Source organism: Hypanus sabinus, chromosome 1 (genome assembly GCF_030144855.1).
Source record: "Hypanus sabinus isolate sHypSab1 chromosome 1, sHypSab1.hap1, whole genome shotgun sequence".
NCBI classification, from domain to species: Eukaryota; Metazoa; Chordata; class Chondrichthyes; order Myliobatiformes; family Dasyatidae; genus Hypanus; species Hypanus sabinus.
The window spans coordinates 9065089-9352587 of NC_082706.1; the positions used below are offsets into that span (position 1 = coordinate 9065089).

At 43.3% G+C, this 287499-nt stretch overlaps 3 protein-coding genes and 1 long non-coding RNA gene across 5 annotated transcripts; 1 reads left to right on the forward strand and 3 right to left on the reverse strand.

Annotated features, from left to right (window-relative positions):
* Window positions 1-45661: 45661 nt before the first annotated feature.
* On the reverse strand, window positions 45662-59866 carry c1h2orf68 (chromosome 1 C2orf68 homolog). The gene is made up of 4 exons (XM_059964099.1): window positions 59485-59866; window positions 54812-54927; window positions 49566-49732; window positions 45662-48219 (listed from the first exon to the last, which is right to left on the reverse strand). The coding sequence occupies exons 1-4, from the start codon at window positions 59595-59597 to the stop codon at window positions 48097-48099; spliced, it is 519 nt and encodes a 172-aa protein (XP_059820082.1). The 5' UTR covers window positions 59598-59866; the 3' UTR covers window positions 45662-48096.
* A 15405-nt stretch (window positions 59867-75271) lies between these two features.
* usp39 (ubiquitin specific peptidase 39) lies at window positions 75272-158555 on the forward strand. Its single transcript, XM_059964111.1, has 14 exons — window positions 75272-75526; window positions 80468-80552; window positions 85159-85253; window positions 88268-88404; window positions 92060-92212; window positions 93603-93828; window positions 98866-98940; window positions 104104-104171; window positions 105872-106060; window positions 109144-109286; window positions 110627-110762; window positions 130839-130925; window positions 132377-134134; window positions 158319-158555. Exons 1-13 carry the CDS (start codon window positions 75460-75462, stop codon window positions 132431-132433), a joined length of 1518 nt encoding a protein of 505 aa, XP_059820094.1. The 5' UTR covers window positions 75272-75459; the 3' UTR covers window positions 132434-134134; window positions 158319-158555.
* LOC132391215 (prosaposin-like) lies at window positions 134170-186877 on the reverse strand. Its single transcript, XM_059964122.1, has 11 exons — window positions 186723-186877; window positions 173452-173585; window positions 169683-169757; window positions 162965-163090; window positions 160572-160727; window positions 155080-155166; window positions 154186-154369; window positions 144233-144381; window positions 139107-139187; window positions 137148-137258; window positions 134170-135195 (listed from the first exon to the last, which is right to left on the reverse strand). The coding sequence occupies exons 1-11, from the start codon at window positions 186766-186768 to the stop codon at window positions 135160-135162; spliced, it is 1185 nt and encodes a 394-aa protein (XP_059820105.1). The 5' UTR covers window positions 186769-186877; the 3' UTR covers window positions 134170-135159.
* Window positions 186878-198043: 11166 nt separating this feature from the next.
* Window positions 198044-213176, reverse strand: LOC132391222 (uncharacterized). 2 transcript variants are annotated; one of them, XR_009511127.1, is made up of 4 exons: window positions 213047-213176; window positions 208249-208329; window positions 203166-203276; window positions 198044-199004 (listed from the first exon to the last, which is right to left on the reverse strand). It is a non-coding gene; the product is annotated as an uncharacterized LOC132391222 (long non-coding RNA). The 2 variants fall into 2 exon arrangements; XR_009511125.1 differs by lacking the exon at window positions 213047-213176 and having other exon boundaries at window positions 208249-210959.
* Between the last annotated feature and the right edge of the window lie 74323 nt (window positions 213177-287499).

A 287499-nucleotide genomic window follows, 5' to 3' on the forward strand; every position in this document is an offset into this window, starting at 1 on the left:
GCATCTGTTAATCTCCCATAATTAATCTAAAAAAGGCCATCTGGATTTAATATTTTTAATAATTTCAGATCTTAATCACAGCTGACCTTTCCTCAGGCGGCAGATACTGGTAACAGATCAGCTGTTGCTACACATTTATACCTCCACACCCCTCCTTTTGTGTTAATTTACCTATGGCATATAGAAGTTTATTGGCTAAGTCACTGCAGTGGCAGCCAGAGACTTGGTTTATTGGGCTGCAGACGTGAGATAAAGATTAACTTTATTTGTCAGCGGTTTAAAGGTTCCATTTAATATCAGAGGATGTGTATGGTATGCAACCTGGAATTCTTACTCTGCACAGACATCCTCGAAAAAGAAAGAACAACCCGAAGAATGCTTGACAGAAAAGTGGTAGGACACCAAAGCCTCCCTTCCCCCTCCCATGCAGAAGCAGCAGCAAAGCATCAATGTTTCCCCCTTCCTCCTGCTCCATCAGTGTCCACCACCTACCAAGCAAGCAACAGCAAGCCCCCATGGTCTGCAAGTCCAACAAAATCTATTGTTCACCCAACAATTCGACATATCTCTCTCTCTCTCCCACCCCCCCCTCTCTCTCTCTCTCCCACCCCCCCCCTCTCTCTCTCTCTCTCTTCCTAACAACGGACAGACAGGTGTCACCAAGGGGAGACCAACAAAACTAAACAGCTCGCTCGCTGTTATGATGTTGCAGTCTGCTGCATCGCTTTCATTCTGAGTTTCTCCGACTCGAGAGGGAATTTGTCACACGTACATCGAAACGTAAAATGAAATGCGACATTTGCATCAGATCAAATCAGTGAGGGTTGTGCTGGGCAAGTGTGGCCATGCTCCCAACACCAACATAGCCTGCCCATAGCTCGCTAACGCTAACCTGTACGTATTTGGGATGTGAGAGGAAACTGGAGCACCTGGAGCAAGACCCACACTGTAACAGAGAAAAGATGCAAGAGAGTGGCAGGGATGGAATCACGGTCTTCTAGTTGCTGTTATAGTAGCTTTCTAGTGGCTGCTGCACTGCCAAGTCACCCACACGAGATTGAAGGCAAGCATGAATAATCTGTAATCCAAACTCAAGTAAATTAAAACTGAATTTAATGGCAAAGTTATGGTCAGACATAGTGAGTTGATTGGTTATTTCTCCTGGTTACAAAACAGTGATCCTGATCGCTTTTGGCAATAAATAGATTCAATGAATGCTTATAGTACAGAAAAGGCCATTCAGCCCTTCACCTCTGGGCCTGCTCTCAACTGTTGCAATTGAGATCAATTTTATGCCCATATAACCTATTCTCCATTTAGGACATTTTCTCTAGAGACTGGCCTTGCAGTTTTGGAGAGAATTTGCGGTTGGGTCTGTACTCTTTTCTTTCAATAGACCAAGTAAATGTACTCGGCTTGCTTCACAGCTTCACTGTTTGCTCCTATGACATCCTGTCCCATTTGCACCTCATGGCTGATGGAGTGCTGTCAATAGTTAAATCCCAGTATCAGTAATGATAACTATCAAACTACTAGACTGTTAGGAAGGAAGTTTCTCAATCAGCTTCAATGAAGTCTCTTCAACGTGAGGCATTACCTCTGGTTTTTCTTCCAGGATATTTTTCTGTTTTTGTCTACCCAACATGTTCTTACTTTGTCCTACTTTGTTGCATTTTCTGCAAATTTTGCCTTTAACCTGCATTGGTCTGGTGCCAAACAGTAACACAATTTGTTTGGCCAGGCAGGTTTCTGTTTAGATGTTGCAATTTTGCTCACACTCACTTTCATTCAAGTCAAGTTGCTCTTTATTGTCATTTTGACCATAAACTGCTGGTACAGTACACAGTAAAAATGAAACAACGTTCCTCCAGGACCCTTGTGCTACATGAAACAACACAAAACTACACTAGACTGTGTGAGACAACTCAAGGCTACACTAGACTACGTAAAACAACACAAAAACTACACTAGTCTACAGACCTACACAGGACTACATAAAGTGCACAAAACAGGGCAGTACAATAATTAATCAATTAATTAAAAACTAATAAACAAGACAATAGGCACAGTAGAGGACAAATTTCAATATAATAATAAATGATGTAGACTCTGGATATTGAGGAAACTGTTGCACAATCTGGTCGTAAGAGCCCAAATGCTTCAGTACCTTTTGCCAGACAGCAGGAGGGAGAAGAGTTTGTATGAGGGGTGCGTGGGGTCCTTCACAATGCTGTTAGTTTTGCTGACTGCAACTCAATTACATCTCTGGTTGCTGTTTTGATCTGGACAGCAATTTCAACTGCTCTTTTAAATGTGAGTTGTACTTCAGTTAGGAGCCATTTGTGAATGCTTTCTTGTAAGATTCCACAAACTGAGCAATTTCTCAGTGTGTCACTAAGCCCATCACTGAACTGACAATCCTCTGTGACGATTTCTTCAATTCAGCCACATAAGCTGTTATGGATTCCCCTGCATTTTGATTCCACTTATGAAACTGAAAGCATTCTGCAATCAACAATGGTTTTTGTTCTAAATGACCCTGCATTACAGTCATGATATCAGCAAAGCTCATTTTGACTGGTTTGGTTGGAGCAGTCAAACTTCTGAGCAAACTCTATGCTCTTCTACCAATCATACTCAGCAAAACTGGCACTCCTTTCTCACTGGCGATTTCATTTGCTTCAAAATACTGCTCAATTTGTTCAGTATACAGTACATCAACCAGTTATCTTTTGTGCAATTGAACACATCTATCTTTTCGATGTAGCCGGCCATTTCTGCTTATTTTTAATTTATTATTATCACCTGGTAGTCACTGTTTATGAACCCAAAAATTCCATCCATCTGCTGCCAGTTTTTAAACTTGACTGCCTCTCTCCCCATGCAGAGAAAATGAGTTGTACTTTTTAAAAAACTCAAATATCTTGCTGCGCTTCAACAGGTAGTTAGTTGTCTTGGGTTCGTTTTAAAACTTACTTGTCACTACCTGTTATACTTTTTAACTTCACAAATTAATCAAAAGAAAAACATGGGAGACCAGGATAAGTGTATACACTCCATTTTTACCTTAGTGAGGTGCACACTTTTGGTGCGGTGGCATAATCAGAATTAGATTTAGTATCGTCGATATATGTCGTGAATTTTTTAACTTTGTGGCAGCAGTACCATGCAATACATGATAATAGAGAGAAAATAAGTGAATTACAGTAAAACAAAATATATATAATAGTTAAATTAAATAAATCAGAAATAAAAAGTAGTGAGGTAGTGTTCATGGTTCAATGTCCATTCAGAAATTGGATGGCAGAGGGGAAGAAGCTGTTCCTGAACCATTGAATGTGTGCCTTCATGCTTCTGTACCTCCTTCCTGATGATAGCAATGAGAAGAGGGCATGTGTTATAGGGCCTGGTTGATGTGATGGGGGTCTTTAATGATGGATGCAGCCTTTCTGAGGCATCGCTCCTTGAAAATATCCTGGGTACTACGGAGACTAGTACCCATGATGGAGCTGATTAATTTTACAACTCTTTGCAGCTTACTTCCATCCTGTGCAGTAGAAACCAACCCCCCCCCCCCATTCCAGGGTGGTGATGCAGCCAGTTAGAATGCTCTCCACGGTACACCTGTAGGAATTAGCAAGTGTCTTTGTACTTTTATATATAACCCATATTGAATAATGTGAACAACATGGAATATTCAATCAGACAATATCTTTACAATATTACTGAAATATAAAATAGACAGCAGCCAGCATTTTGGTTGTATCTGGATCTGTGGAGGAATTGGAGGGCTGTGAGATGGCACAGAGCTGTGCTTTGGAGCTCAGACTGATGGTTTGGTTGCAAGGCAGAGGAAGAGGTAGGCTGGAGTATTTTCTTTTGAGTGAGGGGTTCGGGTGCCTGAAGATAAAGAGGAGTTGTTGACATCCGGTGGACATCTCTGTGTAGCTTTGTATTGGGAAGAGCATGTAGCTCCTGGATGTGCCAACATTTATTGCTGCAGGGATAGTGAAGTCCTAGTGGAAGGTTCCAAGTCAAGTCAAGTTTATTGTCATTTAAGTGTATACATGTATACCGTCAAACGAGATAACATTTCTCCAGACCTGAGCGTAAAACACAGTAGTACACATAACACACAATCACCTAGGAAAGTTAGAATAAAATTTACAAATGAATTATATATAAATAAACAAAATAAAAGTGTATAAACTAAATATTGTAAGGTAAAGAAGAGGGAGTTCAGAAGCCTGTTTCAGAAGAAACTGTTTATCATCCTGACTGTTCTTGTTTTTATGTACTGGAGTCTCCTGTCTGATGGGAGAAAGTCAAAGAGGATGCTGGATGGATGGGTGGGATCCTTAATAATACTAAGGACCCTGCGTATGCAGCGCTCCTGATAAATGTTCCCAATGGATTGCCAGGAGACCCCTATGATCCTCCCAGTCCTTCTCACAGTCCTTTGTAGGGAGTTCTGGTCCAATGCTCAGCTGCTCCCATACCAGATAGAGATGCGACTTTCAAATAGCTCCCTTCACATTTACCCTAGACTGTTGCAGATTTAAGTAACTGATCTTGTCTTTTCTCTGCAACACACACAAAATGCTGGTGGAACGCAGCAGACCAGGCAGCATCTATAGGGAGAAGTACAGTCGCCATTCCTGTGGATGCTGGCCTGGCCTGCTGCGTTCCACCAGCACTTTGTGTGTGTTGCTTGAATTTCCAGCATCTGCAGATTTACTCGTGTTTTCGTCTTTTCTCTCCTTTTTGCCACAGGTGTGCAAGGGCACGGGTTGTATAATGGTTAGCACAAGACTTTACAGTACAGGCAACCCAAGATTAAACTGGGGGATTGCCCGGTGGCAAGGCTGGAAGATCCTATTCCAAGCTGTATCTCAATCAATAAATAATGTAATGTTTGCAATGATGTAAAGTAAGCTGGAAGTTGTGATATTATTTTTCAAATTGGAATACAATTGCATAATTTTGAATTAAACATTATTATGTTGTTGAATTCCCGGCTGGAAGTGTTTAACACTCAGGAATGCTGGCTGGAATGAGGAATTTGATAACTACAGAGTCCCGAGCTGATCCCACCCATGCCCCCGTTTTTTAACCACTGATGAACAGCTGCACTGGAGCCACGTTCCGAATTTAAGGATGAGCTTTAACTGTCACACGCACATTGAAACATACAGTGGAATGCATCGTTTGTGTCAATGACTTACACAGTCTGAGGCTGTGCAGGTGACAGCATGCAACCCTAACTCATGTATTTGCAAAATGTGGGAGGAAACCAGAGCACTCGGAGAAAACCCACGTGGTTGGAGGGAGAAGGGACAAAATCCGTACAGACAGCGGTGGGAATTGAACTCCCACCAGGGACTGCTGGCACTGTTAAGTGTTAAGCTAACAGCTATGCTACTTTATAGTCGTGCCTCACTGACAAGATAATAAAATAAAAGAGACACTCATTGTGTTGGTCTCAAGGCCAATGCAAAATTTTGTATTTCAAGTCAATCAAACTTGTCGTTTAATTATATACACGTATACTGCCAAATGAGACTGTGTTTCTCTGAACCAGGCTGTAAAGCACAGTAACACTCAATAATTTATGAAAGTAAGGATAAAATGTACAGATGAATTATGCATAAATAAAGTAAAGTCCATAAATTAAATATTGTAAGGCACAGAACAGATTAACTGGCTACACTTTGATTCTGACGTGGCAAGTTCAGAAGCCTAATGGCCTGAGGGAAGAAACTGTTCCTCATCCTGACTATTCTTGTTTTTATGCACCGGAGTCTCCTGCCTGATGATAGAAAGTCAAAGAGGATGCCGGATGGATGGGTGGATCCTTGATAATATGCAGTGCTCCTGATAAACGTTCCCAGTGGATAGCAGGGAGACCCCTATGATCCTCCCAGTCCTTCTCACTGTCCTTTGTAGGGAGTTCTGGTCCGATGCTCGACTGCTCCCATACCAGATGGAGATGCAACTTTCAAATAGTTCCCTTCACATTTACCCTAGACTGTTGCAGATTTAAGTAACTGACCTTGTCTTTTCTCTCATTTTATTTATATATTGAGATACAGCACAGAATGGGCCCTTCCGGCCTTTCGAGCTGTACTGGCCAGCATCACCTGATTTCCCCCTAGCTTAAACATGGGACAACTCACAATGACCAATTAACCTACCAACCTGGTCACCTTGGATGAAACTGGAACACCCAGAGGAAACCCACATGGTCACAGATTGAATGAACAAACCCCTTGCAGACCACGGAGGGAAGTGGACCTGGATTGCTGGTACTGTAAATCATTGTGCTAACCACTACACTACCATGCTACCCCAAGCTGTAATCTGCTGACACTGCGGATACAGTCTGAACTATATCCTTTAAATAGGGTCACCATATTTATAAACTGCTGTAAAAAAAGTACTTCAGCTGCTTCAGCATGAGCCACCAGTGGCCAGCTCTGGTTATCTCAGACAGAACACGCTGTTCCATTTAACTCTTTCAGTACAGCCGATTAAACCCCCAACCAGACAAAACCTGCTTTTTGTTTCTTGTTCTTTCTTTCTCCTTGGGGTTGTGTTAACTTTCACTGACAAGCAAAATTGTGGTACTAACTTGTAATCTTAAGTAACTTGTCGATGATGGCAAGCAATTAAAGTTCCCTCACTTCAACGCGTCATCATCCCTGAGGCCCGGCGTGGTCATTCTGTCAGAAACCGTGAAGCAAGTGGTCTTGGTAGAACTGATAGTGCCTTGGGAAGTCCGGATTGAGGAGGATTTTGAGTGTAAGAAGGCCAAATAGCAGGAGCTGGTAGAGCGGTGACAGGGACAGAGGTGGAGGGCACAATACGAGCTTGTGGAGGGGATGGGTGTAGAACCTTTGCTGGCTGCTCACTTTGCAGAACCTACTCTCTCCTTGGGATTATGGTGGGGGGGGGCATCACAGAGGCTGCTGAACGAGCATCCCGATGGCTATGGATCAAAAGCTGTGACCCGTGCATCACCGCTGCTGGTTCACAAGCCAGGGCCTGATCAACCTTGGCTAGGTTGCCTGGGTGAGGGTGTCCGATGACCCCAGGTTACATCACTGATGACGTGTCCGAACGCATCCTAAGATGTACCTCAGCATCAGCCGGGGTAAATTAACTCTTAATTTCTTCCAGGTGTTCTGGTTTCCTCCCACATTCCAAAGACGGATGAATTAGGGTTGGTAGATTGGGGGCAAGCTAGTCTGTCTCTAATCTTGGAGCCCAGTAGCGGAGTTGTTATAACGGACTAGGAATAAGTCTGCGGGAATGAACCAGCGAAACAAGTTCAACTCACCAATGAAACCTTCTGTTCCAAGACAGGGAAAAATTCCGTGTGTTATCCATGTGGTGGAATGGTTAGTGCAATCACTTTACAGTGCCAGCGATCATTGATTGGGATTCAGTTCCCACCACTGTCTGTGCCCGTGGCTGTGCGGGTTTCCTCTACGTACCAGTCAGGGTTATTAAGTTGTGGGCTGGATCCAGCATCATATCGCTGATTTGATTTGATGCAAGCGGCTGTATCGAGATTTGATGTAAATGTGAGAACTAAATCTAATCGTTCTTTCGGTCTTTAATCTGACTGTGATAACAACTTAACATCCATTAACGATAAAGCAAATAAAAGAATGAGAGAAAGGTTGAGGTCAATCGGGGTCCCTGATTTGGTAGGCTTCCTCATATGATTTGAAGACACTTACTGATTCATTCCTTCAGGTTTCTATTCCTGGTCAAACACACATAATTACTCTGCTACCACACATACCCATGTTTCTTTTCCAGTAATGGTCTTTAGGCAAGCTTCTCTCACCGTTCTCTATAAACGAGGTCATTCAGATCTGTGTGGCCCATATCCGAATTTGTATTGTTCTGCTTACCTATCACCTTGTACTTGTGATCTATATTTTAAACTTAACATATTATCTTCAAATGTGCACTTGGCCTAACTTGCCAGTACCTCTGTAAGAACCTCCTGAGCTCTCTGAGTTATCTGGCATCTTAATCAGGTCTGATTTTAACAGCCACATTTTTAAGATTCTCCTTAAAATTTGAACTTCTTGAAATTTCTTCTTTTTTAAAACATCTATTTTTATTTAATATTCCTTCTGTGAAGTAATTTGAGATATTTTGCTGTAATAACAGTGGCATATACACTCAGTGGCCACTTTATTAGTTACACCTGCTCATTAATTAAAATACCTAATAGCCAATCGTTTGGCAGCAACACACACAGACGTGGTCAAGAGGTTCATTTGTTGTTCAGACCATATTTCAGAATGGAGGTGACTTTTGACAGTGGAATTGATTGTTGGTGCCAGATAGGGTGATTTGAATATGTCAGAAACCGCTGATCTCCTGGGTTCTTCGTGCACAGCAGTCTCTGAATGCACAAAATGTCAAACCTTGAAGTGATGGGCTACAGCAACAGCAGACCACAACCATCAGTTCAGAGGCCACAGGAGGTTCTAATAAAGTGTCACTGAGCATAAAATGCATCAGATTCCTGAACGGCTCATGAACCACGAACACTACCTCACTATTTTGCTCCCTTTTCATGCTTTTTAAAGATATATTTCTTATCAGCCCAGAAACTGCTCATTTCCCTCCATAGATGCTGCCTCATCCATTGAGGTACTCTAACATTGTGTGTGTGTGTGTGTGTGTGTGTGTGTGTGTGTGTGTGTGTGTGTGTGTGTGTGTGTGTGTGTGTGTGTGTGTGTGTGTGTGTGTGTGTGTGTGTGTGTGTGTGTGTCCCCAGATTTTCAGGATCTTCAATCTCGCTTGTGTGTAAGATATGCCAATAATCTATTTTAAGGTCCTGGCTGAGAGGCTGAATAAAATTTTATAACCACCATACTGGATAAACAAGGTCTCAGCTAATAGCTCATTCACAAAGATGCCACCGTTGGCAATGTAGTCCTTCTGTACCAGAATGGACTGTCACCTCTGCTATACGATCAAGGCTCTGGCAAGGCAGAGGGAATGACTGGCATTTATGCTTTCAAAGTGTCTCAAGATAACTTTTTCTAACAGTTGAAACAGAGGATGAGACATATATGAGAACCTGGAGTTATGCTGGATCAGCATATCCGATTGAGGAGTAGTCTTGAGGAGTGTGTGGATCTGCCCTCGGTAAAGTCATGAAGTCTTAAAGCTCTGGCAATCCGAGAATGGTTAAAGTATGCAACTATACAGAGGTTGCAATCCCAGTACAGAAACGTCTCCATAAATGGGACTGAAAGTGGAGTCAAGCCCCACATTAACTCTCTCACTTCCACTCGAGTCACAGCTTCATCAGTTCAGAACCTGGTTTAATATCACTGGAATATGTTGTGAAATCTGTTAACTTTGCAGCAGCAGTACGTGATAAATATAGTAAAAACTGAATTACTGTAATCATTTATATATATATGTACAATAAATAGTTAAGTAAAAATAAGTAGTGCAAAAAACAGAAATTAAAAAAAAGTAGTGATTTGTCCATCTCTCTGACACTCTGACACTCATTATGTGTCAAATATCATAGTATTACATAGGCTTGGCCTGGAAAAGAAGAGATTTTTGGATAACCTATTGACGTGTTAAAAATAACAAAGGTGAACTGGTTAATTATTCACTACGGTGAATAGCTCAAAAACCAAACTAAAAGCACACATTTTATAGTTGGAAGAGAAGCCAGGCAGAACTTCCACCTTCAAATGGTAGATGAATTATGGAATATGTTACTAGGGAAGGGCATTAAAACAGATGGTGTCCGTGAGAATCCCGGAGACCAAACATTTTTCCCCTGCCCCGAGCTCTGGAGAAAGTGATGCTCTGCTTTTGGAAACAGACTTAAGCCAGAATAAAGTAATGTTAAGGAGGCACAAGATGCTGCAGTAAGGAGAAAATAATACATTCTAGAGGAACTCAGTGGATCAGGCAGTATCTGAAGGGGAGGGTGCTGGTCAGTCAGGGTTGGGTGGGGAAGGAATTTTCAATGTTTTGGCTCGAGACCAAGCACCAAGAATGAGATTGGAGACAGAAGGTAGCAGGTATAAAGGGGAATGGTGGGCGAGTGAGATGGGGCTGGTGGGGGATGTTATAATGTGAACAAAGTCACCAGAGAGTGAGAGAGACTGAAGCTAATGCATAGAGAAGTGGTTTATTCAACAAGAATGAGCAGCAGGCATCACACTGAGACCCTTTCAGCGGAAGAGGCCTGTTCAACCAACATTTTATCTGCTAAAGATCAAAGGACAATTCTATACAATGGAGCTACAATGCTTCCTTTAAATGACGTATAATTTCCACACCCCCTCCTTCGCACCCACACTCCAGACTTCCAACATGAATGTTATTCAGCATTGTCTGGTTTTTCACTTAACTGATTTTCACAGCTCCAGGAACCCATTTCATCCACAGTCCACGTTTAGGTCTGAATATTTGTTGTTGAAGTTAATATTTTGCTATATACCCTAAGGTCAGAATATGCTCGGACAGGGGAGCTTCATCTCTCCCTTAAATGTTTCCTGTTATCATCTTCAGTACTTACCAGCACTTGTAGTGTTTATATCCGAGCCCCAGTCTCCACCTTCACCCTACCTTACTTCATCTGCCCCTGCTGGGTCCTAAAGATACTGGCTTTTTTCCCCTTCCTTTCCAGTCCTGACAAAGGTCTTGACTTGAAATGTTGACTATTCCTCTCCCATGACCTACTGAGCTCCTCCTGCATCTTGTGCGGTTTCTAACACTTGCCGAATCTCTTGTGTACGCCTGCCCTTTTCTCTTTTTTTTTCCTCCTGTTTTCTTTCACCTGTCAACCATCTGCCAGCCCTTTCTCCACCTCTCCCCCAATCCCAGCTGCTGCTGTCATGCTGCACCCCTCCTCGGTTCACCCTTCACCAACCGGCCCCTATCTCACTCCTACCCCCTCCTCTTCTTTCTCCACCCTCAATCCCTATGCGGCTCTCCCCCGAAACATTCTCAATTTTCTCCTCACCACAACCCACTTGCTGAGTTCCACCGGCAATTTGCTTTTTCCGGAGTAAGTTCCAACAATGTGTGATTGTCATAGAGTGATGCAACATGGAAACAGGCCCTTCGGCCCACCAGATGTATGCTGACCATCACCCATCCATTTTCAATAATCCTATGGTAGGCTCTTTCATCTCTGAGTTGAATGGGAAATTTGACCTTGGGACTTCTGCTAAAGATGGTTTTAGTACTAGGAAAGATGAATGCGAAGAAATCAGAATAAGAAGGTGGTGGGGGCGGGGGAAGGAGGAAGAAAGTACAACCTCCACCTCCTTACTTTGGCTTCTCTGCTTCCATTCCAGTCCCGAAGAAGGGTCTCGGCCTGAAGCGTTCCTTTTTACTCTTTTCCATAGATGCTGCCTGGCCTGCTGAGTTCCTCCAGCGTTTTGTGTGTGTTGCTTTGGATTTCCAGCAGTTGCAGATTTTCTTGTGTTTGGTATACATCTCACAGTTGTTGCTCACAACTACTTTCAGAATCAGGTTTATTATCGCTGACATATGGTGTGAAATTTGTTGTTTTGCGGCAACAGTACAGTGTGATAAATAAACAAATACTATAAATTACGGAAAGAAATGCAGTGGATTCCAGTTAATTGGGCCATTGGTTGATTGGGACAGCTCTTAAAAAAACAATTGCGAAAATAGTTGAGATTCCCTTCATTTATTTGGGACACTATTTTGCTTAATTGGGATAGGAGAATGTTGCTGAACGATGTCCATCTAGCATCAGTCACATGCACTTGCATGGCCACGAGACACTACACCGTACTTAGAGCAAACAGTTTTTAGATAGTGTCATTTAGGTGTATTTATGTTCAAAAAGCAGAGATTTTTGTCACTGATGGTTGGTGAATAATAAGCAACAAGACAATTCAGAATTGCTTTGCTCACTGTGGTTCAAGCATTCTGGTTTTGAGACGGCAGAAATGCCCAGGTGTGAAAATGAAATTATTTCCCCTACTTCTGGCAGTGTTCACGTCTTCCTTCACCATCTGATAGCTTCCTCTTGGCTTTCACCACTGTCAGACGTGCAAGCCCCGGCTGCAGACTCAGGAATATCGTCACACTCAGATGCAGAAGGAAACTTTATCACTGTTTCCATTTTGTTTGACCAGTCAGGGTCGTTAGCCCTGAGCTGAGCCCCTGAACCTGGAGGACCAGTGGACCACTCTTGGTCTGGCCTCTGCCCTTTGACCTGTTTGGCATGGGTGACCATACCAAAAGCCAAAGCATAAAACCCTGACTCCAGCCAACATTGCTCTCTGGGTCATTGAGGCACACATGCCTCCAAACCTCATGACAAGGTTGTGGTCTTTTTAGAGGATTAAAATAGGCTATCACCTCCTTTTATGTGGTAACTTGTTTTAAAATTTCATTATTCTGCTCTGGATTCTTAAACTACCTTCTCCTTAGTGAATACATAAGAGAGGTATTAATTTAAAGACGTTTCCCATGTCCTCTATTACTGATTACAATTTTGGCCCCTAAGGAATCCTTCTTCATCTCTTTGGTTTTTACATCTATCACCTCCAGCTTCTCACCGCATCCCCCATCCCCCACCCACCCAACTTCCCCTATCAGTTTGTATTCCTTCCCTTCTCTTCCTCTTCTTATTCTACCTTCTTCCCCTTCCCCTTCCAGTCTTGAAGAAGGGTCTTGGTCTGAAATGTCAACTCTTTAATTCCTTTCCATAGATGTTCCTGACCATTTGACTTCCTTCGACATTTTCTGTGCATTAGTAGCTACTTCAGTAGTTACAATGTAGCAACTAATAAACATGAAATTATTTCAGAATTTATTTAATCTTTTCTGTCAGAGGTATTTCATGCCTTTTCTTTGCTTTCCTAATATATTAGGACCTACCGAACCCTTCTGTACTCCTGCTGCGCCTCCCCTGTTTTCAGTTCTCTAATCTTGTCATGTGCTTCTGATCTGTACATTTGATATCCCTTTACATCCAGAATTTCTTGGACTTCTTATTGTCCTAAAGTACCACAGCACAGAAACAGGCCCTTCAGCTCATTTAGTCCATGCCCAACTATTACTCTGCTTATCCTGTCTACCTGTGACGGCACTTTCAAGAAGTTATGGACCTGTATTCCCATAGCCCTCCGTCCTATTGCACACCTCAGTGCCCTACCACTCACCGTACAAGTTCTATACTGGTTTGTCCTCCCAAAGTGCAACACCTCACACTTGTCTGCATTAAATTCGATCTGCCATTTTTTTCCAGCAGGTCCTGATCCTGCTGTAAACATTGACAGCCTTCCTTGCTGTCCACTAAGCCCCCAATCTTGGTGTCATCTGCAGATTTGCTGATCCACTCTATCTCATTGTCATCCAAATCATTGATGCACTGCAGATGACACAACTACAGGCCCAACACCAATCCCAACCCTCTTGTCCATACCCTTCCCCATTATGGAAGCATTTTGTTCCTGGACTTTCATTGAATTATCTGAATTTTATTGAATTCTTTTGAATTATTTCCACTGGCTGGTTGTAGACTAATTCTCAATCCTCTCAATTGTTTTAGGAAATTGTTTACTTATGCGTGACTTTCTAATCAGTTTTAATCAGATGGCAGCAAAATGGACTGAAGGTCAAGAAAACTGCTGAGAGAAGAAGAACCAGTGAGCAGTGGCTTCTGAACTACTGGAACTTGACCCCAGGTATGGAGGTGTGGAATCAGATGACTTGACAGCTGCAGATAAGTCTGTTCACAAGACACGGAACACAAAGAATATCATAAACAAAGGGGACGTTCAAAGCATCCCAAACCCCACCATGCTAACTCATTCCTTCTATCATTGTACATAGAACATAGAACATCATATTGCAGGACAGAACCTTCAGACCATGATAGCTGACCCTCAAGGTCAACCTGACCCTTCCCTTCTACATAGCCCTCTATCTTTTTATCATCCACCTGCCAGTCTAAGAGTCTCTTAAATATTCCTAATGCAGGAATCATTGTCTTGATTTAGAACATCAATCTCTCAAACATCCAGTAATTAATTACCTCTCTCCCTCCCCAACTTCTTCACCATTTCCCATTCTTGAACCTCTCTCTCTCTTTCAATATTATTGTTATTGGAGGAATACAGAGTACAAGAAGATATATATTATAAGTCAAAAGAAAAAATAAAATAGTACCAAATACACTGTATTAAAAATACAGTTACAATCACAAAACCCTGTATTCATAAAAAATAAATTAAATCGTAATATTGAAACATAATAATTTTGTTACAGAAAAAAATTTAAACCCACTACCGAAGTCAGAGCTGTTAGGAAAAGCAAGGAAAAAGGGGAAAAACCCTGATCATATAATAAAATATATTATTGGCCATCATCTGTACTTCTACAACAAATCAAAGGTTTTGAAAATAACTGAAAAATGGTCCCCACAATGTATAAAGGTCTTGGCTGGATTCAATTCACTCTTTCTCTCTCTCTCTCTCCCCCCCCCCCTTATTTAACCCCTCCCCTCCCTCTGGTGCTTCTCTCCCTTCCCTTTCTTCCATGACCTTCTGTCCTCTCCTATCAGACTCCCCCTTCTCCAACCCTCTTATCTCTTTCGCCAATCAGCTTCCCAGCTCCTTACTTCATCCCTCCCGTCTCACTCGGTTTGACCTATCACCTGCCAGCTTGTACTTCTTTGCCCCCCCCACCTTCTCCCCAGTCCTGATGAAGGGTCTCAGACTGAAATGTCGACTGTTCACTCTTCTCCATAGATGCTGCCTGGCCTGCTGAGTCCCTCCAGCATTTTGTGTGTGTTGCCTCTACAGCTACCCCCGGCAGTGCGTTCCATGCATACATCACACTCTGTGTAAAAAACCTGTCTCCGATATTCCCCTATACTTTTCTCCAATCACCATTAAATTATGTCCTCTCATATCGACTTTTGCTGCTCTGGGGAAGAAGAACTGGCTGTCCACCTGATCTTTGTCAAGTCACCTCTCATCTTCCTTCACTCCAAGGAGAAAAGCCCCAACCGGTTAAACTGTCCTCATAAGACATATTCTCCAATCCTGGTAAATTTCCTCTGCACCCTTGATGCACCATCAATAACTCACTCTGAGACGTAAAGGCAAGATATCGGCTTTTATTGACTGGAAGAAGGAACAAGCAGTGAGTGACCACTATAATACATCCTGGAGACTGAGAGGCTGGGCTCAGGCCTCGATCGCCTTTATCCAGGGGTCTGTGGGAGGAGCCACAGGAGCAGTCAGCAGGGGGCGTGTCCAATTGTAGTTCACCACAACCCTCCACATCCTCCCTATAATGAGGTGACTAGATCTGAACAAGCTTCCAAGTGCGGTCTAACCAGAGTTTCATAGAACTGCGACATTATCTCGCAACTCTTGAGCTCAATCCCCAGACTAATGAAGGGCAACAAACCACACAGAATCAGAATCTGGTTTAATATCACTGGCATATGTCGAGAAATTTGTTAACTTTGTGGCAGCAGTACAGTGCAATACATAATAATAGAAAAACTCTGTGAAATACAGTGAGTATTTTGATGTTTAGCTGGGGCTACTGGCAAATTTTCAAACCTGGTTTACCAGTGCCTCACTTGTTTACATACATCAACCATCAGGTCCCGCACCACCAGGTTCAGGGACAGTTATTACCCCTCAACCATCAGGTCCCACACCACCGGGTTCAGGAACAGTTATTACCCCTCAACCATCAGGTCCCACACCACCAGGTTCAGGAACAGTTATTATCCCTTAACCATCAGGTCCCACACCACCAGGTTCAGGAACAGTTATTACCCCTCATCCATCAGGTCCCACACCACCAGGTTCAGGAACAGTTATTACCCCTCAACCATCAGGTCCCACACCACCAGATTCAGGAACAGTTATTACCCCTCAACCATCAGGTCCCACACCACCAGGTTCAGGAACAGTTATTACCCCCTCAACCATCAGGTCCCACACCACCAGGTTCAGGAACAGTTATTACCCCTCAACCATCAGGTCCCACACCACCAGGTTCAGGAACAGTTATTACCCCTTAACCATCAGATCCCACACCACCAGGTTCAGGAACAGTTATTACCCCTCAACCATCAGGTCCCACACCACCAGGTTCAGGAACAGTTATTACCCCTCAACCATCCAGTCCCACACCACCAGGTTCAGGGACAGTTATTACCCCTCAACCATCAGGTCCCACACCACCAGGTTCAGGGACAGTTATTACCCCTCAACCATCAGGTCCCACAGCACCAGGTTCAGGGACAGTTATTACCCCTCAACCATCAGGTCCCACACCACCAGGTTCAGGGACAGTTATTACCCCTCAACCATCAGGCTGCTGAACCACAGTGGATAACTTCACTCACCTCAATACTGAACTGATCACTGAACGCGATCTGTAGACTCACTTTCAAGGACTCTAGAACTCATGTTCTCAAATTAATTAATTTATTTCTGTTATTATTATTTGCTTTTTTATCTGTACAATTTGTTTTCTTTTGCAGATTGGTCGTTTGTCAGACTTGTGTGTAGCTTTTCATTGGATCTATTGTATTTCTTTGTTCTACTGTGAATGCCTGCAAGAAAGTCACTCTCCGGATAGTACATATGGAAATTATTTTGTGCATTTTTAATGCTTAAGGAGCAACTTTGTGTTGAAATCAGAGAGAACCTGTTTGAGATGTCGAAGTGTTGGGATGGACAGTAGTTTTTAATGGATTCTAGATCATGTTATTTGCTGTTGCTAGTGTGGTGAGTGGTGGGCGGGGGAGGGAGTTGTTGCTTTTGCTGGAGCAATGGGGGGAGTGTTTTTCTGCTCATTGTGTGTGGGGCAAGGAGGGGGCATTGGGGTTCTCACATTTTCTGTCATTCATTCTTTGACGTTTTCCCATCTGCGTAGTGGATGTCTGTGAAGAGTAAGAATTTCAGGTTGTATACTGTATACATTCTCTGATATTTTAAACTGAACCATTGAAATCCTGCTCGTCAGAAATTTGGAGTAGACATTTCCTGTGAAAATTACTTTAGCTTGGCCAGTGGTTATAATGATGTTACCTATGTGCCTGACACTCATCTCTACCTTAATGTCAAACTGGATAACAATGTATAACCCCGAGTCTGACTCGTAACTGCCAAAGTAAGCAAAGAGCAAACTCACAGCAGGTAGTTCAGGCAAAGTGTACTGAAGGGTTTCCATCGAGATATCTGAGGCTTATGTTCCTCAAGTACACACACGAGATTTCAATGGTGCCTCAGTGCTACACCATACCGTGTTTGCTGCAGATAGGGCAGCTGTCATCTCCACAGACAGCTGTTATTGGCAATTGTGTTATAACACCGCTTAGGATAAAAAGCCTCCTCTATAATTTTAAAGGGACAGTTCTCCAGTTACGTCGTTTTTTACGGAAGGTCCTTAATTGGATTTTAGCACTAAATGGAGCACCCATTCCGTGTACCACGTGTAGATGACATGCCAAGTTTGTGTATTAGGTAAGTGCAGTTACCAAATGTCAGAATCAGAATCAGGTTTAGTATCACTGGCATATGTCATGAAATTTGTTAACTTTGTAGCAGCAGTACAGTGCAATACATGATAATATGGGGAAAAAAGTGAATTACAGTAAGTATATATAATATATTTAAATATTTAAATTTATGATTAAGTATATATTTAAATAGTTAAATAGGTAGTGCAAAGAGAAAGCTAGAAATAAAAAGTAGTGAGGTAGTGTTCACGGGCTCAATGTTCATTCAGAGGGGAAGAAGCTGTTCATTGAGTGTGTGCCTTCAGGCTTCTGTACCTCTTTCCCAATGGTAACAATGTGAAGAGGGCATGTCCTGGGTGAGGTGGAGTCCTTAATGATGGACATAACCTTTTTGAGGCATCGCTCCTTGATGATGTCCTGGATATTACGTAGGCTGGGGCCCATGATGGAACTGTCTGACTTTACAAATCCCTGCTGCTTAGTTCGATTCTGTGCAGCAGCCCGTACCAGACGGTGATGCAGCCAGTTAGAATGTTCTCCACGGTATAGCAGTAGAAATCTGTGAGTGGTTTTGGTGACGTAACACTGAACTCCTAATGAAATGCAGCCGCTGTCTTGCCTTAATAGCTGCATCGTTATGTTGCGTCCAGTTTAGGTCCTCAGAGAACTTGAAATTTCTGACTTTTGGAGTGCCACGTTGTGGTGAACTACATAATACCTGTCTGGAGATGCCCCCCCGCTGACTGCTCCTGTGGCTCCTCCCACTGACCCCTGTATAAAGGCGATTGGAGGCACTGCTCCTTCCTCAGTCTCCAGGATGTTGTGCAGCTAATAAAAGCCTGTCGTTTGCCTCCCGTCTCTGAGAGTTATTGATGGTGCATCACACGTAGATCTATGTAGATTTGGTCAGCACAAAATTAGCTGAAATTACCCGCCATGGTTAAAAGAAGCCAAAAGAATGGTTTAAAGGAATTTCTTTAGACAGAAGATGGTGAATCTGTGGAATTCATTGCAGCAGACGGCAGTGAAGACGAAGTCATTGGGTCTATTTAAGGCAGAGGTTGATAGGTTTCTTGATCATTTATTTATTTATTGAGATAAAGCGTGGAATAGGCCCTCCTGGCCCTCCAAGCCACGACACCCAGCAATCCCCCAATTACATGCTAGCCTAAATAGGGGTCAATTTACAATGACCAATCAGCCTGACCAACCGTTACACTTTACAACCTGTGTAGTCACGGGGAGAACATACAACCTCCTTCCAGCCAGCGGAGGGATTAGTAAAGACATCAAAGGTTACGGGAAGAAGGCAGGAGAGTAGGGATTGAGGGGGATAATATGTCAGAGCAGACTCAATGGGTCAAACGACCTAATTCTGCTCTTATGTCTTATAGTCTAAACCAACATCCCATTAGCTTATTTTTCGGTCTGTGTAAACTATTTACATAGAACATAGTACAGTGTTGGACAGAAATTGGCCCTTTGTGCTGAACTAACTAAACTAGTAATATAATGCTTAACTAAAGTAATCCCTATTGCCTATATCTGTATCTATGTCTCTCCATTTTCTGCACATTCATGTCAGTATTTAACAGCCTCTTAAACACCTCGATTGGCAGCACATTCCAGACACCCACCACTCCTTTTGTAAAAAAAACTTTGTAAAGCACTTAAGCCCTCTCACTTTAAATGCATATCCTCAGGTATTAGACATTAGGCGGCCTGGGATGCTGGTTGTCTATCAATGCCTCATAATCTTCCCTCAGCCTCTGCAGCTCCAAGTTTGTTTAGAAACACAGAAAGCCTACAGCACAATGCAGGCCCTTCGGCCCACAAAGCTGTGCTGCACACATCCTTACCTTAGAAATTACCTAGGGTTACCCATTGCCCTCTATTTTTCTAAGCTCCATATACCTATCCAGAAGTCTCTTAAAAGACCTTATCGTATCTCCACCACTGTCACTGGCAGTCCATTCCACACACTCACCACTCTGCATAAAAAAACGTACCCCTGACATCTCCTCTGTACCTGCTTCCAAGCACCTTAAAACTGTGCCCTCTCATGCTAGCCATTTCGGCCCTGGGGAAAAGCCTCTGACTATCGACATGATCAATGCCTCTCATCATCTTGTACACCTCTATCAGGTCACCTCTCATCCTCTGTCGCTCCAAGGAGAAAAGGCCAAGTTCACTCAACCTATTCTCATAGGGCATGCTCCCCAATCCAGGCAACATTCTTGTAAATCTCCTCTGCCCCCTCTCTGTGGTTTCCACATCCTTCCTGTAGTGAAGTTACTAGAGCTGAGCACAGTACTCCAAGTGGGGTCTGACCAGAGTCCTGTATAGCTGTAACATTACCTCTTGGCTCCAAACTCAATCCATGGTTGATGAAGGCCAATGCACCATATGCATTCTTAACCACAGAGTCAACCTGTGCAGCAACTTTGAGTGTCCTATGGACTCAGACTCCAAGATCCCTCTGATCCTCCACATGGCTAAGAGTCTTACCATTAATACTATATCCTGCCATCATATTTGATCTACCAGAATGAACCACCTCACACTCACACATAGGGTGACCAGAAATACATGCAATACTCCAGGTGCAGCTTAGCTAGCTTTATAAAGCTGCAACATATCTTCCCAACTCTTGAACTCAGTGTCTTGATTAATAAAGGCAAGCAAGCCGTACACCACCTTTACCACCCTATCGACCTGTGCACCCACTTTTGGGGAGCTGTAGACTGGGATCCCTCTGTAGATCCACATTGTTGAGGGTTTTGCCTTTATGACCCTCAATAGTGACCTTAACATTTACACTTGATCTTCCCAAGTGCAACGCCTAACATTTAGCCGGACTAAACTCCATCTGCCATTTCTCTGCCCATATCTTCTACTGTTCTCTGTTATGTACCCCGTAACTGGGTTTACAGACCAGCAGAACTAGAAGTATCTGTTGGAGTCTGGTGGTACCGAAAACTAAAGGTGTTTATTAGTAAATTAAGCAATACAATATCAAAAATGCAGATATACATATAAAACAGGTTAGCAATAATAAGCATAGAAGTGTAGAAATATTAATCAACAATAATGAACAAGCTCTATCAATGTCTAGGGGTAAATAAATTGCCATAGAAGAATATAAAGTTCAGTTCAGTTCATGTGTGCTGAGGTAGTTGCAGTTGTTGTATTGTAATTTGTTGGAGAGAGAAAGAGAGAGCGAGCAAGAGATTGAGCAGCTGCAGCCAACAAACCTTCTGTTGTATTCTGATTCCGTCGTACCGTTGTGGTCATTCGGTTATGACCCCTCCGTCCTCAGCCAGACCGTTCTTCTGTGGTGGACTCGTCACTCTGGCATGAGTGGACACACACACACACACACACACACACACACAAGTCCCCACCGGCCCTGCGGTCACACTGTGAGCTTTGTTGACCGATCTCCTGATTCGGTCCTCGAAGCCCCCACCTTCCTATGGGTGCACAACACTCGGTCAGTGTCCACTGGTGTGTCTGAGGGGTGTCTCCCCACACCTGTCTTTTATCCCCACTGATGGTCTATCAGCCATCCATCAACTCAAAATGACCATGTCGATCAAATCAGGCCACTTCTGCTGTCTCCTTAGGAACATTAACAAGCAAAGTAACGTCCTTGCAGCGAAAGGTAAACAATCCAGGAAAAAGCCATAATACATAAATCAAATGTCTCTCTCTCTCTTTCTCTCTTATCTGTGGCAAATGTTCCTGTCTCTGTGCTTCATCTCTCTCTCTCATTAGCAGCATAGCAATAGCCATAGTTCTCAAAAGGGGGGGGGGGGTAATGGTTAACTCTTCACCCCATTTCCATCAGGTCTGCTCAGCACTCATAACATCTCTATCCCATTGTATCCTTTGGCACTACTCTACATATCTCACTACATGATCCATCTTTGTATCATCTGATGCTACGAAGGGTGAACAGCTCTGATGGGCAGAAGGGTGCAGCGTTGCCCATGCCCCCCCCCCGGAGAATCGCAAATCACTACTACTTCGATGCTGCTAACAAGGAAGTAAGAGAGACAAAAGGAAATCTGCCAGGGCAGTTGTTATTGATAACAGCCCATGAAAGAGAATGAGAGAGAGACACAGCTAAGAGGTACACAAGGTGGAACGTCTCCTACTGACAAAATGAGGAGATTTACTGCTATTGTCTTTTGGAGAAGGATTGTTTACTTGGTACTGTTCTATTCATTGAAATCCCTCAGAGTGGGCTGGTTTGATGGGTTAAGTCATTCAAACCTGATTGACACTGGAGACCCTGTGAGTGGGGATAAAAGTGAGGTCTGGGGTGACCCCCCTCAGACACACCAGGAGACACACTAGTGAGCATCAGGCACCCACGTGAAAGTGTGGGGCATCGGGGACCGAACGGAGGATCGGTAAATTTTAACTCACAGTGTTTATAGCGAGGCCAGTGGGGGCTTGTGTGTGTGTCCACCCTTGCCTGGGTGACGAGTCCACCACGGAAGAACGGTCTAGCTAAAGGATGGAGGGGTCATACTTGAATGGCCACAGCAACACATCGATGGATCTATATCGTAAAGGAAGGTTTGCAAGACAATAGCTGTTACTGTTCGCTCTCTCTCTCTCTCTCTCTCTCTCTCCCTCCAACAATTACAACACCTCGACCAACCACTACCTCACCCTGCATGAACTGAACTTTATATTTCCATATGACAATTCATTTTCCCCTAGACAACAATAGAGCTTGTTTATTATTGATTACTATTATACCCACACTTTTAGGTTTAGTATTGCCAACGTATATTATCTGTATATTTGCATTAATATTGTTTTGTATATTTTTACTAATAAACACTGTTGAATATAGTACCACCAGACTCCAATGGACACTTCTGTCTTTGCTGGTAATACACCCAGTTATGGGGTACGTAAAAAATTGGGGCCTCATCTCGAGATTTGATACTAAATTGGGGCCAGTGAATCGGGTTATAAGTCCAGAATTTGATCTGGTTGTGTGGGTAACCAGACGGGAAACCAGCAAAGATGGATATAGACAAATTTTTAGAAAATCTGACTTTGAAGGCGCTAGAGGATGCCACAAAGACGGACTTGGTGAATATTGCGAAAGGATTAAATCTCACAGAGGTGAAGTCGTCAATGAAAAAGTGGGAGATACAGAGGGCCATAGCTCAGTATTATATGGACACAGATGTGTTTTCGGCTGGGGTATTGCATCTGTGCCTGGAAAGGAAACCAGTTGTTGGGGTGGTTCAGTTAGAGTTGGAAAAATTAAGGTTGGACGCGGAATAGAAGAAAAGGGAGTATGAACTCCAGCTAAGGGAGATGGAGGAAAGGGAAAAGGAGAAACAGAGGCACTATGAGCTGGACATGGAGAAGTTAAAGCAAGAAGGAAGAGTCCAAGGGGCAGACTGAGAGGAGAAGTTTAATGTTAGTAGGGAGTTTAGGTTAGTACTTCCTTTCGAGGAGACAGATGTTGATAGTTATTTCTTGCATTTTGAAAAGGTGGCAGTGAATCAGAAGTGGCCCAGAGATCAGTGGGTGGCATTGTTACAAAGTGTGTTAAAAGGGAAGGCTCAACGGGCATATGCGGCATTGTCTGTGGACGCGTCTGCGGATTATGAGGAAATAAAGCGGGCCATCCTTTGGATCTATGAGTTAATCCCTGAAGCATATAGACAAAAGTTCAGAGATTTAAAGAAAGTGTGGAATCAGACGTATGCAGAGTTTGCCTATGAGAAGGGTGTGCTCTTGGATCGTTGGTGTGCAGCAGAAATTGTGGAGGAGGATTTCCGGTGTTTCAGAGAGTTAATTCTGATTGAGGAATTTAAAGGTTATGTTTCGGATGATATCCGGATGTATTTGTACGAGAAGCCGAATAAGTCTATATCAGAACCTAACCCACAAGACAAAGTTTTCCTCGAATAAGAGTTACCAGAAAGACCGTAGGGACAGTAGAGAAAGCCCGCCAGCTAAGGTAGAAAATAAGCCGGGAGCTAGTGGTAAAGGTAAGGAGGAAGAAAGGCAGGCTGGCAGGAGGGTTTCTGGCTTGACCTGTTTTAATTGTGGAAAGGTTGGTCATATTGCATCTAAGTGCTTTGCTCTGAGGAAGGAGACAGGAAAATGGAAAACAGCAGTCCCTACAGGGTGTATTGAGTCAATCAGCAGATCGATGAGAAAGGCCAAGGTAGATAAAATACGAGAGGAGCGTGAGAAATTTATTTCAGAAAGGACCGTGTCTGTGAAAGAGGGAGAAACACCAGTTCCAGTGAGGATCTGGAGAGATACTGGAGCTGAGCAGTCAATGATTCTAAGTAAGGTACTAGATTTTGGTCCTGAGACTGGAGAGGTAGTTTTAAGAGGTATAGGAAAAGGGACAGAAGCTGTACCTTTGCATGGGATCATTATAAATTGTGATCTGGTATCTGGACCAGTTGAAACGGTCAGAATTACTAAGAGACAGCGTGGACGTCCCTTTTGGTAACGATTTAGCAGGTGGTGACGTGTGTTCAGCAGTGAGGCTGACGAGTAAGCCTATAAGTGTTGAGGACCCGCCCCTAGATTCCAAGATCTATCTCGCATGCACAATTACTTGTAGCATGTTGAGAAAGGCAGCTGAGAAAGAGACCAGTTTAAATGAGTCCAGTGTCGATTTGGCTGAGACGTTTTTACTGACCCTGTACCAAGAGGGGTTAGAGGATGGTAAAACGGAGAATAGGGAGGTGAAAGAGAGTAAAGGAGAGGAGGTAGACCTACCCTTAGCAAGAAGAGAATTTATAAAAGAGCAGGGACGTGATGAGGAGCTGGTAGCATTGAGAGAGTCAGTTTTTTCTGAGACAGAGCCAGAGGGTTACTACCTGAAGGAGGGTGTGTTGATGAGGAAGTGGAGGCTGACCACGGTGCCGGTCGATGAGGATTGGACGGTGGTACATCAGGTGGTAGTTCCGAAGGTGTATCGGGACGAAATTTTGAACTTAGCTCATAAGGGACCTTTAGGTGGACATTTGGGAGTAAGGAAGACAGTGGGTAGGGTTATGAAAGATTTCTATTGGCCGAACATGAGAAAAGATATTGCTGATTATTGTAAAAGGTGCCATACATGTCAGGTGGTAGAAAAGCCGAACCAAGTTATCCTTAAGGCACCCCTCCGACCAATACCCGCTTGTGAGGAGCCTTTCTCCCGAGTCATTGTGGATTTTGTGGATCCTTTACCTACAACTGCGAGTGGGCGACAGTACGTCATGACCATGACGTGTGCCGCTACACGATTTCCAGAGGCTGTGCCTCTGGGGAATATTAGGACCCCTGCGGTGGTGAAGGCACTCATTAAATTCTTTACCACAGTGGGGCTACCTAAGAAAATACAGTCAGATCAGGGGAGTACATTTACATTCAAAGTATTTCAGCAAATGATGACACAGATGGGAGTCAAACAAGTTTTAGCTTCTGCATACCATCCGGAATCCCAAGGAGCGTTGGAAAGATTCCACGCTACACTAAAGACCATGATTAAAACTTATTGTCAGGAAAATGTTCGAGATTGGGATGATGCTTTACCACTTCTGTTATTTGCAGTGAGGGATACGGTTCAGGGATCTCTGGGGTTCAGTCCGTTTGAGCTCATTTTTGGTCACAGGCCCAGGGGGCCTCTAACCCTACTTAAAGAGAAGTGGTCTAGTCCAAACATTCAAGTCAGTGTGATTGACTATGTTTTAAAATTCCGAGAAAGGCTTCATAAGGTATGCGCCTTGGCAAGAGAAAATCTTAAAGACTCCCAGACCAGAATGAAACAATGGTGTGACAAACGAACGAGAGAGCAAGAGTTTCACGTGGGCGATAAGGTTTTGGTCCTATTTCCTGTAGTTACCAACCCCCTACAGGCAAGGGTTCAAGGACCGTATAAAGTGATTAAGAAAATAGACTCACTGAATTATGTGATTGAAACACCTGATAGATGAAAGCCGAACCAGTTGGTTCAAGTGAACATGATGAAAGGTTATCATGAAACGACCCCCGCGGTGGTCGGTGCAGTCATGAAAACTGATGAGGCAGAAAGAAGTGTTGAGGAGGAACCATAGCAGTTTGAAAAGGTAAGTATAGTACCCACCAGATTAGAGAACTCTTGTTATTTTAGCAAGCCTTGCTGATAGAGTCAATCACTTAGAGCCTGAACAGAGGGAGCAGGTAACACAGCTCATTAAACGGCATACAGATTTATGTCCAGATGTTCCAAGGAGGTGTAGAGGAACAGAGCATGATGTGATTGTTACCTCGACACAGCCTATTAAACGATCCCCTTATCGGATGAATTCAGAAAAGAGCCAGCTAGTAGGAAAAGAGATTGAACATATGCTAGCTGCTGGTATAATCCGCGAATCCTCTTCTGCGTGGGCCTCTCTCTGCATGGTCGTCACAAAACTGGACAGTACCATAAGATTCTGTACTGATTACAGAAAGGTGAATGCTGTCACGCAGACAGATGCTTACCCTATCCCAGGGTGGACGATTGCATTGATAAAATGGGGAAGGCAAGTTACATCACTAAAATTGACCTGTTAAAGGGGTACTGGTGCGTTCCTTTAACAGACAGGGCTCGAGAAATTTCAGCCTTTGTCACCTCATCCGGGTTTTACGAGTACAATGTCTTGCCGTTCGGAATGAAAAGTGCACCATGGACATTCCAGAGGATGATCGACACAGTGATAAAAGGGTTAACAAACACCAAGGCTTATATTGACGATGTAGTGGTTTGGAGTGACACCTGGGAGGAGCACATGGAGGCTGTAGAAAACCTGTTTAAAAGAATGTCTGCAGCCCATCTTACAGTGAACCTTGCAAAGAGTGAATTTGGTCATGCCACAATCACGTACTTGGGGTATGTGGTAGGAAAGGGGCTCCTGTGCAAGCAAAAGTACAGGCTATTTCCGAGGTTCCTGTACCCACCAATAAAAGGGCACTGAGAAGGATTTTGGGCATGGTGGGATATTATTGAAAATTCTGTAAAAATTTTGCAGATATTGCCCTCCCACTTACAAAACTCCTACGGAAGGAGGAAAAATTTGAATGGAGCAATTCTTGTCAGAATGCTTTTGAAAAGTTAAAAACCATGTTATGCCATCACCCTGTGTTAAAGGCACCTGATTTGTTAGCACCCTTCTCCCTGGTGACGGATGCGAGTGATGAGGCTGCAGGGGCAGTCCTATTGCAGAAAGCAGGGGATGGAGTGGAGCACCCGGTAGCGTATTTCTCTCGGAAGCTCAATGTGCATCAGAGGAACTACTCTACCGTGGAAAAGGAATTGTTGGCACTTGTTTTGGCAATACAACATTTTGAAGTGTACATTTGTCCAGCGCAAAAACCCTTAATTGTTTATACAGATCACAACCTGTTGGTATTCCTGGCTAACATGAAAAATAAAAACAGGGGGTTATTAAGTTGAAGTCTGATGCTGCAAGAATTTGATATTAAGATACAGCATATTAAAGGAAGTGATTATGTACTCGCTGACTGCTTATCTAGATGCTAAGTTGAATGTATATCTGTATTGTTCTGTAGTTAAAAAACTTTTCTGTATTTTTGTTAGATTCTGTAATTCTGTAAGACTCTGTATTAGTTAATTTTCTCCTTTGGTGAAAATTCCTAGAAGGATGGGGGTGTTACGAAGGATGAACAGCTCTGATGGGCAGAAAGGTGCAGCGTTGCCCATGCACCCCCCCCCCCCGGAGAATCGCAAATCGCTACTATTTCGATGCTGCTAACAAGGAAGTAAGAGAGACAAAAGGAAATCTGCCAGGGCAGTTGTTATTGATAACAGCCCATGAAAGAGAATGAGAGAGAGACACAGCTAAGAGGTACACAAGGTGGAACGTCTCCTACTGACAAAACGAGGAGATTTACTGCTATTGTCTTTTGGAGAAGGATTGTTTACTTGGTACTGTTCTTTTCATTGCAATCCCTCAGTGGACAGCCAGAGTGAGCTGGTTTGATGGGTTAAGTCATTCACCTGTGAGTGGGGATAAAAGTGAGGTCTGGGGTGACCCCCCTCAGACACACCAGGAGACACACTAGTGAGCATCAGGCACCCACGTGAAAGTGTGGGGCATCGGGGACCGAACGGAGGATCGGTAAATTTTAACTCACAGTGTTTATAGCGAGGCCAGTGGGGGGGTGTCCACCCTTGCCTGGGTGACGAGTCCACCACGGAAGAACGGTCTAGCTAAAGGATGGAGGGGTCATACTTGAATGGCCACAGCAACACATCGATGGATCTATATCGTAAAGGAAGGTTTGCAAGACAATAGCTGTTACTGTTCGCTCTCTCTCTCTCTCTCTCTCTCTCTCTCTCTCTCTCTCTCTCCCCAACAATTACAACACATCGACCAACCACTACCTCAGCCTGCATGAACTGAACTGAATTTTATATTTCCATGTGACAATTCACTATCCCCTAGACAACGACAGAGCTTGTTTATTATTGATTACTTTTATACCCACACTTTTAGGTTTAGTATTGCTAACGTATATTATCTGTATATTTGCATTAATATTGTTTTGTATATTTTTACTAATAAACACTGTTGAAAATAGTATCACCAGACTCCAACGGACACTTCTATCTTTGCAGGTAATACACCCAGTTACAGGGTATGTAACACTGAGAACTTACTAACCCACGCATCTACGTTTTCATCCAGACCATTTATATACAGCACAGACAGCAGAGAGACTGGTACAAATCCCTGTGGAACACCACTTGTCACGGACCTCCAGCCATAGTACCACTACCCTCTGTTGTCTGTAGACAAGCCAATTCTGAATCCAAGCAACCAAGTCACTTTCAGTCCTATGCATCTTAATCATCTGGATGAGCTTCCCTTGAAGAACCTTGTCAAATGCCTTACATTTACGTAGACAACATCCACAGCTCTGCCTTATTCAATTTCCTTTGTAACCACTTCTAAAAACTCAATCAAGTTATTAAGACATGCCTTGCCTCACACAAAGTCATACCAACTGTCTTTATGTCACAGTTTTCAAAATACTGAAACATCCTATCTATTAGAATCCTCTCCATGGCTTTCCTACCACTGACTTAAGTTTGTAGTTTCCATGGTTACCCCTATTTCCTTTCTTAAATAGTGGGACAGCATTAAGTATTCACCAGTCCTTTGGGATGTCTCCTACGGCTAAAGAGGTCAGAAAGATCTTAGTCAAGGCCCCAGCAACCTGATCTCATGCCTCTCTCAAAAAACTGGATTATATCCCATCAAGCCTTTCAGAGACTTTTCCACCTTAACGTTCTTTAAGAGATCCAATCACTACCACTTTCTTTATCCCAACGTTCCCTGGCATACTAGCACAACCGACACGGATTTCACGATGTTCCATGTCCAACATGGAAAATACCAACACAACGTACTCATTGAGGACCTCGCCCACATTCTCATTTTCCAAACACATGTTCTCTCCTTATCCTTGTGTGTCTACCCTCTCTTGATGTAGGGATAGAATGCCTTGGGATTCTTTGTAACCCTACTTGCCAAGGAATTTTCATGGACCCTTATGACTCTCCTTATTTCCTCTCTTGAGTTCTTTCCTAACTTCTTCATAATCCTCAAGAGCTCCATTTGATTTTGGCTTTGAAAATCTTACACGCCTTCCTTTTTATTCTTGACTAAATTCACCTCCTTTCTTGACATTCATAGTTCACTTATCTTGCATTCTTTGTCCTTACTGGAACATACCTGCATTCCACATGTCAGATATTGACTTACCTGTAACTCTCCTTAGTTCCTGGTTCACACAGAGAGCAGAGGGTGGTTGAAATGCAGTGCCAGTGATGGTGGTAGAGGACGATACAAAAGGGTCTTTTAAGAAACTCTTAGACAGTTACATGGAGCTTAGAAAAACAGAGAGCTATGTGGAAGGGAAATTCTAGAGTAGGTTACATGGTTGGGAGTGTTGTGGATAGTGTGGAGGGCTGTCAGAGGTTACAGCAGGACATCGATAGGATGCAAAACTGGGCTGAGAAGTGGCAGATGGAGTTCAACCCAGATAAGTGTGAAGTGGTTCATTTTGGCAGGTCAAATATGATGGCAGAATATAACATTAATGGTAAGACTCTTGGCAGTGTGGAGGATCAGAGAGATCTTGGGGTCCGAGTACATAGGATTCTCAAAGCTGCTGTGCAGGTTGACTGTGTTGTTAAGAAGGTATTAGTGTATTGGCCTTCATCAACCGTGGGATTTAGTTTAAGAGCTGAGAGGTAATGTTGCAGCTATATAGGACCCTGGTCAGACCCCACTTGGAGTACTGTGCTCAGTTCTGGTCACCTCACTACAGGAAGGATGTGGAAACCACAGAAATGGTGCAGAGTAGACTTACCAGGATGTTGCCTGGATTGGGGGGCATGCCTTATGAGAATAGGTTGAATGAACTTGGTGTTTTCTCCTTGGAGCGATGGAGGATGAGAGGTGACCTCATAGAGGCGTATAAGATGATGAGGTTAGTCAGAGGCATTTTCCCAGGGTTAAAATGGCTAGCACGAGAGGGCACAGTTTTGAGGTGCTTGGAAGTAGGTACAGGGGAGATGTCAGGGGTAAGTTTTTACGCAGAGAGTGGTGAGTGTGTGGAATGGGCTGCCAGTGATGGAGGTGGAGGTGGATACAGTAGGGTATTTTAAGAGACTCTTAAGAGACATGGAGCTTAGAAAAATAGAAGGCTATGAGTAATCCTAGGTAATTTCTAAAGTAAGTATATGTTTGGCACTGCATTGTGGGCTGAAGGGCCTGTATTGTGCTGAAGGTTTTCTATGTTTCAATTAACATTGTGGGCCGAAGGGCTTGTAATGTGCTCTAGATTTCTATGTCCTATGTTCTATGTTTTAATTTGCCCTGCTCCAATTTAATCCTCTCTGAGGACTCTCTGAACTACTGTGTTCCTAGCGACACACACAGAGATGGACATGGAGTGCTGCTGGAAGGTGATTAACACAGTGAAAGGCGCCTTTTTGTCTGCCCAAAACTTGTTGGTGTTCTAGTGCAGCAGGATGTCCGAAGGGGAATGCATATTCCAGGCTGCGGGAGTACGCGATGAGGGACGCGCTGAAGCTCATTGCAGCCACTGTAGGGGCTCGGTGGGGAAGGACTACAGTGTGGGGTTCTTCCACTACTGGACAGGGAGGGGCCGGGTTGAGTGAGGAAGCCCCTCAGTTACTGTGGTAGTTTACCACCCCAGGGGCCACGTGGGTAGCACCAGTGCTATTGATGTGTAGCAATGTGATAGAACAGCACTGAAAGCATTGACTATGAACGTAAGAATGAAAAAGGATTGTAAGGTTTATTCTTATAGATAGTTCTTATTATGAATAAAGCTTATTTCAATGTAAAAAATTAATAGTATTCAGCAGGTTTCATATTATCCTTATTTATAGCCATTTTAAAACTTCATAAAACATTAATTACTCAGGAGTACTGTGATGTGTACTATGTAGTAGTAGCAGCAATTGTAGGCCTCTGTTAGTTTTGATAGACCTTGGAAAGTTTCCAGGGTGCAAGCCTGGGCAGGATTTTTTTTATGGAACACCGACAGTTGCCCAAGCTGCAAGTCTCCCCTCTCCACACAACCGATGTTGTCCAAGGGAAGGGCACTATGCACACACACAACAAGGGAGTTGTGGTCTCTGTTCCCTAAACATTGACAGGCTGGTAATCTGTCCAGGCTCACATCCCAGCACCAGGTCCAGTCTGACCCCTCCTCTCATTACCTACATCCTGTTTCAGAAACCTTCCTGGCTGTATCCAAAAACATTCTGCGCCATCTACACCACTTGCACAAAGGAGGTCCCAGTCTACACAGGGGAATTTGAAGTCACCCATGACAACAGTTCTGTTGGTTTACAGACAGTATTTGTATAATCTATCAATGTATTATTCTATTGTGAAATTGATAAATGTTCTTTTGCACAAATTATTTAATCTGCTAATCTGGTGCTGGGCTCTACAGGTTTTACATGTACAATGCCCAATTTTGCCACTTGTTGCTGACTCATTGTCAATTTGAATGACTCAGTTTTAGAACCACAAGTTCTGCCACATCTGAGATCAGGCAGCAGATGTCTCTGCTGATAGTGTGACTGACTTACAGAATTGCTCTGCTGGTAGTGTTGCTGCCTTACAGAATGGCTCAGCATGTGGTGCCGCTGATTTACAGCGCCGAAGACCCAGGTTTTACCCCGGCCTCTGGTGCTGTCTGTGTGGAGTTTGCACAATTTCCCTGAGGCGGTTTAGGATCCTTTATGGCCTGGTGTGGAAACACCAATGCCCAGGAATGGAGAAGTCTACCAACAGCGGTGGATCCAGCCCAGCCCATCAGAGGCAAAGCCCTTCCTGTCATTGAGCACATTTGTTTTAAGTTATTTATTGAAGTACAACGTGAATTGGTCCTACTGGCTCTTTGAGCGAGACCACCTAACAATCCCTCGATTTAGCCCTAGACCAAACACAGAAAAATTTACAATGACCAATTACCCTACTAACGGATACATTTTTGGACTGGGAGGAAACTGGAGCACCCGGGGAAAAAGCATGCATTCCATGGGGAGGGTGTATAGACTCCTTACAGACAAGCCCCTCCTGGCACTTATTCCTGCGAGCCAAAGTGTCCATCCACCTCCGCCCTCACCTCCATTCAGGGCTCCAAACGGTCCTTCCAGCTGGGGCAACACTTCACCTGCAATTCTGCTGGGGTTGTCTTTTGTGCCCGGTGCATCCCGTGTGGCCTCCTCCAGATCAGTGAGGCCTGTCGTGAAGTGGGGGAACCGCTTTGCTGAGCACCTCCGCTCCATCTGCCAAAGGCGAAACGTCCCAGTGGCCAAAACATTTTTATTCCGATTCTCATCCTCGTTCCGATGTGTCGTTCCACGACTCCACTTGTGCCAAGGAGAGGCCACCCTCAGGGTGGAGGAGCAACAGCTTATATTCTGTCTGGATAGCCTCCAACCTGTTGGCAAGAACATTGATTCTCCTTCTGGTTAAAAAAAATCCCTCTCCTTCCCCTCTTCTTCCATTCCTGATGCTGGCCTCTTACCTCTTCTCACGTGCCTATCACCTCCCCATAGTGCCTCTCTCCTATGGTCCACTCTCCTCTCCTATCCGATTCCTTCCTCTCCAGCCCTTTACCTTTCCTACCCACCTGGCTCCACCTATAACTTTTAGCTATTCTCCTTCCCCTCCCCCCCGGCGCCTTCCCCCTTCCTTTCCAGTCCTGTAGAAGGGTCTCGGCCCTAAATGTCGACCGTTTGTTCATTTGCACGGGTGCTGCCTGACCTGCTGAGCATTTTGTGTGTGCATGTTGCCTTACAGGAGGCATCAGAATTGAACTCTGAACTCTGATGCCACGAGCGTAACGTGGCAATACCTACTTGTGGGCAACAGAAGGAAGCATGATGTTTGCTGAAGGTTCCTTCTGCTCTTGGCACTGGCTGCTTGGGAAACGTACACAAAGGTCTGAGCTTTAAAAGTAGTTATTATTTCTGCACTGGTTGCTATTTACAAGGAAAGAACTTCCACCACCCAGCGAACAAACCTCAGATCCTCTTCTGTGCTCTGCCCTATCCTGTTCACGCCTGGCTTTGGATTTTGCAATCGTTGCTGGCCGTGCCAACGAGGGCTGATTTGTCACCATTTGTTCTCTAATCCATTTGTTCAGGGACTTCACTGATTTCGATTGTTGCTGCCTGAGGGATACGTGAAACCTAATAACAATCCTGCCGTTTACTTCAGAAAAGAACACTTCCAGACACAGTGTGCCCCGTGATAGGAAAGTGGCCGTAGTCTGTGTTCTGAAGACAATGCTTCAGCCTCCAGGTACATTAAGTAGCACAGAAGGCAACTCAATGTCCCCTGAGTTAAAAAAAAAGCAGAACACTTGCAGAGAGAGAACAAATTTAGGAAATAGGACAAGAAGCATAAATCAAAGCAAATAGATAGGGCAAACATGAGGAAATATGCAGATGCTGGAAATTCAAACAACAACACACACAAAATGCTGGTGGAACACAGCAGGCCAGACAGCATCTATAAGAAGAAGCACTGTCGACATTTCGGGCCGAGACCCTTCGTCAGGACTAGATAGGGTCTTTGTTCAAAGTATATTTACTATCAAAATATGTATCATACAACCTTGAGATTTGTCCCCTAACAGGCAGCCGTGAAATAAAGAAACTTCGAAGAACCCATGACAAATAAGACTGTCGAACACCCCATTGTGCACAGAGAACAAAACAAATGATGCAAGCATTAACCACAAGCAAATAGTGTTCTGCACTGAAGCCCGCAAAAGGTGTCCCCTAGTTCTGCACAGAGCTGCGTTGTGGAACAGCGATCTGAACTGGCCCATCCCTCGCGTCGGGCCCCAAAGCCCTGACCTTTTCAACCTGGCGTGGCGCCTAAATCGACGTCCAAGTGTCAAGTTCAGAGGCCCTGAACCACTCTGGTGCCTGAACCCTGCTGCTTCGATCGGGTCTGTGCTCGATCTTTCGGATTTGGCCCTGTGCTTAAGCCTCCATCCACCGAGTTCGGTTACTTTGGTACGCTCTGGTGCCCGGACCTTGCTGCCTCAATTCGGCAGTTAAATTGGTTGAACTTTGGGTCTTCCTTGCTCTTGGCAACAGCCTGTTTCGCCTCCAGTTTGATGATGACAGATGGGTGGCACAGTGGGTAGAGCCGTTGCCTTGCAATACTAGAGTCCTGGGTTCAATCCCAACTCTGGCGCTATCTGTGTGGAGTTTGCACCTCCTCCCTCACCTCCATTCAGGGCTCCAAACAGTCCTTCCAGGTGAGGCAACACTTCACCTGAGAACCTGCTGGGGTCGTCTATTGTGTCCAGTGCTCCCGATGCGGCCTCCTCAACAGTGATGAGACCTGACGTAAATTGGGGGACCTTTTCATCAAGCACCCTTGCACCATCCGCCACAAGCGGGACTTTTAATTCTGATTCCCGTTCCCGTTCTGGCATGTCGATGCATGGCCTCCTCTTGTGCCAAGATGAGGCCACCTTCGGAGTGGAGGAGCAACACCTTTTATACCACCTGGGTACCCTCCAACCTGATGGCATGAATATCTATTTCTTCTTCCGGTGAACAAATTCTTCTCCCCTCTCCCTTCCTCTATTCCCCACTCTGACCTGTCACTTCTTCTCAGCTGCCTGTCACTTCCCCCTGGGTCCCCTCCTCCTTCCCTTTCTCCTATAGTCCACTCTCCTCTTCTATCAGATTCCTTCCTCTCCAGCCCTTGACCTTTCCCATCCACCTGGCTTCACCCATCACCTTCCAGCAAACCTCTTCCCCCACCCCTCCTCTTTTTATTCTGGCATCTTCCCCTCTTCCTTCTCAGTCCTGATGAAGGGTCTCGGCCTGAATTGTCAATTGTTTACTCTTTCCCATAGATGCTGCCTGGCCTGCTGAGTTCCTCCAGCATTTTGTCAAGTCAAATCTATTTATGTATATAGCACATTTAGAAACAACTCACATTGACCAAAGTGCTGTACAGATCAGAGCAGATAGCTACAATCACAAATACAAGAAACACAGACATAACCAACAAGGCACACAGCTCATAGGCACAAAAGAAACAACACAAGGGCCAAGGCACAAGCCAAAAATCAGCCACATCAGGAGGATTCAAACACTAGTGAATGAAACACTGTCGATGTTTCCCCGCTTCCCCTTTCCTTCTCAGTTCTAACGAAGGGTCTCGGCCCGAAACGCCAACAGCGCTTCTCCCTATAGATGCTGCCTGGCCTGCTGTGTTCCACCAGCATTTTGTGTGTGTTGTTGTTTGAATTTCCAGCATCTGTAGATTTCCTCGTGTTTGCTAGTGAATGAAAGTAAGTTTTGAGCCTGGATTTAAGAGTTGATGGAGGGGGCATATCAGATAGGGAGGGGAATGCTGTTCCACAGTTTAGGGGCTACAACAGCAAAGGTGCGGTCACCCCTGAGTTTAAATTTAGATCGCGGGACAGTGATCGAGGGACCTGGAAGTAGAATAAGGGGTTAGAAGGTCTGTGATATGTGGGGGGGGGGGGAGGGGAAGTTGGGTGGGCAGCCCATTTAGGGCTTTATAAAGAAACAGGAGAATCTTAAAATCAATTCTGAACTGTACTGGCAGCCAGCGGAGGGAGGCCGGCATAGGAGTGATATGGTCCCTCTCAGGAGCCTGGCTGTGGCGTTCTGGACCAGTTGCAGATGGGGCAGGGACGACTGACTAATCCCAGTATACAGGGAGTTGGAGTAGTCCAAGCAGGAGGATATTAGGGCGTGGATGACTCTCTCGAGATCTTTGAACGAGAGAAATGGCTTGATTTTGGCAATAGTACGAAGCTGGAAAAAACTGGCTTTTACTACTGCATTAACTTGCTTGTCAAACTTAAAGGCGGAATCAAATATCACACCATGGGATTTAACATGGGGTTTGACAAGGGTGGACAGGTTACCAAGACTGTTGGTAATCACTTTGATGAAGTCAGGGGGACCAAACAGGACAACTTCAGACTTGCCTTCATTCAGCTGTATGAGGTTTTGTGCCCTCCAACACTTTATATCCTCAAGGCAGTCCATGAGGCTGGCTCGATTTGACTGGTCGTTTGGTGTCAAGGGGAGATGAAGCTATGTGTCGTCAGCATAACAGTGGAAAGAAATGATTTTGAATGATTTGGCCGAGGGGAAGCATATATATATAGAGAATGGGACCTAGGATGGAACCTTATGGGACCCCGCAGGAGAGACTAGCTGGGGGAGAAGTAAATTTGCCTATGTTGACGGAGAAGCTTCTGTTTTTGAGGTAGGATATAAACCAGTTCAAGGCAGTGACATCAACACCAACCTCGTATTGGAGACGATCTATTAAAATGGCGTGATCCTCAGTATCGAATGCTACACTGAGGTCAAGAAGGATTAGAATGGCAGAGTCACCTGAATCGATAGAGAAGAGCAGATCATTGTACACTTTATGCAGGGCAGACTCCGCGCTATGATAAGCCTTAAAACCTGATTGAAATCTTTCCAAGATGTTATTTTAGTGTAAGTAGGGCAGCAGTTGACTGAGAATAACCTTTTTGAGAACCTTTGACAGGAATGGAAGTTTAGAAATAGGCCTGCAGTTTCTAGTTGAGGGTAAGGTAGGGTCTAAGCTGGACCACGGCATGCGTGAAGCAGATTGGAACTGTACCAGTGGCCAGGGAGCTGTTAATAATAGAGAGGATGCTGGGACCGGCTATGTCAAAGACATCCTTCCAGAGGGCAGTGGGAACAATGTCAAGGGGGCAGGTTGCAGGTCTCATGGTGGGCACAATCTTTGTAAGGAAGGGAAGCGTGATGGGTTGGAAGCAGTCCAGTTCTGTGTGTTTTGTTTTGGATTTTGAGTGTCTGCAGGCTTTCTCATGTTTGTGATTGGCTGTGTTCTGGGACCATGTGGGTTTCCCCATTTCCTCCCACTTCTCAAAGACATGCAGATCGGTTGGTTAATTAGCTACAGCAAATTTAGTGTGCAGTTGAGTTGTAAAATCTAAGGGAAGGTGAGGGTGGTAGAGGAGGAGTAGATGATTATGTGAGGAGAATAAAAAATGGGACTGAAGTAGAACTGATATGGATTGGTAGATAATAGTCAGTGTAGACTTGGTAAGTTGAAGGGTATTGGTTTATTATTCTCACATGTATCAAGATACTGTGAAAAGCTTGTCTTGTAAACTGTTCGTACAGATCAAATCATTACACAGTACATTGACGTAGAATAAGGTAAAACAATGCAGAATAAAGTGCAAAGACTAACAAAAAAGTGCACCACAGGTAGCAGATAAAGTGAAAGATAATAACGAGGCAGCCCAGACCCTGAAGAAGGGTCTCAGTCCAAAACGTTGACTCTTTACTCTCTCCCATGGATTCCACCTGACCCGCTGAGTTCCTGCAGTGTTTTGTGTGTGTTGCTTTGGATTTCTAGCATCTGCAGACTTTCTCATGTTTGAGATCATATCGAGGTAGATTGTGAGGCCGAGAGGTCACCTTGTCGCTTAGGAGGTCCGTTCAAGAGTCTGATAACAGTGGGATAGAAGCTGGTGTTATGAGCTTTCAGGCTTTTGTATCTTCTGCCCAATTGGGGGGGAGGGGGCAGGAGAAGACAGAGAACATCTGGGATGGGTGGGGTCTTTGGTTATGCTGGCTGCTTTTCTGAGGCAGTGAGAAGTATGGAGGGGAAGCTGGTTTCTGCAATGGGCCGAACTGTATCCACACCTTTCTGCGGTTTCTTGTGGTCATGTGCAGAGGAGTTGCCGCACCAAGCTGTTATACTTTCTGTGGTTCATCTGTGGGGTAGGTAAAGGAGATGGAGGGAGCTGCCATGCCAAAGGGGTTAAATAGCACCAGTTAATATTAATGACTGTTGGGCCAGTGAGACATGGAATTGGTGATGCCGTGCAGGGAAGGATAGAGAGCAAAGCACACAGGATCTCAGCAGGTTGGGCAGCATCTGTGCAAAAGGGTTAACTGTCAATGTTTTGGGCCAAGACCCTTCTTCAGGACTGGAAAGGAAGGTGGGAGAGGGAGGAGATGTCATGATCCGGTCCGTGAAGTCCACGTTCTGGTTCACGGTCTGGACTGTGGACTCCAGACTCCGGGTCTTCCAGCTGTCCCTTGTTTCAGTTGGGTTTAATCATAGGCACCTGATACTCGTCTTGAGGCTGGGAATATAAATGTCCCTGGGGTTGCGTGTGGGTGCTGGTTTGTCTTGTCAGTATCCTGTCCTTGCCTCCGTGGGGTAAGGCAGTGGCTGGTTTTGCCGTTACCCTGTGGTTGGATCTGTCCCTTCCTGACCTTGCCTCTGTTGGGTAAGCCAGGCTGTCTTTGCCGTTACCCTGAGGTTGGACTGTTCCCTTCCCTTCTCTTCCCCTTCTTTCTGTAGCCCTTGGCTGTGTCCTCACCTGCGTCCTCGCCTATTCTTGCAGTATAGTTCTACCACTGGAGCAAGACCAGAGCCTTGCTGTGTCCAGATAAGGAACTGTCTATCGTTGTTTGGAACTGTCTCTGTGTCCATGCCTTTGCTAGGTAGGTCTGGCTGTTTGCTGCTACCTTGTGTTGGGAACTGTCTTGTCGTGTTCAGCTTTCTGTGTATGAGTTCCGGCCCTACGTTCTGTTCCCAAGGGGGAACCCCAGCTCTGTGTTCTGTGTTTCTGTCTCCCAAGACCAAGTCTGGGCTTTATGTCCTCATCTAGCCCAGGAGTCCCACGTCCTGCCCCCGCATCCAATCCAGTTGCCTTGCCACGTCTTGTCCTTGTCTAGATCTGGGAGTCCGAGCCCGAGTCAAGACCTGGTCCTGGTTCCAAGTTCCTAGTTCCTCGTCCAGGTCCTGGTTTCCTAGTCTAGTCCTAGCCTAGGCTCTGTCTCCTAGTCTTGTCCAGGGCCCATGTCTTGTCCAGCGTCATTTCTTCCCCACTTCCCTTGCTTTCTTGACACATCTAGTCCTGCTCTTACGCAGGGAGGTTAAAGAGACTGCGCTTGTACACACTGGAATTAAGGAGATTGAGAGGGGATCTGATTGAAACATATAAGATTATTAAGGGATTGGACAAGATAGAGGCAGGAAATATGTTCCAGATGCTGGGAGAGTCCAGTACCAGAGGGCATGGTTTGAGAATAAGGGGTAGGTCATTTAGGACAGAGTTAAGGAAAAACTTCTTCTCCCAGAGAGTTGTGGGAGTGTGGAATGCACTGCCTCGTAAGGTAGTGGAGGCCAATTCTCTGGATGCTTTCAAGAAGGAGCTAGATAGGTATCTTATGGATAGGGGAATCAAGGGAAATGGGGACAAGGCAGGAACCGGGTATTGATAGTAGATGATCAGCCATGATCTCAGAATGGCGGTGCAGGCTCAAAGGGCTGAATGGTCTACTTCTGCACCTATTGTCTATTGTCTATTGCTCCTAGTACTTCAGTCTGTGTTTTGTGTTTGGGTCTGCTCTCTACACCCACCTTATAACAGGAGATGCCTAAATAAAAGGGGAAGTGAGTGAGGGGAAGGAGGGCTAGCTGAGAGATAATGGGTGAAGCCAGTTGGGTGGGAAGGTAAAGGGCTGGAGAAGAAGGAATCTGATAGGTGAGGAGAAAGGGAAGGAGGAGGGGACCCAGGGGGAAGTAATAGGCTGGTGAGAAGAGGTTAAAAAGTCAAAGTGAGGAAGAGAGGAAGGGTGGAGTGGATTTGTTTACCAGAAGGAGAAATTGATATTCATACTGTTAGGTTGGAGGATACCCAGACGGAATATAAGGTGTTGCTTCTCCACCCTGAGTGACCGACACATCAGAAAATAGGCATGTGGCTTGAAGTTCAGTTCCGAACTGTGCAACGCACCTTTGTGTCAGGGCAACTGCAAACTACCTCTCTACACTGACTCATCAAACACACCATGACCCGGAAACGACTATAAGTAAAGAACAGCAACACACACAAAATGCTGGAGGAACTCAGCAGACCAGGCAGCTTCTATGGAAAAGAGTACAGTCGATGTTCTGGGCTGAGACTTTTGGCAGGACTGGAGAAAAATGCTGAAGAGTAGGTTTTAGAGGTGAGGGTGAGAGAAGCACAAGGTGATAGTTGAAACTGGGAGGGGGAACGGATGAAGTAAGGAGCTGGGAAGTAAGGCAGAGGCCATGGAAGAAAGAAAAGGGAAGAGGAGCACCAGAGGGAGGTGATGGGCAGGTAAGAAGATAAGTGAGAGAGGGAAAAGAGGATGGGGAATGGTGAAGGGGGAGGCATTACTGGAAATTCAAGAAATCGATGTTCATGCCAGCAGGTTGGAGGCTACCCAAACGGAATATAAGGTGTTGTTCCTCCAACCTGAGTGTGGCCTCATCGCAACAGTGGAGGAGGCCATGGATGGACATATTGGAATGGAAAGTGGAATTAAAATGGGGGGCCACTGGGAGATCCCACATTCTGGCGGACGGAGTGTAGGTGCTTGACGAAGCCATCTCTCAATCAACGTCAGGTCTCACCAATTTACAGAAGGCTACACCAGGAATCACCAAACCCAGTGTATGACCCTAACAGACCTACAGGTGAAGTGTCAGCTCACCTGGAAGGACTGTTTGGGGCCCTGAATGGTAGTTGGTAGTGAGTGAGGATGTGTAGGGGCAGGTGTAGCACTTGTTCTGCTTGCAAGGATAAGTGCCAGGAGCGAGATCAGTGGGGAGGGACGAATGGACAAGGAAATTGCATAGGGAGCGATCCCTGTGGAAAGCAGAGAGTATGCGGGGGTGGGGGGGGGGAAGAGGTGCTTGGTGGTGGGGCACCATCTATAAGATCAAGATTCAATTCCCACCATTTCTGTAAGTACTTTGTATGTTCTCCCTTTGATTGTGTGGGTTTCCTCCATGTGCTCTGGTTTCCTCCCACATTCCAAGTACCTACTGTTAGGGTTAGTAAGTTGTGGGCTTGCTATGTTAGTGTGAGAGGCATGGTGATAATTGTGCATGGCTCAACACAATCCTTACTGATTTGACTGATGCAAATGATGGATTTCACAGTATGTTTTGATGTCAGCATCATCATTATGCGCCGTGTCATGTGACATGGGTGATCATGGTCCCATGACCATGATTGTTCTTGGCAAATTTTCCTAAAGAAGTGGTTTCCCATTGTAGTGTCTTTACAAGATGGGTGACCCCAGCCATTATCAACACTCTTCAGAGATTGCCTGCCTGGTTGTATAACCGGGACTTGTGATGTGCAGCGGCTGCTCATACGGCCATCCACCGCCTGCTCCCGTGGTTTCACGTGACCCTGATCGGGGGGCTAAGCAGGTGCTACACCTTGCCTGAGGGTGACCTGCAGGCTAGTGGAGGGAAGGGGTGCCCTACACCTCCTTTGACAGAGACGCATCTCCACCCTGCCATCGGGAATGTTTCGATGTACCTGTGACAAATAAAGCTAATCTTAGAGTAAATCTTTTTGTAAACTGCTCCAAAAAATTGTAAAATTATATAAACTACAAGGAACCAGGCTATTCAGCCCAACTGGTCAGTAGATTCCTATATACCTAATCTTCTTTCAATTCCCTTTACAACCACAGAATTAGTCAGATACTTGATGAAGAGGGCTAAGTGGTACATCATGACAGTCCATGCAGTCCATGCAACTCAGTGGCTACTTAATGAGGTACCTCCCGTGACCTCTGAGTGTATGTTCATGGTCTTCTGCTGCTGTAGCCCAGCCGCTTCAAGGTTCACCGTGTTGTGTGTTCAGAGATGGTCTAACGTGTGGTTATTTGAGTTACTGTCGCCGTCCTGTCAGCTTGAATCTGGCCATCTGATCCTGTCAATCTGGCCGTCCTCCTCTGACCTCTCTCACTAAAGAAATGTTTTTTCCCATCTGGTCAAGATACTCCCTCAGTCAGCATCTTCCAGGTGGCTCACAAAAATGTATTTTTTACTTCTTTTATGCCTGTTTTTCACCTTAAATGTGTTTCTGGGACTGTTAGAGCCTGCAATTTACAGTTTGGGGATTGTTTGATCCAGCGCTTTGCAGTCTCCAAGAAGATTCCAGAAAGCAAGTGCATACTTGGACAGCCTCGATGCAAAGAATCTTCAAGAGCGGGCATGAGCCAATGGTCGACTCCATTTCACCGATTAAATCGTCCATTAATCGCTGATTAAAGCACCGGGTGGAAGATTGAGAGTCTGAGGCGAATACAGAAAGCGAGCGAGAGTTCTGTGCTGACTGCCTTCCTTCTGATGGCTGCCAGAGAAGGAAACTGTGAGCGGCCTATCGCTGTGTGGCTCACTGGCAGGTGGGTAGGCCCCTCTGCCTCATATGGTGACTCTCCCTTTCGATGAAAGTCGGTTAACACATGGGGATATGATATGCTGGCATCACATAGATGTGTTTGGAAGATGTACAGGACTGGAAACTCCACATTCCAGGGTGTAGAAACTTGAGGTGTGGTAGGGCAGGTGCATAGGGGAAAGAAGATTGCAGTATTAATCAAGGAGGCCATTATTACAGTAAGAGGGGTATTTAAAAGACACCAAGTAGTGGGCACTTGGAAACAAAGTGAGCCAATTATATAAACTACAAGGAACCAGGCTATTCAGCCCAACTGGTCAATATATTCCTATATACCCAATCTTCTTTCAATTCCCTTTACAACCACAGAATTAGTCAGATACTTGATGAAGAGGGGTAAATGGTACATCATGACAGTCCATGCAGTCCATGCAGTCCATGCAACTCAGTGGCTACTTAATGAGGTACCTCCCGTCACCTCTGAGTGTATGTTCTTTTATGCCTGTTTTTCACCTTAAATGTGTTTCTGGGACTGTTAGAGCCTGCAATTTACCTGTAGCAAGTACAGAGGCCTGCGATTCAGGAACAACTTCTTCCCCTCTGTCATATGATTTCTAAATGGACATTGAACCCACAGGCACAACCTCACTTTTTATATATATTATTCCTGTTTCTGCACTATTTTAATCTATTTAGTCTACATATATCTATACATACTGTAGTCGATTTTTTTCTTTCTATATTATCATGTATTGCATTGAACTGCTGTTGCTAAGTTAACAACTTTCACACCAGTGATAATAAACCTGATTCTGATTCTGTGTGTGCTATCAGCAGGGACAGAGTAGCATAAACCTAGGTAAATCAGAGATTTGGAAAAATAATAGGTCAATATCAAGAGAATTCTACTTCACCAATGTAAGTTTGGATTACCTTGCTACGATAGGCTTTAGAGTGGTATGAAAATTGTGAAGTGCACCTTAACTTTTTAAAAAACATTTTAGCCAGAGGGATTATTTTGGTCTTGGCGTGACTGATTTAAGTCGGTACACATTACAATCAGCTCTGCCACACAGAAACTAAATATTGACATCTGTTGATAGTAGTGATTGAATGGATTGTGTACATGCATCAGATCCCTTGGCCAACATCCCAATGACATTGAGTATAACCATGTTTGTAAATAAATAACTGCAGTATTGGGACTGAGGGAGCAATTTGATTCAGCCAACAATCTGGCGAAGAGGCTTTCAATCACCAACTATATCTCTGAGGTACAACTTCCAGAAATAGTCCTAGGTGAAAAAACAACCAAGTGCATGGACTGCCATCATGAGCTTCTCACTGCATACCTGACCAATGCTGTAGCGGTAAAAGGATTTGAAAATAGTTTGGGTGTATACATGCAGTCCTCCAAGAGGACCACAGCCTTGTTGTGGTTTGGAGGCTTGTGTGCTCAATGACCCGGAGAGGTTTGTTGGCTGGAGTCAGGGCTTTATGCTTCAGCTCTTGGTGGGGTCACCCATACCGAACAGGTCAAAGGGCAGAGGCCAGACTAAAAGTGATCCACTGGTCCTCCAGGTTCGGGGGTTGAGCTCAAGGTTAACATTCCTGAGTGGTAAAACAAGGTTGTTGTGGAAACAGCAATGAAGAATCCTTCTACATCTGGGTGCGACAGTATTCCTGAGTCTCCATCCGGGACCTGCGTGACTGACTGGTAAAAACCGAGAGCAAGTTAAAACGGTACCACAGCGTGAAAGCCTCTTATTGGTGTTCTTCTGCTGCTGTGGCCCATCCACTTCAAGGTTCAACATGCTGTGCATTCAGAGATGCTCTTGTGCACACCACTGCTGTAACGTGTAATTATTGGAGTTACTGTCAGCGTGAACCAGTCTGGCCATTCTCCTCTGACCTCTCTCCATTAACAAGGCATTTCCATCCTCAGACCTGCTGCTCACTGGATTTCTTTTTTGTTTTTCGCACTATTTTCTGCAAACTATAGAGACTGCTGTTCTTTAAAATCCCAGGAGGTCAGCCGTTTCTAAGATACACAAACCACCCCTTTCTGACACCAACAATCATTCCAATGTCAAAGTCACTTAGATCACATTTCTTCCCTGTTCTGATGTTTGGCCTGAACAACAACTTGAACCTCTAGATCATGTCGGCATGATTTTATGCATTGGGTTGCTGCCACATAATTGGTTGATTAGATAATTGCATTGACGGGCGGATGTACAGGTGTCCCTAGTAAAGTACATGAAGAAATATATACATTCTTATTGTGTTATAGTATATTTTATGTATTGCACTGTCCTGCTGCCACAGAACAATAAAATTGACGAGTGATAATGTCAGAGCTAATAAATCTGATTCTGATTCTTTTGTGGATTTTTCTAAGTTAGACTAGATGGACGTGTCTTTATGTTTTCTTTCCTCTAGTGAGTTACTGTCCTCCAAGAGGACCACAAACTTGTCGTTGGGTTTGGAGCTTTGCATGCCTCGGTGACTTGGAGAGCTCTGCTGGCTGGAGTCAGGGCTCCACGTTTTGGCCCTCGGCAGGGTCACCCATGACAAACATGTCAAAGGGTAGAGGTTAGACTAAGGGTGGTCCACAGGTCCTCCAGGTTCGGGGGTTCAGCTCAGGGCAAACAACCCTGAATGGTAAAACAAAAATTGTTACAGAAACAGCAATGAAGAATCCTTCTACATCTGTGTGTGACGGTATGGACAGACAGAAATGGAGCACCTTCATTGCTGCCCTAAACACAAGCAGCACAACGGGTGGTAAGTAATTATCTTATTGTGCAAGTCACTCAGTCACTGGCCATGAAAAGTTTATTTACAGCCCAGCGAACCACACAGCCTAGCAACCCACCAATTTAACTCTAGCCTAATCACAGGACAATTTACAATTCCCAATTAACCTACCAACCAGTACGTCTTTGGACTGTGGAACAAAACCAGAGCACCCAGAGGAAACCCACGCGGTCACTGGGAATTGAACCCAGACCACTGGTATTGTAAAGCGTTGTGCTAACCACTGCACTACCGTGCTGTTACTCTTGTGTTGTTTCAACGAGACAGCTCTAAACATTCAAGGGGATTAAATATTTGTTCTATAAGAGATGAATTCCCTTTGTACGAGCTGAATGCGGAGATGAATATTAATTTTGACAGCAAGAATGCAGGGAGGGAAAGAATTTAGGTTGTGGATTCTAGAGTTAAATATGCACCTATTGTTTCTACAGATGAGTACAAATGCACATCTTTTAGAAATATACAAAGTTTATTTGACATACACAGAGTCAGATAAATGATGACCAGGAAACCAATTTGATTCACAATAGTTTTCAATGTGGGAACGATAGCAATCTTAATGAAATATTTTTAAAAAAATCACAATGTTCAACATCTCAATCAAGGCAGAAGAAAATTTCACAAACTCTAGACACTTCACAGTAGTTCATAATTATTGATGCATTTTTGAACTGTTATTCTAGAGGAAAATTTAATCAAACATAATAGTAACATTATTTTTGAGACCATTTTAAAAATCATGCACTTTGCCTAAAGATGGATGCAAAATTTAAAAATGTTTGAAACCACATGTTTTATGACAGAGAGACCAGACAGGAAGGCAGATGAGTCTGTTGCTGTACGCCTTCTACAAATGTAATAAGTTCCCATTATAACACTGCACCAAACAAGATCAAAAAGGCTCAGTTAGCTGTTCTTGGCTAGAGTTGTGGGGATGAACGAACACTTGCAGGCAGAGGAGTCATGGACAGCAGTCAGGAGTGGGACATGTGGTCACTGTCAATCACAGCTCCCCCTTAGCTGGAGATGTGATTATTTTGGAGTTGACCTGAATGACTGAGATGGTTTCATCTATCCTCTGGACCATCTGGGGAAACTTCTCATTTCTCATATTCATCCCATTTTAACCTTTGAAAAATGGACAGAAGAGGTACGGAGGGAATAGTCCAGATGCAGGTGGTAGGATCTAGGCAGAATACCAAGGTGGAATGGACTAGGTAAGCTCAATATTTACTTATTGAGATACAGCACAGAGTAGGCCCTTTTGCCCGTTCGAGCAGTGCCGTCCAGCGATTCCCCCAATTTAATCCTAGCCTAATCATGGGACAACTTACAGTGACCAATTAACCTGGAAGGCCTTTGGACTGCAGCACAGAGGAAAGCCATATGGTCACAGGGAGAACATACAAACTGCTTACAGCCCCGGCCGCCTGTATTGTAAAGCGTTGTGCTAACCACTATGCTACTGTGCCGCTCAATGTGCTCCACGACTCTAAAAATTGTTGGCTTTTCTCATCAATACAGACACTGGCACAATATGAATTTAAGAAACTCATTCGACTTCGACTTCTTAGGTGTTAAACGTTGATAATCTAATGGTCAGAGTCCACGTCCATGTTATTTTGGATGATATCCTAAGCTTGGTTACATGGAGGTAGACATCCCAAACTGCCCACAAACTGGATAAGAACCAATAATCTTGCAGGCTGTGCCATAATTCAGATGTACTGCCTTGATCCTCTTATCATCGCTTTCTATACCTATAAACCACTCTTGCAGCAAACATCTTCCAAGATATTGCCAGTATTCAACAAGTAGTCAGCAGCTCTTTACTAGCTGCACTGACCATTCTCCCACTGGTCCCTAGTAACCTGCAGACTACCTGCTAGGAGTGGTACAGATTTATGAGAAGCAAACTCTTTGAAAGGAAGGACAGCCCATTCAGAAAAGATATCTCATTTAAAAACATTTTAATGGGGTTTCAAAGTTTATACAACCCCTCTGCAAAATAAAAAGGAATCCTTCTCAGAGTTACACCAACACTGGTTACTGGATTTAGCCATATACACAAACCTGATCTTTGTTCTGTAAAGTTTCTACACGTTATTGAAGATGACAGCTTCTCGGTTCCTTGGAAAAGTACCATAGCTATAGCCACCTTGGGTTCTACTTATCTGAAACTCTACCAAACAGATTTTAGAACAGAGAGAGAAAGAATTTCTTTAGCCATTTGGTGGTGAATTTGTGGAATTCATCACCACTGATGGCTGTAGAGGCCAAAGTTCTTGATTAGTAAGGATGTCAACAGTTACGGGGAGAAGGCAGGAGAATGGGGTTGAGAGGGATAATAAATCAGCCATGATGGAATGGCAGAGACTTGTTGGGCTGAATCATCTAGTCCTATGTCTTATACTCCTAAAATGAAGAATTGGATAACTCTTGGGATTACCATCAACACTTTGTGGAGTTGGGAATATTGGCACCAGGCAAGGATCTTACTGCGTCGATTTTTTTTCCCAGGTTTGTTAAAATACTTGCCAAAAATAGAATACTTCTGTTTTGCATATTAAATTTCAAGATAATATTGTTTCAGCCTGTTTATATTCTTTTGACATTCTGCACCGTTTGTGGAGCTTGAACTAAGTGAAGCTGAAGCTCCCATGAATCTGGCAGTTGAGCAATGTGCTTTGCCTCTTTCAGGAAATCTAGCCGTGGCCGCCACTCTTTTCAGCTTTCTTTTTCTCTTTTTTTTGGATCCATTTTGTCCTTGCAAATACTTGCATGGCCTCGAGGCCTCAAATCTCTCCACACTTCATTAACCACCTAAAAATGGAGAAAAACAACACATAACAAAAACAAAATTGGATCGCCCAATGAAGTTGCAGTTGGACTCAACGCTTTGAGATCCTCTTTTCAATTTCCTCCTGTATTCTTAGCCTTAGCGCTTCCTTCATCAAGGGCTCCAAGCTATTCTTAGACCCAATTTTCTCCGCCACTTTCTTGGGGTCATCATTCTGTGTGGTAAGAGGAAAAAGGACGTAAGTCATCATTTGGTCTTTTTACGCCTCCTAGTCTTGTTTTCATAGAAACACACTTCACAGAAAGAAACCAGTTATTATATTCTCAACACTGTCTCTTTGAAAGCGCAATCCAATTTATCCCACTGCACTGTTCTTATAGATAACTCGCAAATCATCCTTTTTACATATTACCATTTCAAAGTTTCTATAAAATTTGCTTTCAGGACTGGGTACCTGATTCTACCAACAAGTCCTTTCTTTTTGTTCCGACGCAAAAGTCTAGATTTCCCAGTGGCCATTTGTTTCAATTTGACTTCCCACTTCCACTCTGAAATATCTGTCTATGGCCACCTCTACTGCCACAATGTAATGGTAGCCTTCAGTCTGATGGCATAAACAATTTCTCTAACTTCGGTAATTTCACCTCACCTCCCCTTTTCTCTTTATTTATTCCCCATTCTGGCTCCCCTCTCACCCCTTCTCTGCCCATCATGTCCCTCCGGTTCGCTTCCTCCTATGGTCCACTGTTCTCTCCAATCAGATTCCTTCTTCTTCAGCACTTGACCTCGTCCACCTATCACTCTGTAGTTTCTTACTTCATCCCCACTTTCCCGCTCATTCAGTTTCATCTATCACCTGCCAGTTTGTACTCAATCCCCTCCCCTACCTTCTTATTCTGGCTTCTACCCTCTTCCTTTTCAGCTTTGATGAAGAATCTCAACAGATACTGCCTGACTTGCTGACTGCCTGACTATGTTACTCAAGATTTCCAGCATCTGCAGAATTTCTTGTTTTAAAGTTCTTTCTCTTTATATACTTTTAACTTCTTCCCAATCTGGCTGCTCCTTCATGGTACTGAGAGGCAGTTTCCGAGTGACCACAAGTGCGCTGAGGTGATCTGATCTGGGAATCATTTATCCACGAGAACGGTCACAATCAAACCTCATTCCGGTTATACACAAAAAACTCTTCTGTTTGCTTTTTTAAAAATGTAAACTTTAGATTGACACTTACATAGGTTAAGGGTGAAAGGTGAAATATTTAAGGGGAACATGAGGGGGAACTTCTTCTCTTAGAGGGTGTCAGGATTGAGGAAGGAGCTGCCGGTAGAAGTGGTGGATGCAGATTTGATTTCGACATTTAAGAGAAACTTAGATAAGTATACGGATAAGTTTGCCGATGGTCCAGCTGTGGGTCAATGGGACTAGGCAGAATAACTGTTTGGCAAGAACTAGATAGGCCAAAGAGTCTGTTTCTGTGTGTATTTCACTAATTCTCTATGACCTTATAACCTTGTAAAGATAGATATTGCCCTAATTTGCTTCAGAAAGAAAACTTACCTCATGGATTATGACTGATGTAACAATTTTATCATCTGCTTGGTAATCCAGACAGAAAAGCTCAGTGTTCTGTGCTTCTCTTGTGTCATTCTGTGGCTCCGGATCAGTGCCTGAACCGCTTTCATTTGATTCCTCACAGTCAAACCTCGAGAAATTTTCTGCTCCATCTACAAAGGACACCACAAGTACATCTAAAATGCATTGTTTCTAACCCATCTTTTTCCAGTTTGCCAACAACCCCCACCTCACTTGTAGCTTCTAATCAGCACAACTACACAAAGAGTGTAGTGCTCTATGACCCTAATACTCCACTAGCATCAATTGGATTTCTCTTGCATGGCTGGTTTAACCAAGAGGTCACCTACAATCTTCATGCTCAAAGAATTCATAACAAGAGTTGCTATGCAACGACTGGGACTCAAAGCCCTGCTGTTTTCAATTCCACCCACTAGAGTGGAGACATTTCCATCCAGCCTCTGGCTGAAATCAATTATTATAGCACACATCATGAATTTCCTGACCTTGTGGAATTCAATAACAGGCTGCACTCAGCCACAGAGTTTACCTTTCAATTGAAATTTCCCCTGGTGTTAATGTCCCACATCATAATCCCAACCAACATCCATGGAGAGGAACGAACAATCAGCAACTTGGAACGAGACTGTTCATCGGTCCTGATGAAGAGTCTCGGCCTGAAACATTGGCTGTTTATTCCTCTTCATTAGAACACAACACAAAGGTGAAGAATTAGGCCGTTCGGCCCAGAGTCTGTTCCGCCATTCCATCATGGCTGATTTATCATCCCTCTCAACCCCATTCTCCTGCTCTGTAAATCTTGACACCATTACTAATCAACCTCCACTTTAAAATTCAGAAATTCATGTGCCAGCTCACTTAAAGGAAGTATCCTGATCTTGTCCATTTCCTTTGTAGGTGCTCAACCCACTTAAGCTGTGCCCACATGGCAGAGATATAGATGCTGCCTGACCTGCTGAGTTCCTCCAACATCTTGTGTGTGTTACTCTGGATTTCTAGCATCTACAGAATCTTTTGTTTTTATAGTCCTGAGCATACCATGGCCTGTTCTGGACTGGGTATTATGTAATGACCCAGATTTGATTAGGGAGCTTTGAAAAAGGTACCTTTAGGAAGCAGTGATCTTACTCTGATTGAATTCACCATGCAGTTTGATAAGGAGAAGCTAAAATCAGATGTATTAGTATTATAGTGGAGTAAATAGAATTACAGAGCCATAAGAGAGGATCTAGCCTAAGTTGATTTGGGCTCTCACGACCAGACTATGTAACAGTTTCTTCCCCCAAGCTATCACACTCCTCAATACCCGAAGCCTGGACTGACACCTTGCCCTATTGTCCTGTTTATAATTTATTGTAAAGCCTGCACTGTTTTTGTGCACTTTATGCAGTCCAGTGTAAGTCTGTAGTCTAGTGTAGCTTTCTCTGTGTTGTTTTTTTCATTATTACATAGTTCAGTCTAGTTTTTTGTACTGTGTCATGTAACACCATGGTCCTGAAAAACGTCGTCTCATTTTTACTATGCACTGTACCAGCAGTTATGGTCGAAATGACAATAAAAGTTGACTTGACTTGATTGGAAGGGGACACTACTAGGGATAACGACAAAACAGCAAAAGCTGATGATTCTGGGGGAAATTCAGAAAGTGCAGGAAAGGTGCTGTACAAAGATTAAATATTCTAAAGCAAGGATGAGGCAACTATGGCAGACGAGGGAAGTCAAAAAGAGCACAAAAGCAAAAGAAAGGGGATATAATAGTGCAAAAATTAGTGGGAAGGTAAGGGATGGGAAGCTTTTAAAAACCATCATGACAACTAAGAAAGCCATAAAGAGAGAAAAGATGAGATATGAAGGTAAACTAGTCAATAATAGAGGATTTTTTTCAGATATATAAAGAATAAAAGAGACGAGAGTGGATATTGGACTATTGGAAAGAAACGCTAGAGAAGTAGTAATGGAGGACAAAGAAATGGCAGATGAACTTAAAGTATTTTGCATCAGTGTTTACTGTGGAAGACACTAGCAGAAGGCCAGGAATTCAGGAGTGTCAGGGGGCAGAAGTGAGTGTAGTTGCTATTACGAAGGAGAAGGTGCTCGTGAAGCTGAGGAGTCTGAAGGTAGATAAGTCACTGGACCAGATGGACTAACACTTCAGCGATATGAAAGTGGTAGTGGAAGAGATCGTGGAGACAATAGTAGTGATCTTTCAGGAATCACTAGATTCTGGAATGGTTCTAAAGGACTGGAAAACTGCAAGTTCACTCTGCTGTAAGGGAAGGGAGGCAGAGAAAAAGAAATTATAGGCTAGGTAACATGACTTCAGTGGTTGTGAAAATGTTGTTGATTACTGAGGAAGAGGTTTCAGGGTACTTGGAGGCATATAATAAAAAAGGCCAAAGTCAGCATGTTTTGTTTCAAGGGGAAATCTTGCCTGACAAATCTGTTGGATAGATATTTGGAAGGTACGGCCCAGATCCGGGTCAGGATCTGTTCAGCAGTCTTATCACAGTTGGAGAGAAGCTGTTCCCAAATCTGGCCGTACAAATCTTCATGCTCCTGAACCTTCTCCTGGAGGGAAGAGGGACAAAAAGTGTGTTGGCTGGGTGGGTCATGTCCTTGATTATCCTGGCAGCACTGCTCCGACAGCGTGTGGTGTAAAGTGAGTCCAAGGATTGAAGATTGGTTTGTGTGATGTGCTGGGCCATGTTCACGATCTTCTGCAGCTTCTTCCGGTCTTGGACAGGACAACTTCCATACCAGGTTGTGATGCACCCTAGAAGAATGCTTTCTACGGTGCACCTATAAAAATTAATGAGGGTTTTAGGGAACAGGCCAAATTTCTTAAGCTTTCTCAGGAAATAAAGGTGCTGGTGGGCCGCCTTGGCAGAGGACTCTGCTTGGTTAGACCAAGTCAGGTCATTTGTGATATTCACCCCTAGGAACTTAAAGCTTTTTGAGGAAATAACAGGCAGGAAAGAGAAAAGAGAGTCAGTGGATGTTGTTTATTAGGATTTTCAGAAGGCAATGCACATAAAACCATAGAACACTACAGCACAGTACAGGCCCTTCAGCCCTCCATGTTGTGCCGACCCATATAATCCTTAAAAAAAAGTACTAAACCCACACTACCCCATAACCCTCCATTTTTCTTTTATCCATGTGCCTGTCCAAGAGGCTCTTAAATACCCCTAATGTTTTAGCCTCCACCACTATCCCCGGCAAGTCATTCCAGGCACTCACAACCCTCTGTGCAAAAAACTTATCCCTGATATCTCACCTAAACTTCCCTCCCTTAATTTTGTACATATGCCCTGTGATGTTTGCTATTGGTGCCCTGGGAAATAGGTACTGACTATCCACCCTATCTATGCCTCTCATAATCTTGTAGACCTCTATCAAGTCCCCTGCTCCTGCGATCTCTTCTCTCATTTCCCACAATAACCTGGGGTGTATCATATCCGGCCCTGGGGATTTATCAATGTTTTTAAGAAGATCCAGCACTTCTTCTCCCTTAATCTCCACATTGTTCAGCACACAGGCCAGCTCTACTTTGACCTCCTCCTGATCAAGATCCTTTGCACATGAGGCTGGTTAACAAGATAAGAGCCCATGAAAAGTACTGGCTTGGATAGAAAACACAAGGAAATCTGCAGATGCTGGAAATTCAAAAACACACACAAAATGCTGGTGGAATGCAGCAGGCCAGGCAGCATCTATAGGGAGAAGCACTGTTGGCTTTTCGGGCCGAGACCCTTCGTCAGGACTAACTGAAAGGAAAGATAGTAAGAGATTTGAAAGTAGGAGGGGGAGGGGAAAATGCGAAATGATAGAAGACCAGAGGGGGTGAGGTGAAGCTCTGGTGCTCCCCCCCTTTCTTTCTCCTGAGGCCTCCCGTCCCATGATCCTTTCCCTTCTCCAGCTCTGCTTTCCTTTTGCCAATCACCTTTCCGGCTCTCAGCTTCACGCCGCCCGCCGGTCTTCTCCTATCATTTCGCATTTCCCCCTCCCCCTCCTACTTTCAAATCTCTTACTATCTTTCCTTTCAGTTAGTCCTGATGAAGGGTCTCGGCCCGAAACGTCGACAGTGCTTCTCCCTATAGATGCTGCCTGGCCTGCTGTGTTCCACCAGCATTTTGTGTGTGTGGCATGGATAGAAGCTTGGTTGACTGGCAGGAGGCCAAGAGTGGCAGCTGGTGACTAGTGATGTGCCACAGGGCTGTGTGTTGGGACTGTTTCTTTCTACATATACGTCAGTGATTTGGACGAAGGAATTTATGGCTTTGTGGCCAAGTTTGCGGATGATACAAAGATAGACGGAGGGGCAGGTAGTGTTGAGGAAGCAGGGAGCCTGCAGAAGGACTTAGACAGATTGGGGGAATGGGAAATAATTTACAGGGGGAATATAGTGTAGGGAAGTGCATGGTCGCACACTTCAGCAGAAGGAATAAAAGCTTGGACTACTTTCTAAACCTTGGGGGTCCTTATGCAGGTTTCCCTAAAGGTTGAGTCGGTGGTGAGAAAGGAAAATACAATGTTAGCATTCATTTCATGAGGAATAGAATATAAAAACAACGGTGTAATGCTGAAGCTTTAGAAGGCTTTGCTAAGACCGCACTTGGAATACTGTGAACAGTTTTAGACCCCTTATCTAAGAAAAGATATGCTAGCATTGGAGAGGATCCAGAGGAGGTCATAAGAATGATTCCAGGATAGATAGGCTTAACAAATGTGAAGCATTTGATGGCTCTGGGCCTGTACTCTCTAGAGATTAGAAGAATGGTGGGGGAGGGATCTTACTGAAAACTATGGAATATTGAAAGGCCTAGAGAGAGTGGATATGGAGAAGATGTTTCCAATAGTGGGGGGGAGGGAATCTAGGACTAGAGGGCACAGCCTCAGAATTAAGGGATGCCCATTTAGAACAGAGATGAGAAAAATTTTCTTTAGCCAGAGGGTGGTGATTCTGTGGAAATCACAGCCACAGACAGCAGTGCAGACCAAGTCATTGGGTATATTTAAGGTGGAGGTTGATAGGCTCTTGATTAGTCAGGGCGTCAAAGATTACGGGGAGAAGGCAGGAGAATGGGATTGAGAGAGATAATAAATCTGCCATGATGGAATGGCTGAATATACTGGATGGGCTGAGTGGCCTAATTCTGCTTCTACAGTATGTCTTATGGCCAGTTGGGACCTGAGAGAACTGTACTTACTTCTTCTGCGTGGATGGTACACCTGCAGGTCCGGCTTGCGTGGGCGGACTGGAGCAGGGGTCTGCCTCTTCCTCTGTTGTTCTTTTGCCTGCCTCACTTCCTTGTCGTAGTCGTCTCTAAACGGAACAGTCAGAAAACCATACATTTAATCCTTAAACTTCTCTTTGTCCACCCCTCATTCCTGTCATCCTGATATGGGAGGATTAGGCTATTTGGCCCATCAATTTTGCTCTGCTATTTGATCAAGGCTGATCTTCTCTCTCAATCCCATTCTACTGCCATCTCCCCATATACCCTTGTGGTGGCATCCATCGGTCTCGAGAGACCACGGATCTGCGCCTGGAGTTTCCAGGGCGCAGGCCTGGGCAGGGTTGTATGGGAGACTGGCAGTTGCCCAAGCTGCAGGCCTTCCCCTCTCCACGCCACCGATGTTGTCCAAGGGAAGGGCACTAGGACCCACGCAGCTTGGCACTGGTGACGTCGCAGAGCAATGTGTTGTTAAGTGCCTTGCTCAAGGACACAAACACACTGCCTCAGCTGAGGCTCGAACCAGTGACATTCAGGTTGCAAGTCTGATGCCTTGCCCGCTAGGCCACACGCCTAAATACCCTTGATACCCTTATTAATTAAGTACCTCAAAGTCAAATTAACTTTATTTTCAAAGTACGTACATGTCATCATATACGACCCTGAACTTCATTTTCTTGTGGGTATAAAGGAATACAATAGAATTTATGAAAACTATTATATAAATAGAGACTGACAAACAACCAATGTGCATTAGAAGACAAATTGTACAAGAAAATATATAACCAATAACATAAATTGTAAAGTCCTTGAAAATGAGTCTAAGGGTTGTGAAATCAATTCAGCATTATGGTGAGCAAAGTTATCCACGCTTGTTATGGAGGCTAATGGCTGAAGGGTAATAACTCTTCCTGAAGCTGCAGAAATGGGACCTAAGGCTCCTGTACTTCCTGCCTGGTGGTAGCAGAGAGAAGAGAGCTTGGCCTGGATGGTGGACGCCCTTGAAGATGGGTGCTGTTTTCTTGTGGCAGTGTTACTTGTAAATGTACTTGATGGTGGGCAGAGCTTTTGCCTGTGATAGACTGGGATGTATCCACCTTCACTTTAAATATCCCCAGTGACTTAGGCTCCACAGCTGTCTGTGGCAGTGAACTTACCACCCTCTGGTTAAAGAAATCCCTCCTCATCTCTGTTCTGTAGGGACAACTTTCTATTACAAGGCTGTGCACTCTGGTCCTAGACTCCCCAACTACTGGAAATATCCTCTGCTTGTCCACTCTGTCCGGGCCTTTTGATATTGAGTAGACTTCATTGCAGCCTTATCTATCTTGTGTGCAGCTATGTAAAGATGCATTAAGACCAATGGGCTTATGGACTTATATTTAAGGCAGAGGTTGATTAGTCTGGGTATGAAGGGATATGGGGAGAAGCAGGAGACTGGGACTGAGAGGGAAAATAGATCAGCCATGATAAAATGGCGGAGCAGACTCAATGGCTAAATGGCCTAATTCTGCTCCTAAATCTTAAGATCTTACGGTCTTATAAAAGCTTGGTCAGAGAGATGGGTTTTAATGAATGCCTTAAATCATGAGTTCCCAAACTTTTTTTATGCCATGGACCAGTACCATTAAGCAAGGGGTCCATGGAGGGAACCTCTGTTTTAAAGGGAGATAGAGAACAGAATGATTCAAGGAAGGCTTTTCCAGAGCTTGGAGGCCGGGCAGCTGAGATTCATTCAAAGGAACAAAGATCCTTTGAAGGGGTTTTGAAAACAAAGATGAGAACATTGAAACTCATTCCAAATGCAAGGATGATGTATTAGGGATGGACATCATGGTTTGGCACTAAAGGCTTGTGCTCCCACACTAGCTGCACTTCTAGCCAAGAGTTGCAACACTGGAATCTACCCAACAATGCGGGAAATTGCCCACGAAAAGCAGGACAACTCCATTGTCGACCAGTCAGCTTCCAACCTTCAGCAAAGGGATAGAAGGTGCTGTCAATAGTGTTACAGGGTCCGAAAGCACAGAACTATGTGCTGGCACTGGAGACAGTGGAGAGGAGGTTCATAGAAATTATCCTGCAAATGAAAGGGTTAATGTATGAGGAGTTTTTGATGGCTCAGGGCCTGCACTTGCTGAAGTTTAGAAGAATGAAGGGGAATCTCTTTGAAACCTATAGAGGACACAATGGGCTGAATGGCCTAATTCTCATGCTGTGTCTTATGGTCTCATTGTGGCTGCTGCTTGGATCATCAGTAAAGGGAAGGTCTGCTGTGCAAGGTCCCTTAAGCTCTCTGTGTATACTGTGCCCATCCAAACAACTTCCAACTAGAAGACCATAAGAACCAACATCTCCAAAATCAGTGAGCCTGAGAACAGGAAAATAATTAGAACATTACAGTACAATACAGGCCCTTCAGCTCATAACGTTGTGGTGTCCTTTTACCCTACGCTAAGATCAATAGAAGCACTCCCTCCCACCTTACCCTCCATTTTTCTATCACCCAAGTGCCTACCTAAGAGTCTCTTAAACGTCCCTAATATATCTCCGAATCAGAAACAGAATCTAGTTTCGTATCACTGGCATATATCATGAAATTTGTTGTTTTTGTGGCAGCAGCACATTGCAATACACAATAATAATTTTAAAACTTTAAATTAGAATGATTATATATTAAATAGTTAAATTAAATAAGTAGTGCGAGAAATGTAGTGTTCATGGGTTCAATGTCCATTCAGAAATTGTATGGTAGAGGGGAAGAAACTGCTCCTGAACTGTTGAGTGCGTGTCTTCAGGCTCCTGTACCTCCTTCCTGGTGGTTGCAATGAAAATAAGGCATGACCCTAATGATGGATGCCAGCAATTTTTATCTGCTTCCACCGCCACCCCGGTAGGGTGTTCCACACACCCACCACTCCCTGTGTGGAAAAAAACAACTTACCCCTGACATCCTCTCCTATACTTTCCTCCAATCACCTAAAAATTATACCCCCTCTATTGGCCATTTTTTCCTGGAAGAAATGTTTCTGCTGTCAACTCCATCTATGCTCCTTATCATCCTGTACCTCTATCAAGTCACCTCTGATTCTCCTTCACTCCAAAGAGAAGATCCCTAATTAGTCTATTATTGTCAAATTTGCTGGGGCACGGTGAAAAACGTTGTCTGCAAGCCATTCACACCGACCATTTTATTACGGCAGTGCATTGAAGTGGTGCAAAGGGGTAAAAGGGACAGATTGCAGAGTAGTGCTACAGTTACAGAGAAAGTGTAGTGCATGCCGACAGTAAGGCACAAGACTGAGGTACCTGAGGTAGACTGCCAGGTCAAGAGCCCAGCTTATCATACAAGAGATCCTTTCCAGTCTTAAAACCGCGGGCTACAAGCTGTCTTTGAGCCTAGTGATACATGCATCCAGGCTTTTATAAAATGACTCGCAAATAAGTAAAATCCCGCCACAATGTTTTGTCCACAATGCGCTTTGCAGTTCTTGTGATGCAATATTGGCAGACCTATCAGGCATCAGACTGCACCCATATTTTGCAATTTTGTTGCTAAATTGTGCCACTACTGCCAAACCAGAAGTCACCAAACAAGTTTCAAAATAGAGCATTAATGTGATTTACTTCCCTTGTGATGTTAAATCTGGCCTGTGCTTTTTATGTACACATTTCTCTAATTCCAATAATTTCTCTAATTCCCTCCTCTTATTTCATTACCCATTTTGGGTCAAAGTACACTCTACGTTTCTGGCCAAAACCCTTCTGCAGGATTGTAAGCGTTCCACTGATTTTTCTTACTTTTTTTCCGTAGATGCTGCCTGGCCTGCTGAGTCCCTCCAGCATTTTGTGTGTGTTACTCGGATTTCCAGCATCTGCAGATTTTCTCTTGTTTACAGTTTACAATTACCAATTAACCCACTAACCAGTATGGCTTTAGACTGTGGGAGGCAACCAGAGCACCTGGAGGAAACACACGTTTTCCACAAGGAGGACCATTGAACTCCAAACTGATGAGTTCCAACAATATGTTTTATTCTCTCTCCTCCAGCACCTTCATTTGCTTCTATTTGTATCACAAGCAGCAGCCTACAATCTGTTTCCCCCATATCAGACATTCCCTTCATCGAGGCTCTGCTTAAGGGGTCAGTATCCACTTCCCTCCAAGATGCTGCCTGACCTGCGGAGTTCCTGAAGCTTTGAGTCTTTCTCTTTCCTGACCTCTGCTGAAAGGGAAGACATTACAACCTACAACCCCCACTTCCAATAAAAGCTCCTAGATTAACCAGACAGTCCTCAAACACTTTCCCTTGACCACAGATGTTTTGTTCCAGTGCATTTGAAGTCCTGGAGATTTATTATCTGTCGTGGGCCTAAATCAAGCTCTTTAAACCATCAATCATCCAATTCAGACAAGCGATTCACCGCTTCCTCTCCTCACCGATTGGTTATGGTAGCATGTCCCGCTTCTAATTGGTTAGTGTGCGTGTCAATCAAGATGACGGCCTTCCGTCTCTGGGGAGCACTGGGCGACTGCCTGATGGGAAATTTGGCTTCTGATAGGCTATTGCACCAATCAATCATCAGGCCACTTCCGAATTTTGCGTGTCGGTTGGCCTAGCAACAGTGAAGTAGTGGATACCAACCTGGCGATCTGGTTGCGGCGGATATGGTGTACAAAGCCGTGGCTCATGTCGAGGCGGGCGGTCTTTGCCGTCGTTTTATCCCGGGGACCAGAGCTTTCATCCTCGAGCTCCATGCGGGCCGGCGTCCGTGTCGCGGGCGCCCAAAGAGCTCGGTAAAATGGACGACCAGCGTTTACCCTGAGTGAAATGGTGGCATCAATAATCCGGGGAAAGCTCCGGCCTCAGCCAAGCCCAAACCCGCCCTCTCTTAATTATGTTGGGTTGCCAATTTAATAATCCTGATTCTCCTCTTTGGAAAAAAAAAGCATCTTGTATATAATCTAGGTTTAAAACTGGCCAAGTCAAGTTTATTGTGCTAAGTAGTGGGGTTCAGGTATACCGAAAAACTTGTAGCAGCATCACAGAAAGTAAATTATATCAGGTAGTGAAAAGGAGGAAAAAAACCCAAGTAATTAGTGCAAAAACGAGTGAATGATAAGTTCAGGACCCACAGGAGGATTAATCCTTGGTAGAGACTGTGGTATAATACTGAAGAAGGGTGATGTTGCCTTTTGGGTGAGGTATTCAATGGGAATCCCACCTGCACTCTTATACGTGTTGTTGCGTGGACGAGCTACTGGAGAAATGTACTGGTAGATACAAAGCAGCTTCATTACTCAACAAAGCAAGGTACAGCAGGCATCACACGATGACGCTTTTGGTCAAAAGGTCTTCCTGGCTAAACGTGGGGCTTGGTATTTTATGTGCTGATCATCAAAGGACAATTCCATACTTACAAAGTATGGACGACGCTTCCTTTGAAACTACACACATACTTCACACCTCAGTATTTGCACGCACACCACAGACATCCAAATGAATTTTAATCAGCGTTGGTCTGAGATTCACTGCTTTTAGGAACCCATTGTTCAGAGCTGCACTCCAAATTAAAACCACAATACATATTCAGATGTGAAGACTGGTAGCTAAAGTCATTTGCTAAATGTAAATGTGCTAAACCCAAAAATTGTTCTAATATTCAAGCAGGAGTAGTCCACTCTACCCCTCAAACATGCCTCACTACTCCTAGTGGCCTGTAACTTCTAGTTATTTCTCGCCCTCCCCCTTCTATCTTATTTCACTTTCCATATGGGCTCCTCTCGAATCCCTTATCCTCACCTGGCTGTTGCTTCCCTCAGATGCCCCTCCCCTTTTTCCTATGCTCCATTTTCCTCTCCATAAGATTCCTTCTTCTTCAGCCCTCTTCCACCTATCTGCTCCCAGCTTTTCATTACATCTTCCTCCTTCCCCCTCACCTGTCTTCACCCATCACCTGCCTGATTGAACTCCTTCCCCTGTCCCACCCACCTTCTTACTCTGGCTCCTTCCCCCTTGCTTTCCCATCCTGATGAAGGGTCTCGGCCCAAAACATCGACTGTTCATTCCCCTCCATAGATGCTGACTGACCTGATGAATTGCTAGTGTTGCTCCAGATTTCTAGCATCTGCAAAAACTCTCATGCTTATGATTCACCACTCAGTATGATCATGATTGATCTGCACTACCCTCAACTCCTTCAGCTGCCCATTGCCCAGAGCTCTCAATTCCTTGATCCTTCTTTCAAAAGTTTATCTATCTCCTCCTTAAATAAATCTAATTATTTGACTTCTGCCATCTGGGCAGAATAATTTGTGTTCCTGCTTGCTGTGAGAAGTTTTTACGTACCTCTGTTTTAAATTACCTTATTTTGTAATCATTGTTTGCGACTTTCCCACTAGTGGAAGCTTGTCAACATCTACTCTGCCATTTAAAGTTTAAAGTAAACTTATCATCAAAGTACATATATGTCACCATATACTACCCTGAGTTTCATTTTCCTGTGGGCATACTCAATAAATTCATAATAGAATACTAAAAGAATGAATGAAAAGACCACACCAACTTGGGTGTTCAACCAGTGTGCAAAAGACAACAAATTATGCAAATACAAAAATAAAGAAATAATAATAACAATAAATAAATAAACAATAAATATTGAGAACATGAGATGAAGAGTCCTTGAGAGTGAGTCCATAGCTTGTTGGAACATTTCAATGATGGGGCAAGTGATGTTGAGTGAAGTTATTCCCTTTGGTTCAAGAACCTGATGTTTGAGGGGTAGTAACTATTCCTGAACCTGGTGGTGTGAGTCCTGTATCTTCTTCCTGATGGCAGCAGTAAGAAGAGCGTGTAACCTGGGTGGTGGGGTGCCCTGATCATGGTTGCTGCTTTCCTATGACAGCATTTCATGTATATGTGTTTAATGGTGTGGAGGGCTTTACCCGTGATGAACTGGGCTGTTACAAGATCTTACTACTTCTTGTAAGATTTTCCGTTCAAGGGCATTGGTGTTTCCATACCAGACTGTGATGCAGACTCTCCACTACACACCTACAGAAGTTTATCAAAGAATCTTTGGGATCTCGTGTGCCTGAATAAGGGCATCTCTTGTTTTCTGAAGTTCCAAGGAATATAAACCCAAATTGTCTTCCCTCTCTTGACAGAACAACCCTTTCATTCCAGGAATTATATTCATTTATTTTGTATCTTTTCTTTATTTTTGCCCATTTCTCTGCTGGCCTTTAGGACCTCCATCTCTGGCCATGTTCTCAGCTCCCTTCATCATGTCAGTAGCTTCATCTTGTGGTTTTCACTACTGGCAGTCATGCAAATCCCAGGTGGAGACTCTGGAATATCATCACACACAGATGTAGAAGGATTCTTCATTGCTGTTTCCATAACAATTTTGAATCAAATTGAGTTTATTTCTTACATCCTTCACATACATGAGGAGTAAAAATCTTTAAGTTACATCTCCGTCTAAATGTGCAATGTGGAATCATTGTAATTTATAATAAATAGAACAGTCAATGTAATATAGAGTACACTTAAATCAGCATGAGTTCATCAGTCCGATGGCCTGGTGGAGGAAGCTGTCCTGGAGCCTGTTGGTCCTGGCTTTTATGCTGCGGTACTGTTTCCTGGATGGCAGCAGCTGGAATAGATTCTGGTTGGGATGGCTTGGATCCCCAGTGATCCTACGGGCCTTTTTTACACACCTGTCCTTGTAAATGTCCTGAATCATGGGAAGTTCACAACTACAGGTGCACTGGGCTATCTGCACCACTCTCTGCAGAGTCCTGCGATTAGGGGAGGTACAGTTCCCATACCAGGCAGTGATCCAGCCAGTCAAGATGCTCTCAATTGTGCCTCTGTAGAAAGTTCTTAGGATTTGGAGGCCCATACCAAACTTCCTCAACCGTCTGAGGTGAAAGAGGCGCTGTTGTGCCTTTTTCACCACACAGCTGGTGTGTACAGACCACGTGAGGTCCTTGGAGATGTGGATGCCGGGGAACTTGAAGCTGTGTACCCTCTCAACCCCAGATCCATTGATTTTCAATAGGGGTTAGCCCATCTCCATTCCTCCTGTAATCCACAACCAGCTCCTTTGTTTTTGCAACATTGAGGGAGAGTTTGTTTTTTTGACACAACTGCGTCAGAGAGATGACTTCTTCCCTGTCGGCTATCTCATTGTTTGAGATAAGGGCAATCAATGTAGTGTCGTTAGCAAATTTAATAAGCAGATTGGAGCTGTGGGTGGTGCCACAGTCATAGGTATATAGGGAATAAAGGAGGGGACTCAGTTTTGAGATGCTCCTGTATTGAGAGTCAGAGGGGTGGAGGTGAGGGAGCCCACTCTTACCACCTGCAGGCGATCTGACAGGAAGTCCAGGATCCAGCTGCACAAGGCAGGGTCAAGGCCGAGGTCTCTGAGCTTCTTGTCGAGCCTGGAGGGAACTATGGTGTTGAATGCTGAACTGTAGTCCCAGAACAGCATTCTCACGTAAATATCCTTCTTCTCCAGATGTGTAAGGACGGTATGTGGAGCAGTGGCTATTGCATTATCTGTTGATCAGTTGTGTCGGTAGGCGAATTGTAGGGGGTCCAATTTGGGTGGCAGCAAACTACAGATGAAACCTTGACCAGCCTCTCAAAGCATTTGCTTATTATTGGGGTGAGTGTGACAGGACGCCGGTTGTTCAGGTATGTTACCTTGGTTTTTTTGGGTACAGGGACAATAGTGGATAACTTGAAGCAGGAGGGCACTCTACACTGGGAGAGGGAGAGATTGAAAATGTCAGTAAACACACCTGCTAGTTGTGCTGCGCACATCCTGAATACTCACCCTGGGATGCCATCTGGTCCCGCAGCCTTGGAACTCTCCACTCTTTGGAAACATCTGCATACTTCAGCCTCAGAGCTGACCAGGTTGCAGGTTGTAGCAGTGGCTTTCCTTGGAGGCTCAGAGTTAGTGACATTGAATTGAGCATAAAAGTGATTGAGCTCATTTGGAAGAGAGGCCACAATGTTGGCAGCACCACAGAGTCTGGCTTTGAAGTCTGCAATTGTATGCAGCCCTCGCCACAAGTCATGTGTGCTAGCCAGTCAGGGTTGCTAGCCTTGAACCTGGAGGATCAGTGGACCATTCTTAGTCTAGACTCTACCCTTTGACCTGTTTGGCATGGGTGACGCTACTGGGAGCCAAAGCATCAAGTTCTGACTCCAGCCAACATAGCTCTCTGGGACATTGAGGCATGCAAGCCTCCAAACCCTACAACAAGGTTGTAGTCCTCTTGGAAGTTATTTTGTATGGACTGCATCTAAAGCTACTATATCCTTTCATAGGTAAAGGGACCAGTGTGTATTGGGTAACTGGATGGAAGGTAAGATTCTATGGTATTATCTTACAGGAAAAAACAATATCAGCAAAATGGATAATCCTGTATGCATTCTGGGACTTTACTTTGCACAAAATGGCAGGGACATTTTCCCATCTCCAATGGCAAGTACATTACGAAACAAAATACTTTAGGACAGGGGTTCCCAACCGTTTTTATGCCATGGACTCTTAGCATTAACTGAGAGGTCCGTAGATCCGAGGTTGGGAAGCCCTGCTTTAGGAGATTTGTGATTGATTTTTATAATCTCTTTAAATTATAAAGTGTTCTTTATTTATTATAGTATCCTAAATTGTTCCCCTTACTTCAAGATTCTATTTAAGGAAAAAAAAACAAATACAGGATATCCCAAATTAGATTCTTTCTGAGAATTCTTGGAGAGCTAGAGCCACACACACAAAATGCTGGAGGAATTCAGCAGCTCAGACTGCAGCCACAGAAAAGAGTAAACAGCCAATATTTCGGGCCAAGACCTTTCTTCATTCCTGAAGAACTGTCAGTCCTGAATAAGGGTCTCAGCCCAAAACATTGACTGTTTACTCTTTTCCGTGGATGTTGCCTGATCTGCTGAGTTCCTCTAGCGTTTTGTGTAGATTAATTCATTCAGTGTTTGAGATTTTGATGGACCACTGGAGCAGATTCTTAGCACAATCGACATAAAAGAGGCCCTTTGTCCCACTGAGTCTATTCCAACCATTAAGCACACATTTAGACTAATCCTATATTATTCTCCCACATTTCTGATGTTGCTATTCCAATTTTTAACACTCACCTTTACATAAGGAGCAATTTCAGCGGTCAATTACACTGGCAATCTGCAACTTTTGGGATGTAGGATGAAACTGAAGCACTCGGTTAGAACCCATCTGATAACAGGGGAAAGTTGCAAACTCCACAAAGACAGCACTGGACAGCTGGTATCCAAAATGAGTTGCCAAGGGAGGTGATGGAAGACAGGAGTGAGGAATGGTAAGAGCATTTAATTGGCACCTGGAAAGGTACTTGAATGAACAGGGTATAGAGCAGGGGTTCCCAACCCTTTTTATGCCACGGGCCCCTTCCGTCAACCAAGGGGTCTGTGGACACCAGGTTGGGAACTCTGAGTATAGAGGGATATTGAATTAGTTCCAGCAAGTGGGTTTGTATATACAGTATGTGGTGGGCCAAAGTGTCTGCTACTGTACAAAATGTTGTTTATGGAACAGTTTTAATTGAGCAAATTAACAAGATTCCCCCACCTGAGCTTGTCCCATCTGACACCCACAGTTTCTGATATCTATGTTTAACCTCCTCTAAGATCAATCTGCCTGTGTTGGTCCTGCCTCCCTCTTCACACTGCCACCATCGGGCCAAGTTCGCCACCATGTGGCCAGGATGTTGCCCTACATCCTGGACCAGTTTCACTTGCCTCAGTGCTGAACTGACTTCGCAGGCTGTGAACTCACTTTCAGGGACTCTGCAGTGTACATTCTACGGTATTAATTGTTTACTTTTTTATTATTTGCACAATTTGTATTTTATTCATTTATTTTCCTATGGGTGCCAGCAAGAAAGTGAATCTGAAGATTGTGTATGATATACCATGCTTTGATAATAGATGTACTTTGAACTTTGAACCTTGTTCCATTGCAAAATTTGAATGTTAGAGTTGGGTCTAACCTCAGTGATAGCACCCTTGCAGCAGCTCAACTTGAAATGTAAACCTTTATCGCCTTTAAAACTTGTGTATTTTAATTCCTGATGAAAAGTCATCATCATCATCATGTGCCATGTCATATGATGTAGGCGATCATGGTCTTTTGACCATGATTGTTCTTGGCAATTTTTTCTACAGAAGTGGATTGCCATTGGCTGTGTCTTTACAAGGTGGGTGACCCCAGCCATTATCTATAGCCTTCAGAGATTGTCTGCTTGGCGTCAGTGGTTGCATAACCAAAACTTGTGATGTGCACCGGCTGCTCGTACGACCATCCACCACCTGCCCCCGTAGCTTCACGTGACCCTGACTGGGGTGGGTGGTGGGGTGAGGATGTTGCACCTTGCCCAAAGGTGACTTGTAGGCTCGCGGAGGGAAGGAGCGCCTGACACCTCCTTTGGCAGAGATGTACTTAGAAGTACTTAATCTAAAACATTAACTTTGCTTCTGCCTCCATGGGTACTACCTGACTTGTTGAGGACTTAAAGAATTTTGTGTTTTGTTTTTGCTTTTCAGCATCTACAGATTTTTGTGTTTCAATACTAAATTTTCCTCACCAGCCTCTATGGTTTTATCCTCCGTTATAACATCCAAAACCCTGCCACATGTAGTGGGTGGACAATAGGCTGAACTTTATGAATATAAGAATTAAGATAAGGACTTAGCCATATAGCCCTTCTAACATGCTTCACCATTGAATAAAATTGTGCCTGATAAAAATTTTCCTTGGTTCTTGCTGTCCTGTAGTACAAAAATCTCAGCCTCCAGTTACTGGGATACAGAGAAATTCACAGTAACTCTGAGATCTGAATTGCTCCTTATCTCAGTCCTAAATGAGAGACCTGTTTTCCAAAACTTTATCTCTCAGCATCCACCCTAATTATCCTATCAGAATCTTAAATATCTATCAGATCACTTCCATTCTTCTAAACTCCATTGAGTTTGCTCGATCTTTGCTCATTAGAATATCTTTCTATCCCAGCTGTCAACTTAATGGACATTCTCTGGACTGCTCTAATAGAAGCCTGTAGTCCCACAACACTAGGTTCAAGACAGCTACTTCCTTCAACCATCTGGGTGTTGAACCAACCAGCACAACTCGGTATGGTAACATTGAGCACTTTGCACCAAAATGGACTTCATTTGCTTTGTTTTGTTCTAATTGTGTTCTTTCGTGTTGTTACGAACCCCGTAACTGGGTCACTTACCAGCAAAGATAGAGAGGTCCGTTGAAGTCTGATGGTACTATTTTTAACAGTATTTATTAGTAAAAATACACAAAAATAATATCAGTGCAAACATACAGATAATATACATCATCAATACTAAATCTAAAAGTGCGGGTATAATAATAATCAATAAGAAATAAGCTCTATCGTTGTCTAGGGGATAATGTATTGTCCGATGGAAATATCAAAGTCACTTAGTTCATTCAGGCTGCAGTCTTTGGTTGGAGTCAAGAGAGAGATTTTAGAAACTTGCCAGCTTTTTCTTTTTATGATGTCGATCCTTTGAGAGTTCCGTTTGTGTAGTCGGTCCTTTAGCTAAGCCGTTCCGTGGAAAACTCGTCATCCAGGCAAGGATGGACATGGACACACACACGAGTCCCCACCGGCTGTCAATATTAAACGCTGTCATGGGATTTCTAGCGTTTCTCCTGGTGTGTCTGAAGGGGTTGTTCCCCAGACCCTCTTTTATCCTTACTCACGGGGTCTCAGATGTCAATCAGGTTGGGATGATGCAATCCCTCAACCAGCCCACTCTGGTCATTCCCTGAGGGCTTCAATGAATAGTACAGTACTCAATACACAATTCCGTCTCCCAGAGACAATGGCCGTTATCCATGGCTTTGTCATGCTTTGCGGCCAGGACACATTCCAAAAACCTTTAGGATTCTCTCTCATTTCCTGGGTCCCAGACCCGAATTAATAGCGATCTTGCGATTCTCACAAAAGAGGGGGCTACTTTGTACCCTTCGGCCCTTCAGATTTGTGGCACATTCGTAACACCCCCTTCCTTCAAAGCATTTTTACCATTGGTGAAAACGAAGTAATACAGAGTCTTACAGGATTTTAGAATCTAACACAATACAAAAGTTTTTTTTTCACTACAGAGTAATACAGTTATACATTCAATTCAGCATCGAAACAGTTAACGATTATATTGTCACTTCCTTTAATATCTTAACATTTTGTACCTTAATAAAGTCTTGTAGCATCAGACTTCAATTTGCTAACCACCTATTTTTATTCCTTTTCTTCAGCAAACAAAAACTAAAGAGTTGTGATCTTAGCTTACATGTATACTACAAAAGTTCATGCAAATACTAATCTTTATGTTACTTTCAAACTTAACAGTCAATCTTCCATGGGGGTTGTCTTTATTATTCACATGCTTTGTCGAAATCCCTTAAAACCGGATCCTGCTAGTTAAAATGGCATCCCATCAACCCTCGCCCCTTTTCCAGTTAACTCCCACGTGCTGAGCTTGTGCACCATGACGAAATAGGCTTTCGCCTGTTCCTTTCATAGGAGTTATTTTATCAACAATGTGTTCCAAACTTAGACCATTTTCCAAATTTCCACACAATTCTTTAAGTTTAAGCAAGTTGCTAGTTTTCTCTTCAGGACCCTTCATGCTATTAGTTCGCAATTTAAGATCTGTAAGCTCTTTGTTCAAACAGCATTTTGAATTCTGCTTTTTCACACCACACTCTTGAATAACAATAGCGTGAGGGGCACCTTTACATTCCAACTCAACCTGTAATTGATTTGCAGGCACCGCATGACCAAGCCATGGTCTCTGTAGTCTGGTTGCTGCTTCTGACATCAATCCAGACTTTAAATTTTCTTCATTCAATTTGGGAACTACACTTTTCCCTTTTCCTTCAATAATAATATTCACCTCACCACCTTTTATCTCCTCACTAACTTTTAACACACCTTCGAGCACAAACAACTGGGAATTCTCACTTCCCACTATTACCAAGGTTAGCCCTTTCTTCACTGAACCAAGTCCATCTGACCCACAAGGACTGCATTCCTTTTCAACTGAATCAAATACCTCAGACTTTTTCTGAGCTCCATTACTAGTTCAGTACCACGTGCATCCACATCTTGGACACACTCAAACGGGACATTGGCCTCTTCCAGGCTTTCAATACCCGTACCCTTTTCAAATTCTAAATTCCCCTGATCCTCCCAGCTACTCTCTGGGCAACTCCCTTCGGGAGTAAACTCAACCCCGCAGGCTGAAACAACCTCATCTGCCTACCCAGCAGACTTCTTCAAGGTAATGGCATCCTTTTCATCTAGGACTGCCCTCATTTCATTATCGGGAACACCTTTAGAATTTTCAACTTCTTCAAACAGTTCTGCCAAACCAGACAGATCATCCATGTCCAACTCTGGACCTTTTAACAGCTTTATCTGTTTCTTATCTTTACTTCGTGCCTCTATAAATTTTCTCCTCGCTAAGGGCAGGTCTACCTCCTCTCCCTTACTCTATTTCACTTTACTACTCTCCGTTTTAGCACCCTTTAAACCCTCGTGGTACAGGGTCGGTAAAAACGTCTCGGCCAAATCGATACTGGCCGGATTTAAACTGCTCTCATTCTCAGCTGCCTTTCTCAACATGCTGCGAGTGACCGCACATGCGGGATAGATCTTGGAATCTAGGGGCGGGACTTCAACACTCACAGGCCAGCTCGTCAGCGTCATTGCTGACCAAACCTTACCACCAGCTAAATCGTTACCAAGAAGGACGTCCGCATCAGTTCCCGGGAATTCTGACTGTACCCCTATTTCAACTGGTCCAGATACCAGCTCACATTTTATAATGATTCTATGCAAGGGCACCGTTTCTGTCCCTTTTCCTATTCCTTTCAAAGCTACCATTCTCGTCTTGTGACCAAAATCCAGTACCTTACTGCTAATCAATGACAGTTCAGCTCCTGTGTCTCTCCAGATCCGCACTGGAACTGGTGTGTCTCCCTCTCTCACAGACACGGTTCCTTTTGACATACATGTCTCAGACCCTTCTCGTACTCTGTCTACCTGGGGCTCTCTTGTCGATTTTCTGATTACCACAGCATATCCTATAGGGACTGCTGCTTTCCATTTTCCTGTCTCCTTCCTCGGAGCAAGGCACCTAGATGCAATATGTCCCCCCTTTTCACAATTAAAACAGGTTAAGCCAGGAACTCTCCGGCCGTCTTGCCTCTCCTCCTCAATCTTACCACTAGCTCCCGGCGGGACCTCTGCCTCAGCCGGCGGGCTTTCTTTATCGTTCCCACGGTCTCTCTGGTAACTTTTATTCGAGGAAAACTTTGCCTTGTGGGTTAGAGCATATTCATCTGCGAACCTAGCAAATTCGGAGATGGACTTATTCGGCTTCTCATTCAAATACATCCGGATCTCATCCGAAACACAACCTTTAAATTCCTCAATCAGAATTAACTCCCTGAGACGCCAAAAATCTTCTTCCACTATTTCTGCTGCACACCAACGATCCAAGAGCACACCCTTCTCATAGGCAAACTCGGTATACGTCTGATTCCACCCTTTTTTAAAATTTCTGAACTTTTGTCTATAGGCTTCAGGTACCAATTCGTATGTCCGAAGAATGGCCTCCTTTACTTTCTCATAATTCTCAGACTCCTCCTCCATGGACAACGCCGCATATGCCCGCTGTGCCTTCCCTTTTAACACACTTTGTAACAACGCCACCCACTGTGCTCTGGGCCACTCCTGATTCACTGCCACCTTTTCAAAAAGCAAGAAATAACTATCAACATCCGTTTCCTCGAACGGAGGTACTAACCTCAACTCCCGACTACCATTAAACCGCTCCTCTCGGTCTGACCCTTGATCTCTTCGCCCTTGCCTTAACTTCTCCATATCCAAGTCATGTTGCCTCTGTTTCTCTTTCTCCTCATACTCTCTCTCCTTCTCTTTCTCGGCCCTTTCTCTCTCCTTTTCAGCTGCTTTAATTTAATTTCATGTTCCAACCTTAATTTCTCCTACTCTAACTGAGCCATCCCACTGGCTGGTGCCTTTTCAGGGATATTTTCCAATACCTCAGCAGAAAACACATTCTTCACAATATAATACTGAGTAATGGCCCTCCGCACCTTCTGCTTTTTCATCGACAACCTCACCTCTGCGAGGTTTAGTCCTTTTGCCAGATTTATCAATTCCAACTTTGTGGCTGCCTCTAGCGCCTCCGGAGTCAGGTTTTCTATAAATTCATCCACGTCCATCTTTGCCGGTTTCTCGTCTGGCTACCCGCGTAACCAGATCCAAGTTTAGACTTACAAGCCCGATTCACTGGCCCCCCAATTTGGTATCAAATCCCGAGACGAGAACCCCACTTTGTTACGTACCCCGTAACTGGGTCACTTACCAGCAAAGATAGAGAGGTCCGTTGAAGTCTGATGGTACTATTTTTAACAGTATTTATTAGTAAAGATACACAAAAATAATATCAATGCAAACATACAGATAATATACGTCATCAATACTAAATCTAAAAGTGCGGTTATAATAACAATCAATAAGAAATAAGCTCTATCGTTGTCTAGGGGATAATATATTGTCTGATGGAAATATCAAAGTCACTTAGTTCATTCAGGCTGCAGTCTTTGGTTGGAGTCAAGAGAGAGATTTTAGAAACTTGCCAGCTTTTTCTTTTTATGATGTCGATCCTTTGAGAGTTCCGTTTGTGTAGTTGGTCCTTTAGCTAAGCCGTTCCGTGGAAAACTCGTCATCCGGGCAAGGATGGACACACACACAAGTCACCACCGGCTGTCGCTATTAAACGCTGTCACGGGATTTCTAGTGTTTCTCCTGGTGCGTCTGAAGGGGTTGTTCCCCAGACCCTCTTTTATCCTTACTCACGGGGTCTCAGATGTCAATCAGGTTGGGATGATGCAATCCCTCAACCAGCCCACTCTGGTCATTCTCTGAGGGCTTCAATGAATCGTACAGTACTCAATACACAATTCCGTCTCCCAGAGACAATGGCCGTTATCCGTGGCTTTGTCATGCTGAGCGGCCAGGACACATTCCAAAAACCTTTAGGGTTCTCTCTCATTTCCTGGGTCCCAGACCCGAATTAATAGCGATCTTGCGATTCTCACAAAAGAGGGGGCTACTTTGTACCCTTCAGCCCTTCAGAGTTGTGGCACAGTGTAAAAATAGTGTATAATTTATCTTGTGAATGCTTCCATGTACACTATAGATGCTTGTATGATGCTCTGCAAGTAAGTTTTTCATTGCACCTGGGCACGCGTGGACTTGTACATCTGTTATTAAACTCAACACTGACTCTGAAGTATTGCACTCCTTTAATAAGGAGACCAAAAAGTCTTTAAGTATTTCTAATGAGATCTTGCCAAGATTCTTTATGGCCTTTGCAAGACTACAACTTATGTCTGCATTGGCTTTGTAATAAAGGTTAACATGCCATTTATCTTCTTAATTACTTTCTGCATCTCTTTGCTAACTTCCCATATTCCATTTATTCAACATATTCTATAACCTATATTCAATGCAAATAATGTTGAAACAATATCCTGCTTTCTTGTTTTTTCTACTACAGTAGATAATTTTATTTATTAATTTATTTATGAAGTTGCAGTACAGCAAGGAATAGGCCCTTCTAGCCCTTTGATTCATGACACTCAGCAAAGCTAGATTTAACCCTAGCCTAATCACAAGACAATTTACAATAACTAATTAGCCTACCAACCAGAATGTCTTCGGACTGTGAGAGGGGACCAGAGCACCAGGGGTAAACCCACGCAGTCACAGGGAGAACATACAAACTCCTTACAGACAGTGGTGGGAATTGAACCTGATTCACTGGTACTATAAAACATTGTACCCCATAACGCACAACACTGTAGCATAGCGGTTAGCGCAGTCATTGTACATCACAGATTGGGGTTTAATTCCTGCTGCTGTCTGTAAGGAGTTTGCACATTGAGTTTGTGTGTTCTCCCCTTGATTGCATGGGTTTCCTCCAAGTGCTTCAGTTTCCTCCCACTTTCCAATAACGTATTGTTAAGGTTAGTGAATTGTGGGTATGCTATGTTGGCGCTGGAAGAGTGGGGGCACTCGCAGGCTGTCTCCAGCACAATCCTAGGACTGTGCTGGTTGTTGACTCAAGACAATGCATTTGGCTGCACATTTCAATATGCATGTTACAAATAAAGCCACTTCTTGAATGCAGCACTCCTGCATGTTATACCCTATGTGTCAAATTTGGTTCATTCACTTAATCTGATTACGGCTCTGTTGCTTTCACAGCAGCATTGCATTGGATGTGCTGACATTGGAGATGGTTCTTGACAATTGTCCTAGGAAAGAAAGAGTTCATGAATGAGCAGCATTTGATGGCTCTGGGCCTGTACTCACTGGAGATTAGAAGAATCGGGGGGTGGGGGTGGGGGGGGGAGAGACCTCAATAAAACCTACCAAATTTTGAAAGGCCTCTATAGAGTGGATGTGGAGAGAATGTTTCCGATAGTGGAACAGCCTAGGACCAGAGGGCAAGGCCTCAGAATGAAGAATGTCCCTTTATAACAGAGATGAGGAAGAATTTCTTTAGCTGGTGAGCGGTTAATCTGTGAATTGATTGCCACAGGCAGCTGTGAAAGCAAAGTCATTGTGTACATTTAAAGAGGAGGTCGATAGGTTATTGATTTGTAAGGGCGATAAAGGCTATGGGGAGGAGGTAGGAGGATGGGCTTGAGAGTGAAAATATATCATCCCTAGTAGATTCCTTGGGCTGACTGGCCTAATTGTACTGCTATGTCCTGTGGTCTTATAAACAGATGGATTTGAGTTCAACTCTGAAACGTGGCTGGAAGCTGAGCAGTGACAAACATCAAGCATGTGGACTGAGAAGTGAGTTTGCCACCAGACAAGGAGAAGGGACCAAGAAGTGAGGAAGCTGAGTTTGAGGCTCTGGCCTGAGAAGAAAGGCTCTGCCTATCCAGTGCTTAACTGGAGGAAATTGCAGCTTTTGTGTCTGACAATACAGATTGTGAAGAGGTTGAAAGAATTTTTTTTTGTGTGAGACTAAATATCATTGGGAAAGAGAAAAATGTAACATAATCATTGTATTGTTAAGCCAAACTGTGGGAGTTACTGGGCAATTGATTCAGATTTAATTGTCACATGTACATTGAAAAATGCAGTGAAATCTGTCATTTGTGTTAACAGTCAACACACCCAAAGATACACTGGGGGCAGACCGCTAATGTTACCACATGTTTTGGCGCCAGAATAGCATGACCACACTGTTCAGAAGAGCAATACAGAACACAAGAAGCAACAACAGTGAAACAAGCTCTGTTCCTTCTCCCTCCCAAGCACATATACAGCCCTCTAACCCCAGGACAGACCATCTTTGGCCTCCTGTCTCCAGTGGACTCCCAGATTTGCATATATTGGGCCTTGGGCTCTCCCCAGTGGATTCAGAGATTCATAGACTCGGGCTCCAGTCATCTACTTGTTTTCCAGATTTTCACCACCCAGCATTTTGTTTTTATATTTGTATACCCTAACTTTGGTCTTTTCCACAGCCTTAGAGAGAAAAGATAAATTTTAAGCTTCAAAGTAAAATTATTATCAAAGAACATTTCTGTCATCGTAGCTGAGATTAATTTTCTTGCAGGCTTTCACAGCAGAACAAAGAAATACAATAGTCAATGAAAAATTACAGATGACTGATAAACAACCAATGTACAAAAGAAGGCAAATGCACAATAATAAATTAAGCAAGTAAGTAAATAAATAAATAATACTGAGCACGAGTCATAGAGTTCTTGAAAGTTGGGCCATAGGATGTGCAATCAGTTCAAAGGTGAGCTGAGCTCCTGTGTTTGGATCCACACCCAATATCAAAGGCTGCCAATTAACTTCAATATACAATTTGACCTGGACTACTGAGGTCAAGAGTGTGGAACTGCTTTTCCACTTTAAAAACTCTCCTGCACGGGTTTCCTGTCATTGTTAGACCTTATGGTCAATCACTACTGTATATGCACAATAAAAATATTAATATTGAAAGCATTACTATTTAAATTTTATTACTGCAACTAGGAACAGTGAGATTTTACTGATTTAGTGAGCTTAGGAGATGCAGGAGGTTACATAACGCACTTAAACTAGGTCTATTATTCAGAAAAATTTTTCGCTTCCATGCCACTTTGCAGGCTGATCCTTATGAACCTTAATACCACTATTGTCCAAAAACCTGCCTGAGTATATTTATTGAGTATATTCACATCCTGCTGGCGAGGAGTATTGGATTCACGAGTCTGAGTAAATTGGAAAATATCTGCAATCTAACAGCTTTTCTACCTGTTGCAATAGTTTGACCTTACGCATGCAGCAGTATTGAAAGGATTATGACATTTGCTGTCAACGAGAACCATCTGTTGACGCCGGTCAGCAACTGCAGCGCCTGCGCACAAGCGCCGCGGAAGCTGCTGGTCGGCCACCCGGCGGAGAGATGGCGGCGGTGAAGCGGGAGCGAGTGGCAGAGCCTGAAGGCGGGGATGAGGGGGAGCAGGAGTCAGGTGAGGGAGCGGGCCGACTTCTGCTTCGGGGGGTGGGGTGGGGGGAGGAGCGGGCCCTGGGATGGAAGGTTTTATAGGACGCAGAACCACTCGCCGGCTGGTTTCCAGATTGTTCTGTCGTCCCGGAACGGTCGGGGGAGGGGGAGGGGGGGGGGAGACACGTGACCTCATCTTCCACCTTCCCCCGCCCCTTAACCCCTTACCCCTTACGACCCCTCAACCCCCTTAACCCCTTACCACTTACGACCCCTGTCCCCCCTTAACCCCTTACCACTTACGACCCCTGTCCCCCCTTAACCCTTTACCACTTACGACCCCTGTCCCCCCTTAACCCCTTACCACTTACGACCCCTGTCCCCCCTTAACCCCTTACCACTTACGACCCCTGTCCCCCCTTAACCCTTTACCACTTACGACCCCTGTCCCCCCTTAACCCCTTACCCCTTACGACCCCTTTCCACCCTTAACCCCTTACCACTTACGACCCCTGTCCCCCCTTAACCCCTTACCCCTTACGACCCCTTTCCACCCTTAACCCCTTACCACTTACGACCCCTCAACCCCCTTAACCCCTTACCACTTACGACCCCTGTCCCCCCTTAACCCCTTACCACTTACGACCCCTGTCCCCCCTTAACCCTTTACCACTTACGACCCCTGTCCCCCCTTAACCCCTTACCCCTTACGACCCCTTTCCACCCTTAACCCCTTACCACTTACGACCCCTGTCCCCCCTTAACCCCTTACCCCTTACGACCCCTTTCCCCCCTTAACCCCTTACCACTTACGACCCCTTTCCACCCTTAACCCCTTACCACTTACGACCCCTGTCCCCCCTTAACCCCTTACCACTTACGACCCCTGTCCACCCTTAACCCCTTACCACTCCATGACCCTTACTGTTAATGACATTTTACAACCCCTAACCCCTTACCACCCAATGACCTTTTGCACCCCTAACCATTTAATCTCTTGTACACTCCTTATCCACTCATAGCCTATGATGTACTCCTTAGCTTGTTGCAAGCATTGTCCCTTTCCACCTTGTGCACTCCTAACTCTCCAGGCCCCTTAGCCTCTTAACTCCTCACCGCTTCTTGAACTCTTTCTCTCATACACCCCTAACTCATTATCTAGGCTGTCCTTTTGAGGTTAAGGATGCTAGACGTATGGCCGTATCTACATACAAGCTCCCATTATATTTTCTTGAATTTATAAGTCTGAAGTAAATATGTTTGTTCCTAGTACTAGTTTCCTCTCTCTCCACTTTAATTGTTCTTTTTCATCAGTCTTATAAATTGAATTTAATTGACTTTATTACTTACATCCTTCATATATATGTAAAAATTTTTACGTTACATCTCCATCTAAATGTGCAATTTATAGTAAATATGTACCACAGGATAGTCAATATAACATAGAAATACAGTTGCGTCAGTATGAATTAAGCAGTCTGATGGCCTGGTGGAAAAGCTGTTCCGGAGCCCATTGGTCCTGACTTCTATGCGGCAAAACCATTTCCCAGATGATAGGAGCTGGTGGGTGGGGTGACTTGGGTCCCAATGGTTCTTCGGGCCCTTTCTACATACCTGACTTTGTAAATGTCCTGAATAGTGGGAAGACCACATCTACAGATTTGCCAGGCTGCCCGCACCACTCTCTGCAGAGTCATACGATTGACGGAAATACAGTTCCCATACCAGCAAGTGATGCAGCCTGCCAGGATGCTCTCAATTGTGCCCCTATAGAAAGTTCTTAGACTTTGGAAGCCCATACCAAACCTTAACTGTCTGAGGTGAAAGAGGCACTGTTGTGCCTTTTTCACCACACAGCTGGTATGTACAGACCACGTGAGATCCTTGGTGATGTTTATGCCAAGGAACTTAAAGCTGTTCACCCTCTCAACCCCAGATCCATTGATATCAATAGGAGTTAGCCTGTTTCCATTCCTCCTATAGTCCACAACCAGCTCCTTTGTTTTTTGCAACATTGAGGGAGAGGTTGTTCTCTTAACACCACTCAGTGTCAGGGTGGTAACTTATTCTCTGTAGACTGCCTCGTTAGTATTTGAGATCGGGCCAATCAGTGTAGTGTCATGACTGTGTCGCCACCCACAACTCCAATTTGCTGATGATACTACTCTGATTGGCCTCATCTCAAATAATAAGGAGGCAGCCTACAGAGAAGAACAGGTGCTCCTCAGGGCTGGATGCTTCCCGTGGTTCCACCCTCCTGAAGGATGCTCTCATATCAGCATCATGGAGTCACCAGTGGCTGTGGGAGTTTGTGAAGGTGCCTCCATGTTTTGACGTCACTGTGTGCGGAGCAGGCATTGAGCTCATCTGGGAGAGAAGATCTGTCACCTATGTTACTTGGTTTCATTTTGTAGGAGGTGATAGCATTCAAGTCCTGCCACAGCTGTCAAGCATTCTTGAGTGATTCAAGTATGGTCTGGAATGGCCACTTGCATGTGAGATGACTTTCCAGAGATTGTACCTGGACATCTTGTATTTAACTTGCTTTCCTGACCTGAAAGCCACTGATTTGGGCCTCAGCAGATCACATGGTTCATCGAAGGCTTCTAATAAAATTTGATTCTGAATGATTTTTTTGGGGACCCAGTCACTATACCTGTTTTTTAAAAGTCAGTGACATCCATGGTGTACTTGTTCAGATCCTTGGTCCAGTCCTTAAACAAGGCCCAGCCCACCAACTTGAAGCAATCCTGTAGCCGCTCCTTCACTTCCTGTGACCACCTCTTTATTGTCCTTATCGCTGAGCCTTGATGTTTAGCCTCTGCTTTTATGCAGGTAGGAGGAGACCCCTAGGAATCAGATTTTCCATAGTGTGGTCTAGGAATGGTAGCTTTTCCTAATTGTAGTGTAGCAGTGGTTGAATGTGTTGGGACCCTTGATGCTGCAGGTGATATGTTGATGATAATTGGGTAGAGATTTCTTTGAACAAGCCTGATTGAAGTCTCTAACAGTGACTTAAAAACAGACACGACTCTATCTTGTTTGCTGTTGGTGACACTCAGTACTTCAAGTTCCAGCTTAACCTCGGCATGAAACCTGGTATGAAAACAGTGGTCAGGATCACTGAGAACTCTTATTAAGTAGAATGGTCAGTACTTGATCATTGGATATTACACGTTGGGGGAACAATCGTGCGACAAGACTGCTGCAACCGAGCACCACAAAAAGTTTATTATGACCACAGACTGTCTTCTTTTGCCTTTTCTGAATCAGCAGTCTGGTCAATTTGGTGTATAGAGAAGCCTTTGTGTCTTACCAACATACTCATTGTGTCCTGAGTGGGTTATGACTCTGTGAATCATAAAATGCAGTAATCCCTCATTTCCCCTCTGTTACGGCAGTCTTGCCTGTAGGTCCTCATCATCTCCTCCTGCTCTTTCCTCCTGGTGACTTACCTTAAAGTCTGGTTAAAGTCTGCTGATTCCTTTAGAATAGTGGTTGCCAACACGTCGATCGCGATCGACTGGTCGATCTTTGAGACTTTCCTAGTAGATCCCAGAAAAAAATGAAAAATAAATACACAAATACTGTTGAGGGATTGTTTCCAGGTTGCAGGGTTTTAGTTCCATTCTTTCTGCCCAGTGTGCATGCGTATCGCTCTCCTGCACTACACAGTGTAATTCGGTTTTCCCCAAGCACCGGGCCGTGAGGAAATGATATGAGTCAGCTGCACCTTTCCTCATTCCGTCACGCTCACTGTTGAACTTGAATGCACGCGAGGTCATCAGTCGCCTAAACGCAGAGATACCCTCGCGCCAGGGTTCACTGGTTGGCCTCGGTCGGAAGTGCCGTTGCTACTGGCCTGGAATGCGGACAGATGGGCACTGCCTCTAAACCTGTTTAGCACACCGAATATTCGTGGGGAAGCCGGTGCTAAAATATTCGCAGACGACCCAATTTGGGCTCAGGATTTTGTTAAGTAGCAGAGCAGCTACCTCGCTGTGAACTACTGAAGCAAACTTTTGTCAGCCGATAGATCCTAAAAAGGGTGCGGGTTGCACTCCTCATTCGGTCAGTTGCTCTCTCCAGACTGCGACCGTTGTGGCCCCGGCATGGGGACCTCCGGCCCTTACCTTGTCCTCTCACCCGACTTACAACCAGCCGCACCTGACCAAGGCGGCAGGCGGGCGGGAGGTTGCAGTTCAGGCCCGGAGGCTGTCTAATGAGGCAATGAAGCCCTCAAAACTGCTTCAGTACCTTGAGTCCAAGCACACTGCACTTAAAGACAAACCCATTGAGTCTTTTCAGCGGAAAAAACAGCAGCACGGGACAGAAGCTAAATGTTGAGAGCCACGAAAACTAAATTGTGGAATAGACTGGAGATAAGGAACCTGCTTTGATTATTGCTGCATCCCCATCGTGTTTAACACCTCCCCCCCCCCGGTCGGCTGGTCTGCAAGAACACTGTCAATATCGAACCGGTCCGTGGTGCAAAAAAGGGCGGTGACCCCTGGTATACATACATTATTTTTACTTCCGGGTTGCAGAGTTTTACTTCCGGTCTTTCTGTTCTGGTGCGCATGCGTGTAACTAATCGATTTGGGGTCGATCTTGCCTTTCACTAAGGCCAAGGTAGGGAATCTTGGGCTTAAAAAGGTTGGTGACCGCTACTTTAGAAGATTGTGAAATCGCTAGGTGTGAAAAACATTACTCAAAGGGGAATTAGAGGTTACAGATTGCAGTGAGAAATGTACTTAGAAGTTTTGTAAGCTGCGTGCACCATGTTGCTGTGTTTCTGCAGTGCCATCTTGCAACTGGGAATTTATCCCATTGTCCCTGGCAATATTACTTCAGTCAACTGTGCTAAGAACATTTTAATTGATTGATTATCTCTTTGTTGTCATTGAAACAAATTGATTATATTATCTATGGGATAACAGTAATATAACAGCTTTTTTTTCATTAGTGCCTTCAAAGATCATGAGAATTCAATGTCAGGAGGAGGAAGATGACCGAAGTCGACATTGCCCCTATCTGGACACCATCAATAGGTGAGTATGAGGCTCATCTGTCTCTTCGTAATCCTGTAAAATATAGGCTTCTGGGTTTAATAATCAGAAATAACATTAGTAACATGATAGACATAAAAATTTGAGTATACCAATGAATGTGTATTCTAAGAGAGATGATCTGCAAATCATTGTCGCTGAGAATGTAGAATATAGAAATGTCACACTACTGAAACCTGAGCTGCTAGTGAGGTCAAGGCTGGGACATAATGTTGACACATTGCACATAGCAATAAAAAAATGGAGTATCCATTCATTCCCTTCAGCCTGCTTTATCATCCAAGTTGTTTATGGTTGATTTGCATCTTTTCTCCATTTTCCCCATCTTAATTTCATATCTTTACAGATTTGTTTTTCTCAGATTTGTTTTAGCTTTCATCCCACTTAAAAACTGTGTATTCCTAGTGTTTTAATTTCCCTCCTAAATTACTTTTTAATCTAAAAATTTATATTCCAGTTGTTGTATCCATTCTATTAGAACATAGAACAGTACAGCACAGTACAGGTCCTTGGGCTCAATGTTGTGCTGACATATATAAACTTCCTCCATAAACAATTTTAACTCTTCCCTTCTACACAGCCCATAGCCCTCCATTTCATGCATATGCTTCTCTAAAAGCCTTAAAAGTCTCTATATCTTATCAGCACTATCACCACCTCTGGCAGTGTGTTCCTGGCACTTAGCATTCACTGTTATCAAAAACACCTACCTCTGACATCTCCCCTAAGCTTTCCTCCACTCTTCTTAAACAAGTGCCCCTTTGGTATTGGCTATTGCTGGAGAAAAAAGCACTGGCTGTCCACTCCATCTGTGCCTCTTATGTACCTCTATCAAGTCACCTCTCATCTGCCTTGAGTCTAAAGAGAAATGGCCTCGCTTACTCAACCTTTCCTCATAAGAAATATACTCTAATCCAGGCAGCATTATGGTATCTTTCCCTCCCTACCCCTCTCAGCTTTTCGCAGGGATTGTTCCCTCCACGACTACCTGGTCCACACGTCCCTCCCTACAGAACTCCCACCTGGCACTTATCCCTGCAAACGCAAATGCTACACCTGTCCCCACACCTCTCCCCTTACCACCAGACAGTCCTTCCAGGTGAGGCAACACTTCACCTGCGAGTCTGCTGGAGTCGTCTATTGCATCCGGTGCGGCCTCCTCTACATCAGCGAGACCCGACGCAGATTGGGGGACCGCTTTGTCGAGCACCTATGCTCCATCGGTCACAATAGACAGGATCTCCCGGTTGCCACCCACTTCAACTCTGCCTCTCATTCCCATCTAGATATGTCCATACATGGCCTCCTCTACTGCCATGATGAGGCCAAACTTAGGTTGGAGGAGCAACACCTCATCTACAGTCTGGGTAGCCTCCAGCCTGGCGGTATAAACATTGAATTCTCCAATTTCTGGTAATTCCCTCCCCCTCCCCCTTCCCCTATCCCAGGTCCCTCTCTGCCTCTCTCCCCTTTCAACTTTCTGCTTCTTTATCTCTACAGTTCTTTCATGCTTATCCCCTCCCCCTCCCGCTTTATCTTTCCTCTGATTGGTTTTCCACCTGGCGCCTCTAGGCCCTACCCCATTCCCTTATGTCTATTACTGGGCTTCGGCCCTCTCTTTCCCCCCCATTCCCGATGAAGGGTCTCAGCCTGAAACGTTGGCTACTCTTTTCTCATGGATGCTGCCTGACTTGCTGAGTTTTTCCAACATTGTGTACATATTCTTTGATCCACAGCATTTGCAGTTATATTTTTGAGCATTATGGTAAAGCTTCTGTGTACCCTCTGTAAAGCTTCCACATCCTTCCTATGAGGTGACCAGAACTGAACACAATAGTATTCAACAAGTGTGGTCTCACCAGAGTTTTATAGAGCTGCAACATTACCTTGCAGTTTTTGAACTCAACCCCCTGACTAATGCAAGCAAACACACCATACATCGCATTAACCCTGTCTCAACTTACACGACACTAAGAACCCTGCTTTCCCTCCACATTGCTAAGAATCCTGGGATTAACCTTGTACTTGTCATGGCCTTCTCATGTCCCCTTCTAACTCTGCTAAGTAGAGTCATAGAAAACTACAGCACAGAAGCAAGCCCTTTGGGTCATCTAGTCTGTGCTGAACTATTAAAATGTCAAGTCCCATTGACTTGGACTTGGACCATAAAACCCCTCCTATCCATGTACCTTATTGAAATTTCTCTCTTAAATGTTGAAATTGAAATTGCTTTCACCACTTGCGCTGGCAGTTTGTTCCACACTCTCACCACCCTCTGAGTGAAGTATTTTCCCCTCATGTTCCCCTTTTGAATTTCACCTTTCACCTTTAGTCCATGACTTCTAGTTGTAGTCTCACCCAACTTCAGAGGAAAAATACTGCTTGCATTTACCCTATTTATACCCCTCATAATTTTGTATACCTTTATCAAATCTCTCCTCACCAAAACTGCTTACAGTACTCCAAATTATGCGTCATCAATGTCTTATATAACTTCAACAAAACATCCTATCTCCTGTACTCAGTACTTAAATCTATAAAGGCCATTGAACCAAAAGCTTTCTTTACAACCCTACCTAACTTTCAATGAATTATGGACCTGCATTCCCAGATCCCTTTGTTCTACTGCATTCATCAGTGCCCTACCATTCACTGTATAAGACCTACCTTGGTTGGTCCTATTGACCACACCTCACACTTCTCTGCATTTTATCTCCATTTATCAGCCTATTTTGCCTGCTGGTTCTGATTCCCACTGCAAGCTTTGATAGTCTTCTTTGCTGTCTACTGCAGCCCCAATCTTGGTGTCATCTGCAAATATAACAAACAACCAGCACTGATTGCTGCAGCATACCATTAGTCACAGGTCTCCAGTCAGAGAGGCAACCATGTACTACCAATCTCTGGCTTCTCCTGCAAAGCCAATGTCTAATCCAAGTTTCTACCTCATCCTGAATTGCCAAGTGACTGAACCTTCTTGACCAACCTCCCATGCAGAACCTTGTCAAACATCTTGCTGAAGTCCATGTAGACAACATCCACTGCCTTGCCTTCATCAAGTTTCCAGGTAACTTAATAGAAAAACATGGTTAAATACAAACAAGCATGCACAAACCCATGCTGACTATCCCTAAACAGTCCCTTTCTATCAAAATACTCATATATCTGGTGCCTTAGAATACTTGCCAGTAACTTTCCCACTTCTGATGTCAGACTCACTGGCCAGTAATTTCCTGGTTTATTCTTAGAGCCTTTCTTAAACAGTGGAACAAGAGTAGCTATCCTCCAATTCTGAAGTACCTCACCTGTCACGAAGGTTGATGTAAATATCTATGCCTGGGCCCCTGCAATTACTGCATTTGCCTTCCACAGTGTCAAGGGAACACCTTGACAGGCCCTGGGGATTTGTCTACCCTAATTTGCCTCAAGTAAGCAAACACCTTCTCTGTAATCTGTATGGGGTCTGTGACCTTGCTGCTGCTTTGCCTCACTTCGATAAACTCTGTGTTCTTCTCTCGAGTTAATACAGATGCTCACATTGTTCTCACATTGTTTCATGACCAAGTTTGAATCTTTGCCTTTCCTTTTGATATCCTGTGGAGAAAGAAATGTTTTCATGACTTTGTGCTCTCCCTTTTAGCAAACATGGCAGTATCCATGGGTAGAACAAACTGAAAAGTCATATTCCTAGGCCCATAGTAACACATACAAAATGCTGGAGGAACTCAGTGAATCGAGCAGCACCTATATATGGAGAGGAATAAAGAGTTGATGTTTGAATGATCTTGGCCCAAAATGTCAACTGTGTATTCTCTCCATAGATACTGCCTGACCTGCTGAGTTCCTCCAGCATTTTGTGTGTGTTACTTTGTATTCCCAGCATTTTCAGAATCTTTTCTGTTTATTCCTCGTCCCTAATTATCTTTACTTACTGCCTGTTATGCCACTGGTGTTTAGGGCAGCATTGAAGATCCTCCATCTCTATCTGTCATTGGCCACTCAGATGTAGAAGGATTCTTCATTGCTGTTTCCATAACAGTTTTGGTTTACAAGTTAGGGTTATTAGTCCTGACCTGAATCCTCGAACCTGGAGGACCTGTGGATCACTCTTAGCCTGTAGCCTTTGACCTGTTTGACATGGGTGACTCTACCGAGAGGCAAAGCATAAAGCCCTGACTCCAGCCAGCATAGTTCTCTGGGTCATTGAGGCACGCAAACCTCTAAACCATGACAAGGTTGTGGTCCTCTTGGAGGCCTAATTATTTTTATACTTAGATAAAAGGGTTGTTAATACAACATCATAAAAAGATTTCAGATTTCCCTATTTGCTGTGATTAAATGAAACAGTACGTACGAAACATTTTAATTCAAACTATAGGGAGAGAAGTTCAGAGTTCAGAGTACCATTACAATCTTGCATCCTCAGAAATGGAGATGAGATTTCCTTTCAGACAGAGTTTTATCTTTTATTTAACTACATTGAATCAGTACATGAAAAACCATAGACGCCTTCCTCTTCCACATTAGACTATTTCAATCACTTTAAAGCTTTAGAACTTGATTAATGATTGTCAATCCCTGCAAACAGGAGTGTGCTGGATTTTGACTTTGAAAAGCTGTGCTCAGTCTCCCTTTCTCACATCAATGTCTATGCCTGCTTGGTGTGCGGCAAATACTTTCAAGGTAAGGTTACTTTCAGAGCTTCAGTAATATTACTGACAAAATTTTCATGATACAAATTATTTTCTCTTTTCATATGAATTGTGATAAGTAGACTTGCTCAAATGAAAAATGTGGTGAATTTGAATGGTTTGAGAATGTTGAAAAATGTCCCAGATCAATGAGGAATTGGATAATATCAGGAATAGTCAACATGATTTTGTGTGTGGAAGGTCATGTCTGATAGATCTTTTGGAGCTTTTTGAAAAAAGTAACTAAGGGGTTAGATGAAGGTAGGGCAGTGTAGGTTGTCTATATGATGTAGTCTATATGTAAGGCCTTTGACAAGATCCCACATTAAAGTTCAAAGTAAATTTATTATCAAAGTGTGTATATTTCACCATATACAACCTGGAGATTCATTTTCTTGTAGGCATTCACAATAGATTCAAATAAATACAATGGAATCAATGAAAACCTACAGACAAGCAAAGATGGATGAGCAACACGGCAGGCTGATCTGGAAGAATTGGGCTGAATTCAGGTGGATTCAGAATTTGCATGATGGTAGGAAGCAGAGATTGCCAAGATGGCGCTGGCAACCTATGGTAATGTTTTGCAGGTCACTCACAAAACTACTGGATATGCTTCTGAACTGCAATCGCTGAAGTCCGCAGCCTGTAATTTCCCCTTAAGGGATGTACTTTTGAAACTACTGACCATACTGGTGATTTTGCAATCTCTATGTGGATTTAGTGAATTAGACACTCAAGAATGCAGATATGGCTGAGGTGTCTATCACTGGGGGGTAGGGGGGTTTGCAGATGCTGCATCAGGGCTTGACAGCGATAAATGAACCCGCGCTCAGCTCCATTATTCTGCGCTGATTGAAGCTTTGAGCAAGATTAAGATTGTTGAGGACGCAAGTGGAAAATGCTTTATGCCTGTGTTTGACCAGCCTCTCTCTCCTCTCGTTACTACCATTGGGTGGGAGATGCAAGAGTCTTGGGTCCACACTGCCAGGTTTGGGAGCAGTTGTTTCCCTACAACTATAGGGCTCGTGGACTGACTCCACTCGACTCAGTCCTGAACTGGTTCCGCAGCTATGCACTCACTTTTCGGGACTCTGCAGTGTGTGTTCAATGTATTAATTGTTTAGTTTCTTTTAACTATTTGCACAATTTGTTCTCTTTTACACTTTGGATGTGTGACGGTCATTGTGGGTGGTCTGTGGATTTTATTGTGTTTCTTTGTTTTATGGCTGCCTGCAAGAAGATGAATCTCAAGTTCTAAGTAGTATACATTGATAAGAAAATTGAACTTTGAACTTTAATTACAGAGGTCCGTAATACTACAAATCTAAACTAAAGCACAAAATGCTGCAAATACTGTACGTGTTTGGAGTCATCAATGGAGAGAATTTCATCAGAATAGGGATGTGGGGACATAAAGAAGGGTGAAGGGTGGAGAGAATGCTATTTGTTGACACAGACTGGTGCTGAATGACAGAGTGTGAGGTGAGGGCTAGTTCATTTTCTGGTTTTATTTGCTATCAGTTTCTACCCATTAACCCTTAATTCTGAGGGACTAAGTTAATTATGCTTTGAAAGGCAATGATGGTCATTATGGCTTTGTTGAGGGTGGTCTTCTCTAACTGACTTCCACTTTTTGTAGTGATGGCAGAGTGTAGAGTATTGATGAGGGCATGTCACACATACACATACACAAGACAGGCTGCCTCTGTTGGCATATTGGATGCAAAATTGGTCAGGGTGTAGGAGGCAAAGGTGATGATGGATAATGAACGGTTACTTTTGTGATTGGAAGTGTATGGCTAATGGAGTATAGGGATTGGTGCTGGACTTTTAATGTTTGCTGTATACATTAATTACTTAAATATGAATGCTAGAAATTCATTAAAGTCAAAGATAACTCAGAATTTGATAGTGTTGTTGATTGTGGGGTAGGTGGGTTGTAGGCTACAGTTTGATATTGATGAGTTAGTAAGATGGACAGAGTAATGGAATATGGAATTTAATCCTGTTAATTTGGAAATACCGATCATGTTCAAATGAACACAATGGTACTCTCCTCAATACTTCAGGTCCTGGTATTCAAGATCCAGCCCTTGTGATGTTTTTTTATGAGACGAAGAGACACCCAAGAGATTCTACAGATGCTGGTAATCTTGAGCAACACACACAAAATACTGGAAGAATTCAGCAGGTCATATGAAATTATCTCATATTCTGTCTGGGTAGTCTCCAATCTGATGGCATGAACTTTGATATCTCTAACTTCTGGTAACCGCTGCTCTATTTTCACCACCCCTTTGATTGTTTCCATTCTGGTGGCCTTCTCGTTCCTTCTCTTTTTATCTCACACCAATATGACCTGCCTATCACCTCTCTCTGATTTGTCACCTCCTCCTCTTAATCCGCTGTCTTATTTATCAGATTTCTCCTTCTTCAGCCCTTTACCGCTGTCACCTATCCTCTCTCAGCTTCTCACATCTTTTCACCTTCCTCCACCCACCCTCCTTTCCACTCACCTGGTCTCACCTATCATCTGCCAGCTAGTACTCCCCCACCCCCCCCACCATTCCACCTTCTTCTGACTTCTGCTCCCTTCCTTTTCAGTTGTGATGAAGTGTCTCGGCCTGAAGCATTGACCGTTTATTCCCCTCCATAGATGCTGCCTGACCTGCTGAGTTCCTCCAGCGTTTTGTATGTGTTGTCCAATGTCAATAACTTTTGCTAAATGAAGTGTTTTTAATTCTCTTGGGTCCCATGCTGTGTCAGTATCCAGTGAGTCTATTTGGGATGAATGGCCTGTATAAGATCAATAAGATCATGCCCTTTCTGTGATGCACCTTGATGAAAATATATTGGCACTTTTTTTTTCTGGGCTTCAGATTATGGGTGACTTTTGTTGAAGTAACATCACAAGAATCACACCATAACATAGCTATAGTTCAGAAGAACATGAAGGGAATTAACGTTGATCTGTCTTTGACTTTAGTGATTTGTATTTCTCAGGGCGAGGCCTGAAGTCATATGCTAACATTCATAGTGTTCAGGTTGGCCACCACGTCTTTCTGAATCTGCACACACTGAAGTTCTACTGCTTACCAGACAACTATGAAATCATCGACTCCTCTCTTGAAGACATAACAGTAAGCATGTGGTTTCATAAGACATGAATTAGACTGATTTACTTTCACTCTCTACTTCATTCTCCTGCCTTCTCCCCATAACCTTTGACACTTTTGCTAGTTATGTACCTGACAACCACAGCTTTAACTGTATCCAGTGTTCCTGGAAGCAATGAACAAGGGGCTTGAAAGGAGGTTCCCTCTTATTTTCCTCTTATGAAATTTTGACTTCTGATATAAAGCTCCTTTGGGATCATTACCCCTCAGTACCATATCCTTGTAAATCTTGAGAATGAATATTGAAAGTCTGACCCACTTTTGAGTATATTGTTCCATTGGCTTGTATCCATGATGGTTTCCTTCATGCATGATAATGATATACTGGAATATAGTTGTGAAGCTAGAAGAGTTATTCAGAACTTGGCCCAGGTACCCATTTTCCATGAATATTAATTGACAAACACAAGAAAATCTTCAGATGCTGGAGATCCAAAACAACACACATGAATTTCTGGAGGAACTCAGCAGGCCAGGCAGCATCTGTGGAAGAGAGTAAACTGATGTCCTGATGAAGGGTCTCAGCCCGAAACATTGTCTGTTAACTCTTTTCCATGGATGCTGCCTGGCCTGCTGAGTTGCTCCAGTATTTTGTGGGTGTTGTATTGACTAGCTTAGTGGTCACCAACCTTTTTAAGCCCAAGAACCCCTACCTCGGCCTTAGTGAAAGGCAAGATCGACCCCAAATCGATTAGTTACACGCATGCGCACAGAGGCAGAAAAGACTAGAAGTAAAACCCCACAACCCGGAAGTAGAAACAACGTATAAACACTGGGGTACTCGCCCTTTTTTTGCACCATGGGCCAGTTTAATATTGACAATATTCTTGCGAATCGACCGACGGGGGGTGGTGGGGGTGTTAAACACGACCGGAATACAGCGAGACTCGAAGCAGGTTCTTTATGTCCAGTCTATTCTGCAATTTAGTTTTCATGGCTCTCAGCACTGAGCTTCTGTCTCGCTTGCTCATTTTTTTTTCCGCTCACAAAACTGAACGGGTTTGTGCAGGGTGCTTGGACTCGAGGTGCCGAAGCAGTTTTGAGGTCCTAATTACCTCATTAGACAGCCTCCGGGCCCGAACAGCCTCCCGCCTGCCTGTCGCCAGATGCCTTGGCCAGATGTGGCTGTTCCTGTACCGGTGCCGTGGCAGTCACAGTCCAGAGAGAGGGACCGACTGAGCGAGGAGTGCGACAGGACGCGCGTCTGCTCCCCTATCAGCTGACAAGTTTGGCTCGAGGGATGACTTTACAGCGAGGTAGCCGCTGTGCTACTTATGAAACCCTGAACCCAAATTAGGTTGTCTGCGAATATTTTAGCACCGGGTTACCCACGAACATTCGGTGTGCTAAACGGGTTTAGAGGCGGCACCCATCTGTCCGCGCTCCAGGCCAGTAGCAACGGCATTTCTCACCGGCCGGTTACCCGAGGCTAACTAGTGATCCCTGGTGCAAGGGTATCACTGCGTTTAGGCAACTGATGACCTCGCATGTGTTCAAGTTCAACAGTGGGTGTGACAGGGAATGAGGAAAGGTGCAGCTGACTCCTATCGTTTCCTCGGGGCCCGGTGGTTGGGGACCACTGAATTGCACTGTGTAGCGCGGGGGAGCTACACGCATACGCACTGGGCAGAAAGAACGGAACTAAAACCCTGCAACCCGGAAACAATCTCTCAACAGTACTTGTGTATTTCTTTTTCTTTTTTTTTTGGGATCTACTGGGAAAGTCTCAAAGATTGACCAGTCGATCGCAATCGATGGGTTGGTGACCACTATACTAACTGATTCTGACCTTGCCTTAAGTCTGCACAAATTGTCTCCTTGCTAAGTCACCAACCTCAGAAACAGGAACTGCTGGACCAACAGTACAGTTGTATAGAGACCAGTGGTAACATTCTCATTCTAATCAATTTGAATTTGTTTATCTCAACATTTACCAGGATTTCAAATTGAACTCATCTATTGGTGTGAATCTTTTACACACCAAGCATTTTTTGCATCTGAGTACTTCTAGTTTGCAATACTAAGCTATAACAATTTTCAGGAAAATAAAATAATCCATTGGGTGGTGGAGTGGTGATGTGTTTCTGTCGAAGGAAGTGTAAGGAGCTCCTTCCCTCTGCTAATCTGCAAGTCACCCTTGGGCAAGGTGTAGCATCTGCTTAGCCCTCCCAATCAGGGTCACATGAAACCATGGGAGCTGATGGTGGATGGTCGTCTGAGCGGCTGGTACATACCACAAGTCTTGGTTATGCAAACACTGACGCCGGGCAGATAATCTGTGAAGAGAATTGATGATGGCTAAGGTCACCCATTGTAAAGACACTGCCCAGAAGGAGGCAATGGCAAACGACTTCTGTAGAAAAATTTGCCAAGAGCAGTTATGGTCCTGGATAGATAAAAGCATAAGAAAAGACAGACAAATAGAAGACCATGATTGTCCATGTCATACAACATGGCACATGATGATGATGAATGTAAACCATATGGTTTATGTGTAGGATATTCAAATATTCCAAGGGTGTCAAATTGAGGAGTGGTAATGGGGACAAGCTCCCACTACCTAAAAGTGCTCCTCACGGCACGCACCTCAAATAGCCTCTGACAACCAAGTCCAATTCTTGGCCTTCTCATGTGGCTTAGCCTTTAAGCCCGGCAGAACTGTTTCTACTGACAGGAGAAGAGGCGAAGGTGGGTCCTGGCGCCTTAAAACCAGTGCTTCGGGTAGATGGAGCTCGTCAGCCTGGGAAGGCAGTCCATCTAGGAGAGGGGAAACTCTGATTCCAAACCTCTGCTGCCTTGCGGCCATACCCACTCATGGGAAAGGCTTTGGGAGTAAACCCCGAGGACAAATCCGGAGCTGGAGTCCCTAAGGCAGTCCGACGTTGGTTTCAACCTCGTTCTGGCAACTCCTGCGACGACAGTGGTGCCAAGCTGTATCGGCCCTTGCCCTTCCCTTGGACAACATCAGTGGCGTGGAGAGGGGAGACTCTCTGCATGGGCAACTGCCAGTCTTCCATAAACCTTGCCCAGGCCTGCGCCCTGGAGAGGAAGCTCCAGCATCGCCTCACCGTGATGGCACAACTGAAGCAAGACTTTCCAGGCGCAGATCTATGGTCTTGCGAGACTAACAGATGCCACACACATTCAGATATCTGAAAGCTTTTCCCAAAATTAGAAAAACACATGCCACTGTTCGGATCAGTAGTTGGAAGGCATAAATTTTGTTGAGGGTTGTTAGGGCAGTGTATAATCCAATAGAAATAATGAAAATATTATCCAGGTACACTTTATCTTTAAAGATAAAGGCTGCGGGAAGGATCTGATTTGAGCCATTTCATGACTTTAGTCTATTTCTTTGTTCTAAAATTAAGATGAGATATATGTTTGCCCTTCCTTTAAGTCACCACCTTCTCGAATTGCCATAGTCTTTCTGGTGAAGGTACACTTGGAATGCTATTGAATCTTTTATCTCTCTTGATGGGGATGTTACAGTCCTGGCAATGACTAGCTGTCACCTATGATAAGTAAATCGCATTGAAACTTTGTATGAAAGTTGTTCTTCTGTTGTTTTATATCTGAGGATACAGTCACATGTATAGCACTATTCGTTGCCTTGCAGTATGTGTTGAAACCAACTTTCACAAAACAACACATTGCAAACTTGGACAAACAATCCAAACTGTCACGGGCTTACGATGGAACTACCTATCTACCAGGGATTGTCGGACTGAACAATATCAAGGCAAATGATTATGCCAATGTGGTGTTACAGGTAAGAAAATATAAGTAATCAGACAAGAGTGAGATCCACGTACTTTATGAATGATGCTGATCCTTAAATGATTGAGCAGCTGAGTCATTAGAACAGGTAGCTGTTCTGTTTGCTGTATTAGCTGTTGGATGTCTGTCGATTCTTTTAGGAGTTAGTAAGAAAACTACATGTTCTTCACATTTGCCTGGTCTTTGAGAGGAATCAGAGCCTTGCCTTTAACTGTCATGTTGAGGCTGATGCACACGAGAAATATATCAAGGTGATTTCTGTGTTAAAGAATGTTTTGGTTGAGCTGAAAGTGCTGGTGATAGAGAATGGTGATTAGGAAGTGGATATTGGCACTGCTGGGGAAAGAGAGAAGATTGATCCAAAGTTTGTAAGCAAAGATGATGAATACAGAAGAATTCAGATTCAGAATTATTTATCATATGTACATTGAAGCATACAGTGAAAAGACTTGTTAGCATTAACAGTTAATGCACCTAGGGATGTGCTGGAGACAGCTCACAATGTTACCACACATTTGCAGGCCCAGCATAGCATGCCTATAATGCTTGGCAGAACAACACAGAACCCAACAAGCAACAAAATGAGAACAGCACCCACCCACCTACACACACTGACAGGACTCTTGGTTTCCAGTTTCTAGGCTTTGGTCATCAGATTTCAACTTCTGGGATATTCAATCATTTTTTGGTATTGACTGCCTGCCCCTCTTGCCTTCTTAATCCGATTCTGGGACCCACAAACCTGGGACAGCCTGACATCCATGGATTGAGGTTGGAAAGTACACGCTGCATCCACAAAGGAAACAGCATTATGAAGGACCCCATGTACCCCTCATACAATCTCTTCTCCCTCCTGCCGTCTGGGAAAAGGCTTCGAAGCATTTGGGCTCTCATGACCAGACTATGTAACAGTTTCTTCCCCCAAGCTATCAGACTCCTCAATACCCGAAGCCTGGACTGACACCATGCCCTACTGTCCTGTTTATTATTTATTGTAATGCCTGCACTGTTTTTGTGCACTTTATGCAGTCCAGTGTAGGTCTGTAGTCTAGTGTAGCTTTCTCTGTTTTTTTTATTACGTAGTTCAGTCTAGTTTTTTGTACTGTGTCATGTAACACCATGGTCCTGAAAAACGTTGTCTCATTTTTACTATGCACTGTACCAGCAGTTATGGCCCAAATGACAATAAAAGTTGGCTTGACTTGAAAAGAGAATAAACTAGCAGTTACAATGCATGTTGTCCATGCAGGGCTAATTAAGGCACACACATGTGTATGTTAGATTGTAGAAGTATGGTTTTTTTGGTGGTGCTTTTAAACTTTCATGGCCTCTTTTCCTGGCCTTTCATGTTTTGGAATTCAATTTCTTTACTTCTGTTTCAGGCTTTGTCAAATGTGCCCCCGTTACGGAACTATTTCTTGGAAGAAGAAAACTATAAGGATATCAAGCGGCCACCAGGAGATATAATGTTCCTACTGGTGCAGAGGTTTGGAGAGCTGATGAGAAAACTCAGGAATCCCAGGAACTTCAAAGCTCATGTGTCTCCTCATGAAATGTTGCAGGCTGTAGTCCTGTGCAGCAAGAAACGTTTCCAAATTACCAAACAGGGTGAGTTGGTGAACCACGGTGGCATGCATCTGGTTGAACACAATAGTTGACAGCTTTAAAGCTGTGTCATCATCATCGTTTGCCAGCGTGGGTGGTCATGGTCTTCCATCTGTCTTAAGCCTGTGGGGAAGATCCCCTTCACGCTGTTGTTCTTATTTTCTCTATCCATGACCATGATTGTTCTTGGCAAATTTGTGGTTTGCCATTGCTGCCTTCTTTACAAAATGGAGGACCCCAGCCATTATCAATACTCTTCAGAGGTTCTCTGCCTAGCGTCAGTGATTGCGTAACTAGGACTTGTGATATGAACCAGCTGTTACCACCTGCTCCATGTCTTCACGTGACCCTGATGGGGTGGATGGGGGAGTGGGGCTAAGCAGAGCTGCACCTTGCCCAAGAGTGACTTGCAGGGTGGCAGAAGGAAGGAGCGCTATACTCCTATGTTGTTAGAGACGTATCCACACCCAGCCACCCAAAAAATGCAGAATTATAAATTGTTAGTTGTGATATGATTTGCTTGTTATTTCAGGTAAGCAGTAATGTAAATTTAGATGGAATCCTTCACAGGATTTTGTTAGCTCCTTTCATTTGTACTGAACTTGACAATTCAGCCAAGTAAAAGCATCAAGAAAAGTTATTATGGCTGATCCTTTGGGTATTTATCTTCCTCATACATTCTAGAATCTTGTATGTGGTTCGTAGCTCATTTGAGAATCTGTGGTAATGGTTCGAAAGTGCTTTGTATACGACAGTGGGAAGGAAAAAGGCATTGTGCTAGTGAAAAAAATGGATTCCCTGACGTCCTTGCCAACTCCAAGTAAAATGAGCTTAAATATAGCTATGGATAGTAGACTGGCTCATGATAGAAAGATATTTCATGACTACATTTGGGATTATTTTCCACAGGAATATGGTCTGCAGTCAACAGAATATGGGCTGAAGTCATATTACATTTCGTATTGAGTTGAGAGTGTGATAAAACACTCATCCCTTTAATGTGAAAAAAAACTTATCTAATAGTGATCATGGTTGAATTCAGTGCAGCTTTGAAAAGAAGAAATATATAACAGATTCTAAACCGCAGAACATCAGTGAGTGATTTTGAAGAATATATTATATTAATGGTGTCTCCATTTACTGAATGGAGAGCTCGGTTACAAGGTGCCAAGTTATTTTTGGTAATATTATTGTATTTCATTTAAATAATTTTAACTGCACTTTTTTATTCTGAAAATTTTAATAAGTATGTCATGTTTGACTATTATAAACATTCAGAACAACTCAATGCTTTAGCAGCTGTTAACTTGGTGGCATTGCTCTGGACAGCTGTTAAAGCTTTCTGAATATTCCCATGAGAAGGACTTGTGGCTGCCTCGTTAGAAAATTTTCACCCTGATTTTTTTAATGCCATGCAGGCTGAGCCACTTAGAATTGAGTCAGAGACATAAGAGACCTCGGATGCTGGAATCTGCAGAAGCAAACAATTTCCTGGAATTTTCATGTCACCACCCCTCTCCCTTCCTCTTTATACTGGGTTAGAAATTAGGTCAAATGGCTTGAACCAACAGAATTCTGACCCAGAGATGAGAGTACTATCACTGAGCCTGAACCGCAGGATATGGCTAGTATAAAGAGGGCAGGGGGGGTGGTGAGGCAAGAGCCTAGGATGATTGTTGGACCTTGATGAACAGGTTGCACCAGGTAAGGGAAGAGAGAGAGTTGGGATTGGAAGACAGTAGTAGGTTGATGATAGATGGAGACAGAGGGAAAACAAGTGAGGCAGATGGAGTGAGATAAGGGAAGGGGAAGGTTGGAGACAGCTTCTGGAAGGTGATAAGCAAGAACACAAAGGCTAGTCTGTGCAGCATATTAGCTCAGAGATATCTGCACCAGTATGGAGTAAACTTATAGGTTTGTCATAAGTGAGGGAAAAATCAACATTAACCATATTAATAATGAATGAGAAACATTGTGACACATGTATTTGAATGCAGACAAATGTACAATCATCCACTTTGAATTTTAATGTAAATGACTACTTTTCTAAGTGATGAAAGATTAATAATGAGGGCCAAATAAGACATTGATTATTCAATGTCATGTGAAGATGCTGAAGCTAATGAAAAAGACTAACTGTGTATGCAGTGGACTGACAGTCCAGGGAATTGGAATTGGTTTATTATTGTCACATGAACTGAGGTACAGTGAAAAGCTGGTCTTAATATGTTGCAGCTATACAAAGTCCTGATAAGATCACCTGGAGGACTAGGTACCAGATTTTAAAAAGGTTAGATTTGTCTTGTGGGGGGAATATTATGTAGTGTTATAAAAATAAGGGCTGCATAAGCCAGGGTAGTTTTCCCTGGAATTTGAATTAAGCAGTAATTTGATCAGATATATTAAGGAAACCGATTTTTAAAAACTATTTTGTTCTGTTTGTGGAGGAGGATGGGGCTGATGTGGGAAATGCTCAGAGTAGTGTTTGGTTGGTTGACTTGATTGGAATTGTCTACCTCATGTAGATCAATTCTTGGTTTTGAATTTGTTGATTTTTATTAACTAAAGGTATTTATGAATATGGGGCAGTTAACTAAATAATTGATCTTTCATAGAGCAATACAGTACAGGCCCTTCATCTCAACAATCCATGTAGCCTTGGTGTCCAACCAGCTAGTCCCAATTTCCGAAACGTCGACGGCGCTTCTCCCTATAGATGCTGCCTAGCCTGCTGTGTTCCACCAGCATTTTGTGTGTGTTGTTGTCCCAATTTCCTGTGTTTTGCCCATAACCCTCCGAGCCCCTCCAAGTACTTAACCACGAGTTTCTTAAATAATACTCTTGTACTTGCCTCATCTTTTTCAAAGGCAGCTCATTCCATATACTCACCTTGAAAAATTGTTGCTCAGCTTCCTTTTTAAATCTTTCACCTCTCACCCTAAATCTACACCAAGCTCTGGTAATCTCATCAAACAGCAGATTGGGTTTGAGGGGATGATTGGACAATTTCTTAGTATTATTTCTGCTTTTCAAAGTACTTTAGCCACTTTTCTTCCATCTGGGTATTCTTCAACCTGGTGGCATGAACACTTTTTCCTAGATCTTCTGGTAATTCTCTCCCTTCACTATTCCCTTTTCCCTCTCACCTTACCTCCTTACCTGCCCATCACCTCCATCTGGTATTCTCCCCCTTTTCTTTCTTCCATGACCCTCTGTCCTCTCCTATCAGCCTTCCCCCTTCTCCAATCAACTTGTATTTCTTTCACCAATTAAATTCCCAGCTCTTTACTTCACTCCTCCCCACTCTTGGTTTCACCTATCACCAAGTTTTTCTTCCGCCCTCCCCCCAGCTTCTAGCTCTGACTCCTCATCTTTTTTCCTGCAGTCCTGATGAAGGATCTCAGCCCAAAACGTCGACTATCCTCTTTTCCATAGATACTGCCTGGTCTGTTGAGTTCCTCCAGCATTTTGTGTGTGTTGAATCTAGTCTACAAAAAGCTTGTTTAAGTGCATATGTTCTAATACAGATGTACTTCATATATAAAATAAAAACAGAAGGTGTTGAAAATAGCAGGTTAGGCAACATTTGTGGAGAGAGAAACCTTTATTGTTTGTCAATGACTCTAATCAAAATTTTGCATTTCCTGTATTTGCATTATTTTTCACTTTAACTGCTAATTTATATTGTTTGATAAGTGTGATCTGTGTAGAATTGCAATGCATTTGAATGATGACTGCCAGAATCCAGTAAAACATTAAAATTTTAAAATATGAATCAATAACCCTACAGTTGTATTAATGTTTGAGGTACAAACTCTCAGAATATGATGAAATGTAGAATGAGAACATAAGAGCATCAGAAATAGGAGCAGGAGTAAGCCGTCTGGCCCGTTGAGCCTACTCCGCCATTCAGAAAGATCATGGCTGATCTGGCCATGGATTCATCTCCATCTACCTGCCTTTTCCCCATAACCCTTAATTCCCCTACAATGTAAAAAATCTGTCCAACCTTGTCTTAAATATATTTACTGAGGTAGCCTCCACTACTTATTGGGCAGCGAATTCCACAGGTTCACCACCCTCTGGGGAAAGCAATTCCTCCTTATCTCCAGCCTAAATCTACTCCCCCGAATCTTGAGGCTATGTCCCCTAGTTCCAGTCTCACTTATCAGTGGAAACAACTTTCCTGCCTCTATCTTATCTATCCCTTTCATAATTTTATATGTTTCAAAAAGATCTCATTCTTCTGAAAGTACAGGCCCAGGTGACTCAATCTCTCCTCATATGAGTTTCTTTGAGCTGTGATACTTATAATTTAGGAAAATGGAACCGGCAACAACAGCATCTATGGATGAGCATTTACAATAATACAGTGAAACACTTAATAGACAAACAAATAGACAGACAAAGTTCTATGTGCTGATGAAGGATTTCAGCTTGAAATATTGAACGTTTATTTGTCTCCATAGATGCTGCCTGACCTGCTGAGTTCCCCTAGCACTTTGTTACTCAGTTCTACATTCTGCTTTTGCAAGTTGCTGACATACCTACTGCTTATTCAGCATTTCTTATTCTAGTATGTATTATTTTAGTGTTGTTATTGCTACAGCCTATGAAATTCCAACAGGGATATATTTAAGACAAGTTTTATTTTTAATATACTTTGGTGCATAACCATGTATCCTGTAGTTTTCAATTTAATTTCTTTATTTTTAAAGAGAATCATGAAAATTAGACTTTGTCTTGATAATTCCCAAAAAGACCTTTGCAATGGATGACTCCAGTGAATTATTTGTCTGTTATTGTAACACACACAAAACACTGGAGATACACTCAGCAAGTCAGGCAGCAGCTACAGATGGGAATAAGCAGTCCCATTCGAAGCTTCGGGAAGAGATCACCCCACCAGAAACATTGATTGTTTAATACCCCTTCGTAGATACTGTCTGATTTGCTGAGTACCTCCTGCAATTTATGTATTGCTCAATATTTCCAGCATCTGCAGAATTGCTTATGTTTATGATCTGTGTGCTGTTGCAGGTGATGCTGTTGACTTCCTGTCCTGGTTTCTAAATGCACTTCATATGGCTTTAGGAGGGAACAAGAAGAAAAAGAGTAAGTAGTTCCATATAAAAAAAATTCATATGAGCACAATTGTACTTCATTGTAATATGTGAATGTATATATATGTTGTCTGAAGAGTCATGAGAGATTTTACAGTTCAGATGCTTTAGTGCTTTAGTTATAAGAACCCTGTATAGTTTAGAAGGCAATACATTATTGGGTGAATGTGGTGAGGAATTGATAATAATAAGTATATTCCCAGATTTCTTAGAAACAGAAATATTGAAAATAGGAGCAAGAGTTGATGGCTAGTCCTTTTGGGCTTGCACTGTCATCACTGATTCGCTAGACTCTGAAAACTCACGCTCATTCCTCAATCACAATTTATTTTTGTCCAAGGAGACCAGCATGGCTCCTGTCACCACACCATTCTGAAGTTTGAACAGAGAAGTGCCATTTTTATATAAAATTGACTTAACAGTTACAGATATTGACCGTTTGGTAAACTGAGTTTGTTCAAATTCCTTATTTGCAATATCAGTCACTGTTCACAATTTTGGTGTTAATAAGTGAATAGATTATAAGTCAATAAAAACTACAAGCTAACAACCATTAATACCTTGAAGTTAGTAATTGTCCCTTAGTTGGTGTGTACTCCCTGAACCCTTCCATTCCATCCTTATCTCGTATCATCCTCTGCTTTGTGTGCAAAGGGAAGCTATGTTCTTCAAAGACCTTTCTTGCCTAGACTGATTGCAAATTTTACTGGCTGTGTGTTTGCCTGGACATCATCTTAACCCTTGCCTTGCCGCACTTCCACACTACCACCATTCACAACTATCATGGCCGTTTATTCACTTCAGCCTAACAAGTAAAAATAGGGAATTACCCTTTTTCTATCTTCTTCCTAAATCCTTTGATTCATATAAAAGAAATATATCTACATCTGTGATGACCTGTCCTTCACGCCCTTCTATGCTAGAGAATCACTGAATTCATCTCTCTACAAGAAAAAAATTCTCCTGACTTTGGTTTCAAATTCGAAATCTTAACTTCCAATTGTCCGACTGCTGCTTTTTCTGGTAATTTTTCACTTTGGGTTTAATTTTGTTCCTAATGTCTTTCAGAAGCCATGCTTGAGCCCTTTTCCATCATTAAAGAAACCTTTTATTCAGGCCATTCCCTTTTCTCAGTACTGCCATCAGGAAGGAGGTACAGGAGCCTGAAAGCACACACGTGAAGGTTCAACAAGAGCTTCTTTCCCTCCTATTATCAGGTTCATGAAATGGCCTGAAAAACTCTTCACACCACCTTGGACTCTTATTTCTTTATCCTCTCTCTTAACTTGCACTAATGTCAATAAGTTTTATTTTGTTTAAGTTCATGTTTATGTTTTTAATGTACTATGCTGCTGCAAAAAATAATTTTATTGGCTGCACTACCCTCACTGAGGTGTTGTAACATCAGCTAGACAGTCAACTAAACTCCATTCAAGAATGACATGAGAATCAGGATATTACCTCTTAGATCCTTGGTTTTGTTGCAGACTCAATGGCATGACATAGTGAATAAGGAGTGAAGCTGAATAAAAAAACAAAGTACATTGCAATTATAATGTTGTTGCCATTCGCACAATTAAACATACACAGATAAGTAAGAGCTTTTGTTAAGCTTCCTGCAGGTAAATATTATAAGATTCCGACAAGTAAATACAATAGGTAAGTAGTTTGTGTAAGCCATTAGCATCTAGGTTGGTGTCAAATAAACTTAAAAATAACATTCTATTTCTGCAAACTTTTTATACCTTTAGATTTACTTCTAAACAATATACCATCAATTTACAAGCAATGCTTCTGCAGGGGAAACATCAGGACGGCTTTAGAGAGAAACTGCTTCAGCTCCTAACAAACCTTTGGCTTTTGCCAGCCAGTGTGCTTTCCTACTTACTACTTCCTGACTGCACAGGAAGTGACCTGATACAGATTTGAAACTGCTCGTTTCAAAATAAAAGCTGAATGTGCTTAATCACATAGTAAAAACAAGTCAATTGCCCAAAGGGCAAAACAATGGTAGTTATACCTTGGATATGTATGCCCATGGTAATAAGTTCGAACTTCCCTGATTTAGACAATAGACAGTAGGTGCAGAAGTAGACCATTTGGCCCTTTGAGCCTGCACTGCCATTCTGAAATCATGGCTGATCATCTACTATCAATACCCAGTTCCTGCCTTGTCCCCATATCCCTTGATTCCCCTATCCATCAGATATCTATCTAGCTCCTTCTTGAAAGCATCCAGAGAACTGGCCTCCACTACCTTCCGAGGCAGTGCATTCCACACCCCCACAACTCTCTGGGAGAAGTAGTTTTTCCTTAACTCTGTCCTAAATGACCTACCCCTTATTCTCAAACCATGCCCTCTGGTACTGGACTCTCCCAGCATCGGGAACATATTTCCTGCCTCTATCTTGTCCAATCCCTTAATAATCTTATATGTTGCAATCAGATCCCCTCTCAATCTCCTTAATTCCAGCGTGTACAAGCCCAGTCTCTCTAACCTCTCTGTGTAAGATAGTCCGGACATCCCAGGAATTAACCTTGTGAATCTATGCTGCACTTCCTCTATAGCCAGGATGTCCTTCCTTAACCGTGGAGACCAAAACTCCACACAATTGTACACAATACTCCAGGTGTGGTCTCACCAGGTCCCTGTACAAATGCAAAAGAATTTCCTTGCTCTTGTACTCAATTCCCTTTGTAATAAAGGCCAACATTTCATTAGCCTTCTTCACTGCCTGCTGCACTTGCTCATTCACCATCAGTGACTGATGAACAAATACTCCTAGATCTCTTTGTATTTCTCCCTTACCTAACTCTACACCATTCAGATAATAATTTGCCTTCCTGTTCTTACACCCAAAGTGGATAACCTCACACTTATTCACATTAAACGTCATCTGCCAAGTATCTGCCCACTCACTCAGCCTATCCAAGTCACCCTGAATTCTCCAAACATCCTCATCACGTCACACTGCCACCCAGCTTAGTATCATCAGCAAACTTGCTGATGTTATTCTCAAAGCCTTTATCTAAATCGTTGATGTAAATCGTAAACAGCTGTGGTCCCAATACTGAGCCCTGTGGCACCCCACTAGTCACCACCTGCCATTCTGAGAAACACCCATTCTCTGTTACCCTTTGCTTTTTATCTGCCAACCAGTTTTCTATCCATGTCAATATCTTCCCCCCAATGCCATGAGCTCTGATTTTACCCACCAATCTCCTATGTGGGACCTTATCAAATGCCTTCTGAAAATTGAGGTACACTACATCCACTGGATCTCCCTTGTCTAACTTCCTGGTTACATCCTCGAAAAAATCCAATAGATTAGTCAAGCATGATTTGCCCTTGGTAAATCTATGCTGGCTCGGCCCAATCCTATCACTGCTATCTAGATATGCCACTATTTCATCTTTAATAATGGACTCTAGCATCTTCCCCACTACTGATGTTAGGCTGACAGTACAATAGTTCTCTGTTTTCTCCCTCCCTCCTCTCTTAAAAAGTGGGATAACATTAGCCATTCTCCAATCCTCAGGAACTGATCCTGAATCTAAGGAACATTGGAAAATGATTACCAATGCATCCGCAATTTCCAGGGCCACCTCCTTTAGTACCCTAGGATGCAGACCATCTGGACCTGGGGATTTGTCAGCCTTCAGTCTCATCAGTCTACTCATCACCGTTTCCTTCCTAATGTCAATCTGTTTAATTTCCTCTGTTACCCTATGTCCTTGGCCCATCCATACATCTGGGAGATTGCTTGTGTCTTCTCTAGTGAAGACAGATCTGAAGTACTTATTAAATTCTTCTGCCATTTCTCTATTTCCCATAACAATTTCACCCAATTCATTCTTCAAGGGCCCAACATTGTTCTTAACTATCTTCTTTCTCTTCACATACCTAAAAAAGCTTTTGCTGTCCTCCTTTATATTCCTGGCTAGCTTGTGTTCGTACCTCATTTTTTCTCCCCATATTGCCTTTTTAGTTAAGTTCTGTTGTTCCTTTAAAAACTTCCCAATCATCTGTCCTCCCACTCACCTTAGCTCTGTCATACTTACTTTTTTTTAATGCTATGCAATCTCTGACTTCCTTTGTAAACCACTGTGGCCCCTTTCCCCCCTTTGAATCCTTCCTTCTCCGGGGGATGAACTGATTTTGCACCTTGTGCATTATTCCCAAGAATACCTGCCATTGCTGTTCCACTGTCTTTTCTGCTAGGATATCCATACAGTTAACTTTGTCCAGCTCCTCCCTCATGGCTCCATAGTCTCCTTTGTTCAACTGCAACACTGACACCTCCGATCTTCCCTTATCCTTCTCAAATTGCAGATAAAAACTGATCATATTATTTTTGGATCAGACAGGAATCAATAATTGTTAATCATAGTGCATACATTCTTTAAATATTATCCATTGTTTCCCCACTACCAATCCCTTTAGTAAAGTTCTTCAATGTATCATTGCCATCTCATACCTCGTACCTGGAAGTTTCCTTTGTTCAATTTAGGATCTCTAATTTCAGACTCTATCTTGTGTTCTGGTGGTGGCTCCCTAAAGGACTGTGTACCACATGACTTAATTATTCCTTTCTCATCACCAGTCAACAGTAGCTTGCCTCAAGTTGGTTCTTTGGCATTTTGGTCTTTTAAAAAGCTCTCACTTGGATTCTCCAGGAATTTCTCCTCCACATACAACTGCTAATTTTGATTGACCAACCAATATATAGATGAAAGCTATCTATGATGACAGTTATACCCTTATTGCACACGTCTTCAAATTCCTTGTTTAATTCAACCTCCTTCATCACTATGCTTGGGGATCTGTAGACAATTCCAATGCTTTTTTGTCCCTGGCTCCCACCCATAACAATCTCACGTTATGACTCCTACATGAACTGAACTGTTAACACTTGGTGGGCCTGTATCAGACTTTGGCCATCTGGTCAATTAGTGCACTCATTTTTATATCCATGAGGTCTGGCACAGCAAGAGTCATGGTCCTCGCTATGGGGAGTAAAATGTGTTCCACTACAATGGGTTCAGCTGTTCTTATTGAGTTGCTAAAGTGGCAGTAAATGGGTAATGTGGACCTTAAGATGATTGTGGTATTGTTTTGTGTTTTCTCAATATTGAAATGAATTTCTCATTGCAGCCATCATCAACAGTGTGTTCCAGGGTTCCATGCGGATATTCACAAAGAAGCTGCCTCCACCAGATCTGGTTAGGACTTTTATTATTGCTTCTCTTACTTTCATTGTACGTTTGTTCCACGCCTCCTGATTGACAAGACAGAACAGAGTAGGATTCCGATGGGTACTGGATTGACTTATTATTGGTAGGATAGATGCAAAACTGAGAGCCATTAAGGTCTGAAGCTTTAAAAATTCTGTTACCAAGAGTAGAGGGTTCTAGGATCAGAGGTCACAGCCTCAGAATAGAAGGATGGCCCTCTAGAACAGATGAGGCTTTAGGTTGTCAGTAATGAATTTGTGGAATTCATTACCAGAGACAGCTGTGAAGGCAGAGTCTTTGAGTTTATTTATAGATAAGTTCTTGATTAGTAAGGGCATGAAAGGTTATGAGGAGAAGGCAGGAGAATGGGGTTGAGATGGATAATAAATCAACCATGATGGAAAGGCAGCGCAGACTGGATGGGCCAAATGGCTTAATTCTTCTCCTAAATCTTATGGTCTTGTTATTGCCAATATGTCGAAAATGGTGCTGTCCTTTTTACATTTATTGCCACTTTAAGGTCAGAATATCACTTGCAGATTTATCTGATACAATTTTTAAATTGCTTATTCTTTTAGCCACATGGTGCCATTAATGCAAGTTAATTCTGCCTGTATTGTAAATTGAACTAATTTTGTTTCAAACCCTTCATTGTTAGGGTGTCAGAGATGGAGGTAGACAGGAGAAGGCTTTCAGAATGTTTCATTTCTTTTGACTACATTGTTTATTTGGAGCTGGTAAATGATGCAAGTCCCTACTTGTCTTCAGGCACTCAATGTAGTTGAACTGTGAAGCTGTTTCTAATTTACCTCTTCACATGCTCTTAGTGCAAGTAGAACAGTGGTTAGTTATAATATAAAACTCCCTCTAGATTGCCCCGTCAAATATTTGTAGTGCAGGTAAAATAAAGCTGCCCATAATTTGCTCCAATCATCTCTCTTGGTAAGGTTTGATATAAGTTAAAGCTCTCAACAATAGAACAACTTCTATTGTAACCCTGTGAAATTTCTACCTGATTTTAAGTAGACTTTCAGCCACTTAATATTTAGAGTTACTTATTTTTATTTAACAATCAAAATAAAATGTCACTGGGCTTCACTTTATATATTTATTTCCTTTCTGTTCAATTAATTTTAGGGATGTTCTTCTTTATCAACAGAATGTTATTTGAAATTAGTGTCATTGTTCATAGGGAGAAATATTTACCCAGTGAATGTTAATAATTTTGGAATAGATTGTGATGGAAAGCCATTCTAACACTGCTGAAGAAATGAATGGAAGGTTGGAACTGAAGTTGTAAACAAAGCCAGATTTATTGGGCTGAATGGCTTTTTCCTATGATTTTAAAACAACATTTCTGCATTGAAAACTGGCGGAGCAATCGCTGATATTTGATTGATTTTAGAAATGGGAGCACCGCAGTAAGCGCAGCGTACTTGCTAAAGTGTATCAGAGCAATTCCGAGAAGCCTGGGGGAATGATTTAAAACATTGTCCTTGAGAGCTGAGCTTGCATCTTGTCAGCTTGATGAATGGGTGGGATAATCATTCCTCTTGTGACCAGTCTGCCTGTGGAAATGCATTGAGTATGGAGATTACTTAGCTGCCAGTGGCTTCTTTTGTGTTCAAAACATTTTAATAGACTTTTAAAAGGAAAGCATTAACTTTTGTTTTATGTTCGCTTCCTAGACACCCGAGGAAAAAGAGCAACTGTTGGAGATGCAGGAGTTCAAGGAAACAATGACAGAGTCCACATTCCTGTACTTGACGCTTGACCTGCCGACTGCCCCTCTGTATAAGGATGAGAAGGAGCAGCTGATCATTCCACAAGTTCCACTCTTCAACATCTTGGCAAAATTCAATGGCATCACAGAGAAGGTTGATACAAAATCAAAAGGCAAATGTGAATAAAACTGAATACTCTTGGCAAACTAAAATTAATTGAGCTGACTAGGCAGCAGTGATAACAGAATCAATGATGAGGCTGTACAGAAAACTCTTAGATCGACAGAGTGCTTCCACCTGTGAGGCAAGTCCAGTTAGTGATGATGCGCAAATGGGGGTCTCAGCACTTTGGTACACCTGAGAATTCAAAACCTCTAATGTTTCCTGGTGGCTTGGTCAGTATTTCCTTTGAACATGAAGGAAGAGTACAAAGCTAGTAGCAGGATTCTTAGCAGTGTGGGAGAGCAGAGGTATCTTGGGGGAGGGTTGGTTAAGAAGGCATTTGATGTGCTGGCCTTCATTAGTTGGGAGATTGTCATGAGCCATGAAATAATGTTGCAGCTCTATAAAACTGGCTAGACCACACTTGGAGTATTGTGTTTAGTTCTGGTCACGTCATTATAAAGAATGTGGAAGCTTTAGTGAGGGTGCAGAGGAGTTTTACAAGGATGCTGCTTGGATTATGGAGCGTGTCTTGTGAGGAAAGGTTCATCAAGCTAAGGCATTTCTCTGGAGTGAAGGAGGATGAGATGTGACTTGTTAGAGGTATCTAAGATGACATAAGGCATAGATTGAGTGTACAGCAAGACACTTTCTCAGGGTGGCAATATGAGGTTTTAAGGTGAGTCTAGGGGTTGTCAGGTATGTTTGTTTACAGAATGATGTGTGTGAAATGCACTGCTGGGCTTGGTAGTCAAGGGAGATATAAAAACAACATTTAAGAGATATAGTACATGGATGATATAAAATGGAGGGCTATCTGGGAAGGAAAGGTTAGATTGATCTTGGAGTAAGTTGAGAGGTTGTACAAAATCGTGCTCTGAAGGGCCTGTACTGTTCTATTAATTCCCCTTGTGAGTGTTCCCACTGAATCTCCTCCCATTATCTTTCAAGATTTGCTTTCCAAATTGTGACAGCATTATGTGTAAATAGACTTTCTCCTTTGCCTGTAATTTTTGGCAATTATCTTAAAACATTGTCCATTCTCCTTTTGGTTTCTCTGACTTTTGAACTTGACTAAAATATTCTTAACACTTGGTGGCATTGACATTGCCAGAAGGTTTCCCTTCTGTCAGGACCCTTGATGAAGGAGACAAAGGTGACACCTTTAATTATAAGTTTAACTCACTATCTACCTGCATTCTGTGGCAACAGACTTAGCTCAAAGGCTGAGTACCTTAAACCTTACTGCCTTCTAAGCACATGTGCTGGAGTAGATTTCATCATCTGGCTGCAGCCACGTATTTTGAAATAAGATAGAGCATTCTTTTGGGGAAAATATTCCCAATTTATTGGCAGCTAATCCACTACTGATGGTGCATCATGGCTATAGAGCATAGATGTGCAAAATTAATTTCACCAAGTTGTTAAGACTTCCTTAGCATTACCTTGACCATTGCAGTTGTAAACTTAACTGGTTCCTCCCCATGACTTCCCATGCTGTTGGAGTGGAGGTTGCATGTCCCCTCTGTGACTGCAAGTGTTTCCTCCGACATTCCAACAATCTGACATTGATAGTTTAATTCACTACTGGTAATTAGTTTAGTATTGTCACATGCCCTGAGATACAGTGAAAAACTTTTGTCTGAATGCCGACCAGACAGAATAATCTGTATATAAGTACCTCAAGGTAATACAAAAGATTTTAAAACTTTTAACTTTTAACTTGTAACTTTTCTGGTATGTAGATCAGTGATAACATCTGATGGGACACGAAGAGAATAAGATAAAATTAGGATAAATAGCAAACATGAGGAAATCTGCAGATGCTGGAAATTCAAACAACAAGACACACAAAATGCTGGTGGAACATAGCAGGCCAGGCAGCATCTATAGAGAGAAGCACTGTTGACGTTTCGGGCCGAGACCCTTCGTCAGGACTAACCGAAAGGAAAGATACGAAGAGTCTCGGCCCAAAACGTCGACAGTGCTTCTCCCTATAGATGCTGCCTGGCCTGCTGTGTTTCACCAGCATTTTGTGTGTGTTGTTAGGATAAATAGTTGCTTGATAATCAGTGTAAAGACTTATTTCCACTCCTGATGAAGGGTTTTGGTCTGAAACATCAACTGTTTACTCTTTTCCATAGATGCTGCCTGATCTGCTGAGTTCCTCCAGAATTCTGTGTTTGTTACTCTGGATTTCCAGCATCTACAGAATCTTGTGTTTATTATTTCTATGCTTTTTAACTTCATCGCAATACTGATTATCTTGTCTTGTTTTGTAGAGCTGTTTGTTGGGAACTTGCTGTGCACAGATTGGGTATTCTGTTATTAATCTAATTGCCACTGGCAAAACTGACAATTATTGTGCACCTCTTGTTTCTCTGATCAGTATGTGTAGCTTGTTGGGTGACTTCAGTGCAGTTAAGTGCCATTTTAATTGGGGTAGGTGTGCTGTCACATAAAAATCAGTCTGCTTATGCAGGGCAGGACTTTTTTTCACGAAGAGTGGTATTGGAATTTCTCTGAAAACTGTGTAGTTAATTTTAATGATCACCTGCTTATTTAACAAGGAAGTTTGAAAACTATGTTAAATTTTTAAATTTACCACAATGGGATTTTAATTTGTACTTTCAATAATATTAATCCAGTAACATAGCCACTACTCTAACACACACAAAATGCTGGAGGAACTCAGCGGGATGATCAAGCCCAGTCTTGGTGAAGGGTCTCGGCCAAAAATGTCGACTGTTTACTCTTCTGCATAGATGCTGTCTGGCCTGCTGAGTTCCTCCAGCATTTTGTGTGTGTGTTGCTTTGGATTTCCAGCATCTTCAGATTTTGTTTTCCTACATTACAATATCTATGACTGTTACTTGTACTTTATTTGCTGCTAGGTATTTTAAACCACTCTGAGGTTATGAAAGGTAGATATAAATTATCCTACAACATGCTTTGAAAAGGGTGGGAGCAGGAATTCACTCACACTGTCTCGCCAAATGCTGGTTTATCAACCAAAGGGATCTAAACAATGATGTAGTTAACACTTACCAAACTGTTTATTGTATTTTCTTCAGGAGTATAAAACCTACAAGGAGAATTTCCTGAAGAGGTTCCAGCTGACAAAGCTACCCCCCTATCTCATCTTTTACATCAAGAGATTCACAAAGAATAATTTCTTCATAGAGAAGAACCCCACCATTGTCAATTTTCCAATTACGTAAGTAATTTGTGTTTAGTTTTCAGTATTTTCACCTTTTAATTGTATAGTTCCTTTAATATCCATCATAACATTATCAACTAAAATGGGAAATGCTGGAAGTACTCAGTAGGTCATGCAGCATCTGTGGAGCAAGATACAGGGTTAACATTTCAGATCAATCTGCTGGCAAGCTATAAAGGTTGATTATATGAAATTATAATATCCTGAAGACTAAATCAACATTTTAAATGATGACCTGTGATCAGAACTGATTATCTGTTGCATGTTTCCAGTACTTGTTGATAACTGTAAACTTTTTGCTAAACCAAATCCTCAGCTGATTTCCCCACATGCTCTGTCTCTGACTTGCCATAAGCACAAACATTCTGCTTTCCTTGGGCTGGAGGTGCTAAAGTATTTGTAACGTTTCAACTACAGCTTGGCTGATGTCAGCTAATGCAGCATAGAAACTTGAAATGCTGGGTGAAGCAATACTTTGGGAGCCATCCAGGTGTTGAGTAAACACACCGGAACATGCTTGAATTATGAGTTTCAGATTCAGATTTACTTACCACATGTTCACTGAAACATACAGTGAAACGTGCTTGTAGTAGTTACTCGAAAACAAACCAAAACCGCTCAGGCATTAAGCATGGGGATTGACACTGCATTATGATGCACAACAGTACAAGAAGTTGTAAAGTCGAAGAAAGTATGTGTGTTCCTTTACTGAGAAATCAGCAAAGACAAACAGTCTTGAAATGATAAAAACTAATGAAACTAAAACCAGCAATGTAACAAAATAAACAGTCCAAGCGTATTCAAACATACTTAAGCCAAGTATATTTAAGCAGTCAGCAAAAAAATCACCCCCCTGCCCACTCCCTAGCTCTACAAAATACATTACAGACAGAATGTAGATGCATGGCTTCTACAACATCATTTGCATTACCTACCAACGTACCTAAGGATGTGCTGGGGGCAGCATGCTGGGGGCACCACATATTCCGGCACTGATGTAACAGGCCCACAGTGCTCAGCAGAACAACACAAAGCACAATAGAATAGAACACAAGAAACAAATAAAACAGTAAAACAAGCCACTCTCCTCCTGCTTTCACTCCCTCCCACACACCCACACGGGCAATCCTCCAGTCTCCAGACCCCAGGCTTCAGCCATTAGACTTCAACATCCAGACTTCGATCAGCCTTTAGGCTTCGATCTCTCATATTACCCTTGGACTAGCCAGTGAAGGGACCCTGAACTCCGGTCTCGCCAGCTGTCAGTTCCCCTATCCCTTTCGGGTAATGAGAATTTAGCATTATAAAACCAACATGCTTATTGAAATGTGTTTCAGGAATGTGGATTTAAGAGAATACCTGTCCGAAGAGGTTCAGGCTGTGCACAAACACACCACCTATGACCTAATAGGTAATGTGGTACATGATGGAAAGCCTGGTGAAGGAGCATATCGGGTCCACGTTTTGCATCATGTGAGTATGCATTTGATAAAACCCTGTCTGTTACTGGTATTTCTTTCTTTTTACGAGACTCCTGGAAGTTTAGCTGTACTCGACTTGGTTGACCCTCAGTGGAATGAATGAATGCAATGTTACAGATATTGAAAGAAAGATTAGCTTCAGCTTGTGCCAAATAAGTTCCTTAGGCCATGCAGAGGAGAATAAACATTTCACTATGTAATATTCTCTTAATTGAATTGTGGCATGGTAGCGTAGTGCTCCCACTGCCCATTCATACTCCTCACCTCCATTTAGGGCCCCAAATGGTCCTTCCAGGTGAGGCAGCGTGTCATCTGTGAGTCTTTCGGGGTTATCTGCAGTATCTTGTGGAACTGGTGTGGCATCCCCTACCTAATGCAGATTGAAGGACCACTTTGTTGAGCACCTTTGCTCCGTATGCAACAGGCAGAATTTCCCAATGACCAACCATTCTAACTTCAATCCCTGTTCCCATTCCAGCATGTTAGTCCATGGCCTTCCACTTTCAGGTTGGAGGAGCAACATTTCATATTTCATCTAGGTAGCCTCCAAATGACAACATGAATATTGATTTCTCGAACTTCCAGTAATTTTGTTTCTCCTCCCTCTTCTCTTCTTCCATTCTCTGCTTTTATTCCTTTTCTGCACCTGCCCATCACCTCCCCTGGTGCCCCTCCTCCTTCTCTCTTTCTCATGATCCACTTTGCTCTCCTATCAAATTCCTTCTTTAGTCCTTTACCATTTCCAGCTATATCTTCTCATCTTCTCACTTTGTCCTTCCCTCCCCTACCCACCTACCAGCTTGTACTCGTTCCCCTGCTCCCACCTTATTTTGACTTCCTCCCTCTTCCTTTCCAGTCCTGGTGAAGAGTCCTGGTCCAAAATTATGGCTCTTTATTCCTTTACATAGTTGCTGCCGGACCTGAGTATTTTGTGTATATTATAGTGGATTTTTTTTACACACTTTTCCCATTTGGACATTGAACTGGTAGATTGGCTTATTGTCACATATGCTGAAGTAAGGTACAGTGAAAATCTTCGTTGTTTTTCATGCCTTCATTACAAATCACTTCAGTTCATTAGTGCATGAGATAGTCCAGGAAGAGCAAGGTATAAAGGGACCTGTGCAGTTTATCACCATAGCCCTGCTCTTTTACAACATGTTTAATACAATTTGACTGTACATACTGTATATGCAACCAAATGAAACAATGTTCCTTTGGACCACAGTACACCTGTACAACAAATATCATGCACAGCAAGTAAACCTAAATATTATACTATAAATAAATTAATAAAATATAATTCAAAATGCATGAGGTAAACCTCAGCCCAAGTAATCAGTAAACATCTTCTTGTCCCTAGTGACACGACCTCGGTGGTGGCAGGATATCCATTAGTCTCATATCCTGTTGGAAGAAGCCGTAATTCAGTCTTGACAGTCCTTTTCCTAATGCTTCTGTACCTCCTTCCTGATGATAGTGGGTCAAAGAGATTGTGGGATGGTTGGTAGGGATCCTCAACAATACTCTGAGGCCCTTTGTCTGCAACAGAGGGAAGATGAATAAACGTGAGGAACTGAACGTAATAGTGCTAGAGAAATTAATGGGGCTAAAGGACATCAGACTCTTAAGGCTTATAATGAGTAGACAATAGGTGCAGAAGTAGACCATTCGGCCCCTCGTCTGCACCGCCATTCTGAGATCATGGCTGATCATTCACTATTAATACCCAGTCCCAGCCTTGTCCCCATATCCCTTGATTCCCCTATCCATGAGATATCTATCTAGCTCCTTCTTGAAAGCATCCAGAGAATTGGCCTCCACTGCCTTCCGAGGCAGTGCATTCCAGACCCCCACAACTCACTGGGAGAAGAAGCTCTTCCTCAACTCTGTTTTAAATAACTGATCTCTTATTCTCAATCCATGCCCTCTGGTACTGGACTCTCCCAATATCTGGAACATATTTCCTGCCTCAATCCTATCAAATCCTTTAATTATCTTAAACATTTCAATCAGATCCCCTCTCAATCTCCTCAATTCCAGCGTGTACAAGCCCAATCTCCCTGCGTAAGACAGCCCTGCCATCCCAGGAATCAACCTAGTCAGAATGCCAGAATGTCCTTCCTTAAACCTGGAGACCAAAACTGTACACAATATTCCAGGTGTGGTCTCACCAGGGCCCTGTACAAATGCAAAAGGACATCCTTCCTCTTGTACTCAATTCCCCTTGTAATAAAGGCCAACATTCCATTTGCCCTCTTCACTGCCTGTTGCACTTGCTCATTCACCTTCATTGACTGATGAACTAGGACTCCTAGGTCTCTTTGCATTTCTCCCTTACCTAACTCTACACCATTCAGACAATACTCTGCCCTCTTGTTCCTGCTTCCAAAGTGGATAACTTCACATTTATTCACATTGAATGACATCTGCCAAGTATCTGCCCACTCACCCAGCCTATCCAAGTCTCCCTGTATTCTCCTAACGTCCTCTTCGCATGTCACACTGCCACCCAGTTTAGTATCGTAAGCAAACTTGCTGATATGGTTTTCAATGCCCTCATCTAAATCGTTGACATAAATCGTAAAGAGCTGTGGTCCCAATACAGAGCCCTGTGGTACCCCACTAGTCACCTCCAGCCAGTCCGAGAAACACCCATTCACTGCTACCCTTTGCTTTCTATCTGCCAACCAGTTTTCTATCCATGTTGAAACCCTGCCCCCAATGCCATGAGCTCTGATTTTACTCACCAATCTCCTATGTGGCACCTTATCGAATGCCTTCTGAAAATCTAGGTACACAACATCCACTGGCTTACCCTCGTCTAACATCCTTGTTACACCCTCAAAAAACTCCAACAGATTAGTCAAGCATGATTTGCCCTTGGTAAATCCATGCTGGCTCGGCCTAATCCTATTACTGCCATCAAGATGTGCCACTATTTCGTCCTTAAAAATGGACTCAAGCATCTTCCCCACGACTGACGTTAGGCTAACAGGGCGATAGTTCTCCGTTTTCTCCTTCCCTCCCTTCTTGAAAAGTGGGATAACATTAGCCACTCTCCAATCTTCAGGAACTGATCCTGAATCTAAGGAACATTGGAAAATGATTACCAATGCATCCGCAATTTCCTGAGCCACCTCTTTTAGAACCCTCGGATGCAGACCATCTGGACCCGGGGATTTATTAGCCTTCAGTCCTACCAGTCTACTCATCACAGTTTCTTTCCTAATGTCAATCTGTCTCAATTCCTCTGATATCTTATGACCCTGGCCAATCCATACATCTGGGAGATTGCTTGTGTCCTCCCTGGTGAAGACAGATCTAAAGTACGCATTAAATTCTGTTGCCATTTCCCCGTTTCCCATAACAATTTCTCCCAATTCATTCTTCAAGGGGCCACATTGTTCTTAACTATCTTCTTACTCTTCACATAGCTAAAAAAGCTTTTGCTATCCCCTTTTATATTCCTGGCTAGACTGAGCTCATACCTAATTTTTTCTCTCCGTATTGCTTTTTTAGTTAAGATCTGCTGTTCCTTAAAACTTTCCCAATCATCTGTATTCCCACTCATCTTAGCCCTGTCATACTTCTTTTTCTTTAATGCTATACAATCTCTGACTTCCTTTGTCAACCACTGTGGCCCCTTCCCCCTCTTTGAATCCTTCCTTCTCATTGGAATGAACTGCTTTTGCATCTTTTGTATTATCCCCAAGAATATCTGCCACTGCTGATCCACTGTCTTTCCTGCCAGGGCATCCACCCATTTAACTTTGGCCAGCTCTTCCCTCATGGCTCCGTAGTCTCCTTTATTTAATTGCAACACTGACACCTCTGATCTGCCCTTATTCCTCTCAAATTGTAGATAAAAACTTATCATGTTATGATCACTACTTCCTAATGGCTCCTTTACTTCAAGATCACTTATCAATTCCTGTTCATTACACATCACCAAGTCCAAAATAGCCTGGTTCCTGGTTGGCTCAAGCACAAGCTGTTCCAAAAATACATCCCTTAGACACTCCATAAACTCCTTATCCTGGGGTCCAGCACCTACCTGATTCTCCCAGTTCACCTGCATGTTGAAATCTCCCGTAACGACTGCATTACCTTTAGCACATGCCAATGTTAACTCCCTAATCAACTTGTACCCAATATCCACGCTACTGTTTGGGGGCCTATACACAACACCCATTAGGGTCTTTTTACCCTTACTGTTCCTCAGCTCAATCCACACAGACTCTACTTCCCCTGTTCCCAAGTCACCTCTTGCTAAGGACTGAATCTCATTCCTCACCAACAGGGCCACCCCACCCCCTCTTCCCATATTTCTGTCTCTACGATAGCACGTATACCCTGGTACACTCAATTCCCAGGCCTGATCCCCTTGCAGCCATGTCTCCGTTATCCCAACAATATCGCAGTTCCCCATTTTCATCTGAGCTTCAAGCTCATCTGTCTTATTTCTGACACTACGCGCATTCAGGTATAGAATTCTTAGCCCATTCCTCCTCTCTTTGCTTAAAACACTGTCTATTGTACCTAACCCAGCTCCTTGAACTTCCATCGGGCTAATTGCACCTTGAATTTTGATGACCTTCTCAAGATCACCCAAACCTTCTACACATTTAACCCCATGCTCCTCTGACCAACCGTCTGGATCTGGATCCCTGCCCACTGCACATCTAGTTTAAACCCCCCCGAGCAGCACTGGCAAACATTCCTGCAAGAATGTTAGTACCCCTCCGGTTCAGATGTAGACCGTCCCTTCGAAACAGATCCCAATGTCCCTGGAACAAAGACCAATTATCCAAAAACCTGAACCCTTCCTTCCTGCACCATGCTCTCAGCCTCGTATTAATGTGCATAATCATTCTATTCTTCGCCTCACTCGCACGTGGCACAGGTAGCAATCCCGAGATTGTCACCCTGGAGGTCCTGCCTTTCAGCTTCACTCCTAACTCCCTGAACTCTCTAAGCAGGACCCCCTCACTCACCTTACCTACATCGTTGGTCCCTACATGGACCACTACATCTGGGTTCATGCCCTCGTTCTCAAGAATAGCCTGCACCCAATCTGAGATGTCCCGGACCCTGGCACCAGGGAGACAACATACCATCCGAGACTCCCGATCTGCCCCACAAAATCTATCTGCCCCCCTGACTATAGAATCCCCTAAAACTATCGCTCTTTTCTCTTCCCTCCTCCCCTTTCTAGTTGAGGGTTCAACCTCTGTGCCAGAGGCAGGACCACTACAACTCATTCCTGGTAGGTCATCCCCATCAACGGTATCCAGTACGGTATACTTATTGTTAATGGGAATGGCCGCAGGGGTGCTCTGCTCTCTCTGCCTGCTCCCCCTGCCTCTCTGGACCGTCACCCATCTGCCTACTTCTTGGATTTTTGGTGTGACTAACTCCTGATAACTCCTATCTATCTCTGCCTCTGCCTCCCGAGTGATCTGTAGTTCATCCAGCTCCCGCTCCAACTCCCTAACTCGGGCTGATAGGAGCTGCAGCTGGATGCACCTTTTGCAGGTGTGGTCATCAGGGACAACTGTGTTGACCCTGACTTCCCACATACTGCATACGGAGCACACCACTGCTCTGACTGTCTCCCCCATACCTGAAGTGGATTAATAGAATAAGTCTAAAAAGCACCTAGCGACCTTACCTTCTTCCCCTCAGCGAGCAATCACACAGGCTTACCGAAGTCCCCTTACGTCGAAGCCCACTTAGCCAAAGCCCAGGACTCTGCTTCCACGGACTCCGCTGCCCACTCGACGCTGCCCGCTCTGAAAAGAAGTCCTTACAAATGGAATGATTAATTTTCTCAATTATTGTGTTGTTCTAATACACTTAGAACAGAGCATTAGATTTTCTTTGATTTTTTTTCACTTCCTCTTGATTTGCTATTATCTTCCCTTTTAATTTCACTCCCACATTTAGTATGCTTTTTAGAGGCCATAGTGAGTCCGTTAAGAAGGATGAAGTTTCCTGGCACATGGAGGCACATGATAAAATAGGTTTAAGTCAGCCTGTTCCTTAAGGGATCTCTTGGCTGATAAATTGGTTGGAATTCTTTGAGGACTTAGGAAGACAAATGAAAATCAATGGATTGTAGCGGTGTGCTACACGCAGCGCTAAAATTACGACACGGAGTCGGTAACTGCAGTCGAAGGAAAAACTTTATTCGAAAACTTCAGCCTCACTTTTAAGCCTCTGTCAACCGGCCCCCCATGGCGAAGAGGCTCCAAAGTTCTGTGCTCGCAAACCCCCGTAGGCTATCTAATTGTGAGTCGGTTCGGATACGCTAGGAAATGAGGCGCTACATAACCCCCCCCCAGAACCGGCGATACACCCCCCAATGTCCACAGCCTGGGCCAGAACCTGCTTGGGAGGTCGGCCTCTGCGCCGAGGCGCCGGAAACTCGGCTGGTTGCGCCAGGTCCACATGGGCCGGCTTGAGGCGGTCCACCGTGAAAACCTCCTCCTTCCCCCCAACGTCCAGCACGAACGTGGACCCGTTGTTCCGGAGCACCGTAAACGGCCCCTCGTATGGCCGCTGCAGCGGTGGCCGATGCCCGCCCCTTCGTACAAACACAAACTTACAGTTCCGTAGGTCTTTGGGTACGCAGGTCGGGTGCCGCCCATGCTGTGAAGTGGGAATGGGGGCCAGGTTACCGAGCTTCTCGCGAAGTCTGCCCAGGACTGCAGCGGGTTCTTCACCTTGCCCCCTCGGGGCTGGTAGGAACTCCCCGGGGACGGCCAGGGGGGCGCCGTATACCAACTCGGCCGACGAGGCGTGCAGGTCGTCCTTGGGCGCTGTGCGGATGCCGAGAAGGACCCAGGGAAGCTCGTCCGCCCAGTTGGCTCCACGCAGGCGGGCCATGAGGGCCGACTTCAGGTGACGGTGGAAACGCTCCACTAGCCCGTTCGACTGTGGGTGGTAGGCAGTGGTGTGGTGCAGCTGAGTCCCCAAAAGGCTGGCCATAGCTGACCACAGGCTGGAGGTGAACTGGGCGCCTCTGTCGGAGGTAATGTGGGCTGGTACACCAAAGCGGGATATCCAGGTGGCGAGCAGGGCTCGGGCGCAAGATTCGGAGGTGGTGTCGGTGAGCGGGACCGCCTCTGCCCATCTTGTGAACCGGTCCACGATAGTCAGGAGGTAACGCGCTCCGCGCGACACTGGCAGGGGGCCCACGATATCCACATGAATGTGGTCGAAATGCCGGTGGGCGGGATGGAACTGCTGCGGTGGGGCTTTGGTGTGCCGCTGAACCTTGGCCGTCTGGCAGTGCATGCACGTTCTGGCCCATTCACTGACCTGTTTGCGGAGACCGTGCCAAACGAACCTGCTGGAAACCAGCCGGACAGATGTCCGGATGGAGGGATGCGCCAAGTTATGAATGGAGTCGAAAACACGTCGCCGCCAGGCTGCGGGGACGACCGGACGGGGCTGGCCGGTGGCAACGTCACAGAGTAGGGTCCTCTCACCTGGGCCCACGGGGAGGTCCTGGAGCTGCAAACCAGAGACTGCAGTCCTGTAACTCGGAATCTCCTCATCTACCTGCTGTGCCTCTGCCAGTGCCTCAAAGTCTACCCCTTGGGAAAGGGCATGAACGGTAGGGCGAGAGAGCGCATCCGCCACGACATTGTCCTTACCCGAGACGTGCCGGACATCCGTTGTGTATTCAGAGATGTAGGACAGGTGGCGTTGCTGGCGGGATGACCAGGGGTCGGATGCTTTCGTAAACGCAAAGGTAAGCGGTTTGTGGTCCGTGAACGCGGTGAAGGGCCGACCTTCTAGGAAGTACCTGAAATGCCGGATTGCCAGGTAGAGCGCCAACAGTTCCCGGTCAAAAGCACTGTACTTGAGCTCGGGTGGCCGCAGGTGTTTGCTGAAAAACGCCAGGGGTTGCCAGCGACCTGCGATGAGCTGCTCCAGCACCCCACCGACTGCCGTGTTTGATGCGTCCACTGTGAGGGCGGTAGGGGTGTCCATTCTGGGATGTACTAGCATTGCGGCGTCAGCCAAAGCTTCCTTCGTTTGAACGAAAGCGGCGGCGGACTCCTCGTCCCAGGTAATGTCCTTGCTCGGACCCGACATCAGGGCGAACAGGGGGCGCATGATCCGGGCAGCTGAAGGGAGGAAGCGGCGGTAGAAATTGACCATACCTACGAATTCCTGAAGGCCTTTGATCGTGGTGGGTCGGGGGAAGTGGCGGACCGCATCTACCTTAGCGGGCAGAGGGGTTGCCCCGTCTTTAGTAATCCTGTGGCCCAGGAAGTCAATGGTATCAAGTCCGAACTGGCATTTGGCAGGGTTGATTGTAAGACCGTACTCACTCAGTCGGGCGCAGAGTTGACGGAGGTGGGACAGATGCTCCTGACGACTGCCGCTGGCTATGAGGATGTCATCCAAATAGATGAACGCGAAGTCCAGGTCCCGTCCCACCGCGTCCATTAACCGCTGGAACGTCTGTGCGGCATTCTTCAGGCCGAACGGCATGCGGAGGAACTCGAAGAGGCCAAACGGGGTGATGAGAGCCGTTTTGGGGACGTCGTCAGGATGCATCGGGATTTGATGGTACCCTCGGACAAGGTCGACCTTGGAGAAGATCCGGGCGCCGTGCAGGTTTGCCGCAAAGTCCTGAATGTGCGGCACAGGGTAGCGGTCCGGTGTGGTAGCCTCGTTCAGCCTGCGGTAGTCGCCGCACGGTCTCCAGCCCCCCGTCGCTTTGGGCACCATGTGCAGGGGGGAAGCCCAGGGGCTGTCGGACCGCCGGATGATCCCCAATTCCTCCATTCTCTGGAACTCCTCCTTCGCCAGTCGGAGCTTGTCCGGGGGAAGCCGCCGAGCACGGGCATGGAGGGGTGGTCCCTGTGTCGGGATGTGGTGCTGTATGCCGTGCCTGGGCATGGCTGCTGTGAACTGCGGTGCCAGAACCGATGGGAACTCCGCCAGGACCCTGGTGAAGTCGTTGTCGGACAGCGTGATGGAGCCGAGGTGAGGGGCTGGCAACTGGGCCGCGCCCAGGGAGAACGTCTGAAAGGTCTCGGCGTGTACCAGTCTCTTCCTGGGCAGGTCAACCAGCAGGCTGTGAGCTCGCAAAAAATCCGCACCCAGAAGCGGTTGGGCTACGGCGGCCAGTGTGAAGTCCCACGTGAACTGGCTGGGGCCGAACAGTAGCTGCACCTGACGGGTGCCATAGGTCCTTACTGTGCTGCCATTCACGGCCCTCAGGGGGGGACCCGGTGCCCTGCTGCGGGTGTCGTAACTCGTCGGAGGTAAAACGCTGATCTCAGCCCCAGTATCGACCAAAAACCGGCGTCCCGACCTTCTATCCCACACATACAGGAGGCTATCCCGATGGCCAGCCGCCGTAGCCATCAGCGGCGGCTGGCCCTGGCGTTTCCCGGGAACTTGCAGGGCGGGCGGCAACGGCGGGCTTCTGCGCCCCACCGCTGGTGGTAGAAGCACCAGTGGTCATTGGGCCGGGGGTTAGTGGGCTCTGCGGCCGGGCCTGGACTGGTTTGCTGCCGGGAGCATGGCTGGGAGATCTGTGCGATGGACGCCCCGCTCACCTTTTTGGCGTTCCACAGCAAGTCCGCCCGGGCTGCCACCTTCCGGGGGTCACTGAAATCCGCGTCGGACAGCAGCAGGCGTATGTCCTCGGGCAGCTGCTCCAGGAATGCCTGCTCAAACATGAGGCCTGTGTGTCCCTCGGCCAGAGACAACATCTCATTCATTAAAGCCGATGGAGGTCTGTCGCCCAAGCCATCCAGGTGCAGTAAACGGGCAGCCCGCTCGCGCCGTGAGAGTCCGAAAGTCCTGAGGAGCAGGGCTTTGAATTCCGTGTACTTGCCGTCTGCCGGGGGCGACTGTACGAACTCCGCGACCTGGGCAGCTGTGTCCTGGTCGAGGGAGCCCACCACGTAGTAGTAGCGGGTGTCTTCTGAGGTGATCCGGCGAACGTGGAATTGGGCTTCGGCTTGCTGGAACCATAGGTCCGGGCGCTGTGTCCAGAAACCCGGCAGTTTCAACGAAACCGCATGAACAGAGGCGGCGTCGGTCATTTCTGGTCCAAAAATCGTTTGGGCCGTCGGGGTCACCAATTGTAGCGGTGTGCTACACGCAGCGCTAAAATTACGACACGGAGTCGGTAACTGCAGTCGAAGGAAAAACTTTATTCGAAAACTTCAGCCTCACTTTTAAGCCTCTGTCAACCGGCCCCCCATGGCGAAGAGGCTCCAAAGCTCTGTGCTCGCAAACCCCCGTAGGCTATCTAATTGTGAGTCGGTTCGGATACGCTAGGAAATGAGGCGCTACAGGATGTTGTTTACTTGGATTTTTAGAAGGCCTTTGACAAGGTGCTGCATATGAGGCTGATAACCAGTGGTGTTTACAGAAAAGATACTAGCCTGGATAGAAGGTGGGTTTACTGGCAGCAGGTAAAGGGCAGGAATAAAGGGGGTCTTTTCTGGTTGGCTGCTAGTGACTAGTGGTGTTCTGCAATGGCTTGTGTTAGCTGCTGCTTTTCACGTTAAATGTTAATGATCTGGATGATGGAATTAATGGCTTTGTATCTTAAGTTTTGTGGAAGACACAGAGGTAGGTTAAGGGCAGGTAGTGTTGAGGAAGCAGGGGTCCCAAACCTTTTTTTATGCCATGAACTAATACCATGGGGACCCTTGCTATAGAAGGATTTGGACGGATTAGGGGAATGGGCAATGAAACGGCAGATTAAGTACAATGTAGGGAAGTGTATGGTCATCCACCTCGATAGAAAGAATAGAGACATTGACTATTTTCTAAACATGAAGCAGTGTCAGAAATTGGAGGTGCAAAGGGTTTTGAGAATCCTGTCGCAGGATTACCGAAAGGATAACTTGCAGGTTGAGTCAGTAATAAGGAAGGTAAATGCAACGTTACCATTGATTTTGAGAGGACAAGAATATTTAAAGGAGAGGTCCATCTGACCATCCATTATCCATCCCCCACCCCACCCCACCTATTGAGATACAGTACAGAATAGGCCCCTTTGGCCTTTTGAGCCATGCCGCCCAGCAATCCCCCTATTTAATCATGGGACAATTTACAATGACCAATTAACCTACCAACCAGTATGTCTTTGGACTGAGAGAGGAAACCAGAACACCTGGAGGAAAATCAGAGAATGTACGAACTCCTTTCAGGCAGCAGCGGAATTGAACCTGGGTTACCTGTACTGTAAGTTGTTGTGCTAACCACTACGCTACCGTGGCTGATAGGTTCTGGATTAGTAAGGGTGTCGAAGGTTACAGTGTTGACACTGTTTACTGCCCATTCCTGCTATTTCGATTCAGCCTAGTAAACTAAGAACTAAAGTCTATCTTATCCAGGGCAGTTAGGGAGGAATCTGCTCAATGCCAAGTCTCTTAGAACATTCCTTATCCATTAATAATCAACAGTCTAGCAGCTTTTCTGTTACTTATTTTATTTAGAGATACAGCACAGTAAAAGGCCCTTCTAGCCCAACAAGCCCGAACCGCCAAATTGACCCAATGTGATCAATTAACCTACTAATCCATAAGTCCTTGGACTGTGGGAGGAAACCCATGTGGTCACAGAGGGAACATGACAAAATCCTTACAGCGACTGGAAGCAAACCTGGGTCGTTGGCACTGTAATGGTGTTACACTAACTGCTGTGATACTGTATCATCCTCATTTGTCTTTAAACATATCAGATGTTATACAAGGGTTTGATCTTGGGATCATCCAGGGATTCCCAAACTTTTTTATGCCATGGACCAATATCATTAGGCAAGGGGTTTGTGAATTCCAGGTTGGGAACCCCTGGTTGCCCTAATTATATTACAAATAAGTAATGTCTGTCTAATAAATGCAAGGTGAGGAGAAGGGATCAAGTAATCAGCTGAAAAATTCCTTATTAATAGAAATAAAAGAACATTTAATAGTTAAGGATCAAAGTTTGAATGATGGAAATATGTGAAATGAATACCGTGAATACTTGTTGGAATAGTTTGGTACAGATGCTGACTGTTAATCAGTGTCTGTGCTGATGTTTACCACTATAGTTGAATTCCTCATCACTGGCCTCATACTCCTATATTTGAATTATTTATTCACTTTCCGTTTTAATGCTGTTCCATCTGCATTCACCAGACTCTCAAGAAGTGCATCTAACCCTGAACCATTTTGCTTTTAGAACAGAAATCTTTCTTAATGTTTCTGCTTAATTTGTAATCTAGAGTCATTTAGTTGTTGGACCAGTTTCTTTTGGTTTGCCCTGTTGAAACCCTGAATGATTTTCAATACTCAGTGCAGAACAGTCCATATACAGTATTCTCTCAGCTCTGGAGCCATTATGCTGAATCTTTCAGTCTCTTTAGAACTTTTGTTGTGAGCATGCTGTGTTGGAGCCTGAAGCAAGGTAACATTTGTGGAATGCCCCCCAGCACATCTTAGTCGTTGACACCAACAATGCATTTTAGTGTATGTTTCGATGTACATGTGACAAATAAAGCTAATCTTTAATATTTAATCCAATTTTATAAAGTGATCCTGGAATTGGGTTCATCTTAGATTGGCTGTATCTCAATATATACATAGATTTTGCAAAATGTTATGACTTAATGTACACACTATCCACTTATTATAATATGCAATATTATAATGTAATAAGACTGCCAAATTAGAAGCTTTAGAAAGGGTGCAGAGAAATTTAACAGGATACTGCCTACATTAGAATTTCAGAATAGGTTGAGCAGGCTAGGTCTTTTTTTGCAAAGAAGGATGAGAGCTGATGTGAGGTGTAGAAGATGATAAGCACAGATCAAGTGGACAGCTGGAGCTTTTTCCTAGCATGGAAATGGCTAATGCCAGTGTGCATAATTTTGAGGTGATTGGAGTAAGGTATAGGGAGATGTCAGAGATAGTTTTTTTTTACATAGAGAGTGATGGATGCATGGAATGCTCTGCCAGGGATGGTGGTAGAGGCAGATACATTAGGGACATTTAAGAAGCTCTAAGATAGACACATGGATGATAGAAAAATGGAGGACTATGTAAAAGGAAATTGATTTTACAGAAAGTTAAAGCGTTGGCACAACATAGTTGGCCGAAGGGCCTGTACTGTGCTTGTAATGCTCTATGTTCTGTCTATTGGAACACAGGGCTACTGTACTTACACTGACTCTTTGTAAGAACAGTTAATGATTTCTCCACCCTTGCATTTTCTCTGAAGACCTGTAGTTTTCTGTCCTTCAAGTTATCTGATTTCCTTTTGAGAACTCATTGTCATAACTGCTGTAGTAAATAGAAAAAGCCTTTTATCAGCTCTCAACACAATAAATACAATAACAGCTGGAAGTCACAAATGGTAAAGTGTTACAGGGTATTAAACCCATAAATGCACCTTTGTGAATTTTGGCATCTGTATTGTACTGGTTTACCCACTTTGGCTCCGTATGTTATTGTGCTGCGGTTTCTGACCTTTGAGATTGCCATGCTGCTTGCCTGGCATCTCATACTGTAAGACCAGAATTGAGTCTAATGGGCAAACTGTACTTCTACAGTGTTTTTAGAAATCAGTGTTTTTGCTTCAGGTTTTAGATTCTTATTTTGAATACTAAGGCACAAGGGGGTGAGATGAAAAAGAGAAGCTTATTTCAGACACTGAAAGCCCAAGGCTACAGAAAGCTTAAAGTATACTAAATGTGGGAGTGAAATTAGATGAGATGATAATAGAATCAAAAGAAGATATAAAAAAGAAAATCTAACATTAAGTGCATTAAGACCAACAGAATAATTGAACTGTTGACCCTGTTCAAAGTTCAAAGTAAATTGTATTATTAAAGTACATATACGTCACCATATACAACCCTAAGATTCATTTTCTTGTGGGCATACTCGGCAAATCATAGAGAATAGCAACTACAACAGGATCAGTGAAAGATCAACCAGAGTGCAGAAGACAACAAACTGTGCAAATGCGGATATAAATAAATAGCAATACATAATGAGTACATGAGATAATGAAATAAAGAGTCCTTAAAGTGAGATTATTGGAAAATTGCAAATAGGCGCTCCACTCTTTAAGAAGGACACGGGGCAGAAGAACGGTAATTACAGGCCTGTTAACCTGACCTCAGTGGTTGGGAAGATGTTAGAGTTGATTGTTAAGGATGTGGTTTCAGGGTATTTTGAGGCACATGATAGAATAGGCCAAAGTCAGCAAGGAAAATTTTGCCTGACAAATCTGTTGGGAATTCTTTGAGGAAGTAACAAGCAGAATAGACAAAGGAGAATTGGTGGATGTTGAGTACTTGGATTTTCAGAACTTCTTTGACAAGGTGCCACACGTGGCTGCTTAGTAAGTTAAGAGTCCATGATATTACAGGAAGGATAGTAGCACGGATAGAGCATTGGCTGATTGGCAGGAAACAAAGAGTGGGGACAAAGGGAACCTTTTCTGATCGGCTGCCAATGACTAATGGTGTTTCACAGGGGCCTGTTTTGGGACCATTTCTTTTTAAGTTGTATGTCAGTGATTTGAATGACAGAATTGATGGCTTTGTGGCCATGTTTGCAGACGATTTGAAGATTGGTGGAGGGACAGATAGTTTTGAGGAAGTAGAAAGGCTGCAGAAGGACTTGGACAGATTAAGAGAATAGGCAAAGAAGTGACAAATGGAATATAGTGTTGGAAAGTGCATCGTCATGCATTTTGACAGAAGAAATAAAAGCATAGACTATTTTCTAACTGGGGAAGAATTCAAAAATTGGAGGTGCAAAGGGACTTGGGAGTCCTTGTGTAGGATTCCCTAAAGATTAATTTGCAAGTTGAGTTGGTGACAAGGAGGGCAAGTGTAATGTTAGCATTCATTTCAGGAGGACTAGAATATAACATCAAGGATATAATGCTGAGGCTTTATAAAGCAATGGTGAGGCCTCACTCGGAGTATTGTGAGCAGTTTTGAGCTCTTTATCTAAGAAAGGATGTGCTGATATTGGAGAGGGTTCATTGAAGAATGATTCAGGGAATGAAAGAATTATAAGGAACATTTGATCTCTGGGCCTGTACTCTCTGGAATTTAGAAAAATGATGGGAGACCTTGAGGTGAAGGAGTCTAGGACTGGAGGGCACAGCCTCAGAATAGAATGACGTCCATTTAGAATGGAGATCAGGAAGAATTTCTTTAGCAAGAGGATAGTGAATCTGTAGAATTTGTTGCTGCAGTTTACCATGGAGACCAGGTCATGGGGTGTATTTAAGGTAGAGGTTGAATGGATCCTGGCGAATCAGTGCATGAGAGGTTACAGGGAGAAGGCAGGAGAATGGAGTTGAGGAAAATGGATCAGTCATGGTGAAATGACACAGCAGACTCAATGGGCCAATTGGGGTAATTCTGTTCTTGTTTCAAAGGTTCAGAGTTCCAATTTAATGTCGGAGAAATGTATACAATATATATTGTATATTGTGAAATGGTTTTTCTTTGTGAACATTCATGAAAACAGAGAAATGCCCCAAAGAATGAATGACAGTTAAACATGAGATCCCCAAAGTCACCCCAGCTCACCCCTCCCACGCGTAAGCAGCAGCAGGCAACGATTCTTCCCCACCCCCAGCAAAAAAAAAGCGCACCTGCTACCAAGCGGAAGTGTGAGCTAGGCAATAGCAAAGATACAGACCTTGCAGTTACCCCAAAGACTATCGCATTTCATCCGGCATTCGACAAATCACAGGTTCTCTCTCTCTCCCTAATAAGACATAACAACATCCCGCTAGTTTATGACGTTAAAAAGTCCATTTTGTAGCTTTTTACGAACTCTGTGCCTTAAGATAGCAAAAACCTCGGATCTTTGGGCCCACAGCAAAAGTTTTTTCAGCCTCCCCAATGACACATGAATCTCCTGCCATAACACTGACTCACGATCCACCCAACTCCAGAGCCCTGAGATCTTGAGCTTTCAAATTCGAGCTGGACTCTCAGGCCGAACCCTTGGCATGCCAAGCAACAACAGCTGGTCCTGAAACCCCGAGAATGGGCCCTATTCCCGCTAAGAACCAAAGCCTGCAAGTAACTCCAGGTCAGGGTCTTCAAAAGAACCTTGAAAGGGAAAAATGAAGATATTAAAGATGAAAATAGAACTGTTTCCAAAGATGCAAGCAAAGGAGTTGCCATTTAGAGCCATCTTAACTCCTCCTCCATCACTCTCTTGTGGTTTTTATGAGGTAGTTGTGTGAGCTAGGAGTTTTCACTTTGGAGCAAAGGAGGATGAGATGTGACTTGATAGAGGTATATAAGATGATAAGAGGCATAGTGCGGATAGCCAGTGCCTTTCCCCTATGAAATGGTTAAATGAAGAAGGCATAGTTTTAAGGCACACACACAAAATGCAGATGGAACACAGCAAGCCAGGCAGCATCTATAGGAAGAAGCACTGTTGACGTTTCGGGCCGAGACCCTTTGTCAGGACAACCCTTCGTTAGTAGTAGATGCAGATACATTAGGGATATTAGGTCTCTTAAAGAGACCTTTAGATAGGCACAAAGATGAAATAAAAACGATGGGCTATGTGGGAGAAGGGTTAAAGGGTTGGCACAAGATTGTGAGTCATAGGGCCTGTGTGTCCTGTACTGTTCCATAATTTATAATAGTGGAAGTGTCGGGCTATTAAGGAAGCAAAGAGGACATTGCAAGGCTCTTTCTTTCAATTCTTAATATCCATTGTTTTGGGAGTGGTGCCAGTGGATTAAAACATTGTACAATTGGTTAAAAAGGAAATGTTTACTGGCCATATTTAAGGTAGGCCAATGAATTGATGAATTTAGAAACCACAGTGTAGAACGCTCAGATAATCAGGTATAGTTGGCATGGATTAATTTAGTAAAAGGTCACTCTTCACTGATTTGGTTGGATTCTTTGTGAGCATGAGGGCAGTGCACATAATGAGGCCTACATGGATATTAGCAAGGCTTTTGATAACCTCCCACATACCAAATTAATCACAGAAGTAAAAGCTCTTGTGATCTAAAATTGGGATGGTGTCTGGGGGCAGAGGGTGATGGTTGGCAACTCTTTTTGTACGGGAATGTTGTTGCTAGTGGGGTTCCACAGTACCTTGTATTTAGTCTCTTGTTTTGTATGAGACCGTATATGAATGATAAAGATGTATTCAAGGGCATGATAAAAATGATCTAAAATTTGCCCATGTCATTGGGAGCTTAAGACTATAGATTCACGGACCCCTCGGTTAATGGCAAGGCGCCATAGCATAAAAAAACATGAATCCTTGCTGGAGAAAAATATTGAAGGTCTTGTCAGCTGGACAGAAGAGTGATATATGAAGCTCAATCCAGATAAGAAATATTCTCTTTGAGGATGAACTACAAGCCAATGGAGGTATACAATAACTGAGACTTTTGAGAGGTGTGGAGGAATAGAGGCACCATCTGATCCTTGAATGTTCTCTATGACACCCCCTGTTCTATCATAGCTTTTCTATAGCAGTGTCCAAAATTCTACACTCTACCCAAGCCAGGATCTAATTAATGCTGTTCTACCATAACTTAAAAAAAATCTCTCGTTAATTGGGATCTGGGTGGTGCCGGCAGGGCCAGAGTTTATTGCCTGTCACTCACAGTCCTCGACACAGTGGTGGTAAGCTGACACCTTCAGCTGCTGCTGTTCTTTTGGCAAAAGTGCTCCCACAGTGCTGATGGGTGGGAGTTCCAAGATTTAGGGAATCCTGCACAAGGACCCTCAAATCTTTTTGCTCCTCTGATTTTTGAATTTTCTTCCCATTTAGTAAAAATTGTCTATGATTTTATTCCTTCTACAAAAGTGCATGACCATCGACTCCCAACATCTTCCTAACCACTGAGATCAGGCAAACTGGCCTATAGTTTCCTTCCTTCTGCCTCCCTCCCTTCTTGAAGAGTAGATGGACATTTGCAATTTTCCACTTCTACAAAACCATGTCAAAATCTATTGATTCTTATAAGATCATTACTAAGTCATCCTCAGCTACCTCTTTCAGAAGTCTGGGGGTGCACTCCATCAGATCTAGGTGACTTAGCTACCTTCAGACCTTCCAGTTTCCCAAGCACCATCTGCCTAGTCATAGCAACTGCACTCACTTCTGTCCCTTGACACTCTCTAACTTCTGGCATACTATTAGTGTCCACAGTAAAGACTGATGCAAAATATTTATTCAGTTATTCTGCCAATTCTTTGTCCCCCATTACTGTTTCTCAAGCATCTTTTTCCAGTGGCTCAATATCTACACACACCTCTCTTTTACTTTTTATATATCTGAAAAAAACTTGCTATCTTCTTTGATTTTATTGGCTAGCTTACTGTCATATTTCATCCCTTGTGGTTAACTTCCCACTAATTTTTGCTCTATTATATGCCCTGTCTTTTGCTTTTGTGTTGATATTGACTAACCTTGTCAGACACGGTTGTGTCATCCTGCCTTTAGAACATTTCCTCTCCTTTAGTATGTATCCATTTTCACCTTCCGAATTGCTCCCAGAAGTCCAGCCATTGCTGCTCTGCCGTCATCCCTGCTAGTGTCTCCTTCCAATCAACTTTGGCCAGCTCCTCACTCATGCCTCTGTCCATCCCTTTACCCACTGCAGTACTGATGCATCTGATTTTAGCTTCTCCCTCTCAAATTACAGGGTGAATTCTATTATGATCATTGTTACCTAAAGGTTCCATTATCTTAAGCTCACTAAGCATATCCAGTTCATTACACTGTACCCAATCCAGAATTGCTGATTCCCTAGTGGGCTCGACCACAAGCTGCTCCAAAAACCAATCTCGGTGGCATTCCACAATTTTTCTCTCGTAGGATCTAGCATCAACTTGATTTTCCCAATCAACCATGACTATCATAACATTGTCTTTTAGACACACTTTTTCTATCTTCTGTTGTAATTTGTAGACCAAATCCTGGCCTATAAATAATTGCCATCAGCATCTTTTTACCCTTGCAATTTCTTAACGCTACCCACAAGGATTTTACATATTCCAATCCTATGTCACCTCTTTCTAAAGATTTGATGTCATTTTTTACCAGCAGAGCCACTCCTCTGCCTACCTGCCTGTGTCTTCGATAGATTGTGTATCCTTGGATAGTAAGTTCTCAACCACAGTCATCTTTCAGCCATTACTCTGTGATACACACAGTGTTATACCTGCCAATCTAATTGTACTACAAGATCATTTACCTTATTTCGTATACTGTGTGCATTCAAATATAGCATCTTCAGTCTTGTATTTGCACCCTTTTCAGTTTTGTCCCCCTTTTACACTACCCATCCCACTGACTGAAATTTTGCCTTGTCATCTGCCTGTCCTTCCTGATAGTCTCTCTATACACAGCCTCTGCTTGTAAATCAACATTTGTATCCTCAGCCCTATCACTCTGGTTCCCATCCCCTTGCCAAATTAGTTTAAATTCTCCCCAACAGCCCTAGCAAACCTGCCCGCAAAAATATTGCCCCCCCCCCCCCCCCCCAGGTTCAGGTGTAGCCCGTCCCTTTTGTACATATCAGACCTTCCTCAGAAGAGATCCCAATAATCCACTAATCTACTAATCTGAAAGCCTTCTCCTTGTAACTTTTGGCACCCTTATTAATCAAGAACCTCTTGACCGCTGCTTAAAATATATCCAATGACTTGGCTTCCCTAGACATCAGAGCCAAATAATTCCACAGATTCACCACCCTTTGGTTAAAGAAATTGCTCCTCATAGGGGAACACATAGAATTCTTGAAGAAATGGGATGTGCATGGCTATGGGCAGGAAGGTGTGGTTAGATTGAGAGGTTCTTTGTCATCAGTGTCTTGAGTTTTTCCTCTGATTTCCAGTCCAATTTTTTTGCATATTACTTGCCTCAAGATCTGTATTGGTTGGTCTGAATCTGTAAACAGGGGAATATTGCAGTTAATTGTTTGACCAGACACAAAATACTAGGTGCAATTTTTGGTTATGTAAGTAAATGCCTTGCAGATATAATGCTTACATTTTTCTGTGCATTCCTTTCAGGGTACAGGGAAGTGGTACGAGCTGCAAGATCTACAAGTAATTGACATCTTGCCACAAATGATTACTTTATCTGAGGCTTACATTCAGGTTAGTCATGCTAGTGGCAGTTTACACGTGCAATGCTTTTCTGCTGTATTTATTGCTTTTTGTATTGTTACAAGACTGTTACGGGAACTGAGTTTAAGGTAATGCAGACAGATTTTAAGAACAATACCTAACTGAGAGTACACTTGGGTAACTTACAGCTGCAAGGACAGGGTACCAGTCCTGAAATCTGTGTATTATAACTAAACCTTTTCTCCTTCCCTTAATTTTGCTTGTTCCTTCCATAAACCGTTTGGACTTCATACTTCTTGTAATCTTCCCATTCTTCTACAACCAGAGGCTTTTGAAACTCCATTATTGGTATTCCTCTTGCATCACTATTTCTTTCCTACAGTCCCTAACTCTTTGCTTGCTTTTGTTGTTTGCACAACTTTTTTATTTTCTCTTGTCACACTGGGGTTTGTTGGATTTTTAAAAATGGGTTCTTCTGGGTTTCTTAGTTTTGTGACAGCCTATAAGGAGATGGATCTTAAGGTTGTATAATGTATACATACTTTGATAGTATTTGCACTTTGAACTGCCTGTACTTTGACCTCTTTTATTTTCCCATTACTGTACAGGTAAATACCTAAATGTATATAAGAGATTAGGAGCAGGAGTAAGCCCCTTGAACCAATCTCAGTCCTAATCTCTTTTGTGTAGTACTTATTTTTACCAGCCCATCACTGTAACATTTGGCATGATACTCATAGGATCTTTACACCACTGGTTTGCATTGGCTAATATTTTAGTGAATGACAGTTTATAAGTCCTTCTCCAGGAGAAGATCAAAAGATATTCTGGTAGTAACCCATTGATTAGAGTGGACTTTGCATTGGGGAAGCAAAGCTTCAAGAAGGCGGCATCCGTCACCAAAGACCCTCTCCACCTAGGGTTGCCCTCTTCTCATTTCCACCGTCGTTTTAGGAACAGCTTCTTTCTCTCCCCCATCAAATTTCTGAACAGTCCATGAACATTACCTCACTACTTTGCTCTCATTTTGCACTGCTTTTTTATTTTTTATATTACATATTATAGTAACTTATGTATGTATGCACTGAACAACATTTGTCAGTGATACTAAACCTGATTCTGAATCTGAGCCACTCAGTTCTTGCAGCTATTCTGTACCATATTTGAAAGTCTGAAAACAAACAAATCATTGGTGGTAGAAAAGCATGATGCTGCTGCTCAGGTGCATAGTTCACGATCATCGACATATGTCGTGAAATTTGTTGTTTTGCTGCAGCAGTACTATGCAATACATTTAAAAAAAAAACTATAACTTACTATAAGAAATATAAAAATAAATAGTGTAAAAATAGTAAAATACTGTTCATGGGTTGGTTAATTGTCTGTTCAGAAATCTGATAGAGGTGGGAAATACCAATGAAACCTGAATAAGCTAGTCACTGATTCACATTTTGCTAAAAAGTGTATTGTTTTACCAACAGATCTGGAAGAGGCGAGAAGACGGTGATGAAAGCCTGCCTAGTCAGAATGGCGCATGAATGGGGAGAGAGAGAATCAGCTGACCCATGATTATCGCAGCCTTGACATGAGCAGATCTGGAAGCTGTTGGCAATAGCTAAACCAAACTCTGACTATATCCCAGTGTTCGGCAGATATGGATTGAACTGATTTGTCATTGATGCAAAGTGATTTCCCACCTCTGCTGCTGCATGTCTAAAGGAAAGAACAGGAAGTTCACTACTGACTTGTGAAGGGAGTACAGTAACTCAGATCCTGCTACCTGGAGGTATTGCCATGACTATTTTGATGGAATGAGTCTCATTTGACAGAGTGCCATGCAACAGCAGCAATTATTTAATTTGCCTGGAAATGGCACCAACTGATTTAATCACCTCCTGTTCTCTTCATTTTTGTCCTTGTGTTCTGTTTGCTGGAACACTGACAATGATTCCCATAGGATGTTGCAGAACTCACTGTATTTTTGTTATGACCTTGCCTTATTTTGTTCAAGCATTCTGGCTGATGTTTCAAATGTTGCAGAGCTGAGAAGAGAGATAATTTACTGTGTTTTACAACCATTCCAGGTTGCAGAAACTGGCTGTCTGTCTTGTTTCAGGCTGGAAACATCAGTGTGTGATTCCCAGGTCTTAATTTTGTAAAATGTTTTTGAGTGGATTCAACTGCGTAAGACCTTTGGTCAGTCCTGAACACTGAAGGAGGGTGGTCTGGGGATTTGGGGTGTTTTTTGGATTGGTTGAAATAATTTTTACTCTTGCTCTATTTTATAAAAAATTATATCACTGAAATATTTTCCTGGCTGCTTCCTACCTTTCAGCTCATTTCTGTCAACCAGGGAAAATAAAATTTTCAGAATTGTTTAAGCATTGAGCAATTGGTGTCAGTATGAATGCTGCATTGTTGATATAACTGAACAAACCTTAGCCAGTAATGCCTTATTTTTTAAATATATAAAACATTTGGCATTATTATATATATATTTTAAAATCTACTTCTCTATTGCTAGTTCCAATTCCTTGCTTTCCGCAGATATAGCTTTTACTTTGTGTCTAACAAATGTACAAGCCTGGATGGTGGTGATCGACAATCTTATTTGATCAGGATTTGGTCCTCAGGGAACTGTTTGTTTTGTGCATACCCTTACCCTGGTGCACTTCGGATAATGGAAAACTAATTAAATTTACAGTTTTATAGTTCAGAGTTGCACAGTCACACAGAACAAGGCAGCAGGCCATTGACATCCCAAGTCTGTCTCAACTATAGAGTACATCTTTGCATGAACCCTACACAATCCTGTTGTTATTCTCCATAGATTCTACCTTTCTACCTAGGGACAGTTTACTGGGGACTTCAACCTACAAACCTGAACATCTGTGGGATATGGAAGGAAACCAATAGCACCTGGGCAAAAGCCCCATGGTCACAGCAGGAACATGTAACCTCCAAACGGTCGGAGGTTTAGGTTTAAATCTGGGTCACTGGGCAGTCTTCTACTGTGGAGATGATGGATTCCATACAGGAAACTCAAATCAGGGAGAGGCTGACCATTGGGCTGTGTTGCCATCTCTACTATGATATCGTGTTTTCTCAAATTGATTTATTTGTGATGCTTTCTACAGCAGGAAAGTGCCAACATTCAGTGTTGAGCCTTGCATGACTGACTACTTGAGGCATGTACAGCAGCTGAGGGTAAAGGGTATGTGAATCACAAATTTAAAAAGGTATGTTGATTAAAGTTTATTTAAGAAACAGAACATGATTTTAAAGTACTTTAATTTGCTGAATAAATGTAAAACCAACAAAAGCATAATTTTTTGCATACTGTTATAACCAAGACTAATAATCAAGGAAATGTTAACAAGTAAATCTACATCATTGATTAAAATTCTGTCACAATCACATTTTTAAAAAAAGTATTTTTGTTCTCTTGCTATTAATTTATTGTACTAATCCCAGCTGTTGTTCATCTAGTTACAAGCTGTTAGTCAATCACAGTTCATTGACAGCATTATTAATACAACCAATGGTATTGACCAAAAACATAAATCATAAAGACTTACTAATATACAGTGAATTATTTTTAAAATACTCTTAGGCAAGGAAATTTGCTTTAATTAAAATTTCTCCTTAAACTGAATCCCCAAAGTAACTAACAGTTTAAACCACTGCATTAAAGAGCAACAGTTGCTTTAATACACAAAGCAGGAAATCTTTTGCCGTTGGAGGTATAGCAATCAAATCAACCTCATTTCACCAATTTCATGAACCACTTACAGTTGAGAACAGCTTCTCTGATGCTGTCACAAACTCCATGAAATCTTGTCTCACCCTTATTTACTCCAAGGAGAAATTGATAGACAAGATCCACCTTCTGTTGTATCTACTGTTGCCATTGTCTTTCATTTTAGTAGCACTGAGCTTTTACCTTGTGTTCAATTCCCATTCCTTTCAAAATATTAAATTTTAACAGTTGAGCAAAAATAATTCCTAATCAATTCTTGTCATTAAAACTCAAATATAGCATCTGTCAATATTGGTTAGATGGAAGTAAAGGATTACCAATAATCTTGCCTCTGTAGCATCTCACAATAATAGGGATTGCATTGAATGCACAAGCTATAGCAACACACAATTGCTTAAAGGAAACATGCACACACACAAGCAGAATCATTTAACGGGTACTAAAGGAAGAGCCTTTGCATTTTAAAAGTATGTAATTTCTGCTGTCTTCCACCAGAAATGACCTCTAGTTCCAGACGTGGTTCTTGCAGTGTTCAACAGCCTAAAAAATCCGAATAGAAATAAGATATCACTGCATTATCAGAATTCACAACACTCTTTTAATCTCCTAATCTTTAAAACTGTTTATAATTTTGTTGAATTCAAGATTGATTATAACCTGTTCATTCCTTCCTACTTTGTGGTTATCGCTGCAGCCCTTCACAAGTACAAGAACAGAAGGAATCATGTCTTAGAAAGGATGTGTGAATGCCTGTAGTTATCAACTGCTTTCAAGCCTTGTGTGAGCTAGCCTATGTTTGAGTGATATGGCATGGTAACAGACCCTCTGAGCTCAATGAGCCCATGCTGTCCAATTGCACCTATGCACCCAATTAATCTACTAACCAGCAGGTCTTTGGAATGTGGGTAAACTTAGACACCTGGAGTAAACCCAGGCAGTCATGGAGAGAACCTACAAACTCTTTGTAGACAGCAGTGAAATTGAATCTGGGTCACTGCCACTGTAGTAGCGTTAGGCTCACTGTTAAGCCACTGTCTTGTCACACAAAAATGCTGCTGATTGAAGTTATTACCTCATCTGTGACAGTGACAGGGTTTGATTTGAAGTTTGTAAATGTAAACATCTACTTTGTAAATGTGACTGGGAAGTCACCTGAAATGTTGTTGCACAGATGATCTGTTGCTACTGCAGACAAGAAAGGCAGTGCAACTTCAAGTAGAGAGATAACTATAAGGTGTACCTGAAAGATCAAGGAAGTGGCATCGGAAAGGAGTTGGGGCCGTCAGAAATCAGGCATGATCATAGTAAGTAGTGGAGCAGGCTTGGCAAATGGGAGGTCCTACTACCTCTCCTATTTTCTTGTGGGTTTTTTTTGTTCAAAAAGACAAGTTAAAATGCAGCAAGATAAATGTTACTTTGGCCTTTAGTGAAAGATCACAGTACAAAAATAGAGATGTATTCCTCTAATTATTTAGATTCCAAACGAGGCTGCATTTGAATCAGTATAGGTTTAATTTTGTGACCCAAGGAAGGATATACTTGTGATAAGAGGGAGCACAGCAAAGTGAATACTAGGATAGTGGGATTGTCATGAGGGGTGATTAAGTAGATGGGCTTGTTAAGATTGGTAGGTGATCCCATTGAAACAATTGATAGGGCTTACTAGAGTGGATAGGGAGTCCAGAACCAAGATCACTGTCTCAAAATTTAAGACAAGTGAAATTCTTCACTCAGAAAGAAGTGAATCTTTAGAATTCTCCATTGAATAATACTGTGAAGGCTCAGTTATACAAGATTGAGATATTCAGGAATCAAGTGATAGCGAGAAAAATTATACCAGCCAGTTCTTACACAAACTGCAGTGGCTGGTTACCTGAAATTGTTGAACTTAATGCCAAATCCTGATGGCTACAGCAAGCTTGTGAGAAATCATCATCTAATTTGGTACCATGTCAGTATAGTGGTTTGTGCCACACTAATACAGCTTGTGGCCTTCTGAAGTTTGGAGTTCCATTCCAGCGTCATTCTGTGAGGAATCCTGTACATCCTCCCCATGGAACATGTGGGCTTTCCCTCGTTGCTCTGGTTTCCTCCCACATTCCAAAGACATAGCAGGTAGGTTAATTGGTCATTCAAAAATTGTCCTGTAACTAGGTTAGGGTTAATTGGGATCGTGGGGTTGCGGGGCCGGTGCCTGGAAGGGCCTACTCTGCGCTTTATCACTAAATAACTGTTGCAGAATACCTTGTTCCTGTTGTAGTCATGGTGGCTCTAGTGCAGCCCCCCTGATATTGGTATAAATTATATTAAGGTCCTTAAGTTGGATGTGACCACAGTGTGAAAGGCAGGCTCAAGGTTCCCAGTTTTGTTGGTTCAGTGCAATACTCCAGGAGGAAAAATAAACAATCAGATCTATTTGTCACCCACTGTCTTTTTTATCTCTGGCTGCTAACACTATTCCTGTATCACATCAAAAAATGATGTTTACTTACATGACACTTGGTGGCTGTTTCTCGGTCCTTACACCAGTACGCTGGTCCCCAAGTACATTTATTCTCTCCAAGCAGATGTACAGTCTTTTTCCTTACACAGATGCTCAGTTCCTATTAGTAAATGTGCGACATAACACGAGTTAAAATCATTTTGAACCATTATGGGTTTGTACAACTCCAAAAGATTGTGCTGGAACTACTCAGCACCTGAAGAAAGAAACAAAATTATCATTTCAGGTTGATTAAAATTACTTTTCACCCAAACTAGTAAAGGTTTGGAAACAAGGGTAATTTAAAGAACAATTGAGAAAATGGTGGAGAGAACAAAGGGTAGAGATCAGGACGACTGTAGACACAGCTTGTTGATTGTCAATGGCCTGTCGATAGATGTGAACTGAGGGAAATAAATGAAGAAAGAATGGCTGACAGAAGCTAGTGCTGGAATAGTAAGATTTGGAACATTAGAACAGTATAGGCTCTTTGGCCCACAATCTTGTGTTAACCCTTTAACCTACTGCAAAATCAATCTAACCATTCCTTCCCCCACAGCATTAACTTTCCCATAATTCATGTGCCTTATCTAACAGTCTCAAATGTCCCTAGTGTATCTGCCTGTACTAGTACCCCTGGGAGCCATACACTCAACATTGTTTAAAAAAAAATCTGTCCCCTTTACTTTCCTCCTAACACCTTAGAGTTATGCCCCCTGTATTAGCCAATTTCCTCCTAGGAGAGGAGGCTGTCTGTTGATAACATTACATCAGAGGTAATGGAAATTATAGGGAAACCATTTTTGTGCGGGTGGGTAAGGGAGTGAGACCAGAAATACAGGAAATGGAACAGATGTGGTGGGAACGCTAGTGGAGGGTCTGGGTCTAAGAGTGAGGAATGACCCGAGGTTTGGCCAATATAAGCACCAGGCTGGATTGAAATGATGAGGATATTGTGGTCAGAGGTGAGGAATGGCTGTTCAACTCACTGCTCCATGAAGCTTACTCATCTCTGTGCTGAATTGAGGCTGTGGCCTGCAACTAATAGGCTCCTGGTTAGGCTATTAATGTCTTCATAGCTGTGGACTCTCATGAACTTCAGTTCTGAATGTTATTTGTCGACTTTTATTGTTTGCATAAATTGTTTTTTTCTGCACATTAGGTGTTTGACAGTTATTTTAATGGGTTCCAGTGGGTTTCTTGTGGCTGCCTGTAAGGAGATGAATCTCAAGGTTGTGCACTTATGATACCTGTGGGAATCTCATGTTTTTTGAAAAAAATACTGGTCTTGAAGCAGTGAAAGGGAAGTTGAGAATGGGAAGAGTGAGGAGGACATTGTGAAAGTGAGACTGTAGCAAATTTCAACAGCTGCTGTTCTCTGTACAAATGGTTTGAGCATTGTTACTTCACACCCCACCCTGCCAGCAAGTATGCTATTAACTACTTGCATGACTCACTTGGCCCCCACTATTACAGTAGTTCTTTGTTCTCTCCAACTTCAGCCACAATAGTTACCCATTTCTGATTAAAGGTCACTGACCCCAGATATTACCTCTCCTCCTCCTGAGCTTTTCTAACATTTTGCAGTTGTACAGATATCCAGTATCTGCAGACTTTTTAGCTTTCCAAATGAATCGATCAAGCCCATTTGTAATTCCAAAGGCATTTTGTAAAATAAGGGGGATACATCCTCATGGAATAATAACATTAACTATCTGCGATATTTTAAACAGCCCAAATTAGTGTGAGCCACAGCAGACAGAATCAGCAGCTCACATAACTTGTCATGCAGCAAAGACCCCTGTGCTCCCTCCATATTATCACCTACCAGTCTCACGATTCATAATGGTGAATGCAAGCAGTCGTTATTTCAACTAAACATTTCCATAAATAAATATCTGAACAGTAATTACTAGATATCCCTCTTTGCAAACGTGAAGAATACCTGAAGGATATCATTTAAACTTACCCCACAAATGTCCTTTTCTTCCTGGGACTTTTGAAGCATTTTGCTAAGCTCTTTTTTGTAAGATTGAACGAAGCTTTCACACTGAGAAGACCAAAGCAAACAAAGAAAATCAGTTCCATCCAGGTAGAAGTAACAAATTCTGCTGTACATTGTTCTTACCATCAGTACAGTGTACACCAACTACCAGAAAGCAAAATGAGACAGTTACAGATGAGCATGGGGAAGTATTACATAGAACACTTCAGCCCACGTTGTTGTGCCGATCTTTTAACCTACTCTTAAGATCAATCTTACCTTTACCTGCTACATAATCTTCATTTTCTTATCATTCATTTACCTAACTAGTTTCTTCATGTCCTTAATGTGCCACTATGAACACTCTGGTTCCATGCACTCACCATTCTCTGTATAAAAAGAGTTAACTTTTGATATCTCCCCTATATGTTTGTCTAATCACTTTGAAAAAATGCACCCCCCCCCCCCCCTGTATTAGCCATTCCCTCCCTAGGAAAAAGTACCTTGCTCTTCACTCGCTCTATGCCTCTTACCCATCTTATACACCTCTATCAAGTCACCACTCATCCTCCTTCGCTCCAAAGAGAAATGCTCCAGCTATCAAACTATCCTCATAAGACATTCCCTCCAGTTCAGGCAGCATCCTGGTAAATCTTTGCACGCTCTCTAAAGCTTCCACAATCTTCCTATAATGAAGCAACCAAAGTAGAAAAGGAAGCACCTCTTGGCAGTTTTTATTTGGAGCTTTGAGCAGAGGCAATTAATGTTTGTGAGCAAGAACAAATTCAAGTAAGGCAGGGGCAAGTAGGGCAGCCATCATTGGAGTGAGCAGAGTTAGAGGGGGAACACTTGGGTGTTTAGAAATGCTTTTGCAGCCTTTTCCATCTTCATGGATCTCTACAATTCTTCTAAGGTCTACTGAAAGTTGTTTTCTTTCTTTTTCCAATATTTTTATTAAGTTTCATATACACAAATACAGAATTCATAAGGATACTTATTATAAATCAAGATAGCACAAAATGCACTATATATAAATCACATACAATCACAGTATCCCATATTGATGATCAATCAAATAAGATAAATTGAATGATGAAATACAATAGTATGGTTAGTTATATTATTTAAAAAATCTACACCCCCTACTAAGACAAAGCTGGTTGGTTAAAACCAACAGGGAAAAAAAAAGTACTTTATCATATAGCGTTTTATAATAATAGCCCAGATCTATATTTTAATAACAATTCAAAGATTTTTAAGAATAGTTCAGAAAGGGTCCCCATAACATTTGAAAATCTTGGTTAGAATCAGAAATTGAACAACAAATCTTCTCTAGATTTAAAATTGACATAATATCACGTAACCATTGAGCATGTGTGGGGGGGGGGGGGGAGGGCAACCTCCTTCCATTTTAAGCAAGATCACCCTCCTAGCTATAAGAGAAATAAAAACCAGTACCTGCGAATGAGAAGGCTCTAAAATTATAACTTCCCTCAACAATACCAAATAAGGCAGTCAAAGGATTGGGCTTAAAACTAACTTTAAAAAGTACAGAAAAAGTTTGGAATACTTCTTTACAATATTTTTCAAGGCTCAAACATAACCAAAACATATAAAATTGCTTTGATGGAGGCATGGTGCATAATCAGATCTTTCTTGAGAAGAACAGGCTCTGTCAGTAACCTGACTGTATGTCTTTTTTAATAGGGCAAGGCACCTCTTTCTCATCTCATTGACTGGAACACCTGACTCCAAATAGACTCTGTAGAAGGCATTACCCCAGAGGTTCACTTTTTTTTGAATCTGGGCTGTGATTCTTTAAATGGTGTACTCAGTATTGATAAGTGCAATTGTTAGTGTGCTATTAGCTTAGGCAAGTTGTGTTTGTCTATTGTGACTTAGATGAAGATCAGACCGCATTTTATGAATAATTAATACAGTAGACCAGGTATTTACAAAGGGTTCACAAACTTTTCTTGCAACTGTACATCAATGTGTAAAAGTGTGATTAACTGGATCAGCAAATTTGTGAATGGCACCAAGATTGGGAGTATAGTGGACAGCGAGGAAGGCTATCATAGCTTGCAGAGAGAGCTGGATCAGCTGAAAGAAATGTGCTGAAAAATGGCAGATGGAATTTAATGCAGACAAGTGCAAGGTTTTGCAATTTGGTAGGACCAACTGGGGTTTTTTCTTTAACACAGTGGAAGTTAGGACATTGAGAAGTGTGGTGGAACAAAAGGATCTGGGAATAAAGGTCCATACTTCATTGAAAGTGGTGTCTGAGGTAGACAGGGTTGTAAAGAAAGCTTTTGGCACATTGGCCTTCATAAATTAATGTATTGAATACAGGAGATGAGATGTTGTTGTAAAAAATGTTGGTGAGGCCTAATTTGGAGTATTGTGTGCAGTTTTGGTTACCTACCTATAAGAAAGATGTAAATAAGGTTGAAAGAGTACAGAGAAGTTTACAAGAATGTTGCAGTCTGGAGGACCTGAGTTACTAAGATTGAATAGGTTAGGACTTCATTCCTTGAAACGTAGAATGTTGAGAGAAGATTTGATAGAGGTATATAAAATGAGGGGTGTAGATAGGGTAAATGCAAAAATGCAAGCTGGCTTTCTCCACTGAGGTCAAGTGGAACTGCAACTAGAATCATGGGTTAAGGTTGAAAGATGAAAAGTTTAAAGGGAACATGAGGGGAAACTTCACTCAGAGGGTCGTAAGGGTTTAGAATAAGGTGCCAGTACAACAGGTGCATGCGAGCTAGATTTCAACATTTAAGCAAAGTTGGACAGGTACATAGATGGTAGGGGTATGGTCCTGGTGCAGGTCGATGGGAGTCAGGAACTTAAATGGTTTTGGCATGGCTTGTTTCGGTGCTGTACTTTTCTATGACTCTGTAACTCTAAAACCTGAAGCCAATACTCCCAAGTGTGGTCCAGAGCTGCAATATTACCTCACAGCACTCGAACTTAATCCTCTGACTGATGAAAGCCAATACCATACACCTTAACCATCCAATCTTGCTCAGCACCTTCGAGGGATTTGTGGACATGAGCCCAAAGATCCCTCTGTTCCTCTACACTATCAAGAATCCTGTGTTCAAATTCATTCTTCCAAAGTAAATTATTTTGCAGTTCTGGGTTGAATTCCATCTGCGACTTGTCCGCCTAGATCTGTCAATGTCCTGTTGCAAGCTATAACAATCCTCTACGCTGTTCACAACCCCACCAAATCTTCGGTGGGATCGACCAAGCCAGGAGAAAGTGAGGGGTGGAAATAGATGATGTTGCTACAGCTTAGTTAGATGATAATGGAAACCTACCAGACAATTCACTGGACTTCAAGGATCCAGTTAAAAATGACAGTATAGAATTTGTTTGATACTGTAGATAACCAAGTGAAGGTTTAGATAAGAGCATTTGGAATTTGCAGCAAGGAAGAAGTACTATGCAAATATATTGACTGTATATGGAAGTGGTTAAATATTTCTTGTTTTAATTGAACCATGAACATAATTTCAGTTCCTTTCTTCACTTCCACTTTTTTTGTTCAGTTGCAACATGAGTGTAATCACTATGTCCTTTGCCACAGTTGACTGTTTCCGTTTCGAGACTCCCAACTTACTTTTGCTTCCTTCTCCATTATTGTATTTATTTTAATCTGTTGCACAAATATTTTCTGTAATCTGGGAGTGAATGCAAGGTTAATATTTACTGCCTGTCCCTATTTTTAAGTGCTAACATTCCTCTGGCAAGACCATAAGACCAGAACAGAATTAGGGCATTCGGCTAATCGAGTCTATTTGATCATGGCTGATTTTATTTTAGGACAGTACTCCCACCCTGTAGTTGGGCAGGGTGTTCAAAGACACTAACAATGAAGGACTGGCAGTATTTCCAAGCCAGATATTCTCAGGCACCTTGGCCTCCTAGGTCAGTGGAGATACAGGTTTGGGTGGTGCTGTCACAGTAGTTAACTGAAGATGCGTAACTGAAGTGCATCTCATGGAAGAAGGGAATATTTGCATTGTCATTAATGCACTGACTGCATCATTGGTTTTGGCAGTTCCTTATAAATTTAGACATTGCCCACCTTCAACAAGTATCCTTCTGACCTCATGATGGTGGTGTCTTCGCATCCTGGTTAAATGAGGTATGGAGACTGCAGTGAAGGTTTGGGAATTACTGATACACCTTTGCTGGCTTTTCCAATCCCCACTACATCAATTCACAACCCAGGAGAGATCATCCTGCCAGCCACTGTGTGGCATCAAGTTAGGTCAAAGGTTACAGGTGGAAGAGTATGGGGTTCAGAGGGAAATTAAATTAGCCATGATCGAATGTTGGAACAGATGCAACAGGCTGAATGGCCTCATTCTGCTATGCCTAATAGTCAAACAATAGAAGATTGTTTTGAATTCAGCTCCCTGGACAAGGCTGAGTTTTGGGTTGTGAAGTCCTTGTGAAACCCAATCTGAATGTTGCTGAAAAATGCTGTTGAATTCTCCTTCTGAGACTCTGTGCAGGACTCAAGAGTTAACCTATTGGGCAGCAATTAGATTGGGTTTTCTCTCCTTTTTATTAAAAGAACTTCCTGGGCAATTGTTCACAATAGTAGTTAATAATGGAAATGGGGTTTGGCATACAGCTAGTTCAGGTGAACAGGCTTTCAGTTCAACAGGTGGGATGTTGTCTAATTTGAAAGCCTTTTCTATATTCTGTGTTATCAGCTGTACCTTGATAGCATAAATAGAGTAAGCTAAAGCATCGGAAGACTGGCTTGTGAGAGCCTTGGAGATGCTAGGGTGGATCTTTCATCCATGACTTCTTGCTGAAACAATTTACTTTGGAAAATGTAACCAGACATTTCAATGTGCTGACTTACTCTTAACACGAGTGTCGCACATGAATCTACCAAACCCGCATCTCCACCAGTCATGACCTAAAATGTCCTTGCCCTGGAAGAGCAGAATCTGGAGGTGTTTGAATGTTTGCTGGACACTTCTATAAACAAATTATTTTAGTGAAATTCTGCGTCTAGATGAATTTCTGGCATCATTGCTGTTGGAGCCCAAACGTACACTTTCACATCCCCATTAACTCACCAGAGAGCGTTGGGTTCCAGACAAGGAGCTGCAGCTTTTCTCCAGCAGTGTGTCTACTTCTGAACCATTCTTCTGAGCCAATCTGAGATGATGCACCATGTTCTCACATGTATCACAGGATATGCTATCCTGCAGTTCATACATTTGCTCTGGATTGTGGAGAGATTTGTATTAGGTTTTGTATTACAGATTTTGTCAACATAACAATGATCTTTATAATGTATGACTGCAATAATGGAGAACTATAAGATTTCACTTTACTGGTGATCCTTTTGTGGAGAGATAGAAAACTAGAGGGAGAAAAACTAGTGTGGTGAACTTTTGGAATTCTTCATCTCAGAATTTGACTTCCTATTCCAACATGTCAGCCAGGGTCTTTTCTACTGCTATTAAACTAGAGCAACACTCCATTCTGTCTGGGTAACCTCCAACCTGATGGTGTGAATGTCACACTTTAATGTAAATACAGTGAAATGCATTGTGTTGAGATTGCACTAGAGGCAGGCTGCAAGAGTCACCATGTCTCCAGTACCAACATAGCATGCTCATAATTTAAAAGTCTTAAATTGTACACCTTTGAAATGGAAATTGAAACTAGCGGGAAACAGCGAACCTTGATCTTACAACTGACACTGTAAAGCGTTACAATAACAACTATGCTACTGTGCTGCCCAATATCGTGGAACCGAAGGAAGCCATTAGGTCAAAATACCCATAATTTCTCATTCATAAATTCTACCATCCTTCCTTTATTTTCCCCTTTCTTTCCAGCAATATCCAATAATTAAACCCCTTTTTAGTTCCTCCAGAACAGTCTATAACTGAAGTAAGAGGTATTGAGTCAATGTTTAACTCCGCATTCAATACCTTAATGATTTCCATCTCAACAATTTAGCCACCCACCCATATCCCTCAGGATCTGAATCTACTGATCTTTAGCTTCACTGCTTGTTGACGCACAATCCCAGCAACCTACAAATAGGCTGAACGTTGTTGGAATTAAAGAGGCAAGAATTCCATCAGCTCCTGACTTCAGCCATGTAGAAATATTTTAGTGAGTCAGGAGGCTAGCTACCTGTTACAGCATATCAAGCCTTTAATTGTGTAAGTACAGAAGGTGCAGAAGCAAGTCAATCTGGTCTGATGGAAATCGTATATTTCTCCTTACAGCTCTATATTTGTATTAAGAAGCACAAGATGAACAGCCATTTCTCCTTTACCATGGCCATGTACTACATAGAAACATGGAAAACCTACAGCAGAATACATGCCCTTCGGCCCACGAATGTGTCCCTGCCCTAGAAATTACTAGGTTTACCCATAGCCCTGTATTTTTCTAAGCTCCATGTATCTATCGAAAAGTCTCTTAAAAGACCCTATTGTATTCGCCTCCGTCACTGTTGCTGGCAGCCCATTCCATGCATTCACCACTCTTGAGTAAAAGACTTGCCCCTGACAACTCCTCTCTACCTACTCCCCAGCATCTTAAACCCATGTCCTCTTGTTGGCAACCATTTCGGCCCTGGGGAAAAGCCTCTGACTATCCACACAATCAATGCTTCTTATCATCTCATACACCTCTGTCAGGTCACCTCTCACCTTCCGTTGCTCCAAGGAGAAAAGGCAGAGTTCACTCAACCTATTCTCATAAGGCATGCTCCCCAATCCAGGAAACATCCTTGTAAATCTCCTCTGCACCTTTTCTATGGCTTCCACATCCTTCCTGCAGTGAGGTGACCAGAACTGAGCACAGTACTCCAAGTGGGGTCTGACCACGGTCTTATATAGCTACAACATTACCTCTCAGCTACTAAATTTAATTCCACGATTAATGAAAGCAATACACCGTATGCCTTATTAACCACAGAGACAACCTGCGCAGCTGCTTTGAATGCCCTATGGACTCAGACCCCAAGATCCCCCAAACGGCCAAGAGGCTTACCATTAATACTATATTCTGCCATCATATTTGACCTACCAAGATGAACCACTTCACACTTAGCTGAGTTGAACGTCATCTGCCACTTCTCAGCCCAGTTTTGCAACATATCAATGTCCCGCTGTAACCTCTGACAGCCCTCCACACTATCCATAACACCTCCAACCTTTGTGTCATCAGCAAACTTAATAACCCATCCCTCCACTTCTTCATCCAGGTCATTTATAAAAATCACTAAGAGCAAGGGCCCCAGAACAGATCCCTGTGGCACTCCACTGGTGACCGCCCTCCATGCAGAATATGACCCATTTACATCCACTGTTTGCCTTCTGTGGGCAAGCCAGTTCTGGATCCACAAAGCAATGTCCCCTTGGATCCCATGCCTCCTTACTTTCTCAATAAGCCTTGCATGGGGTACCTTATCAAATGCCTTGCTGAAATCCATATACACAACATCTAGTGCTCTTTCTTCATCAATGTGTTTAGTCACATCCTCAAAAAATGCAATTAGGCTCATAAGGCAGGACCTGCCCTTGACAAAGCCATGCTGACTATTCCTAATCATATTATACCTTTCCAAATCTCATTAAATCCTGCCTCTCAGGATCTTCTCCATCAACTTACCAACGACTGAAGTAAGACTCACTAGTCTGTAATTTCCTGGGCTATCTCTACTCCCTTTCTTGAATAAAGGAACAACATCTGCAACCCTCCAATCCTATGGAACCTTTCCCATCCCCATTGATGATGCAAAGATCATCGCCAGAGGCTCAGCAATCTCCTCTTCAATCTCCCACGGTAGCTTGGGGTACATTTCGTCCGGTCCCGGCAACTTATCCAACTTGATGCTTTCAAAAAACTCCAGCACATTCTCTTTCTTAATATCTACATGCTCAAGCTTTTCAGTCTGCTGCAAGTCAGCACTATAATCACCAAGATCCTTTTCCACAGTGATTACTGAGGTAAAGTATTCATTAAGTACCTCTGCTATTTCCTCTGGTTCCAAACACATTTTCCCACTGTCACACTTAATTGGTCCTATTCTTTCAAGACTTATCCTCTTGCTTTTCACATACTTGTAGAATGCCTTGGGGTTTTCCTTAATCCTGCCCGCCAAGGCCTTCTCATGGCCCCTTTTGGCCCTTCTAATTTCCTTAAGCTTCCTCCTGTTAGCCTTATACTCTTCTAGATCTCTAACTGGCTCTCTGAACCTTTTGTAAGTTTTTCTTTTCTTGACTAGATTTATTACAGACTTCATACACCACGGTTCCTGTACCCTACTGTAACTTTCCTGTCTCATTGGAACTTACCTATGTAGAACTCCACACAAATATTCCCTGAACATTTGCCACATTTCTTCTGTACTTTTCCCTGAGAACATTTGTTCCCAATTTAAGCTTCTAATTTCCTGCCTGATGGTCTCAAAATTCCCCTTACTCCAATTAAAAGCTTTTCTAACTTGTCTATTCCTCTCTCTCTCCAATGCTATTGTAAAGGAGATAGAATTATGATCACTATCTCCAAAATGCTCTCCCACTGAGAGATCTGACACCTGACCAGGTTCATTTCCCAATACCAGATCAAGTACAGTCTCTCCTCTTGTAGGCTTACCTACAGATTATGTCAAGAAACCTTCCAGAACACACCTAACAAACCCCACCCCATCTAAACCCCTTGCTCTAGGGAGATACCAATAGATATTTGGGGAATTAAAATCTCCCATCAGGACAACTCTTATTATTACCCTTTTCCAGGATCTGTTTCCCTATCTGCTCCTTGATATCCCTGTTACTATTGGGCGGCCTATAAAAAACACAGTAAAGTTCAGCAGATCCAAGCCACTTCCTCATGTGAAGTGTTAAGATATTTCAGCTCCTTGATTGCAGTGGCTGCAGGATATTTTGAGTTAATATTGACCAGAAGACAAGAGGAGATGGAGAGGCAGACCTGTGAGATTGAACAGTAAGATGTCAATTGACAATCTCAGACTCTCCTCGACTTTCTTGCTATATCTCAATGCCCTGTAATCTAAGAATGTAGCTGAGTTCTGAATGACTCTGTCTTTGAAGCTCACTGGCATAGAGAAAATTCAGGATTCACAACTTTAGAGGAAGGAGGAAGAAACTCTTCATTTTGGTTTTGTGGTAGAGACTCCACCATTGATTGAACTCTTCAGCATTATCTTTCCAAAGCCCCTTGTCTTGATCTGTACTTCTAAGCTCCGGAGGCCCAACTTCCTCCCTACCTTCACAACAAGCCCCTCAATCTAAGAATCGGCTCATGGGCCTTTGTCACTCCACCTGCAAGGACCCCAAAGTTAGGTGATGTATCAAGATCGCTGGTTCCCCCCCCCCCCCACCAGTTTCCTGTCGCATCACAAGGTGTGCAGGTTGTTAAGTTAAATGTCCATTGCAAATTAACCCTAACATGTAGATGAATGGTAGAATCTAGAGGAAATTGATGAGGGAGTAGTGAGAATAAAAAAGATTAGAATTAGTGCACATGGGTGGTTAATGGATACCATAGACTCTGTTTATGCTGTATTTATGCCATATTTCTATGGCTGGCTGATTGGAGAGAAGGAACATCATACAGAGCTATTACAGGTAATAGTGAAAACTGTAGTAGATAGAAAAAGAATAAGAGTACATGTTATGAACTAGAAGATAAATATTAAGCACTTGGTGAAGCATTCAGGATAATTTTCTCGAGTGATATGTTCCTAGTTCAATGAGGCAGGAGGAATCATTGGAATGAGGGGCAGTCTCTAGTTGGGGAGCATCTTGGAGACAGTGAAGAAAACATCATGAGTTTAAAGTTATCTATTAGAAAAGGAGCAATCCAAAGTAAAAACATTGGAAAACAATTAATTTCAATAGATTGAGTGGAACTGGTTCTCATCAAAACTAATGCCTGACTTGGGGTAAAACTTAGAAGAACAGTGGACTGCCTTTCTGGAAGAGACAGTTCAGGTTTAGACGAGCTACAGTCATGCGAGGGACAAAACAGAACAGATTCTGAGTCCCTCAACTGACAAAAGAGACAGAGGAAATTACTGCAAAAAATAATTGAGCAAGAGAATTGCCACTAATGGGAAGCAGGTGAATTACAAAATAGTTGGAATGGAAATGTAAACTGTGGAGCAAAGGGAGCATAAGAAAAAGTTAGCTGCAGAAGAGTTGTAAATGCACATAGGTAGTGCATAGGTAGAATATTTTTGGAGGCAAAAGTAGTGGTTTGCACATGGAAACTGAGGGATAAAGTTGATATTAAAACATACTTTGGCTAGACAGGTGAACCAAGGGAGTTACTCTGGTAAAGTCAGAAAGGAAAAGATGGGCCAAATGACCCTCTGTGCTCTTAACCATTCTCTAACTACATAATATTAAGCTAACTGGACAGAGCCTCCCAGTTTTTAACTTCCATTTCCTAGTAATCCCACATCTTGTGTTTCAGACTCCTGAACTACCCACAGGTAGCACCCAGAGGGAAGTGCTTGACCCAACTTATTTGGTTTACCCACTCTTCTGGTGACCACAATGTCAACAGCAAATGTTTTAGAACAAGGTAAAATGTACAAGCAAAGTGCAGTTTCAGCTGAAAGGATCAGTTACATCCCTAGGTGACAGGATGGGCAGGTGTGGTGTGGGGAATTACTGGCATTGGGAGCAATGGAATAAAGGATCAAGGTAGTGCAGAGGGATCATTTTGGAATCATGAAAGGAAAGGAGGGAAAGTGTGGTGGCATCATATTGGAGTGTCAGAAGTTTTCAAAGAGTGATCCACTGAATGTGGAGACTGCTAGATGGAAGGCAAGGACAAGGAATCCTGTCCTTGTTCAGTATGGCTGGAGATGGGATCCAAGCAGGAGGATGACAAATAGAGCAAATGTGATCGCAAATCCCATTATCTCAGGTAACAAGGAAGACGCTGTAAAACACTGGAGTGGAAGTTACATCATAGAATAAATATGACAGATAAAACTAGGAGGAGGAATGCATGTTGTAAAAGATCTGAATTTCCTGGCATTTACACCCTGTGAGTGTGTGTCTGTAACTTAAATGGAATCAACCTGTAAGGAGGTACAGTCAAAAACAGCTGTGAATAACCAGGCACTAATCAATCACCATGACTGGAGACAGAAGCAGAGGAAACACATGCAATGTTGGAGGAACTTAGCAGCATCAATGGAGAGCAATAAACAGTTGACATTTCAGACAGAAACTTTTGATGAGGACTGGAAAGAAAGGGCGCAAAGAGCCAGAAACTAAAAGTATGGGAAGGGACTGAAACAATGGTGGGAGGGGGGGCATGTTTAAAATTGAGCTGAAGTATGTGGACACGAGTTCAGTGGGGCAAGAGCAGGAAGCGACAATGGGACTCTTCAGGCAGTCAGCCTTGTAGATTCTGGGTAGGAAGTACTGGGGTAAGGGATCTATGAAATTGGTAGCAATGGATATTATATATCTATCTCCTAGAGTCAGAGGTTGTTGATGGTGCAGGGTCAATGGCCTGATGCGCCTGCATGGGGTCCTTTTCAAGAAGTAAGAAGGGTCTGAGAGTTGCCACCTGGCCTAAGCAAGGTAGAGGTAATTCTGCCAGACTGAAAAAAGCACACGCTTGTTTATGTGTTTGATGGTAGAGTCAAAAATGGAACAAGCAAGGGCAAGTTCGGGTGGAAGGGAGTCAGAAGCAAAAGATAATAAAACAGTGAAAGCAAATGTTCTTGATGTACCAGAATTTTAAGGATGTGAGATAGTGGTTGCCAACTGAAACCAGGGTACCCAGATTCCTATCACTGAACCGCTGATTTAGAGGAAGTGAGAGGAGTTAAAATAGAAGTTCTCAGGAGATGGAGGTGGACTGGTTTCAGTTTGAGAAAGAAACAAAGGGACCTCCAGCCATCTTAAGGCGGGATGAAGGTGGATGGAAATGAGAGATTCCATCTCATCACAAACATTCTCCATCACCCAAAACCAAATTAATTTATTAATTTGAGAAGGATAAGGGCAGATCGGAGGTGTCAATGTTGCAGTTGAACAAAGGAGACTATGGAGCCATGAGGGAGGAGCTGGCCAAAGTTAAATGAACAGATATCCTAGCAGAAAAGACAGTGGAACAGCAATGGCAGGTATTCTTGGGAATAATGCACAAGGTGCAAAATTAGTTCATCCCCTGGAGAAGGAAGGATTCAAAGGGGGGAAAAGGGGCCACAGTGGTTGACAAAGGAAGTCAGAGATTGCATAGCATTAAAAAAAATGTATGACAGAGCTAAGGTGAGTGGGAAGACAGATGATTGGGAAATTTTTAAAGGAATAACAGAACTTAACTAAAAAGGCAATACGGGGAGAAAAAATGAGGTACGAATGCAAGCAAGCCAGGAATATAAAGGAGGATAGCAAAATTTTTTTTTTTTTGGTATGTGAAGAGAAAGAAGATAGTTAAGAACAATGTTGGGCCCTTGAAGAATGAGTTGGGTGAAATTGTTATGGGAAACAGAGAAATGGCAGAAGAATTTAATAAGTACTTTAGATCTGTCTTCACTAGAGAAGACACAAGCAATCTCCCAGATGTGTGGATGGGCCAAGGACATAGGGTAACAGAGGAAATGAAACAGATAACATTAGGAAGGAAATGGTGATGAGTAGACTGATGGGACTGAAGGATGACAAATCCCCAGGTCCAGATGGTTTGCATCCTAGGGTACTAAAGGAGGTGGTCCTGGAAATTGCGGATGCATTGGTAATCATTTTCCAATGTTCCTTAGATTCAGGATCAGTTCCTGAGGATTGGAGAATGGCTAATGTTATCCCACTTTTTAAGAAAGGAGGGAGGGAGAAAACAGAGAACTATCGTACTGTCAGCCTAACATCAGTAGTGGGGAAGATGCTAGAGTCCATTATTAAAGATGAAATAGTGGCATATCTAGATAGCAGTGATAGGATTGGGCCGAGCCAGCATGGATTTACCAGGGGTAAATCGTGCTTGACTAATCTATTGGGAGTTTTTCGAGGATGTAACCAGGAAGTTAGACAAGGGAGATCCAGTGGATGTAGTGTACTTCGATTTTCAGAAGGCATTTGATAAGGTCCCACATAGGAGATTGGTGGGTAAAATCAGAGCTCATGGCATTGGGGGGGGGGGGAAGATATCGACATGGATAGAAAACTGGTTGGCAGATAAAAAGCAAAGGGTAACAGTGAATGGGTGTTTCTCGGAATGGCAGGTGGTGACTAGTGGGGTGCCACAGGGCTCGGTATTGGGACCACAGCTGTTTACGATTTACGTCAACGATTTAGATGAAGGCATTGAGAATAACATCAGCAAGTTTGCTGATAATACTAAGCTGGGTGGCAGTGTGACATGTGATGAGGATGTTAGGAGAATTCAGGGTGACTTGGATAGGCTGAGTGAGTGGGCAGATGACGTTTAATGTGAATAAGTGTGAGGTTATCCACTTTGGGAGTAAGAACAGGAAGGCAGATTATTATCTGAATGGTGTAGAGTTAGGCAAGGGAGAAATACAAAGAGATCTAGGAGTCCTTGTTCATCAGTCACTGAAGGTAAATGAGCAAGTGCAGCAGGCAGTGAAGAAGGCTAATGGAATGTTGGCCTTTATTACAAAGGGAATTAAGTACAAGAGTAAGGAAATCCTCTTGCATTTGTACAGAACCCTGGTGAGACCACACCTGGAGTATTGTGTACAGTTTTGGTCTCCAGGGTTAAGGAAGGACATCCTGGCTGTAGAGGAAGTGCAGCGTAGATTCACAAGGTTAATTCCTGGGATGTCTGGACTGTCTTACGCAGAGAGGTTAGAGAGATTGGGCTTGTACACGCTGGAATTAAGGAGATTGAGAGGGGATCTGATTGCAACATATAAGATTATTAAGGGATTGGACAAGACAGAGGCAGGAAATATGTTCCAGATGCTGGGAGAGTCCAGTACCAGAGGACATGGTTTAAGAATAAGGGGTAGGTCATTTAGGACAGAGTTAAGGAAAAACTTCTTCTCCCAGAGAGTTGTGGGGGTGTCGAATGCACTGCCTCAGAAGGCAGTGGAGGCCAATTCTCTGGATGCTTTCAAGAAGGAGCTAGATAGGTATCTTATGGATAGGGGAATCAAGGGATATGGGGACAAGGTAGGAACCGGGTATTGATAGTAGATGATCAACCATGATTTCAGAATGGCGGTGCAGGCTCAAAGGGCCGAATGGTCTAATTCTGCACCTATTGTTTATAATTTTACCTAGTTATGGTAACTTCAGCCACCTAAACTCCATCTCTCTCCAATACAGGTGCTTCCTGATATGTGGCATGTTATCAAAATTATCTGCTTAGGTTTCTAGCATCTGCTTTTGCCTTCTGTAGTTACCTACAAATAGATTATTTGCATAGTTCTACTATCAGCCAAATCGATGACCTCTGCTCTGCCTGGGGTACACCAGAAAATCATATTCTTCAATAAAAGATGGTGTACCAATGAAACTCTGCCTGCACAGGTGACTAGATAAATAGTTTAATGTGGACTACTGGAATAAAGTTCTGCCATATCACCAGAGAAGTTGTAGAAAAGACATTCCAAAGGCAATCAGATACATTGCAAGGTAAAGGAATCTAAAGTAATAAATGCAGGAATGGTAAACTAAATCCACACTTGAATATGATCTCAACCGCCAACACTTTAAGGGTGGGCAGTTTTTAAAAAAGATCATAGCACGGTAATAGTAAGGATTTATATATGTATTTAATCTCAACCCAACAACTCCCTCCATTGTTAGGCCACATTGAGATAAAAGTGAATGCAGCTTTTATTTTCCTTTGGCAGAATGACAATCTGCTACTTTAATACTAAAATAACAGTAGGGACTGATGCCCTGTGAACTGCAAGGAGCTAGAGTGAGAAACTGGGGAATGGGAAGCAGCAACAAGATAACTGATAAGCAAACTACCATCATCACTTCTAAAATAAAAAGTGGACTTTAAGTCACGTAGATTACCGTGCTGTGGACAATACCTGAGCTCTCTGCATCCTTGGCAAAGCAGAGGTGGAGAGTCATACACACAGTTTTGGGAGCTATTCGATTGATAAGCATTTCAATGACTTCTCTTCCATACTTATCCACAAAATCTTTGCATTCTTTAGAAACGCTTTCTGGCAGGTGGGAGCAGATCTCATCAAGCAGATGGATGATAGCACTCTAAACAGAAGAATCAGTTTATTACCACTTTAAGCCAATATGGAAACCTCTGCAGTCCCACCAGTGACTTTCAGTTCCTGCACTTTCAAATACAGAGAGGAAGCCCAGTCACCCCCTGAAACCTATTTTTATGTTAAAAACAGTAAAGTCAAGATGTTGAGACACACGCTAGCTCGGTGGTAAAAAGATACTGCACTAAGGAGAAATCAGCACTGACTGAACAAGGAGTAAAGTGCTCAGTAAGAGAAAGGACATTGGCCCACGATGGATTTAGCATCATTAGAGAAAGTCTCTCTCACACACACAGAGAACAGTACAACACAGAAACAGGCCCACAATGTTGTGCAGAACTAAATAACCCAGTAATTATAAACACGAGAGATTCAGAAGATGCTGGAAGTCCAGAATAACACACACAAAATGCTAGAGGGATTCAGCACGTAAGACAGCATATACAGAGGGGACTAAACAGTCAATGTTTTGGGCACCCAGCAGAGGTTAACAGTAAAGATCCTTGTGAACACTAGTCATGGATCACCAGCTGGAAAAAGGCTCACTGGAGAGGGGGAACAAAAGTTCCAGCTAAATGCTTTAAAGATATTAAATGGTTTCTAGATACAGATCAGTTTGTTGGTCAATACAGGTTTGAGTTTTATGGATTTCAGGAATGACTCTTTCTTGGGATCTTTTATCTGGAAAAAGCAACTCACCTCAGTTTTTTCTTCAGGAAGCATGCTGAACAGCTTTTCCACTATAAGTAGACACAATTCACATTGGGGCAACTGGGAAAATCCTTCCTGTTAAATAGACAGAATTTTACACCTTTGTACTCCAAGATGCAGGGAATAGATTTTATGCTTCACAAATGAAGTGTCCCTAACTCAAGTGGAGTACAGTGTGATACACTTTTTGTTTGAACATTATATCTCAATCTCAGAAGACCATCTTAGTCATTATCAGTTCTGCATTTTACTCTCAAAGATCCCCAGCTATTAATATACCTGATAATTAAAGTATTTTGTACAAATACATGTTTCCAATCTGTTTACATCTGTTCTACTACTCATTTCACTCACCATGAATGTTTAATACACTCATTTGAGATTCAATTCAACTCTGAGGGAATGGCTGAGATTATTCAGATTTCCACTACTTGGATATGTCACAATTAAAGATTTTATCTCACTTCGATCTCCTATTTCTTTAAAGCATGCATCATTGCAGCAGGTCATCGTATCTTAGAAAAGTACAGCACAGAAACAGGCCCTCTGGCCCATCTAGTCGGTATCAAACCATTTAAACTGCCTACTCTGATCAACAATAGCCCTCCAATCCATGTACCTATCCAAGCTTCTCTTAAACATTGAAATTAAGCTTGTATGCACCACTCACACTGGCAGCTTGTTCCACACAATCACAACCCTCTGAGTGAAGTTCTCCCTCATGTTCCCCTTAAATTTTCACCTTTCACCCTTAAACCATGACCTCTAGTTTTCCACTGCAGTCCACCCAATCTCAGTGGAAAGAGTGTGCCTGTATTTTTACCCTATCTATAACCCTCTTAATTTTGTATACAGTTGGCCCTCCTTATCCACGGGGAATTGGTTCTGGGACTCCCCCGCAGATACCAAAAATCATGGAAGCTCAAGTCCCTTATTTAGCCTGGCTCAGTGCGGTGGTCTTTAGGACCTGGCGCAGCTCTGAATCCGCAGTGTTTCTGTTCATGAAAATAATCACGATCACGATTGAAAATAGGGTGGAAGTAATAAAGTGATCAGAAAGAGGTGAAATGCCACCGGTCATTGGAAAAGCATTAGGCTACAGTCGGTCAATGATCAGAACAATTTTAATGGAGCATGTGAAAGGCCCTGCCCCAATGAAAGCTACAATTATTACTAAGCAATGCAGTTGTTTAAATATTGAAATACGTATGTTTCTTAAGTTTTATATGCATAGGAAGGTAAAATATATACTATATACTAAGAAAAACGTTTGACTAACTGACGCTAAATAAGACCAGATGTACCTGTTCCGACTTCAATTCTGACTTAAAGATGGACTCGGGAATGGAACTCATTCATAACCCAGGGACTGCCTGTACTTTAAAATAATCTCTAGATTACTTATAATACCTAATACATTGTGAATTCTATGTAAACAGTTGCTACACTGTATTGTTTAGGGAGTAACAACAAGAAAAAATAGTTTGTACATGCTCAAACTATGAGTGCTGGAGAGAGAACTTCTGGGTTTTCCCGATCCGCTGTTGGTTGAAATCGCACATGTGGAATCCGCAGATAAGGAGGGCCAACTGTACTTCTTTCAAATTTCTCGAACTTCTATGTTCCAAGGTCTCTAATGCAAGATTCTGAAGTAACACTGCTTCAGTTTTCAGGGAAGGGATCTCTCAAAGACCTCAGCAAACAAGCTTTTGACAAAGTATCTGCCAACTAACATTTGTTAGGCTTACCACTCCAATTATTAACAGCACTTGGAGGATAGAGGGACCGTAAGGTGACATACACATACTGTAATAAATTTATTTTAAACATCAGAAGTATTGACTGAAGGAAAATTAACAAACTGGGCTGCTATCCTAAAGGGAGAATGTATGACAGAGTCATTTGATACAGTTGTCGAAGGTGGTATTAGTAGAAAGACAGTCAAAGCAAGTTTTGGATTCTCTCTCATCCTCACATTGAGGGCAACTTTCATTGGTGTCTACATTACTCTTATTGTACACATCAGGTAGATTTAGAATAGATTTAGCAGCTCAAAATTGGAGTGGCACAGTGGTTATAACAACGCTTTACAGTACCAGTGAATGGGTTAAACTCCTGTCATTCTCCCTGTGACTGTGCAGATTTCCTCCAGGAGCTCCGGTTTCCTCCCAAGTTCCAAAGACGTACTGGTTGTTAGGTTAATTGGTCGTTGTAAATTGTCCTGTGCTTAGGGTGGGGTGAAATCCGGAGTTGCTAGGCAGCACAGCTCGAAGGGCTGGAAGGGCCTACTCTGTGCTGTATCTCAGTCAATCAATAAATAAGTAATTCAACCAACCAGATATTCCAGGACAACATGGAACATCAGATCCCAAAATGTTTTGCCATTACCATCGAGCCAAGGATTTCCATTAAAAAAACCCAAACTGCTGGAGGAACTAATGGGTCTGGCAGCATCTGCGAAGGTAGAAGGATGGTTGAGATGCCACATCACAGTGGCTAGGAGGGTGGGCTCGAGGGCCCAGTGACCAACCACCTCTCCCATTTTATAGAACAGAACAGTACAGCACAGATGTGCCAACATTTTAACCTAATCTACAATAAATCTAACCATTCCCTCCCACATAGCCCTCCGTTTTTCATTCATCCATATGGCCAAGAGTCACTTAAATGCCCCTACTTACCTGCCTCTACCATCACCCACAACAGTTGCGTTCCATGCACTTAACTCTCTAGAGTAAAAAAAATCTACCTCTGATATTTCCCCTATACTTCCCTCTATTCAATTAAAATTATGTCTTCTTGTTTTTGTTACCCTGGGAAAAAGACTGTGGCTGTTCACTATCTATGCCTCTTTATCATCTTATGCATGTCCTCCCATCCTCCTTTGCTCCACTGAGAAAAGCTCTAACATACTTAACCTATTCTCTTAAAATATGCTCTTTAATCCAAGTAGCATCCTGGTAAATCTCATCTCACCCTCTCTAAAGCTTCCGTATCTGACCACAACACAGTACTCCCAAATGTGATCTATCTAGAAATTTAAAGGCTGCAAAATAACCTCAAGGCTTTTGAACTCAATCTCTGACCAACGAAGGAACTATGAGGCAGGGTTGCAGTTTTTTAAGTAAACTTTTTGATGTGTTACAGCATTAATAGCAAGAGAGAGAGGAGGAGCTTAGGAGGATTAATGATGCCTAACAGCTCTATTTCCATTTTTTCTCTTTCAGAGTTCTTTTGAAGACGCTGATCTGGAGTTACACGCCGACTACAGTTCTTTGCGGGACTGGGACCTGTTCTCGGGTTTCACGACTGGCCGTTATTCGGCACGCCAAGGGCTCGGCCTAAGAGCCTAGCTCGCCTCCGGAGGGTCAAGATTTCATGGCTCTGGGGACGGGCAAATCGAAGGTCGGTGTCCGGACAGGAGGTCGGTTTGTCATGGCAGATGGAAGATCTAAGGCTACGTGCCCAGAGACCCGAGATCTTTGGGCACAGAGCTCGGAAAAAGTGGCGCAAAGGACTTTTAACACTGTAAACCAGTGAGTTGTTTGTTATGTCTCCCGTCTCACTGTGAAACGGAGACACCTTATTTCAGGATGTTCCCCCAGCTTGTTTGTACGTGTTGATTTCAGGATGTGTATTGTATACATTTCTCTGACATTAAATGTACCTTTGAAACCTTTGAATTCCAGTAAACTGTAAAAAAAAATTAGATTATGTTTGGACAAGGAACAAAGAATCAAGAGCTTCTGCAGATGCTGGAAATCCAGAGCAACAAACACAACTCGGGATTGTCAGCAGGTGAGACGACATCTATGCAGGGAAATAAACACGCAAAGTTTTGGGCCTAAACCCTTCTTCAGGGCTGGGGGAGGGTTGCAGGGGAAGGAGTACCAGCTGGCAGATGACAGGTGAAGCCAGGTGAGGGCCCAAGTGGACGGTTTGGGGGAAAGAGGGATGAAGTAAGAAGCAAGGGGGGTGATAGGTGAGGGGGAAGGTGGGTAGGAGGATGAAGTGAGAGGCTGGGAGGATACAGCATTGCTAAGTTATACCCAGCTCAGATCCTCCAGTCACGGGGGATGAGGTATCACAGAGATCAGATCCAAAGACAGAGTCAAGTTACCAGTGCAAGAGGGGAGGTATTAAAATTCCAGTAATTAAGCCCGAGTGTTAGCATCAGTAGCTGTGACCATGTTATTGTAAAACCCCATCCGTTATTACTGACATCTGTTAGGAAATTGTGGTCAAATCCATGGCGATGTGGTTGGTTCCTAACTGACATCTAGGTCAATGAGGAGCAACTAACATTGGACTTGCCAGCAAAGACTAGATCTAACAATCGAATAATGATAAACAAACACTCACAAGCTTGCGAAAGTAGTGGGTGCTAATTGGGAAGTTCGACCCTCATTGGTACAGAGCAGACAGACCTCTACAGTACTGTAAAAAGTTATATATAGCAAGGTCCAAGTGTAAATTATAATGCTCTTAAAGAGACAGTTAGCAATTATTGTGAAAGATTGCCACAGAGAACAGCGAGTATATGTTGATGGTATACAGGGATGGCATACTGTTAATGGCAACAGTGCTGATGCAGAGAGTGACGTTGGGGTGCAAGTCCAAGGCTCCCTGAAAGTGGCTACCCAGGTTGATAGGGTGCTAAAGAAGGCGCATAGTCAGGGCATTCACTTCAAGAGCCGGGAAGTTATATTATAGCCTTAAAACTCCAGCTAGCCCGCATCCAGAATATTACATTCAATCCTGGTTGCCCCAGTCTAGGAAGGATGTGACGTTTCTGGAGAAGCTGCAGAAGAGATTCACCAGGATGCTAGGTTAGAGGGCACATGCTATAAGGAGAGGCTGGACAAACTTGGGATTTTTCTCCGCGGCAGTGGAAGCTGAGGGGAGACCTAACAGAAATGTGCAAGATTGTGATTGCGAGGGGCAAAGATAGAGAAGGCACCCGGTATCTTTTCCCCAGGCACTGAAAAATCAAATACTAAAGGGATGCATTTAAGGAGAGAGAGAGGGCAAGTTCAAGGTAATGTATGGGACAGGCTTTTTTTTTAATTATAAAGGCAAAGTGTGGGTGCCTGGAATGCAGCAGTAGGGGTGGTAGTGGAGGCAAGTATGATAGGTGTTTAAGAGGCTCTTAGATAGGCATATGAATGATTTCATGTGCAGGCATGGGCAATCAATGAAAATTGTTCTCAGCTTCTTCCTGGGCATAATTTGCTAGTGCCACACTGAAGTAGCAGCCTAGATTACTTGCTCAAATCTTGGGAGCAAACCTTTAACTCAAAACATCTGTGCCTCAATCAGAACTGCTAGTCCCTCTCACACTCTGCGCCTCTCCCCCAGATGGTCTGAAGTGAAATAAACCCTTCCATTATGATGACCAAGTGGTGGAAGCCTGAATAATCTCATTCATTTCCTCAAGAGTTGAATTCAATCCCAACTCATTTGATTAAACTTCATCTTACCTGCTGAGGTATCCGGCTTGCAGGATACAGACGAGACGGAAGCAGGTGGGCCAGGCTTGGTTGCTGCTCAGGGATGGTGTTGGAGTGCACTTCCTGCTGGGGAAACTGTGACAGAGACTTGCACAGTCCCAGAGCGGAGCACACCACCTCTGGTTTCTGCCAGAGACCAAGACACAAAGTAAGCACGGAGCAAACTGCGGCAGAAACTTCTCACAATCTCTTGCTGACCTGCAAAAATACAAGCTGCTGAAAGAAAGCAGGTCAGCAGTATCCGAGGAGGGAGGGGAGGTGGACAGTCAACATTTCAGTTTGAGATCCTTCCCCATGGCCAAATGGTCAGTTTGGGTTCAGTAAGTTTTGAAAACAGTGAACACATGCAGTTAAGTTGACACAACTTTTCTTCCTAACTAGTCTTTCCTCTTGGTCCGTCTCACAAGCTTGCATGGATTTCAGGTGGCCTGAACTGTGTACAAGTGTAATGCCATCCTTTCATAAAGACCCAAGAACTAGGATCAGGAGTAGACCATCTGGCCCATTGAGCCTGCTCTGTCATTAAATAAAATAAGATCACAGCTGACCTGGCTGTGTATTCAGCTCCACTTACTTGCCCTTTCCCCATAATCTTTAGTTCCCCTGTTATGCAAAAATCTGCATCTTAAAAATATATTTCATGAGGTGACCTGTGCAGCTTTTCCCTGGGCAAAGACTCTCAGATTCACTACTCTGTGGGAAAAGCAGTTTCTCCTCATCTCTGTCCTAAATTTATTCCTCCGAATCGCGAGCCTATGTCTTCTAGTTACTAGTTGAAAAAATTTCTTACCTCTGTCTTAATTATCACTTTCATAATTTTATATGTTTCTATAAAATCCCCTCTCATTCTTCTGAATTCTAGCAACTCATTCTCTCCTCATCCTAATACCCTCACCTCTAGGATGAACCTGGTGAACATCCTCTGCACTATCTCCAAAGCCAGTATATTTTTCCTCAAATACGGAGACCAGAATTGAACGCAACACTCTTCAGCCTCAGGACTCACACTGCCAGGTTCAGGAACAGTTACTACCCCTCAACCATCAGGCTCTTGAACCGAAGGGGATAACATCAATCAACTTCATTTGCTCCATCATTGAAATATTCCCACATCCAATAGACTCACTTTCAAGGTCTGGATATTTCATATGTTCTGGATATTTATTGCTTAATTACTTATTATTATTTTTTCTTTTTTATTTGCACAGTCTTGTCTTTTGCGCACTGGTTGAACGCCAAGTTGGTGTGGTGTTTCATTGGTTCTGTTATGGTTATTATGCTATGGATTTATTGAGTATGCCCACAAAGAAATGAATCACAGGGCTGTACATGGTGACATAAATGTACTTAGATAAAAAATTTACTTTGAACTTTAAAAACTTTTCCTTCACAGTTTTAGAGATTTTTAATGGTTGTTGTCAAGTCCCATCCAAATTCATTATATAGAACGATCAAAAACTGAAGCAATAAACAATCTGCTGGAGAAACTCAGCAGGTTCAGGAGCATCTAGAAGAGGAAAGGAATCATCACTGTTTCAACGTAAGGAGCTAATGCAGGTTTAACCCAAAACAGCCATAATTCCTTTCATCGTACAGGCACAGCATGACCCGCTGACTTCCACCTGCAGATTTACTGTTGTTCCTGATTCCAGCATCTGCATTCTCTTGAAATTGAAAAGTGAGATAATAACATTTGAAGTTTCTCAGCACTAAATTGGGGAACAGATGCCCTTTTCGTTTTAGTGTTGAACACTAGCAATGAAGCAAGGAACGTTGGCCAAGGAGGCAACAACATTGAACTGCAAACCTGATCAATGGTCTTAGCCGGAAATGTCAACTCTTTATTCCTCTCTATAGATGCTGCCTGACTTGCTGAGTCCTCCAGTATTTTGTATGTGTTACTTTGAATTGCAGACACAAGATAATCTATCGTTCAATACAAAAAAAAAGCTATTTTTAAGCTTGGGTAGCTGCACATTACAACATCAGAAAGAGAAGAACCTGGCTCTAAAGCAGAACCAGTTTTGGTGGTTGCTAAAAATTGGCAAATGGTATCCAATTTCACACACCCATCGATGAGAACCAGAACAGTTTCAAGTTCCATTTCCAGCCCTTTTATGGCAACAGGGAAACCTGAAGTGAAGGTCACCGTTGCTTGCTATTGAATGAAGTGCTGGACAAAAGCAGAAATACAGACAATTAAATGCTGAACCCTGGAGTCACACACAAAATGCCTGAGGAACTCAGCAGGTCAGACAGCATCTATGGAGCGAATTATCTCAACTCAAGACGACGACTGTGAATTGCTATTTATAGAAGTGTGGGATGGTCACGAGCATACTGCACCATCAACAGTTACTCACCAGTTCGTTCTTGATGAATTGAAATGCTAGGGGAAGGTATGCATCAACATACTCATTACACTGGTCTGCAAATGATTTTATTGGGATCAGTGAGCATCCTTTGTGTAAAGCATCTTTCACAGCATCCTGAAAAATAGATAGGAACCGAGTAAACGGTAAGCACAGGGCACACAGGCAATGCATAAACGAGAAACACCATGGTCCGAATGACCCAAATCTCAAATCCCAGATCCCAGCATCTCAATCCGTGATGGAGAATTCTCTGCTCAACTCCCTCCATACTTCAACAAGTCCAGGAAGATCCACAGTGTGTCAGAGGAATTAGGGACAGATACGGGTGCAACTTAACCTGTCGAAACCAATATTGTGTTGTTTATCAGAAGTGCAGGCCCCTTAGCATTGTCGGGGATCTCTCCTATCCATCTCACAAATCCTTTGAAACCCCTACCATCAGGCACGAAGTACTGTAGCATTAGGACAACGACTGTCAGGACGGGAAAAGAGCTTCTTCTCCCAGGCTGACAGACTACTGAACTCACTGCCATCACGCATGAAAAGCCAATAGCCTTCATTACACTGTTTACTTTTAAAGTTAGTGCCATCAATACACCTAATGCTAAAAGTCAATCTTCTGGAATATATTTTATTATTTGTGGTAATATTAGTATGTGTTGAGTGTGAGTTACATGTACTATGTTGTACACCCTGCCTTGGAGGAACATTGAAACAACACACACAAAATACTGGTGGAATATAGCAGGCCAGGCAGCAAGGACTCTCCTACCCCCACCGATGACCCCTTCTCCCGTTTTCAACCCTCCTCCTCTTCATGGACACCCCGCTCTGGTCTTCTGCCTGCTCTGGATCTCTTTATTGCTTAAATAGATGCTGCCTGGCCTGCTGTGTTCCACCAGCATTTTGTGTGTGTTGTTGTTTGAATTTCCAGCATCTGCAGATTTCCTCGTGTTTGCTCTTTGGAGGAACATTGTTTCATTTGGCAGTACACATACTGTATTGTACGGCTGAATGACAACAAACTTGAACAGTAGCTGGGATTTATTTGCCTCGCCTAGTTTGAGTGATTACATGGAACAGAATGGAAAGAATCCTGTCCATCACTCAGGGTCTACTTTTAGGTCAGTCAACAATAGCACTCTGGAATACCGTGGGTTAACAGAGCGCTGCATCGACCGGATTGATTGCCTACACTGAAGTCTCTTCATGGTGACATCACCTCTTATTCACTTAAGGAGAATGAACAGGAGTTAACACCAGAATCCATTATCTCTCCCAAAAAAGGTTACATTATGACCGGTGTTCTAATGAGAAATTGGGGATATAAGAAAGTCATTTTGAACCTATGTAACCTCTGGCTAAAAGAATAATTGGGACTGAATAGTAATCTTTGAACTGAAGTAAGCTCTGTTTTCAGCAGTTAGCTAAAACCTGCTTACACTAGTTCTCCCTTGCAGAGAGACACAGAGTTTGATAACATTGTATATTGTACCCTCTTTGTTGCCTTTAAGGCATTTGTTTAGCTTTATTACATTTTAGCTTTAGTAATTTGTTTGTAATTATTTTCTAGTTAAAGTTAAGGTTGTTGAAAGTAAATTCGTTGTCTGTGATGTATCGCGGCATGCGATGATGTCACACCTGGTTTCGCCGCGTCTTGTGGGAAAATACCGGTTTGGAGATACGGGAAGGCGGGGGCTTGTGTGTGCAGGATCAGCGCGAGAAAAGTTTTCATTCTACGCACTAAGAAACATCATAGAAGCAACGTCGTAAGTTCATAAGATAGATATGTTGAAGTAAAAATGTTAACGCTGATTCTGTTAAAAGTAATGACGGTTGATAAAGTTTATTTTCTTGTGCTATTGAAAGCGTTGCTGGACAGTTTGTGTTGAAGTGTATTTAAAGCCAGTTGATGGTGTAGGTAGATTCTGACTGTATGTTGTACGTTAATGAGACTTTAATGTAAAAGTAAAACTACAATAAACTGTATTACAAGTATTTATGACATAAATGTGATGCCAAGAAGGAATACTAAATACTGTATCTATTTTGTATTATTTTATCAACAGTTTTCACCATATATTAATGTGGAAGAGTGAACAGTAAACGGTTAATCTTACCGCGATCGTGCCATTGACTACGGTTTACCTCGGTGTTTAGTTCAGAGTTCTTACACCTGAGCGAGAACACTACACCCTCATTGAATAGGGGAAAGAGGACTCACCGATAAGGACTGGACAGCATATCCATCTGTAATTAAGCCTTGATCTAAAAGACTCTCTCATCTGTAACTAAGTTTCGCACCAACAGACTTGGTGGGTGTACCAGTTCAAATGACATCCTGCAACAGTAATGTATGGGGCTTACTACTTATAAATATACAGCTGTAACTGGAGAGAGTGGGTCCACCTGTCTGATGGTGGCAGTACTTACATGCCTCCCATTTGACAACTGGGTCTCAGACTCCTGCGGGAGGGTGCGCAATAAACTGTGGTAACTATGAGAAGCTGGTCTCCTCGAGTTTTGGCTATTATTAAATGTGCGGCCCATACCTGCATGTCTGACCAGGTCACTAAAGGCAATGCTTTAGCGGATACGACAGCTAAAAGTGCGGCACAGTCCTCGGTAGTTGTAGTTCCCTCGGGTTCCCATCAAGCAACCCTCTGTGACTCAAGCAGGTCGGGTATGACAGACATGCGGGAAGTACATACCTTTCAGGGGGACGTCTCCGAGGAGGAGTGCGAACTGTGGTCCCAGATGGGGTGCCAGAAAGACCCTGACCTAGGTTTTTGAATCACCCCAGTGGGACAGGTTTGTGTTCCTACACAGTTTTTAAACCAATATTGGTCGATTATATACATAATTGTACATACCTGGGAAAGGAGGGAATGGTTGGTAACCTGTACCCTGCACACCGGCTACGACACCCTTGCCTGGAGTACATTGCTATAGATACTGCTTAGGTACTTATAGATGTGTTTAGTAGATGGATTGAAGCTTTTCTAACTACTAATAATACTGCTATGACTGTTGTGAAGGTATTATTATGGGAGATAATTCCCAGGTATGGCCTGCCAGAGATGCTGAGCTCTGACAATGGCCCACACTTTGTGGCAAAAGTAAATGAAAGGGTATGTAACAATCTAGCTTGAAACAATTCCACTGTGTACACCACACATGGGCCGCTGGCATAGTGGAAAGAGCCAATGGCACTCTGAAGAGTAAATTGGCCAAACTAATGGTGGAGACTGGACTCACTTGGTTGAAGGTCCTACCGCTAGCCCTATTCTACATGAGGGTTATCCCACGGGGGAAAACAGGGTTGTCACCAGCTGAAATCATTTATGGACGGCCTATGAGGACACCCTGGCGACCAAGACCTTGTGTACCACTGCTCCCAGAAAGTCTAGCAGCAAAAACTGGAAACGCATACCCTGGGGGAAGAGATGGGGAAATATATATGCCAACTAACCAAAATTCTCAAGCATTACATTCACAGGTACGACAGGCTTACAAGGAAGAGAACTACCCTTCAGAGAGGAGTGACTATCCCACCCTAGAACCTGAGGATTTTGTCCTGATCAAGAACTGGGATCGAAGAAACTCGGACCTCAGTGGAGAGGACCAAATCAGGTGTTACTGACCACTGTGGGAGTAAAACTGAAGGCGTAATCTCGGTGGATACATTGAACAGCCTGCAAACGTGTTACTGAAGGAACTGAGTAAGACTGGGTGTGACATCATCGCATGCCGTGATACATCACAGACAACGAATTTACTTTCAACAACCTTAACTTTAACTAGAAAATAATTACAAACGAATTACTAAAGCTAAAATGTAATAAACCTAAACAAATGCCTTAAGGGCAACAAAGAGGGTACAGTATACAATGTTATCAAACTCTCAGTGTCTCTCTGCAAGGGAGAACTAGTATAAGCAGGTTTTAGCTAACTGCTGAAAACAGAGCTTACTTCAGTTCAAAGATTCCTATTCATATTGGTTGACAGTGGTGTCCGTGCTTATGCCTTTGAGAGGGCTCACTCCGGCATCTGGGGGCCCCCATGTCAACACCTTTCTGTCTCTCTGTCACACAGGTAGAACTAGGGGCCTGCTGGACTTGTGCCGGAATTCCGCAGCATGGTAAAGCATTGATTCCAATGTCAGTAATCCCAGAGGGTCTCCCTTCCTGGGCTTTCTCAAATAACACCCGGGGAAGTGAGGCGCGGAACTGTAGTCCAGTCAGAGATGACTGTGGCTGACAGTGTTTTGAGGGATGGTATCTCAGGCCCCCACCAAATGGAACCTCATATACTGGGAAACATGCAACCTGGCCATACCCGCAGGTGCCCAGCAGCGGAGTAGTAAATGCCACCTGTTACTGTAACTTCCAGAGAGGGAAAAATGCATTTTTTTCTGGGAAATAGCAGCTGTACCACCTATACCACTGCAGACCCTCCCCAACCAGTAAATAGCACCCACTGGGTGTGTGGAAATCGGGCCTATATATGACTCCCAAGGGAAACTGCCAGTAGATGGAATCCACATAATCCCAGCAAAAGGTGGACTGGCTGTTGTTACCTGGCATATTTAGTACCCCATCTGAGAGTCATGGCCCAGCTGCAGGATCACCCCCATTGGCTTAGGCAGCGGAGAGGTATAGCTGAGACTGAGCAATTTTAGATGATCCTCTTATGGAGTAGCCAGGAATTCACAAGAGATAATCAATTTGGCTGCAGCACTTGAGGAGCTGGCCAACAATACTGCAGGGGCCCTGACACAAACACAGGTATAAGAAATATCCACTGAAATGATTGCAATCCAGCAAGCAGTCCTACGGAACCAGATGGCCCTTGATTTCATTCTGGCAGGAAAAGGAGGCACATACGCCATTATAGGGAAAGAATGCTGTACCAACATACCCTACGAATCTGGTAACATGTCATCCCTTTCTGAGCATATAACCCAGGAAATACAAAAAATTCATAACGTAGGACAGAGGTTGCATGGGTTTGGCAGCAGGACAGGATGGTGGTCGTTTGGGAGCTTCTTCAGGGATATCGGATGCTATTGCATTATGGAAGTATTGTACTTTTTGTAATTGCTGTCATTCTTGTACTGTGACGCTTATGGCCACTGGTGGCTAGCTGCTTCAGCTGTGGGATCCGATTGTAACCTTTGGGTCCCGAGAGTTATCATGAAATGATAAAAAGGAGAGAATGAGGAATTGGGGATATAAAAAATCATTTTCAACCTGTGTAACCTCTGGCTAAAAGAATAACTGGGACTGAATAGGAATTTTTGAACTGAAGTAAACTCTGTCTTCAGCAGTTAGCTAAAACCTGCTTATACTAGTTCTTCCTTGGTTTGCAGAGAGACACTGAGGGTTTGATTGTACCCTCGTTTGAATAGGGGAAGGAGGACTTACTGATAAGGACAGGAATGAACATTCATCTGTAATTAAATCAGGGTCTAGCAAAGGGAATAACTGATGAGGGCTGGACAGCACATCCATCTGTAATTAAGCCTTGATCTAGCAGACTCTTTCATCTGTAACTACGTTTCACACCAACAGACTTAGTGGATGTACCAGTTCAAATGACAGCTTGCAACAGTAATGTATGGGGCGTACTATGTATAAATATACGGCCTGTAACTGGAGAGAGGGGGCCCACTTGTTGGATGGTGGCAGTACTTACATGCCTCCCCTTTGACAACTAGGTCTCAGACTCCTGCAGGAGGGTGTACAATAAACTGTGGTCTCCTTGAGTTTTATTCAGATTCGACTTTAACACTACCAAGAGTTAAGGTAATCTGGGGACCCTTTTCCAACCCTAAACATTTAAGTACTTTGATTGTTAGTTGGTGTTCTGACAATGGATGATGGATTCCACCCCCCCCCCCCCACCCCCATTATCCTCATTTCCCTTGAAGGGGCAGATACCCAGATGGGTGCTAACACTCTGTACTTTCACATGTTCTCTCAGTGGCTACTTTATTAAGTCATCTGCTCATTTGGACCAAACATCAGAATGGGGAAGAAACATGATTTTGACCGTGGAATGGTTATGTGTGCCAGACGGGGAGGTTTGAGTATTTCAGAAACTGCTGATCTCCTGGGATGTTCATGCACAACAGTCTCTAGGGTTTACAGAGAATGGTGTGAAAAACATCCAGTGTGGCAGTTCTGTGGGCAAAAATACCTGTTAATGAGAGAAGTCAGACAGGTTCAAGGTTCAAAGACAGCAGTAATTCAAATAACTACATGTTCCAACAGTGGTGTGCAAAAGACCATCTCTGAATGCACAATGCATCGAACCTTGAAGTGAATGGGCTAAGGAACAGCAGCAGACCACGAACATACACTCAGTAGCCACTTCATTAAGTACAGGAGGTATGTACACTGCTATGCTATGCCAGTACACACAATGGTGAGGATGGGCTTCTGTAGATCCCGAGCTCCTTTAACACTTGTTCTAGCAAAGTATGAGGTGGTAAATGAGCAGAGGAAGCAGCAAAGTTACACTCATTGTGTACCAGCATCCGCCAGATTGCCATACTATCGTTGCTCCTTTGAAAGGTTTGTTGGCAACTCTAAGAGTTGGCTGAACATTTTAAATGACAGCTATCGATGTTCACCCAAAATACTGGTTGTCTCCACATTCTGGCCAGAATGAGTTGGAAGTGTGACAGTCAAGGGTACAGTACCTGCACAGGCTTTTCCTTCAGCATAGTGACAATCTCCCCGAGAAACTTCTTACACATTTCACAAAGGTCAGCCCCCTGAAAGAAAAAACAACACGAACATGAATCTTAGTGCTTTGTGCTGCTTGGGATGCAGCCTTACACGGGAGACAAAATAAGATGTTAACCTATTTCCACTTGGTCCTATGTTCTACTTTCACCTCTCTAGGGTGAGCACTGGGTACCATGCTTAAAAAGGCTTCCTCTCATAGGAGACGGTGAGATTGGACAGATTTACTGACTGTGGCAGCACTATCGAGCTAGTACTTACAGCCTTCCAAAATCAACACCAAATTCTCCAGCTTTAGGTAACTCATTCTTTTGGTCTGTATCAGAACTGCCGTTAAAGCTCAGATTTTCTTTATTAGTCTGACCTGCTGGACGTGTCTCACTACCTTGTTATTACACAGAAAACACACGGAGATACTCCCACATTAACTCATTTAGTCTCAAAGATTAAGATTAGAGATTAGCTTTATTCCTCACAGAGTGAAATGCGTGAACGACCTAACAGTCTCAGGGTCGTGCTGGGCTGTCCGCCATGCTTTCAGCATCAACGTAGCAATGCTAACTTACTAATGCTACTCTGTATGCCTTTGGACTGTGGGAGGATACTGGAGCACCTGGAGGAAACCCACGTGTTCATGGAAAGAATGTATAAACTCTTCACAGACAGCAGTGGGGACTGAACTGTGATCGCTGGTGCTGTAAAGCTTTATGCTGCTACTCTACTCTACCACCTGCCAGAGATATTCACTTTGTTCTACCCATTTCCCACCCCCCACCTTCTCCCCTACTCAAAACAGACACATTTTCTCTTTCTGACCTTAAACATCAACTGCTTTTCTCTCTACAGATACTGCTTGACCAGCTGAGTGTTTCAATATCATTTTCCTACTTTCATTTCAGGCTTCAGCATCCACAGCTGTTGTTTTTTTTTGATTTTCACAGGTCAGGAAATGTTAATTCCACAGAGTAGTTTTGAGAAAACAACCAATGGGTGAAATGTTAAAGGACATTGAGTTTTGTGGGAGAAGCTGATGACTAATGGCACACCCACTGCAGGGTGATTCACGTGCCTCCCTCCCCCACTCCCCAGAGGGTTCTGGATAATGACTGGATTTTCCCAACCCTCGGAGGCAGAAGTCATCTGCTGGTGTCGCTGCCAACTGCACACCAACTTCAACAAAGCCAGGGTTCATCTGAAGCACCGTTCAGCCATGCCGTGGTCCAAGCAGGAAGTCGAGGACAAAAGAACATGTGACAATTCAGGAAGGGTTTGGGAGCTGGGGTGGGAAGGTCAGTGGAACCATCGAACCTGGAAGATGCTGTAAGATGAGCAACAGCTGTCCAAAATGAAGAGCATCAAACGTCAAAACTACCGACATTGAGAGGGTTTGGGGGAGTAATAGTCAAGCCTGAACTGCAAAAGGCAAGTAAAGTGCCAGAGATTGAAGTTGGAGCCTGTTTGGCACCATGTTCCAATGGAGACCTTGTTATTACTTCACTATTTTGTTTTTGATAAAAATAGGAGATTTAGACCACAGATAGCTGCTCAGTGTAGCTTTGTAGTACTCTTATCAGTCTGTTAAAACGTTGTTCTATTTTCACAACTTTTACTTGATTAATATTTCAACTTTTTGATCCAAGCCGAGACCTCCCACTTCATGATGTCTCCGTGGGCCAAAACTCCAGGACCCTTTGTGCTCACTACTGCTTCGCCCAGTGGCTACTTTTCAAGCACTTATGAGACTCTGTGTATCAGATGACAATAAGGCAGTGAAGTACATTGGTTGAGAAATCAGGATTGGAACCTTTGGGTTGGTACTTTAAATATCAGACGTCCATTAACTGTAATTGGCACAAGGTAATGGTCAATGTGCCAATTTATATCAGGCATTCAGTGCTATAGACTCCAGAGGAATCATTTCTACAATCACTTTCAACATTAACCAGCCACATCACTGTACTGTAGAGTTACATATAGCATGGAAACAAACCTTTTGACCTAGCAAGCCCACACTGACCAATTACACCAATCAAACATAAATTCCACAGTAAGACACACAAAATAAACAGTCAATGTTTCAGGCTGAGGTCCTTCACTAGGACTGGAAAGAAAGGGGAAAGAACCCAGATTAAGGAGGAATACAAGCTGGAAGGTGATAAATAGGTGAAACCAGGTGGGGGAGGGGGATGAAGTGAGAAACTGGGGGGAGGTGGGGGGGTGATAGATGGAAAGGTAAAAGGCCGAAGGAAGATGAATCTGGTAGAGAGGAGAGTGGACCATAGAAGAAAGCCAAGGAAGGGCACCAGAGAGAGGTGATAAATAGATGAAGAGAAGAGAAAAGGCGAGGGAGGGGGAGGGCGGGAGAGAAATTGCCATAATTTGGAGTTATCAATGCTCATGCTATCAGGTCGGAGTCCACCCGAACAGGATAGGAGGTGAGGTATTGCTCCTCCATCCTGAGAGTGGCCTCACCAAGGCAGTAGAGGAGGCCATGAACTGACATGTTGGAATGGGGAGTGGAATTAGAATGTTGGCCACCAGGAAATCCTCCCTGTTGATTAACATTAACTCAATTTACAATTCACCCTTCATCCTCTTTAACCCTCCCCCAGATTCACCTGCACAACTTGGGTCAATTTTTACAGCGGCCAATTAACCCACCAACACACAGATTTGAAATGTGGGAGCAGACCCATGGAGTCAGAGGGAAATGTGCAAACACACAAACAGCACCAGGGATCAGGATCAAACCCAGGTCACTGAAGCTGTCAGGCAATGGCTCGGTGAGATGCATTTCCGCAGCTTCCCATCTAAATTCACGTTGTATTCAGCCAATGGAATGAACAAATTCCAGAAAATATAGTCCTCTGCTCTGTACCAATGCACATCATGTTTAACACTGCCAACAAGAGATAAGTGTTAAGGTAACATAATTTCCTTCCAATCCCCACACACAATAAAGTTAGGGGCACATTATAAAATTTAATAGTTTAAAATTCAGTGTTTATGATTAGAACGGAGATAGTGGAGGAAGATACGAAACAAGGCTGGGAAATGCAAAAATTAAACTGGGAAACATTAAAAATAGCAACTGCAAGAAAGATATTTAATCAGTAAAATGGAGTTCTTTCCCCACAGGAGATGAGCAATCCACTTCCCTAGTCTAAGAATATTTGTATCCATTGGATCTTTATAAAGAGAGAGATGAGAAGACTTCCTGGGACACAAAGATTGCTGCTAACAGAAATTATGTATCATAATTCACTGAAGCGAAGTATTTTGTAGGTGGAAACAGGCACAATATGAATAAAAGAAAATCCTATCTGGTTCTGTGAAGACTGAAGAAAGTTTGGAGAGCCACTAGGCTTTTGTCATAGGGAAGATTCTGATGGCCCTGCAAATGCAAAGCAGCAAAATTCTGGCTGAGGAAGACAAAAGGTTGAAGAAGCTGCAACATACAAAGCTCTGGTTGGAGGGGAATGCACCGTTGACGTTTCAGGCTGAGTTGCTTCAGAGTTCATGATGAGTTCAAGCTTATTAAGGGTAGATTCGAAGAGATCAACTCCCATGAAAGCAATTTACCCAAATCAATTACCACTTTTAATAACCCAAAGAGCAGTAATGCAGATTTGAAAGTGTAGAGTACACGACAAGGCATCAGTTACATATATTAGCTACTGATACCACAGACAGCCTTCCTCCACTAAGAATGGGTACACTCACCTCATTTGGCTCTCTCCATTTGGTCTGAAAACAATGCTGGACTGTTCCACACTGTAGGGCGCTCTTCAGGTCTTGACAGTAATATCCTGGGCCTTGAGCACATTGTGCATTCTTCAGCTCAGAACTAGACAAAACTAAGATAGAAAAAAGCAAGAGTCATTGGTTCGCCCAAAGCATCAGAGAATTATTCTTTGGTTGACCCTGCAATTTCCTCCGTTACCTCTCCCAATGCCTTTTTTTGAGAGAGTGTCAGCATAATTATTGATCTGTATAGGGCAGCATACCGACCTTAGGAAGAATACATTGGCTTCGAGTAGACTTGTCAGAAGCCAAGAAAACTCACCAACCCCTGTATCCCAGGAAGCTAAAGAAATTTGGCATGTCCCCATCAATGTTACTAATATATAATCAAAACATTAAAAGATCAGCTTTGTTTGTTACCTGTACAGTCGGCCCTCCTTATCCACGAAGGATTGGTTCTGGGACCCCTTGTGGATACCAAAAAATGCGGATGCTCAAGTCCCTTATTCAACCTGTCTCAATGTGGGGACCTTAGGACCCAGCGGAACCCCAGCCCTTATTTAACCTTAGTGCGGTGGACATTAGGACCCGGCGGCGCAACTCTGAACCCACAGTGTTTCTGTTCACGAAAATAATCATGATCACGATTGAAAATAAGGTGGAAATAATAAAGCGATTGGAAATAATAAAGCGATTGGAAAGAGATGAAATGCCATTGGTCATTGGAAAAGCATTAGGTTATAGTCGGTCAACGATCGGAACAATTTTAAAGGATAAAGTGCGAAAGGCCCTGCCCCGATGAAAGCTACAATTATTACTAAACAGCGCAGTGGTTTAATTATTGGGTTTTGGGTTTTTGATCCTCCACATCAACCCGGCATGGATGGAGAGTGCACTCAGAGTGGTCTGTCACTGGATCGAACTGAGGAACTTCCGTTCCCGAGCCCGGTGCTGAAACGTACGTTCTTAAGTGTTAAATATGCATAGAAAGATAAAATAAATACTTATACTAAGACAAACATTTGACTAACTGATGCTAAATAATACTGGATGTACTTGTTCCGACTTAATTAGTAAGAGAACTTTACAATTTTTTCGATCCCGATCCACTATAACCTACGCACATCATCCCGTATACATTAAATTAGCTCTAGATTACTTATAATACCTAATACAATGTAAATGTTATGTAAAATTGTTGTTATACTGCATTGTTTAGGGAATAATGAGAAGGAAAAAAAAGTCTGTACGTGCTCGAACAATAAGGGCTGGAAGAACACTTCTGAGTTTTCTCCATTTGCGTTTGGTTGAATTCGCGCATGCGGAACTCGCGGAACTCGCCGACTGTACACCAAAACATACAGTGAAATGTGTCATTTGTATCAACAACCAACACAGTTTGAATATTTGTTGGGCACAGCCCACAAGTGTTGCCATGCTTCCAGTGCCAACATAGCATGCCAACAATTTACTAACCTTCACTAATCCGTACGTCTTTGCAGTGTGGGTGGAAACTGGAACACCCAAAGGAAACGCACGCAGTCACGGGGGGAGCATACAAACTCCTTACCCAGTGGTTTGTAATTGATGCACCACAGAAAGCAGCCTATCAGAATGCTTGTTAAGGCATCTGCTCTGCACTTGACCACAAAGCTACACATTTATGGGCACTGCACAGGCCTTCGCAAAAACCAGCCTCCTCTGTCCATATTTCTCATTCGCTCAGTAAACAGCCAATGACCCCTCCTACCCCAGATGTTCTCTCTGTTCCCCTCTCCCATCGGACAAAAAAAGCCTGAAAGCACTTGCAATACAACCAGGCTCAAGGACAGCTTCTACCACACTGCTAAACAATTATTGAATGGTTCCTTATCTCTTGATCTCCATATCTACCTTGTTTTGATCTTGCACCACATCATCTACGTACACTGCACTTTCTCTGTAGCTGTTACACTTTATTCTGCAGTTTGTTATTGTTCTACCTCAATGTACTGTGTAATGACGAAATCTCTAGCAACAGTGTACAAGATTAACTCTTATAGTGGTATAAACACAATAAAGAACTAATTCCAACTCTGAGTTAAATTGCAAATGGAGAATTGGTATATTAGGATTTGATTTCTTGGAGTTTTGAAAATGATAGGGCCTGACTGAAGTTTTCAGGATATTAAAGGGAAGTTGTTGGATATATTAAATGAGGTATTTCCATTGGCTGGTGCACTTGGGATCTGCACCAGTCCAAAACCTGGATCAGAGCTGGCTGGATTCACTTTGGAAACAAAACATTTCCTTTTTAGTCAACAATGGATCCAAGTTAAAATTGCTCAAGCTAGAAACTGAAACTCAGATACTTTAATTAGCTGAATGACTCATGAGGTTATTTCACAGGTCAGTAAAGGCAGGATAAATACAAGGAAGGAAATAAGCCTAGTAATGTTACCACACCCCTCCAATCCTCTTACTGGACACTTGCAGCACATGTGGTCTGCAGCAGGATCACTGGATGGGCACTGTTGCAGAGCACAATGGAGATACAAACAGGATTCATCAGATGATGTTGTGGATGAGGAATCTAAAAGGAGAGATCAGATCGCAAAGGGAGCAATAGAAGGATTATTATGAGAATACTCCAGTGAACTAAATGCACCTTCCCAAGATCAAGGTGCACTTCCTAGAAAGAAAAAGAGGAGGGAACGCTCTGGAAATGGGAGCGGATACATGAGACCTAATTTCAAGGAATTAGCGAATTCAGAGATATTCACAAGAAATAGAAAGACAAGAAGTTAAAAAGGAGAGATGGAGAAAGACAGTGAGCAAGACCGTGAAAGCAATTGAAAGCAGTATAGAGAAAGAAGCCAGGACTGGGGGAGAGAAGCAACGATCACAGTAGATCTAGAGAGCTTGTTCTGTATACCCACCAGCCTCTGTAAAAAAAAAGTGCCTCCTTTCTCCTTTAAATCTTTCCCCTCTCACCTAAAATAAGACCACAAAGCAGAGTTAGGCCATTCGACCCATGAAGTTTGCTCCACCATTTCATCATGGCTGATTTATTACCCCTCTCAAACCCATCTCCTGCCTTCTCCCTGTAACCTTTAAAGCCCTTACTAAAGATCCTATCAAATTTCCGCTTTAAATAATTTGACCTCCACAGCCAACTGTGCCAATGAATTCTACAGATTCACCAGCCTTGTCATCTGTTTTAAAGGAACGTCCTTCAATTCTGAGGTGGTGTTCCAGACAACCCCACTATAGGAAACATCCTCTCCACATCCACTCTTTCTAAGCCTATCGATTTTCACTACGTTTCACTGAGATCCTCCCTCATTGTTCTAAACGTCAGCAGTACTGTCCCAGAATCATCAAACATTCTTCATACACATCCATCCTATAGTTTTAAACTCCTCTACATTGGGGAGATGATTATAACTATCTATCCTTTCTATCCCACTCCCTCCCCATCTTCTTCACTCCAGGGAGAACAGTTCAACTTTTTATTCTCCCACTGCTGCTTTTGGGACCTCAACTGTCATGCTTTCTCACATTAAATAGGAGTCGGAAAGGGGAAGTGAAAGGTAACATGCAAATGCAGTTATCCTCAGGCCCAGCACACTGTACAGCAGCAAGTCAACAATTCTGGCATGACCTTAATCCTGGCCAAGAAAGTGTCAGTCTGGGCAGCTAGGCCACTTTTTTTTTCCCAAAGTCGAAATAAATTTGTTATCAAAGTACTCATGTCACCATATACAACTCTTCCAGTCAATGATCAGATTTTAAGTTTTGCCAAATTTCTCTCTTTTTTCAATCTTTTTATTGATCTTTTAAAAAAGTGTGTACACAAACAGGACAATATCTCTAGTATATACATCAATAACAGTACATACAGAAGTAAAATAAACAGTATCAGAATTACACATAGTGTTGATCTACAAAGTATAAATTTGATATCGAATGTATAACTCTCCTCTTATCAATTTATGAAGAAAGGAAGGACTATTAGAAATTTTTATATAAAAGAGTAAAAAAACCCACTATTCTAAACAGAAAAAAAAAGGACTGGGCAGTCCATCCTGAGAGAAAAACCAAGAGAGACTCTCTGATCAAATCCAAGGTTCTGAAAAAATAGCTGGAAGAGAATCAGTACAAAAATCAGATCCAATGAAAATATTGAATAAAAGGTCACCAGACTTCTTCAAATTTAAAGGATGTATCCAATGTCAAACTTCTTATTTTCTCTAGACTTAAAGAGGACATGATAGAAGAAAGCCAATAAAAGACAGCAGGAGTGCTGATATCCAATCCCCCTTCTATATGCCTATTTGTCACCCCCTTTCAACATTGGAACTACAGAAAACAGCCCCATCTCGATCAAAATGTTGCTTTCATGGAAGTGGGGATTCAGCCACTGTAGTGTGTCATGGTAGCACAGTGGTCAGCACAAAGCTTTACAGTACAGGCGACAGGGGTTCACGTTCTCCATGTGACTACGTGGGTTTCCTCCGGGTGCTTCGATTTCCTACCACTGTCCAAAGACATACAGATTGGTAGGTTAATAGCTCATGGTAAATTCTCCAGTGATTAGGCTTGTATTAAATCGAGGAATTGCTGGGCAGCATCGTGTGAAGTGCCGGAAGGGCCTATTCCACATGTGTCTCTATAAATAAGTCTTGTGACAATGGAGTTTAAGAAATTTAAGAGACTACTAGACAGGTATATGGAGGAATTTAAGGGTTTAAGGGTCGGCACAACATTGTGGGCTGAAGGGCCTGTACTGTGCTGTACTGTTCTACGAGTTTTGGAGGACAGGGTCACTTTGCATGTGTTCATTAGCAGCTTGAGGAGATTTGGTATGTCACCAATGACTCTGGCAAATTTCCACAGATGTATTGTGGAGAGCATTCCGACTGGCTGCATTATCATCTGGTCTGGAGGCACCAATATAGACAATGGAGAAAAAGCCAGCTCCATCACCATCACAACCATATCCAACATCAAGGACATCCATCATTAAGTACCCTCCCCATCGGGGCACACCCTCTTCTCATTACTACCCGCAGGAGCATGGCAGGGTGGGGGGGGGGGAGGGGGAGTGAGGAAGAGCTCTAGGAAGCCTTTATGTTTCCCTGTGGGGCCTGAAAGCATTCACCCTTGTGCTAGCCTTCAGCTCATACACATTAATACCCTGTTGGGGCAAGTTTTAAGCCCTGGCTACTGATCCCAACAGGAAAGGCCCAAAGCACAGTTTGCCACCATTCGTCTACTTTGTTTAAAATGACTGACTGGACCCTTACAATTTAATCAGAGGGTCACCCTGCAGACTTAAAGGCTTGGAAGAGACAGGGAAGCATTATGGCACAGGAGAAAGAGGACATTTGGCCTGTCAAGTCTGTGACTGATAACCCAATGACCTCTTAGAGGCCAAATTGAGCTGAAAATCCCTTGCTCTGGTTTAGTTGACTTTGATTGGATAAAGTGCAGTGGGCTCAAGTCTACTTGTCTAGTCTGGCCTACATAACAAGTTCATACCCTTAGCAACGGCTTTTAAATGCGCTCTGAAATGGCCTAGCAAGTCACTCAGTTTGTCGTCTGCTACATTAAAACACAGCAGGAGCACTGGTTAGGCAACTGTTCCAAGTCGTGACCCAGAGTATACCCTGTATAATTGGTAGACCAGTCTCATCAAGACTGGCAGTGTATTTCAGAGCGTAACACACACAAAAAGCTGAAGGAACTGCGCAAGTGAGGCAGCATCTATGGAGTGGAATAAAAAGCCAAGAGTTTGGGCTGAGAAACTTCTTTAGATGTCCTCCCCTATCACAATTCCTTCTTCTTCAGCCCTTGACCTCTTCTGCCCATCACATCCCAGCTTTTCACTTCATTCCATCTCCCTCACTCACCCACCTCCTCCCTCACCTGGTTTCACCTATTAACTGCAAGCTTGAACTCTTTCCCCCTCCTCCAACATTCTGGACTTTGCAGTCCTGTTGAAGGTTGAGTGGTTATTCCCCTCCACAGGTGTTGCCTGACCTGCTGAATTCCTCCAGCAAGTTGTGTGTGTTGCTCTGGATTTCCGACTTCTCATGTCTAGTTAAGAGGGTGTGGTCCTTGGGATCTCAGGTTAAATACAGATGGGGAAATTTGTTGGTTAACATCTACCAACCCCAATCAGCAATTCCCCCCCAAAATGATTACCATAGGAAACCATGCACTGGGTGGGATCAGCACCCATCACCAAAGGTACCTCTGGAGCATCATCATTGATCTTCCTGGTGTACAGTGCCACCAAAGAGACTGACATGAGAGAGATTCCTCCTCACCAATCTACACACTGTTTATGTTGTGCGTAGCACAGACAGCACAGCAATGTAGCGGGTAGGAGTTTGGTTTGCAAGGAGTTGGTATGTTCTCCCCATTGACTGCGTGGCTTTCCCCAGAGGTGCTCCTGCCCAGTACATCCTTGGACTGTCTTAGTCACTGACATAAACAACACAGTTCACAGTCCATTTCACTATACCTGTGAAAAACAATGCTAGTCTTTGAACCCGGATAGAATCTGATAAGACGCAACATTTCAAGTACAAAACCAAAATCCTCAGGCGCACTCAACAGATTAAGAACCATTGACAGACAGGTTAAATGCAGATAGGAAATCTGCAGATGAACATCCACCAACCCCAGCTGATGAATCAGCAGCTTCTCACAGATGATCAATAACAACTGTGAACAATGGATGGGAAACAACATCACCAACAGACACTCTGTAGCACCATCACTGACCGCACCCCACTCCCCCCCACAAAATCCTACAAAAAGTCATGGATACAGCCCAGTCCATCACAGGTATAGCCCTCCCCACCACTGAGCACATCAGGAGCCTCAGGACTCACACCACCAGGTTCACAAACCGTCATTACCCCTCTTGAACAGAGGGGATAACTTCACACACCCCTACATTGAACTGATCCCACAACCTCACTTCCAAGGACTCAACATCTCTCGTTCTCAATATTTATTGCTTATTTATTTATTATCTTTTTCTATTTGCACAGTTTGTTGTCTTTTGCACATTGGTTGTTTGTTGGGTGAAGTCATTAACTGATTTTACTGTATTTCTTGGTTCTAGTGTGTATGCTCACAAAACAAATCTCAGCATTGTATATGGTGATAGCTACTTTATTGACCTCAATAGAAACTACATCGTCACAGTAGTATTACAAGTGCAAATATACAAATATTAGAAGTAAGAATAAAAAAAACCCCAGTCTAACAGGAGGGAGTCATCACTTCCCCGGCTATAGGTTGACTCATTATAGAGCCTAATGGCCAAGGACAAGATGACCTCTTAAAGCGCTCTTTGGAGCAGTGTAGTACTTTGTACTTTGAATTTCTGATAATAGATCTGCAAACCCATAACGTTAACACACAGGGAAAGCATGGTGGCATTGCGGTGAGTGCAACGCTATTACAACAGGTTCAATTCCGCTGCCCTCTGTGAGATTCTCTCTGTGAATGCGTGGGTTTCCTCCCACATTCCAAAGACGTATGGGTTAGTAGGTTAATTGGTCACATGGGTGTAACTGGATGGCATTGGCTTACAGGTCCCACATTTCCAATGTTGTGCCTAACCTGTTGTTTGCTTCTTTGTATTTGATTTGGCATAGAGAAGAGATAGATAAGGTGGCAAAGTCAACAGACAATATTCTTAACTTTACTGGCTAAAACACTGAATACATGAACAGGGTGCGTCATTCTAGACTACATACTACATCAGCCAGCTGCATACAGTTCTGTCTGGAAGGATGTGATTTCACCTTCCGGCTAAAGAAATTCCCTCTCATCTGTTCTAAAGGAATGTTCTTTTCTGAGGTTCCACCCTCTAGTCCTAGACTCTCCTACTATAGGAAACATCCCATCCACATCCATTCTATCTAGGCCTTTCAATATTCAGTAGGTTTCTCTGAGATCCTCCTCAGTCTTCTGAACTCCAGTGAGTACAGGCCCAGAGCCATCAAATGCTCCTCATAAGTTAACCGTTTCATTCGCAGGATCACTTCAAAGAACAAATTCCAGTTCTTCACTGAGTCTTCTCTCCCTTCTCACAATTAACATAAAACTAATCTCCTAATTACTGTACCATCTGAGGGAAAATTGCCGATTACTGTTCCCTTGATTTTATATACCATAAAAGCCTCCCAGGATTTTATATACCTTCATTAAATCTCCCCTCACACATCCTCCTTCTGTATAAACCCAACGCTGGCCAATCTCACTGCTACAATTCCCCACAAGTGGAAGCAGCCCCCATACACATCGGCTGCATTATGCTTCAGGCATGAGGGCTTCCTCTTTCACTTCTCTTTATCAGCATCAAAAGGCAGAGCCTCAAGGAGGTGACATCCATCACTGAGGGCCCTAAAGGTACAGGACATGCCCCCTTCTCATTACTACCATCCAGGAGGTGATGCAGGATCCTGAAGACCCACACTCAGCATTTCAGGAACAGTTTCTGAACAGTCCATGAGCTATAAACACTACCTCACTACGTTGCTATCTTTATATTTTTCTTATTGGAATTTAAATTTATGTACTGCTGTCACAAAACAACAAATTTCACAATATATGTCAGTGATAATAATTCTGATTCTGTGAGCTGTGGACATATACTTTATATCCTAGCTTCTGAACATCCTTAAAATTACCAGTCCTTTTCTTTGCTATCTATTGTACCTCACACCTCTCTGGGCTTGTACATTTGTGGACATCATCTAGAACATATTACTCACTGAAAACAGTACGAGCAGCTTTGGCATTATCAGAGGCAGCACGGTAGTGTAGCAGTTAGCACACCACCACTACAGCGCCAGTAACCCAGCTGCTATCTGGAAAGACTTTGTTCTACCCGCAGCCGTGGGCTTTTCCTCCCACATTCCAAAGACACACACACGGTTAGGTTTAGTCAGTTCTGTGCATGCTATACTGCCGCTGTAAGCGCGGTGACATTTGCAGGCTGATTTGACGCAAGTGACGCATTTCATTACATGCCTCGATTACACTTGACAAGTAAAGCTACTCTTTAAAACAAACAAGGGAAAATCTGCAGATGCTGGAGATCCAAGCAACATGCACAAAATGCTGGAGGAACTGGATGAGGAAGAGGAGGGATGGGTTAGTAAATTAACTGATGTCACAAAGGTTGGGTTGTTGTGGATAGTGTGGAGGGCTGTCAGAGGTTACAGAGGCACCTATAGGATGCAAAACTGGGCTGAGAAGTGGCAGATGGAATTCAACCCAGGTAAGTGTGAGGTGGTTCATTTTGGTAGGTCAAATATGATGGCAGAATATAGTATTAATGGTAAGACTCTTGGCAGTGTGGAGGATCAGAGGGATCTTGGGGTCTGAGTCCATATGATGCTCAAAGCAGCTGTGCAGGTTGACTCTGTGGTTAAGAAGGCAAATGGTGCATTAGCCTTCATCAATCGTGGGATTGAGTTTAGGAACCAAGCGGTAATGTTGCAGCAATATAGGCCCCTGGTCAGACCCCACTTGGAGTACTATGCTCAGTTCTGGTCGCCTCATTATAGGAAGGATGTGGAAGCCATAGAAAGGGTGCAGAGGAGATTTACAAGGATGTTGCCTGGTCTGGGGGCATGCCTTATGAGAATAGGTTGAGTGAACTCGGCCTTTTCTCCTTGGAGTAACAGAGGATGAGAGGTGAACTGATAGAGGTGTATAAGATGATGAGAGGCATCGATTGTGTGGATAGTCAGAGGTTTTTTCCCCAAGGCTGAAATGGCGAGCACAAGAGGGCATAGTTTTAAGGTGCTTGGAAGTAGGTACAGAGATGTCGGGGCAAGCTTTTTCACGCAGAGAGTGGTGAGTGTGTGGAATGGGCTGCTGGTGACAGTGGTGGAGGCGGATACAATGGGGTTGTTTAAAAGACTCCTGGATAGATACATGGAGCTTAGAAAAATAAAGGGCTATAAGTAACCCTAGGTAAATTCTAAGGTAAGGATATGTTTGGCACAGGGCTTATATTCTGCTGTAGGCTTTCTATGTTTCTATGAACTCAGCAGGTCAGGCAGCATGCATGGAAAAGAGTAAACAGATGACATTTCGGCCTGAATTGGATTCCAGCATCTGCAGATTTTCTCTTATTTGTGATTGGACTACTACACTACGAAGTCTCTTCCAGGGATGCCAAGCCTGAAAAAGTTTAAATCTCCCTTTCGAGCTGATGAAGGGTCTCAGCCTGAAACAGCGACTGTACTCTTTCCCATGGATGCTGCCTGGCCAGCTGAGTTCCTGCAGAATTTTGTGTATGTTACTCTTTAAAGCATACTACTTCAGTAAAACACTGCAGACTTTCAGCTTTTCTAGTGTTGCGAATATCATGATCGTGGGCACCTGTTTTTTTTTAAAGTTGTGTTTCAGTTTCTTCACATTATTCAACTGGTCAGCTGTCCGAGCTGTAACCAGTGTCACCCAAGCAAGAAGTCCACTGAAGTGCAGCCAAGCTGAGAGGAGCAATGGCTGTAAGAGACGCGTCTGGAACAAAGCACAAAACACTGCAACTCAACCCGAAACTTCATAAATGCTGCCTGACCTGCTGAGTTCCTCCAGTGTTTGTGTGTTGTACCAATTCCCAGCGTGTGCAGTTCCCTGCCTTCACATGACTAAAACCTGCATTTTTTGTGGGCTGAAGGATCTATACTCTGCTGTAATGTTCTATGTTCTCTGCATAGCCTAGGGCGAGGTCGAGACGGAGAAAGTTGGAGCCTGTCTTGGACAATTTGTGTTGTATCCCCTCTGCTCACTGGGTAGTTGTTTTTTTTAAAAATATAAATGGGTTCTTTTAGGTTTCTTGTTTTGCGGCTGTCTGTAAGGAGACCAATCTGAAGGTTGTATAATTTACACATACTTTGAACTTTAATAATGCATGTGCAGCCTCAAGAACGTGGGACCCAAGAATAGAACAAAACTGTTCCTTCATGCCTTCCCACATCTTCAACATTTTAAGAACAGCTTCTTCCCCTCCGCCATCAGGTTTCTGCACAATGAACCCATGAACACTACCTCACTATGGTCACTTTCTTTTTGCACTACCTATTTAAAGTATATATTCTTATAGTAATTTAAAGTATGTTTTATGTATCGCATCATACTGCTGCCACAAAACAATACATTTCATGATGCATGTCAGCGATAATAAAACTGATTTTTCTTTTTGGTCTCCTATACTGGTGAGAGTGAAGGGGCGAAGACAGGACAGTCCCTTGTGTTGTTTCCTTTGTGGGATGGAGGCATCTTAAAACCAAGGTCAGGAAAATACTGACTACATCTTACAAGCCATTAGAAAGACCCCTTCCAGAACATAGCATCAGAGATAAAGGACAAATAAGCCAAAATACAACAAGAACAGAAAGTCTGAATCTACATGTCCGTTACAGACGCACCTGTTAGCAACAGAGGCAATATATTAGTCAAGACTCTACCCAAACCACAATAACGTCAAAAAATTCCACCCAAGTTGTAATAAAGCAACTTTTAACAATTAAAATTCTTCCCAGTTCTTTTCTGATTCATCGGCATGGGTTACTGGGCAGCAAAGGACATACTATTTACGCGAAAGGTACTTCTCCCCCTCCACCCCCCATTCCAAGCTGACATCATTTTGTTTTACAAACTTTCATTTCTTGTTACACATTTTGGCAATACCAAGGAGGAACCGCATTTCGCCCTTTCCTCATGGCAGCACCATACAGATACAGGTTCTCTACAGCCCAACCAGCCCGCGGACTGACCTCAGTGCCCATCACATAGTCTCGGTTCCCTGCGGCACTGACAAGGCAGTTTGAAATGAGGAAGAATAGTAATTACATTTTATTAATTGTGATCATTACAAAAGTCATTGGAAAAGGAAGCCAGATATGCTCCCAGCATGTTACAAAATGCATGCTTGGAAGTGGCAGCTCATTCCGTACAGTCTGGTATCGCGGGATCCACAGCATCGCGCTTAAGAAAGACCTGATCTGCATTAGGATCAGATCAACATAGATCAATTCCATAGTGTGACTGCACCAGGACCACGTGATCTAAAGACACTCTGACCTTTCTTTCACAGCCACTTTTAAAAACACCAGAATAAAATGCATCAGCCCAGACCCATCAACTCAACCTAAAACGTCCATCGTTAATTCACAGATGCTGCCCGAATCGCTGAGTTCCTCCAGCATCTGCGTGTGTTACTCTGGATTTCCAGCATCGACAGAATCTCGTGTTTAGAATAAAACGCACGACTTTCGAAATTGTATATAAACTCCAGTCAGGGTGTTATACCCTACCAATCAATATATCTCGAACACTGCAAGGTAACAGTAAATCCCGCTTCTCTTTTCAAACCACCCTCCTCCAACAATGTCAGATGGTTCACAATGACTTGCATCGTTAATGCACCAAAAAGTACACAAAAATGTCCCTCTCCTTGAGGAAGTGCACCTCTCATCTTTGTGACACAAAGGATTCTGCAGATACCGTCAATCGAGAATAACAAATAATAGAACAGAATTCCGGAGGAGTTCGGCAGGTCGGGAATAAACAGTTTACGTTTCAAGCCGAGACCCTTCCATCAAGACGGCAGATGAAATACAGATAAAAAGGTTTCTGCCAGGAAGATCTCTCACCTCTCGTGGTTAGACTGAGAGCCACTCGGCTCACAGGTGAAATCAGAAAGCCATCAACGCAGGGCGCCTGGGATTTAAATAAATCAGTGGATTGCACTCTTCGCTGTATTGCATTCCATTAACATTTCACTTTGACATATAATTATATACCAACAAATTCAACTAAACCGGCATCGGGGCGGTTACCGGAGGGAAGGAATTTAGGGATTGGGTTCATATCGGGATAAATCTGGCGAGGATGAGATGAAGCTGAATTTGACCCACACTCGGCACAATTCGGTGAGAGGATGCGGAGTTCCTTTTAAAAGAAATAGCAGAAAGACGGCGATGTTAAGCGAGTTTTACAAAGCCAGGCCGGCCCTTAGGCCGCAGTCGGAGTGCGCAGTCACTAATCGAAGCCAAGCCCGGCGCAGAAGGAGCCGGTGACCGCAGGGAATTGGGACGGGGTCGGGTGGGGCTGCCCTCCGAGCCCATCCCGCGTAAAGAACGCAAACAATATCCCAGTTGGTTGTAAACAGAGACCGACTCGGTTACACTGCTGCGGGCAAGCAGTATTAACAACCCGTGCCCTACCTGGCGAGAGACACAACACAACGAGGAGGAAGGTGAAGCCAGCCATCGCCACTTCAGTGTCGAGAGAGGAGGAACCGACACGAACAGCGACTTGCCCCGACAGCAGCCCCGCTCCCTCTCTCCTGCTTTAAACACCAAGGCTCGGCCAATGAGGAGAAGGGCGCGCCTCTTGCCGCGCCCAGCACCTTATGTCTCTCAGATTGTGCCCCCTTTCCATCTCTGCGCGATTTTCACATCTCCGTGCTGGAGTAGATTAAATGTTGAACTTGTTACTTGCATCAGACTCATGTTGCGCTGAAACAGGGCCTTCGCCGCGTCCCATGCCCGTTCTCCAAGATGCCTGTCTGAACCGGTCACAAACATAAACACACGAGATTCTGCAGATGCTGGAAATCTTCTGGCAAAACCCACAAAAAGCTGGAGGGACTCAGCAGGTGAAGCTTGTGTATTTGCCTGGCATACGGCCCTGGAGTAGCTGGGGCTGAGAAAACATGACTTTAAACAACCACAGTCATCTTCCTTTGTGCAATGTTGGACAGCAGACACTGGAGTCTGTTCCCATTTATGCCATTGATTTCAGTGCACAGGGCTCCTAGGTTTTGCCGTCAGTCAAATGATCCCATAAAATGGAGGGCAGTCAATCCTTCCTCACACTTGGATCAGGGCTGTGAAGAGGTCTGGCGATGAGTGGTCCTGATGAAACTCAAAGTATTGGTGAGCAGATTATTAGTAAATGTCACTTGAAAGGACTGCCATTGACACCTTTCAGCAATTTGTTTAAGATTGAGATGCCTACTCAGCAGATTGGCTTTTCCTACCTTTTATAGAAAAGCTAATAGAAATGAGCTCATCTATTATCCTGAAATAAAAAAGCCGGAAGAACTCAACCAGTCGAGCAGGTGATAAGCAACATCAGTCCTGAGTGCACAAGACCATTTAAGAAAGCCATGAAAGACAGATAAATATAATGGTGGGAAGTGACCAGAGAGCAGTTTTACACCAAGGTAGAAAATTTAGAGGGTTGCAAAGTTCTGTGACAGAAGTTAAAATGTTGTTCTTCTAGCTTGAATTGGACCTCACCACGGCAGTGGAAGAGGCTGCATACAGACAAGTTAGAATGGGAGCAGAATTGAGAATAAAACTGACGTACAACAGGAAGCTCAGTGTCGTGCTGCATTCAGAACACAGGCATTCCACAGAGCAATCACCCAATCTGCATTTGGTTTCTCTGACGCAGTGCGGACAATGGCGTGAACATCAAATGTAATGCACTAGATTGGAAGAAGTTCAAGTGAATTGTTGCTTCACTTGTTTGGGCCCTTAGATGGAGGGAAGGGAAGAGGTGATTTGCTCTCCTCAGAAGGTGCCTTTGGACGAGACGTGGTGGTGAGAGCATGGACTGGTGAGCCCCAGTGAATGGTCTCTGTGAAATGCAGAAAGGGGAGCAGAGGACAGATGATCAACTGATCTGACTTGTCTCCACTTGGTCTTTTGCCTTGAGGTTCACCTCTCCCCAACACCCTCTCTCCATCTGTGCTTTGAAAACTGTAAACCCCTTCTCCCCAACTCTGAAGAAGGATCCCTTAGTATTGGTGAATCTTTGGAGTTCATCGCCACAGATGGCTATGGATGCCAGTTGATTGGGTATATTTAAAGCAGAGGTTGATATGTTCTTGATTAGTAAGGGCATCAAAGGTTACGTGGAGAAGGCAAGAGAATGGGGTTAAGAGCAATGATAAATCAGCCATGATGGAATGGCAGAGCAGACTCAATGGGCTGAATGGTCTAATTCTGTTCCTTTGTTTTATGGACTCAAAACATTAATTGATTTCTCTTCCACAGATGTTATTTGACTGGTTGAGTTTTTCCAGCAATTTTTGTTTCATATTCCAATATCTACTCTTTATTTATTTTCCGGCAATGAGTCGGATTGGATTTGCCCTGCTTTTCATGTAGATGCCTGAGGAATTTTCCACACTGTCAGGTGGATGCTAGTGTTGTAACTGTACTGGAATGGTTTAGCTGGAGATATAACGTCGCTCTGGAGCACGGGTCTTCCGTGTTCAGTTCTACAGCTTGGGAAGGTGCTCATTTTTGTAGCCTTTGCCCTGTCCAGTTCTCTGAGCTATTTTCCTGTTCTATAGGAAAATAACATGATTAAAGAAGGCATTTTGTTTGTTGCTTTCCCCTTTTAGCTGAGAGGTGGACTAGAAGAGCAGGTAAGTTATTTTGGGACATTACCTTGACTGTATACAGTTCTGTTTAGTAGAGTAATGGAGGGGATGAAGAGGAATTTTGCTAAGACTACAGAAAATTCAGCTGTGAGAAAGATTGATTGGGAATAGAGGTGTATAAAAATCTGTTGAACTAAAGGAAGACCATATTTCCTTTAGTGTAAGGGTGATAAACACCAGAGGACAGAGATTTAAAAGTAATTGGAGGAAGTATTTAGAGCAAAGGTGAGGAAGCCTTTTTCACATAGAGAATAGTAGAGTCTGGAACTTATTGACCCGATAGATAGCAAGTGCAAAAAGCCATAAGACATAGGAGCAAAATTAGGCCATTCGGCCCTTCAAATCTGATCACCATTTCATTATGACTGATCCATTTCCCTCTTAACCCTATTCTCCTGCTTTCTCCCCATAACCTTTCATGCCCTAATTAATCAGGAACCTATCAACTTGCACCTTAAATGACCCACTGACCTGCCCCCACAGCCACCTGTGACAAAGAATCCCACTGATTTACCACCCTCTGACTAAAGAAATTCCTCATCTCTGTTCTAAATGGACGTCCCTCTTTTTGAGGCTGTAGCCTGTGGTCCTGGACCATTCCTCCCCCTCCCCCCAAAAGAAACATCCTCTTAAAATCCATTCTCCCTAGGCCTGTTAACATACGATGGGTTTCAATGAGATCTCCCCTCATTCTTCAAAATTCCAACAAGTACCAGCCCAATGTCTTCAATTGATACTCATATGATAAGCCTTTCATTTTTAGAATCATTTTCGTGAACTTGCTCTGAACACTCTCCAGTGTCAACGCATTCTTTCTTCATCCTTCTAGTCCTCTTGAAATGATTTTGCCTTCTTCACCCATTCAACATCCAAATGAACCTTCAGGGAACCCTGCAAGAGGACTCCCAAATCCCTTTGCACCTTGGATTTTTGAATTTTCTCCTCATTTAGAAAATAGTCTATGTTTTTATTCCTTCTACCACAGTGCATAATCATAAAATTCCCAACATTGTATCCCATCTGCCACCTTTTTGCCCATTCTCCTAATCTGCCAAAGTCCTTCTGTGGCCTCTCTGCTTCCTCATCATTACCTGCCCCTCCACCTATCTTTATATTGCTTGCAAATTTGGCTACAAAGCCATCTACTTCGTCATCACAGACCCCTGTGGGACACCACTAGTCACCGGCAGCCAACCAGAAAAAGCCCCCTTTATTCCCACTGTTTGCCTCCTGCCAATCAGCCAATACACTATCCATGCTAGTATCTCTCCTGTATTACCCTGGGCTCTTATCTTGTTTAGCAGCTTCATGTGCACCACCTTGTCAAAGGCCTTTTTAAAATCCAAGTGCAAAACATCCACCGATTTTCCCATTGTCTATCCTGCTTGTTTGTTCTTCATTGAATTCTATCAGATTTGTCAGGCAACATTTTAACTTCAGGAAATCACGCTGACTTTGGCCTAATTTGTCATGAGCCTCCAAATACCCCCAAACCGTATCCTCAACAATTTACTCCCAACATCTTCCCAATCACTGAGGTCAGGCTAACAGGCCTATAATTTCCTTTCTTCTGATTCCCTTCCCTTCTTGAAGAATGGAGTGACATCTTCAATTTTTCAGTCCCCCTGAACCATGCCAGACTCTTATTGATTCTTGGAAGATCATTCCTAATGCTACTATAATCTCTTCAGCTACCTCTTTTAGAACTCTGGGATGTAGTCCATTGTGTCCAGGTGACTTATCTATCTTCAGACCTTTCAGTTTCCCGAGCATTATTCCCTAGTAATAGCAACTCCACTCACTTTTCCCCTTGACATTCTCAAACCTCTGGCATCTTACTAGTGCCTTCCACAGTGAAGAATGTTGCAAAATACTCATTCAGTTTGCCATTTTTTGTCCCTCATTGCCACCTGTCCAGCAGAATTTTGCAGCTGTCCAATATCTACTCTCTCCTCTATCTTATTCTTTATATATCTGGAAAAAAGCCTTTGGTGTCATTTTTGTTATTATTAGCTAACTTACTAAATTATTAGCTAAATATTTCATCTCCCCCCCATGTTTTTTTTAGTTGCCTCTGTTGTTTTTTAAAATTCCCAATTCTCTATCTTCCAACTAATTTCTACTCAATGCCCTCTCTTTTGCTTTTATGTTGGTTTTGACTTGCCTTGTCAGCCACGGTTGCATCACCTGCCATTAGAATACTTCCTGTTCTTTGGGATGTATTTATCCTGTGCCTTCTGATTTGCTCTCAGAAACCCCTGCCACTGCTGCTCTGCCGTCATCCCTGCTAGTGTCCCCTTCCAATCAACTTTGGCCAGCTGCTTTCTCATGCATCTGTAATTCTCTTTACTCCACTGCAATACTGATACACCAGATTTCAGCTTCTTCCTCTCAAATTACAGGGTGAATTCTATCATATTATGATCACTGTTACTTTAGAGTTCCTTATCTTAAGCTCCCTAATCAAATCGTTCATTACACAACATCATTCAGAATTGCTGATTCCCTAGGGAACTCAATCATAAGCTGCTCCAAAAAGCCATTTTGGAGGCACTCCACAAATTGGGATTCTCTTGGGATTCAGCATCAGCTTTATTTTCCCAATCTATCTGCATATTGAAATCCCCCATGACTATCATAAAATTGCCTTTTTGACATGCTTTTTCTATCTTCTGCTGTAATTTGTAGACCAAATTCTGGCTACTTTTCGGAGGCCTATAAATAAGTCCCTCAGTCCTATCGTTCTTAACCTTGCAGTTACTTAACTCTACCCCAAAGGATTCTACATCTTCTAATCCTATGTCTCCTCTTTCTGAAGATTTGATTTGATTTTTTACCAGCAGAGCTACTCCTCCTTCCCTGCCTCCCTGCATGTCCTTTTGATAGATTCTAAATTCCATATCCTTGGATATTAGGCTTCCAACCACAACCTTCTTTCAGCCATAATTCTCTGATACCTACAGCATCATACCCGCCAATCATTAACTGCACTAAAAGATCATCTGTCTTATTCCATATCTTGTGTGCATTCAAACGTAACACCTTCAGTCCTGTAATTGTCACTTTTCCATTTTGTCCGTTACACTGCAACCCATCCCACAGACTGCAATTTTGCTCTATCATCTGCCTGTCCTTCCTGACAGTCTCACTATACACAACCTCTGCTCGTAAACTAACAGCTCTGTCCTCAGCCCTATCACTCCAGTTCCCATCCCCTTGTCAAATTGGTTATAACCCACCCTATCAGCTCTAGCAAACCTGCCCACAAGAATATTGGTTCAGATGTAGCCCATCCCTTTTGTACAGATCAGACCTTTCTCAGAAGAAATCCCAATAATCCACAAGCCTAAAAGCTTTTTCTCCTGTAACCTTTGGCACAGGGAAATCAAGAATCTATCCATCTCTGCTTAAAATATACCCAATGACTTGGCCTCTGTAGCCACCAGTGACAATTAATTCCACAGATTCACCACCCTCTGGCTACAGAAATTCCTGTCATAGAGGGTCTTTGAAGAAATGAGATGTGCGTGGTTATGTTGGGAGGTTCATCATCAATGAACATGACTGTAATAGCTTCATAATGTGTTATAACTTTTTTATGTGTTTCTTTTTTGATTTCCAGTCCAAGTTTTATTTTCATATTACTTACCTCAAGATCTGTACTGGTTGGTCTGAGTGTGTAAACTGGGAAATACTGCAGTTAATTGTTTGACCTGACACATGATACTATGTGCAATTTTTGCTTACATAAGTAACTTCCTTGCAGATTATGCTGCTTCCAACTTTTTGTGCACTCCTGTCAGGGTACAGGGAAGTGGTACGAGCGGCAAGATTTACAAGTAATTGACATCTTGCTACAAATGATTACTTTATTTGAGGCTTCAGGACTGAAGAAGAGTCTTGGCCTGAAACGTTGACTGTTTGTTTATTTCCATAAATGCTGCCTGGCCTGCTGAGTTCCTCCAGCAATGTGTGTGCGTTGCTTCTTCCCATTATTTCTCTCAAGGGTGAGGGTGAGCATTCAGAAGTGTTGGTACATATTGTTAGCAATGATATAGGTATACGTGGTGAGGAGGTAGCGAAGAGAGATTTTAGGAAGTTAGGCAGAAAGCTGAGAAACAGGACCTCTAAAGAAGTAATCTCTGGATTGCTGCCTTTGCCAGTGAGGGTCAGAATTGGATGATTTGGCAGGTGGATGCATGGGTGAGGAACTGGTGCATTCAGATTTATGTCTAATTGGAATCTCATCTGGGCATGGCATGACCCATACAAACGGGGAGACTGAACTTAAGGGGGATCAATATCCTTGTGGGCAGGTTGACTTCAGTTGATTGAGTGGATTTAAACTCATTTGGCAGTGCAACTGGAACTGGAGTGATAGTGCTGAAGATGAGGTAGTTGGTTTACAAACAGAGGCAGTGTGTAGTCAGACTCCGAGCAAGGTGAGGCTGATGAAGGGGCAAAATTGCAGTCAACAGGATGAGTTGCAATGTGAAAGGTGAAGAAAATTGACAGACATTGTATCGAAATGATAGCCAGGAAGGCAGACAGGGTGGCATGGCTCTATTTGTAAAAAATAAAATTATATCATTAGAAAGAGGTGATCAGGGGTCAGAAGGTGTTGAATCATTGTGGATAGAGCTAAGGAACTGCAGGGGTAAAAGATTCTGATGCTAGTTATATACAGACTCCCAATCAGTAGTAAGGATGTGGTCTACAAATTACAATGGGAGATAGAGACTGCATGCCAAAAGGGCAATGTTGCAATAGTCACGGGTGATTTCAATATGCAGGGAGATCGGGAAAATCGGGTTGGTGCTGGATTCCAAGTGGGGGAATTTCTAGAATGCCTCCGAGATGGTTTTTTAGAGCAGCTCATGGTTGGGCCCAATAGCGGATCAGTTATTCTGGATTGGGTGTTGTGCAGTGAACCAGAATTGATTAGAGAGATTAGATTAAAAGAGCCCTTAGGGGCAAGTGATAATAATATAATTGAATTCACCCTGAAACTTGAGAAGGAGAAGGTAAAGTCAGATGCATCAGTATTATAGTGGAGTAAAGGAAATTACAGAGGCATGAGAGAGGAGTTGCCAGAATTGATTGGCAGGGATGACACCAGAGAGCAGGAATTTCTGGAAACATTTTGGAAGGCACAGGATAATTACACCCCAAAGAGGAAGAAGTATTCTAAAGGCAAGATGACACAACCATGGCTAACAAGGGACATCAAAGCCAACATAAAAGGCAAAGAAAGGACATATAATAGAATAAACATTAGTGGGAAGTTAGAGGACTAGGAAGCTTTTAAATACTAACAGAAGGTATTAAGAAGATAAAGATGGAAAATGAAAGTAAGCTAGCAAATAATATTATCGAGCATACAAAAAGTTTCCTCAGATACTTAAAGTGTAAAGGAGAGGTGGGAGTGGATATTGGACCGGTGGAAAATGATGCTGAAGAGGTAGTAATGGGGGATAAGGATGAATTGAATAAGTATTTTGCATCAGTCTTTTCTCTGGAAGACACTTGCAGTACAGTGGAAGTTCCAGGCATTGGGGGCATGAAGGGTGTGTAGTTACAAAAGCTAGAGAGAAGGTTCTTGGGAAACCGAAAGGTCTGAATGTAGATAAATCACCTGGACCAGATAGTGCACACCCCAGGGTTCTCAAAGACATGGGTGAAGAGATTGTGGAGGCATTAGTAATGATTTTTCAAGAATCACTAGATTCTGAAATTGTTTTGGAAGACTGGAAAATGGCAAATGTCACTCCACCCTTCAAGAGAGAGAGGCAGAAGAAAGGAAATTATAGGCCAGTTACCCTGACCTCAGTGGTTGGGAGATGTTGGAGTCGATTGTTAAAGATGAGGTTTTTGGGGTACTTGGATTCACATGATAAATTAGACCATAGTCAGCATGGATTCCTCAAGGAAAAATCTGTTGGAATTCTTCGAAAAAATAACAAGCAGGATAGACAAAAGGAGAATTGGTTGATATGTACTTGGATTTTTAGCAGGCCTTTGACAAGGTACCATACATAAGGCTGCTTAACAAGATAAGAGCCCATAGAATTACAGGGAAGATTCTAGTATGGATAAAGCAGTGGCTGATTGGCAGGAGGCAAAGAGTTGAAATAAAGGGAGCCTTTTCTGATTTGATGCTGTTGACTAGTGATGTTCCACAGGAGTTAGTGTGTGTTGTCCCGATTCTTTTTACGCTATATGTCAATGATTTGGATGATGGAATTGATGACTTTGTTGTAAACTTGGAGGGGAAGGTAGTTTTGAGGAAGTAGAGAGGCTAAGAAGGACTTCGACATATTAGAAAAATGGGCAAAGAAGTGGCAGATGGAATATTGTGTCAGGAAGTATATGGTCATGAAATTTGGTAGAAGAAATGAAAGGACAGTATTTCCTCAGTGGAGAGAAAATTTAAAAATCAGAGGCGCAAAGGGACTTGGGGGCCCTTCTGCAGAATTCCCTAAAGGTTAATTTGCAGGTTGAGTCTGTGGTGAGGAAGGCAATTGCAATGTTAGCATTCATTTCAAGAGGACTAGAATATAAAAGCAAGGATATGACATTAATTCTTTCTTAAGCACTGGTGAGGCCTCACTTAGAGTATTGTGAACAGTTCTGGGCCCCATTTCTTAGAAAGGATGTGTTGAAACTGAAGAGGGTTCAAAGGAGGTTCATGAAAATGATTCCAGGATTAAACGGCTCGTCAATGAAAAGTGTTTGATGGTTCTGGGCCAGTATTCACTGGAACTCAGAAGAATGAGGAGTGTTCTCATTGAAACCTATCGAATGTTGAAAGTCTTTGATAGAGTGGATGTGGAGTGGGTGTTTCCTATGGTGGTAAAGCCTAGGACCAGAGGACAAGGAATAGAACGGAGGTGAAAAGTAACTACATTAGCCAGACAGAGGTGAATCTCTGGAATTCATTGCCACTGTCAGCTATGGAGGCCAAGTCTTTTAAGTATATTTAAGGCAGAGGTTGATAGATTCTTGATTAGTCAGGGCAGGAAGGGGTAAGTGGGGAAGGCAGGAGATTGAGGCTGAGGAAGAATGGATCAGCCATGATGAAATGGCACAGCAGATTCGATGGGCCAATTGGCCTGATTTCTTATAGTCTTGTGATTTACCTGGTTCCTTGCATAAACCTGAAAACAAACAAATCATTGGGGTGGAAAAGTATGATGCTGCTGCTCAGGTGCATAGTTCACGATCAGAATCAGAATTATTATCACTGACATATGTCATGAAATTTGTTGCTTTGTGGCAGCAGCACAGTGTGATACATTAAAAAAACAGAAATTACAGGGAGAATCAGCTGACACATGATTATCGCAGCCTTGACATGAGCAGATCTGGAAGCTGTTGGCAATAGCTGAACCAAACTCTGACTATATCCCAGTGTTCGGCAGATATGGATTGAACTGATTTGTCATTGATGCAAAGTGATTTCCCACCTCTGCTGCTGCATGTCTAAAGGAAAGAACAGGAAGTTCACTACTGACTTGTGAAGGGAGTACAGTAACTCAGATCCTGCTACCTGGAGGTATTGCCATGACTATTTTGATGGAATGAGTCTCATTTGACAGAGTGCCATGCAACAGCAGCAATTATTTAATTTGCCTGGAAATGGCACCAACTGATCTAATCAACTGTTCTCTTCACTTTTGTCCTTGCGTTCTGTTCGCTGGAACACTGACAATGATTCCCATAGGATGTTGCAGAACTCACTGTATTTTTGTTATGACCTTGCCTTATTTTGTTCAAGCATTCTGGCTGATGTTTCAAATGTTGCAGAGCTGAGAAGAGAGATAATTTACTGTGTTTTACAACCATTCCAGGTTGCAGAAACTGGCTGTTTGTCTTGTTTCAGGCTGGAAACATCAGTGTGTGATTCCCAGGTCTTAATTTTGTAAAATGTTTTTGAGTGGATTCAACTGCGTAAGACCTTTGGTCAGTCCTGAACACTGAAGGAGGGTGGTCTGGGGATTTGGGGTGTTTTTTGGATTGGTTGAAATAATTTTTACTCTTGCTCTATTTTATAAAAATTATATCACTGAAATATTTCCCTGTCTGCTTCCTACCTTTCAGCTCATTTCTGTCAACCAGGGTAAATAAAATTTTCAGAATTGTTTAAGCATTGAGCAATTGGTGTCAGTATGAATGCTGCGTTGTTGATATAACTGAACAAGCCTTAGCCACCTGAAGAGTAATGCCATATGTGTGTATATTTTTAAGCATTTGGCATTATTATATATATATTTTTTAATCTACTTCTCTATTGCTAGTTCCAATTCCTTGCTTTCTGCAGATATAGCTTTTACTTTGTGTCTAACAAATGTACAAGCCCGGATGGTGGTGATCGACAATCTTATTTGATCAGGATTTGGTCCTCAGGGAACTGTTTGTTTTGTGCATACCCTTACCCTGGCACACTTTGGATAATGGAAAACTAATTAAATTTATAGTTTTATAGTTCAGAGTTGCACAGTCACACAGAACAAGGCAGCAGGCCATTGACATCCCAAGTCTGTCTCAACTATAGAGTACATCTTTGCATGAACCCTACACAATCCTGTTGTTATTCTCCTCAGATTCTACTAGGGACAGTTTACTGGGGACTTCAACCTACAAACCTGAACATCTGTGGGATGTGGAAGGAAACTAACAGCACCTGAGCAAAAGCCACATGGTCACAGCAGGAACATGTAACCTCCAAACGGTCGGAGGTTTAGGTTAAAATCTGGGTCACTGGCCAGCGTTCTATTGCGGGGAAGATGGATTCCTTATAGGAAAGTCAAATGAGGAAGAAGCTGACTGTTGGGTTGTGTTGACATTTTGCTATGGCATTGTGTTTTGACATCAAATCATAGAGAAGTACAGAACAGAAACAGGCCCTTTGGCCCAACTGGTTCATGCTGAAACCACTTAAACTGCCTACTTCCATCCTGTACCGGGACCAAAGCCCTCCATAGCCCTACTATCCATGTACCCATCCAAACTTCACTTAAACATTGAAACTGAGCTTGCATGCACCACTTGTGCTGGCAGCTCATTCCACACTCGCACAATCCTCTGAGTGAAGAAGTTTCTCCTCATGTTCCCTTTTTAAAATATCTCTGCAAGGGCTCTGGCAATTTCCGCAATTGCCTCCCGTAGGGTCTGAAGGAGCATCTTGTCAGGCCCTGGGGATTTATCTACCCTGATTTGCCTCAGGGTAGCAAACACCTCCTCCTCTGTAATCTGTACAGGGTCCATAAAGTTGATGTTGCTTTGCCTCTGTATTCATCCCCTGAGTAAGTACAGATGCAAAAAATGCATTTAAGATTTCCTCCATCTGTTTTGGCTCCACACATGGATTACCATTGTGATCTTCCAGAGTACCAATTTTGTCCCTCTGGGTCACTGGACTCCACTTTGAGGAAAATGTTTGCATATAGGAACCTCAAATGATGGAAGGGCTGACCACAGGGCTGTGTTGATATATCTGCTGTGGTGTCATGTTTTGTTTGGGTAGGAAAGGCTGTGTTCTCAAGTTGATTTGTTTATGATGCCTTCTACAGCAGGGAAGTGTTGAGCCTTGTATGACTGACTACTTGAGGCAGGTTCAGCAGCCAGATATTGAAGGGTACGAGAATGAACCACAACTCTAAAAGCTTATTTAAGAAACAGAACATGATCTTAAAGCACTTTAGTCTGCTGAATTTTTACAGTTGATGAAATCAAAACCCCAATCAATATTTGTCATTGAAACTCTGCGTATATGGCATCTGGCAATGTTGATTCGATGGAAGTAAAGGATTACCAATAATCTCGTCTCTGTAACATCTCACAATAAAAGAGATTGCATTGAATGCACAAGCTGCAGCAACACAAAATTGCTTAAAGGAAACATGCAAACACACAAGCAGAATCATCATTTAACTGGTACTAAAGGAAGAGCCTTTGCATTTTTTTAAGTATTCAATTTCTGTTGCCTTCCACCAGTGATATGAAATTAGCCCTGTTTCCAGCGGCGTCTCTTACAGTAATCAACAGCCTAAAAAAAAATCCAAATAGAAATAAGATATTTTTGTATTATCAAATTCATAATACTCTTTCATTTTACAAGCACCTGATCTTTAAAATTGCTTACATTTTTGTTAAGTTCCTCTAGATTGATTATAACCTGTTATGGGTAACCCTAGGTAATTTCTGAATTAAGTACATGTTCAGCACAGCATTGTGGGCCGAAGGGCCTGTATTCTGCTGTAGGTTTTCTACGTTTCTATGTTTGTTAATTTTATTTAGCGATACGGCATGGTAGCAGACCCTTCCAGCCCAATGAGCCCATGCTGTCCAATTGCACCCATACGCCCAATTAATCTAGTAACCAGCAGGTCTTTGGAATGTGGGGAAACCAGAACACCTGGAGTAAACTCACGCAGTCATGAAGAGAATGTACAAGCTCCTTGTAGACAATGGTGAAATTGAATCTGGGTCACTGGCACTGTAGTAGCATTAGGATAACTGTTATGCTACTGTGCTATGCTACTGTGTCTTGTCACCATTTTGGCTGCATATGGAAATGTGTTTTTTTAAGTAGAGAGATAACTGCAAGGTGTATCTGAAAGATCAAGAAAATGGCACAGAAAAGGAGTTGAGGCGGGCATATATCATAGTGAACGGTGGGGCAGGCTTGAGAAATGGAGTGTCCTACTACCCCTCCTAACTTTTCTTTTGTGAAAGAACACAAGAAGTTAACGTGAGGGCATACCGAGTAATTAAGATAAATGTTACTTTAGCCCACAGCGAAAAAAAAGTCAGAGTACAAGTATAGAGATGTCTTCCTCTAATTATTTAGATCCCTGGTGAGACTGCATTTGAATTACATACAGGTTCAGTTTCCCTACCCAAGGAAGGATCACAGTGACTTATCCAACTTGATGCTTTCCAAAAGCTCCAGCACATCCTTTTTCTTAATGTCTAAAAGCTCAACCTTTTCATTCCACTGTAAGTCATCCCTACAATCACCAAGATCGTTTTCTGTAGAGAATACTGAAGCAAAATATTCATTAAGTACCTCCACAATTTCCTCTGGCTCCATACACACTTTTCCAATGTCACACTTGATTGGGCCTATTTTCTCACAACTTATCCTCTTGCTCTTCACATACTTGTAGTATGCCTTGGGGTTTTCCTTAATCCTGTCTGCCAAGGCCTTCTCATGGCCCCTTCTGGCCCTCCTAATTCCATTCTTAAACTCCTTCCTGCTAGCCTTATAATCTTCTAGATTCATAACATTACCGAGTTTTTTTGAACCTTTCATAAGCTTTTCTTTTCTTCTTGACTAGATTTTCAACAGCCTTTGTACACCATGGTTCCTGTACCCTACCATCCTTTCCCAGTCTCATTGGAATGTACCAATGCAGAACACCACACAAATATCTCCCGAACATTTGCCACATTTTTGTCGTACATTTCTCTGAGAAAATTTGTTCCCAATTTAGGTTTCCAAATTCCTGCCAAATAGCTTCATATTTTCCCTTACTCCAATTAAACCTGTCTGTTCCTGTCCCTCTCCAATGCTATGGTAAAGGAGATAGAATTGTGGTCACTATCTCCAAAATGCTCTCCCACTGAGACACCTGACACCTGACCAGGTCCATTTCCCAATACCAAATCAAGTACAGCCTCTCCACTTGTAGGCTTTTCTACATATTGTGTCAGAAAACCTTCCTGAACACACCTAACAAACTCCACCCCATCTAAACCCCTTGCTCTAGGGAAATGCCAATCAATATTGGGGAAATTAAAATCTCCTACCGTGACAACCTGGTTATTATTGCATCCTTCCAAAATCTATCTCGCTATCTGCTCCTTGATGTCCCTGTTACTATTGGGTGATCTATAAAAAAAACACCCAGTGGAGATATTGACCCCTTCCTGTTCCTAACTTCCACCCATAGAGACTCAGTAGACAATACCTCCATGACTTCCTCCTTTTCTGCCACCGTAACACTATCTCTGATCAACAATACCCTGCCCTCACCTCTTTTGCCTTCCTCCCTGTCCTTTCTGAAACATCTAAAGCCTTGAACTCTTAAGTAGCCATTCCTGCCCCTGAGCCATCCAAGTCTCTGTAATGGCCACAACATCACAGCTCCAAGTATCGATCCATGCTCTAAGCTCATCCGCTTTGTCCATGATACTCCTTGCATTAAAATAGACACATCTCAAACCATCAGTCTGAGCGAATCCCTTCTCTATCACCTGCCTATCCTCCCTCTCACACTGTCTACAAGCTTTCTCTATTTGTGAGCAAACCACCCCTTCCTCCATCTCTTCAGTTCTGTTCCCACCCCCCAGTGATTCTAGTTTAAACTCTCCCCAATAGCTTAAGCAAACCTCCCTGCCAGGATATTAGCCCCCTCAGATTCAAGTGCAACCTGTCCTTTCTGTACAGGTCACGCCTGCCCCAAAAGAGGTTCCAATGATCAAAAAATCTGAATCCCTGCCCCCTTCTCCAATCCCTGAGCCACGCATTTATCCTCCACTTCAGTCTATTCCTATACTCACTGTCATGTGGCACAGGCAACAATCCCAAAATTACTACCTTTGAGGTCCTGCTTCTCAACTTCCTTCCTAACTCCCTGTAGTCTGTTTTCAGGATCTCCTCCCTTTTCCTACCTACGTTGTTGGTACCAACATGTACCACGATCTCTGGCTGTTCACCTTCCCACTTCAGGATATCGTGGACATGATCAGAAACATCCTGGACCTTGGCACCTGGGAGGCAATCTACCATCCGTGTTTCTTTCCTGCGTCCACAGAATTGCCTGACTGACCCCCTAACTATAGAGTCCCCTATCACTTCTGCCATAATCTTCCTTTCCCTACCTTTCTGAGCCACAGGGCCAGACTCTGTGCCAGAGTCTCAGCCACTGCTGCTTCCCCCAGGTCAGATGTGGGAAGTCCAGGAGTACTTATTGTAAAGGGGGACAGCCACAGGGGTACTCTCCAGTATATGACTCTTGCCCTTCCCTCTCCTGACTGTTACCCTCTTATCGGTTTCCTAAGGCCCCGGTGTGACTACTTGCCCATAGCTCCTATTACCTCCTCACTTTCCCTGATCAGACGAAGGTCATGGAGCTGCATCTCCAGTTCCCTAACACGGTCCCTAAGGAGCTGCTGCTCGACGCACCTGACACAGATCTCGCCGTCCAGGATGCTGGCAGTCTCCCGGACATCCCACATCTGAACACATCCCAGTACAGAACACCGGCCTCACAGACATACTTTCTATTCCTATTCTTCACAAGTAACTTACCTTGCCTCAACCTGTTATTGCTGAAGCCCTGTTGAGCCAAAGCCCTCCTATTCTGACTCCCTCTACTCTGTCTCCCGCTCTATAAAGCTGTCTTATTTTAAAACTGTTCCTGCTGGTCTAACTCATTGACATTCATACGCTTTCAGTTGTTCCTCGATCAAACCACCGAAGCAATAATCATTTCCTGTTAAACACTCCTGCTGGTCTAACTCACTGGCATCCATGCGCCTGCGCATTCGTTCCTTGATCTTTGTTCCTGATAACTGTAACACACTTGTGGAAGAATGAGGTTCTGTTCCCTGAGATTGCATTGGGCTTCATTGGAAAAGAGTAAATAATACATTATCTGTCTGATGTCACGATAGTGTAGTGGTAAGCATGACACTATTACAGCTCGATGCATTCCAAAGTTCATTTCCAGAGCTGTCCTGTCTCTGTATGTCCTCCCCATGGAATATGTGGGGTTTCCCTAGTTGCTCCGGTTTCCTCCCACATTCCAAAGACATAGCAGGTAGGTTAATTGGTCATTCAAAAATTGTCCTGTAACTAGGTTAGGGTTAATTGGGATCGTGGGGTTGCGGGGCCGGTGCCTGGAAGGGCCTACTCTGCGCTTTATCACTAAATAACCGTTGCAGAATACCTTGTTCCTGTTGTAGTCATGGTGGCTCTAGTGCAGCCCCCCTGATATTGGTATAAATTATATTAAGGTCTTTAAGTTGGATGTGACCACAGTGTGAAAGGCAGGCTCTTGGATCCCAGTTTTGTTGGTTCAGTGTAATACTCCAGAAGGAAAAATAAACAATCAGATCTGTTTGTCACCCACTGTCTTCTTTTTTATCTCTGGCTGCTAACACTATTCCTGTATCACATCAAAAAATGACGTTTACTTACACGACACTTGGTGGCTGTATGTCGGTTCTTACACCAGTACCTTGATCCCAAAGCACATGCAGTCAGTCCAAACTGTCGTACAGTCTGTTTCCTTACACAGAGGTCCAGTTCCTATCAGTAAATCAGAGGCATAGATAGGGTGGATAGTCAGTACCTGTTTCCCAGGGCACCAATAGCAAACACCAGAGGGCAGATGTACAAAATTAAGGGAGGGAAGTTTAGGGGAGACATCAGGGGTAAGTTTTTTTTTCCACAGAGGGTTCTGAGTGCCTGGAATGACTTGCCAGGGATGGTGGTGGAGGCTAAAACATTAGGGGTATTTAAAGAGCAGGGAATCTGCAGATGCTGGAAATTCAAACAACAACACACACAAAATTCTGGTGGAACACAGCAGGCCAGACAGCATCTATAAGAAGAAGCACTGTCGACATTTCGGGCTGAGACCGTAGTCCTGACGAAGGGTCTCGGCCTGAAACGTCAACAGTGCTTCTCCTTATAGATGCTGCCTGGCCTGCTGAGTTCCACCAGCATTTTGTGTGAGGGGTATTTAAGAGCCTCTTGGACAGGCACATGGATAAAAGAAAAATAGAGGGTTATGGAGTAGTGTGGGTTTAGTACTTTTTTTAAAGGATTATATGGGTCGGCACAACATGGAGGGCTGAAGGGCCTGTGCTGTAGTATTCTGTGGTTCTAAATGTGCAACATTACACTAGTTAAAATTACTTTGAACCATTATGGGTTTGTACAACTCCAAAAGATCATGCTGGAAATATTCAGCAGCTGAAGAAATAAACAAAACTATCACTTCAGGTTGATTAAAATTACTTTTCGCCGAAACTAGTAAAGGTTTGGAAGCAAGTGTAATTTAATTAGAGAACAACTGGGAAAATAATGGAGTGAAGTCAAGATGGTGCTAAGTGGCGACTCCTTTGTTTGCATCTTCAGAAACATTTATATCTTTGATATCTCTCTTTTCTCTTTTCAAGGTTCTTCTGAAGACTCTGGCCCGGAGTTACTCTCTGACTTTGGTTCTCTGTGGGAATGGGACCTGCTCTCAGGGCTTAAAACTGGCTGCTTTTCAATATCTCAAGGACATGGCCTGAAAGGTGAGCCTGTCTTTTTCTCTTATTAGGGAGAGAGAGAGAGAGATCAAATTACCAGGCAAATGAGTTGTCTTTGGGGTACTGCAAGTCTGTGTCTTTATTGATGCTTTGCTGCATGCTTGAGTGCTTGGTGTTGGGCTCAGGGGCGTTTGGGGTTCTAATATTTAACAGTCATTCATTCTTTGAGGAACTCCTCTGTTTTCGTGGACGTTCGCAAAGAAGAAGAATTTCAGGATGTATATTGAATACATTTCTCTGACATAAATGTACCTATTGAACCTATTGAGAGAACAAAGGGTAGAGAGCAGAATGACCGTGGACACAGTTTGTTGATTGTCGCTCACCTGTTTGTAGATGTGAACTGAGGTAAATAAAGGGAATGGCAGACAAAAGTATGTGCTGGGACAATAAGATTTGGAACATTGGAACTTAAAACAGTACAGGTCCTTCGGCTTATCATGTTGTGCTGACCCTTTTACTTATGACAAAATCAATCTAACCATTCCTTCCCCATACAGCATTCAATTTTTCCATCATCCATCTTAAATGTCCCAAATGAATCTGCTTCTAGCAGAACCCCAGGCATCGTGTTCCATGCACTCAACATTGGTAAAATAATTTACCTCCTATACTTTCCTCCTTAAACCTTAAAGTTAAACCTCTCACTGCTTTGGGCGGAAGTTCCCACTTGCTTCAAAAGGAAACAATTTTACCAGTGCTTAAGAAGAATAACGTGAGCGGCCTTAATGACTATCACCCAGTAGCACTCACATATACAGTGATGAAATACTTTTGAGAGGTTGGTTATGACTGGACTGAACTCCTGCCTCAGCAAGGACCTGGACCCACTGCAACTTGCCTATTGCCACAATAGGTCAATGGCAGATGCAATCTCAATGGCTCTGCACACGGCTTTAGACCACCTGGACAACACAACTACCTATGTCAGTGTGCTGTTCATTGACTACAGCTCAGCATTTAATACCATCATTCCCACAATCTTGATTGAGAAGTTACAGAACCTGGGCCTCTGGTGTGTGCTTAGCCCACTGCTCTATTCTCTATATACACATGACCGTGTGGTTAGGCATAGCTCAAATACCATCTATAAATTTGCTGAATTTATATAAATAATATAATATAATAATATAAATACACCCATTGTTGGTAGAATCTCAGGTGGTGACGAGAGGGTGTACAGGATGGAGATATGCCAACCAGTGGAGTGGTATCACAGCAACAACCTGGCACTCAACGTCAGTAAGACAAAAGAGCCGATTGTGGACTTCAGGAAGTGTAAGATGAAGGAACACAGACTAATCCTCATAGAGGGATCAGAAGTGGAGAGACTGAGCAGTTTCAAGTTCTTGGGTGTCAAGATTCCTGAGGATCTAACGTGGTCCCGACATATCGATGCAGTTATAAAGAAGGCAAGACAGCAACTATACTTCATTAGAAGTCTGAAGAGATTTAGTACATCAACAAATGCACTCAAAAACTTCTACAGATGTACCGTGGAGAACATTCTGACTGGCTGCATCACTGTCTGGTATGGGGGGTGGGGTGGGGGGGCTACAGCACAGGACCAAAAGAAGCTGCAGAGGGATGTAAATTTAGTCAGCTATATCTTGGGTACCAGCCTACAAAGCACCCAGGGCATCTTCAAGGAACGGTGTCTCAGAAAGGCAGCGTCCATTATTAAGGTCTTCCAGTAGCCAGGGCGTGCCCTTTTCTCACTGTTACTATCAGGTAGGAGAGATAGAAGCCTGAAGGCAAACACTCAGTGATTCAGGAACAGCTTCTTCCCCTCTGCCATCCGATCCCTAAATGGACATTGAACCTATGAACACTACCTTACTTTTAAAAATAAATACAATTTCTGTTTTTGCACAATTTTTAATCTATTCAATATATGTATACTGTAATTGATTTACTTTATATTAAGTATTATTATTATTTTTCTTCTTCTACATTATGTATTGCATTGAACAGCCGCTGCTAAGTTAACAAATTTCATGACACATGCTGTTGGTAAAAAACCTGATTCTGATTCCTTTATATTAGCTTATTCCCAACTACCCCCCCCCCCCCCACCACCTCGGAAAGTCTGGTTGTCCACTAAATCTATGCATCTTATCATTTCACCTCTCATCCTCCTCTCCAAAGAGAAAATCCCTAGCTAGCTCAACATATTCTCATAAGGCTGCTCTCTAATCTGGGCAATGTCTTGGTAAATCTCTGTACCCTCTCTGAAGCTTCTACATCCTTCCTATAATGGGCCATCTAGACATAAGATAGAAATCAATGTGAGAAATTCTCTACTGCTCCTAACTGATTCTATAACTTTCAAGGGCTCTTTATAATTTTATTTGCACAGTTTATCTTCTTTTACTTATTGGTTTATAGCTGGCCTTTGTTTATGGATAGCTTTTTGTAAAATTTGATTATGTCTTTTTTTTTCTGTAAATGCCTGTCAGAAAATGAATCAAGGTAATACTCACAAAATGCTGGAGGAATTCAGCATCTATGGAAAAGAGTAAACATCGACTCTTTATTCTTTTCCATAGGTGCTGCCTGACCTGCTGAGTTCCTCCAGCACTTTGTGTGTGTTGCTTTGAATTTTTAGCATTTGCAGCCCTTCTCGTGTTTGCGAGTACATGCTAACATTTGCACAATGATAATACACTTACTTTGAAATTTGAATTAAATGTTATATTTGATGAAGCCGCATCACAACTGGCCAGTCTTGACACAAACTATATTGGCTGGCTACCTGAAATTGTTGAATTCAATATTCAGCCCTGATGACTGTAGCACAGCTATGGGAAAATAAGGTTCTTTTCCCCAAGATTATGTTGGGTTACATTGGAGAAATGAAGGCAAAGTCAGAGAGTTCAGAGTTGGAGCAGGATGGAGAATTAAAGCAATAATCAGCCGGAAATTCAGGATGTCCTTACAGACGTCTCAGACGTGTTCTCTGAAGTGGTCAGCCAATTCATCTTTGCTTTCTTCAATATACAGGAAACCACAATGTGAGCACCCAATGAGCAAAGTCTGGGGGAAGGAAATGGGAATCACTCCCTTGTGGATGGAATGTCTGGGGCCTTTGGTGAGGAAGGAAGTAGATGGATAGGGGTTACTTTTCCTGCAGCTGTAGGGAAAATGGTGTGAATAGGACAGGAGGTGGATGAATAAACCACTATGTTAAGAATGATCCCTTTGGAATGCTGGATGGGAAGGTGATGTCTCTTGATAACATGACATCCGAGGTAATGGAAATTACCAGGAAACCATTGCAAAGTGGACAGGGAAACCATTTTTGGTGTGGGGAGGGGAGAGGGTGTAAAAGCACAAAAGGAGGAAATGTAACAGATGTAGTTGACCCTAGGGGAAGGAAGCTGTGGATATGGAAGCACGGGTGGGTAAGTTTCCTTGGTTAAGAACAGGTGAATGGAGCCATCAGAGGGAAGCAAGATGGGAGGAGATGCAGTTGAGGTAGCCGTGTTCCAGTTTAAGATGGCGTTGGTGAAGTACAGCAACAATTTGCTGACATCAAACACAACTATTAACTACATTTTATTAACTACACTATTAACTATATTATTAACTACCAGTATCTGCAGATTTTTTAGCTTTCCAAATGGATCAATCATGCCCATTTGTAATTCCAAAGGCATTTTGTAAAATAAGGGGGATACATCCTCGTGGAATAATAACATTAACTACCTGCGATATTTTAAACAGCCCAAATTAGTGTGGGCCACAGCAGACAGAATCAGCAGCTTACGTACCTTGTCATGCAGCAAAGACCCCTGTGCTCCCTCCATATTATCACCTACCAGTCTCACGATTCATAATGGTGAATGCAAGCAGTCGTTGTTTCAACTAAACATTTCCATAAAGAAATATCTGAACAATAATTACTAAATATCCCTCTTTGCAAACGTGGAGAATACCTGAAGGATATCATTTAAACTTACCCAACAAATGTCCTTTTCCTCCTGGGACTTTTGAAGCAATTTGCTAAGCTCTTTTTTGTAAGATTGAACGAAGTTTTCACACTGAGAAGACCAAAGCAAACAAAGAAAATCAGTTCCATCCAGGTAGAAGTAACAAATTCTGCTGTACATTGTTCTTACCATCAGTACAGTGTACACCAACTACCAGAAAGCAAAATGAGACAGTTACAGATGAGCATGGGTAAGTATTACATAGAACACTTCAGCCCACATTGTTGTGCCGATCTTTTAACCTACTCTAAGATCAATCTAACCTTTACCTCCTACATAATCATTTTTTTATCATTCATGTGCCTATCTAGAGTTCCTAATCAAAATCAAATCAAATCATCTCTAGTTATCATTCAAACAAACATAGATACAGCTGAATGAGACAATGTTCCTCTGAGGCCAAGGTGCAAACACACAAAATAGCAAGCAAAAAAGCATATTCATTTAAGAAAATATAGATAGTCCAAGACTCTGATGGTACAGTCTCCCAGCAGTCCACAAACGCACGGAGTCCAGCCTGTTACTCCATTGCTCGAACACAGGAGAGTGGCACTAACGGGAGAGGCCAGTCCCCAGCCAAGCTCGGATGCCACACTACAACACTCACACGTCTTCTCACCTGGTCCAGCAGCAGCAGGCAAGCCTGATCATTGAGGCTTAGTCCTCACTACATGGAGGCTGCACAGCTCCCATGTCGCCTGTCACGCCACCAGACAAGGGCAAAAGGCTGTGGCAGCCTACATTATCATTGCCCAATAGAGAGTGAAATATCCGAGACAATCTCCTACCGTTATACCGTATGCCACCTTTGCGCACCAACTTCGATGCCTTGGAGTAGCAGGCAGTAAAATGCTCTGCAGCCAGGTCTGCATCTCCGAACCCGCATCTGCTCTGACATCCCAAATGGCTCCTTACCTGAGTTTCTTAAATGCCCCTAATGTACTTGCCACTGCCAGTACTTCTGGCAGAGCATTCCATGCACTCACCACTCTCTGTGTAAAAAAATATAGATGTTACCTCTCCTATATTTTCCTCTAATCTGCTTAAAATTATGCCTCCTTGTATTAGCTATTTACACCCTAGGAAAAAGTCTCTTGCAATCCACTTGATGTGTACCTCTCACCATCTTCCACACCTCTAGCAAGTCACCTCTCATCCTCCTTCACTCCAAAGAGAAAAACCCTAGCTCACCCAACCTATCCTCATATGACATTTCCTCTGGTCCAGGCATCATCCTGGTAAATCCTTTCTGCACCCTCTCCGCTCTCCAAAGGTCCACATCCTTCCTATAAAGAAGTTTCAAAGTACATTTATTATCAAAGAATGTAAAAATTATACAACCTCGAGATTTGTCTGCTTACAAACAGCCACAAAGCAAAATACCTGAAATAACCCGATTAAAAAAAGACCAACACCCGATGCATAGAGAAAGGAAAAACAAACAATTCATGCAAACAATAGGAGCGAGCAAGAACATTTCGAATCAAGTTGAGTCCTTAGATCCAAATCCTTGGAGCAGCCCGGACTAGGCCCAAAGCCTCAGTCTCAGTTCATCATATTAGCGCAGAGGTGTCGAACTCAATTGCACATGGGGCCAAAACTCAAAGCACACTTTAGGTCGCGGGCCGAACAGGATAAACGTTTATTGAACACACTAAAACTAAACATTTTTTGAACATAAATATGAATAAAAACAGACAGGAATACTATTCCAGAAAAAATAAACTAAAACTTTAAATAACTTAAATATTTTGCTCTCCATAAAAATAGCTCCTGTATTATACAAGTTAGAAATATGAGCATGCTGCAAAAAAACCCTGAAAATATAAATAAAATTTGTGCTTTTCAGCAAAAGTTAAAACAACAACAAATCAAAACACTCAGTTTTCTTTGCTCTTATGCCGTTTTGTCAGAGCTGGATGCTTGGCATCTTTTCTTGGCAATAGGTTCGTTTAGGTTTGGTGTAAGGTTCTGTGTTGTGGAGATTCTCAGGATGGACTGCAGGTGTTCATCAGTGAGACGACTCCTGTGTGATGTTTTGTTAATCTTCATCACTGAGAAAAGCTTCTCACACAGATATGTGCTACCAAACATGCACAAGGTTCGAGCCGCATGTAGACGGAGCTGAGGCATTGCTTCAGGAATGGAGCGAATAAACTGTACGGGCCCTGCAGTGTCATACTTTGCCTTTAGTGTCCCATTACACTGCAGCCCTAACAGCTCCATCTGAATCTGTACAGGTGCAGTTTCCACGTCGACGGCAAATGGGTTGCGAAGCAGCTCGAAATTAATTTTTTGAGCTTCAAAGTCACCAAAGCGCCGTGCGAACTCAGTGCGAAGTGCGCTCAGTTTATCAGCAAAGTGCGCATTTGGGAACATCATTGCGCCGACCTGGTTCAACATTACTTGGCAACAGGGAAAATGAGGCAAGTTGCACTGGTGCATTTGTGTCTCCCATAGGAGCAGCTTCACTTGAAATGCCTTCACTGCATCATACATGTCAGTGATCATGCGGTCACGTCCCTGGAGCTGAAGGTTTAAGACGCTGAGATGTGTTGTTATGTCAGCCAGAAACGCCAACTCACATTTCCACTTTTCATCCCGCAAAACTGTGCAGTCTTTTCCTTTACTGTCCATGAACTGACAGATTTCCCTGTTGAGCTTAAAAACTCTATCGAGAACTTCTCCCCGACTCAGCCAACGCACCTCTGTATGATAAGGAATGTCTGAATCTAGCTTCTGCTCTGCGTTCAGGTTTTTCAGCTTATCCTGATGTTTGGTCTCGTAGTGCCGTCTGAGATTAAATTCCCTAATTACAGCCACATTAGCTCCACAAATAAGACACACGGGTTTACCGGCAATGTCAGTAAACATATACTCAGCAACCCATCGGTTTTGAAAGACTCTTTTTTTCAGAATCAACTTTTCTCTTCGCCATTGTTAGGGGTTAGCTTTGACTTCAGAATTGCGCTTGATGCTGGAATGTTCCCGGGTAGCCTATCGGCAGCTGTTGCGCTCCATTATGGGATCTGTAGTTCGTGTGTTATCGCCGGGCCATTAATAATTAAAATAATAGATCTATCTAAAATGATCTCGCGGGCCGGATATGGCCCGCGGGCCTTGTGTTTGACACCTATGTATTAGTGGGACAAATCTTCATGAAACACAGCAGCCAGGGCAGTCTCATATCCTCAGCGCCATGGAGAGAGGAGTGAACATCGCAGAAGAATGAGCAAAATTGGCTCTCCCTCCAATTCTGACACCCTGTCTTTCCAGTTTACCTGGGCCAGCAGATCATACCTCACATTAGGACCCAGGTACCACTGCAGCAAAAGGCTCTGGGCCTAGACCATGAGGCCTAACAATTCACTCTGGGCCCAGACTTCACTTTGAGACTTCCTACCTACTTTTGATTTCTTCTCAATTTTAACAGTCATTTCACTCTGTTGCACAAATATTTTCTGTAATCAGGGAGTGGATGCAAGGTTAACACTTACTGCTTGTCCCTTCTTTTAAGTGCTAAAGTTCCTCTGGCAAGACCATAAGACCAGAACAGAATTAGGTCATTCAGCCAATCAAGTCTATTTGATCATGGCTGGTTTTATTTTAGGTCAGTACTCCCACAATGTAGTTGGGCAGGGTGTTCAAAGGCAGTAACAATGAAGGACTGGCAGTATTTCCAAGCCAGACGTCCTCAGGCACCTTGGCCTCCTAGGTCAGTGGAGATGCAGGTTTGGGTGGCACTGTCAGAGTAGCCAGGGTGCGTAACTGAATTGCATTTTATAGATTGTGGAGATCTCCTGTACAGACTGCTTCATTAGCTTTGGCAGTTCCACATGTATTTAAACATTGTCCATCCTGCAGCAAGTATCCTTCTGACCAGCAGGCTCCTGTATGGAGACCGCAGGGAAGGTTTGGGAATTACTGATACTCCTTTGCTGGCTTTTCCAATCCCCACTACATCAATTCACAAGCCAGGAGAGATCATCCTGCCAGCCACAGTCACGCCAGGAAAATGTCAAAGTAGACCCAACAGACTGCATGGCCTCATTTTGCGATGTCTTGTGGCATTACAATGGAAGATTGTTTCTAATTCAGCTCTCTGGACAAGCTCAGTATCGGCTTGTGAAGTCCTTGTGAAACCCAATCTGAATGTTGGTGAGTCCAGTTTGCTGAAAAATGCTGTTGAATTCTCCTTCTGAGTCTCTGTGGAGAACTCAGAGTGAACCTACTAGGCAGTGATTAGATTGGATTTTCTTGCCTTTTTATTAAAAGGACTTCCTAGGCAATTGTGCATATTAGTAGTTTAGTAGTTGAATATGGAAATAGGGTTAGAGATGCGGCTATTCAAGTTAGCAGACTTTCAGTTCTACCGCTGGGACGTTGTCTAATTTGAAAGCCTTTTCTATTTTCCGAGTTATCAGTTGTGTCTTGATATCTAAAGCATCAGAAGACTGGCTTGTGAGAGCCTTGGAGAAGCTGGGATGGATCTTCCATCCATGACTTCTTGCTGAACAAATACATTTTGGGAAAATGTAACCAGACATTTCAATGTCCTGACTCACTCTTAACATGAGTGTCGCACACGCATCTACCAAACCCAGCATCTCCACCAGTCACCCTGGAAGGGCAGAATCTGGAGGTGTTTGAACATTTGCAGGACACCTTTAAAAACAAATTATTTTATTGAAATTCTGAGTGAAGATGAATTTCTGGCATCATTGCTGTTGGAGCCCAAACGTACACTTTCACATCCCCATTAACTCACCAGAGAACGTTGGGTTCCAGACCAGGAGCTGCAACCTTTCTCCAGCAGTGTCTTCACTTCTGAACCACTCTTCTGAGCCTGTCTGAGATGTTGCGCAATGCTGTCACATGCATCACAAGATATGATATCCCGCTGTTCATACAAAAGTTCTGGATTGTGGAGGGATTTGTATTAGATAGGCTACAGATTTTATCAGTGCAACTTCGATCTTTATAATGTATAATTGCGATAATGGAGAAATCCAGCTATAAAAATTTCACTTACACTGGTGATCCTACTGTGGGGATTTAGAAAGTTAGGGAAAAAAAAACTACTGTGTGGTGAACTTTTAGAATTCTTGAGTTTGGAGTTGTGGAGGCTCACTCATTGAGTTTGTTCAATTTGACTTCCCATTCCAATGTATCAGGCCAGGGTCTCCTCCTATGACGCAGCAGCAACACCCCAATCTGTTTGGATAGCCTCCAGCCTGATGGTGTGAACGTCACACTTTAATGGAAATACAGTGAAATGCATTGTTTGTGTTCAGACTGGACTGGAGGCAGGCTGCAAGTGTTGCCATATCTCCAGTGCCAACATAGCATGCTCATAATTTACTAATCTTAACTTGAAATGGAAACTGAAGGATACCCCTGTGGTGCGGTGGAGAGAATGCATGAAACTCCTTACAGATAGCAAATCTTGAACTTACAGCTGGCACTGTAAAGCATTATGATAACTGCTATGCTACTGTGCTGCCCCAATATTGTGGAACTGAATGAAACCATTAAGTCATAATACCTATCACTTCTCATTCAGAAATTCCACCATTGTTCCTTTTTCCCCCACTTTCTTCCCAGGAATATCCAATCAGATCCATTTTTAGTTCTTTTTATACTATAAGACTATAACTGAAGGAGGAAATATTGGGTCCATGTTTACCTCAGCATTCAATACTTTCATGATTTCCATCTCAACAATTTAGCCACCCACCCATATCCCTCAGGATCTGAATCTGCTGATCTTTAGCTTCACTCCTTGTTGATGCACAATCCCAGCAACCTACAAATAGGCTGAGGGATTAAAGAGGCAAGAATTCCATCAAACTCCTGACTTGGGCTGTGCAGAGATATTTTAGTGAGTCAGGAGGCTAGCTACCTGTTACAGCATATCAAGCCTTTAATTGTGTAAGTACTGAAGGTGCAGAAGCAAGTCAATCTGGTCTGATGGAAATTGTATATTTCTCCTTATAGTTCTATACTTGTATTAAGAAACACACGGTGAACTTCCAGTTCTGCTTTACCATGGGAATGAACTACTTGTTCAGTAGATTCAAGCCACTTCCTCATGAGAAGTGGTGAGATCATATTTCAGCTCCTCGAGTGCAGTGGCTGCAGGATATTTTGAGGTAATTGTAGTGTTCTCACTCGGGTGTAACAGAACCCGAACACCGAGGTAAACTGTCGTTAATGAAAACAGGGTCGCAGTAAGATTAACCATTTACTGTTCAATCTTCCACATTAACGTATGGTGAAAACTGTTGATAAAACAATACAAGATTGGTACAGTATTTGTTTCCCTCTAGATGTCACACTTCCATCATAAATACTTGCAAAGGTAAAACTACAACAACATTACATTAAAGTGCAGCATACAGTCAGAATCTACTTACGCCATTGACTGCTTTAAATACACTTCAACACGACTATCCGCAACTCTTTAACTAACGAAAACATAAACCTTATCGACCGTCGTTACTTTTAACAGAATCAGCGTTAACATTTTAATTCAACGTATCGATTATCTATGAACTTACAGCGTTGCTCCACTGTGATTTCTAATGCATAGAAGACAACTTTTCTTGTGCTGGACTCGTACATGTGAGCCCCCCACCTTTCCGTCTTTCCCAAACTGGTATTTTCCCACAAGACGCGGTGAAACCGGATGTGACGTCATCGCATGCCGCGATATATTACGGACAACGAATTTACTTAAACAATCCTAACTTTAACTAAAAAATGCTAACACACGAATTACTAAGCAAAAATATTATAAACTAAATAACTGCCATAAAGGCAACACACTCCCCGCTTGACCTTCGTAAGGTCACAATGAACATAATACAAAACTTCAGTCTCTAAATCAGTCCTTAGGTAGAAGTAGAATGACTTCTGTAACTGGCCTTTGGTAAATTTTCACATCGCCTTGGTCGGTAGTTTTCGACTCGACCTTCCTGACATGTCCATCCCTACTAGGGAATGTGGCAGTGATTCTGGCCATTGGCCAGCAGTTGCGGGCGATTTGCTTGTCCCTGAGCAGGACTAAATCTCCAACTTGAAGATTCCTGCCGGGTTCTGTCCACTTTTGTCTGTGTTGCAACAAAGGTAGATATTCCTGTCTCCAGCGAGACCAGAACCGATTTGCCAGAGCCTGGACTTGTCTCCATTGCTTTGTGTACAAATCCTTATCAGAGAAGTCCCCTGGTGGAGGGGGAGCTCCTGCCTTCTGCATAAGGAGCATTGATGGCGAGAGTATGAAGGGGTTTTCCGGGTCAGAAGACACATGTAGGAGTGGTCGTGCATTTATAATGGCTGTGACCTCTGCCATTAGTGTGCACAGTACCTCGTGGGTCAATCGGGTGCGTTGCTGCATCTCAGGTTTCCTTTTCAGGATTTTTGCAAGGGCGTGAACCGCTTGACTGCTTGCTCTTTGTTGTTTGGCAAGCACTGGCGTGGTTCTCTGAAAGGCAGTGGGGCGACCCCAATATTTGCTTCATCTCTGAAGACTGTGGTGTCTTTTGTTTTCAAGAAAATGGCATCTTGAGCTGATGGAGCAAGTTTATTACCATGTTCCGTTTGAGCGAAGACTGACTGACCCAGCGTCTCGTCAGTTACTTTGCGCTTGTTAAAGCCTTGTTGTGCTTCCTTAATACACGGGACACTTGTGCGGGGTTGAAAAGTTGAATGGCAACCACTCTCTAGCATGTTGGTCTTGAGTGTGCTAACCGTCGGTTTGTGTACATCGCCAGGGCACACTTCTCCTATCACCACCCAGCCCAGATCCAGGCCTTGCGCAAAGAGGGCGTCATGTGGTCCATTGACCTGCTGCCTAACCTTGTGTACCCGGAGAACATCTCTCCCTAATAGCAGGAGTATTTCTGCTTTGGGATCCAGTCCTGGGATGTGTTTGGCTATGTGGTGGAGATGTGGCTGGTGTAGTACCGCACTTGGCGTTGGGATCTCAGTGCGGTTATTCAAGATTTCATTGCACTCTAAGAGTGGAGGGAGACAGGTGACGACTTTACCATCCAGGGACTCGATCTGGAAGCCTTCTGCCTTCCTTCCGTAAGTTTCCATGTTGCCTGAACAAGTTCTAAGGTAGTATGGGAACTGCTCACTCTCAATGTTGAACAAGTTAAAGAACTCTGGTCTGACTAGTGAGCGATTGCTCTGGTCGTCCAGAATTACATAGGCTTTGATGGCCTTGTCTTTGGCTCCCTTAGGGTACACCTTAGTGAGACAGATCTTTGAACAAGAATGGCTTGACTGAGCTTGACCGCAAACTTCTGTACAGCTCCAGCTGACAACAGTTGTCCTGGAGTGAGCCTCTCCCTCCCCACCGTCCTGTTGTGGGGGTGAAGGAGCGTTGTCGGTTTGCGGTAACGGGCCGGGATGCATGGCCCCATCGTGATTAGTGCTATTACATTCCGGGCACTTCACGGCGATCGTACACTCTTTAGCAAAGTGAGAGGTCGAGGAACAGCATTTAAAACATATTCTTTTTTCCTCGAGAAGGGCCATCCTCTCTTCAAGGGGTTTTTCCCTAAATGTTCTGCATTTCTTGAGGGGGTGGGGTTTGTTATGCAATGGACAATTCTTGCAAGGGTCATTGTTGTAAAGGCTTCAGTCTTAAGCACTGAGACTGGTGTATTAATGTTGAAATTATTCGAAGAGGATTTATCTGGCTTGGTGTAAATTGTACTGCTTCCTGGACCCATGAGGCGAGGGTCATTTCGCTTCTTCGCCTCCTTGCACACAAACCTTGTGAAATACTCAAAGGGAGGAAACCAACCTCTACGATCTTCCTTGTACTCTGAGGCAACAGACACCCACCTGTCCCGCAGCCCAAATGGAAGTTTGTCCACGATTTGTCTGATCCCGGATGGAGTATCTAGGTATACTAGACCAGTTGAGTAGCCATCTTCTTTGGCACCTTGAATCTCCATGAGTAAATCTCTGAGCTCCCTTAACTTAATGTGGTCCTTGGCTGACACCTTAGGAAAATTTTCCAGACGTCGGTATAGCGCCGCTTCAATAATTTTGGGGGCCCCATAGCTCTCCCTAAGTCTCTTCCATGCTTTGCTCAAAGCTAGCTCGGGTTTGTTGAGGTACACTGAACGTATGTGTCTCACCTGTTCGCATGATTCCTTTCCCAGCCATTTCGCCATAAGATCCTGGGTTGCTCTGAGCTGGACTCCGTTGATAGCATTGGTGAATGTGGAGTACCATGCACGGTAGCTTTCAGGTTTATCGTCGAACTGGTATAGTCCTTGTGGTGAAATATGTGCCTGTCTGGACACACCCCCTTCTGACTGCTCCTGTGGCTCCTCTGGGTCCTCCCACAGGCCCCTGTATAAAGGCGATTCAGGTCTAATCCTCTGCCTCATTCTCCAGGATGTAATATGATGGCCACTCACTGCTGGTTCCTCCTTCAGTCAATAAAAGCCGATATCTCGCCTTACGTCTCAGTGTGAGTTATTGATGGTGCATCAGTCCTGAAGTGATGAGATCCCGTTGTGCTAAATACCGTGCCATGGATTCGACTGCAAGTGGCATGCGGGCTGGGGAAACATGTCGGCGGGTATACGACTGAGGGCGTACATCTGTTATGGAATTTGCTGTTCTGAATTCGGTCTTTGCCTCTCTTCTCCCCAAATCTGGTAAGTTTGGTGTCGAGAAGTACTTGTCGTGAGCCCTTTCACTCTTGAGTTCGTCGCGGAGTTGCAAGCGTAAATTGATTTCCTTGGATGGATGTGATGCGATCGGGCCTCTCTGAGGCTCCTCATGACATGGGGCGTTATCAGAGAAGTATGGAAGGGAAGGACGAGTCTGCCAGTCTATTTGAGATTGGACATAGTCGCTTGTGCGCTCCAACCTGATCTTTTCTGAAGTAGATTTTCCGTCGATCAGATCATGCATTTCTTCAGCCTCTTCTATGTAATCTGCTTCCACCCTGGCAGCTTCTTCTTCTCGTTCTAGCATCAGCACTTCTAACTCTGCCGCTATCCTTGCCCTTTCCAACTGGTTTTCAGCTTCTCTGGCAGCCGCTTTCATTTTCATTTTTGCTTCTTGTTTGGCGTAGCACACTCGCACCTTGGCGGCTTCTGCTTTAGCTCTTGCTTGGGCAGCCTGCGATGATGCCCTACTGCCCCTGTCGCTGGTTTGTTCACATTAAGCGACAGGTTGTTGGCTCTGCACCAGTCCGTTAGCCGCTGCACCTCCTCTCTGGAAGCTGCCTCGTCGTTCTTGCTGATGAAACCCACCACGGTTGTGTCATCGGCGAACTTGATGATGTGGTTCGAGCTGTGTGTTGCAGCACAGTCGTGGGCCAGCAGAGTGAACAGCAGTAGACTGAGTGCACAGCCCTGTGGGGCCCCCATGCTCAAACTGATGGTGCTGGAGATGCTGCTCCAAATCCTGACTGACTGAGGTCTCCCAGTCAGGAAGTCCAGGATCCAGTTGCAGATGAAGGTGTTCAGGCCCAGTAGGCTCAGCTTTCCAATCATGAGGGATGATTGTGTTGAATGCTGAACTGAAGTCTATGAACAGCATTTGAATGCATATGTCTTTTTTGTCCAGGTGGGTTAGGGCCAGGTGGAGGGTGGTGGCAATGGCATCATCTGTTGAGCGGTTGGGACGGTACACAAACTGCAGGGGGTCCAGTGAGGGGGGCAGCAGGGTCTTCATATGCCTCATGACGAGCCTCTCAAAACACTTCTGAGCTTGAGCCTGAGTTCCTGGTCAAGCCAAGCACGAGTTCTAGTCAAAGAGCGTCCCAGCCAAGACCTGAGTTCTCAGTCAAGTCCCAGTCCAGGTTTTCTGGTTTGTTACTTTATGTTCGCGTCCAGGTTGATATTTTGTCCTCGCTCCTTGGCTTCCCTAGTATTCTTAATAAACATAGTCTTGTTCAGACTACTGCAGTGTCTGCGTCTTGCATTTGGTTTCGTTCCTAACGCCCCCTTGTGACAGAACGGTCCAGCCAAACATGGACCCAGCAACACAGACACTGCCGTTAAACTCTGGTCAGCCGGGGGTCCCCCTTGTTGAAACCACCCCACTCCAACTCACCTGGATCATCGATAATCTGGGAAAGCTGGTTGGATCGTCAGGAGGCTCCCATGGGGGTGGGGGGGTGGCGGTACTGTCACGGTCCGGTCTGTGGATTCTGTATTCTGGTTGTTTCTGTTTTTCCTTGTTCCATTGGGTCCTTTAATTGAGGCAACTGATCCTCATTTCGAGCTTGCAACATAAATAGCTCAGGGGTCCATCTATTCCTTTTCTGGAACATCCCTGTCAAGAAACCCGCACCAGGAAGCTTGGCGTCTGAAACCCACATCTGGAAGCTCAGCATCAGAAATTCATACCAAGAAGAGTCCCAGCTCTGTGTCCTGTGTCCAAGAAGAGTTCCGGCTCTGTGTCCTGTGTCCAAGAAGAGTTCCGGCTCTGTGTCCTGTGTCCAAGAAGAGTCCCGGCTCTGTGTCCTGTGTCCAAAAAGAGTCCCGGCTCTGTGTCCTGTGTCCAAGAAGAGTCAAGTCTAGTCAAGTCTGAGTCTGAGCTTGAGTCCGAGTTCCAGGTCAAGAGCCAAGTCAAGATGCAGGTACCTAGTCCCGGCCAAGACCCGAGTTCTCAGTCAAGTTCAAGTCTCAAGTCCTAGTCCAGGTTTTCCAGTTTGTTATTTTACATTCATGTCCAGGTTGATATTTTTTCCTCACTCCTTGGCTTCCCTAGTATTGTTAATAGACATAGTCTTGTTCAGACAACTACAGTGTCTGTGATTTGCATTTGGGTCCATTCCCAACACCCCCTTGTGACAAGAGAAATAAATTACCCATTGTCACTTGCTGCGAAGGGGGCAATAGATGGATGCTGGCTTGCAGCAGAGCCACTAGCTGTGTTAAAGGCCAGACACATGACCTACAGCCAATGACACTGGAATGCAATATCTGAATTGGTAAGAAAGGAATATAAAAGCAGTGCTAGTGACTTTAACTCTGTAGGAGAACAGCTATCGGGGATGCGAGGTGCCCTGCTGACACCTGGAGATTTGTAAAAGGACGATGAGGAACATGTGGCCAGCAGCAGAAACTCCTTTTTAACCGGTATTATATTTTCTGTTCTTTGACTGTTCATGGAAGGTCAGGAAAACTTAGCTGGTTTGCACACAGGTATTGGTTGTCTAAGTTCACATGTTCTTCTGTTGAGACAATAAAGGTACTTGGCGGTAAATACAGATTCTCTCTTGTGCCTACAAGGGGTGATTCTTGTAACAAATTCTTTCAGGTTTCTTGCTTTGTGGCTACCTGTAAGCAATCAAATCTCAATGTTGTATAATTTACACATTCTTTGAAAATAAATGTACTTTGAAACAAAGCTACAAATTCCATCATCTAAATCATTGACATACAACATAAAAAGAAGTGGTCCCAACACAGACTCCTGTGGAACACCGCTAGTCACTGGCAGCCAACCAGAAAAGGTTCCCTTTATTCCCACTCTGTATCCTGCCAAACAACCACTGCTTTATTCACAAAATACACTGCTGGATTCCATGCTGGAATCTCTCTTGTAATACCATGGGTTCTTAACTTGTTAAGCAGCCTCATGTGTGGCACCTTGTCAAAGGGCTTCTGAAAATCCTAGGACACAACAGCAATCGATTCTCCTTTGTCTAACCTGCTTGTTATTTCTTCAAAGAACTCCAACAGGTTTGTTAGGCAAGATTTTCCCTTGAGGAAACAATGCTGACTGGCCTATTTTATCATGTGTTCACATCCTGAACAATCAACTCCAACATCTTCCCAACCACCGAGGTCAGGTTAACAGGTCTGTAGTTACCTTTCTTCTGTCCCCCTCCCTTCTTAAAAAGTGGAATGACATTTGCAATTTTCCAGTCTTCCAGAACCATTCCAGAATCAAATAATTCTTGAAAGATTGTTACTAATGCCTCCACAATCTCTTCAGCCATCTCTTTCAGAACCATGGCGTGCATACCATCTGGTCCAGGTGACCTCATCTACCTTCAGACCTTTCATTTTCCCCAAGAGCCTTCTCTCTGTAATGGTAATTTCATACATTTCATGACTTCTGATACCCTGGAGCTTCCACCATACTGCTAGTGTCTTCCACAATGAAGACTAATTCAAAATATTTATTCCGTTCACCTGCCATTTCCTTGTCCCCCATCACTACCTCTCCAGCATCGTTTTCTAATGGACTGATATCCACTCTTGCCTCTGTTTTACACTTCATGTATCTGAAGAAACTTTTGGTATCCTCTTTAGTATTATTGGCTAGTTTACTTTTGTGTTCTATCTTTTCCTTCTTAATGATTTTTTTTAGTTACCTTCTGTTGGTTTATAAAGGCTTCCTAATCCTCTAACTTCCCACTAATTTTTGCTCGATTACATGCCCTCTCTTTGGCTTTATGTTATCCTCTTGCTCTTGATGTATGTACAGAATGCCTTGGGATTTGCCTTGATCTTTTCATGGCCTCTACTGGCTTTCCTAATTCTCTTCCTTAGTTCTATTCTGGCTTCTGAATACTCGTCATCTGCTCCGTTTGATTCTAATTTCTGAATCTTTACATACTTTCCCTTTTTCTTCTGGACTAAATTCATCAGCTCTCTGTGGTCTTGCCAAGAAAAGGTGGTCCCAATTAACTCTTCTTAGTTCCTGCCTAATGCCCTCATAATTTGCCCAATTCCAATTTAAAACTCTCCCATAAGGACCATACCTATCTTTATCTAAAGTTAAGGAGTTGTGGTCACTGTTCCCTAACTGAAAGGTCAGTAACCTGGGCACACTCATTACCCAATGCTAGGTCCTCTCGTTGGTTACCCACATATTGATTTAAGAACCTTCCTGGATACACATAACAAATTTTGCCCCATCTAGACCCCTTGCATTAAGAAGGTCCCAGCTTATATTAGGGAAGTTGAAATCTCCACGACAACAGCCCCTTTATCTGATTACATACCTGTTCTTCAATGTCCCAGAGGCTATCAGGGGATCCGTTGGACAATCCTATCAGTGTGATTGCACTTTCCTGTTCCTGAGTTCAACCCGAATGGACTCAGTATCTGACCCCTCCATTATGTCTCCCCTGAATGCAGCTATGACCCCGATTAATAGCACATCTCCACCCCCTTTTTTACCTCCTGCTCTATTTTTCTAAAACTTTACAAACCTGGCACATTAATCACCCATTCCTGCCCCTCTCTCAACCAAATTTCAGTAATGGCCACAACATCATAGTTCCTCGCACTGATCCATGCTCTAGGGTCATCACCCTTCCCTACTATAATACTCCAAGCATTAAAATATAATACTCCAAACTATCCAACCAATCATATCTGTTGTTCTGATTTTGCCTTTCAGTACTATCCCTGATGTCTACCTCTGGTTCGATCCTTCCCTTACCAACCTGATGCTCCAGTTCTCAGTTTTCTGTAAAACTAGTTTCAACTCTCATGAATAGAACTTGCAACCCTCCCGGCTAGGATATTGACTCCCCTCCATTTCAGGTGCAACTTGTCCCTCTTGTACAGGTCATTGCTTTCCCAGAAAAGGTTCCAAGAACTTGAAATCCTGTCCCTGCACCATCTCCTCAGCCACTTATTCATCTCTGCTTTCACCCCAGTCCTACTTGCACTAGCCCGTGGTACTGGGAGTAATCTGAAGATTACTACCTTGGAGGTCCTTCTCTTCGGCCTCATTCTTAACTTTATATATTCAATGAGTAGGACCTCTTCCCCCTTTTTGCCCATGTCATTGGTGCCAATATGCGCCATGATCCCTGGCTGTTCACCCTTCCCTTAAAAATATCCTGCAGCCACTCTGTTACATCCTAGCACCCAGGAGGCAACAGAATCTCTTTTGTGGCCCCAGAATCTACTTTCTATCCCGTTAACTATCAAGTCCCCTATAACTACCACACGGCCCGACTTTACCCTCCCCGTTGAGCCTCAGAGACAGCGACTTTACCACCAGGGCTGGTTGTTGCTGCCGTGATCTGATGGGTTACTGCCCCCCTCCCCCCCCAGTAGTATTCAAAGAGGTATACTTGTTGCTGAGGGGAATGGCCACAGAGGAATCCTGCACTTTGGTGGTCACCCATCTACAGTCCGAAGCCTGACTCTGTGTCTCACCACCTATTCAAAAGTCTCATATAAGTATTAATGTCTTCAGCCTCATGAATGATCCGGAGCACATCCAATCCCAGCTCCAACTTTTTGACCCAGTCAGCCAGGTGCTGAAGTTGGGTACATTTCCTGCAGATGTAGTCATCAGGGAAACAGTCAGGTATCCAAAATTTCCACATCTGACAGGAGGAGAATTCCTTCCTGACTACTCTGACCTAAAAAGGCTTACCTCTCCTTAACTATAACTCTGCCTGTTCACACCAAAGCCTTCCCACACTGTCACTGGCACTCAAACAATGGCCGCTCTGCTTAAGCCTACCTTCCTTTTATTTGCAGCTGAGTTTAGGCATCTGATGCTGACACTTACCATGCCTGCGCAGCTGAAAATGTTCGGCCTTGCCCAAATCTGCTGCTTTTAGTTGGGGAACACCTAGGAGACAGTGAAGAAAACATCATGAGATTAAAGTTGTCTATAGAAAAGGAGCAATGCAAAGTAAAAGTCATTAGTTGGAGAAAGACTAATTTCAATAGATTGATGGAACTTGACATTGAGGGTTAAAACTGCAACAGAGATTAATCAGATTTCCTGAACTTCTGGTAATTGCTCCAACCACCCCCCCTTCATTTCCCATTTCCGTTTCCCTCTCTCACCTTATCTCCTCACCTGCTCATCTCCTCCTCCTTCCCTTTCTTCCATGGTCCTCTGTCCACTCCTCTCAGATTGCCCCTTCTCCAGCCCTTTAACAAACCAATCAGCTCTTTATTTCACTCCCTCTCCCAGTTTCATCTATTATCTGCCACCTTGTACTTCTTCCTCCCCTCCCCACACCTTCTTATTCTGACTTCACCCCTCCCTTTCCAGTTCTGAAGAAGGGTCTCATCCTGAAACGTCAACTGTACTCCTTTCCATAGACATTGCCTGGCCTGCTGAGTTCCTCCAGCACTTTGTGTGTGTTTCTTTGGATCCCCAGCATCTGCAGAATTTTTCAAGTTGGTGGCATTCTGAAATATCCTAGCAAGTCAGTTTATCACCTGCTACATTAAAACACAGTTGGAGCACTGGTCAGTCAACTGTTCGATGCTACTCATTCGTGACCCTGAGTGTACCCTGTTTCATTGGAAGACCAGTCCTTTTAAGACTGACAGTGAACTTAAAGAGGATAATACACACAGCATGCTGGAGGAACTCAACAAATCAAGCAGCATCTAAGGAAGGAAATAAACAGCGAGGTTTGATATACCTATGTCAAGCATAGCTACTCTTTAAATACTGATGGAATCTGATGAGATGCAACATTTCAAGTACAAAACCACAAAATCGCAGATGCACTCAATAGATTAGGAAACATTCACAGACAGGTTAAACACAGATAGGAAATCTGCTAATGAACACCCACCAACCCCAGCTGATGAATCAGCAATCTCTCACAGACAATCAATAACAATAGTGAACAATGGATGGGAAACAACATCACCAACAGAGACTCTGTAGCACCATCACTGACCTCCTGAAAAATCCTAGAAAGGTTCTTGGTTATAGATCACTCCATCACAGATAAAACCCTCTCCACCACTGAGCATATCTACATGGAGCACTGTCATAGGAGCACAGCGTCTATCATCAAGAAACCCCACCACCCACCCAGGCCATGGTCCCTTCTCACTGCTGCCATCAGGAAAAAGGTACAGGAGCCTTGGAACCCACACCACCAGGTTCACAAACAGTTATTACCCCTCAATCATCAGGCTCTTTAACCAGAGGAGATAACTTCACTCGTCCCATCACTGAACTATTCCCATAGCCTATGGACTCACTTTCATGGACTCTTCCTCTCATGTACTTTATATTTATTGCTTATTTATTTATTATTATCTTTTTCTTTTTCTATTTGCACAGTTTGTTGTGTTTTGCACTTTGGTTGTTGTCTATCCTGTTGGGTGTATTCTTTCATTGACTTTACTGTGTTGCTTGGATCTACTGTGTAAGTTTGCAAGAAAATGAACCTCAGGTTTGTATATGGTGACATATATGTACTTTGAATTTTTGATAATAGATCTGCAAACCCAAAATGTTAGTACATAGGGAAAGCATGGTGGTGTAGCAGTTAGTGCAACACTATTACAGCACCAGTAATCCAGGTTCAATTTGGCGGCTCTCTGTAAGGAGATGGCACATTCTCCCTGTGAATGCGTAGGTTTCCTCCCACATTCCAAAGACGTATGGGTTAGTAGGTTCATTGGTCACATGGGTGTAATTGGGTGTCATGGGTTCGTGAGTCCAAGCTTTCCAATGTTGTGCCTAACTTGCTGTGTTTTTCCCAGCAGGAAGAGTTCTGCTTTTATTTTATTATTGCTTCTCTGTATTTGATTTGGGAAAGAGAAAAGATAGATAAGGTGGCAAAGGCAGCAGATAATATACTTACCTTTACTGGCTAAAACATTAAATACAAGAACAGGGTGTGTCACGCTAGACCAAATAATACCTCAGAAAGACCACCATGTTAGCATGGCATACAGTTCTGTCTGGAAGGATGTGATTTCTCTAGAGTGTGTAGAGATTATTTGTGGCACAGAATAATACCATTCAGCCCATTATAACCATGCTGGAAAAAATAATTGATAACAGGTTAATCCCAAGTCCAAAATCTTGGCTCTTAATGAAAGGATCATCTTTAGTCAGAATCAGGTTTATTATCACTGACATTTGAAATGAAATCTGTTGTTCTGTGGCAGCAGTATAGAGCAAGAGAAAAAAATGCTATAGATTACAATAAGAAATTTAAAAATAAAGATTAGGATTCTTGAGGGTTTTTCACCTGAGGTCATGAATGAGCATTGCTAAGTTCAAAGAGGTTATGTCGGAGCTTTTTAAACAAAGGTTTAAAGCCATCTCTTCATTATCCTACTCATCTTAGAATCGCTCTGTAAGATGGTTCTAAAGAATGGTTTCGCTCGAGTGGAGAAACTCAGGATTTTTTAAAGACAATGGATTGACTGTTTAGTACCTTGTTATAAGAATAATTGCTTCTCTTACTTTTGGTGAACCTTCACAGCTAAACTTCCTTGTGATTTAAATGTTTTACTTAGAGAATAAGATTTTAATGAGTTAATGCCAAGTGTGATTATATGTTATGACTTTTGATAAGTTTTTTATTACTTTATACACTTTTCTAAAGGTTTTTTAAATCAATATGGCTTATTTTTGGGTATTTTTCATTCTATTGTTTTGAAACTGTAATAATTAATCTATTTGTGTTATGAGGGCTAAGTTTTTTACGGCCATTATTTAGTCTAGCCTGGAATACAGTTGATCTTGGAATTAATTTGGAGTCAAATCAGCAGGTTGTTTTGGGAGGGTGATGTCATTAGCTGTAGCTGCCAGCCTTCTTTTGGCTGGCCTTCTGACTTTGGGAGGGGTGGGTGTCTTTCTTTGGGACGTTAGCCAAATCTGTTGTTTGGTTACCCTATTTCAAGGCTTATTCTTTGGTTTTAATGTTCATTTTACTGGTTATTACTTTAATTTCTCTATTAAATAGAATAATGGGTCATACTATTAACTTACCCAGTCTTAATATGAAAGGACTAAAACACCCTGTGAAGCGGAATAAGATTTTTGCCTATATATTAAAAAAATTAAAGCCCCCAATTATTTTTTTACAAGAAACACATGTATGTAATTGAGACAACTTGGGTCTTTTCAGTAGATGGAAAGGACTACATTTTTACTTCTCTTTCCATCTCTAAGTCTAGAGGAGTTTCAATTTTTATGGATAATTTAGTTCCCTTTGTCCAACATAAAGTAGTGCCTGATAATAATGGGTGTTTTGTCATAGGGTCAGGAAAATTAGATAATAAATTAATGGTATTTGCCAATCTGTATGCTCCGAATACATATGATCCAGGATTTTTGAGTGTTTTTTTTTCGTTTCTGCCAGACTTGAGCCTTTTCTCATTGGTGATGGGAGAAGATTTTAATTGTTGGTTAGATCCAGTTTTAGATCGGTCATCCTTTGAAACAGCAACACTGAATAAATCAGCTTTGTTTATTCAATCTTTTTTAATGAAATATGGCATTGTTGATATATGGCATTTCTTACATCCACTACGTAGGGAGTATTCGTTTTTTCTCATGTCCATCATACTCAGTCCAGGATTGATTACTTTCTTATCGATAGTCAAATGATTCCTTTAGTTCGATCCTGTGAATACAAAGAAATTGCTGTTTCGGATCATGCTCCGGTACTTTTATCTTTAAATTTAGCTGGTCTTCCTCAAATAAACAGATCTTGGCATTTTAATTTAACTTTGTTATCTGATAAAGATTTCTTAAAGTTTCTGGAGAGACAAATTATTCTTTTTTTAAGAGAATACTTTGGAAGAAACTTCTAGTCTTATTAGATGAGACGTCTTTAAGGCTTTTATTAGAGGTCAAATTATTTCCTATACTGCAAATGTCAAGAAAAAAAGCTAATAAAGAGAGAACTGTTAGCTAATCAGTTAAAACAATTAGACTAAATATATGCCTTGGCTCCAGATCCTGTTTTATATGAAAGGCATGTTGAAATTTGAACTAAATATGATCTTCTTTTAACATATCCAATTGAAACTCAACAGGTAAATTATTGGCTAACCAATTAAAAACCTTTATAGCTAAACGGCAAATTAAAGAAATTTGTAAAGCCAATTGGTGATAGGACAACTGACCATTTAGAAATAAACGATATTTTTAAAGAATTTTATTCTATTCTTTATAGTTCTGACTCTCCCAAAGATAATACTGTAATGAATAATTCTTTAGATCAATTAACCATTCCTACACTTTCTGTTGATAACCAAAAACAGTTGGATCAACCTATTTCGTATGAGGAAATGTAATGTTAAAATTGTACAAGGCATTGGTAAGGCCAAATTTGGAATATTGTGTGCAGTTCTGGTCACCGAATTATAGGAAAGATATCAATAAATTAGAGAGAGTGCAGAGACGATTTACTTGGATGTTACCTGGGTTTCAGCACTTAAGTTACAGAGAAAGGTTGAACAAGTTAGGTCTCTATTCATTGGAGCGTAGAAGGTTGAGGGAGGATTTGATCGAGGTATTTAAAATTTTGAGAGGGATAGATAGAGTTGACGTGAATAGGCTGTTTCCATTGAGAGTAGGGGAAATTCAAACGACAGGACATGATTTGAGAGTTAGGGGGCAGAAGTTTAAGGGAAACACGAGGGGGTATTTCTTTACTCAGAGAGTGATAGCTGTGTGGAATGAGCTTCCTGTAGAAGTAGTAGAGGCCAGTTCAGTTGTGTCATTTAAGGTAAAATTGGATAGGTATATGGACAGGAAAGGAGTGGAGGGTTATGGGCTGAGTGCGGGTAGGTGCGACTAGGTGAGATTAAGGGTTCGGCACGGACTAGGAGGGCCGAGATGGCCTGTTTCCGTGCTGTGATTGTTATATGGTTATATGGAAATTGTCGAGCCTGTACATTCTTTGCACTCAGGGAAGGCTCTGGGTCTTGATGGATTTTCTGGAGAATTTTATAAGGCTTTTTCCTCACTGCTTATATCTCATTTAAGTGCAGTTTTTTTGGACTCCTTTAAGTTGGGTAGGTTGTCACAATCTTTTTATGAAGCTTCTATTTTGCTCACTCTTAAAAGGAATAAGAATCCAACTGAATGCTCTTCATACAGACCAATTTTTTAATGTAACGTTGATACTAAAATCTTATCTAAAGTTCTGGCCCGTAGAATTTAAACTATTTTACCATCTATCATTTCTGATGATCAGACGGGATTTATTAAAATTGATCTCTTAATACGCAAAACCTTATTGGAGGCTCAAAGAGCAACAATAGCAAGAGGTTCCAGAGCCAGGTTAAATAACAACAGACTAAGAGGGCAACCCTGCCAGGTACCTCTATATAACCTAAAATAAGACTTTTGATTATTAGTTATAATAATCAAACCATACTCTTTTATTTAACCAATAAAAAGATTGATAAAGAAAGAAGAAAAATCGATATTCCCATTTTAATATTCATTGTTTATTAAACGCTATTTATTCCCCTTCTAAGGAGATATCGGAATGTGTGATTTTTTTGGACGCTGAGAAGGCTTTTGATTGGGTTGAATGGAATGACTTAAAACTTTAGAAATATTTAATTTTGGGCCCGATTTTATTCAATAGATTAAATTACTGTATCTATCTCCTTCTGCTAGGGTCCTTACTAATTTTCAGTATTCCAAACCTTTTAAAGTTCAATGTGGAACTAGACAAGTTTGTCCGCTGAGCCCTTTGCTCTTTGATTTGGCTTTAGAACCCTTAGCCATTGCTTTTCGAGAAAATAATGATGTTATTGGTATTCTAAGGAGAGGGACTGTTCATAAAGTTTTGCTTTATGCTGATGACCTATTGGTTTTTATTTCTAATGTCAAGGCTTCACTACCTCCTGTGCTTTCTCTACTTACTTGTTCTAACCAGTTTTCAGGATACAAACTGAATTTACATAAGAGTGAACATTTCCTCTGAATAATCCAAGAATTATAAATACCTATTTAATGAAAGTTTTCTTACCTTACTGAATTTTGTAAAAAGGACACTATCAAACTGGTTGCCTTTTTCGTTATCCTCGATTGGCCGAATCAACTCTATTAAAATGAACATTTTACCTAAATTTATATACCTTTTTCAGGTATTACCTGTTTTTAATTCCTAAATCTTTTTTTGATTCTCTTGATTCTATTATATCTTCTTATATATGGAAAAACAAACGTTCTTGACTAAATAAAGCTCATCTTCAAAAATCTAAGAAGAATGGAGGTTTAGCTTCACCAAATGTTAGGTTTTATTATTGGGCAGTCAATATACGAAATCTTGTGGCGACCCATTTCCTGGCACATCCGAACCGGCTCACAATTAGCCAGCGTTCCGGCTAAGGGTGATAGCCTACGGGGATTTGCGAGCACAGAGCTTTGGAGCCTCTGCGCCACGGGGGGCAGGTTGAGGGAGGCTTAAAAGCAAGGCTGGGGATTTCGAATAAAGTTTTTTCTTCGACTGCAGTTACCGACTCCGTGTCGTAATTTTAGCGCTGCATGTAGCACACTGCTACAATCTTACGCTTTGGTCATATTATATTAACCATGAGAACCTTCTGATATGGGTTTCTTTAGAAGCTAACTCTGTTAATAAATTTTCTATTATTTCTCTTCTCAGATCCTCACTCTCTTTATCTTTTAGTAAACTAACTGAAAATTTGGTAGTTAAACATACTTTAAGAATCTGGGTACAATTTAGGAAATTCTTTGGTCTATTGAGATCTTCTTTGTCGAGTCCCATTTGTTTTAACTATTTTTTTAAACCTTTGATGGCCGATTCAGTTTTTAAAGAATGGGATAGATTGGGGATTACAAACGTTTGTAAATGCTTACAGGAGTTTTTGTTGGAGGAAGTCTTCTTTCATTTGAGCAAATGTCAGTTAAGTATAGTTTATCCAAAACTCATTTTCTTAGTTATTTACAAATTAGAGACTTCCTGCGTTCTCAACTATATACATTTCCTATAAGTTCTGATAAGGACTTAGTAGATATAATTTTTAATTTAAAACCTTTTTATAATGGTTCAATATCCAATATTTATGGTATGTTGCTTGGAATAAGAAACGCTCCTATAGACAAAATTAAAAATCTTTGTAAATTGAAGATTTACAGACTTCAATTTCTGTGGAAACTTGGAATGAAAATTTTTAATTGGTGAACACTTCCTCATTATGTGCTCGTCATTCCCTTTTACAATTTAAAGTGGTTCACAGGACTGTCATGTCTAAAGATAAGCTATCTCATTTTTATTTGGATAGATCTTCTTTCTGTGATAGATGTAATAATGGAGAAGCTTCATTAATTTAAATGTTTTGGACATGTCCAAGCCTTGAAAGATACTGGAAGGAAATATTCCAAACTTTCTCTGTACTTTTCAAGGTAAATTTCAAGCCTAACCCTTTGGCCGCATTATTTGGTATTGCTGGAGGAAAAGACTTTATTTTGGAGACACCTGATTTGCATATTTTGTCTTTTACTTCTCTTATAGCTAGGAGGGCACTCTTGCTTAAATGGAAGGATGCTGTTCCGCCTACTCATGCTGAATGGTTACGGTATTTTATGTCATGCTTAAATTTAGAGAAGATCTGATGTTCAGTTTTTGAATCTAGCCAAGACTTACATAGATCGTGGGGGCCATTTTTGAGTTATTTTCAAAACCTTTGATTTGTTGTAAAAGTACAGATGATGGTTAATAATAATTTTTATTATATGATAAGGGTTCCCCCCCACTTTTTTCTTGCTTTTCCTAACAGCTCTGACTTTGGTAGTGGGTTTAAGTTTTTTTTTCTGTATAACAAAATTATTATATTTCAATATTATGATTTAATTTACTTTTTATGAATACAGGATTTTGTGATTGTAACTGTATTTTTAATACAATGTATTTGGTACTATTTTATTTTTTTCTTTTGACTTATAATATATATTTTCTTGTACTCTGTATTCCTCTATGCAGAAACTAATAAAAAATATTGAAAGAGTCACTGAATATTATTTATTTATTTATAAATAAATAAATATTCATAAAAAACAAATGGTTTAAATGGTGTCAGGCTTCTGGTTTCACAACACTCAGACCATATCACATAGAAGCAGTTTGCTCCACCATTCCATCATGGCTGACTTATTTTCTCCTCACACCCTATTTTCCAGCCTTCTCCCTATTACCTTTGATGCTCTTTCCCCTATTAATCAAGAACCTATGCTTTAAATATAACAACTTGACCTCCACAGACATCTGTGACAATGAATTCCACAAAGTCTGGCTAAAGAAATTCCTCATGTTATAAAGGAATGCTCTTTTCTCAGTCCTAGACTCTACCACTATAGGAAACATCCTCTCCACCTCTATTCTATCTAGGTCTTTCAATATTTGGTAGGTTTCAATGATTCTAAACTCCAGTGAATACAGGCCCACAGTCTTCAAATGCTCCGCAAAAGTTAACCCTTTCATTCGCAGGATCCCTTCAGAGAATAAGTTCCAGCTCTTCACTCACTGAGCAAGATAATTTTCTCTCATCTATTCCCTAATCCTTATAACAATTAACGTAAAACTAATCTCCCTAGTTACTGAACAGTCCACCATGGAGAACTGGTGAATCCTGTTCCCTTGTCCAAGCCTCCCATGATTTTACACACCTTTATCAAATCTCCACTCACACTTGCTTCTTATATAGAAACCCAACACTGGCCAATCTCGCATCTGCAATTTTCCACACCTGGAAGCAACCCTGAGGCATATGGCTTGCATCTTGCCTCAGGCACAATGGCTTCTTCTCTCATTTGATGTAAACAAGGTTGTTGCTGGGTCTGGCAGACCTGAGTTATAAGGAAAGATTGAATGGGTTAGGACTGTCTTCCTTAGAACACAGAAGACTGAGAAGATGTTTGGTAGAGGTATACAAAATTATAAGGGGTATAGACAGGGTAAATTCAAACAGGATTTTTCCACTGAAGTTGGTGGGACTCTAACCAGAGGTCATGGGTTAAGGGTAAAAGGTGAAATGTTAAGGGGAACGAGAGGAAACCACACACAAAGCAGACCAACATACAACCAATGTGCAAAAGAAGTTGACCAGGGACATTCTGAATCGCAATATGTTCAAGCTAGGGTCATAGACCGAGTTGGTGTTACTGCTGCCGGAGATGGAACAAGTGATTTGGAGAGGAGTTAATGCAGAAGAGATTCAATGCCCTTCTACTTAACCCAGGTGCGAGGATGGATTACTCCAAGCGCTGAGTCAATTTGGTGAGATCAAGGATAGCTTCGGGCTGGACGGTCCAAGCGTATTGCGACGCCAGGGTCTGGGTCTTAGAGTGAGGCACTACCGGGCGCTTGGATAATTTAAACATTGCAACAGAGAGACTGCCTGAATGATGGAAACAGAGGCGAGAGCCAGGCTGATTTTGCTCCCTCTCTTGTGAACTGATCCGGCTGCTGTGCGTTTTTGCCTTGCTGAGTTGGGACCAATGCTTGGGCCTACTCCGGTTGTTCTGGGAGTAGATCTAGGGACTCAGTCTGGTTCAGAATGCTGTTGCCTTGCTCCTGTTGTTAGCATGATTTGTGTTTTTTCTCTTTCTCTGTGCAGTGGTTTTTTCGAAATTGGGTCATTCGAGTTTCTTGCTTTGTGGCTGCCAGAAAGCAGACAAATCTCAAGGTTGTATAATTTATAGATTCTTTGATAATAAATGCGCATTGAATCTTTGAGAATTCATAGGGCGGACAGACCACAGTTCTTGAATGAACCATAACGCACCTAAGGTGAATCTGCAAAGTAACTAGAGATGAGCTTTCAACAAAGATTTTACAGCACAAACCATTGTAAACAGTGAAGAATTAGGCAACAATGGTACATCAAGGTGCCCTGTATCGTAAGAGAACGTTTGATACTGCATACCACTGACCGAGAAGATCTCTCACCTCTCATGCTTAGACTGAGAGCCACTGGGCTCACAGGTAGAGTCAGAAAGCCATCAATCCTGGGCGCCAGGGACTTAAATAAATCAGTGGATTGCACTCTTCTCTGTATGTTATTCCATTAACATTTCACTTTGACATTTAATTATATACCACCAAATCCACCTGAACTGGCATCGGGATGGTTACAGGGAAGGAAGGAATCTGCTCTGGATTTAGGGATTGGGTTCGTGTTGGGATAAATCTGGTGAGGATGAGATGAAGCTGAATTTGTCTCAACACGTGGCGCAGTTTCGGTGAGAGGATGCAGAGTTCCTTCAGCGGGAGTTTTAAAGAAAGTTAACAGAAAGTCAAGTCAACTTTTATTGTCATTTCGACCATAACTGCTGGTACAGTGCATAGTAAAAATGAGACAACGTTTTTTTCAGGACCATGGTGTTACATGACAGTACAAAACACAAAAAACCACGTAATAATAAAAAAAACACAGAGAAAGCCACACCAGACTACAGACCCACACTGGACTGCATAAAGTGCACAAAAACAGTGCAGGCATTACAATAAATAATAAACAGGACAGTAGGGCATGGTGTCAGTCCAGGCTTTGAGCATTGAGGAGTCTGATGGCTTGGGGGAAGAAACTGTTACATAGTCTGGTCGTGAGAGCCCGAATGCTTCGGAGCCTTTTCCCAGACGGCAGGAGGGAGGGTCTTGCGATCCGAGACGGTGCAATTTCCGAACCAGGCAGTGATGCAGCTGCTCAGGATGCTCTCAATACAACCCCTGTTATTAAAAGAGTTTGACAAACCCACGTCGCTACAGGGTCTCAATTACTAATCGGAGCGGTGCCTGGTGCAGAAGGAGCCGGTGAACCAAGAAATTAGCCAGGGTCTGTCCGGATGGAATCGCTCAGTCCCGGCAAAGTTATTTCGGAGCCCATCCCGCGTAAAGAACGCAAACAATATCCCAGTTGGTTGTAAACAGAGACCGACTCGGTTACACTGCTGCGGGCAAGCAGTATTAACAACCCGTGCCCTACCTGGCGAGAGACACAACACAACGAGGAGGAAGGTGAAGCCAGCCATCGCCACTTCAGTGTCGAGAGAGGAGGAACCGACACGAACAGCGACTTGCCCCGACAGCAGCCCCGCTCCCTCTCTCCTGCTTTAAACACCAAGGCTCGGCCAATGAGGAGAAGGGCGCGCCTCTTGCCGCGCCCAGCACCTTATGTCTCTCAGATTGTGCCCCCTTTCCATCTCTGCGCGATTTTCACATCTCCGTGCTGGAGTAGATTAAATGTTGAACTTGTTACTTGCATCAGACTCATGTTGCGCTGAAACAGGGCCTTCGCCGCGTCCCATGCCCGTTCTCCAAGATGCCTGTCTGAACCGGTCACAAGCATAAACACACGAGATTCTGCAGATGCTGGAAATCTTCTGGCAAAACCCACAAAAGGCTGGAGGGACTCAGCAGGTGAAGCAGCACCAAGTCACTCTTTCCCTCTGAGAATCTGCCCTCTCATGTCCACCACCTTAACCATTTCTCCCCTCAACCAATCTCCTCTGCTCTAGGGGAAAAAGTCCCAAGACTATCCTTACAACTCAAGTTGTCCAGACCTGGTACATTCCTCATAATCCTTCTCTGAACCCTTTCCAGTTTTTTCTTTATCAATCACTGCATAAGACTATTTTTGGTTCTTTGGTCAGTTGCCTATATTTTACGTCTCTGTCTTTGTTCAGGTCCAGAACATACAGTGAAATGCATTGTTTGTGTTAATAACTTACACATTATGGCACCAACATTTCATATCCCCAATGCTTGGCAGAACAACACAGAATACAACAAGCAACAAAGCAACCTCCTCCCTCCCACCCATCCATATCATCTGTAGCAGTTTCCATCAACAAACTTGCTTTCATAATCTTAAATCACTCTACTAGATATTCTTCTTGTTCAAAGAACAGTCCCACCTCATAATTGAAGCCCCTCATCCCTGTGATCATATAAGTAAATCTCTTCTGTTGCCCTGCTAAAAACCTTTTATCTTTTCTCCATGACTCTCTTCTTGTACCTCTTCTGAAAATATTCCCTCCAGGTAACAATGTTTCGTCTCATTATTTTGAAAGAGTTCAAACACCGCAGTACTAAATTTCACTGCTATTTCTATTAGTGGGAGGCTGAGAAGATTTGGAACATTACCAAAGACTTGTACAAATTTCTATTTGTGTATGTTGGAGAACATTCTGACGGGCTGCATCACAGGCTGGTAAGAAGGCTCCAATGCTACAAGGCTCAAGGACAGCTTCTATCCCACTGGACTTTTCACCTCACAATCTACTTTGTTATGATCTTGCACCTTATTGTTTACCTGCACTGTGTCGTGCCTGCATTCTATTCATTCGAGGAGTAGGCAGGCCAGCCGTACTTGCCTGCTGCTGTTTTGGCATAGGAATACATGAATTAGATCCATGGCTGATCTGACCGTAACTTCATCTCCATACTTCTATCCAACTAGGGGAATGTTTCAGTCCTTTGGTTAACCAAAATCTCTGCCTTAAAAATAGGCTCCACATGTATCACCCTTGAAGAAGAGAGAAAAGGACTTCTCTGCTCCTCCAGTCTTGTGTGTGTTGATCCATCTTCTTTCCACCTTAGATGGGCAACCCTTGATTTTAAACAGCTAATTCAGACTCTTCTACAAGAGAAAACACCTCCATATCCACCTCAAGACCCCTCAGGATCTTACATGTTTCAATAAAATTACCTCCCATTCTTCCGAACTGTGGGGAAATACAAACTTAGGCTGACCACCTTTCTACTGGGTTTCCTAATTACCTGTTCTGCATAATAACCTTTTGCAAATCATCTACTTTGCCTTTATTTCTTCAAATTGTGTCCTTTCTTGTGTAATTTCAGTTTATTTTATATACATTCAGTGGATACCTTACTAGGTACTTAATAATTTGAGTTACTGTCACATTCCTGTCAGTTTGAACCAGTCTGACTGGTCTCCCATGACCTCTCTCATGAACTAGATGTTCTCGCCCACAGAACTGCCACTCATTGGATTTTTCTTGTTTTTCTTCACAACATTATCTTTAAATTCTGGAGACTGGTGTGCATAAAAATCCCAGAAAGTCAGTATTTTCTGAGATACTCAAACCACCCCATCTGGCACCAACAATCACTCCATGGTCAAAATCACTTAGATCACATTTTTTCCCATTTTGAAATAAATAATGTGACCACTGATTTATGTCTTTCTTGTGAATGTTGTCTATCTGATATCTGCGATGCTGCTGGAAGTAAGCTTTTCATTGCACCTGTGCTGTACGTAAATTTGACTTTGACACCTAGACTCTTCTGCACGTCAGAGCTCTGCAACCTCCCACCATTTAAAGAATATTCCTTTTTAAAATGTTTTCTTACCAAAATTTCATATTTTTCCCCTTTATACTCCATTTTCCAGATCTTTGATCAGTTAATGATAGTTAGGGGAGCAGACGGGAGATTCTGTGCATGTGAAAAGACACCGGATTGTGTTTGCCTCCCAGGAGCAAGGGTCAGGGATGTCTTGGATCAGGACCACAGTATTCTGAAGGGGGAGGGTGAGCAGCCAGAATTTGTGGTACATATTGCTACCAATGACATGGGAGAAATTATGAACATTATAACATTATGAAATGGGAGAGGTCTTGAAGAAAGAATATAGGGAGTCAGGCAGAAACCTGATATGCAGGACCTCCAGGATAGTAACCTCTGAATTGCTGTCTGAGCTACCTGCCAGTGACATGATGATTTGGCTGAGAAATTGGTGCAGAGAGCAGGATTTCAGATTTCTGGATCATTGGGATTTCTTCTGGGGAAGGTATATAAAGTATACCTTTACAGGTATATAAAGACATACTTTATAGGTATATAAAGTGATACTTTATATATTTATAAAGGTATAGGAAGGTATACATGGTTATAACTGAACCCAAGGGGGATCAATATCCTTGTGGGCAGATTTGCTAGAGCTTTTGGGGAGGGTTTAAGGTAATTTGGCAGGGGTATGGGAACCTTGAGGATGGGGCACTCTGTATACAAGTAGATGCAGTGAGTAGTGAGACTGTGAAGAAGGATACAGCTACGAATACATGGCTACTCCATAGAAAGAGTTAAATGCAGCAAGTTCCTGGGAGTTCACATGACAGATGACTTCACTAGGTCCCTTATTAACAGCGTCCTGAACAAGAAGGTACAGCAGTGCCTCCACTTCCCAAGGAGATTGAGGCAAGCAAGGCTCCCCCACCCCCCATCTTAACTGTGTTTTACAGGCGCATGATTGAGAATATCCTGATAAGCTTCAGATCCATCTAGTACGGGAGCAGCTGAGCATTGGACTAGAAGTCCGTACAAAGGACTGTGAGAACAGATGAGAGGATCATAGGGTCTCCCTACCATCCATCAGGGACATTTATCAGGACTGATGCATACTTAGCATTATTAAGGATCCCACCCATCCATCCAGCATCCTGTTTGACATTCTGCCATTAGACATGATGCTATGATGCATAAAAACAAGAACAGTCAGGATGGGAAACAGTTTCTCCCCCCAGGCCATTAGGGTTCTGAACTCCCGGCAGCATTGTATTCAAAGTGCCACTGGCTAATTTGTTCTGTACTTACCAATATTTAAAATTAATTCACTTTAGTTTATTATTTATGTGATTCATCTGTAGACTTTTTCAGTGTCTTCATGAGTTATCGTGTGCTTTACACCCTGGTTCGAAGAAACATTATCTTGTTTCTATATACATTACATGGCTATCTATATTATATACATGTATATAGTTAAATGACAATAAACGTCACTTGACTTGACAGGCAGATCACAGGGCAAAATTGCAGTCAATGGGATGAGATGAAGTACAACATGAGGGCAAAATCAAAAAGGGTGATGAATACAGAAATGAAGGCATTATATTTGAATGCACACAGTATATAATGTAGCACAATTAGAGATAAGCTGGTACAACATTATGGGCATCACTGATTCATGACTGAAAGAAGATCATATTTGAGAGCTTAACATCTAAGGAGTGTATCAAAAGGACAGGCAAGTAGTCAGAGGAAGTTGGGTAGTGCTGTTGGTAAAAAAATGAAATTAAATTCTTATTAAGAGGTGACATAGAAGATGTAGAATCCTTGTGGGTGGAGTTAAGAAACTGCAAAGTTAAAAAGACCCTGATGGGAGTTAAATGCAGGCCTACAAATAGTTGCCAAGATGTTGGATACAAATTACAATGTGAGATAGAAAAGGGAAATTTTATGATAGACATGGGGAATTTCAAAATGCATTTAGATTGGGAAAATCAGGTTGGTGCTGGATCCTAAGAGAGGGAATTTGTAGAATACCTACGAGATGGCTCTTTTGAGTAGCTTGTGGTTGTGCCCACTTGGGGATCAGCAGTTCTGGAGTGAGTGCTGTGTAATGAACTAAATTGGATTAGGGAGTTTAGGGTAAAGGAATCCTTAGGAAGCGGTGATCATAATATGACAGAATTCACCATGCAGTTTCAGGGGGAGAGGATAAAGTCAGATGTAGCAGAACTACAGTGGAGTAAAGGAATTTTCAGAGGCATGAAAGAAAAGCTGGCCAAAATTGACTGGAAATGGACACTAGCAGGGATGATAGCAGAATGATAATTTCTGGGGATAATTCGGAAGGTGAAGGATAGATAGATCCCAAAGATGGAGTATTCTAAAAGAAAGATGAGGCAACTATGGCTGACAATGGAAGGCAAAGGCAGCATAAAAGCTAAAGAGAGGGCATAAAATATAGCAAAAATGAATGGGAAGTTATAAGACCGGGAAGCTCTTAGAAAACTAAAAGAAGGCAACAAAAAGCTATCAGGAGAGAAAATATGAAATATGAAGGGAAGCTCGCTAATAATATAAAAACAGATAGCAAAGGTTTTTTTCACATATCCATATTATGCACACATATAATATGCTAGAAGACACTAGCAGTATGCCAGAAATTTGACAGTGTTAAGGGCAGAAGTGAGTGTAGCTGCAATTCCTAAGGAGAAGGAGCTTGGGAAGCTGAAAGGTCTGAAGGTAGATAAATCACCTGGACCAGATGGACTACACCTACATCTGAAAAAAGTATCTGAAGAGATTATGGAGACATGATGCACCATCAATAACTCTCCGAGACGTGAGGCGAGATATAGGCTTTTATTGGCTGGAAGAAAGGACAAGCAGCAATTGACCACCATACTACATCCTGGAGACTGAGACCAGGGCTCAGGCCCCAATCGCCTTTATACCGGGGTCCGTGGGAGGAGCCACTGTCAGTGGGAGGAGCCACAGGAGCAGTCAGCGGGGGGGGGGGGGGGGGGGGCGTGTCCAGACAGGTATATGTAGTTCACCACAAGACATTAGTAGTGATCTTTCAAGAATTACTAGATTCTGGAATCATTCCTGAGGACTGGAAAATTGTAAATATCACTCCACTGTTTATGAAAGAAGGGAGGCAGAAGAAATGAAATTATAGGTCAGTTAGCCTGACTTTAGTGGTTGGGAAAATGTTGGGAGTCCATTACTAAGGGTAAGGTTTTGGGGTACTTAGATGCACATGATAAAATAGGCCAAAGTCAGCAAAGTTTCCTTAAGTAGAAATCTTGCCTGACAAACTGTTGGAATTCTTTGAGGAAATAACAGGCAAAGTAGACAAAGGAGAGTTAGTGAACATTGGATTTTCAGAAGGCCTTGACAAGGTACCATGCACGAGGCTGCTTAAGAAAATAAGAGCCCATGTTGTTACAGGAAAGGTAACACCAGGGAGAGAAGATTGCTGACTGGCAGGAGGCAGGAGTGGAAATAAGAGGGGCTTTTTCTGGTGGCTGCTGGTGACTAATGGTATTCCACAAGAATCAGTGTTGGAACTGCTTCTTTTCATTTTACATGTGAATGATTTGGATGATGGAATTGATGCTAAGTTTGAAAATGATATAAAGAAAGTGGAAGGACAAGTAGTGTTGAGGAGGTAGGAAGTATGCAGAATGACTCAGGCAGATTGGGAAAATGGCAAAGAAATGGCAGATGTCATGCGCTTTGGTATAAGGAATAAACGTGTAGACTATTTTCTAAATTAGAAGAAAATTCAAAAATCAGAGGTGCAAGGGGACCTGGGAGTCCTTGTGTGGGATTTCCTGAAGGTTAACTTGCAGGTTAAGGCTATGGTAAGGAAGGCAAATGCAATGTTAGCATTCAATTCGAGCAGACTAGAATATAAGGGCAAGGATGTAATGCTGAGGCTTTATATTGGCAGTGGTCAGACTGCATTGTGAATTTGTGATTTGTGAATAGTTTTGGGCACTTAACGAAGGAAAGATGTGCTGGCATTGGAGAACATCTGTGGAGGTTCACGGGAATGATTTCAGGATTGAAAGGGTGAACATGTGAGGAGCGTTTGATGGCTCTGGCCTGTATTTGCTGGAGTTCAGAAGATTGGAGGGGGGAACCTATCAAATATTGAAAGGTCTGGATAGAGTGGATGTTTCCTTTAGGGGGTGAGCCTAGGAACAGGGGGCACAGTCTCAGACTAAAGGGAGGTCCATATAGAACAGAAAAAAGAAGGGATTTCTTTAGCCAGGGGGATGTGAATCTGTGAAATTCATTGCCACAGGTGGCTGTGGCGGCCAAGTCATGGAGTATATTTAAAGCAGAGGTTGATAGTTTCTTGATTAATCAGGGCATCAAAGGTTACATGGAAAAGGCAGGAGAATGGGGTTGAGAGGGATAATAAATCAGCATGATGGCACTTGATGGGCCAAATGACTCAACTCTGCTCCTTTGTTTTATGGTTTTAATTTTTATCCCTTTATGGTGTTTTTATGCATTCTTTGTAACTAACCTATCATTAGTTTATTAGTAAATTTAGTATCTGTGGCTTTACTGGCTTCTTCCAAGTCCTATGAGTAAATACTAAAGTGTTGAAAACATAGCACTGGTGAGCTGGTTACATCTTGGCACCCAGTAAAGAACCCATTTATGCCTTTTTTCAGAACCAAACTCAGATTTATAATCATTGACTTATTGTAAATGATGTGAAATTTGTTGTTTTGAGACAGCAATGCAATGCAAAGACATACAATTACTATAAATTACAAAAATAAATAAGTATTGCAAAGTAAAGGAATAATAAGGTAGTGTTCATGGGTTCATTGACCACTCAGTGTCAGGGGGGATAAAGCTATTTCTGAATCAAGGAGGGTGTCTGCCGGCTTTTGTGCAACACACTCAAAATGCTGGCGTGAGCTGACCACATAGTATCTACGGAAGGGAGTAACAGTTGATGTTTTGATCTGAGTCCCTTCAACAGGCTCCTGTGCCTCCTGCTAAAGGCAGTAAGAAGAGGAGGCAATTTTCTCTGATGACAATAATGGTCTTTAATGATGGATGCTGCCTCATTGAAGAGGTGCTTTTTGTAGATATGGTGGGGAGGACCATGCCCATAATGGAGCGAGCTGAGTCTATAACCCTCTGCAGCCTCTTACAATCCTGTGCATTGGAGGCTTCATACCAGGCTCTGATGTAACCAGACTGAATGTTCTCCACTGTACATCTGCTGAAATTTTTAAGTGTTTTCAGTGACGTACCAAATCTCCACAAGCTCTGCTCCGAATGATAGAGCCACAGGCATTCTTTCTTTCTGATTACATCAATGTACTGGGCCGAGGATAGATCATTCCTGTTAACATAGAATACTACAGCACAGTACAGGCCCTTCGGCCCACAATGTTGTGCCGACCCTTAAACCCTGCCTCCCATATAACCCCCCCACCATACCTGTCTTGTAATCTCTTAAATTTCATTAGTGTATCTGCCTCCACCACTGACTCAGGCAGTGCATTCCATGCACCAACCACTCTCTAAGTAAAAAACCTTCCTCTAATATCCTCCTTGAACTTCCCACCCTTTACCTCAAAGCCATGTCCTCTTGTATTGAGCAGTGGTGCCCTGGGGAAGAGGCGCTGGCTGTCCACTCTATCTATTCCTCTTAATATCTTGAATACCTCCATCATGTCTCCTCTCATCCTCTTTCTCTCCAGACAGTAAAGCCCTAGCTCCTTTAATCTCTGATCATAATGCATACTCTCTAAACCAGGCAGCATCCTGGTAAATCTCCTCTGTACCCTTTCCAATGTTTCCACATCCTCCTATAGTGAGGTGACCAGAACTGGACACAGTACTCCAAGTGTGTCCTAACCAGAGTTTTATAGAGCTGCATCATTACCTCGTGACTCTTAAACTCTATCTCTCGACTTATGAAAGCTAACACTCCATAAGCTTTAACCAAGCAGTCTTCTGTTCACACTGCAAGTACACCAACACTTTTAATTTCCTCACTAATATTTGATGTAGCATCTTAACAAGTGCCTCTTGGATATATCAAACTTACAAATTCCGTCTTCCTGCCCCTCACCCACCACATGACATTCTTCAAATATGATCAAGTATGTTTTCCTTTACAAAATCATGTCAATTTTCCTGATTAGCTTGAACTTTTTCTGACCTGGTACAATGTCTTGATTAATAGCTAATTTGTCTGTAACAATACACTCAGTAGCTACTTTATTACGAGGAGTGATTGATAAGTTTGTGGCCTAAGGTCGAAGAAGTCAATTTTAGAAAACCTAGCACATTTACCTTTCAACATAGTCCCCACCTACATTTACACACTTAGTCCAGCGGTCGTGGAGAAAGTGTCCACAGATGGGTGATTGATAGGTTCGTGGCCTAAGGTAGAAGGAGATGAGTTAAACAGCTCTCGTTACATGCACATGCAGGTCATCTCTTTGACTGATTATGCAGGAGGTTTGAAGTTAATAACTCATCAGTTAATAATTCATCAGAGGTGATTGATAAGTTTGTGGCCTATGGTAGAAGGAGATGAGTTTATTAACTTCAAACTTCCTGTATAATCAGTCAAAGAGCTGACCTGCATGTGCATGTAACAAGAGCTGTATAACTCATCTCCTTCTACCTTAGGCCACGAACCTATCAATTACCCATCTGTGGATACTTTCTGGAGGTCCAAGATCCGTATGCTCCACGACCGCTGGATTAAGTGTGTAAATGTAGGAGGGGACTATGTCGAAAAATAAATGTGCTACGTTTTCTAAAATTGACTCCTTCTGCCTTAGGCCACGAACTTATCAATCACCCCTTGTAAGTACCTCCTGTATATTCATGGTCTCCTGCTGCTGTAACTCATCCACTTCAAGGTTCAATGTGTTGTGCGTTCTGCATGCCACTGTTGTTACGCATGTTTATTTGAGTTACTGTCACTGATCTGCCTGCCTGAACAGTCTGGCCATTCTGCTCTGGCATCCCTGATAACAAAGCCTTCTTAACTCACAGAACCGCTGCTCTCTAGGTGCTTTTTTGTCTTCTTGCACCATTCTCTGTAAACTCTAAACTGTTGTGCGTGTAAACCCCAGATCAGCGGTTTCTGAGATACTCAAACCACTCCATCTGGCACCAACAAACATTCCATGGTCAAAATCACTTAGATCCCTTTTCTCCCCTATTCTGATGTTTGGTCTGAACAACATCTAAACTTCTTGCTCATGACTGCATACTTTTATGCACTGAGTTGCTACCACATGAATGACTGATTAGACATTTGCATTACAAGTAGTGTATAGGTGTAGCTAATAAAGTGGCCACTAAGTGTAAGTTTCAACTCATAAAGATGTGGACAGTAGGATATTGAAAAAAGAGTTTTAACACTTACCCAAAAGGCTGGAATATGTCTAGGGGAAACGGAGATCCAGCCACTCACCAACCCACCTCCCGTATGCGCAGGTGCTGTGAGAATCGAGTTTATGCCTCGCGCCCGCCAACAGTATCAAACCCACAACAAATACCATTATGAAATACACTTTAAAGAGTTTACTAAAATTAAAAGAGTATTAGGCAATACAATATATATATTTAAGGAAAAAAACAAAAGGCGCCAACTTATCAAAGTTCAGTCTGTTTAGTGCACTCGTTGGAGCTCAACCATCGAACCATTCGACCCCTCGTCGCTTGCCTCCGACTTCCACGTCTTCCACCCCAGACTCCCCGGTGATCTTCTGAGCGCACGAACACCTCCCTCGGCGTCTTTCTCCCGTCTCCCCTCATACCAAAAACCCGCGAAAACCCCTCCCCCAAGTTCCCAGCCTCACAAGACACAATAACATTCCCCATTGATTAACAAATGAATACAATTACCATATCAGCCATTCTAAAGTGAAACAACAGCGAGAGAAACACTTATCAGACAAAGAAGCATTCCTACTCGTTACAAACCAAAGAAGCCATTTTGAGTAACATACACAGGACATTGTACATTCTCTCCCCACCAGCAAATGTCATGCCCTCATGTCATTACTAGAGTTCCCCAAAGCTTCTTGCAAAACACAAAACCCAACCCAGGTGCAGAAAGCAGTGACATAACTACCCAGAGCAGTAGAAATCACACTCGGTTCTCCCGGTACCACATATGTCAACCGCTCCGGGGGGGCGCCTAATCCTCTGAGATCTCCATACCCCTTCTGCCCCACTGGGTTGCCTCGTCACTTGCGAACCCACTGTCTCGGATACCCCAGGTCTACCTGACAGACCCGCACCCCTTTCCTCACGGGGGTCCTCCCTCACCTGAGATCTCTCCGGCTCACGCTCGGGTTCCACCCTCTCTCCCACCAATGTAGACTGCCTCTCCATCTGACCCTCAAGACCTTCCCTCCTCTCACCCAATTCAGTATGGGAAGGGCCAGGAGCCTCCTCTCCTGGTACTGGAGCACCAGCGAATGGGAACGGGGCCACTCATCTGAGTCGTCCTCTTCCGAATCGGTAGCCATTCCCAGGTGAGGGACCCGTCCCCGCTCTTCAGCAGCGGGCTCTTCCCTTTCTCCGTGCCCTCGCAGAGTCCTTGTACTAGGCGTAACCTCCCACTCGGGCTCCTTATCCACCTGCACCGCTTGACCCAGTGGTAGCAGGTGATTCCGATGGAGTACCTTGATAGGCCCTTTCCCATCCTCAGGTTTCACCCGGTAAACTGGCAGGTTCGGCATCTGGCTCTCTATTACATAGGGGCTGGCCGCCCATCGATCTGCCAACTTGTGCTCATCAGGGAGTCCCAAATTCCGTAAAAGGACCCGGTCGCCTGGCAATAATTGGACAGACTTCACCTTTCGATCATACCGCATCTTATTCCTCTGATTTTGTTTGGTAGCCGCCGCCTCGGCCAACTCGTACGCCCGCTGTAACTCCCTCTTCATGTCGGACACGTACTTTAGATGGGACTTCCCGGGTAATTCACCCACTCCACCCCCAAAACACAAGTCAATGGGCAACCTCGCTTCCCACCCGAACATCAGATAATAGGGCGAATACCCTGTAGCATCATTGCGAGTACAATTGTAACAGTGAACCAATTGTCCAATATGACGACTCCACCTGCTTTTCTGCCCAATCTCCAGCGTCCCGAGCATATCCAACAGGGTCCTGTTGAACCTCTCTGGCTGAGGATCTCCCTGTGGGTGATAAGGGGTAGTCCTGGATTTCTCAACCCCAAGCATAGTCAGTAATTCCTGGACAAGGCGGCTCTCAAAGTCCCGCCCCTGATCACTATGGATTCGCCTGGGAAGGCCGTAATGCACAAAATACTTCTCCCATAACACCTTCGCCACTGTCGTCGCCTTCTGATGCTTAGTGGGAAATGCCTGAGCATAGCGAGTGTAATGATCGGTGATGACTAAGACATTCGCGGTGTTGCTGGTGTCAGGCTCAATCGACAGAAAATCCATACATACCAGGTCCAGAGGTCCCGCACTCTGCAAGTGCGACAGTGGAGCCGCCAACGCTGGCAGGGTCTTCCTCCGGATGCAACGACTGCATCCCCTACAGTATTCTTCGACTTCCCCCCTCATCCGGGGCCAGTAGAACCGGTCTTTGAGTAATCCATAGGTCTTTTCCACCCCCAACTGTCCAGAATCATCATGTAAGGCCTGGAGTACAGCCTGCCGATACTCCTCCGGCAGGACCAGTTGCCAACCGCGGGATTGGTCCGGAGGCGTCGTTACCCGGTACAAGATTTTGTTCTTTAACTTCAACCGAGCCCACTCCTTCAACAACAGAGGCACGCATGGGGGTTTCGCCTTCTCAGCCAACGCCCCATCCCCCTTCTCGACCACTCTCCACACTGTGCCAATGCCCGGGTCATTTTGCTGAGCAGTTGCCACTTCCCCCGGACTCAGTTCCGGCAACTGTTTAGTCCGCAGTGCGGTCAGGTCACAGTAAGCTAGGGTTATGGCGTCGTCAAAAACCCCCAAATGGTCCACGGCTCGTTCCAGCCTCCCTCTTTCCTCGGCCTTCACGGTGATAGCAAACTGACACATCGCCTTCACTCCAGGGGCAGGGACACTCTCCCAATCCTCGTCCCTCTCCTGTTCCCCCGGCTCCCGACGAGACAAAGCATCCGCATCAACATTCTTGCTTCCGGGACGGTACCTCAGGCTGAAATCATATACCGACAAGGCCGCCAGCCACCAATATCCTGTGGCATCCAGCTTCGCCGAAGTCAAAATATAAGTGAGAGGATTGTTATCCGTTCTCACCTCAAACTTGGCTCCGTACAGGTAATCGCCCAGCTTGTCCACCACAGTCCACTTCAGCGCCAGGAACTCCAACTTGTGAGTGGGATAGTTTCTCTCTGATGGCGACAAGCTTCGGCTGACAAAGGCTACCGGTCTCAATGCTTTGCCATGCTCCTGGTACAGAACAGCCCCGAGACCCTCTCAGCTGGCATCCGTATGCAGCACATATGGCTTCTGGGGATCGGCAAAAGCCAACACCGGGGCCTGGGTCAGTGCCCTTTTCAAAGATCGGAACGCCTCTTCACATCGATCATCCCATCTCGAGCCAAAAGGTTCTGCCGGGTTCCAGTATCCTCCAGCGTCCTGCCTCTGGTCCCCCGTCCTCTTCTTTCCCACCGGGGGATAACCACACAACAGCTGAGTCAATGGGTGACACACTTTGGCGTATCCTTTCACAAATCGCCGGTAATACCCACAGAACCCCAAAAATGAGCGCAGAGCGCCCACTTTCTGGGGTCTCGGCCAGGTGGTCACGGCCTCTATCTTGGTTGGATGAGTAGCCACTCCCTCTCGCGAAATGATATGGCCAACGTAGCTAACCGACGACTTGCAGAACTGGCATTTGTCCAGGGAAAGCTTCAACCCTTCTTCATTAAGCCGGCCCAACACCTTCAACAGCCTCTCCTCATGTTCCTCCAAAGTCGATCCAAACACTATCAAATCGTCCAGGTACACCAGCACCTCCAACAGATTCATATCCCCCACAGTTCTCTCCATGAGCCTCTGGAAGGTGGCTGGGGCTCCCGATATGCCTTGGGGCATTCGTTCGAACTGAAAGAACCCCAGCGGGCAGATAAAAGCGGTCTTCTCTTTATCGCCCGCACTCATCGGGATCTGGTAATACCCACTTCTTATATCCAGCACACTGAACCACTTCGCACCGCTCAGGCAGGCCAGCGCATCCTCGACTCTTGGGACAGTATAGTGATCAGGGACAGTTCGCCGATTCAACGTCCTGTAGTCAACACACATGCGCAATCGCCCATTCTTCTTCTATGCCGCCACTATTGGGGACGCATAAGGACTTCGAGACTCAGCTATGATTCCGGCCTCCTTCAACTTGCACAAGTGCTGCCGGAGCCAGCTGCCGGGATCTCTCTTGGAACGGGGTGTCTTCCGTCACCCGGATGGTGTGGCGAGTGCTTTTGGAGCAGCCAACATCAAACTCGCCCCGAGAAAAAACAGCTTCCATCTTCAGCATCTTCTCCACTAGCCGGTGTTTCCACTCCGGCGACACAGGGGAATCCCCGAAGTTAAAGACTTCAGCGGTCAGCTCCCTTCGATGCTCCGATCCCTCCCCGGTAGGGGTCCTCACTGGTGCGCTAGACATTCCCGTCACCGGGAACAGATGTGCCAGTGGCATTCCCCTCTTAAAGGTGATTTCTCTTGCCGTGGTGTTCCTGACATTTATGGCTATACGCCTCGTATGTACCACCTCTGGTCTCTGCACTTCGGGCCTCACCAATGCCCCCGATGGAAATCGTGTCTCCCCTTCCAGATCGTCTGGGGCGTCTACTAACAGGGCTTCCCCGTCGGCACCCCTGGGAATCTGGGGGTCCCCATCACGAGTGCTACCTCCCCTGGTCGGATCACCTTGGGCCTCGCCTGCGTACACCACACCGTCCCTCGTTTACACTCCAGGTCCAGCCCTAGGGAGGCAACCCCTTCTTTGAACACTGCTCGAAACACTGGATGCACCGAGAGGGTCTCCGGAAAGCCTTCACCCCCTTTCTCCTTACAAGCTCCCAGGAGCCGTTGCACCACAGGGGAGTTAGTCCCCACCAGGAGGGCAGCACCACCGGTTTCCACCGGGTCAGGACACACCAACACCAACGTCTCAATAGCTTCGGACACTCCCACATCTCCCTCCGAGAACTCCAATCTCACCGATAGGTACCCATCATATGGGTAGTCACCCTCGTTCACACCCCAAATCTGCAGGGCGTCAAATGGGGTTACAGGCAAATGCTTTAGATATTGATTGTAGAAAGACCGGTACAATAAGGTCACCTGCGATCCCGTATCAAGAATGGCTTTTGCGTAAACTCCCTCTATCCGTAGACCCACACTGGCACGGGGTCCTACCAGCCCATCCGGAATAGAGGCATGGGCACCCGGTGATCCCCTGGCTGATCTCTGGGAACGTGTTCCTCCAGAGGCACCAGTCCGTTCCCTCACTGAGCCTCTCCTAAGTTTCCCAACACCTCTACCTTTTTAGTCATAGGGGGGCTTGTCCTCCGCGGGACTCCTTGTCTCTCACAATCCCACCTAAAGTGTCCCTCCTCTCCACAGCTATAGCGCACCCTCGGCCGCCCACTGTCCCGCCTGAAATGCCCCTCTTTCCCACAGTTAAAGCACACGCTGCCTACAGCCCCTCCTCTCCCAGGATGGCTCCCGCTCCCAATCCACTGCACTGCGCCCCTGAGAGTGGGTACCTCCCCTGTCCCTCCCCTCCAGAGGGGGTTCCCTACTCCCCGGGGGATTGTCATTCCTCCACCCAGCCACCACTTCTTGTATCGCTGAGGATCGTTCCCGTAGGCCTGCGCCCCTTTTCCGCCCCAACGCTCTCTTTTCCTCTCGCACCTCTCTAATCAGTTGCCCGAAGGATGGAGGGGGGCCTTTCCTATAAGCCTGCCGGATAGTCCACGCCACCTTGTCCTCCTCCAGAGAGCCACTGAATAGCTGACTCATCCTCACGCTAGCCACGTCAGTCGCCTTCGCTACCCCCCCGGCGCCGCAGCCCCGAGAGCATCCCCTCCATCCTAAATATGTACTCGGAGAGCTTTTCCCCTCTCCATTGTTCCAGGCGTTGGAACTCTGCTAAAAGCAGCCAGGGTTCCCCTGACAACCCAAACGCTCCCTCCAAAACTTCTATATATTCCTCCACTGAGGCCCCAGGCTTCTCAGCTTTCAACTCCCGGACGGTTTTGGCTGCTAAACCCCTCAAACTTCCCACCAATCGCTGCCTCTTCTCCTCCTCTGAGCCTGGCCACTCCTCTAACATCAAGGACATATGCTCGATCCAGGTCTCATAGTCCACCTGCCAGTCCGGAGTAGGCTTGGCTCCGGAGAACACCCCCAGCTTCAGCCGTGGCCTCTCGGCCACCCCCACCAGGGAGTTAAGTGCGGCTGTCAGCTCCGAGGTTTCCACCCTACCTGGGGGGCGGGGCCTAGTCACGACTCCCTCTTCCCGCCTCCCTTTACTAGTGCCGGGCACCTCTCTGGGGTCCACCTCTAGCTCTAACTCCTCCTCCGATGTCTCCTCAGCCTCATCCTTGGAAAAGGAGTGGAGCCCCCACAGCCCCTCCTCCCCCGGTACACTGACCGTCGCCGGCAGTTCCACCGTCCTGACGTCAGCACTCGTACTAACCAACACCCAACTGGACTCCACCTCTTTACCACACCGTCTAGCTACCAATTCTACCTGCCCAATACCTTTTGCCAAACTTAACCCCTGCACTACCGCGCCTCCCGAAACTCAAAAATCCACTCCGCTCACTACGCATGCATACTGCACCGGTACACCTTCAAATTCGCACCAACAAGCAATCTTATCTCTGTCCACCTCCGCTCTGCTGCCTGCGCGATTCCACAGCCCCTGAGAATCCAATTCGGGACGAGCACCACACAAATGTAACACTTACCCAAAAGGCTGGAATATGTCTCGGGGAAACGGAGATCCAGCCACTCACCAACCCACCTCCCGTATGCGCAGGTGCTGTGAGAATCGAGTTTATGCCTCGCGCATTATCAAAGTTCAGTCTGTTTAGTGCACTCGTTGCAGCTCAACCATCGAACCATTCGACCCCTTGTCGCTTGCCTCCGACTTCCACGTCTTCCACCCCAGACTCCCCGGTGATCTTCCGAGCGCACGTCCACCTCCCTCGGCGTCTTTCTCCCGACTCCCTTCATACCAAAAACCCGCGAAAACCCCTCCCCTAAGTTCCCAGCCTCACAAGACACAATAACATTCCCCATGGATTAACAAATGAATACAGTTACCATATCAGCCATTTTAAAGCAGAACAACGGCGAGAGAAACACTTATCAGACAAAGAAGCATTCCTACTTGTAACAAACCAAAGAAGCCATTTTGAGTAACATTCTCAGGACATTGTACAGAGTCTTGGCCCAAAATATCAACCGTTTATTTGTCTCCCTGGATGCTGTCTGTCTTGCTGAGTTCCTCCAGCATTTTGTGTGGTTTGCTGTGGAAAACAAGTTTGGTTAAGACATTAAGTCTGCAAATGTATTTAATTATTCACATCAGTATGCAGTCTAGCGTAATGCAATTCCCTCTCATGAATTAAAAATGTCTCAAAAAATAAGAAAGAGGACAAAATATTTGGAGACGCTATTTACAGGGATTAAAAATTCAGCATTTTTGGATGCCTTTTTTGTGTATAGACATTCACTCTGCAGACCCTGAGGGTGAACTTCTACCACAGATGTCTCTCCTGCACAGACTGCAGATCCTGCAGCTATTCAATGTGGTCAGTAATTCTTGGAATGCTTCCCAGGATCATTGCTTGGCAGACTTCTCACATTTTGGATTTGGGCATATGTGGCACCATTTCCAAATTTGCACTCGACATAGAGCATGGAGCTGCAGTGAACTATGACAGTGACAGATTTCAAGAAGATATAGACTGGATAAGAATGAGAATCATTGATAAGTCTCTATATAGTTCTATTAGTCAGAATTACAACTGACTGATAGGGTCATACAGCATAGAAACAGACCCTTTGGCCCATCTAGTCCACACTGAGCTGTATTCTGCCTAGTCCCATTCACCCACACCTGGACCATAGCCCTTCATACCCCTCCCATCCATGTACTTATCCACTTTGCAGTCGACACCCCATCCACTACTTCTGCTAGCAACTCATTCCACACTTGCACCACCTCCTAAGTAAAGAAGTTCCCCTTCAGGTTTCCCTTACATATTTAACCTTTCACCCTTAACTTATGACCTCTAATTCCAGTTGCATCCAATAGAAAAAGCCTGGTTGCATCAACCTTATCCAATTAACATTTAACTTGTATGTATTTTTCTTATTGTAATTTATAGTGTATTTTTTGTATTGTACTGTACTGCTGCCTTAAAACCACAAATTTCATGACATATGTCAGTGACAATAAACCTGATTCTGATTTAGATTCTGTACTCTTCATAATTTTGTGTACATCTCATTCTCCTACATTCCAGGGAATAAATTCCTAATCTATTCAACCTTTCCCTAGTTGTGATGCTTACGGAGTATTAGAGATGCAAGAGGACACTTAAGAAAGAAATCGGGAGGGCTAAAAGAACACATGAAGTTGCTCTGGCAGACAAGGTGATGGAGAATCCTAAGGGATTCTACAGATATATTAAGAGCAAAGGATTGCAAGGGACAAAATTAGTCCTTTGGAAGATCAGAATGGTAATCCATGTGTGGATCCAAAACAAATTGGGCAGATCTTAAGTAAATTTTTACATCTGTATTTATGGACCCTATATAATTACAGAGGAGGAGGTATTTGCTGTGCTGAGGCAAATCAGGGTGGATAAATTCCCAGGGGCTGACAAGGTGTACCTATGGGAGGCAAGTGGAGAAATTGCTGGGGTCCTAACAGAGATAATTAGCTCATCCTTAGCAAGAGGTACCAGAGGATTGGGGGATAGTCAATGTTGTTCCACTGTTTAAAAAAAGGCTCTAAACATAAATCAGGAAATTATAGGCCAGTGAGAGTGACCAGTTGTGGGAAAGTTATTGGAAGGTACTCTAAGGGATTGGATATAAAAGTATATGATAGACAAAGACTGATTAAGGATTATCAGTATGGCTTCTGTGTAGTAGGTCCTGTCTAACCAATCTTATAGTTTTTTTGAGGAACTTAACAAGTAAGTGAATGAAGGCAACGCAGTGGATGTTGTCTACGTGGACTTCAGTAAGGCATTTGACAAGGTTCCGCATGGGGAGGCTGGTCAAGAAGGTTCAGTGACTTGGCATTCAAGATGAGGTAGTAAATTGGATTAGACATTGGCTTTGTGGGAAAATTCAGAAAGTGGTTGTAGATGATTGCCTCTCTGACTGGAGGCCTATGACTAGTAGTATGATGCAGAGATCGGTGCTGGGTTTATTGTTGTTTGTCACCTATATCAATGATCTGGATGATAATGTGGTTAACTGGATCAGCAAATTGGTGGATGATATCAAGATTGGGGGTGTCATTGAGGACAGTGAGGAAAGCTATCACACCTTGCAGAGGGAAAAATGGCAGAAATAATTTAATGCAGACAAGTGCAAGGTTTTCCATTTTGGTAGGATGAACCAGGGTAGGTCTTACAAAGTGAACTGTAGGGCACTGAGGAGTGTGGTAAAACAAAGGGATCTGGGATTACAGGTCCATAATTAATTGAAAGTGGCATTGCATGTTGTTAGGACATAAAGTAAGCTTTTGGCACATTGGCCTTCATGAGTCAATGCATTGAGTACAGGAGATGGGATGTTATGTTGAAGTTGTATAAGATGTTGGTGAGGCCGAATTTGGATTGTGTTGTGTGCAGTTTTCGTCACCTACCTGCAGGAAAGACGTAACCAAGGTTGAAAATGTACAGGTAAAATTTACCAGGATGTTGCAGGGTCTGGATGACCTGAGTTATAAGTAAAGATTGAATAGTAAGACTGTATTCCTTAGAACATAGAGATTGAAAGGCAATTTGATAGAGTATACAAAATTATGAGGTGCATAGATAGGGTAAATGCAAGGAGGCTTTTTCAGCTGAGATTGGATGGGACAACAATCAGAGGTCATGGGTTAAGGGTAAAAGGTGAGAAGTTTAAAGCGAACATGAGGGGAAACCAGGCATATAGAGGAGGGTAGTGCAGTGGATGTGATCTACATGGATTTTAGTAGGTTTGGTGGCAGGGTGGAGATATGTCTCTACCAAAGGAGTTGTAAGGCACTGATTCCCTCTGCTAGCCCACAGGACACCATTGGACAAAGTGTAGTACCTGCATAGTGCACCCCCCCCCCCCCCGCAACCTGATCAGGGTTATGTGAAGCCAAGGGAGCAGGTGGTGGATGGTCGTACGAGCAGCTGGCGCAGATCACAAGTCCTGGTTATGTGACCACTGACGCCAGGCAGACAATCTCTGAAGAGTATTGATAATGGCTGGGATCACCCATCTTATAAAGACACTGCCCTGAAGAAGGCAATGGCAAACCACTTCCGTAGAAAAATTTGCAAAGAACAATCAGAGTCACCATGATTACCCATAAGACACGACACATAATGATGATGATGATAAGTTGCATAAAACAAATATTCCTGTGAAGTATAAAAACACAACATGACGAATGGTTCATCTATGTCGAGAAGTTAGAGAAAACAAGAAGAAAGAGGCTGTTAAACACACTCTGTGGCCACTTTATGAGGTACTTACCTTTATGGTCTGCTCCTGTAGCCCATCCACTTCAAGGTTTGATGTGTTATGTTTAGAGATGCTCTTCTGCACACCATTGTTGTAACGTGTGGTTATTTGTGTTATTGTCGCCCTTCTGTCAACTCGAACCAGTCTGGCCATTCTCCTTTGATCTCTCTCATTAACAAAGCTTTTTTGCCCAAAGGACTGCCGCTCACTGATATCTTTTTGTGTTTTGCACTATTCTCTGTTGTATGTGAAAATCCCAAGAGAACAGCAGTTTCTGAGATTCTCAAACCAACCTGTCTTGCACCAACAATCACTTCACAGTCAAAGTCACGTAGATCATAGTTCTTCCCTAGTCTGATGTTTGGTCTGAACAACAACTGAACCTCTTGACCATGTCTGCATGCTTTTATGGATTGAGTTGCTGCCATGTGATTGGCTGATTAGATATTTGCATTAACAAACAGGTGTACCTAATAAAGTGGCCTCTGAGTGTATATTAATAACATAGTAGGAATGTAGGTGGCCCATGTGTTGTTGGTAGTAAGGAGGATCATAAGTAGGCTACAGGATAGTTTTGAACATTTGGTAAGAGAGAAAAAGTCATGGTAGATGGAATTTAATCCTGATAAGTGTGAGATGATGCTTGTTGAGAGGACTAATTAATATTTGAGATTCTCACACAAACTTACCCAAGAAGTGTCTCAGACAATGTACGTACATAAGCAGAGCACATTGCACTGGGTTTACCCAATGAGGTCACACACCTTGCCACAGTCTTCCTTTCTCTATATATATCCCCTCCCTTACCCCCCTTCCCCTACCCCTACCCCTACTGCTCTCAGATTGTGGTGGACATATATTGGATCTTTGGCCTTTGTTTGTGACTTTCTTCAATATTAGCACATCACTCAGGCAGGAATGAAAGTGAGTGTGAACAAAATTGCACCGTCTAAACAGAAATCTGTTTGGCCAAACAAATTGTGTTGCCATTGTGGCAGGGGCTCACATACACCAGACCAATGCAGGTTCAAATGCAAAATTGCAGAAAATACAACAAAGTAAGACACATACAAAGAGCATGTTGGGCAGTCAAAAATAAATGGACTGCACAGGGAAGAGAAGAAGATAAAAAGTCAAGTGGCAGTTTCAAAAAGAGAATTAATCTGCATGTTATTGATGAAAAATCTCATAATGTAGAGAGTGACAGAGGACTGAGTAACTTTGAGATTTACAAGTGAAAAAGAACACCAGAAGTGAACCAGAAGTAAATTAATTAATATGGAATCTGACACTGGCTCAGCTGTTTCAGTCATTCCATAAAATAAATTTGAATGGCATTTCAAAAATACTGAATTGAAACTTGCAGATATCCAACTTAGAACTTGTACTGGAGAAAAGATAACTCCTGTAGGAATGACATTTGTAACAGTGAAATACAACAAACAATAAGCCACATTGGGATTTTTTTGGGGTAAAAACAGGAGGGACCGTGTTGTGGGAACATTAGTGACTGAGGCAACTACACTTGATTGGAGATCCATCCACCATTTGCATGCCGCATTCCCTGCAATGGAGTCAACTGAAAGCTAATTAAGAAAGGGACTGAATGAGGCTAAGGCCACAGCAGTGTTCAAGGATGGCAATGGAAAACACAAACGTTTCAAGGGTAAAATAATGTTAAATGAAAATGCCATATACAAGTTTTACAAAGCCTGTCCTGTTCCATATACCATCTCTGATAAATTAGCCAGTGAGCTAGATTGCATGGAGGCTGAAGGAATTCTTTCCAAGGTTGAGTGGAGCCCATGGGCAACACCAGTGGTCCCAGTGGTCCAGAAGAATGGGTCTGTCAAAATCTGTGGTGATTTAAAGGACACTATCAACCCAGTACTGAAAGCAGATCAATAGAGAATATCTTTGTAAACATTTCTGGAGGAAAATATTTCAACAAAGTGGACTTAACTGAAGCCTACCTACAGATGGAGATAGAAGAAAAGTCCAAAGTGTTTCTCACCATAAACACTCACGACAGCTTTATCACTATAATAGTTTTTTTTTGGAGTAGCATAAGCATTTGCAAATGGTGGAAAGCTATGTGCCTGTTGCTGCAAGGCTGCTCAGGCACTCAGTATTATCTGGATGACATCATTGTTACCAGCAAGGATGACAAGGAACATCTCCAAAATCTTAAGACAGTGTTAAAAAGACGATAAGTTTATTGGCTCAGAGCACTACACAACTCATGTGAATTCTTTAAAACAAGCATCACTAACTGTGGTCACACTATTGACTCACAAGAATTACACAAGTGTGCTCAGAATATTCAAGCAGTGGTGGATGCCCCAAGGCCAAAGGGCATGCTACAGTTCAGATTCAGACTAAGTTTATTGTCATTTAGAAACCACAAATGCAATGCAGTTAAAAAATGAGACAACGTTCCTCCAGAATGATATCACAAAAGCATATGACAAAACAGACTACACCAGAAAATCCACATAACGTTTAGCAATCCCCAATCCAGTGTCCGGAGAGGCTGCTGCGTATTAATATTGCGCTACCATCTAGCGCGTTCCCCGGAAAGGAGCTCCCCAGACAAAACAAGACCAAAAACTAAAGCTACAAAACCTGCACAAAACCACATAGTTACAAAATATAGTTACAACAGTGCAAACAATTGCATAATTGATAAAAAAAACAGACCATGGACACGGTAAAAATAGTCCAAAGATGTTAAAGGACTATAAGTTCAAAAGAAATCACCACACAGTTTCCACAAGTCCGCAGGATCCTGACAGACTTGCCATTCCATGCCGGCGGCAAAAGGGAATACCCCCACTATGGACTTCCAAGGCGCCGCCCGACTCAGCCTCGCAGACGCAGCACACACCGAAAACGACCTGTCCGCAGCGGACTCCGAGTCCGTTGAATCTCCGAGCCTCCGACCATCCCCTCCGGTACAGTTTTTCCAAGCACCATCCTCTGCCGAGCGTGTTAAGACGGCCCCGCCAATGGCCATCGGCAACGCGACCCCAAGGACTGGGGGCCTGTACTTCCCAGCAGAGTCCCGGACCTCACAACAGCAGCAGCAACGAAGAAGGTCTTCCTGGAGATTTCCCGATGTTCCTCCGTGCTCCCACGTCGGTTTTCAATCGATTATGATTGCGCACGGCACCCCACTTCACAAATAACAGATAATCAGTTCCGGAGTGGCCGCTGCAAGTTGCGTCGCGCTGCCCTGTTGGAAAATTGTTGTGATTCTTTTTAGGATGTGTCAATTACTATGATGGGTTCCTGCCAAACCTGGCTACCGTGCTCCACCCCTGTGCTACTGCACTCATTACCACAGATCGGGAAGAATTGGTAATGGACAAAACAGTGTGAGGTGGCTTTCCAAAAGTTAAAGGAAATGGTGACATCAGACACTGTACTCACACATTATGATCTACCTTGTCCAGTGAAGCTTGCCAGTAACCCCTCGCTTTATGGTATAGGTACAATCCCTACCATTGCCAAGAAAAATTATGAACAGATTAACAGAGAAGCCTTGAGTTTGGTTGATGTAAAACATATGGGAGAGAGTTTACCCTCATTACTGACCATCAAGCGCTGGTGCTCATTTTTAATCCGCTGAAGGGTTTGACACTAACAGCAGCAGCACAAATACAGAGATGGGCTCTGTTTCTTGGAGGACACAACTACAAGGTCGAACTCAAGAGGATAACTAATCATGAAAATGCTGATGGATTGTCCTGTTTACTCTTGGAAACGGAAATAGGTGAAAATTTTTAAAAAGATGTTCCTTTTGACGTATTCTTCCTAATACAAACTGGAAGTCTTCCTATCATGGCAGGAATGATCCGATGAAAGGATCCCCCACTGCCTCCGGCTTCCCAAAGTGGCTGGGATGTACAGCAGGAATTCCAGTTCCCCCATCTTTACCATGCCAGGATGAACTTGCCCTTGATGGATGTTACCTTATGTGAGGACTGAGAGTTGTACCATCCAAGCTTATAGCTGAAGTATTGGAAGAGTTACATGTCGGTCATCTGAGCATGGTTAAAATGAAAGCATTGGCTCAAAGCTTTGACTGGTGGCCTGGGATAGATCGGCAGATCAAGCAGCTTGCCATATACCACTTGGGGTTCCAACACATCCAGAGGTGCCAAGAACAGTGCCTCTTCATCCCTGGGAACAGCTTAACTGTCTTGGCAAAGGATTCATGTGGATTTTGCCAGACCATTCACGGGCACAAATATCTTGGTAGTAGTGGATGCAGCTACAAATTGGCCAGAAGTGTTCCCGATAGCCTTCACTACTTCATTGAAAACAGGTGATCTAATTTTCTACATCAACAAATTGGTTGACTTTGTAAGGTAATATAGTATATTGCAACTGAGTAAAGTTAATATAGTAATTACAAAGGGGATGAATACTTTTTAGTCTCACAATTTTGGTTTTAATTTTTATTAAATTATTGACAGGTTTTGGAATTTTTCTGTTGATTTGGCATGATGCACAATACTTTGTACATCAGCTCAAAATCCTACTTCAATATATTTTAAATTTAGAAAACGAGATAGTAAAGCGTGAAAATAGTTTTGGTGGCTGAATATTTTTTCAAGGCACTATAAAAGTATGTGAATGACGTACGTCATTATGCCACCAGGTCATATGTGTGAACCTCACTAATGTAAAACTAAGTAGAGCTATTTCCCAGATCCTGTGTTTTTCTTTTGGTTAGTTTTTGGAGTTACAAAACATATCATTGGGGAAGCTATTGTTCCGCAACTTTTTCTGATCTGGTGCATTGGAGAACCCAAAACAGGCCATGATGCAACCAGTCAGAACACTCTCCATGATACATCTGAAGTAAATAACTGGAGTTGTTGGTTATATACAACATCTCAAACTACTCATTGAGCATGGCTTCTTCATGGTGGCATCAATAAGTTAAGCTCAGAATAGATCCCCTACAAAGGGATCTCTCGTCTCTTTGTGTTTCTACAAAGGGGTTTCCTGATAAGTGGTCTCGGCCCAAAACATCGACAGCTTATTCCTCTCTGTAGATGCTGCCTGACCTGCTGAGTTCCTCCAGCATTTTGCTTGTGTTGCTCTGGATTTCCAGCATTCTCAGAATCTCTTGTATTTCTCATTTTTTCCAGTTATTATTTCTGCTCTGACTGCCCGTGAGAGATAAATGAGCAACATATCCAAAACTTGTGATGTGTCTGTCATGCATAAAGGTATGAGATGAGTAACTGGAGGAGAAAATGATGACTGAGCAGGAAAATGGGACTGAGCAGGACAATACACAATGGGCCAGGAGCCTGCCCATTCCGTGCAGCTGATCCTGGAAGAGAATCAGATTCAGAATCAGGTCTGATATCATTGGCATTTGTCGTGAAATTTGTTGTCTTTGGGGCAGCAGTACAATGCAATACATAATAACAGAGGAAAAATTGTGAATTATAGTAAGTATGTATATATATTAAATAGTTGAATTAAATAAGTAATTAAATAAGTCAACAGCTTTCTGCAGCTTACTTTGATCCTGTGGATTAGCACTCCTCCCTTCCATACCAGGCGGTGATGTAGGCAATTGGAATGCTCTCCACGGTACATCTGTAGAAATCTGCGAGATTTATTGGCTCAAGTCCAGAGTTTGAGGCCTGGTGCTTGGAGTCCTTCAGTAGTCAAAATTGGCGAGTCCTGGGGTGGGTACAGAAGATCGAAGCCTGAAGGTCAATTGAAGTTTGGAAGATGAGCCCTGGCGGCCAAAGCCTTGGATATGTAAATCCATTAGCAAAGTTAAAGGTCCAGTGTCTGGGAGTCTATTGGTGGCTGGAGGTCCAGAGATGGGCTGTCCTGGAGTTAGAGGATTGTCTGTGTGTATGCACGGCTACGTGGGTGAGAGGGAGGTGAGAGATTTGCTTTGCTGTTGTTCTGTGTGATGAAAACTACAATTATTACTAAGCAATGCAGTGGTTTAATTATTGAAATACATATGTTTCTTAAGTTTTATATGCATAGAAAGGTAAAATATATACTATATACTAAGAAAAACATTTGACTAACTGACGCTAAATAAGACCAGATGTACCTGTTCCGACTTCAATTCTGACTTAAAGATGGACTCGGGAATGGAACTCATTCATAACCCAGGGACTGCCTGTACTTTAAAATAATCTCTAGATTACTTATAATACCTAATACAATGTGAATCCTATGTAAATAGTTGCTACACTGTATTGTTTAGGGAGTAACGACAAGAAATAATAGTCTGTACATGCTCAAACTATGAGTGCTGGAGAGAGAACTTCTGGGTTTTCCCGATCCGCTGTTGGTTGAAATCGCACATGTGGAATCCGCAGATAAGGAGGGCCAACTGTACTTCTTTCAAATTTCTCGAACTTCTATGTTCCAAGGTCTCTAATGCAAGATTCTGAAGTAACACTGCTTCAGTTTTCAGGGAAGGGATCTCTCAAAGACCTCAGCAAACAAGCTTTTGACAAAGTATCTGGCAACTAACATTTGTTAGGCTTACCACTCCAATTATTAACAGCACTTGGAGGATAGAGGGACCGTAAGGTGACATACACATACTGTAATAAATTTATTTTAAACATCAGAAGTATTGACTGAAGGAAAATTAACAAACTGGGCTGCTATCCTAAAGGGAGAATGTATGACAGAGTCATTTGATACAGTTGTCGAAGGTGGTATTAGTAGAAAGACAGTCAAAGCAAGTTTTGGATTCTCTCTCATCCTCACATTGAAGGCAACTTTCATTGGCGTCTACATTACTCTTATTGTACACATCAGGTAGATTTAGAATAGATTTAGCAGCTCAAAATTGGGGTGGCACAGTGGTTAGAACAACGCTTTACAGTACCAGTGAATGCGTTAAACTCCTGTCATTCTCCCTGTGACTGTGCAGATTTCCTCCAGGAGCTCCGGTTTCCTCCCAAGTTCCAAAGACGTACTGGTTGTTAGGTTAATTGGTCGTTGTAAATTGTCCTTTGCTTAGGGTGGGGTGAAATCCGGAGTTGCTAGGCAGCACAGCTCGAAGGGCTGGAAGGGCCTACTCTGTGCTGTATCTCAGTCAATCAATAAATAAGTAATTCAACCAACCAGATATTCCAGGACAACATGGAACATCAGATCCCAAAATGTTTTGCCATTACCATCGAGCCAAGGATTTCCATTAAAAAAAACCCAAACTGCTGGAGGAACTAATGGGTCTGGCAGCATCTGCGAAGGCAGAAGGATGGTTGAGACGCCACATCACAGTGGCTAGGAGGGTGGGCTCGAGGGCCCAGTGACCAACCACCTCTCCCATTTTATAGAACAGAACAGTACAGCACAGATGTGCCAACATTTTAACCTAATCCACGATAAATCTAACCCTTCCCTCCCACATAGCCCTCCGTTTTTCATTCATCCATATGGCCAAGAGTCACTTAAATGCCCCTACTTACCTGCCTCTACCATCACCCACAACAGTTGCGTTCCATGCACTTAACTCTCTAGAGTAAAAAAAAATCTACCTCTGATATTTCCCCTATACTTCCCTCTATTCAATTAAAGTTATGTCTTCTTGTTATTGTTACCCTGGGAAAAAGATTGTGACTGTTCACTATCTATGCCTCTTTATCATCTTATGCATGTCCTCCCATCCTCCTTTGCTCCACTGAGAAAAGCTCTAACATACTTAACCTATTCTCTTAAAATATGCTCTTTAATCCAAGTAGCATCCTGGTGAATCTCATCTCACCCTCTCTAAAGCTTCCGTATCTGACCACAACACAGTACTCCCAAATGTGATCTATCTAGAAATTTAAAGGCTGCAAAATAACCTCAAGGCTTTTGAACTCAATCTCTGCCCAACGAAGGAACTATGAGGCAGGGTTGCAGTTTTTTTAAGTAAACTTTTTGATGTGTTACAGCATTAATAGCAAGAGAGGGAGGAGGAGCTTAGGAGGATTAATGATGCCTAACAGCTCTATTTCCATTTTTTCTCTTTCAGGGTTCTTTTGAAGACGCTGATCTGGAGTTACACGCCGACTACAGTTCTTTGCGGGACTGGGACCTGTTCTCGGGTTTCAAGACTGGCCGTTATTCGGCACGCCAAGGGCTCGGCCTAAGAGCCTAGCTCGCCTCCGGAGGGTCAAGATTTCATGGCTCTGGGGACGGGCAAATCGAAGGTCGGTGTCCGGACAGGAGGTCGGTTTGTCATGGCAGATGGAAGATCTAAGGCTGTGTGCCCAGAGACCCGAGATCTTTGGGCACAGAGCTCGGAAAAAGTGGCACAAAGGACTTTTAACACTGTAAACCAGTGAGTTGTTTGTTATGTCTCCCGTCTCACTGTGAAACGGAGACACCTTATTTCAGGATGTTCCCCTAGCTTGTTTGTACGTGTTGATTTCAGGATGTGTATTGTATACATTTCTCTGACATTAAATGTACCTCTGAAACCTTTGAATTCCAGTAAACTGTAAAAAAAAAAATTAGATTATGTTTGGACAAGGAACAAAGAATCAAGAGCTTCTGCAGATGCTGGAAATCCAGAGCAACAAACACAACTCGGGATTGTCAGCAGGTGAGACGACATCTATGCAGGGAAATAAACACGCAAAGTTTTGGGCCTAAACCCTTCTTCAGGGCTGGGGGAGGGTTGCAGGGGAAGGAATACCAGCTGGCAGATGACAGGTGAAGCCAGGTGAGGGCCCAAGTGGACGGTTTGGGGGAAAGAGGGATGAAGTAAGAAGCAAGGGGGGTGATAGGTGAGGGGGAAGGTGGGTAGGAGGATGAAGTGAGAGGCTGGGAGGATACAGCATTGCTAAGTTATACCCAGCTCAGATCCTCCAGTCACGGGGGATGAGGTATCACAGAGATCAGATCCAAAGACAGAGTCAAGTTACCAGTGCAAGAGGGGAGGTATTAAAATTCCAGTAATTAAGCCCGAGTGTTAGCATCAGTAGCTGTGACCATGTTATTGTAAAACCCCATCCGTTATTACTGACATCTGTTAGGAAATTGTGGTCAAATCCATGGCGATGTGGTTGGTTCCTAACTGACATCTAGGTCAATGAGGAGCAACTAACATTGGACTTGCCAGCAAAGACTAGATCTAACAATCGAATAATGATAAACAAACACTCACAAGCTTGCGAAAGTAGTGGGTGCTAATTGGGAAGTTCGACCCTCATTGGTACAGAGCAGACAGACCTCTACAGTACTGTAAAAAGTTATATATAGCAAGGTCCAAGTGTTAATTGTAATGCTCTTAAAGAGACAGTTAGCAATTATTGTGAAAGATTGCCACAGAGAACAGCGAGTATATGTTGATGGTATACAGGGATGGCATACTGTTAATGGCAACAGTGCTGATGCAGAGAGTGACGTTGGGGTGCAAGTCCAAGGCTCCCTGAAAGTGGCTACCCAGGTTGATAGGGTGCTAAAGAAGGCGCATAGTCAGGGCATTCACTTCAAGAGCCGGGAAGTTATATTATAGCCTTAAAACTCCAGCTAGCCCGCATCCAGAATATTACATTCAATCCTGGTTGCCCCAGTCTAGGAAGGATGTGACGTTTTTGGAGAAGCTGCAGAAGAGATTCACCAGGATGCTAGGTTAGAGGGCACATGCTATAAGGAGAGGCTGGACAAACTTGGGATTTTTCTCCGCGGCAGTGGAAGCTGAGGGGAGACCTAACAGAAATGTGCAAGATTGTGATTGCGAGGGGCAAAGATAGAGAAGGCACCCGGTATCTTTTCCCCAGGCACTGAAAAATCAAATACTAAAGGGATGCATTTAAGGAGAGAGAGAGGGCAAGTTCAAGGTAATGTATGGGACAGGCTTTTTTTTTTAATTATAAAGGCAAAGTGTGGGTGCCTGGAATGCAGCAGTAGGGGTGGTAGTGGAGGCAAGTATGATAGGTGTTTAAGAGGCTCTTAGATAGGCATATGAATGATATCATGTGCAGGCATGGGCAATCAATGAAAATTGTTCTCAGCTTCTTCCTGGGCATAATTTGCTAGTGCCACACTGAAGTAGCAGCCTAGATTACTTGCTCAAATCTTGGGAGCAAACCTTTAACTCAAAACATCTGTGCCTCAATCAGAACTGCTAGTCCCTCTCACACTCTGCGCCTCTCCCCCAGATGGTCTGAAGTGAAATAAACCCTTCCATTATGATGACCAAGTGGTGGAAGCCTGAATAATCTCATTCATTTCCTCAAGAGTTGAATTCAATCCCAATTCATTTGATTAAACTTCATCTTACCTGCTGAGGTATCCGGCTTGCAGGATACAGACGAGACAGAAGCAGGTGGGCCAGGCTTGGTTGCTGCTCAGGGATGGTGTTGGAGCGCACTTCCTGCTGGGGAAACTGTGACAGAGACTTGCACAGTCCCAGAGTGGAGCACATCACCTCTGGTTTCTGCCAGAGACCAAGACACAAAGTAAGCACGGAGCAAACTGCGGCAGAAACTTCTCACAATCTCTTGCTGACCTGCAAAAATACAAGCTGCTGAAAGAAAGCAGGTCAGCAGTATCCGAGGAGGGAGGGGAGGTGGACAGTCAACATTTCAGTTTGAGATCCTTCCCCATGGCCAAATGGTCAGTTTGGGTTCAGTAAGTTTTGAAAACAGTGAACACATGCAGTTAAGTTGACACAACTTTTCTTCCTAACTAGTCTTCCCTCTTGGTCCGTCTCACAAGCTTGCATGGATTTCAGGTGGCCTGAACTGTGTACAAGTGTAATGCCATCCTTTCATAAGGACCCAAGAACTAGGATCAGGAGTAGACCATCTGGCCCATTGAGCCTGCTCTGTCATTAAATAAAATAAGATCACAGCTGACCTGGCTGTGTACTCAGCTCCACTTACTTGCCCTTTCCCCATAATCTTTAGTTCCCCTGTTATGCAAAAATCTGCATCTTAAAAATATATTTCATGAGGTGACCTGTGCAGCTTTTCCCTGGGCAAAGACTCTCAGATTCACTACTCTGTGGGAAAAGCAGTTTCTCCTCATCTCTGTCCTAAATTTATTCCTCCGAATCGCGAGCCTATGTCTTCTAGTTACTAGTTGAAAAAATTTCTTACCTCTGTCTTAATTATCACTTTCATAATTTTATATGTTTCTATAAAATCCCCTCTCATTCTTCTGAATTCTAGCAACTCATTCTCTCCTCATCCTAATACCCTCACCTCTAGGATGAACCTGGTGAACATCCTCTGCACTATCTCCAAAGCCAGTATATTTTTCCTCAAATACGGAGACCAGAATTGAACGCAACACTCTTCAGCCTCAGGACTCACACTGCCAGGTTCAGGAACAGTTACTACCCCTCAACCATCAGGCTCTTGAACCGAAGGGGATAACATCAATCAACTTCATTTGCTCCATCATTGAAATATTCCCACATCCAATAGACTCACTTTCAAGGTCTGGATATTTCATACGTTCTGGATATTTATTGCTTAATTACTTATTATTATTTTTTCTTTTTTATTTGCACAGTCTTGTCTTTTGCGCACTGGTTGAACGCCAAGTTGGTGTGGTGTTTCATTGATTCTGTTATGGTTATTATGCTATAGATTTATTGAGTATGCCAACAAAGAAATGAATCACAGGGCTGTACATGGTGACATAAATGTACTTCGATTAAAAATTTACTTTGAACTTTAAAAACTTTTCCTTCACAATTTTAGAGATTTTTAATGGTTGTTGTCAAGTCCCATCCAAATTCATTATACAGAATGAGGAACTGCACACGCTGGGAATTGGTACAACACACAAACACTGGAGGAACTCAGCAGGTCAGGCAGCATTTATGAAGTTTCGGGTTGAGTTGCAGTGTTTTGTGCTTTGTTCCAGACGCGTCTCTTACAGCCATTGCTCCTCTCAGCTTGGCTGCACTTCAGTGGACTTCTTGCTTGGGTGACACTGGTTCCAGCTCGGACAGCTGACCAGTTGAATAATGTGAAGAAACTGAAACACAACTTTAAAAAAAAAACAGGTGCCCACGATCATGATATTCGCAACACTAGAAAAGCTGAAAGTCTGCAGTGTTTTACTGAAGTAGTATGCTTTAAAGAGTAACATACACAAAATTCTGCAGGAACTCAGCTGGCCAGGCAGCATCCATGGGAAAGAGTACAGTCGCTGTTTCAGGCTGAGACCCTTCATCAGCTCGAAAGGGAGATTTAAACTTTTTCAGGCTTGGCATCCCTGGAAGAGACTTCGTAGTGTAGTAGTCCAATCACAAATAAGAGAAAATCTGCAGATGCTGGAATCCAATTCAGGCCGAAATGTCAACTGTTTACTCTTTTCCATGCATGCTGCCTGACCTGCTGAGTTCATAGAAACATAGAAAGCCTACAGCAGAATATAAGCCCTGTGCCAAACATATCCTTACCTTAGAATTTACCTAGGGTTACTTATAGCCCTTTATTTTTCTAAGCTCCATGTATCTATCCAGGAGTCTTTTAAACAACCCCATTGTATCCGCCTCCACCACTGTCACCAGCAGCCCATTCCACACACTCACCACTCTCTGCGTGAAAAAGCTTGCCCCGACATCTCTGTACCTACTTCCAAGCACCTTAAAACTATGCCCTCTTGTGCTCGCCATTTCAGCCTTGGGGAAAAAACCTCTGACTATCCACACAATCGATGCCTCTCATCATCTTATACACCTCTATCAGTTCACCTCTCATCCTCTGTTACTCCAAGGAGAAACGGCCGAGTTCACTCAACCTATTCTCATAAGGCATGCCCCCAGACCAGGCAACATCCTTGTAAATCTCCTCTGCACCCTTTCTATGGCTTCCACATCCTTCCTATAATGAGGCGACCAGAACTGAGCATAGTACTCCAAGTGGGGTCTGACCAGGGGCCTATATTGCTGCAACATTACCGCTTGGTTCCTAAACTCAATACCACGATTGATGAAGGCTAATGCACCATTTGCCTTCTTAACCACAGAGTCAACCTGCACAGCTGCTTTGAGCATCATATGGACTCAGACCCCAAGATCCCTCTGATCCTCCACACTGCCAAGAGTCTTACCATTAATACAATTAATACATTGAAATGAGGAAGAACAGTAATTACATTTTATTAATTGTGATCATTACAAAAGTCATTGGAAAAGGAAGCCAGATATGCTCCCAGCATGTTACAAAATGCATGCTTGGAAGTGGCAGCTCATTCCGTACAGTCTGGTATCGCGGGATCCACAGCATCGCGCTTAAGAAAGACCTGATCTGCATTAGGATCAGATCAACATAGATCAATTCCATAGTGTGACTGCACCAGGACCACGTGATCTAAAGACACTCTGACCTTTCTTTCACAGCCACTTTTAAAAACACCAGAATAAAATGCATCAGCCCAGACCCATCAACTCAACCTAAAACGTCCATCGTTAATTCACAGATGCTGCCCGAATCGCTGAGTTCCTCCAGCATCTGCGTGTGTTACTCTGGATTTCCAGCATCGACAGAATCTCGTGTTTAGAATAAAACGCACGACTTTCGAAATTGTATATAAACTCCAGTCAGGGTGTTATACCCTACCAATCAATATATCTCGAACACTGCAAGGTAACAGTAAATCCCGCTTCTCTTTTCAAACCACCCTCCTCCAACAATGTCAGATGGTTCACAATGACTTGCATCGTTAATGCACCAAAAAGTACACAAAAATGTCCCTCTCCTTGAGGAAGTGCACCTCTCATCTTTGTGACACAAAGGATTCTGCAGATACCGTCAATCGAGAATAACAAATAATAGAACAGAATTCCGGAGGAGTTCGGCAGGTCGGGAATAAACAGTTTAAACAGCCCAGACCCTTCCATCAAGACGGCAGATGAAATACAGATAAAAAGGTTTCTGCCAGGAAGATCTCTCACCTCTCGTGGTTAGACTGAGAGCCACTCGGCTCACAGGTGAAATCAGAAAGCCATCAATGCAGGGCGCCTGGGATTTAAATAAATCAGTGGATTGCACTCTTCGCTGTATTGCATTCCATTAACATTTCACTTTGACATATAATTATATACCAACAAATTCAACTAAACCGGCATCGGGGCGGTTACCGGAGGGAAGGAATTTAGGGATTGGGTTCATATCGGGATAAATCTGGCGAGGATGAGATGAAGCTGAATTTGACCCACACTCGGCACAATTCAGTGAGAGGATGCGGAGTTCCTTTTAAAAGAAATAGCAGAAAGACGACGATGTTAAGCGAGTTTTACAAAGCCAGGCCGGCCCTTAGGCCGCAGTCGGAGTGCGCAGTCACTAATCGAAGCCAAGCCCGGCGCAGAAGGAGCCGGTGACCGCAGGGAATTGGGACGGGGTCGGGTGGGGCTGCCCTCCGAGCCCATCCCGCGTAAAGAACGCAAACAATATCCCAGTTGGTTGTAAACAGAGACCGACTCGGTTACACTGCTGCGGGCAAGCAGTATTAACAACCCGTGCCCTACCTGGCGAGAGACACAACACAACGAGGAGGAAGGTGAAGCCAGCCATCGCCACTTCAGTGTCGAGAGAGGAGGAACCGACACGAACAGCGACTTGCCCCGACAGCAGCCCCGCTCCCTCTCTCCTGCTTTAAACACCAAGGCTCGGCCAATGAGGAGAAGGGCGCGCCTCTTGCCGCGCCCAGCACCTTATGTCTCTCAGATTGTGCCCCCTTTCCATCTCTGCGCGATTTTCACATCTCCGTGCTGGAGTAGATTAAATGTTGAACTTGTTACTTGCATCAGACTCATGTTGCGCTGAAACAGGGCCTTCGCCGCGTCCCATGCCCGTTCTCCAAGATGCCTGTCTGAACCGGTCACAAACATAAACACACGAGATTCTGCAGATGCTGGAAATCTTCTGGCAAAACCCACAAAAGGCTGGAGGGACTCAGCAGGTGAAGCTGCATTTATAGAGGGAATAAACAGTCGACTTTTCTGAACCAGACCCTTCATGTGCGTGAAGACCTCCGAGCTCCTTTAAATCGTTCCCATCTGAACCTCTGCCCTCCCCTACTCTGAGGAAAAAAACTGTGTCCATCTACCATATCCATTGCTCCTCTGTAAAGTCATCCCTCAGCCAAACTCCTCTTCCAAGGAAAAAAACACCAGATTATCCACAACTCAAGCCGCCCAGCCCTGGTACTATCCTCGCCAACCTTCTCCGAACCCTTAATGGAATGACACAGCGAAGAGTGAATCCACTGATTTATTTGAGCCCCTGGTGCCCAACATTGATGGCTTTCTAACTTCACCTGTGAGCCCAGTGGCTCTCAGTCTAAGTTTTGGTCTCTTTGAGTTTCCTGAGAATAATTTGGAGGTGCTATTACCATTAGTAACTGAAGAAAAATAATAGAACTTGGGATCTCTATACCACAGAATCACAGAATAGTCATAGCATGGGAAGAAGTCAATCAGCCCGATCTTTGTGCTGGTTTTTTGTAAGGGTATAGTAAGTAGTCCCAGTCCCCCCCTTCTCGCTGGAGCCGTGCTATTCTTTGCATTTAAATACACACCCAGATCCTTTTCAAACTCCACAATCGAATCTGCCCAAATCCGCTTCCATTGCCAGGCCCACAGTACAATCAAAATCCTTACTTTTTGGTTCTTTGGTCAGTCACCTGTATTTTATGTGTTTTTGTCCTTGTTCAGATTCAGATTTATTTAGCACATGTACATCAAAACATACGGCGAAATGTATTGTTTGTGTGAACTGCCTACTCATTCTGGCACCAACATAGCATGCCCATCATGCTTGGCAGAACAACACAGAACAAGCAACAAAGCAATCCTCCCTCCCTCCCACCCACACATACACATCAGTGGAAGCAGTTTCCATCAACAAACCTTCCTTTCATGATTTTAAATCCCACCATCATATTGCCTTGTCGAAAAGAGAACAGCCTCGCCTGATAATTGTAGCTCCTCATCTCTCCAATTGTCTTGATAAATCTCTTCTGTTGCCTTCCTAAAACCTTTTTATCTTTCCCAAAGTGGGAGACAACAATTTAATAGTTCATCATGACTCCATTTATAAAGCCTGGAGCAAGTTGAGAAATCATTCTCCTCAACCTGCCTTGACACTTTCAAACAAAATGCTGGTGGAACGCAGCAGGCCAGGCAGCATCTATAGGGAGAAGTGCTGTCGACGTTTTGGGCTGAGACCCTTCGTCAGGACTTGTGAGTTATGACGAAGGGTCTCGGCCTGAAATGTCGACAGCACTTCTCCCTACAGATGCTGCCTGGCCTGCTGCATTCCACCAGCACTTTTTGTGTGTGTTGCTTGAATTTCCAGCATCTGCAGATTTCCTCGTGTTTGACACTTTCAAAGATCTCTGAATATATACCTCCATTCCTCTCTTCTTGTACTTCTTTGCAAAGTAATCCCTCCAGGTTATAATCTTTCTTCTTATTATTTTGAAACATTTCATACATCTCAGTATTAAACCTAACTGCAATTTACTCATTTCTATTAGTTGGAGTCTGACAAGATTTGGAATATCATCAAAGACTCTTTACAAATTTCTATAGGTGTATGGTGAAGGGCATTCTGACTGGTTGCATCAGAGGCTGGTAAGAAGGCTCTAACGCTAACAGCTTCTATCCTCCTGTTATCAAACTCTTGTACAATAACAAACAAGTGAAAATCTGCAGATGCTGGTGATCCAAAGTAACACACACATGGTGGAGGAACTCAGCAGGCCATGCAGCATCTGTGAAAAACAGTAAACAGTCGGCATTTCAGGCTGAGAACCCTTCTTCAGGACTGTTCAATAAGATGGATTCTTGACCTCACAACCTACTTTGTTATGATCTTGCACCTTACTGTTTACCTGCACTGTGTCGTACCCGCACTACATTCGCTCAGTGAGTATGCAGGTGAACTGTACTGCCTGCTGCTGTTTCTGCATGGATCTACATGAATTAAATCCCTGGCTGATCTGACCGTAACTTCATCGCCACGCCCCTATCTAACAAGTGGAATGTTTCAGTCCCTTGGTTATCAAGAATCTAACTATCTCTGCCTTAAAAATAGACTCTACATCCATTGCCCCTTAAGGAAGAGAGAAAAGGATTCTTCTGAGAAAAGAGTCTCCAGCTTTTTGTGTGTGTTGACTCATCTCCTCTCCACCTTAAATGGGTAACCCGTGATTTTAAATAGACAATTCAGACTCTCCTTCAAGAGAAAATGCCTTCTCCATATCCACCTCAAGACTCCTCAGGATCGTATACATTTCAATAACATTACCTCTTGTTCTTCTGAACTGTGGCAAATACAAACTTAGGCTGACCAAATTTCCATTTTAAGACAACTACTTCTAGCACTTTCGCATCTTTCTGTACATGAGACCAATGCTGTACATATTCCAGACATGTCTTACCAATGCTCTGTACAACTGAAGCCTAACATCCTTACTTTTGTGCTCTATTCCCCTAGTAATAAAGACTGCCTCTGTTGGGTTTCCTATTGCTTACTGTTGTAGAATAGCCTTTTGCAAATCATCCACTTTACCTTTATTTGTTCAAATTACATTCTCTCTTACATAATTTTAGTTTAATTTATATACATTCAGTGGGCACTTTATTAGGTACCTAATAAAGTAACTATTGAGTGTATGTTCAAGGTCTTCTGCTGCGGCAGTTCATCCACTTTAAATTTCGATGTGTTGAGTGTTCAGAGATGCTTTTTTACACACCACTGTTGTAACGCCTGGTTAATTGAGTGTGGTGAACTATGTGCCTGCCGGGACACGCCCCTGCTGACTGCTCCTGTGGCTCCTCCCACAGGCCCCTGTATAAAGGAGATCTGCGGCCTGACGCTCGGCCTCAGTCTCCAAGACCTTGTATGATAGACACTCACTCCTGGTTCCTTCTTCCAGTCAATAAAAGCCGATATCTCGCCTACGTCTCAGTGTGAGTTATTGATGGTGCATCATTGAGTTACTGTCGCCTTCCTGTCAGCTTGAAATAGTCTGCCCATTCTCTAAACACAAAGTACACTGCAGATGCTGGGGTCAAAGCAAAATGTCCAACAAGCTGCAGGAACTCAGCAGGTCGGACAGCATCTGTAGAAACGAGCAGTCAACGTTTCGGGCTGCCCAAAACGTTGACTGCTCGTTTCCACGGATACTGCCCGACCTGCTGAGTTCCTCCAGCTTGTTGTAAGCACTGGCCATACTCTGTTGTGAGTGAAAATCCTGGAGATCATAAGACATAGTAGCAGAATTAGGCCATTCAGCCCATCGAGTCTGCTCTGCCATTCAATCACAGCTGATCCCAGATTCCACTCAACCCCATACACCTGCCTTCTCACCATAGCCTTTGATGCCCTGGCCAATCAGGAAACTATCAACTTTTGCTTTAAATATACCCATGGACTTGGCCTCCTCAGCTATATGTGGCAGAGCATTTCACAGATTCACTACTCTCTGGCTAAAAAAAAAAATCCTCCTTACCTCTGTTTTAAAAAGTTGCCCCTAGTTCTGGACACCCCCAACATAGGAAACATCCTCTCCACATCCACCCCATCTAGTCTTTTCGACATTCAACAGATTTCAGTGAGATCCGCATGCAGTCTTCTAAATTATAGAGAGTACAGGCCCAAAGCTGCCAAACGCTCCTCATATATTAACCCCTTCATTTCCAGAATCATCCTTGTGACCTGTCTCTGGAACCTCTCCAATGACAACACATCCTTTCTGCGTTATGGGCACCAAAACTGTTAACAATACTCCAGGTGCAGCCTGACTAGTGTCTTATAAAACCTCAGTATTATCTCCTTGCTTTTCCTTGATCAGCCATATCTGAGATACTCAAACCAGCCTGTCAGGAGCCAACAATCACTCCACAGTCAAAGTCACATATATCACATTGGTTGTCCATTCTGAAATAAATAAAGTGGTCACTGAGTATATAATTCATGTCTTTGTTGTGAATGTTGTCTATCTGATACCTGTGATGCTGCTGGAAGTAAGTTTTTCACAGCTGTACGTATGATAAGAGATTTGACTTTGACACCTAGACCCCTCTGCATCTCAGAGCTCTGCAACCTCCTACCACTTAGATAATATTCGTTCTTTTGAATTACTCTTATCAAAATTTCCCACCTTCCTCCTTTATACTCCATTTTCCAGGTCTTTGACCAGTTAACTATAGTTAGGAGAGCAGAAAGGAGATTCTGTGTAAAAGGCACCGGATGGTATGTTGCCTCCCAAGTGTCAGGGTCAGGGATGTCTTGGACCGCGTCCACAGCATTCTAAAGGGGGAGGGTGAGTACCAGAAAGGGTAGGGTAATGTAGCTGGTGGAAATGTATGTAAGTCATAACCACCAGCATTTGAGTAGGGGTTCACTTTGAGGCTAGTTTGACGCGATGATGTAGTTACATGAAGTTGGGTTACTGTGTAGTTTTTAGTTTTTGGAGCACAAAAAATGAGTTGTTGTGGCTTTTCATCTGCGAAAACCTACACTCGTGACCCTGATGCTCTAGGACAAATCCAGAGTTATTGAACATGCCGGCCCACTACTGGGGTTTTGGGAATGGAATACCATTGCTTGGTTTGTACAAGCCGAGGCCCAATTCGCACTGCGAGAAATATCCGCTGACAACACCAAATAATTCTGTGTGGTAGCATCGCTCAGCAACTCCATGGCTGTGAGAGTGGTGAGTCTACTAGAACACCTGCCTGGACACAATAAATACCAATCGCTAAAACTCACCTATGAGACCAAAAGATATAAGAGCAGATGTAGGCAATCCGGCCCATTGAGTCTGCTTCGCCATTCAATCATGGGCTGATTCAATTCTTCCAGTCATCCCCACTCCTTTTACAGACTTTTGGACTATCAGAGTCTGAGCATGCCAAATGGTTGCTCTCTTTGCCTGACCTTGGTGACGCTAAATCGTCAGAACTAATGGACCACATGTTGTCTCTCCTGGGAAATCACCATCCTTGTTTTGTTTTTAAACAACTCTTCATGCAGCAAATGCCTGATCAAGTCTGCATTGCCCTCACTAATTTTTTTTATTAAGTGCAATCATGAACAACAGCCAGATCAAGTCAACTAGTTCCCAAAGAGATCTCTGATAGGCCGATCAGAATAGCTGATAGTCTACGTTCAGCCAGGCAGAGAGGCATAGTTCCTCCTCCTTTTCCTGCCTCAATAAACTCAGTCAGTAAGGCCTCCAAACAAACCCAGGTCTGTGTTTTTACCACACTTGCTTTGGTACAAACACTAGGAAGTGCCAACCACCCTGCAACTTTGACAGTGCCAGCACATTGGGACATGAGAGATTGGTGAAATCTGTGAGTTCCAGCTGCCAGGGATGTTCACTTTACATTATGGACACCCTTTCAGGGTGATGCTTCCTGTGTGACACAGGTGCTCAAGTGAGGATGCTGCTGGCATGGCTTATTGATAAGAAGACAACGAGCGATGAAACCTTGCTGGAGGCTGCCAACAGCAACAGGATCCAGACTTACGGGACCCCGAGATGACGCTCTGTTTCAGTGAGCAACCTAAGACATGGGACCTCGTTCTGGCTAAAGTGGCTAGACATCTGCTTGGTGCAGATTTCCTGGATGCCCAAGGACTGTGAGTCGATCTTAAGAAATGCCGGCTTGTGGATGTCAAGGACTTTGGGTCATTACCTTGATTTCCAGTATGGCTGTGACAATGACTCTGTCAAGCACATGCAGCACTGCTTGTGAGTTTACTCAACTACTAGGTGAATTCCTACACCTCACCAAGCCCACATTCTCCACGACAGTCACAAAACAAAGTGTTGAGCACCAGATTTCCACAACTGGCCCAGCAATCCATGCCCGTCCTCCTAGAAAACCTGGCAACCATGAAGGGTGAGTTTGCCAACATGGAAAGACTTGACACTGTACGCCGATTGAAACAGCCCCTGGGCTTTGCCCCTACATTTGGTCCCTAAGCCCAGTAGTGGTTGCTGCCCATGTGGCAATTACCGACACCTTAATGAGGTTACCACTCCCCTCCTCCCGATCACTACCTGCTCCCATGCATCCAAGACTTTTCGGCACGTTTAGCTCGGAAATTGATTTTTTCCAAAGTCAATTTAGTTAGTGGTTACTACCAGGTACCTGTGTGCTTGGAGGACATTCCCAAGATGGCTGTGATAACCCTGTTTCGCTTCTTTCAGTTTCTGTGCATGCCGTTTGGACTGAACAATGTAGCACAGACTTTCCAACAGCTGATGGACTCTATTAAAAGACTTAGACTTTCTCCTTGACATACTTGCCACCAGTGCTTTCAAATCCGAACACTTATCTCATCTCCGCACACTTTTCAAGCGCTTAAGCCATCACGAGTTGATTATTAACCCTGCTAAATGCCAGTTTGGGTCGTCAACCACTGACTTTCTCCGCCATCCCTTCTCTGCAGAAGATGTGAAATCCCCTATTATGGATTTCCTACCAGCCTGCACTACTAGAAAATGACAAGAACTTTAGGTGTGATGAATTTCTATCACCTCTTCATTCTGTGAGCTGAATTTACACTCCCCCCCGTGTAGTACGCTTAAAGGTGATACTCCTAATCACGTGTTGTCTGGTCAGCAGACGTGATCAGGGCATCTGATGATACCAAACAAGCTCTTTCCAACCCGACCCTACTGGCTTCCCAATGCACCCACAGCCATTACTACTGATGCTTCAGATTATGCTGTGGGTGCTGTGCGTGAACAGTTGGTCAAAGGTGTGTGGCAGCTGCTCGCCTTCTTCAGCTGGCAGCTCCGCCTCCAACCCCCCCCCCCACTGAAAGGAAGTACTGATGTACTGATCCTCTGACCGTGAGCTTCTCAGTCTCTATCAGGCCATCATTGTTTTCTTCTAGAAGGTCGCCATTTCACAGTGTTCGTTGACCACAAACCCCTTGTGCACATGATAACTAGAATATCAAACCCTTGGTCTGCACAGCAACTATGCCACCTGGCCTACGTATCAGAGTTCATAAATGAAATACAACAAATCAAGGGGAAAATTAATGCCATGGCTGGTTGGTTCTTATGGCCAGCTGTTGAGGCCGTACACATTGAGGTTGACTATGCCAGCATGGCAGTTACCAAGCTACTGACTCAAGCCCAGGCTTACCAAACAGCAGTCATGGGCCTGCGGTTAGCTGACATTAGGTTCACTTGTACTATTGTGGCTTTTCTTTAGCTTTGTGACCAAAATTCTACACTCTACCCAGGCTAATTAATGCTGTATACAGTTTCAGCATATCTTAAAAAATATATATTTATTTGTAAATTGGGATCTGAGTGCACCACCCAGGCACCCTGCAAGGTCAGAGCTTATTGCCTGTCACTCACAGTCTCTGACACAGTGGTGGTAAGCTGACACCTTGAACTGCTACTGTTCTTTTGGCAAAAGTACTCCCACAGTGCTGGAGGGTGGAAGTTCCAAGACTGCAACCAGCAACAATGAGGGATTGGCTGAGGCATGGCAAAAGCATGTGAGCGTCATGCAGCCAATGTACTTCTGATTGAATGATCACCAATGAGGTGGCTGTGTATTTGTACTTTAAACAACCACAGTCATCTTCCTTTGTGCAATGTTGGACAGCAGACACTGGAGTCTGTTCCCATTTATGCCATTGATTTCAGTGCACAGGGCTCCTAGGTTTTGCCGTCAGTCAAATGATCCCATAAAATGGAGGGCAGTCAATCCTTCCTCACACTTGGATCAGGGCTGTGAAGAGGTCTGGCGATGAGTGGTCCTGATGAAACTCAAAGTATTGGTAGCAGATTATTATTAAGTGTCACTTGAAAGGACTGCCATTGACACCTTTCAGCGCTTTGTTTCAGACTGAGATGCCTACTCAGCAGATTGGCTTTTCCTATCTTTTATAGAAAAGCTAATAGAAATGAGCTCATCTATTATCCTGAAATAAAAAAGCCGGAAGAACTCAACCAGTCGAGCAGGTGATAAGCAACGTCAGTCCTGAGTGCACAAGACCATTTAAGAAAGCCATGAAAGACAGATAAATATAATGGTGGGAAGTGACCAGAGAGCAGTTTTACACCAAGGTAGAAAATTTAGAGGGTTGCAAAGTTCTGTGACAGAAGTTAAAATGTTGTTCTTCTAGCTTGAATTGGACCTCACCACGGCAGTGGAAGAGGCTGCATACAGACAAGTTAGAATGGGAGCAGAATTGAGAATAAAACTGACGTACAACAGGAAGCTCAGTGTCGTGCTGCATTCAGAACACAGGCATTCCACAGAGCAATCACCCAATCTGCATTTGGTTTCTCTGACGCAGTGCGGACAATGGCGTGAACATCAAATGTAATGCACTAGATTGGAAGAAGTTCAAGTGAATTGTTGCTTCACTTGTTTGGGCCCTTAGATGGAGGGAAGGGAAGAGGTGATTTGCTCTCCTCAGAAGGTGCCTTTGGACGAGGCGTGGTGGTGAGAGCATGGACTGGTGAGCCCCAGTGAATGGTCTCTGTGAAATGCAGAAAGGGGAGCAGAGGACAGATGATCAACTGATCTGACTTGTCTGCACTTGGTCTTTTGCCTTGAGGTTCACCTCCCCAACACCCTCTCTTCATCTGTGCTTTGAAAACTGTAAACCCCTTCTCCCCAACTCTGAAGAAGGATCCCTTAGTATTGGTGAATCTTTGGAGTTCATCGCCACAGATGGCTATGGATGCCAGTTGATTGGGTATATTTAAAGCAGAGGTTGATATGTTCTTGATTAGTAAGGGCATCAAAGGTTACGTGGAGAAGGCAAGAGAATGGGGTTAAGAGCAATGATAAATCAGCCATGATGGAATGGCAGAGCAGACTCAATGGGCTGAATGGTCTAATTCTGTTCCTTTGTTTTATGGACTCAAAACATTAATTGATTTCTCTTCCACAGATGTTAGTTGACTGGTTGAGTTTTTCCAGCAATTTTTGTTTCATATTCCAACATCTACTCTTTATTTATTTTCCGGCAATGAGTCGGATTGGATTTGCCCTGCTTTTCATGTGGATGCCTGAGGAATTTTCCACACTGTCAGGTGGATGCTAGTGTTGTAACTGTACTGGAATGGTTTAGCTGGAGATATAACGTCGCTCTGGAGCACGGGTCTTCCGTGTTCAGTTCTACAGCTCGGGAAGGTGCTCATTTTTGTAGCCTTTGCCCTGTCCAGTTCTCTGAGCTATTTTCCTGCTCTATAGGAAAATAACATGATTAAAGAAGGCATTTTGTTTGTTGCTTTCCCCTTTTAGCTGAGAGGTAAACTAGAAGAGCAGGTAAGTTATTTTGGGACATTACCTTGACTGTATACAGTTCTGTTTAGTAGAGTAATGGAGGGGATGAAGAGGAATTTTGCTAAGACTATAGAAAATTCAGCTGTGAGAAAGATTGATTGGGAATAGAGGTGTATAAAAATCTGTTGAACTAAAGGAAGACCATATTTCCTTTAGTGTAAGGGTGATAAACACCAGAGGACAGAGATTTATAAGTAATTGGAGGAAGTATTTAGAGCAAAGGTGAGGAAACCTTTTTCACATAGAGAATAGTAGAGTCTGGAACTTATTGACCCGATAGATAACAAGTGCAAAAAGCCATAAGACATAGGAGCAAAATTAGGCCATTCGGCCCTTCAAATCTGATCACCATTTCATTATGACTGATCCATTTCCCTCTTAACCCTATTCTCCTGCTTTCTCCCCATAACCTTTCATGCCCTAATTAATCAGGAACCTATCAACTTGCACCTTAAATGACCCACTGACCTGCCCCCACAGCCACCTGTGACAAAGAATCCCACTGATTTACCACCCTCTGACTAAAGAAATTCCTCATCTCAGTTCTAAATGGACGTCCCTCTTTTTGAGGCTGTGGCCTGTGGTCCTGGACCATTCCTCCCCCTCCCCCCAAAAGAAACATCCTCTTAAAATCCATTCTCCCTAGGCCTGTTAACATACGATGGGTTTCAATGAGATCTCCCCTCATTCTTCAAAATTCCAACAAGTACCAGCCCAATATCTTCGATTGATACTCATATGATAAGCCTTTCATTTTTAGAATCATTTTCGTGAACTTGCTCTGAACACTCTCCAGTGTCAACGCATTCTTTCTTCATCCTTCTAGTCCTCTTGAAATGATTTTGCCTTCTTCACCCATTCAACATCCAAATGAACCTTCAGGGAACCCTGCAAGAGGACTCCCAAATCCCTTTGCACCTTGGATTTTTGAATTTTCTCCTCATTTAGAAAATAGTCTATGTTTTTATTCCTTCTACCACAGTGCATAATCATACAATTCCCAACATTGTATCCCATCTGCCACCTTTTTGCCCATTCTCCTAATCTGCCAAAGTCCTTCTGTGGCCTCTCTGCTTCCTCATCATTACCTGCCCCTCCACCTATCTTTATATTGCTTGCAAATTTGGCTACAAAGCCATCTACTTCGTCATCACAGACCCCTGTGGGACACCACTAGTCACCGGCAGCCAACCAGAAAAAGCCCCCTTTATTCCCACTGTTTGCCTCCTGCCAATCAGCCAATACACTATCCATGCTAGTATCTCTCCTGTATTACCCTGGGCTCTTATCTTGTTTAGCAGCTTCATGTGCACCACCTTGTCAAAGGCCTTTTTAAAATTCAAGTGCAAAACATCCACCGATTTTCCCGTTGTCTATCCTGCTTGTTTGTTCTTCATTGAATTCTATCAGATTTGTCAGGCAACATTTTAACTTCAGGAAATCACGCTGACTTTGGCCTAATTTGTCATGTGCCTCCAAATACCCCCAAACCGTATCCTCAACAATTTACTCCCAACATCTTCCCAATCACTGAGGTCAGGCTAACAGGCCTATAATTTCCTTTCTTCTGATTCCCTTCCCTTCTTGAAGAATGGAGTGACATCTTCAATTTTTCAGTCCCCCTGAACCATGCCAGACTCTTATTGATTCTTGGAAGATCATTCCTAATGCTACTATAATCTCTTCAGCTACCTCTTTTAGAACTCTGGGATGTAGTCCATTGTGTCCAGGTGACTTATCTATCTTCAGACCTTTCAGTTTCCCGAGCATTATTCCCTAGTAATAGCAACTCCACTCACTTTTCCCCTTGACATTCTCAAACCTCTGGCATCTTACTAATGCCTTCCAGTGAAGAATGTTGCAAAATACTCATTCAGTTTGCCATTTTTTGTCCCTCATTGCCACCTGTCCAGCAGAATTTTGCAGCTGTCCAATATCTACTCTCTCCTCTATCTTATTCTTTATATATCTGGAAAAAAGCTTTTGGTGCATTTTTGTTATTATTAGCTAACTTACATTCATATTTCATCTCCCCCCATGTTTTTTTTAGTTGCCTCTGTTGTTTTTTAAAAGTCCCAATTCTCTATCTTCCAACTAATTTCTACTCAATTATATGCCCTCTCTCTTGCTTTTATGTTGGTTTTGACTTGCCTTGTCAGCCATGGTTGCATCACCTGCCATTAGAATACTTCCTGTTCTTTGGGATGTATTTATCCTGTGCCTTCTGATTTGCTCTCAGAAACCCCTGCCACTGCTGCTCTGCCGTCATCCCTGCTAGTGTCCCCTTCCAATCAACTTTGGCCAGCTGCTTTCTCATGCATCTGTAATTCTCTTTACTCCACTGCAATACTGATACACCAGATTTCAGCTTCTTCCTCTCAAATTACAGGGTGAATTCTATCATATTATGATCACTGTTACTTTAGAGTTCCTTATCTTAAGCTCCCTAATCAAATCCAGTTCATTACACAACATCATTCAGAATTGCTGATTCCCTAGGGAACTCAATCATAAGCTGCTCCAAAAAGCCATTTTGGAGGCACTCCACAAATTGGGATTCTCTTGGGATTCAGCATCAGCTTTATTTTCCCAATCTATCTGCATATTGAAATCCCCCATGACTATCATAAAATTGCCTTTTTGACATGCTTTTTCTATCTTCTGCTGTAATTTGTAGACCAAATTCTGGCTACTTTTCGGAGGCCTATAAATAACTCCCTCAGCCCTATCGTTCTTACCCTTGCAGTTACTTAACTCTACCCCAAAGGATTCTACATCTTCTAATCCTATGTCTCCTCTTTCTAAAGATTTGATTTGATTTTTTACCAGCAGAGCTACTCCTCCTTCCCTGCCTACCTGCATGTCCTTTTGATAGATTCTAAATTCCATATCCTTGGATATTAGGCTTCCAACCACAACCTTCTTTCAGCCATAATTCTCTGATACCTACAGCATCATACCTGCCAATCATTAACTGCACTAAAAGATCATCTGTCTTATTCCATATCTTGTGTGCATTCAAACGTAACACCTTCAGTCCTGTAATTGTCACTTTTCCATTTTGTCCGTTACACTGCAACCCATCCCACAGACTGCAATTTTGCTCTATCATCTGCCTGTCCTTCCTGACAGTCTCACTATACACAACCTCTGCTTGTAAACTAACATCTCTGTCCTCAGCCCTATCACTCCAGTTCCCATCCCCTTGTCAAATTGGTTATAACCCACCCTATCAGCTCTAGCAAACCTGCCCACAAGAATATTGGTTCAGATGTAGCCCATCCCTTTTGTACAGATCAGACCTTTCTCAGAAGAAATCCCAATAATCCACAAGCCTAAAAGCTTTTTCCCTGTAACCCTTGGCACAGGGAAATCAAGAATCTATCCATCTCTGCTTAAAATATACCCAATGACTTGGCCTCTGTAGCCACCAGTGACAATTAATTCCACAGATTCACCACCCTCTGGCTACAGAAATTCCTGTCATAGAGGGTCTTTAGAGAAATGAGATGTGCGTGGTTATGTTGGGAGGTTCATCATCAATGAACATGACAGTAATAGCTTCATAATGTGTTATAACTTTTTTATGTGTTTCTTTTTTGATTTCCAGTCCAAGTTTTATTTGCATATTACTTACCTCAAGATCTGTACTGGTTGGTCTGAGTGTGTAAACTGGGAAATACTGCAGTTAATTGTTTGACCTGACACATGATACTATGTGCAATTTTTGCTTACATAAGTAACTTCCTTGCAGATTATGCTGCTTCCAACTTTTTGTGCACTCCTGTCAGGGTACAGGGAAGTGGTACGAGCGGCAAGATTTACAAGTAATTGACATCTTGCTACAAATGATTACTTTATTTGAGGCTTCAGGACTGAAGAAGAGTCTTGGCCTGAAACGTTGACTGTTTGTTTATTTCCATAAATGCTGCCTGGCCTGCTGAGTTCCTCCAGCAATGTGTGTGCGTTGCTTCTTCCCATTATTTCTCTCAAGGGTGAGGGTGAGCATTCAGAAGTGTTGGTACATATTGTTAGCAATGATATAGGTATACGTGGTGAGGAGGTAGTGAAGAGAGATTTTAGGAAGTTAGGCAGAAAGCTGAGAAACAGGACCTCTAAAGAAGTAATCTCTGGATTGCTGCCTTTGCCAGTGAGGGTCAGAATTGGATGATTTGGCAGGTGGATGCATGGGTGAGGAACTGGTGCATTCAGATTGATGTATAATTGGAATCTCATCTGGGCATGGCATGACCCATACAAACGGGGAGACTGAACTTAAGGGGGATCAATATCCTTGTGGGCAGGTTGACTTCAGTTGATTGAGTGGATTTAAACTCATTTGGCAGTGCAACTGGAACTGGAGTGATAGTGCTGAAGATGAGGTAGTTGGTTTACAAACAGAGGCAGTGTGTAGTCAGACTCCGAGCAAGGTGAGGCTGATGAAGGGGCAAAATTGCAGTCAACAGGATGAGTTGCAGTGTGAAAGGTGAAGAAAATTGACAGACATTGTATCGAAATGATAGCCAGGAAGGCAGACAGGGTGGCGTGGCTCTATTTGTAAAAAATAAAATTATATCATTAGAAAGAGGTGATCAGGGGTCAGAAGGTGTTGAATCATTGTGGATAGAGCTAAGGAACTGCAGGGGTAAAAGATTCTGATGCTAGTTATATACAGACTCCCAATCAGTAGTAAGGATGTGGTCTACAAATTACAATGGGAGATAGAGACTGCATGCCAAAAGGGCAATGTTACAATAGTCACGGGTGATTTCAATATGCAGGGAGATCGGGAAAATCAGGTTGGTGCTGGATTCCAAGTGGGGGAATTTCTAGAATGCCTCCGAGATGGTTTTTTAGAGCAGCTCATGGTTGGGCCCACTAGAGGATCAGTTATTCTGGATTGGGTGTTGTGCAGTGAACCAGAATTGATTAGAGAGATTAGATTAAAAGAGCCCTTAGGGGCAAGTGATAATAATATAATTGAATTCACCCTGAAACTTGAGAAGGAGAAGGTAAAGTCAGATACATCAGTATTATAGTGGAGTAAAGGAAATTACAGAGGCATGAGAGAGGAGTTGCCAGAATTGATTGGAAAAGAACACTGGCAGGGATGACACCAGAGAGCAGGAATTTCTGGAAACATTTTGGAAGGCACAGGATAATTACACCCCAAAGAGGAAAAAGTATTCTAAAGGCATGATGACACAACCATGGCTAACAAGGGAAATCAAAGCCAACATAAAAGCCAAAGAAAGGACATATAATAGAATAAACATTCGTGGGAAGTTAGAGGACTAGGAAGCTTTTAAATACAAACAGAAGGTATTAAGAAGATAAAGATGGAAAATGAAAGTAAGCTAGCAAATAATATTATCGAGCATACAAAAAGTTTCCTCAGATACTTAAAGTGTAAAAGAGAGGTGGGAGTGGATATTGGACCAGTGGAAAATGATGCTGAAGAGGTAGTAATGGGGGACAAGGATGAATTGAATAAGTATTTTGCATCAGTCTTTTCTCTGGAAGACACTTGCAGTACAGTGGAAGTTCCAGGCATTGGGGGCATGAAGGGTGTGTAGTTACAAAAGCTAGAGAGAAGGTTCTTGGGAAACCGAAAGGTCTGAATGTAGATAAATCACCTGGACCAGATAGTGCACACCCCAGGGTTCTCAAAGACGTGGGTGAAGAGATTGTGGAGGCATTAGCAATGATTTTTCAAGAATCACTAGATTCTGAAATTGTTTTGGAAGACTGGAAAATGGCAAATGTCACTCCACCCTTCAAGAGAGAGAGGCAGAAGAAAGGAAATTATAGGCCAGTTAGCCTGACCTCAGTGGTTGGGAGATGTTGGAGTCGATTGTTAAAGATGAGGTTTTTGGGGTACTTGGAGGCACATGATAAATTAGACCATAGTCAGCATGGATTCCTCAAGGGAAAATCTTGTTGGAAAAATCTGTTGGAATTCTTCGAAAAAATAACAAGCAGGATAGACAAAAGGAGAATTGATTGATATGTACTTGGATTTTTAGCAGGCCTTTGACAAGGTACCATACATAAGGCTGCTTAACAAGATAAGAGCCCATAGAATTACAGGGAAGATTCTAGTATGGATAAAGCAGTGGCTGATTGGCAGGAGGCAAAGAGTTGAAATAAAGGGAGCCTTTTCTGATTTGATGCTGTTGACTAGTGATGTTCACAGGAGTTAGTGTGTGGACCCGATTCTTTTTACGTTATATGTCAGTGATTTGGATGATGGAATTGATGACTTTGTTGTAAACTTGGAGGGGAAGGTAGTGTTGAGGAAGTAGAGAGGCTAAGAAGGACTTCGACATATTAGAAAAATGGGCAAAGAAGTGGCAGATGGAATATTGTGTCGGGAAGTATATGGTCATGAAATTTGGCAGAAGAAATGAAAGGACAGTATTTCCTCAGTGGAGAGAAAATTTAAAAATCAGAGGCGCAAAGGGACTTGGGGGCCCTTCTGCAGAATTCCCTAAAGGTTAATTTGCAGGTTGAGTCTGTGGTGAGGAAGGCAATTGCAATGTTAGCATTCATTTCAAGAGGACTAGAACATAAAAGCAAGGATATGACATTAATTCTTTCTTAAGCACTGGTGAGGCCTCACTTAGAGTATTGTGAACAGTTCTGGGCCCTATTTCTTAGAAAGGATGTGTTGAAACTGAAGAGGGTTCAAAGGAGGTTCATGAAAATGATTCCAGGATTAAACGGCTCGTCAATGAAAAGTGTTTGATGGTTCTGGGCCAGTATTCACTGGAACTCAGAAGAATGAGGAGTGTTCTCATTGAAACCTATCGAATGTTGAAAGTCTTTGATAGAGTGGTTGTGGAGTGGGTGTTTCCTATGGTGGTAAAGCCTAGGACCAGAGGACAAGGAATAGAACGGAGGTGAAAAGTAACTACATTAGCCAGACAGAGGTGAATCTCTGGAATTCATTGCCACTGTCAGCTATGGAGGCCAAGTCTTTTAAGTATATTTAAGGCAGAGGTTGATAGATTCTTGATTAGTCAGGGCAGGAAGGGGTAAGTGGGGAAGGCAGGAGATTGAGGCTGAGGAAGAATGGATCAGCCATGATGAAATGGCACAGCAGATTCGATGGGCCAATTGGCCTGATACAGATCCTATTTCTTATAGTCTTGTGATTTACCTGGTTCCTTGCATAAACCTGAAAACAAACAAATCATTGGGGTGGAAAAGCATGATGCTGCTGCTCAGGTGCATAGTTCACGATCAGAATCAGAATTATTATCACTGACATATGTCATGAAATTTGTTGCTTTGTGGCAGCAGCACAGTGTGATACATTAAAAAAACAGAAATTACAGGGAGAATCAGCTGACACATGATTATCGCAGCCTTGACATGAGCAGATCTGGAAGCTGTTGGCAATAGCTGAACCAAACTCTGACTATATCCCAGTGTTCGGCAGATATGGATTGAACTGATTTGTCATTGATGCAAAGTGATTTCCCACCTCTGCTGGGATTTGGGGTGTTTTTTGGATTGGTTGAAATAATTTTTATAAAATAGAGCAAGAGTAAAAATTATCACTGAAATATTTCCCTGTCTGCTTCCTACCTTTCAGCTCATTTCTGTCAACCAGGGTAAATAAAATTTTCAGAATTGTTTAAGCATTGAGCAATTGGTGTCAGTATGAATGCTGCGTTGTTGATATAACTGAACAAGCCTTAGCCACCTGAAGAGTAATGCCATATGTGTGTATATTTTTAAGCATTTGGCATTATTATATATATATATTTTTAATCTACTTCTCTATTGCTAGTTCCAATTCCTTGCTTTCTGCAGATATAGCTTTTACTTTGTGTCTAACAAATGTACAAGCCCGGATGGTGGTGATCGACAATCTTATTTGATCAGGATTTGGTCCTCAGGGAACTGTTTGTTTTGTGCATACCCTTACCCTGGCGCACTTTGGATAATGGAAAACTAATTAAATTTATAGTTTTATAGTTCAGAGTTGCACAGTCACACAGAACAAGGCAGCAGGCCATTGACATCCCAAGTCTGTCTCAACTATAGAGTACATCTTTGCATGAACCCTACACAATCCTGTTGTTATTCTCCTCAGATTCTACTAGGGACAG

Coding starts and splice junctions, on each gene's coding strand:
- c1h2orf68 (XM_059964099.1), bottom strand. CDS start 59,597: ATGGAGCTCGAGGATGAAAGCTCTGGTCCCCGGGATAAAACGACGGCA. Junction 49,733..54,811: donor GTACCATCCACGCAGAAGAA/GTAAGTACAGTT, acceptor TGTCCTTTGTAG/ATGGAGCAGAAAATTTCTCG. Junction 48,220..49,565: donor CATCAGTCATAATCCATGAG/GTAAGTTTTCTT, acceptor CTTACCACACAG/AATGATGACCCCAAGAAAGT.
- usp39 (XM_059964111.1), top strand. CDS start 75,460: ATGGCGGCGGTGAAGCGGGAGCGAGTGGCAGAGCCTGAAGGCGGGGAT. Junction 85,254..88,267: donor GTGCGGCAAATACTTTCAAG/GTAAGGTTACTT, acceptor TGTATTTCTCAG/GGCGAGGCCTGAAGTCATAT. Junction 130,926..132,376: donor TATCTGAGGCTTACATTCAG/GTTAGTCATGCT, acceptor TTTTACCAACAG/ATCTGGAAGAGGCGAGAAGA.
- LOC132391215 (XM_059964122.1), bottom strand. CDS start 186,768: ATGGCTGGCTTCACCTTCCTCCTCGTTGTGTTGTGTCTCTCGCCAG. Junction 154,370..155,079: donor TTCCTGAAGAAAAAACTGAG/GTGAGTTGCTTT, acceptor TCTTCTGTTTAG/AGTGCTATCATCCATCTGCT. Junction 137,259..139,106: donor AAGAAAAGGACATTTGTGGG/GTAAGTTTAAAT, acceptor ATTTACTAATAG/GAACTGAGCATCTGTGTAAG.